General features: G+C 53.3%; 6 protein-coding genes and 1 long non-coding RNA gene across 16 annotated transcripts; 3 read left to right on the forward strand and 4 right to left on the reverse strand.

Moving 5' to 3' along the window:
* Positions 1 to 1,411: 1,411 nt before the first annotated feature.
* Positions 1,412 to 20,036, forward strand: Peds1 (plasmanylethanolamine desaturase 1). The gene is made up of 6 exons (XM_026390972.2): positions 1,412 to 1,608; positions 8,435 to 8,554; positions 16,274 to 16,365; positions 16,795 to 16,939; positions 17,915 to 18,127; positions 18,812 to 20,036. The coding sequence occupies exons 1-6, from the start codon at positions 1,485 to 1,487 to the stop codon at positions 18,931 to 18,933; spliced, it is 816 nt and encodes a 271-aa protein (XP_026246757.2). The 5' UTR covers positions 1,412 to 1,484; the 3' UTR covers positions 18,934 to 20,036.
* On the reverse strand, positions 19,537 to 28,251 carry LOC113184313 (uncharacterized). The gene is made up of 2 exons (XR_003300973.2): positions 26,102 to 28,251; positions 19,537 to 19,980 (listed from the first exon to the last, which is right to left on the reverse strand). It is a non-coding gene; the product is annotated as an uncharacterized LOC113184313 (long non-coding RNA).
* A 38-nt stretch (positions 28,252 to 28,289) lies between these two features.
* Ube2v1 (ubiquitin conjugating enzyme E2 V1) lies at positions 28,290 to 58,461 on the forward strand. Of its 6 annotated transcripts, XM_077799988.1 has the most exons (6): positions 28,328 to 28,377; positions 35,638 to 35,710; positions 45,370 to 45,518; positions 45,657 to 45,708; positions 55,630 to 55,755; positions 56,751 to 58,461. In XM_077799988.1, the coding sequence occupies exons 4-6, from the start codon at positions 45,706 to 45,708 to the stop codon at positions 56,895 to 56,897; spliced, it is 276 nt and encodes a 91-aa protein (XP_077656114.1). In that variant the 5' UTR covers positions 28,328 to 28,377; positions 35,638 to 35,710; positions 45,370 to 45,518; positions 45,657 to 45,705; the 3' UTR covers positions 56,898 to 58,461. The 6 variants fall into 6 exon arrangements, with proteins under 6 accessions (XP_026246759.1, XP_077656113.1, XP_077656114.1 ...); XM_026390975.2 differs by lacking the exon at positions 45,657 to 45,708; XM_026390974.2 differs by lacking the exons at positions 35,638 to 35,710; positions 45,657 to 45,708 and having other exon boundaries at positions 28,290 to 28,377.
* Positions 58,462 to 105,457: 46,996 nt separating this feature from the next.
* Positions 105,458 to 112,064, reverse strand: Snai1 (snail family transcriptional repressor 1). Of its 2 annotated transcripts, none has more exons than XM_026390978.2 (3): positions 111,055 to 112,064; positions 109,912 to 110,439; positions 105,458 to 106,372 (listed from the first exon to the last, which is right to left on the reverse strand). In XM_026390978.2, the coding sequence occupies exons 1-3, from the start codon at positions 111,134 to 111,136 to the stop codon at positions 106,188 to 106,190; spliced, it is 795 nt and encodes a 264-aa protein (XP_026246763.1). In that variant the 5' UTR covers positions 111,137 to 112,064; the 3' UTR covers positions 105,458 to 106,187. The 2 variants fall into 2 exon arrangements, with proteins under 2 accessions (XP_026246763.1, XP_026246764.1); XM_026390979.2 differs by having other exon boundaries at positions 110,931 to 111,120.
* Positions 112,065 to 124,039: 11,975 nt separating this feature from the next.
* Rnf114 (ring finger protein 114) lies at positions 124,040 to 140,312 on the reverse strand. Of its 2 annotated transcripts, none has more exons than XM_026390982.2 (6): positions 140,127 to 140,312; positions 135,637 to 135,787; positions 132,290 to 132,396; positions 131,890 to 132,004; positions 127,740 to 127,847; positions 124,040 to 125,908 (listed from the first exon to the last, which is right to left on the reverse strand). In XM_026390982.2, the coding sequence occupies exons 1-6, from the start codon at positions 140,264 to 140,266 to the stop codon at positions 125,843 to 125,845; spliced, it is 687 nt and encodes a 228-aa protein (XP_026246767.1). In that variant the 5' UTR covers positions 140,267 to 140,312; the 3' UTR covers positions 124,040 to 125,842. The 2 variants fall into 2 exon arrangements, with proteins under 2 accessions (XP_026246767.1, XP_026246768.1); XM_026390983.2 differs by lacking the exon at positions 124,040 to 125,908 and adding an exon at positions 129,583 to 129,611 and having other exon boundaries at positions 127,760 to 127,847.
* Positions 140,313 to 150,326: 10,014 nt separating this feature from the next.
* Spata2 (spermatogenesis associated 2) lies at positions 150,327 to 160,813 on the forward strand. 3 transcript variants are annotated; one of them, XM_026390997.2, is made up of 4 exons: positions 150,327 to 150,493; positions 154,890 to 155,314; positions 156,605 to 157,039; positions 157,553 to 160,813. In XM_026390997.2, exons 3-4 carry the CDS (start codon positions 156,704 to 156,706, stop codon positions 158,762 to 158,764), a joined length of 1,548 nt encoding a protein of 515 aa, XP_026246782.2. In that variant the 5' UTR covers positions 150,327 to 150,493; positions 154,890 to 155,314; positions 156,605 to 156,703; the 3' UTR covers positions 158,765 to 160,813. The 3 variants fall into 3 exon arrangements, with proteins under 3 accessions (XP_026246782.2, XP_026246783.2, XP_026246781.2); XM_026390998.2 differs by having other exon boundaries at positions 155,025 to 155,314; XM_026390996.2 differs by lacking the exon at positions 154,890 to 155,314.
* A 5,830-nt stretch (positions 160,814 to 166,643) lies between these two features.
* Slc9a8 (solute carrier family 9 member A8) lies at positions 166,644 to 242,526 on the reverse strand. Its single transcript, XM_026390943.2, has 16 exons — positions 242,430 to 242,526; positions 240,534 to 240,712; positions 233,884 to 233,964; positions 212,492 to 212,550; positions 209,014 to 209,097; positions 202,594 to 202,695; positions 201,516 to 201,550; positions 196,382 to 196,525; positions 191,422 to 191,560; positions 189,929 to 190,034; positions 182,542 to 182,658; positions 180,066 to 180,148; positions 176,567 to 176,678; positions 173,567 to 173,787; positions 171,309 to 171,455; positions 166,644 to 170,248 (listed from the first exon to the last, which is right to left on the reverse strand). Exons 1-16 carry the CDS (start codon positions 242,453 to 242,455, stop codon positions 170,141 to 170,143), a joined length of 1,743 nt encoding a protein of 580 aa, XP_026246728.1. The 5' UTR covers positions 242,456 to 242,526; the 3' UTR covers positions 166,644 to 170,140.
* Between the last annotated feature and the right edge of the window lie 38,550 nt (positions 242,527 to 281,076).

Below are 281,076 nucleotides of genomic sequence, written 5' to 3' on the forward strand. Positions count from 1 at the left end.
GCTTTAGAGGTGTGTCCCTGAAATCTGAGATCCAGGCCCCACCAAAGCAAGGCAAGATAACCTCCCGGGTTGAAACCCAACCGAGCAGTCAAACCTGGCACAAGGCCAGACAGTTCACCAGAATTTGTGGGGACTTGGGCTGCAGCGTGTAAGGGCCATTCCAAGGTGGCTCTTCATCTCTGGGAGGAGATATGGGAAGGTGTCAGAAAGGGACATGGGACTGACCAGGGGCAGTGGCCACCCAGGGTAGGAATGCTCAGAAAATAGCCCGGGGGAGGCTGGAAGCTGAGGAATTCAGAGCTTCAATCCTGCGACAAGAATGAAGATGGAGCTTCTGAGCTTCTGAAGGAAACTGAAGAGCCTCCTCCCCTCCGGGAACCTCTTAGGTCCTCCCGGCCTCCAGACAGCTCCCACTTGATGGCACCATGTGGAATTTAAGTGAGCAATTACTTGTGCAGTCAGCTAGACCCGGGGTCAAGCCTGCTGCTGCCATTCACCTGCCCCAGTATTGAAGGCATCTGGCTGGGCCGGCAGCATTCAAGCATTTCTGGAGCGTCTACAGCTTCTCCTCCGGCCAGCGTGGGGGTCCCCCTGGGAACAAAGGAAGTCCCAACCCTCAGGAGACTGTTTCACGGTAGAGCAGACAGGAACTGCACGTTCACTGCCCACAAGACCAGCCCGTGAGGACAAAACAGGGTGATGTCACAGTGCCCGGAGGAGGGGGCACCTCCGGGCAGGGAGTCACGGGGCCTCTCTGGGTGCCCTTCTCCAACTCTTGGCCCGGCGCCTGGCTGCTAGGGAGCGCTCAACTCATCTCACAGTGACTTCTAGGTCCTTTTCATCAGTTTTCTGTCCCCGCCCCGGAAAGAATATGAGTTGGGGCCGGGACAGGCTCGAGGTGTCTTCTCCCCGGGCTCCTAGCGCGCGGCAAGTAGCTGGTGGGCGCCAGGTCCTGCAAGGTCTGCACACAGTAGGCTGCCCCGCTAGGAGCGGCCCTCGAGGTGCCCGCCGGGCTGGACCCGGCGCCTCCCCTCGCGTACTCTGCACAGTGGGCGCTTCATGGCACGCGCTGGAGGAGCGCCCGCCGCTGGCCCGGCCCAGGCCCACGGCACCGACTGGTCAGCGGGGCGGCGGGCGGCGACGCGCGGGGATTCCAGGAGGCCGGCGCGCGGCCGGCCGGGGGCGGAGCGGGGCAGGCGGGGACGCGCCGCCCCCCCACGCTTCCGCGCCCAGCTGCGCCCAGCTGCGGCCCCGCCCCCGGCGCCGCGGTGGGCTGCGGCTCGGGGGCCGCCGATTGGCCGGCGCGTTTCCGGTGCGGGCCCCGATTGGCTGTGACGCGAGGCCCGGCAAAGCCCCCGCCCGCGCCGCCGCCGCGCCCAGCGCCGGGCGGTCATTGGGCGGCGTGATCTCGCCGCGGTTCCGCGGCTGTGCCGCCGCCGCCGCCGCCGCCAGCAGAGCGCACCGGGCGGGCCGGGCGAGTGGCCATGGCGGGCCCCGAGGACGGGCCGGGCCAGCAGCCGGAGCTCGACGAGGATGAGGCAGCGTATTGCCGGCGCTGGGGCGCGCAGCACGCCGGGGCCCGCGAGCTGGCCGCGCTCTACTCGCCAGGTAGGACCTCCGGGCCCCCCTCCGGCCTGCAGTCACCAGCCCGGCTGCGGACAGCGACCCTGGGCTGCCCAGGTCGGAACGTCAGCCTGGGGCCCAGATGGGGAACTCCGGCCCAGGCTTCCAACTTGCAAATAACGCCCCCAGGTCCGGGGTCCCCATCCCAGCGTCCTCTCCAAGCCCGAGCCTGAACCCCAGCCGCGGGGCTTCCTGGCTGCAGAGACACTCCCAGATCAATGATAGCACCCCATCAGGTCCCGCGTCCCCAGGCAGCTTCCATGCGACCCGCACATCCGGAATCCTGTCCCCGGGGCGCTGCGGGCTGCAGTGAGCGCCCCGAGACTTGGGAACCTTCACTTCAGGACCCGTCTCAAGACTGAGGCAGCCCCTTGGCTACAGGCGCTGTCCCCGGCCACCTAAAGTCACGTCCCATCCTGGCTTCCCCCGGATCCGGAATCTACCCAGAGTTCCATCTGTATTTTTGCTAGGGTCCTGGGCTGCAGATAGTGACCTCACCCCACTCCTCCGAGGAACCCTGATTTGGAGGCTGCAGAATAGGCCAGAAGTCTCCCTTACCCCCGTGGCACCCTCCAGTGCAGAGCATCACCCTTTGCCCCAGGCTCCTGGATTCCAGGAGTGGCGGGATGCAAGCCCCCCCAGTGTAAGCTCCCCCTGTACACAAGCCCCAACTCCAGCCGTCGCCTCTCCCCTCGTTCATATGTCATCCCCCTCCATTAAGACTTGGTTGTGGAGCCCCGTGCTCCTCAGACGACTGGGACCCTTGCTTCAGCTCTGCCCCTTTGCCACCGGCCAAGGTTCCTCCTGGTTTCTTCCTGCTTTCTCCAACATTCACGCTTCAGTAACCGCCCACCCCCACCCTGTTCCCCGACTCCCACGGGAGCCCCAGGACCTTGCTGCCTGCTTCCCCTGGAGGGGGACTCCAGAGTGAGGTGAAGGGAGCTGCCTGGGGTCCCTCTGCCAGCCTGTTGCCATCACTCAAGCTTTGTCTGTGGAACATTCTGACATCTTCCTTTGCCAGGATAGATGCCACCATGCACTGTCCTTGCCTGCCAGGGCCTGGGGCCTCCGCCCTCTTGGCTTCCTGCCCCTAAGGGACCTCTGCGGGACCTTGGGACCTTTGCTTTCCCTCTGTGGGTCCTGGATCTCTGGGACCGTGCCCTTCCAGGGCCGAGCTGTGTGTGTGCAGTCTTTCAAACCTGACTGGGCACCTGCTCCTGCTGCCATGGTTTCTTCGGGCCACACCCAAAACACCCGGCCTCTAGAGGTCAACCTCCTGCTCTCCCTGGGGGGGAGGGGGCTGGCCCCTGAGGGACTGTGTGACCTGGGCCAGGCCACTTTTCCTCCCCGGCTTCAGTTTCCTCACTTCTGAACAAGCACAGGATAAGGTGTGGGCGCCCAGTTAGGAAAGGATGAGATCGCCCAGGGTCTGGCAGGGCAGCGCTCCCTCAGCTGACCCAGGACCTCCACTGTGAGCCCAGAGCAAGCCGTCTTGTCTCTGTGGTCCTCAGGCTCCCCCCTGGGAATGGAGGGCCAAGGCTTGAAAGCCTCCACTGGACAGCCAGCTCTGCCCGCCTGCCTGCCTTCGGCCAGCCCAGACGGTGGGCAGGCATTGCAAGCCCCCATCTCGCACTCCATCATGACCGCGTGTCTGCCCATATCTGGTTCTGGTTCCCCAAGCATCCTTCTCTCTGAAGAATAGCCCCTCTGTGTGCAGCCTCCTGCTACCCCAAACCATGGTCAAGGCCTTCTGTCCTCCTGGCCTGGAGGGAAAGGAGAGCCTGGTCAAACCGATTCTTCCAAATTACTTTCCGTCGGCTTCTGTCTCCACACTGTGTGGCCTTGGGGAAGTACCTTGACCTCTCTGGACCTGATCTGAGAAACACCTATATTCCTGTCCCTGTTCCAGGCCCTGGGGGCAAAGCAACAAAGAAGACAGAATAACCTAGAGCGGTATTTTTTTTTTTTTTAATTTTTATTTATTTATTTTTTTTAAAGAGAGAGGGGAGATCGAGAGAGAGAGAGAGAGAGAGAGAGAGAGAGAGAGAGAGAGAAAATTTTCAATATTTATTTTTTAGTTCTCGGCAGACACAACATCCTTGTTGATATGTGGTGCTGAGGATCGAACCCGGGCCGCACGCATGCCAGAGGAGCGTGCTACCGCTTGAGCCACATCCCCAGCCCCTAGAGCGGTATTTTAGTAGGAAAACAGCCAGTAAACCTCAAAATAAGGAAAAGTTTTCCTGCCCAATGGTTGCAAGCTCTATGAAATACATACAGCAGGAAAGGGAGAAGGCTAGGGAGGGGGTGACATTCCAGAGAGAGGCAGCAGGCCTCTGAGCAGAGGACATTTGCACAGAGACCTGAAGGGGGGAGAAAGGAAGAGAGAAGAACCTTAAAGATATTTGAAGAAGGGTTCCATCCAGACCAGGGTAACAGCAGTTGCAAAGGCCCTGGGGTGGGCTTGCGCTGGGCACATTCATAGAATGCAGGGAGCCTGTGGGCCAGGATGGTGAACAGGGAGAGTGGGGAGGGGTTTCTGGGTTCTGGGACTGAATTCTTGAGATTCCTGGGCCAGAGGTGGTTTGGCACTTGACTTGTTCATGGTGGATACCAAGGGCAGTTGATGCATTCAACATCTATTGAGCACCAACTGTGTGCCAGGCTTTTCCTCACAGGCTCTTTCTTGATTCATCCCCACTCCAGCTGTGAGGTCTGCCTGGTGTTACCTCTGCTTTCCGGAGGAAGAGGAGGCTGAGGCCTCCGTTAGGCCCTCACCCACACCAGGCACACACGTGTCCTGCATGCCAGTCCTGGCTGGGATGAGCCATGTCTGTCCCCAGCAGATGGGAAGGTCAGCGAGGGCAGGGAGTGAGTGTGTTGAGCAGCTCCCGCCCGCCTCTGTCCCGCCTCTGTGGAGAGGTTCCTGAGGCAGAGCAGTGACCTGCCCAAGGTCACACAGCCGGTCAGCAGCAGCACTGGACTGGCGCGTGCTGGGGCCCTCCCTCTCAGAGCCGGAGCTGGCCGGGCGCCGTGCCTCTGAGCTGCACCCAGTGCTTTTCGTTTTCACTTGGAGGCAGGTCTTGTGGGTCTCCGAGGCTGGCCTCAGCCTCCGGGGTTGGTGGGTTTGTGGGTGCGCCCCGCGGAGCCAGGGAGGGTTCTACATTCTTAACTGTCTTTGAAGGGAGCCAACCAGGGACCGGTGTCGAGGCCAGGGGACAATGCTCCAGGTTAGCAGAATGGCACTTGTGCGGGGCTGTGTCAGAGCGGCCTGGTGCGCAGAGCCGTAGGGGGGTGTGCGGGGGCCGAAGGCAGGGGACCTGTGAATGGTGAGGCAGAGGGGACAGCAGCCTGGTCCCAGCCGATCCTGGGAATGGGAGCCACAGAGGGGCCTACACAGCACCGCACTCTGGGTTTGACTTTCACAGCCACAAAAGACCCCGTGCCGAGTGTCCGGGTGTGAGGGTCTGGGGTCCTGCCCGGGCAGGCAGGGAGGTCAGGCACGTGTCCAGCCTCCAGAAGGTGCCACTGAAACCTGGCTGTGTGTGTGCCACTTCTCAGGTGTCCCAGACTGCTGGGCTGGGGGGCCTGGGGGTCCTGATCTGGCTGCCCACTCCCCCGGCCAGCCTGGGGCGCCCCGCCCTGGGGAGGGGGCTCTGGGTGGGTGGGGAGGGTGGGGGTGCAGGCTCTGCCTTGGCTCTCGTTTCTCTTCCTTCCCGCCGGATTCCCACTGTCATCTCTGTCCCTCTGTCCTGGTCCCCTCCCTCTCTGGGAGGCCCAGGGTCTCTGGGTGGTCGGGGGCAGCCTGATGGCGAGCCTGGGCTGTGGCCTGCCCCACCAGCCTGCACGCGGCCCTGCCCTCCCCGGCCAGCGGGCGGCCACTGCTGTAGCTGAGCCCACGTCCGCCGAGCCCAGGCTGGTGGAGAGGGGCTCAGCGCTGGAGCCAGCGGAGGTGGGCGACCTGGGCCAAGCCCTGCACCCACCCACCCACCCTCCGCCTGCCCGTCTCAAGTGGCAGCGTTCAGGCCACCTGCCCTCCCCGGCCTGGGGGGCTGAGGTCCAAGCCTTGACCATCGAGTGGCCTTGGGCGGGTCACTCCATCTTTCCAGGCTGTTTTCCCCCTCTCAGGGGTGGTCCCCAGCTGGGAGGTGTGAGGGGGCCTCGGCCGTCCTTAGCACGGCACCCGGCTCCTACCGGTGGCCCTCGAGGGCTGGTGACCGTCGTGTGTGGATTTTCTGTGGATCAGAACTGAGGTCCCCGGGGGCCCAGGGACCCAGATTCCATGGGGGATGGAGTTTAGGCGGGAACATTCGGATTCCGGGATGTTTTTCGTGGACGGGGAAGAGCGGGCCATCTCTGGACTCAGGCCGGCCCGGGACGGCCAGGCTGGACGTGCCGTTCCAGTTACGAGTCCAGATCCACCCGGCTCTGAGCCTCAGCGTCCTCACCTGGGGACGTGGGCTCCACCTCCTTCTTTAAAGGGGCTGAGACTTGAACGTGACCCCCTCCTCAGATGACCGCACAGGCCCGGCCAGGCTGCCCCTGAGGCAGCGTGAGGACACGGGCAGGGCAGACCCCATCAGATGAGGTGGCCAGAGTGGCCAGAGCCTGTGTTCTCCAGGGAAGCGGGAAACTAGGACTTTATATGGCTTTTAAATTTAGCTCATTGAAAAGAGAAACGGGGCAAATCCCTCCCTGGGATCCAGCGTCTCTGGTGTGGGCCTGGCTGGACTCCGCGAGTGGCCAGTGGACGTGGGCATCATGACTGCTGCTGTTGTCTGACCCGGTGCTGCTGTCCACTCTGCCCACTCTGTCCTGCAGGCTGACAGGGGGCTGGCAGAGAGGGGTCACCTGTCCTGGTTCCTGCTGTGCCCTCACAGCCCCCGCCCTCCACCCCCCCCTCTGGGCTTCCTGATTCTGAGCCCTGGGCCCTGGACGAACAGGAACTGGAAAGGGGAAGGCCCTGGGCTGGAGCTGCCGATGGTGGCCCTGGGCTGGGGCTCTGGGCCAGGGGGCTCCGTAGGGGACCAGGCCGGGCTGCGGTAGGCCCACTCCTCTGCTGGGCCCTCTGCTGAAGTCCCTGCTCTTCCTTGGCCTCTGGCCTTTTCTGAACAAGAGGCCACAGGGATGTGACCCTGGCGTTCCCCTGGCCAGCCTGAGCCTTGGTCTTCACGGGGTGAGGGGAGGGCAGCTGTCCTGGTTCGGCTCAGGCTGGGCGTGGAGCAGGGTGACTGAGCCCCCGTCCCTGTCTGGACAGAGCCGGAGACCTCCTTTCAAGGTGTGTGGGTGAGGGGCAGCCGAGGCAGCCTGGGCCTCTCCCTTCGGACTGGTCAGGGACTTGTTTGTTCCACAGCACAAACTGAAGAGCTCACTTGGCCACGGTCCCCATTGCTGCGCCCCGTGTCGGGAGAGCACAGAGGCTGGGATGGGTTTTCTGTGGATCAGAACTGAGGTCCCCACTGCACAGGGACCCAGATTCCCAGGAGACCCCAGGCTGAGGGCTGCGGGAGCAGGAGCAGGTCTCCGGGTGAGGGGCACGGGAGGCTACGCTGATCGTGTCAGAGGCCTGCCTGGCCCTGGGCTCCTGACCCAGAACGTCACTGGAGTGATGGGGGGGCAGCGTCAGGAGCCGGACAGGTAGGGTAAGGGAGGGTCTCAGGAGCCAGACCCTCTGGCCGGCGGATCCCAGTCTGTAGCTGACGAGCCAGGTGGCCCTGAGTGACTTCCTTGAGCACTCTGACCCTCAGTCTTCTCCTCCGCACTTAGTGGCACTTAGTGCTCCATAGGTGTCCGACACTGATGACCACCAGAGTCCCACAGTGAGGGCCTCGTGCCGGGACCAGCCGCCTGCCCTGGGTTCTGGTCACCCACGTGATGTTCCGATTTCCTTTTATTTTTTTTAAACCTTTAGCTTATGCTTGAAAAAAGTTGGTGTGTTGTGTTCAAAAAGGCGTAAATGGAAAGCCAGCCTCAACCGGGCTCTTTTCTTTCATGGTGGCTGTTGGTGGCCCTTTGCATCACTGTCTGTCCCAAACGTTTCTCCATGTCCGCGACTAGATGGCTGCCCAGCTTGCCCTGGCGGAGGAGGTGCCTGGCGCTGGGTTGATACGGTCAGTTCCCGGCCTGGTGGCCTGCGGTCATTTGCAGTGTTCTGACCCCTCGGTCACAGCTGCAGCGTGTGGCCAGGGCGTCCCTGCTGGCGGGCTGTTAGAAATGGGGCGCAGGTGCCGCGGTGCTGGCCTTCCACCCCGCTGCTCGGGAGCGGAGGCAGAGGATGGCGCGGCCGGTCCAGAGTGAAAACCTCAGGAGGCCGGGCTGTGGCTGGGGGAGGAGCACCCCGGGTTCCGCCCAGCCCCGCGGCTGCCAAGAGTGGACACTCCCCAGCCGTCCTGAGCTCGGCTTCTCGTCCAGAGGAGCAGCCCCCGGCTGACCCCGCCACCCCACCCCCGGTCGTCGCCCAGGTAGCGCCAGCCCTCGTGTCCCAAAGACCTCCTGGCTCAGGCCCGGGACTGCTCAGGGGAGGCTGGGCAGGATCGGAGCCTCCAGGATCAGAGGGTGTTGGTAGCCTCCACCTGGAGGCAGTGGCCGGCTGAGGAGAGCCCTCTGCAGAGAGCCTGCGGGGCCAGGGGAGCCGCGCTAGGGACCTGCTCTCGGGAGGGCACCAAGCCTGTGGTCGGCAGGCCTGACCCCTCTCTGGGCCTCAGTGGGCTTATCTGTGAAATGGGCAGGGGGCCTCGTGCTCCTGGGGGGGGTGGACCCTGGCCGCCTGGCGCCTGCTGCCTCACCCCCTCCTCACCGTCCTCTCCCCCAGGCAAGCGTCTCCAGGAGTGGTGCTCCGTGGTCCTGTGCTTCAGCCTCCTCGCCCACAACCTGCTGCACCTGCTGCTGCTGGCCCGCTGGGAGCACGCGCCCGCCGTCGTCCTGGGTGTCGGTGAGTGGCCAGGCTTGCCTGGTGCGCATGTGTGTGCATGTGGGTGTGTGTGTGCGCGTGTGCGCGTGTGTGCTCATGTCAGTCTGCTGTGGGAGCCCCGCCTTCCCCTCAGTTGGTGGCACCTGTGCCCTGTCCTCCGGGCCCAGCACCGTGACAGCCCTGGGCACGAGCTGTTGGCCCCACCTTCACCACGCTGCTGAGCCGGCCTCTGTGGTGACCACGACACCAAGGAAAGCCACCGACTCCCGTTTAAATCAAATTAAAGCCCGGCCCGAGCTTCCCTCCGGCGGGCGGTCCCTCCCCCAAAACCCCCGGGGGCAGAGGGCAGCAGGCTCTCGGAGCGTGGCCAAAGGGGGTGTCCTGGGAACCGAGGGTAACAGGCAGGCAGAGGGTAAAGGTCTACACGGTGCACCTGAGGGAGTGGACCTAGATCCCGGCATCAGCACTGACGAGGCGCCGTCGGGTCGCAGAGGGCTGCTGTCTGGCCGGGGAGCCAGGCACGGGTGAGCGCCGGGCACGGGCGGCATCCCAGGCGAGGTTAGAAACGCAGGGACTTACAGGAAAGCAGAATGAACCTCTCCTGCCTCTGTGGCCCGATGGCTCCCCGTGTTAAGAGGAATTCGGCTGGGTTCGTCCCTCTGCCCCGCCTGCCTGGGGGTCCTCAGTCCCCGTCCCCACCCACCAGCCAGTGTCACACGTGGCCCAGGGAGGGGTCCTGCAGGAGCCTCAGGCCTCCTGCTGCCCTGCCCAACGTGTGCCGAGGCGGATCCCAGCTCCTCGCCTGGACTGCACCCACGGCCGCCTCCTGCTGCTCGCCCCGCTCCCGCCACGCTGGCCTCTGGCCTCTCCCACGTCCCTCGGGGGCCTCTGTGTGGCTGTTCCCTGGGACCGGAACTCGTTCTTCAAAGACACGTAGGTGCAGGACTCAGGGTGCTCAGAGGTCCCCCCCTCAGAGAGGCCCTTCCTGTGACCCCAGCAGCGGGGCTGGGGCAGGAGGATCGAAGTGCTTAGGCGAGTGCCCTGCCACTGAGCCCCAGCCCCAGCCCAGGAGGTCAGGAAGCTGAAGGCCCACCTCAGCAGCTTAGCAAGACCCCGACTCAAAATGAAAAATAAATGGGGCTGGGACGCAGCTCAGCGGTCGCGTGCCCCAGGATCCTATCCCCTCTATTAAAAAAATAAAAAGTAACAGTCCTGTCACATGCCACACCCCCACTGCACTCTCCACGCCGTCCCCACGTCACTTCTTCAAGGGCAGAAGCTTCCTCTTCACGCTCTCTCTGCCCCAAGCCCCAGGCCTGCGCATGGCGGGTGGCAGTATCGGCTGAACCCGCGAGGGAACCTCCTGGTGTCTTCCCCAGTCCGCCCTCCCCTGTCCACCGCCAGTGAAGCAAACGTCCCCACTTTCCAGATGAGGAAACTGCGGCTCAGCAGGGAGGAGCGCCACACGCCCTGGGTGCCCTGCCCCTCGCAGCCGGGCTCAGCTGCCCTCCTCTCCCCGGCAAGGGGCAGCTGGGCCCTTGCTCCCACCTGCCTGGCCGCCCTCAGGGTTCAGTGCCCACCATCTCATTGAAAGCGCTGGCGGCCAAGCCAGTGGCTCTCAGGCCACCAACTGACCATCAGGGGCTGGGGCCGGACTGGCTGGAGGGGAGCAGGCTGGCCAGCACCTGTGCAGTGCTGCAGAGCCTGGCCCTGCCTGCCCCCAGGGACGGGAGGGACCTGCAGCCACCCAGCACCCACCAGACGAGCAGGTGTCCACAGACAGGGTCACTCTTGCTGCTCGTGTCCCTGGCGTCTCCGAGCCTCGTTCCCACACGCACAGAAGAGCACTGCTGGGCCTGCGGGGCACACGGCTGAGGCCAGTGGCCTTTTTTGTTGTTTGTTTTTTGGATGCTGGGGATTGAACCCCTGAGCCACGTCCCGGCCCTTTTGTATTTCACTTAGAGACCAGGCCTCGCCAGGTTGCTGAGGCTGACTTTGAACTCCCGATCCTCCTGCCTCCGCCTCCCTAGCTGCTGGGAGGTGCTGTCACCACCCCTGGCTTCATGAGGAGCTCTGGCAACTTAGCAAGACCCCAACTCAAAATGAAAAACAGAAGTGGGGGGGTGGCTCAGTGGTCAGGCACCCTGTGCTCAGTCCCTGGTGCCTAATGAGACGGCCACAGTCCCTGGCCCCTGAGGTGTGCCTAGTGCCGGGGAGGCCAGCTGCTGGGGGGGACACCGCCGTGAGGCACCTGGCACCACGGCCTACTGGTCAGTTCCACAGTGGCTATTTGGTGACCCTGTGCCGGGCACTTCCCATCTGTGGCAGCCTCCTGAGGAGGTCCTGGGCACTGTGCTGGTGGAGCAGGGCTCGGGCTCCTTCCCTGGTTGGGCCTGAGCTCCGCACCCTGTGGGGAGGTGTGGCTGCCCGTCCCACACCTCTGCCTCCGCTGATAACCACAGACAATCCTGATAGCGGTGTTGACACAGCCCTGATCGATTTAAATAGCTGCCCTGATTTGTGTGTTAACACGCAGGCGGAGGGCACGGTGCCAGCCCCCTGCCCGTCACTATCTCCCCAGAGATTACGGTGCCCTTGGCAGGCCCAAGAAATCAGGCAGCGCAAGAGCTGAAAGGTGTGTGGTTGGTAAAGCGGGCACGGGGGACACAGGCTGACAGGCAGCCAGGCAGGAGGTGTGGCAGGGGTGTCCCGGAGAGGAAGTCCCGAGAGCCAAGGTCCTGCGGCTGCTGTGTGCCCGCGGGTTAGGGGGACAGGAAGGAGTGCAGTGAGGCTGGGCAGCTCACCAAGGGATCGGGCTGTGGTCTGGGTGCAGGCGATCCTCCACGCCTGCGAGGAGCCCTGGGAGTTCCCTGGGGAGGTGACTGCCGCTCAGCCATAAGGGACGTGGCCGTGGAGGTGGCACAGGTTGTGGGACGCAGGAAGAGCTGTGCCAGGCACTCTGCTCGCTGGGCTGTGGGGTCGCTGGGGGGCGAGAGAAGGAGGGTCAGCGGCCACTGCCCCCAGCTGGCCGATTGGCGGGAGGGATGGACTGCCCCTCAGAGATGAGCTGGAGGGAGGAATCAGGAGCCTGAAAAGGACGCGGGGTCCAAGCCCAGACGCTAGCGGGACACCCTGGCCCAGTGCTGCGGGCGCAGGGGGTGGGAGTCTGGCGGGCGAGGGGCCCAGCCCTGGTCAGTGGAAGTGGGAGTCCCGTGAGCCGCCCTGAAGGGCTCAGCAAAGCCCCAGAGCCCCTGCCTGGGGACCCGCGGCCCGGCAGGTCTCACATCACTGGTGAGTGGAGCCTGGAGGGAGCTGTCCCTGTGCCAGTGTCTGCAGGGAAGGGCGGTGGCTGAAGCTGCCCCAGGGCGAGCCAGTCTCCAGCCAGGAGCCAGCCACCAGCAGGGCAGGGACAAAGAGTCTTCTGTGTCCCTCCCCTGCCCCCATCAAAGGGGCCTCGCAGGCCAGCAGGCAGCCTGGAGCCTGTCCCTGGAGAGCCATCCCCAGCCCGGACCCACGGCCAGTGCCCGCAGCGGGGGAGGCAAGGCCCCTCCCTGCCCCCTTCCTGACCGCTGTCCACAGCACGAAGGCCTGAAGGCCAGGGACTGGTCCCTTGACAGGCGACAAGACCGAGGCACTGGGAGGGGAGTCCTCCACCTACCCGAGCTTCCTCTGAGGAGCCCAGGGCCACCGGGCACTTGCCGTCCAGCCTGCGGCTGACCCTGTGGAGCGGCAGGGCTCGCACCCCCGTTGCCCAGCCCCGAGTGTGGGCGCTCCTCCACCCGCTCAGTCAGCAGCCACCCTCACAGTGGCCTCTGGTGGCTTCACAGCCGCCCAGCCACCTGCCACCGTGTGAGCCTGGACGGGCCTCGACCCTGGAGTCTCTGTCCCTCTGGGACATGGGCTGTGGCGGGGCTGACCCTGTGCACCCCTGTTCCGGGCACCGGGCACGTCCTGCCTCCCGGTACGGTCAGGCCCAGTGTTGGCAGAGGCCAGGCACCGTCCATTCCGTGACCTGCTAATGCCCCTCTTCCTTCCCGGGGCAGGGTCTGGCCGTGTGGCCCAGCCTGGCCTGGACTCTGTGGTCCTCCTGCCTCTGCCGCCCAGTCACTGGGATTGCAGGTGTGCACCACCGCGCCCGGCCGCCTCCCTCCGAGGGGTTTCAGCAGGGGGCTTCCTGGTGACTGGGCCTGGTCTGGGGGGAAGGCCGAGGGCCTTTTCATCTTGTCAGAGCCGGGCAGCGGCTGTCCACCCAAGCTCCACCCCCCGCCCCCGTGCTGTCCTCTTTGGGAAGAGGGCCCTGCACCGGCCGCTCCCCAGGCGTGGAGAGCCGTGCCCCTGAGCGCACCCCAGCCCTGGCCAGGTGCCGTGTGCAGGAAGCGCGTGAGGACACCTTCCCCACAGGTGTCTCCTCCCGTGGGATCGGGGTTCCCGTCACCCGCAGCAGCAGCAGCGCCAGGACAGTTAAGGCGATTAGACGTGTGGCCGCGTGGGCCGGCCGGGCTGCCGGGGGGGGGGGGGGGGGGGGGATTAGGGGACCTGAGGCAGACAGGTGCTGGCCGGGGCTGGGAGCTCCAGGTTAAAAATACACGGCGCCATCTTCACCCAGGGGAGCCAGGGCGTGTGCCCACCCGGCTTCAGGGGAAGCTGGGCCGACCCAGACGCCACCACGGCCGGGTGGAGAACACGTCCTTCTCCACCTGGACGACGGGACGCTGGTCGGCAAAGAGCAGGGCACGCTGACGATGCCCGTGACCGTGCAGGTGGACTGTAGAGAGTTCTAGAGCAGCTTGGTCAGTCTGCGCTCCTGGCAGCAGGTCTGCAGTTGCACAGGGCAGGGGTGGGAGGGAGATGGGGGCAGGAGGGAGATGGGGGGCGGGGCAGCCTGAGTGTGGGAAGCAGACCCGTGTGGCCCCCAAGGTGTTCTCACCCTGGCACTGTGGGTAGGCGAGGACGCCGGTCCTGACTGGCAGGTGGTGGGACAGGTCTCCTAGAAGGCCAGCGCGGTCAGGCCAGGGCCACAGGCCACGTGTGGGCCACGCCCGTTAAACCTCAAGGCGAGCTGCCGTTTGGGGAGTGGAAAGGGCTTCGTGGGTTCTACCTGGAGCCAGCACTCAGAACGAGGACCAGGTTCTACCCGGAGCCAGCACTCAGAACGAGGACCAGCCACGCCCCTCCTGCCTCCAGCCGCTTCTTGCCCACGGCCGTTCCTTGCCCAAGAAGGAGAGTTTAGGGCTGGGGTCAGCTCAGTGGGCGGCGCCTGCACGCAGGAGGCCCTGGGTTCAGCCCCAGCACCACAGGGAACCGGGAGGGGGCAGTGCTGAAAGGCGTCACGGCGTGGCTGGAACAGGCCTCTGGAGACCCTCAGCTGCCTCACGAGGCACATGAATGCTGAGGCCCAGAGGGGGTAAGGGGCTTGCCCTGGTCACACAGCAATCTGGTGGGCAGAGGCAGTGTGGGCAGGGGGAGCCCTGCTGAGCCCTGGGCCTCCCGTGGTGCAGGTTGGAGGTGGTGGGCACCCCGTTCCTGTCCTGAGGCTCCACTTCCAGGCCCCGTGACGAGGGGGGGGCTTTGACTTCTTGGAGCCTCTTTCCTTGTCCAAGAAATGGAGATCACACACGCAGCCATCTCGGGTGTCCCCTGCGCTGGGAGGGAACAGAGCCGGGACGTGTGGCCCGGAGCGTCTGCTTGGGGTGTGGCTTCACTCAGGGGACCCTCAGGTGACAGGCACCCCAGGGAGATGGCTGCGAGGAAGCAGCTGCCTGGACCTGGGGGAAGGGGCTCTGAGGGGCAGGGAGGACGTCCTCTGCCTCGTGCCCAGCCGCCCGACCCCCGCAAGGAGCAGGCCTGCGGGCTGTGGGGGACGCCCTCCGCCTGCCCTGTGGCTTCCGCATGCCAGGAGGTGGCTCTGCTCCACGTCCCCACCCGCCCTGCTCACCAGGGACTTGGGGGGCCTGCAGAGGCTGTGTCCCCCCTGCCCTCCATCCCTGCCCTCCATCCCACCCGCCATCCCGCCCACGCTCCACGCAGGGCTCGGGAGTCCTAGATTCTCCAGAAGGTTCTTCAGCAGCTGCCCTTGACTCTGGCCTGGCCATCAGAACTGCAGACGCAGGGGCCAGGATGCTCACTCTGTCCTTGGGTCCTGAGCCACGCTCTCTGGGGAGGTGTCCAGTCTCTCTGCAGCCTCCACAGTGCTCCAGGGCCCTGTCACCCAGGAGCTGAGGACTGGGCCTCCAACAGCAGTCCACGGGGACGCCGAGTGGGAAGGAGCAGGAGGGCGCTGCCTGTGACACTGCCCCCGCTGGCCTGGTCCCCTGCCCTTTGCCACTAAGGTGGCACACAGGGGGCCCTTGCCAGATGTTGCTTGGTTGACGCAGCCTCTGCCCAAATACAGTAATCTGTATTGAGGGCCTACTGTGTGCCACGCACCCCGTGAGCCCAGATATGTGCGGGCATCCAGGTCACAGCCATAAACAAGAAACCAGAATCTCAGCTGTGTGCACCGGGCCCAGTGTGCAGCCTGTAATCCCAGTCGGGAGGCTGAGGCAGGAGGATCATGAGTTCAAAGCCAGCCTCACAACTTAGGGAGGACCTGCCTTAAAAAAAAACAAAGTAAAAATAAAACCGGGCTGGGGATATGGCAGGTGTGGTTACCTGGTCAGGTGTCCAGGGAGGACACGTCAGTGGACGCTGGGAGAGGGCCCGGTGCACTGTGTTGCATCTTGGAAAGGATATACCTGGCGGACGGAGCCGCAAGGCAGAGCCCAGAGGTGCACGGGGCTGTGTGAGGGAAGGGGAAAGCCAGCAGGGGGCGCTGCAGGGGTGAGGGAGTGGGTGGCCGCAGCCCTGAGAATAGCCGGCCGCGGTCGCTGCCCGGCCTGTGTCCCCCAAGTGGTGGCTGTGTGTGCTGCTGAGCCGGATCTGGGTCTCAGGGCAGGTCAGGAGCCAGGTGTGGCCCTTGCTGTGTGTGTGACCTTGTCCACTTACTTCTGCTGTCCAGGCCTGTCTCCTCCTCTCTAAAGTGGGAATAAAAAGGGCAGTGATGTCTCACAGCCGGTGAGGTGGGTGGAGCTCCGTCCTGCAGACACATGTGCCTGGTACTGAGAAAGGGCCTGATAAATGGTGGCCACTGTGTGCCTAAGAGTCAATCCTGTCTTACAAGATGGAACGGGCGCAGAGATGTTAAGTAACGTGTGCAGTGTCACACAGCAGGCGAGCAGTGGAGCTGGAACTGCATGTGACTGTGCTGCTCTGAACCCTCAGGCGAGTGGTGTTGGTCTCCAAGAGACCCACTCTGTGCTGAGCAGGCGGGAAACAAAGACGAGGGAGGCGGCTAGAGACCAGAGGGTCCCGGCCCTGGGACTGAGAGCTGGGGTAGGGAGTAACTTCTGCCCACGGCTGGGGCAGAAGGTGCAGGACGCCAGGTTCAGGACGGTGTTGACCCAGGTACAGGACAGTCCTCCAGCCACGGGCGCACTGTGTGGGGGAGGGCGAGTGTGGCGCCAGGGCATCTGAGCCCAGCTTCTTCTCCTGACCCCGGCTCCGTGGGCTGTGACCCCCAGAACCCCTGCGCGGTCCCCAGACCCTTGCAGAGCAGGCGTGAGGCAGGGGCTCCATCCACAGGGAAGATGTCGCGGGTGGAGAAGGGACGCTTTCCCCCTCTGACAAACGCGTGCGCGTGGGACGCGGGCATCTGGCCGCGGGGCTCTGCCTGGGCCGGCTGCAGCTCGCTCCCGCCCTCAGTTGCAGGGGCGGTCACCGCGGACTTCTTCTCCGGCCTGGTGCACTGGGGCGCCGACACGTGGGGCTCCGTGGAGCTGCCCGTCGTGGGCAAGGTGCGTACGTGGGGCCAGCCCGCCTTCCCGAGGGTGAAGCAGAGGCGTCAGGACGGGTGGTTGGGAGCTGGGTGTGGGCCTGCCTTGAACTTGGAGTCCCTCCCGCAGCCCTGGCTGCTGGTCTGATCGGGGCTGGACCTGGCTTCATCCGACGCGGCCCACCCCGGCCTTCCCACCCCTCCACGTCCCCTCACGGCCGCCGGGTGGCTGCCCAGCCCACCCACAATGAGAGAGGTCCCCCACCGTCACAGCCAAAGCCCCCACTCACCCCACGGCCCCGCTTGGGCCACGTGCCCACTGCCCAGTCAGACCGAGTGGCCAGAGGGGCGGTGCTCTGCGGGCACATCGGCTCTCAGAGAGCTTGTGCCAGAGAGGGGTCTGCAGTGGCAGGCGGCCCTGGCTGACTGGTCGGCGCCCCGCGGCCACCAGGCTTTCATCCGGCCGTTCCGGGAGCACCACATCGACCCCACGGCCATCACGCGGCACGACTTCATTGAGACCAACGGGGACAACTGCTTGGTGATGCTGCTGCCGCTGCTCAACATGGCCTACAAGTTCCACAGCCAGAGCCCAGGTGAGGCGGGGCGGGGGCGGGGCGGGGGGCTGCAGCGGGTCCCAAGCCCCTCGTGCTCCGGCTGGGCGCCGTCGGTGGTCACTGGAGTCCAGGGGTCGGACACAGACACTGGGTCAGCTCCCCTGGGCAGTGGGAACTGGGCTCAGCCTGCCCCCGGCCCTGGCCCCCGCCTGGCTTCACGCACCTGTCGCCACTGCTGCCCGCTCCTGCCCACCCGGCCTGTGCGCTTTCTGCTGGCCCCGGGGCTCTGGGTGGGAGCAGCTGCCCGCCCCTGCAGCCACGCTGAACTCAGCCCCGGTGACGCCCCCTTTTGAAAGGACTTGCCCCAAGGCCACTGCAGCCGGGTGGAGGTGAGGTCAGTCACACCCTGGTCACTTCGGTGGGCTTGAGAGTGGCTCCTGTGGGTGTTGGTGATGAATATCTGCAGGGCAGAGGGTGCCTGGTGCCACGTCGTGCCTCCCCACCCCTGTCACAGCTGCTGAGTGGCTGCCAAGTGTCCCCGCTGCCCTGCTCCTGTCACCTGCCCAGGAGGCCCTGCCTCTCCCCTTGGGACGAGGCTGGAGCTGGCCGCAGAAGAAGGGAAGGCCAGCGTGGTCTCGGGTGGGGCCGGCTCCGTGGGCTGTGACCCCCAGAGCCCCCGTGCAGTCCCCAGACCCTTGCAGAGCTATGCCCCTGCTGTGCCTGCCTCCCTTGGGTCTGTCCCCTGGAGACTCCTGGACCAGGTCTGCGTGGGAGCCTGGGGGAGGCTCGTCAGTGGTCAGGAAGTGAGACTCAGGGACATTGTCCCCGAGCGAGCCTGGGCCCGCCCTGCTGTGCCACCACCGCGTCTCCCTGCCCCTGTGCTTCCCCCCTCCTGGCCCAGTGGAAAGGTGGCCTGAGGCTCGCGGAGGCTGGCAGACCACCCAGGTGCCCCTGGCCCTGAGCTGCAGGGTGAGGGCCGGTGGCCCGGCCCCGGTGACGCCCCTCTCTCCACAGAGGCCCTGGCACAGCTGTACCCCTGGGAGACCTTCGTCTTCTGCCTGAGCGTCTTCGGCACCTTCACCAACCAGATCCACAAGTGGTCGCACACGTACTTTGGGCTGCCACGCTGGGTCACCTTCCTCCAGGACTGGCACGTCATCCTGCCACGGAAACACCACCGCATCCACCACGTCTCTCCCCACGAGACCTACTTCTGCATCACCACAGGTGCGGGCCGGCGGGCCGGGGCCTGGGGCGGGCGGGCCTCGCAGGGTCCTGCAGTCTGGCCCTCGCGGGTCTCAGGGCACACCGACGAGCATCAGCTGTGTGCCGGGCACCCTGCAGGTGCCACAGTAAACCCACCCCACGGAGCCCTGACTCCCGCCACCCACCAGCCAGAGCAGGTGTTTGTTGAGCACCTACTGTGTGCCCGTCTCTGCTTTGGGCCTAGGACCCAGCAGTGGATAAAACCGACTCCCCGCCACGGGGGTGGGCACAGGAAGTAAAGATGCAGCTCATCTGCTGGTGCCACAGGGGGAGCAGCGGGGCACGGCGGGCGCGGAGGGTCCCCTTTGAATAAGGTGTCAGAGGTGACAGAGGCCTGGAGGAACTGGGAGGGAGCTGAGGTGTCTGGGGAGCCCCGGGTGCGAGCCAGGGAGATGCGAGGCAGGGAGCGAGGAGGTCGGATCTGGAAGAGGTGGGTGGTCCTGAGGGACATGGGGACAGGTCAGTCTGGCAGAGGAAACAGTCCAAAGGCCTGAGCTGGGGACCCTGCTGGGACAGACACACGGGCCCATGGCGGAGGGGGAAGACGCCCGTGTGAGGTGCCCCGGGGCCCGTGGGAGGCGGGGTCGGCCACCTGCGCCGTGGCGGGCTCCCTGCCGCGTGCCGCTCACCTGTCCCCCTGCGCAGGCTGGCTCAACTACCCCCTGGAGAAGGTGGGCTTCTGGAGGCGCCTGGAGGACCTCATCCAGGGCCTGACGGGCCAGAAGCCTCGGGCCGACGACATGAAGTGGGCGCAGAAGGTCAAGTAGCCTGGAGCACAGCTGGCCGCCGGCCTCCCCGCCCCCACGGAAGCCATCTGCCAACTCCGGCCTCCTGGAGTGGCCCCTCCGCGCGGAGGACCCTCCTGGGCTGCGCCCGGGCGCCCGCCCGCCCCCGTGACAGAGAATACTTGAGCCACTGATTTTCCCATTTCCTCTTTCCGTTCTCTTTCCTGGGCCCCCGGCCAGCGGCCGCGCCATCTGCCGGGCCTGACTGCAGAAAAGAGCCCTGTCCTGCCCGTCCCTCAGGCAGAGGGCCACCGCGCCCTGCGCGCCTGCCACCCACCCAGGCAGCCCCAGGACACTGTCCTGCCTTGTCCTGTAGACTGACCCAGAGGCCCTGGTAGGGGACAGTCCTAGCCACTGCCTTCAGCCTGCCTGTCCACCCAGGGGTGGCACGCCCCCCAAGGTCGGGGGACAGCTGGCCAGGAAAGGCTGGGACCCCCAAGTCTGACCCCCACCCCCTGCCCTCTGGTTCTGGCCCGAGCTGGGGTCTCGCACAGAGACGCCGAGCAGGGCCCTGCCAAGGCTCCTGGCCCCGGGGACGGGCACCGTGTCCCCTCTGGCCAGGGTGTTGTCAGAGAAGGAGGAAGCGGGGCTTTTTGTTCTGGTTTTTTTTTTTAAAGGTGCTTGCTTGTTTAATGTAAATAATAGAAAGCCTTAATACCTTCTCTGTAACGCGGAGTGATATTTTAACGCCATGTTGGATGTACGTATATATTTATAACAGGCAGGAGCCTGCTTAACCTGGCCGCCCGCTGTCCCTGGGGGCCAGGTGGGGGCTCACCTGGCCCATCCCAGCTCCCCCAGCCCTGGCCTCAGGATGGGGGCTGTCACCTGAGGCCATGAATCAGTGTTGACAGGCTCCAGACGCTTGGGGAAGGGACCCGACTCGGCAGCCTTCCCTGTAGATCATGGCAGAGTCACGAGGACTGACCCCAGTCCAGGAGGCCATCTGGCACAGGTTCATTTGCGGCTGACGTGGGCCAGGCTCTGAGGCACCGCAGCAAGAGACCAACAAGGACCCGCCTGGTGGATCTGACCCCCCAGAAAGAGACAATAAACATAAATAAATAAATGCACATGGAAATTCAGATGGTGATCTGTGAAGGAACAGGGTAGAACCCCATTGGAAAGGTGGGGGGACATGGGCAGAGGGGGCAGTGGGGGGGTGCTGAGGAGGGGCCACCTGGTAAGACCTGGAGGAGGAGGAGGCAGAGCCGCCAGGGAGCAGCAGGGAAGGGGCCTCTTGGTGGGATGGCAAGTGCAAGGGCCCTGAGGCAGGAACAGGTTTGAGGCCAAGAGGAGGCAAGTCTGGACTGGAGTGAGCAGGGGGACAGTGGAGAGGAGATGGGAAACCCAGAGCGTCGCTGCCTCCCAGGCCGACGTGAGCGCGTGGCCACTGGACATTTTAAACAAAGGAAGTTGTTTCTATTTTGAACAAGTTACCGTAAGGCACACGTGTCGGGCTGGGATTCAGTTGTGGACGCTACAGACTCTCGTCAGAATCTTTGGGACTCGAGTATAACCCAGGGGTAAAGGGCCTGCCTGGCGTGTGTGAGGCCCTGGAAAAGCAAAACAGAAATCTATTCTGGACTAGTTTCTGCAGTTAGCCAGAAGAGAAGGCCTGTCAGGGACAGGAAAACAGTAAGATCAGAGCAGTCACATACAACATGGGTTCATTTTTAAAAGCGTGTTGGCTCAGGAGGCTGAGGCGGGAGGATCGTGAGTTTAAAGCCAGCCTCAGCAAAAGCCAGGTGCTAAGCAACTCAGTGAGACGCTGTCTCTAAATAAAATACAAAACAGGGCTGGGGGTGTGACTCGGTGGTCGAGCATCCCCGAGTTCAATCCCTGGTACCAAAAAAAGAAGTGACCCCTACCTTCGTTTTCTTCAACTTTGGTCACCACGAGGCTTTTTTAGGCCTATGTCTGAGGGGACCAGTAACGGAAGGGATGTTAGAGTTTGATGTGTCACAGAGACAGGTGATGGTCGCCTGGACTCCCAGCTGCTCTGGAGGCTGAAGCAGGAGGATCCCAAGTAGGAGACCAGCTTGGGAAACTTGAGCAAGACCTTGTGTCAAGAAAGAAAGGGCTGGGCGTGGAGCTCAGTGGGCAGTGTCCCTGGGTTCAGCCCCCAGTACCCCCAAAAAAAGAAAACTAAAGAAGAAATTTGTAGCTAAAGGAATTGTATCAGCTCACAAGACTCAGATGCCCATGGGGTGGCCCTGCCTTGAAGTTGGACAGGACCCAGGGACTCACAGTTCATCAGAACTTGGTCTCTGTCTTGCCTCGGTTTCCCCCGAGTTGAGACGACATTGAACAGCGGCCCATCTCCGGGGACTCGCCCTTCCCACTAGTTGCAGAGGCCCGGAGTGGACGCCCAGTGGCTTGGGTTGGGTCCTGTGCCTACCCTGAATCCACCACCTTGGCCTGCTGGTGGGGCACGGGTGAGTGTCGCTTGGCCAGGAGAAACATGTCCCTGCGACCTTCTCAAACCCCAGGAGGGAGGCAGGTACCCAGAAGAGGGCGTCTGTACAAGAGAGTGTGATGGATGGGCAGGGGCCAGACTCCAGAGGGGCTGGGTGAGCGGCCAGGGGCTGCCAGGGTCGCTGTCCTGTCCCCAGGCCCTGCCAACCTGTGGCGGTTGCCCTGGAGCTAGCAAGAGAAACGAGTCCAGAGGTCAAGTGACTGGCAGCAGGTCCCACAGCCGAGGATGGCTGAGCCAGGCCTCCCCTCCCGCCTGAATCCCAGGGGCTGGAAGATGCTTTCCCAAACCAGAGGGAGCTCCGTTCTGCATCAGGTCAGTGTGTGCCGGCCACGGATAAGATCAGGGCTGGCAGAGAAGTGTGGTGGCCAGACAGGAAATGCCACTCAACCCCTGAAAACCAGCACCTGCCAGACGGCAGGGCCTGGGGCCATCCCGCAGCTCGGGAGTGACCCCTCTTGGCACCACTTGCAGATGGGGACGCTGAGGCCTGGAGGTTACCTGTTGTGCTCAAGGTCACAGCTGGTAGGTGGCAGAAACAGGATCCAAGCTCATGTCCCACCCAAAGCCTTCGTGCCTCAATACCCATCAGTAGCCCCAGAGAAGGAGGGAGGGAGGCCAGTGACAGAGAAGTGCTCAAGAAAACCAGTCCACATGGGAATGGCCACCCTGCTGGGAACTGGGTGACCGCAGCTCTCCACACACAGCTGCTCTGGGCATCAGCTGATTAAAGAGAAGCCAGAAGTCCAGAGTTTTCTTTTTCTTTCTTTTTAATTTTCTTTAGGTGTCTTTGGACACGAGGCCTTTATTTTATTTGCTTATTATTATGTGGTGCTGAGGATCGAACCCAGGGCCTGGCATGTGCTAGGGGAGCGCTCTACTGCTGAGCCACCACCCAGCCCCCAGTCCAGACTTTTCAAATGCTGGCTCCATGTTTAAAACACGATGCCGGCCGGGCGCGTTGGCACTCACCTGTAATCTCGGCGGATTGGGAGGCTGAGGCAGAAAGACCGAAAGTTCCAAGCCAGCCTCAGCCACTTAGCAAGGCCCTAAGCAACTCAGTGAGGCCCCGTCTCAAAAAGCGCTGGGGACGCGGCTCAGTGGTTAAGCACCCCTGAGTTTAAAAAAACAAAAACAATGCGGACCAAGCAATATAGGTGTCAGGGGCCACCTGGGACAGCCACCCAACCTGGGCGCCAGCTTTCGGTGAGCATATGCTGCCATCTGGTGGTGGAGCAGGGTGGGTGACATGCAGGGCAAACCCTGGTTCCCAAGCGTCCAGGTCTCTTCAGAGGGGGTCTAGGCACACACCGCAGGCTCCTGTCCACTGCTTGACCCCAACCCCTTTGGGTAAACCTGTAATGCCAGGGACTCCAGAGGCTGGGGCAGGAGGACGGCGAGCTCCAAACGAGCCTGGGCCACTTAAGACTCTGCCTCAAGTTAAAAAGGGCAGGAGATGTAGATAAGTGGTGGGGTGTCTCTGGGTCCTAAAAATAACGTATTATTCGAAAGAAAATGAGCCATCTAGGCAGAGTGGGGCACACCCGAAATCCCAGCCACTCGGAGGCTGAAGCAGGAGGATCACAGCCTCGGCAATTTAGCCTCAGAAATCAAAACCCTGTCTCAAAATTTAAAAAAAAAATCTAAAGGGCCACGGGTGTAGCTCAGTGGTAGAGCACCCCTGTGTTAGACCCCAGTACCCCCCTCCACACAAGAATGTGAACACAAAGCAGGCCACAGCAAGGGTCAGCGGGCGACAATGGGCCAAATCCAGCCCACTGGTTTTGCTGTGGCCACAAGTGCTTGTTTTTAAATGATTGGCAAGAGAATCTTTCAGTACAGGACATTCAAATGCCAGCGCCCCATTGCAGAGTTTAGTTGGCACATGGCCGTGCCCACCCACTCACTCGTCCTTGGCTCCTTTGTGCTGCAGCAACGAGGTAACTGGTTTCCACAGAGGTCAGGTGGCCTGCAGAGCCATGAGACCAACTCTCTGGTCCTTTACAGTAAAGGTTCCCAGTCCCTGATCCACCTCGAAGTCAAACACCCCAGTTTCTGCCCCCCAAGCCCTCGGCTCCCCTCCCAGGCCCACCAGGCCCATCATTCTGAAGTACCCTTGCAAGTCTCTGATACAGGCACACGGTGATGTCCACCCACACACAGCAGGCGGGACTGGGCTCTGCACCTTCCCCTTTTTCACATAACCATTTTGGAAATAGTGTTATCAATGTTCAGAAAGCTTTCTTCCTTTTTTATTTTCTATTTTTTTTTTTTATATATATCAGGGATTGAACCCAGGGGCGCTTAACCACTGAGCCACATCCCCAGCCCTTTTAATATTTTATTTAGAGACGGGGTCTCACTAAGTTACTTAGGGCCTTGCTAAGTTGCTGAGCCTGGCCTGCACTTGCTGTACTCCTGCCTCAGCCTCCCAATTCACTGGGGCTACAGCATCCCCATACCCAGCCTGACTCACTCCTTTTGACAGCTGTGTAGTATTCCACCTCAGGATGGACCGAACCTTTCTAAATCTACTTCCAATGGTTGTTGGGTTGTTTTCAGTCCGGAGTTTTGCAAACTGCTGTTAACTTGCAACAAACATCTCAATCTTTGCTCATAGGGCCACTGGATCTGAAGGGTCAGCTCCTAGGAACTGAATTGCAGGGCCGAAGGGTGTTTGTGTTTAAAAATTGTGATAGCTCGCACCCAGCCCTGTTCCAGAGGCTGGTGCATTCACACTCACCGCTGCTGAGCAGCCTGTGGCCCACATCCTTGCCAACACTGTGTTATCGAAGGTCGAGCTCTTTGCCAACCTGATCATTTAATTTGCATTTCTCTTATTGTATTTTATTGAATCTAAGATGTCATGCGTCCTAAGATGCATCCTGGTTTCAGGGATGCTTGAATGTAAAGATCTGTGTCTTAGAATCATTGAAACACAATGTCTCACTGTGAGTTTAAAAGGCAACTCCTCATCTGTTCGTGTCCCCTCCCAAATTTCCTGGAGGACAGGGTCGCAGTGGTAAAGAGTTTGGGGTTCAGATCCCAGCTCTGCCACTGACAAGCTTGTGACTATGGCAAATCACTTAACCTTCCTGTGTCTCAGTTGTCTCATCTGTAAAATGGGGGGAATAATGGCACTTACACATAGGCTAGTTATGAAGGTTAAAGAAACTACTGTATGAAAAGCACTGTGTTCTGGGAACACAGTAAATGCTCAATAAATGTTTGCCTTTCTCTTTTCTTTTGCGGTGCTGGGGTTGAAACCCAGGGCCTTGTGCTTGTTGGACAAGTGCTCCACCATCTAGTTATACCCTAGCGCTTTTTGCTTCACGGATTTCAAGGGCACTTTTTAAATCAACTCGTCCAGCTCCCTAGTTTCATCCCTTTCTCCATGGCTACGGAAAGTGATGTAGGATACGTAATCGGGCGTTGTAGACACAAATTGTCTAGAAAGAAACCAAAGGCTGGGGACTTCGAGTGGGAGAACAGGTGCTTATCATGCTTAAGGCGCTGAGTCCAAGCCCCCACCAGAGGGGGAGAGAGAAGGTGGGGGGGCGGCGGGGAGACACCAACCAAAGGAAACAATCCAGACGTCCACCAACAGAGGACTGCGGGACGGACGTCACCCCCTCCCACTCCCGCTCCTTTTTGACTGACTATTGTAGCAACATCATCACACATGAAATGTCCTCAGGCCCTTAAGCAATGGACAGTGATCGTCTCGGGCCCCCCTGAGTCCGCAGCAGGGGCCCCGATTTCCCTGGGCAGCTCCACCCGCTCTCAGGACCTGGCTCGCCACCTCTGCGTTGTCACCTTGGTCTGGAGCGTCAGGGTTTGGGCCTCAGGTTGGCCTCGTGGCTTCACATGACCATGGGGGCCACTTCGCCACTTCCCATGGTGGAAAGAAGGGAGTGGAAGACAAAAATCCCGGGAAAGGGACGCCTCACCGGGGACGCGGGCAGCGGACAGGGTCCAACACCCCCCTTTCCTGGACCTCCCGCCCGCACCTTGCCGCTGACTCGGCGGCGGGGCTGCACGTCCGTCCCGTGCGTCCGGCAACCTCAGACCCCGCGTCCCTCGCACAGGGGACCAGCAGGTGCAGCCGGGCTCAAAGGAGGAGATTCCCAAACGGATTCTCCGCCGTCCTCGCTGTGTGACCCCGGGAAAGCCACCTGACTCCTCCAGCCTCGGGTTCCTCGGCCAACAAAACCGAGAAGGCAAAGGCTACTTTGCAAGGGTCACTGAGGATCAGGCAATAATAGCAACTAATGCTTAAGTAGCACTTAGCGTCAAGCCTTCTGAGCCCTCCGGCTCTGCTAACCATTCTAATCCTCAACAATCCGATGAAGCAGGATTCCCTCCTGGCCAGCAGCTGAGTGACCAGCTCCGGGCAGAGGCGGGACCACGCCGGCGGGAGGGGGCCGGGAGGAACCCAGCTCCAGGGACCGGCTGGGCCGGCCGGGAAGGGGCGGAGCCTCCCGCGGGCTGGGAGCCCCGGGAGCACTACAACTCCCAGCAGGCACCGCGACCTCCGGACTACGGCAGCCAGCAGGCCCCGCGCCTCCCGCTTAACCTCTCGCGGGGCGTTGTGCACAGGAATTTCCCGTTATTGTCAATTTTACTTTTAAGGAACTCCCAACAAGAACCAGAAAAATCTATGCGAATAAACACCTTCTGAGCATCGTGGAAAGGGACTTGTGCTTGAATCCTCATTCCTCCACCCGTAGGCTCTGGGTCTCCGTCGGCTCATCTTTGCAATGGGGCTGTCCCAAGGGGTGGCTGCATCCAGCTGGGAGCTAGTGAAAGCAGGATATAATGGCTTGATAAATGCCATTTTTTTTTCTCGCGTCCCTTGCTTCTCCCTGTGCCAAGGGGTTTTCTCAAAGTATTTTCTCGACAGCGACCCTGTGGGTCGATACTTTCCTCTCCCGTTCAAAGAGAAACTGCCGCCCGGAAAGTCGTGCAGTGAAGTACGTGGTGAAGAAAGACGTGAACCTAGAAGATTTCCCTTCAGAGGGGCGCCTACCTCTGCAGCCCAAATGTTTCCACTTGCTGCTGATGTTTTACAGTGACCCAAAGTCCAGGACACATATTTAATGTGCTCCCCCAATCAAATCTGTATCCTGTGCTACATAAAACGTCAGGTTGCATTGTGTGTGGCTGAAAAAGGAGGAACACCTGGCATTTTGGGAGCCGATTGTAGCTGAAGCTGACCCATTTGGAGGAACCAAGGAAAGCTTTCCTGAAGAGGTGATCCTAGATCTGAGAATACAGGCAAAGGCCCTGCGGAGAGAGGGCTCTGAAAAGGTTGTGCTCCCTGAAGAGAGCCAGGCTGGGGGGAAGCAAGCAGGCCCTCAGTCGGCCTCACAAGTGCAGTTAGGACCCGAGTGGAAACCTCCTTAAATTCTCTGCCCTGGACACTTCACGGGCCCCATCTTAGTCCGTTATGGGTACATCCTTGCAGGGAGGGCAGCCATCCATCCTAGCTTGCCCACATGCTTCTACTTGCTACTGACCCTTTACAATGACCCAAAGTCCAGGACAGACCCCGTTTCCATTATCCTGGAGGGAATGCAATAGACCCCTTCAGTGTGACAGGTGTCCTCCCTGGAGATAACCTATGGTCTTTCAGCTTGTACCATCTATGTTGTCCAGAGGGAATGGGGAGCCACTTGAAGGCTTTAGCTGAGGGCATTTTGAGTCGACTCTGGCTGCCTTATGGTGACTAGACTAGGGTCAGAACACAGGCTGCCGAGGCTACCCAGGGGAGAAACGGCACTTGCCCTGAGTGGGACCAGTGGAGATGCTTGGCAGAAACTGCTGTCGAGAAAGGTGATGAGTGGGATCTTCTGGGTGAGGGCTTCCGGCTTCCTCTGTCCTGAGTGCTGGTCCTTCCTCTGCTGGGGATCAGCAGTACGACCTTGAGCCAGTTGAAGTTTCTCAGCCTCAGTTTTCACATCCATATAAGGGCTCATAAAGGAGTTGCTCATTAAATTATCACTTATTTGCAAATATATATGTCCCCAGGACCTTTGTACTTGCAGTTTTACCTCCTTTGCATCAGTTGGGTCTCTGTTGAAATGTGACCACCTTAGGAGGCTCTTCCTGGAGATTTCCTGCTGCTCCTTCACTGGTCTATTCCCTGGCCAGTCGTAGTTATAGTGTCCCACTTGTTTACTTGCTCTTTGTCTTCGACTAGAGTCTAAGCCCCTGAAAGCCGGGACTTGGTTCTTCGAGGGTTCATCTCCAGCACCTAGCACAGTGCCTGGCATACAGTTGGTGCTTAACAAACATTTGGATGAAGGAGTAGACTAATGAGCGAAGGAATGAATGCATGGGTGGATGGATGGGCAAACGCTTTTGCTGCCAGCTTTAAAGGTCTCAAATCAGTTAGCTGCGAGTGACCCCAAGCCGCCTCTGGCCCGGCAGCAACAACCCTGGAAGCAAGACTTCCTGGCCTGGGGTCAACTTCTGATTCAGCCGCTTAACAGCTGAGTTCAGCTAAATCGCACGGCCTGGCTCAGCTTCATTTTTCACGTTAATCCTGACCTGGTGAGGACGTGGCGAGGATCTAGCTGGAGAGGAACACGCCCGAGGCTGAACAGGCGCTTTGTGTTTTGCGGCTTTCTTTTCCTTTCACAGTCGCGCCCTCCCAAGCCTAATCGCCCCAGCCCCTCTCACCAAGCACCTCAACACCACCCTCCACCCGGGCCGGAAGACACTTGCAGGTTGCCGGGCCCTCGCGCACGCAGACATTTCCTCTCTGCCAAAGGGTTCTCAGCGGCAGCCCCTCCAGGCCCGGCGCGCGGGTGCGCGAGCAGGCGTCAGCGGCGCGGTCTGCGCTTGCGCGTGCGCCTGCGCACCAGCCCCGGGGGACGGGCGGGGGGAGAAGAAGGGGCCGGCCTTCGAGCGACAGCGGCGCAAGATGGCAGCCACCACGGGCTCGGGTGAGCGGGGGCGGGCCCGGCCGGCCGAGGGGGTGCGGGCTGGGCTGGGGCCGGGGACCCGGGAAGGCCCTTGCAGTGGGGCCGGCGTCTCCGCGCCGCCTGGTCCGCAGGGCTCCGCGGAGTGGCCCGCGCGGCCCGACGGGGAGGAGGAGCAGGCGGCGGCCGGAAGCACGGGCGGGGGCCGAGGGGCCTGTGGGCGGCGCGGCGAGGCGCGGAGGCTCCGGGCGGCGGGAGGGCCCCGCGGCGAGCCAGGCCGGGCGAGCCCCGCGGCGCTGCCGCGGAGAAGAGCGGGCCGGGAGGCCCCCCGGGTGCGGGGCCCGGGACGTGTGCTCGCCGGACGGCGAGGAGCCCGGGGGCGGGCGGGCGGGCGGGCGGAGGAGCGCGGCCCGGCGACGGAGCAGCCCGCACGGCCAGGCGTTGGCCGCAGAGTCAGCAGGTTAGGGACGGAGGCGTCGCCTGGCTGCCTGGGGGAAGTAGGGCATCTCCACGGGGCCGGTGGGAGCGGGGAGGGGCCGCGTCCAGCGCCGGGCTAGGGCGACCCAGGGGCCCCCCAGCTCTAGCAGGCCATATCTGAGGGGACAGGTGACTCCTCCTAGTGAGGCTGCGGAGGCCATCTGCGGGCGGAGCGGAAGAGGACGGGCGGAAGAGGTGCCTTGGGAGTGGCAGCCCCGGCAAGGCCCCCGCAGTGGGTCCAGACGTGATTGCTTAGAGGGGGACTTCTCCTGTCCTGCCCTGGGTCAGGGGGGCAGACCTGGAAGTGCCTGTCCGGTGGAGCCACCACTCCTTTTCACTTTTGGATAACTGGGACAGACTGGTGCCTTCAGCTCCGAAGTTCCCCATTGGCCAGATGGGAGGGACAGATGAGAACTTTTGGGTGACTATGGGGAAGGACAGCCAAGAGGGAATGCTCCTGAGGAAGGGACTCTGGTGGTCCCTGGTAGGTTCAGGGAAGCAGCATTTGGAGACTGGATCTCCTGCTGAGCACACTTAAAGGGGCCAGGAGGGGACACTTGAAGGGGCTGTTTGAGGATTAGCATTCTGCACTTGAACATCTGGAAATGGACTCAGATGGTCTTGGAGGTGGGTTGGTCATTGGTTGCGGACGATTCCTCCGAGGGGCTGATGAGGGAAGAGAGTTAGAGCCCGGAAGTTCAGGAATTTGGGGGAGATTCTCTACCTTTTAATGAGGAGGCTGCATCCTCAGCCCAGGAGGTACCCCCAAATGGGGTGATGGTGGGTTGCCTCTGATAGAGGGAGCAGACAGGGACACCAGCCTGGGTATGGAAGTCCTTGGGTGTAAGATAGGGCAGGGTCAGGAGGGGGATGGAAGTGTGGGGGACCTCATCTTCTCAGGATGTCTCTTCTAGTGTCTGAGTGTGACTGATAGGGTGGGAACTGCTAGAATTGAATGCAGAGGATCTAATTAAAGTCATCCATCACAGACTGCCTTTTACATTGCCTTGTACAATTAAGTCAGCAGGGTCTCCCTGGAGCATAGAGGAGCCGGTGCAGCCTTTAACTAGATTTTGGTTTCAGTTGGTACATTGCTGAGTCAGTTCATTTACCAAAACACTACCACAGGCACTCCCAGGAGACAGAGGCTGAGTCAGGGCAGGCTGCTGGGGGAACTTCTCACCAGAATGCCATCCCTGCCAGGTTGCTGTGAGCTGGAGAATGCAGTGTGTCCGAGGCAGCCATTGTTACCATGCAACTCAGCCTTGTTGGCAGTTGCTTGAGATCAGCTACCTACAGTCCAGTTTAACAACTCCTTAATTCTAACTTCCTGAGGCCCTACCAGTGTTAGAGGGCTTCATAAATGCTAGGGCAATCAGAAAACATTAGCAGCTGCTGTCTAGTGGACTCCTAGGGAACTCGGCATGGCTTAGATATAGAACAGGCTTTGAGGCACCCTATACCGGTCTTCCCCAAATGGACATTTTCTGAAGGCCTGTATGTCCTATCATAGATAGCAAACAGGATGGATGTAGCCCCTGTCCTTGAGGAGTTCCTGTTCAAATTAGGGAGGAGGCTATTATGGAAGTAAATAATTAAGAATATTTTCAGCCAGGTGTGGTAGTGTATACCTGTAATCCCAGCAACTTGGGAGGCTGAAGCAGGAGGATCCCAAGTTTAAATCCAGCCTCAGCAACTTAGGCCCTAAGCAACTTAGACTTGTCTGAAAAAAAAGAAAAGAAAAGGGCTGGGGATGTGGCTCAGTGGTTAAGCACACCTGGATTCAATCTCCAGCCCAAGATGGGGATGTGGCTCAGTGGTTAAGCACACCTGGATTCAATCTCCAATACCAAAAACAAACAAGAATATTTTCACATACAGGGAGTGCTGTGAAGGAAATTGGGTGATGTGATAGTGTCCGGAGAAATGGTCAAGATGGGCCTCTCTGGGAAAGTGGCATTTGAACCGAGACAGATGATGGAAAGAACCAACCCTGCAACTTGTGTCATAGGGAGGACTGTCCATGCCAAAGCCCTGTGGTGGCTCTGAGCTTGATATGTTGAAAGAACAGAATAAAATTCCTCGGTGTGTGAGGCAGACTTGTTAAGGAGTCCCGTCATGGAGGTGTAGCTTTGGGTTTTATGAAGTACAAGGGGAAGCTATTGAATGAGTATCTGATATGAAGTGGGCATTTAGGAAGTGTTTGTTTAATGAATGCTTTAAAATGACCTGTGGCCACAGGCAGTGAAGGTGTGTAGTACAGGCTTTCTAACCCTGAGAAGTTTGTCAGGTGTGTTGCGGAGCCTGTGCTCAGGTTTAAAGAGAACCTTTTGATTAATCTGTGCCCTTGATGCCAGGAGAGAGTCGTGAAGCCTTGAGTTCCTGCAGAGGCTGGACTTGGTTTCATGGTCAGCGCTTGCTGCACCACCTTCCTCTCATTTCCCTTGGGTCTGATGTGCGCTTTCCGCACAGATCCTGGAGAGTAGAACTGAGAAACATCCCTCTCAGTTCCTCAGGATGCCACACTGTGACTGGTGGATTTCTCCTGCCTTGTCCAGTAGTGCAGGATCTCAGACAGTGGTCCTTGCTGTCACCCCGCAGCCCACAGACTTCCCTGACAGTGAACTAGAAACCAAGTGCAAGAGGAGTGAACCCTAGCTGGACATGACTTCAAATTTGCATACCTAGGAGTGGCTCCCGTACACATCTGGTTTATGACAGGTTAACCATGTGGGCAGTGGAGATTAAACAGTTGTCCCTTCTGTTCAAGGGTGTTTCCCAGAGAAAGCTGGAGATGAGAACTCATAGTCCCTTAGTAGGTCTCAGTTCCCCTATGTCTCACTGTGAGCCATCTTGAGCCAATTGTAGTTAAGTGACTTTTGCAGTGTGGTCCCTGCAGTCAAGGAAGGAGCTCCATAGTGGCTCAGCCAGAGAGCCTGCAGTGTGCTCAGTGACGCGGGAACTGGCTTAGCTGGGCGAGTGCCAGCTGTTCTGTTAAGGGACCTCCAGGGTTCATTTCAGTGTTGATTTTGTCCCTTCCACATTAACTTTAAAGTCACCCTGTTCCCTCCCCCCTTCCTCTTTCTTCTCCTCATTGTTCCTCCTCCATTTTGAATTGAACTCTACAGTAGTTTGATCAAAGTAGAGTACAACTGTGAATCTGCCTAATTCTAATAGGCCACAGGGAGGTACAGAGCAGCACGGTTGGTGGAGTAAATATTGTGAAATTACTGCTTTCATGCTGCATGTGGTGCTTTGGAGCATTCCAAGGACTTTGCTGGCCTTTCCTGTTGTCTCCTCTTAGCGCTCACAGCCCGGAGAGCTAACGGGGCAAGTGTCAGTTACTGAGGGAAGAACTAAAAGTTGAGGGAGCTGGTGGCTGGCTGAGAAGCGGTGGTGGTCACACCAGAGCCCATTTTGACTGCAGCCCCCTGCTACACACACACCCTGCTCCAGGACCTTAGGAAACGGGTGGAAAGGCGTGGATTTGACATGTTCTTCCTGAGTCTTGGAGTGTTTATAATCTTGGGAAAGAAAGGACCTGAATGAGAAGTGTCTGCCGTCCACTTGAGGAACCCTTTTTACAGCATCCCTAGCCATTGTGTGTCCCCTGCTGGGTCATGGGAGTTTTTTAGGGAAGTGCTTGCATGTACCCTGTTCTGAGTAACACACCCACTGGGCCTAGCGTAGCTCACGTGCAGGTCCTGGTCCTGGTCTGCAGCAGGCCCTGGGACCTCTGTAGGTTGCCCACTGGACTGTTATCTCCGGCCCCCATTGCCTCTTCTCCAGAGCCGGCATTGCGGGCCCCCAGCACTGGGCCTCTGTCCACATTTCCGCCTCGGCCACGCACTTTCCCTCGAGTTGATGAGAGTGGATGGTGTCTGGCAGGAGTCTTTCCTCAGCTTCACACCCTCCCTGTCACAGGTCCAGCAGGTGTAACCCCAGTCCCCTCCATCCCCCTTGTCGTCCTGTAACCAGAACACCACCTCCCTCCTGTGTGGAAGTCGGGAGGCCTGCTTTGACTTGCCCTTTTCTAATACATTTTCTATACAGGAAGCAGAATGTCAGAAACTGTCATTTCCCCTCAGAAAGCCTTTCCTGTTGCTCTTGAAGAATAAACTCAGGATTTTCCCATGGCCCATAAGGCGCTGAGTGGCCCTGGCCCTGCACCCGCTGCCTCACACTCCTGTTCTTGCTTTTCCCCTGCTGGGTGTGCAGGTCTCCATGTGCCCGGCTGCTTCTTATTCTTCAGGTTGCAACACTCCCCAGAAAGCCCATCCTTTGCCACCTCATTGCATGGAATGGCTTTTTGTTCTGTTTTGATACCAAGGATTGAACCCAGGGCACTTAACCACTGAGCTACCTCCTCAGCCCTCTTTATTTTTTGAGTCAGGGTCTCGCTGAGTTGCTGAGGCTGGCCTTGAGCCTGTGTTCCTCCTGCCTCAGCCTCCCAAGTCACTGGGATTACAGGTGCACCTCCGGGCATGGTTGCAAGGAGATTTCTTGGTCGCTATCCCAGGTGCCTGTTTGGTTTTCTTCTAAAGCGCAGGCTTACCTGAGTCTTGGTTCTTTTCTTGCATATTTTCTGTGCCTTTCGTCAGGCAGGATTCTGTCTAGTTCTCTGCTGTGTCCCTGCACCCGGTGTAGTCCCTGACCTTATAGTCAGCTGTTCAGTAAATATTTGTTGAAAGTTGCAGTGGGTTAATCCAGGGTCTTACTTTGATGTCACCAAATATGTCAATTTGGCATGTGGGGAAACTGGATCTGATAGGACAGGAGCAAAGAGACCCTCAGTCTTCCCCAGGACAGGTCTCACCCTGGTGCTTTACTGTAGAACTGACTGTGTCCTCGCCTTCCCCAGCCCTGTGCACTTCTTAACAGCTTCTCTGCTCCACCCCGGGAGGGGAGGGAGGATCTGACCCTTGCCTCCTCGCTGACCAGCCTGACCCTAGCCTCCGGGGAGCTCAAGGTCTTCGTTCTGTTCTGTCGTTGCAGTTTGCTTCCCCTAGAGCAAAGGTCTCAAACTAGGGAGCATTCAGATGGCCTGGGGGCCTGCTGGAGTTCTGGAGGAGCAGGTTCCCAGCTGCGGTCTCTGAGGACCCCGCAGCCAGACCAGCTGCTCGCTCAGCTTTGACCTTCGCTCTCGGAGGTTGAGCCCTGTGCCTCCCTCCAGGCCTCCGTGTCTCCTGAAGTGGGAGCCTCCTGGGGCGGGAGCAGCCGCACACTCCTAGCCCAGGCTGCTGTCTTCCTGGAGGAGCGCAGAATCCCGCGGAGCCAGCAGCTTTCTTTTCGGGAGGACCCTGAAGCTCTCCTGTTCTAAGTCAAGGCTTCGCCTGCTATGGAGGCCCTTGGTACCACAGATACTTCAGTATGTAGCTGTGCTTCTGGTGACTGCCTGAAGTGTCCCGCTCTACGCTGCGTCAGACTCATCAAATATTCATGCTTTCTCAACCTGCCTGTTGTATTTTCTTCCTGCCTCCTGCAGCTGCTGACTTTTAAGTTTATATTTAGCCAGGAGAATTACTGGCTGCTTTTGATACTGACACAGGTCCAGGAAAATCCTCTGGAAAGAATTCTGAAGTAATAGGAACAAATATTTTCTTGTAAAAGGCCTTGGGTTACTGTGATATTTTAGCACCTTGGTGAGATTATCTTAGCATGTTTAGATTTTCCTTATCTATGTCTAGTTCTTACAGAGTCCATTTTTATATCCTCTGTGTCCTCACTTGATGCTGTTTTTCCAGCTGCATTTTAGATGTCAGATGGACAAATATTGGGAATCTGAAAATTTAGGTTGATTCAGTTGACTAAAGTGCAGTAGGAATAAAACACATTAGAATATTGGGTTTTCTGACCAGTTATGTTTCTGTTCTTTGGCATATGTGGACTTGGTTTTTTAATTTACTCACTGAAATGTTTTATTTAAGTGAAATCGTGAGTTTGAACTTACACTTTCCATTTGGGATGGGGTGGGCTCCTGGTGACTGGTACATCCTTAAGTCTTCAGGTCTCGGAACTCCACCTGTATTCAGATTTATATACCTAAAGTAGCCCCTGAAATTCTAGGACTGGGGTGCAGTTTGGCCATTTGGATTTAAATGCTCTTTGGTTTGGTAGAAAGTGTTGACATATTAACTTTATGTGCGGTGTCTAGATAGTCTGGAATATTAGTAACATGCTTTCCTACAGATTATACGAAACATAGTTCATGTTACAAAAGTGAAGAATCCTTTCCCTGTGTGGTTTAGGTGAAAAACCAGTTTTCCCTCACTTAAAAAAAAAAAAAAAGTATATACCTCCTTAAAATTCTCGATCACTAAAAAAATGAAAATAGTACCAAATTTTACTTATATCAAAATTTAAAAACCTTAGCATCTCAATTATACGCTGTTGGTGTCCGATGTGTCGGTCACAGTAGACAGTTAAGACTGTTAATAGAAAAGGGAAGATTCTGCTTTTTCTTCAACCAGGAAACATTTATTGAGTACCACTGTGTGCCAGATAGCTTGCTGGGTTCTAGGGAGGCAGACTGAATGAGTCACAGCTCTGCCTTGAGAAGCTGGGAGAGTGAGTCAGAATAAAAGGAGAAAAGGAAACGGAAACAGAAAGAAAAAGTACAGCGCAGACCTCGTGTGGAGATCCAGGTGTATAGGGAGGGGGTTCTGAGAGGTCCTCTGCAGTTTACTGCCTTCCAAGTAAGATTTGTAGATTTTAAGATCATTATATTAAAAATATAATTTTTCTTGGACCTTAAAACCCATACTCGCCCCAGGATGATTTTCATGATGTTAGACTCCTCTTTTGCAGATGTGTTGGGGTACTGAGGAGTGAACCCGGGGCCTCACGCATGCAGTTGATTAGAAGAACAGAAGCATAACTGGTCAGAAACCCCATATTCTAACATGTTTATTCCTACTGCACTTTAATCAACTGAATCAACCTCTGAGCCACCTTCCCAGCCCTAGACTCCCTATTAATGGTGCCTTGTTTGCTGTTTGTATTTTCAGAAATACAGCAGAGATAGAATTTTGTGACATTGAAGTTATTCATTCTGAAATGATACCCCTAGTTAACCCCTAGTCGTTTGTTCACTCACCCACAAACTTCTGAGTGCCTTTTCTAGAGAGCAGAGCACTTTGAGCACCTTAGGGGCATCGGAGACACAGTACTAAACAAAGACGGAGATTTATTCTCATCACCGTAGCCAATGAAGTGGAAATGAATATGTCTAAAATGTTCAGTGGCAACAAGTCCAGTAAAGAAAAATACTACAAGATAAGTCTGCGCGCCCGTGACCTCAGTGACCTGGGAGGCTGAGGCAGGAGGATCACAAGTTCAAGCCCAGCCTCGCAACTTAGCTAGACCCTGTCTCAAAATAAAAAGGGCTGGGATGTGGCTCAGTGGTAAAGTGCCCCTGGGTTCAACCTCCGGTACCCCAAAGTTTTGATAAATAAATCAAGATGAGAAAATGGAACAGTTAGTCATTAGGTTGAGGAACAAGGGATCAACTCAGCCACTCCGGGCTCTGGGACAGAGGCAGAGCAAATGCAGAGGAGGAGAAAAGGTGGCACACTGGTGTGGCTGAGGCTAAGGGAGCAAGCAGGGAATGGTGTGTGACGGTGGGGTGCCGGCCAGGGCGGGACGGGGGAGTGCTCTAGTTGTGGCAGGAAGCAGGTGGTGGGCGTGGAGAAGGGCACTTTAAAAGAAACTGGAGAATAGACTAGGCAGTTAGGAATCTGGTGCTGTGGGTCAGAGCAAAATACTGTGGAGACCCTAAGACTGACCAGATTTGCAGATGGGCTGGATGTGGGAAGGAGTGCTTGTCGGGACTACGAGATTTAGGGTCAGGAGAAATGTTTGTGCCACACACCGAGACTGAGGAGTGGGTGGTGTTTGGGGAGGAAGAAAGCAAGGGGCTCCGCTTCGGGGGTGTCTTTGAAAGGCCTCTTAGACGTGTTGGTGGGAATGGTCAGGAGGCAGCTGACTGGAGAGGTAAGCTGGAGGCTCCTTACTTGGATCCCCATCTGGTAGTCACCTTGGGGATGGGACAGATCAAACCCTCAGAGAGCAGAGGTGGAGGGACCAGCAGCCAGGAAAGGAAGAAACCTGGGCTGAGGGAGGCAAGGAGGGTGCTGGAGGGTGCTAGAGGGTGCGGTCCAGAGCACCAGTAACCGAGTTATTCATCTATTTATATGAGGTGCTGAGACTCGAACCTAGTGACTCACACATGCAAGACAAGTGCGCTACCACTGAGCCACGACCCCGGCCCCTAGGCGAGCCTTTTGAGATTTTTTTTTTTTTTTTGCTAATAAGGAACAAAGAAGGTGGTAGCTGAAAGAGGATAGTGGGTGAAGCAAGGGGCTTGTGGGGTTGATTGTTTTTCATGATGGATAGCAGTGTGCTGAAGGAGGTGATCAGTAGCATATTTACAACGTGCCAGGTCTTATCTAAGTGCTTTCCAGGTCTGAACTCACTCCTTCTCCCTTGCCACATGTACAGGCAGGAGCATTGTGACCCCTGGTTTGCTGGGGCTCAAGGTAATGTGCCAGGCATACAGCCAACTTGCTGGAAGGCTGTGGAGTCGGAGCCCTGGGGCTGAGGCTCAGTTGTAGAGCACTTGCCTAGCAGGCATGAAGGCCCTGGGAGGGACTTTTCCAGCAGTACCAAGATCCCAGGTCTGTGTTCCTAATCCTCTGCTTAAAAATTATGGACTGTTCACTAAAGTATGTTCTGATTCTTGTTTGTGGGAGAGAGTGGTAGACCAAATGGCTTTGCTTTCCTGTGGCATCCAGAGCTGGGTGAGGTGGGTCTGCATACACGGAGAAATGGGGTGGACTTTGTTTGCCCTTAATAAAGTGGAATTGCAAACCTTTTTATTCTTTTATGCTCTGTTTTTTAAATTTTTTCAACAAATGCTTATCTGAGACATATACAGGCCAGTTGGTTTATTTATCACATTGTAAAACCAGGAACTTCGCTGCACTCCTGTGCAATAATACAGGCCGCTGTAAATCTCTCAGCAGTCCCTCTGCTTCCATCAGCCAGGCCTGGGAGAAGTTCGTAACAAGTTTTGTCACAGAATTGGTTTTGTTTTTGCGGGGGTGGGGTACCAGGGGTTGAACTCAGGAGCACTCAATCCCTGAGCCACATCCCCAGCACTGTTATTTTGTATTTTCTTTAGAGGCAGGGTCTCTCTGCGGCTTAGTGCCTTGCTGTTTCTGAAGCTGCCTTTGAACTCGAAATCCTCCTGCCTCAGCCTCCCCGGCTGCTGGGATTATAGGCATTCACCATCACGCCAGGCACAGAATTAGCTTTAAGCAAATGCTTCTGACTTTATATCCTGAAACCTTAAAAGTAGCCGCCCCAGGCTGTCCTGAGCATTACCTGGAGCCCTGCTGTGCCTTTTCTCTGGTGCAACTCCCCACCGCTTACCCAAAACTCCAGTCCTTTGGTGACATTGCCCAGCCTCTTCAGCTCAGTGAATCCCACAGTCCCGTGGGAGCCCTGAGAAGCTGAGGAACAGTCCTGTGGCGGGCTGCACTGTGTGTGTGTGTGTGTGTGTGTGTGTGTGTGTGTGTGTGTGTGTTGTCTCCACTGAGACGCGGTGTGCTGCAGGGAGGCTCCGGTTTTTATTTCTTCTTAGCCTTGCGTTGCCTAGCTCGGAGCCTTGGAAGGACTGGTGTGATTATCATACTGAAAGAAGGTGTACGTGCATGTATGTTACTGATAATTTTATTTTTTTTTTTTAAAGAGAGAGAGAGAGAGAATTTTTAATGTTTATTTTTTAGTTCTCGGCGGACACAACATCTTTGTTGGTATGTGGTGCTGAGGATCAAACCCGGGCCGCACGCATGCCAGGCGAGCGCGCTACCGCTTGAGCCACATCCCCAGCCCTGTTACTGATAATTTTAAAAGTTTTTTTAGTTGTAGACAGACGCAATCTTTATTTTACTTATTTTTATGTGGTGCTGAGGCTCCAACCCAGTGCCCCACACATGCTAGGCAAGCGCTCTGCCACTGAGCCCCAGCCCCAGCCCTGTTACTGATGGTTTATGTATAAGGCAGCTTGTTGTTGTTGTTGTTGGGGCAGGTGAAAAGCCCAAATTTGCAATCCTTGAAGGTGTAGGGTTTTTTGTTTGTTTGGTTTTTGGCTTATAAATGTAGTGTCCAATTTGACACATGCTGAACATGATAAGCCACTGTGGTCCCTTGACCAGGAGTGTTGTGTTTTTACTGGGAGAGTGCAGTAATTTCTGATTTTTGCCTTACTCTTCCCCAAACTTTACTTTTAATTTTTGAGTTAAAATTAAAGTTGATGGCTTAAAAAATGAACTAAGAGCCTTCTTTACAGGAGCTTTCTGGTTTGTGGACGGGTTCTTCAAGATTCACCTAAAGGGCTGGGAATGGAACCACCATTTGACCCAGCTATTGCCCTTCTCGGACTATTCCCTGAAGACCTTAAAAGAGCGTACTATAGGGATACTGCTACATCGATGTTCATAGCAGCACAATTCATAATAGCTAGACTATGGAACCAACCCAGATGCCCTTCAATAGATGAATGGATTAAAAAATGTGGCATTTGTACACAATGGAGTATTACTCAGCACTAAAAAATGACAAAATCATGGAATTTGCAGGGAAATGAATGGCATTAGAGCAGATTGTGCTAAGTGAAGCTAGCCAGTCCCTAAAAAACAAATGCCAAATGTCTTCTTTGATATAAGGAGAGCAACTAAAAACAGAGCAGGGAGGAAGAGCATGAGAAAAAGATTAAACAGGGATGAGAGGTGGGAGGGAAAGGGAGAGAGAAGGGAAATTGCATGGAAATGGAAGGAGACCCTCATTTTTATACAAAATTACATATAAGAGGATGTGAGGGGAAAGGGGAAAAAAAAACAAGGGAGAGAAATGAATTACAGTAGATGGGGTAGAGAGGGAAGATGGGAGGGGAGGGGAGGGGAGGGGAGGGGGGATAGTAGAGGATAGGAAAGGCAGCAGAATACAACAGTTACTAATGTGGCATTATGTAAAAATGTGGATGTGTGGATGTGTAAGGATGTGATTCTGCAATCTGTATTTGGGGTAAAAATGGGAGTTCGTAACCCACTTGAATCTAATGTATGAAATATGATATGTCAAGAGCTTTGTAATGTTGTGAACAACCAATTAAAAAAAAAAAAGATTCACCTAAAGGGTTAGATTTACCTAAAGTGCCAGTGCCAGGTTCTGCCTGAGCTGAGTGGGGACGTTTGAGCTCAAGGAGGTCTAGGCCAGCACTCCACCCCTGAGCCGCGCCCAGCTCTGCTCAGGGGAGTTTTTGAGCCCAGTTAGGTGCAAAATGGTGCTCCACGAACAGAGTGAGGCCCGTGGACTTGTCCAGACCCAGGAGTGACTGTCCACTTTGAGCAGGACACCTGCTCTCCAACTTACCCCCAGTCTTGGCACTCTGGTTTCGAGCCAGATAGTGAGGAAGGTTACGAAGCCACGCCGTTCCTCTCACCACCCCTCTTGTCCTTTGGGAAATAGTTATTTCATGATATATTATTTACCTTAACACGCTCATTTGTTGCCCCCTTTTCAATCTTTATTTTTCCACTTTTCTGTGGTGCTGAAGAACAGACTCGGCGCCTCACACATGGGGGCAAGTGCTCTACCCCTGAGCCCCAGCCCCAGCCCCATTTGTTGCAGTTTTAATTGAAAAAACATTTTAAAAATCTCTCAGTCGTAATTCCTAATCTGACAAATATCAGTAGCTGTAGAACCCACATAAACCAAGAAAAGTCCTTGTTAGATTTTAAGGATGTGAAGGGGTCTGGAGACAAGTTTGAGAGCACTATTCAAGTTGAATAAATGTGTATCATCATTACTTAGTATATAGTGTAGTTATTCTGATATTTATGTGTCTATTTCAACTCCTCCTTGAAATATCTCTACATTGCCTGATAGATACTGACCAATACAAAGTTTTTCCTTTATTTTTCCTTTATTAAGCTGTTTATGATGCCTCTTTTGCAACTTGAAAATTGCATGTAGAGCACTTGCCTAGCTTGATCCCCAGCACCTTGAAAGTCGTCTGGTTTGAATTGTTCCATGATTCCAGGATTGCAGTGAAAACAGAAAGCTTACTTTGGCCTCCGTGATTCTTAGTTACTTTACCAAGTGCTGACTTAAAATACATTGAACTGACCTCCATATTTCTTTCCTATTTTTCTTTTGGTACTGGGGATCAAACCCAGGGTCCTAACCCTAGACCTTTTAATATTTTATTTAGAGACAGGGTCTCGCTAAGTTGCTGAGGCTGGCTTTGAACTTGATCCTCCTACCTCAGCCTCCTGAGCTGCTGGGATTACAGGCGTGCATCACCACACCAGCTGACCTCCAAATTTCTTCGGCTCAATTGTATATGGGGGTTTTGCACAAAATTAATAATATTGTCTATTTTTTTAAGTAATTGTATATTTAATTCAATAGAAATGTGTATTGAAAGTATAGTATTAATTACCAAAATAATATTTGTCCTACTTCACAAATTCAAATTAAACATCTGAAAAAATGTGAACTTGAATTCATCATCTATTTTGAAACTAATAGCAGTGATCTTGTGATACTCAGATGTTAGAACTTCTCAGTGAGGTCTGCTTGTTAGAGGAGAAGGTATCACTTGAGCCATACATAGGATGTTCTCTGCTGAGGTCTACAAGATGAATAGCACTACTAGAAACAGTCCTTCCTGGCTTTTAAATACCTGACACAGAAAGGAACCTATTATTGAGGTCAGGGGTCACGTCACTGAAGGGGACATGGCTTACGGTTATCTAGAAGGAAGAGTCTTCTAGGAGAGAAGACAACTGCAAAGGCCCCAAGGTCGGGACCTTGTCTGAAGCACAGCACAGGTGGCTTAATTCCTTTTTTTTTTTTTTTTTTTCATTTTGCTTTGTTATAGTAGAAGAAATCAGAACCTGGTGTCTGCCAGTAGTTCCAGCTAGGTGCCTGCCTGTGAGTCAGGCGATTTCGTAAGCCCAAGAGTTCAAGGCCAACCTGGGCAACATAGCAAGACCCTGTCCCCAAAAAAAGAAGAAAAAGAAATCAGGGGCCAGGGCTGTGGCTCAGTGGTAGAGCACTTGCCTAGCACGCGTGAGGCACTGGGTTTGATCCCTGGCACCACATACAAAATAAACAAAGTAAAGGTAGGGTGTCCATCTAGAACTACAAAAAAAAAAAAAAAAAAGAAATCAGGAAATTCTGGTTTAGGAGGAAAATCACCCATAATCCTTGCACACACAACCACTGTAACATCTTAGTCTGTGTCCTTCAGTGTTCTTAAGCGTCTTGAGATGTCTCTTACCTTCTGTGTTGGTTTGCTAGGTCTTCCATAACAAAATGCCACCTGTTGGGTGGCTTAAACAACGAATTTACTTCTCCTGGCTCTAGGCTGGAAGTCCAAGATCCAGTTGTGAGCAGGCTGCTTTCTCCGAGGCCTCTCCCTTTGGCTTGCAGATGGCTACCTTCTTGTGGAGTCCTCACATGATCTTCCCTCTGTCTATACTTATCCCTGGTGCTTTTTTCTGGGTCCTAGATAGGGTGGGGTCCTCCGCAAGAGCCTCGTTTTCATATGATCACTTTTTTTTTTATATACTATTTAGTGGATGTGGGGAGAGGTCGTGTGGGGATAGAACCCAGGGCCTCTCACACGCTAGGCAGGCACCCTGCAATTAGCTGGACCCCAGGCCTCCACAGCACTGTCCGTATAGAAGAACCTCAGATACTCAGTAGCCTTCCTAGCAATTGCTCCAGTGTTCTCTTGGCTGTCATGTTTATTGGGGTAGGCTTATAAGTTAGCAGTAGTAATAGTAGAAATGCACGCTGATTTTTTTTTCTTAGCTAAATTAGGATTATTTAACTTTGTTGAGTAAAATTAATAATATTGTCTAGCTTTGTGCCTATAATGTCACAAATGTTTCAATTTTATGTCTTTGAGAGGGGACTTAGTTCCACATAGCTGAATAATCCACTCAGCCGTACTGCAGATGAATGGAAAATGCCAGTGTTCTTCTAGCAGCGGTTCAAGGATGGTTTTTGCTGTTTCCCTTCGAGTACTATATGTGATAGTCCATAATTTTTTTTCAGTCAGCTGACTACTTATATTTATTTTAAAAGCAATAATTTAGCCAAATGCAACGCCGTATACCTGTAATCCCAGTGGCTTGGGAGGCTGTAGCAGGAGGATCACAAGTTCAAGGCCAGCCTCAGCAATTTAGCAAGACCCTGCCTCACAATAAAAATAGAAAAAAAGGCTGGGGTATGGCTCAATTGTTAAACACCCCCGGATTCAATCTTTGTACCAAAAAACAAACAAAAGGAATAATTTACCATTGTTGTAAATGGGAGGTTAAGATACTATTATTTGTCCCCCACCAACCACCCCAGTAACGGGGATGGAACCCAGGATCTCACAGTCTCACAACACTAGACCAGAGCTGTACCTCGGCTACACCCCCAGCCTCTGAATAAGTTATTCTTAAAAATGTATTACTGAGCGGGTGCACGCCTGTAATCCCGGTGTCGCGGGAGGCTGAGGCAGGAGGATAGAAAGCTCAAAGCCAGCCTCAGCAACTTAGTGAGGCTCTAAGCACCTTAGTGAGACCCTGTCTCCAAATAGAATATTTTAAAAATTGTCTGGGGATGTGGCTCCATGGTTAAGCGCCCTTGGGCTCAATCCCCAGTATCCAAAACAAAACAAGAAAAACGCATTACTGTAAATGAAGCTTTGGTCACACCTAGTGTCATCCAATGTGCCGCTGCGGCTCTGTCCTTCCAGTTGCTCAGACTAACCCTGGGAGCTGTAGTTGCTGCGCCTCACACTTCACCGCCCCAGACAGCCGAGTGTCAGCTCAGACCTCTGCACCCAGGCTCCATCACAGCTGTCACCTCAACAGGTGGCTGAGGCCTCTACCGGGCAGTCGCAGGAGCTTCCTGCCTGCGGTCTTCACTCGGGTCCGGCCCGTCCGTCCTCTCCTGCTCTCGTCTGCCTCCCTCCCTGCTCTTCTGCCCACGCCTCCCTCTTTGCTTGCTCTTCCTTCTGCCTCGAGGCCCACCCTCAGCATCCTTAGGTCACAGTCAGTCCCTCGCCTCCTTCAGTCATGCCACTGGTGACAGTAATTTAAAGCTTAGCCCTGCCCTCCGTCACTTGCTGCAGAACACCATGCTCTCCCGTACCCTTGGCTCCCGTTCGTCTGGGCAGCCGTGGGCCTCACGAGAGCAGGCAGCGCTGTTCTGTCACTGCCTGTTGCCCAGGGCCTGGAGGAGCGTCTGACACACACGGGGGTCAGATACGTACTCTGGTTGGATTAATACTGGCCTGTGTCCCACTCTTAGGGAAAGACTGGTGTATACTGGGGAACCTCTCATAGTCTTGGGTCCCTCCTCTGGGCCTCTCTTCACAGTTACGTGGTAAGTCCTACTGAGAGTCTGACCAGATGGAGAACCAGCATTCAAGGCATAGGCAGCTTGTAATTTGTCTGGATTCTGAACTTCACCCCCCCCCAAAAAAAATATTGCAAATGCCAGAGAAGATGGGGGAGGGTGGAGGCCAGCAGGAGAGGTTGGGGGAGCCCTAGTAGAGAGGCTCCATGCCCAAGCCAGGAAGAAGGTTGGCGTCCCCCCCCCACGCCCACCCTGAAGGCCCGGGGCCCAGGGTCTTTTCTGGAGGACACCTAAGCATGGCTCAGGCCTGTGTGGACTTAGGTCCTGTGGCCTGATGCCGGAGTGTTGCTCTCCTGAGCTCCTAGCCGAGACTTGGGGTTTTTGGAAAACAGGTAAATTAGAGAAGCGGCTGCCATGGCACCTTCGCTGGCTCTTGGTTGATCAAGTAAACACCATTTTTATTTGATCTGTCCATGGCTGCTTTTCCTCCTAATGTCACTTGAGAGTCATTCCCACAGGTGAGCATACCCTTTGCCTCAGGAGTAGGTGTTCAGTCCAGGCCTAGTGCCACACACTGGGACCCAGTGACTCAAGGCTGAGTTCAAGACCAACCTGGGCAACTTAGTGAAGAAACACTACCACCAAGCAAAAGTGGAGAGGCTGGGGGTCGCTCAGTGATAAAGCACCCTGGGTTCAGTCCCCAGTACCAAAAAAAGGGAACAGAAGAGAGATGGCATGAGAGCAAAACCAAAGACGTAGCCCGTCTCCGACAGGAAGCTTTGGTGGGCACTTGGTGTGGGTGGTTTTCATCGCACTCTCGTGACCCACGGATCAACACTTGGACATGTAAAAATTGATGAAGCGTGTCAGATGGCTGGGGTTGGGGTGTCTAAGTTTGGTTATCCAGCCCCGATCATGTCACCTGTCACAGAACACGAGCTCCTTCCCTCTGGTCGTGCTAGTTGTTGTAAGTGGCTCGTCTAAGGCGGGACAGCCGTCAGGAGCTGTTTGCATGTTGGCATCCCCATGGCCAGGTAGTGTAACAAGAGCCGGCTCTGGGCTCGCAGTCCCCTGTAGTTGCTAGTATCTTGAATTTCTTTCCATTTATTTTAGGAGTAAAAGTCCCTCGCAATTTCCGACTGTTGGAAGAACTCGAAGAAGGCCAGAAAGGAGTAGGAGATGGCACAGTTAGCTGGGGTCTAGAAGATGACGAAGACATGACACTTACGAGATGGACAGGGATGATAATTGGGCCTCCAAGAGTAAGCGTCGAGCTACGGCTATAAATGTCAATGTCTTAAATTCACTGTGCCTCCTTTTAAAAACACACTAGCCTTATCGCGGAAAAAAAGCTCACCCATGGTATATTTTCTGAAATGTGGCTATTCTTTTTTGACCAGTTTCAGTTTATATATGTGAACCTCCTCTGATGCTGTTTAATCCCTCTAAATGGTAAGCAAAAACCCGTGGAGACTCAGTGTGAATTTACATGTCACGTAGTCAGTGAGTTGAGATCTTTGAACCCTTGGCTGTCCTTCAGAGCAAGCTATCAAAGAACCCGACTCCAGGTCTAGCCAGCAGCCCCAGGTCTAGCCAGCAGCCCCAGGTCTAGCCAGCAGCCCCAGGTCTAGCCAGCAGCCCCGAGGCCGGCCCCAGAGGAATTCGGGAAAGCCTACACAGCTGTGGTTTCACATCCTGGTTTCCCAGGTCTGCTGTACCTGGGTCCTAGTCCGAGGGGCCATTCAGCAGAGGTCTGGCTTCTGTCCATCAGCTGTGCTCTGTTCCAGGCATTGATAGGGCCAAGTCAAGAGGGTGGGGAAGATGACCTTTCAGCTCTGTGATGGGAGTTGCCAGGTGGCTCTCCTGTGTGTGATCGCACTGCATCTCGCAGTTGAGGAGACAGACCAGGGGATTGAAGTCACTTGCCCAAAGTCACATAGCTGCTCGGCCACGTCTGTGTGACTGGAGCTTGTGCTCCTCAGTGACCACCTGCCACATTGTTCCCCGTGTTTATGTTTTGAGAGTTCATTTGTTACCATTATAGAATCACCCAGAGTGCTCACTACTATAGTGACTTGACGTAGAAGTCAAGAACCAGATTCCTGTTAACATGACACTCGTTTCAGACAGGCCGTGGGAGATTTTGCTGAATGTGCTTAAGGATGACGCCATCCACGCCTCCTCTTAACTGCCCACAGGCTCTGAGTTTGCACTGTGGCGGGGAAGGATGCGGGACGAGGCCCAGCCCGAGCAGGCAAGAGCCCAGCTCACTGTTGGGGCGCACTGACTTTCATCCTGACCGTTGGCACTCGTGGTGCTCAGCACCTAAAAAGCCACTTCATGTTGCTTTTTGAGTCATTTTTGTGACCCTGAGTTTTGTGGGGTGTGTACATTTGATAATGTGCTTATTCGTTTCTTTATCCTCTTTTTCCTATGAAGAAGTCTTGTTTTCCATTGAGATGATTTTCTTTGCTGTCTCTGAAAGTTCACTATACGCTTTTGGCTTCTTCTCTGCATTTCTTCTCTTAAGAAAGGTTTAGGATTGTTGAGGATGAGACCCTTCTTCCTTGTCCTTATTCCCAGAGGACCTGGAAACGACTCAGAATGGGATAGTTGTTCAGTGGATTTGTTCAACCAGTTCCCTCATTTATAGTTCCCAGAAATAAGAAAATCCTCGTGCACAACACTGTGAGTCCACTGAATACCACTGAATTAACATACTTAACAAACAGGAAAAAAAACAAGCCAGGCGAGGTAGCACATGCCTTTAGTCCCAGCAACTCAGGAGGCTGAAGCAAGAGGATCACAATTCAAGGCCAGGCTCAGCAACTTAGCAGAATATGTCTCAAAATTAGCGATATAAAGGACTGGGGGTATGTGTGGCTCAGTTGTAGAGTGTCCCTAGGTTAAATCCTAGTATGAGGGTTAGGGACAGTCGGTAAGTTCTACTGGGAATATTCTATTCCACCTAGAGCAGCTTGGGTTACCCTGAGTTTCAATTTATCTCTTTCCAAAGGGGAATAAGTTTTAGTAAGTAGCTATAGAATGCCAGATGCTTTCCATATATTTGGTAAAAAGGTTTATTGAGGTATAAATTCCTATATTATAGAATTCACCCTGTTAAAGTGTATAATTCAATGGTTTTTATCACATTAGTTGTGCAAATGTCACTATTTTCATCACCCCAAAAAGAAACCCCCTACTTATCAGCAGTCACTCACTACCCCCTACATTGAAACCTTGACAGACATTAAACTACTTTCGAGTTCTACGAATCTGCCTCTTCTGGACATTGCCTATTGGTGGACACCATGTGTCATCTTCTGGGTCTGGCTCCATTGGCCTGTTACAGTGTCTCTCAGTACTTAGCTCCTTTTATGACTGAATATTTTATTGTACGGATACACCATATTTTATTTATCTGTTCATTAGTTGATTGCCATTTGACTTGGTTCCTGGAGCTGTGTAATGATGGTGGGAGCATCTGTGTGGACATGGATGCTCAGTTCTCCTGGGGATAAGCCTAGGGGTAGAATGACTGGTCAGGTGGCAGTGGTGTCTCACGTTTTGAGGAAGTTTGCCGGAACTGCTGTGCCGCTCTCCATCTCTCCTAGCAGGCGTGGGGTTTTCGTTTCTCACATCCTTGCCCATACTTCTATCTTATTGTCTGTCTTTGTACCCCTGTAATTTTGATCAACCTTTGGTTCTCCAAGGTTAAAAACAAAAGTCATAAAAGGAACTCTCTGCTTCTAGATGTGGCCTGTAACCAGTCAGTTTTATGATATTTAGTCTGTAGTTGGCGTAGTAACATAATTATTAAAGATTCTAAATAGAACACTTGAGTAACTCAACTTTTTTTTCTTTTTTTTTAGTTGTCTTACCCAAGAGAAAGTCTTCTATTAAAATTTAAAGGCAGGGGCTGGGGATATAGCTCAGTAGGTAGAGTGCTTGCCTTGTGTGCACAAGGCCCTGGGTTCAATCCCAAACACCACCAAAAAAATAATAGAATGCAGGGGCTGGGCACATACCTGTTGTCCCAGCTGCTAAGAAGGCTGAAGCAGAGGATCACAAGTCAAGGCCAATGTGGGCAATTTAGACCCTGTCTCAAAATAAAATTAATAAAGGGCTGAGATAGGGGCTCAGTGGTAAAGTGCCCTAGGTTCAATCCCTAGTATCAAAAAAAAGAAAAGAAGAGGCTGAAACATAGCTTAGTGGTAAAGAGGATCCCTGGGTTCATTCCCCAGCACTGCAGGGGGATGGAGGGAACGATGCTGAGGATGTGGCCCAAAGGTAGAGCATGCGGTTAGCATGTGCCCGGAGCTCGATCCCCAGCACCATAATTTTTTTTTTTTTTTTTTTTTTAAGACAAGGCTGGGGGTGTGGTTCAGTGGCAGGTGTCTGCCTGTCATGCACAAGGCCTTGGCTCAATCCTAGCACCCTAATAAAACTTTTTTAAAGGCATGAACCATGAGATCCAGTAATTCTGCTAGGAATTCATTCCCCAGCTTTTCCTTTGCAGTGCTCAAAGGCAGTGTACCAGCACTTCCTGCAGTGGCCAGTAACCAAGACACTAGAGGTGGCCTCCCAGCATCCTTAACAGAGCATACTGTATGCCACTTAGTATGTATGTCTCCTTCTTCCAACAGCTGAGGTATAATGGTCTCTCTGTGGCATTTAAGTGACAAAAAGTCCCCAGGCCGTACATAGAGTAGCCTGCAGTTGGGTGGGGGGTAGGAGGTGGTCTGTGTGCCAGTGCTGGGCGCTCAGAATGTCTTTGAAAGAACGCATAAGGAGCTGGTGACATGAGTGGGCCTCTTCAGAAGGAAGTGGCGGCTTGGCCAGCAGGGGGAGAAAGTGAGTCACACACACACACACACACACACACACACACACACACACACTCTCTCTCTCTCTCTCTCTCTCTCTCTCTCTCTCTCTCTCTCTCTCTCTCATCTCACACATACTTTTTTTTTTTTTTTTTCCCTCTTTTGGAAAATTCCCCTGAACCTCAGAGCGAAGCTTGGCAGGCTCTGGCACACACGCCGCCCACAGCACTGGGGTGGACTGTCTTCTTTGTAGCTAGTCCACAGCAGTCCGCCTGCCTGGCGCTGCACTGGACATTCTTGTTGTTGTCGTGGGGTTGTCCTGTGCCCTGCAAGATGCTTAGCAGCATCCTTGACCTCTACTCACTAGGTGCCATTAACACCCCCGTCCCGATTGTGACATCCATAAATATCTTCAGAAAATGCTAAATTAAATTCCCCATGTCCCTGGCATGGGGGCAGAAATGGCCCTGAATAGGAAGCACCCTCAGGCCTCCTGAATGCAGGTGAGAGCCCAGCTGTGTCTGTGCACATGCTCACCCCACAGTGCTGCGCCCATGTCCAGAAGGACAGAGCATGACTCCCAGGGCACAGGAGGAAAATGAAAGCCCTTCCCAGTTTGGTCAGTCCCCACAGGGTGAAGCTCTCAGCAGGGGGCACACATACCTACCTGCTCTTTTGAAGAAAAACAAGACCAGCTATGCGTGATATTTTGCAGTCAGGTTTTTTCTTGAAGTTAGCAGATGGTGGACATCTTCCATATCAGTGCACATTGGCCTGTCTTTTTAAGCAGCTTTCAGTTATGTGACTGACACCTGAATGTGTTATAAAAAGTCTCAGCGATTCTGAGCATATAGTGCAGGAGGCTAACTTCATTCTCCTTAACTCTCTGCATCACTCAAGAAATTATATCAGATTTTCCCCCCCAGCTTTGAAATATAATCGAACAGTAAAAGTTGTATACATTCAGTTGCACAGCTTGGTGGTTTGGTACATACACATTTTATAATGATTACCTCGTTCAAATTAATCAGCACATCCGTCACCACAGTTGTGTGTATGCAGTGTGTACCTATCTTTTTTCGTGGTGAAGACTTTTAAGATGTGCTGTCACCAGGCGTTGTGGTGCACATCTGTAATCCTAGCTGCTTGGGAGGCTGAGGCAGAAGGATCACAAAATGGAGGCCAGCCTAGGCCAGACCCTGTCTCAAAATAAATTTTTTTTATAAAGGCGCTGGGGTGTATTGCAGTGGCAGGGCGCTTCCTGCCATGCATGAGGCCCTGGGTTCAGCCCACAGCACTGCAAAGGGAAAGAAGACGTCCTTTCTTAGCAAATGTCAAGTAAAAAACACGGGCTGTACGTCAGATCCCCAGGATTTGTGCATAACTGAAAGTTGGTCCCTTCGACCCTTTCCCCCACATACCAGCTCCCAGCAGCTACCACCATGCTACCGTCTGCTTCTGTGAATTCAGGCTTTAGATTCCACATACTAGTGAGATGGCACAGTATTGGTCAGTGTCTGACTTATTGAGCCTAGTTCACTGTCCCCCATATTCATCCACGTTATTGCAGGTGGCAGGACTTCAGTCTTTGTGGGCAGATTCGGGTGTTCTGTCCCCCCTTGTCGCTTCAGCCTTTAGTGGACACCCGGGTCGTTTGCACATCTTGGTCTTGGGACGATGCTCGGGGAGCAAGAAGGAGCCTTGCAGATCCTGCTCTTACTCCTGGGCTGCTGTTTCCCCCGAGGACGGTCAGTGTAGGGAGCTGCTCAGCTCCTGTGGCCTGGAAGGGCACAGTGGGAAAGCGGGACCTCCCGCTGGGCAGAGGAGGGCGTAGGGCAGGAAGACCCTGGCCCTTGAGGGCTGCCCACAGGAGCTGGGGGTGGCGCTGACAGGAGCAGCCCTCCTCCACTTCACGTCAGGCCCCTGCGTACGACTGGGGGTTTACTCTTGGGCTGCAGGGCATTTGGGGGGCACCAGGACTGAAGTATAGAAGTGAGCAGCACTGCTGCAGGGGGCCTGTGGCCCCAGAAGGATGCCACCTAGGGGGGCCGAGGGAGTGTGTACAGGGGACACTGGTGCCTGCCCGCCTCCCTCCCTGCTCTGGAGCCTGCCTGGCGCTGCGGACTCTCCCCCTCCTCCCCCTCCCCCTCCTCCCCCTCCTCCCCCTCCTCCCCCTCCCCATAAGGTTCTGCCAGGCAGCAACACGGGAGAGCCTGAAAGACAGGAAGAGGTCGAGGGGACTTGCTGTGTCCTGTCTCCCCTTCCTCTGTGCCCTCAGTGACAGCCCTTCCTGCTGGTGTCAGCAGTGGTCCAGCCCACGGCATCCCTTGCCCTCCCACCCCAGGCAGCAACCAGGCACAGCTCCTGGGGAGGCCGAGTCCGGCTGTCGGGACCTCTCCCCAGGCCCCAGGCTTCAGTTCTATTTTCGATACCTATTGTGCTGTCTTGTACCTAACCACCATATTGTCCCCACCACTTGTCCCCAGTGTAACTGACCAGCAGTGTTGCAAATTTCTGCTGCCCCTTTCTGTGCACTTACCTACTGTCTACATCCTGAGCCACTCAGATCCTGTCTACTTATTTATTTAGACACTGGGGATGGAACCCACGGGTATCCTACCATGAAGGGTTTTTTTTTTTTTTTTTTTTTTTTTGAGACAGGGTCTCACTAAGTTGCCAAGGCTGTCCTTGAACTTTCTATCCTCCCGCCTCAGCCTCCCGTGTAGCTGGGATTATAGATTGTGTGCGCCACTGTGCCCAGCAAGTCTTCACAGGCTCTGCAGAATGTCCCTCTGAGGATCCACCCTCCATTCTAACACAGCATGTGTCATTAAATGTGATCTGTAGGGCTGGGGTGTAGCTCCGTGGTGGAGTGTGTGCTTAGCATGCATAAGACCCTGGCTTGGCTCCCCAACAGGCATACAAACGTAATTTGTATGTAACTATATAGATTTAGAATCGAGGCAGCAGGTGGCTGGCTGACCTAATGTTGACCTTTTTGTATGTTTGGGTTTTATTTTTGCTGTACCCTCTTATGTTTCCTATGTCGCACACTTTGTTGTTTCTCTCCTTTGTTGCAGCTCTAGGGATTGAACCCAGGCCTATCTGCATGCTAGGCCCACAGCATCTGCTGCGAAGGTACACTCCCAGTCCTTTTTACATTTGATTTTGAGACAGAGTCTCATTAAGTGGCCCAGCCGGCTGGAACTTGCAGTTCTTCTCCCTCCGTCTCCTAAGTAGCTAGAATGACCCGCAGGTGCCAGGCGCCTGCTTACATTTTAAAATAAGTTTTGTTTCACATGCTTTTAGGTTCCAGAAGAGTAGTAAAGGTGGTGCAGAAAGTTTTGCCTGTAGTGCTGGCCAGCATGGCGCAGCCCCTCACAGCCAGTGAGCCAGCGTCGACAGTGGTCATCCAGCGAAGCTGCACTTTCCGTTCCTGGTCTCCACCTCTGTCCCTCGTCCTCCATGGTACTGGGTCATGACAGCCCGAGCTCCTAGGGCTCCGGCAGTTTCCCGGGTGTTCTGATGTCCCTGACTGGAGGAACACTGGTCACGTACTTTTGGGATCTGCCTGGTGTTTTCAGAGGTCCGACTGGGTGACTCATGTAGGTGTGTCTTAGGCCCAGGAAAAGCTTATGATTCCTAGGCTCTGGGCAGTGGTGTGATGGGTAGAGTGGACTGTGTAGGGGGAAGGAGGAGGGGACGACTAGGAAGTGAGGTTGCCAAATTATGCAGTTACCTACTGCACCAATTAAAAAAAAGAAAGAAACAGACTGCACAAATGGACCCCAGTTTGGAGGAAGGTGCGGTCACTGTTGTAGGTGGTGCACGATGTGCTGCGTCCTGGCCTCTGTCTGCATGTGTGTGACATGTCACAGCATGCGGTTGGTCTTTGCAGGTGGACTCCAGTTGCCTGGCGTTCTAATGTGCAGTGGGCGGCCACCCACAGGACACGGCAAGGAGGGGCTCGCAGCTCTGCACCCCCCTCCCTTCTTTGTGGTCTTTGCAGTTTGACATTTGATCTATGTCATCAAAATGGACAGCGTTTCATGATCACATAATCTTTTAGGTACATTTTTTAAAAAACATTTATTTTTTTAAATTTTAAGTGGACATAATACCTTCATTTTAGTTTTCTGTGGTGCTGAGGATCGAACCCAGGGCCTCACGCATGCTAGGCGAGCGCTCTGCCTCTGAGCCCCAGCCCCAGCCCTTTAGGTACATTTAATTGGCATAATTGTCCAGGTCACGTGTTCCATAAAGCAAATGCGGAGTCGAGAGTGAAGTTCCTTCCAGAAGCGTGTTCGGGGACTCTCCCCAGGCGCTCTCTCCCCCCTCCAACAGGCCTGGGGAGCCCTGGGGACAGGAGGAGGCGAGCCCCGCTCTCTGGGGAGGAGGGCTTGCGAGGGCTTCTGACTGGCCTTCAGGTGTCCGCGCCCCCTGGGCCTGAGGCAGGTCACTGTGTTCCAGTGAAAGGGCCACTTGAGCCTCAGTGGCCGGAAGTCCATCAGCTCTTTCACTGTGAATTAGGTGAGTGTGGGCATTTTAGAATTCTGCTTCGTGGCCTGGAGACCAGTGTCCCGCCCCGCAGCTGCGCCTTCCCCATTTTAGCCTGTGGATAAGTGAGCCCGGGAATGAGCCGCAGGACGTGCCGGCAGGTGACCAGGTTGGTGTGGCCAGCACTGTTAGGGGCCGGGCTGCCGCTCCAGGGTGGGCACTTGCCTGCTGTGTGCAGGGCCCCGAGTCCCATCCCCACCAGAACTGAAAGGGAGGCCATGTCCGTGGGGCCCTCTTCTGCGCCTGCCTTAGTCACGTTTTCTGAGAGAACTTTTTTCCTTTGAGGAAACACGTGAAGAGTGCAGAGCGCGGCGCCCCCTCCCACGGGCCAGGTGTGGGCGCTGGTTCCCATGGTCTTGCTGGTGCTGCCTCTAGTGGGCCGCAGTGGAGCAGCCTGGCGTGGTTGGCGGGCTTAAGCCAGCGGAGCCTGTCCCCTGTGGGAGCAGATGCAGGGGGCAAGAAGAGCAGAGGCTGGGGTGGGTCCAGTGAGGGGCTGGTGGTGGAGGAGGTTTCTTGGAGAGGGAAGTGGTGGCCTTCGGATGAAAAGGGACTTGGCTGACCCTTAGGGTTTTTGTGGGGGTTTTTGTTTAGTTTTGTTTGGTGCTGAGGATTGAACCCAGGGCTGCTTTACCGCTGAGCCACATCCTCAGTCCTTCTTATTTTTTATTTTGAGACAGGGTCTTGCTAAGTTCCCAGGCTGGCCTCAAACTTGCAATCCTCCTACCTCAGCCTCCTAAGTCACTGGGATAACAGGTGTGACCACTGCGCCCCATAGCTGTTAGTTCCTTGCCTGCACTAACCGAGTGGGGTAGATGGTGGCAGCACTTCCTAGGAGGGGAGAGGATCAGGCGGGCAGTGGGTAGGTAGCCAGATTAGAGCTTTGGTTTTGTTGGTTTGGGATCCCCAGGGACACCGCTGGCTTTAATGGGTGTAACATGAATGACTTCCGGATCTTAAGATACATTCCGGTTTTGCCGGGAGCAGTCTACACCACGTGTTCGGAGGTGTGGGGAACATGCCGCAGGTGGGCGCTAGGGCGCTAGGTGGTGCGAGCTTGCCTGGCACGCGGGATGCCCTGGGTTCAATCCAGGGAGAAAGAGCCTCTGTGGTTCTTTTCCCCCGAGGACCACTGGGTGTCGCTGTCCACCAGAGCAGCGTTTGCACAGCGAGACTGCTGAGAGGGGCCACTTGGCTGCCCTCACAGTGGGAGGCACACCTTCAGTATGGTCTTCAGACAAGGACACCAGTGTGGCTTAGAGTAGGACAGAGAGTTAGGGGCTGGGTGACTCCTGAGCTGGGTCTTGGGGGTGGTGGGCGAGGCCAGCAGTCTTGATGCCCTTGGTGGCCGGTAGGCACTGGGGAAGGTCCCTGGTGTGGACATTGGACTTCCCTGTGCTGCTCAGCAAAGACGTAGCTGGCATTTCTAAAAGGACCTGTGACCTCCTCTGCCTCACCCGCTGCGTGTCTGTGGTCCCTCGGGTCACTGCCTGCCAAGGGAACAAATACGGAGGGAGGACGACGCAGGCCAGTGGAGACCCTGCGTAGGCAGAGCCCAGCCCCACGGCGACGGAAGGGGAGCGCCTCGGCCTGAGCCCAGCCTGTGCTTCATCTGAAGTTCCCTTGAGCCGTGGCCAGTGTCACGCTTTGCACATGGTGGTGTACGTTGGCTGATGGGCCTGGGGTGAGGGGACAGTTAGCACAGCTTCTGGAAGGAAGAGTGCCCCTCACATGCCATTCCCCAAGAGCAGGGCAGGTGTGCCAGGGACAGGCGCAGCACAGGCCCCCGGTAGGGCTTGGCCACACTGACTGGAAACGTCCTTGATCCCCCTCAATGTTCTTCACTCTTCCCACTCAGGGAGGAGTGGCTGCCGACTTTCCATGGCACTTGAGTTCCTCATCAGGAGTAAATGATAAGTGGTCTTCAGTGAGTTCTGTCTGTCTGAGCTCCTTGTCTGTAACTGCCTGACATCTCTGTGCCCTTTCTTTCCAGACAATTTATGAAAACCGAATATACAGCCTTAAAATAGAATGTGGACCTAAATACCCAGAAGCACCCCCCTTTGTAAGATTTGTAACAAAAATTAATATGAATGGAGTCAATAGTTCTAATGGAGTGGTAAGTTGTGCTTTCTGTCCCCATTTGTCCCTCTGGGCTGAGAATTGCTTTGTACTTAACACCAGGGGCCTTTGGAGGTTGTGTCCGAGTGCCTGTGTCCCAGCCCTGTCCACCTGCCCCTCGTGTCACACTCACCCTGGCCAGCACTGCTGCGCACTCGAGATGAGTCCCCGCGCACCTGAGGAGACGAGGCGGGAGACCAGAGGCCTTGCCCACAGCGCCACCTCCCGGGCCTTAAGCCTGGGATGTGATATTTTTATCTTTTAATAACCTTGCTTTTTTAACTGATTTTTAGATTTGCACCCATAAATCTGAAATCCAAAATGCTCCAAGACTTTTTTTGTGCTGGGGATGGAAGCCAGGGCCTGGCGCGTGGTCCCCTGCCGCCGCCGCCTGTCAGCCTTTTCTGTATGTGGTGCTGGCAAAGGCGTGTCCTGGTTCTTGCCCACGTTAAGATCTGCCAAATCTGGGTCCTTGGTGGACTCAGAGGACTTGAAAGAGTCAGAGGCGCCTCATGCTTTGGGTGCAGCGTTCATGTGTCTGGGCCACCTGGCGTCTGGGGAGCGCTGTGCCGGGTGGAGAGACCTGGCTCTGGGGGGGCCCTGGCCACTGCAGTGCGGGTGCAGGCCACCATGCCTTTGCTGTTCCTGCTGCCTGGCATCATCTTTGTCATCTCCTGCCCGGGCATAGCATCCAGGGCCCAGGCATGGCCACAGCTGGCCCACAGCAGGTCATTCTTATCCAGCCAAGTTGGGCAGGGTGGAGTCCTGCCAAGGGCCAGTGTTACCCTTGCTTCTCCCAAATTGGGACACAAAGGAAAAACAGTGGCTGGAGGAGGGGACCCTGCACGGGGGTGTCCTGCATGTCAGGTATGGTTTTGTGATCAGCACGTTCAGCTTAAGAATTGCCTTCTCCCCAGCTCGTGCTGTGGCTTAGCCCGGGCATGCGGCTGTTGGAGACCCTGAGAGTAATTTGGTTTTGTTTGCCTTTTGTAGGTGGACCCAAGAGCCATATCAGTGCTAGCAAAGTGGCAGAATTCATATAGCATCAAAGTTGTTCTGCAAGAGCTGCGGCGCTTAATGATGTCTAAAGAAAATATGAAACTCCCCCAGCCTCCGGAAGGACAGTGTTACAGCAATTAATCAAAAGCAACGCCACCAGCCCTCCCCCATTCGATTTAAGCAGTCTTCATTCTCCACCGTAGTAAATTTTCTAGATGCGTCTTGTAGACCTCAAAGTACTGGAAAGGAAGCTCCCATTCGAAGGCAATTTATCTTAAGATACTGTAAATGATACTAATTTTTTGTCCATTTGAAATATATAAGTTGTGCTATAACAAATCATCCTGTCAAGTGTAACCACTGTCCGTGTAGTTGAACTTCTGAGATCAAGAGAGTCTATTTAAATTGATTCCCATCCTGACCGGTGGGGCACATCTAACTCAACTGTGAAAAGACATGTCACACAATCACCTTGCTGCTGATGACTCGGCCTGGGGGCTCTGCCTTCTCCCCCCTGCCCTGCCAGCCCTGGGACAGCCCTCCAGCAGAGGCTTGCTAGAGTAGAGCAAAGATTTCAGGTCACACCCTGGGGACTGCTGCTGGGTGTGGGGTGCTTTGCCCGCACCCTGGTTACTTTCTTAAGTCTTAAATGACGCCCCTTCCAAGCCATCGTCCTGCCCCACTCTCCTCCACTCCTGTCCTTGGCCGAAGCATAGATTGTAACCCTCCGCCCCCTTTGAAATTGGCCTTCGCGAGAAGAATTCAGGGCTCTCCCCCTCCCCCACCTTGATCGAGGGGTGCTGCTTTTTCCCTCCTCCTCCACTCCCTTGTCCACCTTCACCACCCGGCACTCTCCACCTCCCCCCTGGCTTGGCCAGAAGCCATCAGGTCAGGTTGGAAATCTCTGACCTCCTCCTCCACATTTGGAACCACGTTTGACCACTTTCCACCAGCCTGGGAAATGAGCTTTGGGTCCTGGGTCCTGCCACTCTGCTGTCACCCTCAGCCGATGCATCTTTGGCCCAGGTCTTTGTAAGGTGGACAGGGCAGTCCCCAGGGTGACGTAGCCTGCCGGCCCTCAGGGTCCCTCTGTTCAGACCTGCAGGAGGCCTCCTGGAGACGCCTGTGAGCACACGGGGCCCCTCGGGACTGTTCCCTTTCCTGTAATGACGTGGCTCTCAGACGGGAAGAAGGGTGAACAGGGCTCCTGTGGGGTGCGCCTGCCATCCCCGCAGGCCCAGTGTGGAATCTGACAACTGGAACTAGAGGAACCTGGACCCAGCGCAGATACTGGTTTTGGTGCCGCTGCCTCCCAGGTGCTCAGCAGGGACTGAGGAGGAGCTGGTGTGCACAGCAGCTCCCAGCATTGGCGGGGCCTGGCCTCCCGGCACATTGCTGCACCTCCCACTTTTCCTGTTCAGGACCACTGTGCTGAGACCTGATGCAAACAAATAAAGGCAATTCATGGTGTTCTGAAGGGTTTATTTTTTTTTCCTTACTATTTTGTGTAAAACCACCTTTTGAAGCAGCAACTATCAAGTCTGAAAAGCAATGGATGTTCCCATTAATCTATTTCTGGGGGAAATCTTAGTTCTAAGGATTTAACATCCTGTAAGTAAAGTTTAACCTAACAGTATTCCATAAGCAGCCTTTTTCTTGTCAGACCATTGCCTGATTTTAATATAATAAAAAGTGTGCATTAATATTTCACAGGCTGTGCTGTTCTTCCTCCTGGCATATTAATTTGGCAGGTATTAATGCTTCAGACGCTTTGGGACTCGTTGGTCCTTTGTAGAAAAAATACTTAGGATTTTTGGGCCAACAGGCAAAAGTCAGGATTCTTACGTAAGTGCTTAATTATATATGAGAAAGCAAATTTCCACAGAGTACAATATTTTTGTAATGTTACTACCCTACTAACACCATAGTTTCTTCTAGGGATCTAGACATCTCGATTGAGTTCAAAGTTCATGTTCTCAATAATCAAGTCAATTGCAAATGCTTGTCTATAAAAATTGTTTTTCATTCAAGAACTCAAACAGGCAGTGGGCTGGATTTGGCCCCTGGCTCCTCCTTTGCCAGCCCCTGGCCCAGAAGATAGTAGTTAAACAGCACGTTCTTCACAGGTACAGGGTGCGGTGCTCGAGCCTCTAATACCAGCAACTCGGGAGGCTGAGGCAGGAGGATCCCCAGCTCAAGGCCAGCCTGGGCAACTCATCAAGACCCTGCCTCAAAAATAAAATGGGGACGGAGCCCAGTGGTAGAGCACTTGCCTGGCATACTCAAGACGTGGGTTCCATCCCCAGCACCCCCAAAAAAGAGGAGGCGGAACATAAGCAGCCTCTGGTTGGCAATAGCAAGTCATCAGTAGGTCCCTGAAGCCGAGGTGGGGCGGGCCCTGGAGCTGTCCGGTCTGCTGTCTGGTCTGCCCTCCTCAGGTCTCGCCCTTCCCCTCAGGGGGCCCTGGGGAGCCTTCCCGTGACCTGTCCCTGCTCTGCCGCCTCATCACGGCCAGGAAGGACCTCGAGGCCTTGGCACTGGGGTTTCGTGTCCTAACTCAGCACAGGAAGTCCCTGGGAGAGGGGCCTTTCCGGCAGCTTCCTTCTCCCCCAGACACCGGCCGCCTGGGAGGGCCCACCATGCGCTCTGGGCTGCCCAGCTCCAGAGGAGCTCTGCTTCCTCCTGAGGACCTCCTGCGGCCCCCCGCTGTGCACGCAGCCTGGGGAGGCCCTGGGGGACAAGGCCCTGTGCAGAGTGTGCAGTGTTGCTCAGGCCAGGGACAGTCACAGAAACTGGAGACAAGACAAATTTTATGTGGAATATCCAACACTTAGTTGTCATTCAGCTTTGTACCCTGTGTAGGACAGTGACCACACTGAGGCCCTCCAGCTGCCCCTTGTCCTCCGTAGATGGTCCATGTGGTGCCCTTTGACCTCCAGCAGGTCTGTGCTCCTGGAAGTGCTGCGCAGGCTCAGGTTGTGGGTTCCAAGGCCAGGCAGGAGCGCCTGTGGCCCGGCTCTGGAGGGGAGCACAGCTCACCCACTGGAAGGACACAAGATCTCCATCAGCCCGTGTCCCTAGCGAGGCAGCCCCGCCCACTGTTGGTGAGAAACCATTCGTTGTGATCCCTAAGTGTCAAGAAGCCAAGAGTCTGTTCTGAGGTCTCAGAAAGCAGGGGGTGTCTGCCAGTTGTCATAGGAAGCGAGGTGGCAGCCACACAGCCGGGAAGAACAGGATCACACGAAACCAGGAGAGCCAGGCCGGTGGCACAGGCCTGAGATCCCAGGAACCCTGGAGGCTGAGATGGGAGAACGGGAGAACGGCAAGTTCAAGGCCTCGGCAGCTTAGTGAGACCCTGTCACAATAACTAAAAAGGGGGCTGGGGCTGGGGCTCAGCAGTAGCACACTTGCCTGGCGTGTGTGAGGCCCTGGGTTCGATTCTCAGCACCCACATATAAATAAATTTTTTAAAAATAAAGGTCTATTGTGGCTGGGGATGTGGCTCAAACGGTAACACGCTTGCCTGCCATGCGTGGAGCACCACATAAAAATAAAGATGTTGTGTCCACCTAAAACTGAAAAATAAATATTAAAAATAAAGGTCTATCAATAACTAAAAAAATGTTTTAAAAGGCCAGGTGCAGTTGCAATCCCAGCAGCTTGGGAGGCTGAGGCAGGAGGATCACAAATTCAAAGCCAGCCTCAGCAATTTAGCAAGGCCCTAAGCAGCTCAGTGAGATCCTGTCTCTAATAAAATACAAAACAGGGCTGGGGACAGGGCTCAGTGAATGAGTGCCCGAGTTCTATCCCTGGTACCCCAAAAATAAAATAAAAAGGGCTGGGGATGTGGCTCCAGGGTAAAGTGCCCTTGGGTTCCATCCCCAGTACCGGAAACAAAACCCCAGTTAATAAAGCACTCGCCCCTCCCCTTAGCTGGAGGCCACATTGGTATTGTCCTGGAGGCTCCAGGGAGCTGGGCAGAGCTGCCCAGGGCAGGGAGGGCAGAGCCGTGGTCGCCCTGTGCCCCCAGCCTGTGCCTGGCCGCTCCCCCTCTCCCCCACAATTTCTTTTTTACTCACTGGGCTGTGGCTTCACTTTGCTTCTGCCCTGGAAGTGTCTCCCTGGGTCCCACAGAGCAGCTCGGGGACTCTGCCCCGTGGTTTTCCAGGGCCACAGTGCATACAGGGCTAGGCCTTCCGTGGAGCACGGAGGGCGGCATCTGCCTGGCTGCTGGCGGAGCCCCTGCGTGTGCCTGGGCTCTCGGGTGACGCCCTGGGAGCAGCTTCTCCCTGGGACGTGGCTTTTTTTTTTTTTTTTAAGAGAGAGAGAGAGAGAGAGAGAATTATTTATTTATTTTTTAGTTTTCGGCGGACACAACATCTTTGTTGGTATGTGGTGCTGAGGATCGAACCCTGGCCGCACGCATGCCAGGCGAGCGCGCTACCGCTTGAGCCACATCCCCAGCCCCTGGGACGTGGCATTTTGAACTCTGACATCTTCAAGTGGCCTGCAAAGTTGTGGGCTCCCTCCCACCAGGTGCAGGCTGCATCCCTGTCCCTAGTGCCCGCCTCTCCTGGGGCTGGACAGGGTGCTCCCTGGGTCCTCTGCCACTCCTCAGGGGTCTGCCAGCACCCTCTGGCTCTGTTTGGAGTCTGAAGTGGCTCCTTGGCTTGACAGGACTGGCGGTCGGTGGCCACCCTCGGGCCACGCTGGGCTTGCGGGCCTGCGCATCAGTACGCGTGCGCCTGGGGAGCTCTGGCCTGGGCCCCTCCCTTGGAAGCCTGGAAAGTGGCCTCTGCCCGAGTCCCAGGGGTCCCAGGGATGAGGAGGCTGTGAGCACCTGGCCAGCCGGTGGTGGCCCCACACCCACAAGCCTTCCAGGGCTGGGGCGGGCCTGTCCCACGCGCCTGGAGCCCACAGTGGACCTCTAAGCTGACACCAGAAGCAGCGCCTCCAGTGCCCCCGCCCTGCCACCCTAGCCCGGGCCACTGTCACCTCCCTGGGTGCAGCTCAGCCTGATTGCTTGGTCCTGCCTTACTCCCTGCTGGGCACAGGTCAGGGTGTGTGACCAAAGGAACGGCCCAGCCCTGCCCTCCTCTCCTGTCAGGCCATTGCCAGTGACAAGGGAAGGATCCCGAGGTCCTGCCTGTGAAGCATCCTGCGGGGCCGCTGGGGGAGCTGGGTGGAGGGACAAACAGAAGGACTGGCTGAAAAGTGTCGCTGCAGGAATTCTGGGAATCAGTTCAGAATCTGTCTGGCCAGCAGCCCTCAGGCCTGTTGCAGGCCAGACGTGGCAGGACCCCGTCCTGTCCCGAGGGGCGAAGGTGGAAGCCCTGCTCAGGAGGGCCTCCCTCAGACTCCTTGGCACCAGCAGGATCTGGGAAGGTGCGGGCCAAGAGGCAGAGGAGCGGGCCACCTGCCTTCACCCTGGAGGACACCTCTCCTCCACTGGGGCTTCCAGGGTGGTTCAAAGAGCCGAGGCAGGGCTCCCGGAACAGAGGCATGCGCCAAGGACAGCCACCAACGCTACAGTGACGCCACCAACCCCACCTCAGGCAGGTCACCAGTAGGCGACTATCAGTCCTGGGTGGTGGCAAGGGAGGTCCCTTCCCCAACGCACTTAGAGTCAATTGTCCAGAATCAAAAGCCACTGAGTGCTCAGATGTGGCCATGAGGTGGGAGTGGCCGAGCTGGGGACAGGCAGCCTTATCGCCGTGATTCCCTATCACGGCGATAGTGAAGTTTGCAGACTACCTGCCCGCCCCACCCAGCTGGGACGTGGGCTGCGAGGGCAGGGACGGCCTATTGTGTCTGTCCCCGCGTCCCTGCTGGCTCTGGCGTCGCCGACAGTGGCGCGGGTGGTCTGGACGTGTCGGGAGCTGAAGTCCTGCCAGCTCTGCCCTCCGACGCGGGCAGCCCCCGGGCTCAGACCCTCTGCCTCCCAGCTGTGCCACCCCGGGCGGGTTCCTGAGCCTCTCTGGGCCGGTGGGCGCCCCGGGGGCCCCCAGGCTTGGGCGGTATTTGAGGCGGAGCGGGCTTCTCACCGTCCTCAGCTCACAAATGGCCGCTGTCCCACTGCGCGGAGGGGACACCGGGCTGCGGCGCCCGCGGAGGCCAGCGGAGGGCGCCGGCGCGCTGCGGACCGACGCCGGCCACGCGCCCCTCCTGCCCCGGGGCTGGAGGAGGGGACCGACCGGCTGCGCAGGCTGAGCCCCGGGCGCACGGTTTCCCCGTGGACCCGGGGCAGGCGGGGCCACCCGGCCATGCACGGGGCGGGTCGCCCTTCAAGGCTGGGGGCCGTGGGGCCGAGCACGGGAAGCGACCGCCCTGGCCTCGCTGTACCCGACGAGCCGGCCACGGGTGGGTGTGCCGTGTCCGCTGCTTGGTGGCCGTGCCTGGAGGGCCTCTGGAGGAAGGTGTCACCTCTGCCCATCCTCCGCTGCCCAGCTCCCGCAGGCTCCTGCCCCTCCTGCTCCTCCCAGCCCCTCCCGGAATTGCCCCCCTTGGAGCTTTTCGCTCATTCCTGCATTTATTGAGTGCTTGCTGTATGCCAAGCCCAGCGCTGGGGAAACAGCCAGAACAAGTGAGATAATCGGCCTCTAGTGCACCCCCCCCGCTGCGCCCCGGCTGCTGCGCCCCCGTTCATATGGGGGTGAGTCCCTGGACTGGTGCCGGCTGCGTCCTCAGCTCTCCTGGGTCCCCGACCCGCCTCGAAGGCGCTGACCTTGGGCAGGCCACCATTGGCCCAGGCCAGCCCTGCCCCTGCAGTCCCTCCCCTCCCTGTGGGCCCTGGCCCTCAGAGGCCTTGGGTCCCTTGGAATGTGATTCTTTTTCTTCCCAGATAATTCCAGCCAGGAGACTGGGCTGGCCACTTCCGGCCACACTGCCCTCACTGCCTCCCTGACCCGCTCTTCACAAACCTGGCGCTGCTCAGTCAGAGGCCAAAGCCAGACCCGCCTCCCCTCCGTCCCCGACCCCCTGACCGTGCCCAGCTCCAAGAATCTGAGTATGAACACCCAGGACCCTCAGCTGCCTGCAAACCCCCACTCAGGACACGCACCCAAAGGACACTGCCCTGGACAGCAGTCCCCGACCCGGGATGCGCACTTCCAGGTTCATCTGTCCAACAACAGCATCATCATTACTATGTCGTCTTCGTCAGGGTCATTATTGCTTTGGGTGGCTCTGGAGAAGGAACCCAGGGCCTCGCACACGCTAGGCAGACTGCACTGAGCCCCGCCCAGCCTCCAGGGACATTTAGTGAGCAGCTACTGTGTTCCAGCACAGAGTGTCCAGCAGGGAACAACAGGCAGAAGCCCCTCTCCTGGGCATGCAGTGGCCTGCGGAGGGCCTAGGGAGACGGCGGGTGACAATACTCTGGAGGAGGATTAATCCAGGAGGGAGACGGAGCAATGGGGGTGGGGTCAGGAGGTGGCATTTGAGCAGACACCAGGAGGAGGTCAGGAGTGAGTCCTGTGACAGCTGGGGAAGAGGAAGCAGCCGGAGCAAAGGCCCCGGGGCAGGAGCTCACTGGACCCGGAGCAGCAGCCGCAGGCCAGTGTGGCGGGAGCTGAGTGGTGGCTGGGGGAGGGGGCAGAGGATGCAAGTGACAAGTGACGAGTCCAGGCACACAGAGCGATCACCCCGGGAGATCACAGCTCTGAGCCACTCGGTGGAGTTCAGCCCTTCCCTGTGGGACCTAGCGGTGTCCCCAACACCACAGCCCGTCAGCCACTTCCAGACTGTCCCCGAGGCCGCGCCAGCTCACTCTGTGGCTGAGCCTGAAGTGCCCACACCCCCTGCCCGGCTCTCCTTCCAGGCAGTCTGCAGTGCTGAGCCCACTGCACAGGGGACACCGAGGCTCAGAGAGGTAGTGTCACCAGGTCAGGACTGGGGTCAACCCAGGACAGCAGCATCTGGGGCCCAGCGCCTCTGTGTCCAGAGGGCTTCCTTGGGCCCAAGGGGGGTGCTGTGAGGGGACGCAGTGGCTAGGGACCCTGCCCGGGCTCCTGAGCACCACATTCTGCAACGACACCCTGAGACCCCAGCCCTGGGGGTGGGGACTCTATGAGACCCACCTGACGGGGGTGGGGGACAGGCCACAGGACCTGCCCACCCTGGCCTCCCGCCTCCGACCCCACCCCTCTGGAGGCCCCAGGGAGTGGAAGAGGCTGGGGTAGCCTTCAGCAGGTGGCTCTCCTCTGTCCCCTCAAGCTGACCTCAGGCAGTGACCCAGAGAGCCTGAGTGCCCACAGCACAGGGGGACAACCAGCCCCCCACCAGCCAGGCCCGACCTCTCCCCCAGGACCAGGACTTCCTAGGGAGCCACCCATGGGCCCCTGAAGCCCAGTGGAGCAGGGACCCCAGGGGACTGTGCCCACGGCCAGCCAGGGCGACGTGGACGCACCCACCACCGCTCCGCTCAGCCCCAAAGCCAGGCCCCGCTGACCTGGCCTTCCTGCCGAGTCCATGAGTCCCCAGCACAACCTTGGGTCTGCTCCTGGGGAAGGCCAGGGCCCAGAGGCCCAGAGAGGGGTGTCCTTCCCCCAGAGACACACAGCGGGGGCCGGACGGGGCTCTGGGAGGCGGCTTATCTGCTCTCAGGGGCTGTGGCCACAGCCCTCGGAGGGCCCTGGGGGACTGTCCCCGAGCATCCATGGCGCACGCCTGTGTGTGCAGCCTGGACCTGCCCACCGGAAGTCCTGCCACCTACGGGCTGGGCCTCCTCAGTGAAGCTGAGTGACCCTGGGCTGCTCGGGGCAGGCTGGGCGGGAGCGTGGGCCTGGCCCGGCCGGGCACCCTGGGCCCTCACAGGACCCTTGCAGGACAGCTGCACAGGCGGCCCCCAGCTAGGGCTCTGACAGGCTGTGGGCCAGCAGTGGCCAGTCCCCAGGCCCTCCCTGGGGCGTCCTGGGAGGCCCCGCACTTCTCTTCCTGACGCCCACGCCCACTGTGGCAGGTGTCCTGCCCACCCGTGAGGGCCTCGCTCTCCACGGCAGCTCCTGCAGAGCCCAGTGGCCATCCCCCAATCACAGATGGGGACATGGAGGAAAAGCAGGGGACCGTCACTCAGCAGAGCCAGGAGTGGGGCTCTTCCCTGCATCCTGCTTCCTCCTGATTTCCAGAGCCACAGCAAGAAGGACTAAGGGCAGATGGGTGGGGAACTTCCCTTCCAACTTCCCGGCTCTAGGCTGTCCCTGAGGGTGCTGGGAGTGGACACTCAAGAGCATGTCTCTGGTGGCTTCAGAAGAGAGGCCTGAAATCTCTGGGTGAGGACACAGGCGTGGGTGGCTGAGGGTGGGACAGGGTCTGCAGACCCTCATGTTCCAGTGCCATCAGCCAGACCAGCCCTCGGAGCCCCTCACATCCCCCGCCATTGCCTGAGCCCCCGGGTCCCCCAAATGCAAGCCCACCGCGTCCCAGCGAGTCAGGCTTAGGAGAGCGGCTATTCCAGGCCCAGACACTGACCTCGGCCCAGCCTGGGCGCTGCAGGTGGGTGTGCGCCAGGGCCTTGTGCTGCCAGGAGGCACTGACCGCCGAGCGCTGTGCCCGGCTCATGGCTGCACTCTCTAAAGTTCCTTCAACGAGAATCTTTCTCTTTTTCGACCAGAAAGACACAGAATCAAGGAAGGTGTCGCTGGCTTTGGGGGCGACTCAGGCAGCTGTCCCCCAGCTTCTGTCCCTCGCCTCAGCCTCCTTGGCAGCCCCAGAGCCAGGGCGGACGCCGGGCTTGCAGAGGGCAGATACGATGGCTCCCAGAAAGGAGGCTGCAGGCACCTGTGCCGCTCAGTGGTCACCTACCCGGGGCTGGGGTGGCCGCGGGGAGCCTGCCCAGCCTGCGCCAGGCCCTGGGCTCCATCCCAGCACTGAGAAAAGTAAGTCCAGAAAACAATAGCCTGAGCCCCCACAGACAGGATCACAGGCCCATCAGGTGGCCCGGAGCCGCCACCCAGAGACCCATCAGCAACCGTCTGGAAAGCAAGCGGGTGCATCCACGCAGGGGAATACAACGCAGCTGTAAAGAAGAGTGAGGCTGCAGAGGCCGGGTTGGGCATGTTGTGAAAAGGCAGGTTCAGAGCAGCGTGAGCGTGCATTTATTTTATTTTAATTATTTATTATTATTTCTAAATTATTTATTCATTCATTTTGCGGTACTAGGGTTTTTTTTTTTTTATTTTTTTTATTTTTTAGTTCTCGGCGGACACAACATCTTTGTTGGTATGTGGTGCTGAGGATCGAACCCGGGCCGCACGCATGCCAGGCGAGCGCGCTACCGCTGAGCCACATCCCCAGCCCTGGTACTAGGGTTTTGAACCCAGGGTTGCTCTACCCTGAGCCACATCCCCAGCCTCTTTAATTTTTATTTTGATATGGAGTCTCCCTAAATTGCTGATGGCTGGCCTTGAACTTCTGATCCTCCTGCCTTGGCCTCCGGAGTAGCTGGGATTACAGAGGGTGACCCCCCACCTGGTTCCTATCTCAATTCCATCTGTAAGAAGAAAAGTACCAACATGTCAACAGGAGCCGGCTGCGGTGGGGACGGGAGAGTCTCCTTTTCCCTGATAATTATTTATCATTACGAAACCCTTCAGGCCGACAGAGAGAATATAAAGCGTACCCCCCCAAAAAATGAAGAGGGAAAGAAAATTCCGGAGAGACGCCTGGGCCCACCGGGTCAGTGGGCGGTAGCCTCCCCGTGCCCGGAGGAACCACCATGCGCCCTGCCCGCTGCCCAGCCCTGGCCTGGGTTTGGGGGCACACTCCTCGTGTGGCCGCTGGCCCCCGGGGCAGGGGGTAGAGAGCAAGTGGGAGAGGGGTCTCCCTGCGATGCGCCCTCTCCTGGCCCTGGGCCTGGCCTCCCAGCTCCTGGCCTGGCCTCCCGACTGGTCCCCGGGCCCGGCGGAGCCAGCACATGGCGGCGGCCAGGGCTGGGAGCCAGCAGCCGGGCCTGGGGCCTCCTCACAGCCGCTTTTGATAAAGCCCCTCTGTGCTGGGGGCGGGGGCGGCCGGCTGGAGCCAGCGCACATCTGGAGGCCAGCACGGCCAGGCAGCCGGCGGCTGACAGCGGCGCCACCCGGAGCCACACGCCCGGCCCTGGGTAAACACGCCTGCGCCCACCCAGCGGCTCACCTTTCGCCCACAAGGCTGCCTTTCTTCTCGGACCCCGGCCGAGGCCACCACCGACATTCCTCCCGGGCACAGGCAGAACGGCTGGCCGCTGACCTCGAGGCTGGCCGAAATCCGAATCCAGACTCTGACTGCGGCCGAGGGGACCTCGGAAAAGCACCTACTACACCCCAGCAGTTTCAGACGCCCTGGAGATGGGCGGTTAAGGATGTGTGCTCTGTAACTAGAAGGCCCACTGTGTGACCTGAGGAAAAATCACTCAGCCTCTCTGAGCCTTATCTGGAAGATGCAGATAATAATGTTCTCCGGCCCAAATGGTCATGGATACTAGAGGAGCTGTCATTACAAATTTCTGGGAAGAGTCTCCCCTAGGCTCCCACCGTGGCCACGTCCCGTGCAGAGGGACTCCCTGTTAGGCCTTAGTGCAGCTGCTCTGTGCCCAGAACAAGGGCGGGATGACCACGGGGGCTAGGCCCGGAGGAGCAGCGTCCTCAGTGGAGCAGGAAGGACCATCGGGGACCAGAGAGCGGTCTCTCCACCCGGTCCCGCCGCCGCTCCCTTGGAATGAGGCTGCTGCTCCGGGCCCTGGTGATGTCCAGGGGCCTTGGACTCGGCCCAGTTTGGAGCCAGGCCACCGTGGGTGCAGGGGTCAGGCCCCAGTGCCAGCCTGGGGGACGGCAGGCTCAGGGCCTGGTCTTCTTCCTGAGGCCAGAGGTGGGCTCCAGGGTGGTGGGTGGCAGCCGGAGCAGCCGGTCTCCTGGCTCAAGGCCAGGCCGGTGCCAGGGCCGCTCCTGAGGCCGGGCTGCATCTTTCACCGCGTCTTGCTGCCTCCCCGGCCCTCGGTGTCCTCATCTGGGGGATGAGTCCAGTTTCCTCCCTGACCCTCCATTTCCTCATCTGCAGGGGGGCACAGTACCATCAAGCACCAGTTTGTCCTGCTTTGGGGAACTGGGGGTGGCCGCTGGAGGGACACCATGCCAGGCACAGAGGAGAGGTCTGCTGGAAGTCAGGGTGGCCTCCTGGAAGGGGCCACTGTGCTGCCAGGTGGGAAGAGGAAGAGACAGAGGGCCACTGAGGACCCGAGGGAGCTCTGGGAACTGTCCTGGCCCCCAGCAGTACCGCAGCCTGCCCTGCCCCTGTGCCCACCTTAAGGAGGCGAAGACTGAGGCCCGTGAGCAGCTCCCCACTCAGGCAGAAGAGCCCAGGTGGGGCCGGAACATGACCCAGTACCAGTCCCCTGGGGCTTGACTTAGCCTGTCCCCGCTGTCCCGGGTCGGCTGGCGCCCCTCAGCAGAGCCAATCCAGGGCCACCGGGCTCCCCGCCTCCCTGCCTCCCTCTGGGCCTCAGTCTCCCGCTCTGAGCCCAGGGTGAGCCCTCCGCCTGCTGCGGTCCTCCCTGGGCGGCGCTGGGGGCAGCTGCGGCCGGTCCCTCCACCTGCTGCCCCAGCCCCCAGCCGGGACCTGTCGCCAGGCCGGAGCCAGCCGCCATCTGGAGGAGGCTGTTTATGGAGCCAGGCGGCGGCCGGCCCTGACCCACGGTCTGGAAGCGATTAGCCGCGGGGCGGGAGCCTGTGGCCTCCTCGTCGCGGACACCGAGCCGGGGTCCCTGAGGCGCCCCCCTCGCAGGCCCGCGGCCACACGCAGGTCAGGACGGCGCAGCCGGGGGCGCAGGACGCCCCTGGGCCGCGACGTGGGCATAACGGGCGGGCGCAGAGGGGACGCGGGGACGCGGGACGCCCCCTCCAGTGTCGCCCGGGCCTCGGGTGCCCCGCGCAGGCCGCGCTCTGTCGGTCGTTCTTGCTGCCTCCTTCCCACCCGCCTGTCCCCCAGGGTCACTTCCGGCCCGGGTCCCGGGAGCCGGGTGCCAGCGTCGCCACCGCAAGGCTGGGACGGGTGGCTGCAGCCCCTGGGCCCCCTGCGCCCCCCAGGGCCCCCACCCCGGGCAGCGAGCCAGTCCCCGGGAGCCTGCCCAACCCACGGCACAGCTGACCGCCGGCGCACTGGCTGCCCCTGCGCACTCCGAGGCCGGGCGCCGGGGAGGGGCTCCGTGCGCCGCTCTCCTCCGGGGCTCGCAGGACCCGTGCTGGGGACCCCGGTGCCGCGTCATCCATGTCATCTATGTCACCTGCGGTGCTGGGAGTTCCATTCCCAGAAGGGCCTGGGCCTCCCTGGGCGGGGCCGGGCCTCTGTCCTCCGCGGGAGGTGCCCCTGCCTGGCTGCGCTTCCCCGCCTCCCCGCCGTCCCCAGGAAGCCCCATTGGCAGGTCAGCAGGCGGCTCTCTAAGCCTCCTCAGCTGGGGGACTGGACGCTGTCCCCTCTGGCCTCCCCACGTCCAGCCTGGCCTCTCCTGTCGTGTTCCCACAGGAGCTGAGCGAACCTGGTAAAAGATGAATGGAGCCAGCGCGGTCATCCCAGGGCTCCGGAGGCCGGGTAGGGAGGATCGTGAGTTCAGGCGGCCTCAGCAGTGAGGCCCTAAGGAGCTCACTGGGAGTCTGTCACTAAAGAAAATGCAAAACAGGGCTGGGATGTGGCTCAGGGGTCGAGTGCCCCTGGGTTCAATCCCTGATATCCCCCCAAAAAAGCTAAATGGAATCTGGCCTGCCCTGGCTCACCCCAGCCACCTGTACTTCAGGGACAAGTGGACTCCCCTGCAAGCAGACTGGGATCACCCTGGCTGTACCTGTCACAGCTGTTTCACCCCTCCCCAGAATGCTAGCCGCTGCGGATGGAGGTCTTGCCTGTCACTCACTCCTGTGTCCCTGGATCCAGAGCCAGTGGTGGAATGTGCAGGAGCGAGTCCCCGAGGACCCCAGCCTGAGCAGAAGGGAGGACCCTGGGAAGAGGAACAGAGAAGGTCTTATAAAGCGCCTACTGTGTGCCGCAGACCCTTCTCACTCCCCTCACCTGCAGGACTCACAGAGGTGAGGAAACGGAGTGACAGTGACAAGGAGCGGGGCGTCTACCGGGTGTCAGGCTGACAGGGAGGCCGTGCTCCAGAGGGGCGGGCAGTGCTCAGCTTGGCCACACGGCCCCCCGGTCAGCCTGGGTCCTGGGGGTCCCTTCCCGGGTGCCAACAGGACGTGACAGGGACACTCAGGAGCAGCTCTGTGAGTGCCAGGCTCCCAGGGCCTTCTGCAGACACGCCCCTGACCCTAGCTTGTCCCTCCCAGGGAAGCTGAGGCTCACCGGGTGTTGGTGTGGCCAGGGACACGCGGCAGCCCTGGAAGGAGCACTCTGACACCAGATTCGGGATGAGGTCACCTTTGGAGGAGGGAGGGGCTGCCCGTGGGGGAGCGCACGTCCGCCACATCCAGCTGCTTTCTGAACCTTTCTGCAAGTTGAGAATAATAGTCCCCAACAGCAAGTGGCCGCAGAGCCACATCACACAGAGTGACTAACAGTGGACACGGGCCAGCCTTCAGCCACCCCTGATGCTGAAGCCAGCTGGGCGTGGGGCCCCTCCCTGCACCCCTCAGCCTCCCGCCCATCTCAGTGACGCAGCTGTGGTGGCGTTTGGCAAGTGGGGCTGCCCACGGTGACAACAGCCAGGCTCCCTCCGTCCCCGCCAGCCCCTCCTCGGCCCTACCTTGCATCCTGGTGCCATCACCGTGGTGTTGCAAGTGTGTTCAGTGACCACAAAGTCAGGTCCTGTCTGTGTTGGTCACGGCCCTCCCAGCACTAGTACACAGTTGGTGCTCAATAAGTGTCTGCAGGATGAGCCAACCAGAGCTGAGCAGAGCAACTGCGAACTGCGCTGCTTATTCCACCCGTCCCCGCCCTCCCTCCCAGGTAGTGACTGAGCACCTACTATGCGCCAAAGTCCCTGACCCCCTGGAGCCAAGTGGTGCACGACCCCAGGGAGCAGGTGCAGAGGGGCGGGGGGGAGTCCCATGCCACCTCCCAGGGGCAGGGTGGGGGCAGCTCGCCCACACCTTGATGCAGCAGTGGACGCACCGGTCACCAGGCACAGACTGTCAGGGTGTCTGGAGGGACGGGGACTTCGGGGACCTTCAGGGAGCAGGAACACGCTGTGAAGGAGGAAACCCTTGGTGCCGAGCCAGTGCAGGCCTCGCCCTCAGCCGGGAAGGTCCTGAGGAAGTGAGCCGTGCCCTTGCCGGGCCGACCGCGGATCCAGGGCCTGGGAGGAACAGCGTCCCCTTCCTGGCAGGGCACAGCTGGGCCAAGGCCGGACGCGTCACCCCGCCCCTGGAAGCTGGTGGCTGGGTGGAAACGCCCTGCCTTGGCTGTGTCCCCTGGGGAAGGTGCTCCAGGCAGGCTGCCCGCGGCTCCCCCAGGCCCCCAGTGCAGCAGGCGCTCAGGGAAGCGCCCAGGAGCCCCGACTCCGCGAGCCTCAGTGTCCTCACCTGCAAGGGGCACAGGGAGGCCCGGCCTGCCCAGGGGCAAGAGGACATCCTAGGCCCCCCTTCCCCGGGGTCCTCGGGATCCTGGAAAGCACCCTCTCTGGGACTGGGGTGGGAAGGAGATGACCAGGGGCTGCCCAGACTCCGCCGCTCCAGACCCTGAGTCAGGGACCCCGAGGGCCTTGGCAGGAAGTGACCCGCAGCCTCACGCACAACGGAGGAGACTGAGGTCCTCGCAGGCTCAGGCTGTCAGCCGCTGCGCCACGCCTCGGCCCGGGCTTCCCGGTGTCCTCCGCCAGCCCCAGGGCAGGCCAGGCCGACCCAGAGACGCAGCTCCAGGCCACGGCACCAGTTAATGGGGAGCAGGAGGCTTAGGCCTGTCCCCTGCAGGAGGAGGAGGATGGACGGACGAGGGGCTGGGTCAGCTCCACGTTCAGCACCCTGGGTGGCCCGGGGCAGCTTGCAGAAGCCCAGCCCAGCCACCTGCAGGTACCAGGTCCAGCCAGAGAGGACACCAGGCCAGCCACCAGGCAACAATACACGTGAGCGGGTTAAACGGGTCTGTTAAAAGCAGAGACTCTCACATTAGACCAGAAACCAAATACACACGTGCTGAACCATCTGTTCCAGGTCCTGTTTTAGATTCTCATGACAGGGCTGGGGAGGAGGCGCCACCGTAGAGCACGTGCCCAGCGTGCAGGGGGCCCTGGGTTTGATCCAGCACCAGCCACACCCCCCACCCAGATCTCACCTGCTCAGGAAAGGGATCCGGGAGAGTCCTGCCGGGTGAGGCCTGGATGGAGCCTGAGGAGTGGAGACCCGGGGCCTGGGGGAGCTGGACAACAGATGCCCCAGAGCGTGAAGTGGACAGGCCGGCGGCCAGGCCAGGCAGGTCAACGTGGAGATGAGCTGGGTCTGGTTTGTCCAGAGCTGAGGGCAGCCACTGATCCTGGCTCTCCCAGCGACCCCCAATGGACTATGGGCCTTCCTCCTGTCCCAGGGCCTCAAGATGGCCGACCCCCACGTCCCCACCGGGAAGAAGATCCACCAGGACTGGAGCCAGCGCTGACGCTTCATTCCGTTCTGTGGTCAGGTTGGTTTCTCTTCTCTTTTCACGTCTGTGTGTGCTTGTGCACGTGTGTGTGTGTGTGTGTGTGTGTGTGTGTGTGTGTGATCACGGGGGGATTGGAACTTCATCCCCAGCCTCCCCCTTGGTCTTTGACCAGGGATTGAACCCGGGGAGCTAACCTCTGAGCCACTCCCCAGCCCTTTTTATATTTTATTTAGAGGCAGGGCCTCCCTGAGTTGCTGAGGCTGGCCTCGAACTTGCAGTCCTCCTGCCTTGGCTTGCCACGTCACTAGGACCACAGGCCTGTGCCACCACACCCAGACTCAAGTTCGTTTTTTCCCATTTTACAGATAATAAAACTGAGGCTCAGAGAGACGGAGGGGTCTTCCCAGGGTCAGAAATCCAGTGCAGGGCTGAGTTGGAACTCAGTGTACTGGACACTGTCCTTGTGGCTGACCGCACCTCGGAAGTGGCAGAGACCACAGAGACCTGGAAGATCGCTGGTGAGGTCAGTGTCGGGCCCTGGTGACCCCGCCCTTGGGGCAGTGGTTTCAGTGCTGAGCAGGCAGCTTGTTAAGGGGTCTGTGGTGAGCCATTGACAGAGGAGGAGACTGAGGCTCAGAGTGGGGAAGTGACCATCTTGGTCGTGGCCTCCCTCCCGTGGGCCTGGGACTGGGTGTGTTCAGTGAATGGTGACCCCCTAGGAAGGGCCAGCTGAGGAGGTGGAGGCCTGGGTTGGGGTGGGAACAGGAGCAGGGACACCAGTGGGCCTGGGACCCAGGACTTGGGGCTCCTGGCCCTGCCCCTCATGGCATCCCAGACATTCCTGAGGGGCCTGGGCCGTGGGAAGACCTCACCAAGGTCCTGCCCCCCACAACAGGAAGTGCCAGGCGGACCCCACCCCCACCAGGCCGTGGGAAGCGCTGGGACTGCAGGGCTCCCAGCACGCGCAGCCTCCATGGGGCTGTGTGACCTCAGGCAAGGCCTTTGCCCTCTCTGGGCTTTGCTCTCCCCATTTCTAGTCACAGGCTCCAGGGCAGAGATGCTGTGCCGCCTCTGGATGTGTGACCTCGGGCAGTGGCCGGGCCCCTCTGAAGCCTAGCTCCCTCTTTTGCACCTGGGGGACAGTGCCCACACCTGGGGGACAGTGCCCACACCTGGGGGACAGTGCCCACACCTGGGGGACAGTGCCCACAGTGCACGCTCTCTCCCGGGAGCCAGGGTCATCCCACTCAGAGCGTCCGAAGTGACCTCGGGGCCCTCTGGCCAGGCGCCAGCTTCCCGGGCTCAGGGCCTGGCGGCTCTCTCCCGCCTCAGTCCCTCCGTGAAGCAGGCAGAGCTGGGATCTGGGCCACCTAGGTGTGGCCCTGGGGACCCTCTGGCAGGAGCAGGGATGGCGGGGGTGGGGCGGGGGAGGTGGCGGGAGGTGGCGGGACCCTGCACAGGACCTACAGCTGCGGCTCCTGGTCACCGTCTCCTTCCTGTGAGCGAGGGCAAGCTGGACGGGCAGAGGGAGACGCGGTCAGGACTGGACCCCACCTCCTGGGGGCATGCAGAGCACCAAGTGGGGACGGGGTGGCGGGAGGTGGGCCTGGAGTGTGGGTGCCTGTGGCTCCGTCCCCTCTTTGGGGTCCTCCAGGCGATGAAGCTGGGCTCGAGGTGACGGCCTTCCCAGCCACAACAAGCCACAACCCCACGGAGGTGGATGAGCCTGGAAGACCAGAGAAGCTCAGCGACTTGCCTGAGGTCACACAGCAGTGTGGCAGATGCCTCCCAGGCCTTCCCTGGGAACCTCTGAAGTCCCACCTGTGAGAGGGAAGGAAGCCACCTGCCGCTTGCGTGCTGGAGGCAGGAGTCCCAGACCTGAGGAAACGTGGGGTGGGGAAGTCAGACACCAGGGAGAGCCCTCCGAGGTCCCTTTGGGGTGCCGAGCTGCAGCTGGCTTCCATTTGGGGGCGTTGGTGCAGGAGGCTCCCTGGGCAGAAAAGGGAGGCCGGCTCTGGGTGCACCCCAGGGGGCGGGAGGCCCCACAGGTAAAGCGGCACCCAGAGCACGGCCTGGTGAAGTGGGGTGCTACCGCCGCCGTGGCGCACCCCTGTCATCCCAGCGGCTCGGGAGGCTGAGGCGGGAGGGTCACAGTTGAATGTCAGCCTCAGCCACTTAGGGACACCCCGTCTCTAAATAAAATATGGAAAAGGGCAGGGGTGTGGCTCAGTGTTGGGCGCCCCGGGGCTCAATCCCTGGTACAAAAACCCAGAACTCAGTCTCCTCCTCCGTGAGATGGGGCGAGTCCCTTCCCAGAGGCCCACTGAGGACTCCAGAGTCGCCTCCGTCAAGCACCTGCTGGCACCTGGCACCTGCCTTCGCCGCCATCGCGGCCCCGGAGCAGAGGCCTTGGGCAGTCGGAGCCTCAGCGGCTGCCTGCTCCCCTGTGGGGCCTGGGGCTGGACAAGTGCGGCGGGCCACAGCGCTGCCTCCCGAGACCTGGTCCCCTCAGGCCGTCCCCACAGACCCTCGAGCCCTCGTGTCTCAGGACCTGGGGATGCGGGTCTGCGGGGTCTGCGTGGGGGTCGGCCGCGCAGGGCACGGGGGCAGGGGACTGGACGTTATGGGTTGGGCAGAAGCTGGGGAGGGCTCTGGGCAGAGGAGGGTCTGACCAGTTTCTCTGCCAAGTGTGGAGTGGAGCAGGGGTGGGGACGGGGCGCAGGGCGAGGCCGCGGGAGGGGCAGGCCGGCGGGGCTGGTGGGAGGCAGGAGGGCCAAGCCTGGGCTCCCGTCCCCCTCGAGCTGAGGCCTGTCCCCGGCGGCAGCCGAGGAACGAGGCTCAGGGAGAGCTGGTGGGGACCCGGAGGCCCCAGGCCTGGGCTGAGGTCACCTCTGGGCCTCTTGCCCAGACCTGCCCTCCTGACGCTGTAGTTGGGCAGGTGTGGGGACGCACTCCTCCACCCAGACCCCTGGTGAGCTTCATGTCCCTCGAGAGCACGGACAAGCCACCAGCCTTCGCCAGGAGGGTGCCGCGGTGCACGCCTGTGAGCCCATCTCCTGGGGAGGCCGAGGCAGGAGGATGGCCTCTGGAGCCACTTAGTGAGGCCTGGGCCGCTCAGTGAGACCCGTCCCTAAAGAAAATATAAAAGGGCTGGGGACGCCCCAGGTCCGGTCCCTGGTACCACCGTCATAAATCACGACGATGAAGTGCCACCATCAACCCGTCCTGGAGCTGGGGACAGAGGCTTGGACTTGGAGGACAGCTGAGTCGTCACCAGGGCCTCACGGTGGCCAGACGGGGCTCAGAGCCGCCAGGCCTCTGTCCCAGGTGGAGCGCTGGCCTCTTGGCCTCCCTGCGGGCGGGGTGGGCGGTCCTGGGGTCCAGTCAGCGCCCCAAGACTCGTGGGGACACCGGCCTGGAGCCTCAGGACCCTGCCCGGCCACGCGGAGCCCTGCGCTGGCCTGGGGAGGCCGGTGTCCCCGGGAGCTGGCCTGGGGCCCTGCAGACCCTCCGCTTTGATCAGCTTCGCGGGCCCCGCCCCCTGCCACCCGGCTGGGTCTCGTCACCGGCACTTGGAATATTAGCTGTCCCCAGAGCCGCTGCAGGCCCCGGCCCCACTTCCTGCAGCCCACGCCCTGACCCCTGGCCTCTGCCCTGGGAACAGACCCCGCCGGCCCCTGGTGACCACAGGCCTCCAAATGCAAATAAAAGCCCAGGCCCCGGGGTCCCAACCCCCCTTCCACCCGGCCTCCCCAGGGTCCTGCGGGCTCTGGTCACCCCCTCAGGGACGCCTCCCTGGCCCATCCAGCAGCCCCACCCCCACCCCGTGACAACCAGCCCCGCCGCCCCTCCCCCCTGGAGTCCCGCACCCCGTCACCTGCTCACCGCTCCCCAGCACCCACGGGCCTCTGGCACACAGAAGGCGCTCAATAAATAGCGTGAAAGGCCAGCTCTGGTGGGGACAGCCCAGGGCCACCCGCCCGACTCCAGCCCCAGGAGCCTCCGGCCTGGAGAGGGGTCAGCCCTTCTCATGGACGAGCGACTGACCCACCGGGGTCCAGCCCCCAGGAGCAGGCCCGGGCCCCCTGCCCAGGCCCCTTGGTTGGTCCCCAAGGCCCCCACTGTCCTCCAGCCCCCACCCTGCCGGTCACCCCTGCATGGACGGCCCTGACCGGGAGCTGCCCGCACAGGTGTCCGACCGGACGGGCCGGTTCGGGGCGTGTGGGGGCTTTTGCCCAAGGGCCTGCTCCGGGTGCCAGGGCCACCTGCCTGCACCTGCTGCACCTGCCACTCAGGCCGCAAGCCCCGCCCACAGGCCCGTGTCCTCCTCCCTGCTGGGTGCTCTGTGACCTGGGACAGGTGCACTGCTGGGCCCAGCAAGGACAGCAGCAGCAGGCGGGGCTGGCCGGCCTCCCTCCAGCAGCCTCCTCCCGGTGGCCAGCTGGGGAGCTGCGAGCTAGACGCCTGGTGGGGGTGTGCAGACCGGCACCTGCTGGGGGTGGGCCACACACGCCCTGCTCACCAACAATCCTGGAGGCAGCTGCTGTGGTGATCCCTGTTCTAGCTGAGGCTGTGGAGGTTCAGAAACAGAGAGGGCAGGACACTTGACCAGAATCACACAGCAAGCAGGATTCAACCCCATTTGTGTTTTTCCTGTGTCTCCATCAGGTCTCTCCCTAGGGAGTGGATGAGACTTCAGTCTTTGCTGAAAACCTACTATGTGCCAGGCACTTAGCCAGGCCCATGCTCAGCAGACAGGGACCGGCAGAGCCCGGCACCAGGTCGGGGGATGGCACGGATTAGAAGGACACGGCCTCTGGAGCTGACCTCCCAGTGGGGGACAGAGAACCCACCAGCAAAGGCAAACAGCAGTGAGCCAGGACAGATGCGACCGGCCCGCGGAGACCCCAGGAGCAGCACTGGGGGAGGCCTGAGGAGGAGGGGTCACCGTGAGAGGAGAGGAGGGTCGCCGGCAGCTGGACGGGAGCGGGCAGGGGGAGGGCAGGGGCAGGGAGGGTGCCCACGGCCAGGAGGACGCCGGCCTCCAGCTTCCCTTCTGCAACCTGGGCCTGGGAGGAGCCGGGTCCTGGGCCCCTCCTGCTCTGGAGGCCTCCTGGGCCTCTCCCCAGCCCAGGGGCACTGCATCCTGGCCCAGTCCCTGCCTCGGGGAACCTCAGTGTCCCCTGTGACCTGGCCCCCGCGCTCTTCCCACTGCTCAGGCAGGTGGCACGGCCTCGGAGCCCCGGCTGGCGCTCAGCAGAGCTGGGTGGCAGCACTGGCCTGGGGCGGGCCCGGGGTGGCCCAGTGGGAGCGCAGACCTGCAGGGTGCTGCCCCGGAGATTCCGAGCAGGAGGCACCAGGGCTAGTCACTGCCGCCCAGACGGGAGCCTGGAGGAACCTGGGGGAATTCCGATTCCCAGCATCCGTACCTCACAGAGAGGTTCAGAGAGGGCGAGACACTGGTCTGAGACCACACAGCTGGAAAGGAAAGTCGGCCTCTGAGACTTGCACCCAGCTCTGGCAGACCTGAGCTGCTTCCTCTCAGCCACAGCAGCCCCCACAGCCCACTCTTTCATTTTGTGTCCAAGCAGCCCAGTGAGGTCAGCACTGGCCCTGGGCCTACTGCACTGAAGAGGATACAGGCTCAGAGAGAAGTAACTTGTCAGGGCTTTTGCAAATGTATTCAGATTCTTATTGAGCACCTACTAAATGCCAGGCCAGAGTAGATGGACAGAGAGCAGAAAAAAATAAGCCTGATTTTTGTGACTTCCCACTACCCCATGGAAAGGGCACGTTAAATCATCCAAGAAGTGATGCGCACTGAGCTCTGCGTCAGGCTGGGGTTTCAACACCCGCAGTCACTTGCTGGCTGTGCAGCCTTGGGCAAATTACTTAACCTCTCTGTCTCTCAGTTTCCGCATATATAAAAAGGGAGATGGTCATAACACCTACCTTACAGGGTCGTGCACAGCTCTCGGCTGGCACGTGGGCTCTCTCAGCTCCTGTCGGCTGCTCTCTCATGGTCTCATGCTGAGTGAGCCCCGCCCTCAGCTAGATCAGATGTATCTGTGTCTTCCGGTGACTTCAGAAGTTATGAATGACGGTGAGACTCACCCGCTGTGCCACTTTCCTCAGTGGTAGTTCACCGAGTACTCCCGGCTCACCTGGAGCCGTGAGCAGGTTCCTTTACTCCTTCAGTCTTAATCACCAAGACCCATACGCCAAGTCGTGCTTCACAGTGAGACAGACAGACAGACAGACAGACAGACAGGTGTTACAGAAAGTCTAAGAAAGGGCTCCCCCTGGCCAAGGAGGCAGTTCTCACCTGGGGAGACAGACACCTGTCGTCTCTGCAACTTGGAGGCCCAGGCAGGAGGATCCCAGGCTCAAGGCCAGCCTCAGCAACCTCGCAAGAACCTACCTAGAACAACAAGGGCTGGGGCGTGGCTCAGTGGGAGCGCATCGCCCAGCAGGTGCGAGCCCCGGGATCCCCCAGCGCGTGCCACAGTGGGGGGACAGCCGAGAGCAGGGAGGGCCGCACACACGGGGTCGCCGCAGGTGGTCGGCTGGGCGACAAGCCACCAAGCCGGACAACAGGCGGTTTCGAAACGGGCCACGTCAGTCAGGGAGATAGAGCTGGGCTGGAGCCCCGGGGACAGAGTCAGGAGTTGGTGGCCTGTCGCTCTGTGACGCGCTTGCTGGATGGTCTGATAAGAGGCCGGGTCAGCGTGCCACTGACCGCAGTCCCAGGTGCCTCCCTTTGCATGTTCCGGGGGAGGGTGGGGGGCCGCAGCACGCAGCACGCCCGCCACCCATGTGCCTGTGAGTTCCTCTGATGAGTTCTGGTGGCCACTGTCCCCACGTGATTGGTCCATTTATCCACGGAGCCCGACATTGTGCTGGGCAGGGGGTTCTCCTCTCCAAGAAGTCCTGGTGTCGACCTGGCGGCCATCTGTGCCTGGACACGTCCCCTCGTTCCTGCTGAGCACTTGGGCTCCACGGGTCAGCTGAGCAGGGCGCGCACCGGGATCCCAGCAGCTTGGGAGGCCGAGGCCGGAGGATGACGAGTTCGAAGCCACACTCAGCAACTGAGCGAGACCCTAACCGACTTAGTGACAGCCTTAAAAGAAGAAGGAAAAAGGAACCAAACGTGGCTCCGTGGGAGACCCTCGGGTTCAATCCCCAGGACAAAGGAAAAGAGCAGGGCGAAGGCGACTTCACACACTGTCAAGTGGGAGGCCCAGCAGGGCAGAGCCCGCTCTCCCTATTCCTGTGAATCTGGAAACTGGGGACACAGAGATGACAGAGATGACACGGTCGTGCCCCGTGGGGGTCTGGGGGTCTGACTCCCAAGACGTCAGCTATGGGCCTGTCTCCAGAAGCCCTCCTCCAGGAAGCCCTCCGTGTGGCCCTGGCTGCCAGAGCCGGCCTCACCCTGAGAGCCTCTCGCTGACCCTCACACCAGCTGCCCCAGCCCCGGGAGCCCGGCCGCTCGGCTGGGGCTGGCAGGGCCCAGGCACCGTGGGGGTGTCCGGTCCAGAGGGATCCTGGAGACCCAGGAGACGGAGGGTGCGACAGGATGGTCCCTGCCTGGGCAGGCCCAGCTCTTCACCACGAGCGCCCCGCCCAGGCCTGGCCCAGGGGGACGTGAACACAGGGGGGGGGCCCTGGGACTTCTCTAGGGACATGACAAGCACCAACCTTTGACCCCACTGACCAGCAGAAACCCTGGACTGGGTCAGAGAAGCTGGCTCGACCCCTGGGGTCCGGCAGTGTCCTCGGGCACAGGACTCCCAGCAAGCTGCAGGCTCTGCTTCCTCTCCCCGGTCGGTCCCTGGACCACCTGCCCCGCACCTGCAGGCGCTGCGTCACCTGACCCTCCTGGGCGTGGGGCCTCCAGGAAGGACGGCCCCCAGAGCAGCCCGGGGGCAGTGCACTTCACACCCTCTGGCTGGACGACGTCCCCTCTGACCATGGCAGGGTCTGCTGACCGGCCCCGGGCCTCTGTGCCCCCAGGCCTCTGCCCGGGGGTCTGCACCTTGCATATTTTGCAGATGAGTGTGAGTCTGTGGGCTCTGGGCTTTGGGGCCGGGCGTCTGGACTGGCCTTCCCTGGCTGTGTGGTCCTGGGCGGGGCCACCTCCGCTGTCCAGTTTCATCCCTGAGACCAGACGTGGGCCCGCAGCAGAGCGGAGCCGGAGGAGCCTCCCCGAGGGACGTGAGGTCACGTCCCGGCCGCACGTGGACCTTTAGTCCTCACACAGGGATGAGGAGCCAAGGCACAGAGTGCGTGGCCAGGGCCACCCGGCCAGGAAGGGCAGGCCAAGACTTTTTGGGTTTGTTTTGTTTTGCTCGGGCTCTAGGATTTGAACTCCCCGCTGAGCCACATCCCAATTCCTTTCCTTTCCTTTCTTTTCTTTTTTTCTTTTTTTTTTTTTAATTCTGAGACAGGTTCTCACTAAATTGCGGAGACTGGGCCAAACTTGCAATCCTCCTGACTCAGCCTCCGGAGTGGCTGGGATTCCAGGCTTGCACCACCCAGCTCAGCGAGGAGGGGTCTCCTTGAACCTGGATGAAATCCCCAGTGGTACAAAACCTCTGCCTGAAGAGCTGGGCCGTGGCCCAGCGGTGGAGCACTCGCCCGCAGCCCCGAGGCTCGGCTCTGGGTTCAGGCTCCCAGCTGCCAACAGACAACAGAAACCCTGCCCGAGTGGGGTGCAGGGCGCAGGCCCGGAATCCCTGCAACTCAGGAGGCCAGAGCAGGAGGATGGCAGGTTCAAACACAGCCTCAGCAACTTGTTGAGGCCCTTTTTCAAAATCAAATATAAAAAGGACTGGGGAGGGGCTGGGGCTGGGGCTCAGGGGCAGAGCGCCTGCCTGGCGCGGGTGAGGCCCTGGGTTTGATTCTCAGCGCCACATAAAACTGAAATGAATACAACTAAGGTCCATCAACATCTTAAAAAAATAAGAAATAAAAGAAAGGGTGACACGGTTGATTTTTAAGATATCAACATCTTAGAAAATAAAAGATGTGGCTCAGAGGTAGAGCACCCTGGGTCCAATCCCTGGTACCAAAAAAAGAAGAGAAAGAGAGAGAGAGAGAGAGAGAGAGAGAGAGAGAGAGAGAGAGAGAGGCCAGCTGCAGCTGAAGTGCGGGAGAGAGGGAGGCAGAGAAGGGGTGAGGACTGCAGAGGCCGCTGCCCGTGACCCAGGGGCACAGGGACTCCCTTGGGCACCGCGGGGCCCCTCACCTCTGACCTGGGGATCCTGTCTGAGGGCTGCCCTGGGACCTGGGCCCCCACCCTGCCCGGCCCTCCCCCGGCCCCCTCCCCCAGGTTGACAGCGGGAAGCTGTGGCTCAGGAGCCCGGCCTCCTCCTGCCAGGACTCACAGCTGGGCTGCAGCCAGCGTGGCCTGACCAACCTCCTGCCTCGGCCAGCACCTCCCTCCGCAGAACGGGACCCTGGGAGGGCGCTGGCGGGGCCAGGTGGGGGGCGGGCTGGAGTGGGCTGGAGCCCACAGACCCAGCGATTTCCCAGGGACCCCCCTGGCAGGAGGGGAGGCCCCAGACCCCCTCGATGCTGACGCCCCTCCAGCCCCAGAGCTGGGGTCCCCCTTCCTCACCAACGCCCAGCCCCACACAAGGCCAGGAAGACCCGGGACGCAGGACACAGGTCACCTCCTGGGGCGAGTGCCGCCCACTCCCTCCGGGAACCTCCCCAGATCATCCAGGGACTGGACATGGTTTCTCTCTCGGCTTCCCAGGGGAAGGACAGAGGTTCAGAGTGGGCTCCGTCCGGATCCTGACTGCACTCTTCGGCTGTTCACCCTTGGGCAAGTGTCCCCACCTCTCTGGGCCTCTGCACTCGGTACGACCCTCCAGGCTGGGTTCTGAGTCTGGGCCCTCAGCCGATGCCCAAAGATGTCCCCACTGTCCTCCGCAGCCTGGTCTGTGCTAAGTCTCCACAAAGAGGCCTGGGGACGCCCCCACCATGCCCACATGGGAATCTCGCCCCGGGACTTCTGCCCCTCTGTCTCAGTGACAAGCGAGATCCTGGTCTCTGTCGCCCACTGAGCCGCGCAGCGCAGTCCTGGGGAACCAGCCCTGCCGCCGGCCCTCCTCCGGGTCCAAGCAGTTTCGGAAAACTAGGGGCCTTTTAGGATCCGGGTCATCTAGGGCAGCGTGGGCTTGCGGTCTGCAAGGTGGACGCCACCACTTTCCAGCCCTGTGGCCCTCCGAGCCCTTCTGTCCCCAGCCCCACGAGCCAAGCCCACGGGCTCTCAGCACTGGAGGGCCGTCCCCTGCCACAGAGGGACAGATCACAGCCCCGCTCAGCTTTCACCCCTGGGACCACCCCTGGATGGGGACAGAGAGGCCCAGAGAGGTGGACACACTGCCCAATGTCACACAGCCAGGAAGGGGCAGAAAAGGGCTGGGGTCCAAAAGAAGGTGACGCAGAAACTGTCCCCCCCCAGCTCCCCTGCTGGGGACGAGTGGAGAGGCTGAGCCTGGAGGGGGACCCGGCCTCTCCTGTCCCCTCCTCCTGCTGCGAGCTCGGCTCATGCGCACAGCCCTCTGGGCCCAGGATCCCCTCTGCAGAATGGGGCAAAGCCGCGCCTCCCTCTTGGGTCCTGCTGAGAGTCTGCCCCAGGACCCCGGAGGCTTTAAATGTGCTCCGCGGAGTCGCCCCAGCCCCGGGCTCCGTCCTCCCGCGGACCCAGAAGAAAGAGGACATGCTCTTCCAGAAACGTGGCCAGGGCCACGCCCCAGAGGCCATCCGCGGCACGTGCCCTGTCCCTGTCCGTAAGGTGGCACCTCTCAGCCACTCCGGCCGCTGGCTCGAGGGGGACGCACCAGGGCTCAGGGCTCCCTGGGGAACTAGGTGGCAGTCAAGGTTGTGCATGCTGCGGAGGGGACCAGGGGACCTGACCGTGGGTCACCACAAGAGGGGAAAGCACTCGGCAGGGTCCGGTCACACCGAGCAGCCATGGCAGCCAGCAGGACGGTGGCGCTGTTCAGGGGACCCCTGTCACGCCCATCTCCACTGCCGTCCCCCACGGGGCCTGCAGGGTCCTCCTGGTCCCCACACATTCTGCACCCCGTGGGGGCAAGGGAGACTCCTGACACTGTCATTGTGGGGAAGGAGAGATGACGTCGTCCCATGAGAGGAGATGCCACAGAGCAGGGGGCACTCAGGGTGAAGCAGGGGTGGGTTTAGCTACGGTCACCCAGGAAGCTCTCCAAGGAGGTGACACACGCAGAGTTCGAAGAGGAAAAGGGAGGGCCCAGGTGGCTCCTAAGTGGGACCTCCCCAACCCTGTGTGGCGTGCCCGCCTCGGCCCACTAGGCTGTCCCTTTACTGAGTTCCAGCAACATCCTCCCCAGCGGGCGCCCGGCCAGCTCTGCCTCGGGGCCTTTGCACCTGATGTTTGCCTGACTGGGATCAGGTCCCCACAGGGCCCCGAAGGCGTCCTTCTCGCCTTTTGGGTCTCTGTTCAAGGAGACAGAACCCTACCGTCCTGCCCCGGCACCTCCCCTTCATCTATTCCCCTCTTAGTACTTTTCCCACCCAAATTATCTTCCTTAGGAGTCCATTCTCTGCCTCCCCATGAGACCTCAGCTCCTGGGGGCCAGGCTTAAAGTCTGGCTTGTTCTCTGGGTCACCCCCTGGGCCATTCCTAGAACAGTACCTGATGGCATACAGTAGGCGCTCAAGTCAAGCACACGTTAACAAACGTGCAGCAGCCGAGGCGAGGAGGCGAGTGGAGAGGAGGCTCAGGCTCCCCAGGGCTCCTGGGCCTCACCCACTGGGTGTCAGAGGGCCCCGCTTGGTGAGGCCGTGGGGTAGGAAGGAGGCCGGGAGGTCCCACCTGTCCCCCTTGACTGTGCCTGTGCGTGGTTTGGTTCGGGGCCTGGGGGCTGAACCGGGGCTTGACCCCTGAGCCACACCCCAGCCCTTGCCACTTCTGGAGACAGGACCCACTCAGCTGCCCAGAGCCCTGCCAAGCTGCCCAGGCTGGCCTCGAGCGTGATCCCCTCCTCAGCCTCCTGAGTCACCGGGGTTACAGGCGCGTGCCACCCCATCTGCTGTCCCCTTCTCCATGACGTCCCCTCCATCCATATGGCGAGGCTCTGCCCACCCAGTCCCCAGCCACACTCTGACGTGCCACCTCCGGCCCCGGTGACTCACAGGGACTTTCCCAACAGGTGAGGGCTCCGGAAAGAGTGGCAGGAAGCAGGGTCCCTGAACCTCCCATCCTGAGGTGACAGAGTGACAGCCCACGGCACAGGAGGCTCTGCCGGAGACACCCCCCACCCCTCGCTCCCGGCACCCAGCCCCCAGCCAGGAGGCACGCCCCAGGGCCCCGGCAGGTGGACCTCTGCCCTGAGCCCCTGTGCCCTCCTGGGCAGCGACTCTTGGCCCCCGGGGCTAGGGGGAGAGAAGTGGGGCCGAGGGCCGGCCGCCCCCCAGGGGCTGGCCCCACGTTGCACAGGACACACTCACACTGTCCACACCCGGGACACACTCACGCTCATAGGACGCGGCTTATACTGAGGAAGTCGCTGTTGTGCACCTGAAGTTCATGTTTCCCTGGGCATCCTGGGGGCCTTTGGTTGTTGGCACCGGGATTGAAGCCAGGGGCGCCACGCCCCTAGCCACCCCTCTGTGTGTGTGTGTGTGTGTGTGTGTGTGTGTGTGTGTGTTGCTGGGGATGGAACCCGGGGCCTCATGCACGCAGGGAAGTGCTCTACCAACTGAGCTGTGTCCCCAGCGTCACCCTTGTCACCCTTTTTTGAGACAGGGTCTCACTGAGTTGCTGAGGCTGGCCTTGAACCTGGGATCCTCCTGCCTCAGCCTCCCTAGCTGCTGGGATTAGAGGGGTGCACGCCCACCCGGCTCGGGGCTCTTTCTGTTGGTGGTGATCTGGCCCCTGCTGACTCTGGTGGCCCTCATCTGGGGCGACACAGATGTCCCGCAACCTTCCGCAGAAGAAAGAATGAAGAACGGGAGCGTGCGCAGTGCGCAGGCGCGGGTGCTGGCCACCGTCGCCGCGTCCGGTCTTGTCACTGCGGCTCCGAGGCCCGGCTTCCGAGAACCCCGAGTCCGGCCTCGGCGCGGCCGCGGCCCGCTGCCCTGGAAGTGACTCACCGGCGGCGTCCAGCTTCCAGGCAGCTCCGCCTCCACGAGCTCCGGAGCCCGCCAAGAGGCCGAGCCCGCGGAGGCGACAGGGCCGTCTGAGCGGGTGGCGGCCCCGCCTGGATGTGGCCGCGGCCCAGGGCCAGGAGCTGGGCGCGCTCCAGGCTCAGCCGACACCTGGCAGCCGCTGGGCCGGGCCAGGGACGTCCCCGGCCTGAGCCACGCCGTCCCGGCTCCAGTCCTGGCCGCCACCCCCAGGGCTGGGCACCGCCCGCCCGGCCAGCAGAGGTGGACACCCGCCGACTGGGGCTTTCTTTCAGTCATTCAGCAAACCGCTGTGGAGCCCCAGCCTTTGTCCCTGGTTGTGGGGAGAAGTGACCCCAGCCCACAGCAAGCGCCCACCTGTCCTTCCCCGTGCACCCACCGTGGGCCTGGGGCCACCGAGGCTCGGCCTGGCCTGTGAGGGGGACAGGGTCACACTGGGAAGCCAGATAGGAAAAGCCAGGGGGTCACCACACCAGCCGAGCCTGGTCCAGCACACGGGACAAATAAATGAATAAATGCGAGAAGACCCTCCCTCCGTCCGTCCTCGATTCCGTCAGAGGCTCCAGGTCCCCAGTCCCCCCTCAGAATGGAACCCAGGGGCACTTGACCAGTCCCCAGGCCTCTTTGTATTTTAGAGACAGGGTCTCACTGAGCTGCTTAGGGCCTTGCTAAATTGCTGAGGCTGGCTTTGAACTCTCAGTCCTCCTGCCTCAGCCTCCCAAGTGGCTGGGATCACAGACGTGCGCCACCACCCGGCTCCAAGCACAGTTCTTCTTCTTTTTTTTTTAATATTTACTTTTTAGTTGTAGTTGGACACGATGACACCTTCGTTTTGTTCACTTGTGACTTTTACGTGGTGCTGAGGGTTGCACCCAGGGCCTCGCCCACGCTAGGCGAGCTCTCTGCCACGGAGCCACAACCCCAGCCCCCCAAGCACGGGTCTTAGCCTTGAACTTGACTGTGGTTGGGTGTCCCCACCAGAACCCGTGCTGAGGCCGATCCCCACTGTTGGGTACAAGGAAGAAGGACCGAGAGGTGACGAGGCCAAACTGTGGTGGCGCGCACCGTTCACCCCAGCAACCCCGGAGGCTGAGGCAGGAGGATCACAAGTAAAATCCCCAGAGCCAGCCTCAGCCACAAAACCCTGTTTCAACATAAAAAATGGAAAGTGCCCAGCTGTGGGATCCAGTGACAGGGAAAGATGGGGAGCTGGAGGGGGACACGCTGTGGGTGTCTTCACAGGGGACTGGGGCCTGCTGTACTGAGGGACAGGGGGGGCACCAGGGCTGGCGCCTGTCACGCAGCAGAGCCCAGAGCAGAGCCCAAGGCCCGAGGTGGGACGCAGGGAAGGGGGAAGGAGGGGAAGGGAGGGGACTAGAGGGCCGGAGGGGAGGGACGGAGGCCGAGGCAGGAAGAGGGGAGGGGAGGAGGAGCGAGTCCTCACCCTCCGAGTCGCGTCTGGAGCCAGACCACAGGGCTCTCGTTTTCTCCCCTGGTTTTTCTGCCAGAGGCAGGAAACATTCTCCCCTGGGAAGCTCAGAAATAGCTGAGCTCCAGAGCCGGCTGGGAGAGGATTCCAGGCTGGAGGAGGGATTTACACCAAAGGGCCCGGCGAGCAGGGGCTGAGGGCACTGCTGGCGCCAGACGGCTGGGGTTCAAACCCCACTTCTTCCCCCTCCTGCCTCTTCAGCCTTGGATGTGGCCTCAGTTGCTCACCCACAGAGCAGGAATCAGTAATGGCACCAGACATGGCTGCATCATCAGGGCTGGGTGCAGTGGTCCAAACCTTTAATCTCAGCAATTCGGGAGGCAGAGGCAGGAGGATCACAAGTTCAAGGCCAGCCTCAGAAACTTAGTAAAATCCTCAGCAACTTAGCAAGACCTTGTCTCAAAAAAAAAAAAAATTTTTTTTTTAAATAAGAAATTAAAAGGGCTGTGGACGTAGCTCAGTGGTAAAACTCCTCTGGGTTCCATCCCCAGTATAAATAAATAACTAAATAACTTTCATTAAAAAGTTCATAATCCCAGCATCTCTGAAGTCTGAGGTAGACAGGAGGATGAGGAGTTCAAAGCCAGCCTCAGCAAAAATGAGGCACCAAGCAACTCAGGGAGACCCTGTCTCTAAATAAAATATGAAATAGGGCTGGGGACGCGGCTCAGGGGTCCAGTGCCCCTGAGTTCAATCCGTGGTACCAAAACATAAAAAACGTTCGTAGTCGAGGCCCACTTTCCCCATCTCTGCTGGCTGGCACCTGCAGGCTCCCGCTCACCGAGTCGGGTGACCCCCAGACCAGGCCTGGCTCTCGCTGGCTGAGAGGAGGAAGTGCTCTGCTGGTCAGTCCTGGTCACATGCCCCACCCCTGAGGCTGGGCTGGGCCTGCTGGAAACCCTGGGCCCAGGGAGTGCCGAGTGCCAGTGGCCGGGATGTCCCCAGCAGGGGCCCAGGGAGGACAGGACTAGGGGAGCAGGCCACAGCGCACGTGCCCACACTGAAGTGACTCGGGCCGGCGTGACAAGTTCCCACTGAGAACCAGGAGGAAGGCTCGGAGGAGGCCACTGACTAGACGGGGCCCCCACGCTGGCCTGAGCCCTCTGCTCGCACCTGCACCAGGTGGAAAGCCCTGGCCTCCGGGTCCTGTCTGCTGACCAGCCCGACACCCCTGGGCGACCCCTGAGGGTGCCCACCTGAGGCTCTGGGGGAGCGGGGGAGGGGGGCAGAGCCAGGGTCTGCCTCCTGCCACCGTCAGCACCAGGACGGGGATGGGGGAGAGGGGACCTGGCTAGGCCACCTTCCAGGAACCCCAGGACCTCAGCTGGCCCCTAGGAAGCCCCAGTTCTGCCGCCCTCTGGGTACAAGGGACCTGCCCAGCAGCAGCCCCAGGGGGGAGGGGGGAGCCTGGACGGCCCCAGCTCTGCCCCTGAAGTGGGCGAGGCCCGGGCTGCTGTCTCCTCTGCCAGGGAGGCTCGGGGCCGCCGGGCCGTCCGGACGCTGCTCTGCACAACCAGCAGCTCACGCAGCAGCAGGTGCGCAGCTCCGCGGGCCGGGCTGGGCGCAGCCGGGAGTCGCGGGGTGTGCTGCCCATAAGCCCTGCACCACCTGCAGGGAGGGCGCCTCACACCTCCTCCACTCGGGGAGAAACCGAGGCAGGAAGAAGCTGAGGCCTCCTTTCCGACCCAGGCCTGTGTGTCCCCAGCCGCCTCTGCCCGTTTCTTTCTTATTCTTCCAACCACGATGGGCCGGCCTCACCCCAGCCACCCTGCTCTTTCTGTGTTTGATTTAGAGACCGGGTCTCGATAAGTGGCTGAAGCTGGCCTTGAACTTGGGATCCTCCAGTCTCAGCCTCCAGAGCCTGCGATTACAGACTGCCCCGGGATCTTTTTTTCTGGCTGGGCCAGGGTCTGCCATGCAGCCCACCCTCAGCCACCGTCCAGGACCTTCGGGGAACCCAGGCTGGCTTCCAGCACTGCGCTGCTCTTCGAATGTCCTTCCCTGAGTCTGGGAACAGGGTGGCCCAGACTCCCGGGGTTCCACCCTGAACAGCCACCCTGCTGCACCCCTGCCAGGGAACCGGAGGCCCAGAGTGGGTCTGTGCAGGGCCCAAGGGTGCACAGCCTGGGCCGGCTCTGCTTCTCAGGGCAAGAGTCCCCCAGCCCTGGGTCTCCTGGACACAGCCCCTGTCCCTCTCCGCTCTCTCTCACTCACACACCCTCCCCCTCCAGGCAGAGGCTGCCTGCCCCTGGCTCCACGCTGGCTGCGGGACATTTGTTACAGCAAAGTCAGTTCCAGCTCCCACCCTGATGGGCCAGCAGGCAGGGGGCTTCCTGGCCCCCACCCGGCCCCATATGGCCTCCTCCTGGCCCATCTGCTTCCCATTGCCCGGCAGGGACGCTGCGGGGCTGCCGGAGCCCGCCCGCAGGGGTGTGAAGTTTATGTGGCCGGGCCTGGAGCCGGTGGTGACAGGGCCACACACGCGCACACAGACACACAGAGGATGCCCCCTGCCACCACCGATGAGCGCATGCGCACACACTTCAGTCCCCACCCACGTGTCCCCACGCACTCAGATTCACATCCTTGCACCAGCTAACAGGAGAGGCCCCTGGAACCCCAGGGACCCCCACTGAGACACAAACCCCCGCAACCTGTGCACCAAACCCGGGGGTGCACCAAACCCGGGGGTGCACCAAACCCGGGGGTGCACCAAACCCGGGGGTGCACCAAACCCAGGGGTGCGCATGCGCACTCACAGGCAGCCCACGCCCAGAACACCCGGGCCCAGACCCCCCGCAGACCTCGCCCCGCACACAGCACCCCCATGTCCCCCACGCACACCTGCACACCGGCTCTGTCCCAGCACACACACAAGCTGTCCCAGGTGGCACAAAGAGTGACTTAGAGGCCACAGGCCCAGGTCACTGAGAGGCCACCTGGTGGGGAAGGGGCCTTGGCCTCCAAGGCACAGGACAGCTGCTCCCGCCCCTCGCCTAACTTTGCCCACCTCCTAGACTCTCTCCGCAGCCCAGGGGCCCCTTCCTCAGAAGGGGCCTGGAGAGGGTGGTCACCGGCTGGGGGCCCCCGGACTCCGCCTGCAGTGCTCTCCCTAAATGCCCTGCGGTTCCCGGGGACTCCCACCGCAGACAGACCTGGTCACCTCCTCCAGGCCTAGGCTGGAATTCAGGAACCCGTGAACTTGGACTGGGGAAAAGGACACGTCTTGAATGTCACCAGCCTCCAGCTAGAATCTGGAATTTCCTCCTGGCAGGCGGAGTCGGGAGGCAAACCACCACAGGGCTCCGCTGGTGGCTGGGAACCCGCATCTCCAGGTCCCCTTAGACAGCCCCTTCCAGCCCCACGGTCACGATGCCTGGGAGCCAGGCTACGCAAGGCCCTGGGTTCCGTCCCCAACCCACCAAAACACAAAATCCAACTGGCCGTGTTTATTAGCCTGCTGCCACGTCGTGACACTAAGTGCAGTAAGGAACGACGTGCCTTGGGCCCGAGGTGCAGCTTAGTGGCACAGGGACGGCCTGGCATGCTCTAGGCCGGGGTTCCAGCCCCGCACCAAAAATAACTTCTCACCATACCAGATATTTCAATAACTCTGATTCACTGAACTGGATTTCGTCGGATCCTGTGCACTGTCTGTACATCTAAGCCAGGCCAGAGACTAGGGAGGCTGAAGCAGGAGGATTGAAAATTTGAGGCCAGCCTGAGCAACTTAGCCAGACTTTTAAAATTTTAAGAAAGGGCTGGGGACATGGCTTCATGGTCAAGTACTTGCCTAACATGTCTGAGGCCCGGGGTTTGCTGCCCAGCAGTGCAGAATCATCATCATCATCTAACTATGAAACCAGAAAAGGAGTCATGATGCAGAAGAGGGCACAGGTCCTAGCAAGGCCAGCTACTATATTCTTACACGCTTTTACTGTTGTTGTGTTTTTACCATGTTGAGGACTTCAGCAAGGTGGGGTGGCTGGTCCACGGTCACCCAGCTCTGAATAACAACCCAAGTGCCCGGCTCAGCCTTGAGCTCTTGCTATGCTGTCTGGGTCGAGCCCAGTGTCTGTGTCTGGTCTCAGGAAGAGGATCACGGGGTCTAGGAGGCCCGGGCACACACTCCACCCAGCCTGGAGAGCTGGGACTTCCCAGCGCCCAGGGCAGGTCCAGCCAGCTGCCCCAGCCAGAAGGGAGCCTGTTTACAACGTGTGAGAATTCTCACCCCGGGCGGTGGCAGGCGGAGGGGGCTCCCAGCTCCCAAGACCCTGCCCCATTGGGGTTCTGCAGCAAGTTGAGAATGAGCTTCCCTCTGCAGGGCCCCAGGGGGTGGGGACAGCTGGTGAGCCCTGGAGCCCTCGGCTCTCACCTGACCCTCTGCCTGTCTGTGGCTCACAGAACAGGTTCCCTGCTGTCCCCAAACCAGCCCCCCCCCAAAGGAGGCTTCTTCCTGCTGCACTGTCTGGCTCTGGCTCTTCATTTCTTTCTCCCCCACCATTTCCTGAGCACCTACTGTGTGCCAGTCTGGGAGCAGAAGCTGCAACTGAGAACAAAGCCCCCCCCCCCCCGCAGCATCCGCAGGAGGTGGGGGAGGCAGATAAGAAACTTGGCACCAAAAGGTGTGTGAGGTGGAAAGGAACCGGGCTGGCGGCTGAGAGAGGCGGGAGGCAGGAGAGGTCTGAGCAGGCAGCCTTCAAGTGGAGGCCTGGAGGAGGTGTCGGGAGCAGCGTCCTGGGGAGAAGGCACAGCAGTTGGAGACGCCATCGCCATCGGCCCATGCGCTCCTCCGCTTCCTGCCTTTGCTGAGTCTGGGTCTGAACCTGGGCTGGGGAGGCTGGGAGGCCCTATCCTGAGGTTTCCTGCCTCATCCTCTCGTCCCCCCTCCTGCTCTGTCCAACCCAAGGGCCCAGGGTGTGGGTCACCTGTGCGTCTGAGCAGGTGTGATTGGATCCTCTGCCGGGCGCTGTGCTCTGAATGTGTCCCCCAAAGTCCTGCTGTGGAAACATGCCCAGGCATCAGCGCTGGGAGGCGGGGCCTAGAGAGAGGGAGCGTCCCGGGACTCTGGCCCTGTTCCCTCCCTAGAGCTGGGTGAGCTCCGGAGTCCGGCCTCCTCCCTGCCCTTCTGTCCCCGGCCATGGGAGGCTGCAGACCAAGGTCTGAAGCTAAGTCAGTCTGTTCTGAACCCATCGCCCGGCGTCGGGGATTCTGTTATAGCAGCACAAACAGAGCCGGGTCGGGGAATGGCCCGGTTTCCTGTCCCCTCTGGAGTGGAGGCCAGGGTGGGAGGCCGACTGTCTGGCCCGTCCTCAGCACCTCCTGACAGAAGAGGAGACGGAGGCCACCCTGGGCTGCACACTCACCTTGCCTCCACCCTCAGGATGTGGCTCCGGTCCCCAGGCCTGCCCTCGGTGTCCCCAATGGCCACGCCTCCACCTGCAGCCCGGAGACTGTCGCGCTCCCCCGTCGCCCGCCCGTCGCGCTCCACTTGCCGCTGGGCTCACATTTCCCTGCCGCGCTTCGCCCTCCACCGCGGACTCTCCACGCGGGGTCAGGGCTGGAGACCGCGGTCTGCGGCCTTCGGGGCTGGCGCGCTGCCCAAGAAGCAGGAGCCAAGCGGAGATGGTGGCTGCTCCGAGTTGCCCAAGGCCACCCGCGGGCGAGTGGGACAGCTACACCGCCCGACCCCAGCCCCTTCTCGGAGCACCGACTCTGTGCCCGCGAGCCCGGGGGTCGGCCTGTTGCCTTGCCCTGTTGGGGCTGGCATCTCCGTGGGGGACCACACGTTGGCAAACAAACTCCTCCAAGTGTCAGATGAGAGGCTGGAGGGTGAGAGGGGAGCCAGTGAGAAGGGAGGATGGCCAGGGGACACCTGTGGAAGGTCCGAAGCTGTGAACACCTGAAGGAGGGGTGCTCCAGGGAGCAGAAACAGCACGTGCAAAGACCCTGAGGCAGGAGCACCCTCAGCCATCATTTCCAGATCAGCTGCTCCAGGTACTTCCAGGCCTGGTTTCTTCTCATTCCTTTCAGCCACTCTGCTCCCCCAGGAATCTGTAGGATCCCTTCATCCAGCCAAGCAACAGGCTCACAAGGGTCAAGACGATCCAAAATTCCCTGAGCAGGTCGGTAGCTAGGCCAGGATTGGAACCAGGGTCTTTGGCACATTAGCATGACAGGTGCAAGGCCGGGTCCTTCTTACCTCTATCCCCATCTTTAGCACAGGAACTGCCCCGGGCAGCGGGAGGGGCAGGAAGGAGGGAGCAAGACTTGAGACTCGTCCCACCTCTGTGCCCACGCGGGACTCCTCCTGCTGGTTCCTCTCTGATGGAGACTCAGACAATAAAAATGCCCTTTCCAGAGCCTTCTCTCCGCGCCCAGGGCCCCCAGGCTTCTGCACTCACCCTCAGGTGGACTGTGTTACAGGGAGCTGGGACAGCAGAGAGTCCCTTCCCAAGGTCCTGTGGCCAGCGAGTGGCAGAGCTGGGTGTGGCCCTAACACGCGCACCGCACGCCACCTCCAGACGTCAGGGCCCACTGCCAGCCGAGTGGCCAGCCCTGGCGTGAAGACCCCCCAGAGCCCAGGGTGCGTCCTCACCAGAATCCGCGACTCTGCGGCTGTGAGCTGCGCCGGGGAGGGGGGCAGAGTCTGCTCCTCGTTTCTCCTTCCACACCCCCTGCGGCCCCCTGACCAGGCATCGAGGCCGGGAGGGAACGCCAAGCCCTCCCGGACAGCACCCAGACCTCGAGTCGTCCCATAGAAAACCAGGCCAGGATGTGACGAGAAAAGAGGTCCCCACGGGTACCAACAGAACATACTTGACAAGGAATTGCATCCAGAAATGGAAGGAACCCTCAGAATCCCATGCAAGAAATCGATGAAAAGTGAACAAGCGCTGCCGGGCGCAGGTCCACACCTGTAATCCCAGGGCTCAGGAGGCTGAGGCAGGAGGGTCACGAGTTCTAAGCCAGCTCAGCAATGGAGAGGCCCTAAGCAACTCGGTGAGACCCTGTCTCTAAATAAAATACAAAAAAGGGCTGGGGGAGTGGCTCAGTGGCCGAGTGTCCCCGAGTTCAATTCCCAGTACCAAAAGAAAAAGAAAAAGTGAACAAGCCCAGCACAGTGGTATACACGTGTAATCGCAGTGATTCAGGAGGCTGAGGTAGGAGGATCCCAAATTTGAGGCCAGCCTCAGCGATTTGGTGAAACCCTGTCTCAAAATAAAATTTAAAAGGGCTGGGGATGGAGCTCACAGGCAGAATGCTTCTGGGTTCAATCCCAGTATCAAAAAAGCCAAAATTTTACAATTTTGGGAGGGGTACTAGAGACGAAGTCCAGGGGTGCTTAACCACTGAGCCATATCCCCAGCCTGTTTTTATAGTTTTTGAGATGGAGTCTCACCAAGTTGCTGAGGCTGGCCTTGAACTTGTGAACCTCCTGCTTCAGACTCCCGAGCTGATGGGATCACGGGCGATGGCGGCCCAGCTCACAGGGTGAGAGATCTGGACATCGCAGGTCCTCACTGATGGAGACAGGTGAATGGAGAGGGTGTGACTTCACCAGACACTGGAGGATGCCAGTTGAGACCGCCACCAAGTACCTCAGGCCCAGGAGGGAGGCGGGACTTCCTGGCCGCCCTGCCTGCACCTGGGGGTGCGAGACCCTGCGGCCACTCTGGGGGGGAGTTTGGCAGGTTCCTAAGGAGCCCAGCACAGGCCCGTCCAGTCGGCCATTGTGCCCCCGTGGACTTACCGAGGACAGGCGCCCACAGGGGCTGGCCCCGGGTTTCCAGGCAGTTTATCTGTTATGGGCCCAACCGGCTGGGACCCCAACGTCCACCCACCCGTGGTGAGTGTCTGGCCACCCAGGGCACCACCGGGCAACACAGTTTTAAAGAAGGATGAACTATTGTGACCCACTGTGACGGGGACAGATCTCAAAATAATCAGGCCAGGGAGAGAACCGGGCGCAGGGGACCGGTGCCGGGCTCTGCAGAAGGGCGGCTGGTGGCCGGGAGGAGCGGAGGCGGGAGGCAGGAGGGACTGTGAAGGGGCTGAGGGACCCTGGGTGGTGGTGTTCCCCTGGGCTGACTGGGGGCGGCTTGTGCCTTCGGGTGGCGTCAGTCCCACCCTGAGGAAGGTGTCTCTCTGTCCCCCCGACGCCACCGCCCTCTCCCCGCTCACAGGATGGCGGAAATCAGACACCAAAACAGACCACAGCTCGGGGCTGGAGAGGATGGGGGCCAGCCAGGGCCCACCCGGGCAGCCTCTGGACCTTGTTGACGCCTGGTCACTGCGGCTCCGGGAACTGAACTCGCTGCCCCACCACGGAGAGCCCAGCCCTTTTTATTTTTTGAGATAGGGTTTTGCCAAATGGCTGAGGCTGGCCGCTGGCACAGCTGGGGTTACAGGGGTGTCCTCTGCGCCCGGCCAGGTTCTGTTCTAGACGGCGGTTCTGGTCACCAGGTGAGCTCACTTTGTCAAAAGGCTCGGAGCTGCCAGGCAGGGTGGAGCACGCCTGTCATCCCAGAGGCTCAGGAGGCTGAGGCAGGAGTAAAGCAAGTTCGAGGCCAGCCTCAGCAACTCCACAAGACCCTGTCTCTAAAGAAGATATTTATAAGGACTGGGGCTGTGACTCAGTGGCAGAGCACTTGCCTAGCATGTGGGAGGCCCGGGGTTCGATCCTCAGCACCACATAAAGATAAATAAATAAACAAACAAACAAACAAACAAATAAATGTATTGTGTCCATCTACAACTAAAAAAATAAAATATAAAATAAATCCCGGCTCGGCCACAGTGGCCTGGGGGTGGGGCCCTGGGCAAGCCCCTCCCCTGGGGGACTGCAGTCTGCTAGTTCCAGCCAGGGTGTCACCGGCTCTCCCAGAGACTGGGCTGGGGCCCTCCAGTGCCGGGCTCCAGAACCAGTTGTTGAGCCTGAACCAGGGTCCCCAGCAGACTGTCTGCACAGGCCAGGTGGAGAGGGAGCAGGGGCCAGAGGACGCAGCCCACCCCTCCTCCAGACCCTCCGTGGCTCCCTACTGCCCGAGTCTCCACCAAGGTCGTCCACGACCTTCTTCAACTAATCCCACACATATTGAGTCCTGGCCACCACGTGCTGGGCTGCGACAGTGCTGTTCTGGCCTCTCTGAGCCCAGGGTCTGAGGGGTAGGGGGACACAGAGGTCTGGCTGCCAGCCGTGGGCCTGGGAGAGAAGGAGGGTCCACTGGGCAGCCCCTGGGCAGAGATATAAAGACTGCCTCTGTTTCGCAGCCTCCTCCAGGTCCTCTCCCCAGGGCCCAATGCTGTCCATTGGCACCAGCCTCCACCCAGCCAGAACTGGAGTCCTTCCTCCGCCGGTCCCCCTGCGATCACGCTGCAGCCCACCCCCAGCCACAAAGACACCTCGGCCCCTCTTCCTCTGCTGACTTGCCAGGGAGCCTCAGCCTGCAGGTGCCGCCTCTCCTGTCCACTTCCTGTCCTCCCCAGCTCGACTCCCACACAAGGCCAGAGGGAAGTCAGGTTGTGTCATGCCTCCGCATAAATCCCCTGGTGGCTTCCCGTGGCTCAGAGTAAAATCCAAACACCTGGTGCTTGGCCGTGGCCCACAAAGCCCCACAGGGCCAGCCCCTTCCCACCTCTCCTTCCCCAGCTCCCCCTTCTTTCCTCTCCAGCCACACTGCCCACAGCCACCCCAGGGCCTTTGCGCTTGCTGTTCTGGCTGCCTGCATCTCCACCTCTGCCAAAGTTCTCCCAGAAGCTCCCCTCACGCCCCAGACGGAGCTAGCTCCCCTGCGGCTCTCCCACAGTCCATCTGCAACGTGGTTCCCCTCCCTGAGACAGGTTCAAATCCTGGTTTAGCCATTATCCCCAGGGGGAGAACTTGGGCAAGCGTCTCCTCCCTGGGACCTGGTGTCTTCATCTGTCACATGGGAGTGTGACAGCCACAGAGCTGTGCTCCTCCCCCGGGCTGTGGTGATTACCTCCATCCCTGGCCTCCAGAACCAGTTGCTCCACCTTGGCCTCGACCCGGCCCCCCAGCTCCTGGCTCACTGCTGCGGGCCAGTGCCTGGAGCAGCCTGGAGCCCCACACTTTTCTCAGGCCCGTCCTCAGCCAGAGCAGAGACCCGGATGCAAGTCTGAGTGGTTCACTCCCTGACCCCACCCTGCCAGGCAGTGGGTGGGCACCACCAGCAGAAATCACCCTGGCCCTGGGGCGGGGCAGCCAGGGTTCAAACCCTGTCCAAGGTGGGCGGTGGCGCAGGCCTGTCATCCCAGCAGCTGGGAGGCTGAGGCAGGAGGATGGCAAATTCAAAGCCAGCCTCAGCAGCGGAAAGGCACTAAGCAACTCAGGAGACCCTGACTCTAAATAAAATTCAAAATAGGGCTGGGATGTGGCTCAGTGGCCGAGTGCCCCTGAGTTCAGTACCTGGTACCTCCCCACTCCACCCCACCCACCCCCAAAAAATCCTGCCTGAGCAGAGCCCTCCCGGTGCAGAGAAGCGCCACTCCGTGTCTCCCGAGGGGAATGCAATCGTGTCATCGGACATTGTGCATCTGAGGGTGCTGCGTGGGATCGCATCTGGAGAAACTGTCACCTGAACCCGCTGACCACCCAGGACAGGCGTCGCGCAGGGGGGTGGGGCGGCGGCTGGGCCCCGGGGCGTCCCCAGACTGTGAACGCGACCGCTGAACACCAGCGGGTGACAGACAGCGGGTGCCTCCGAGGATCCCAACGGCGGGGTCCTCCCCTCCGTGGCTCGCAGTCCCCCCAAACCCGCTGGAGCTGGGACATTCTCCACCAGGGCCCCGCGAGCCTACAACCACACGTCCCCAAAAGGGCGAGGTCCGTCCCGGACCAGGGGTGCAGCTGGGGCTGGAGCGCGGCCCGCGGATCCCCAGCCCCGAAAAGCAGAAACGAGGGGCGGAGAGGGAAGGAGGAGCCCGGGATGGCTGGCCCCCGCCACGGAGGGAAGCCGGGCTCCGGGGCGCACGGAGGGAAGCCGGGCTCCGGGGCGCACGGAGGGAAGCCGGGCTCGGGGGGCGCAGGGGGCCTTGCGATCCTTCAGGGGACGCCACGGCCACGCGCTGCGGAAGGATCTGGGGCGGGGAGAGGGGCTCCACCAGGCGTGGGTGTCCCCTGAGAGCCACACGGGAGGACGGTGTCTCCAGAAAGCCGCCTGCGAAGTCCCGCGCCGTCCCCTGCAGCTCATGGCTGGACGCTCCTTCGTCCCTTCTGAGCTGAGGCCCTGCCTCTCCCGGGCGCTGTCACCCCACACACCTCCAGGTTCCCTGGAAGGTCACTGGCCCCCAAGCTGCTCTGCAAGGTGAACAGCCGCGTCTCCGGGAATAACAGGCCACCCTGGGATGGCGCGTGGGCTGCCCAGACTCAGGGCTGAGGTGGCACCACATGCCACCCAAGCATCAAACCTGCAAGTGACAACACCCTCAGGGGACACGAGGTGCCGCCACTGCTCAGCCCTCTACACCCCACACTGTGGGCCTGAGGGCTGCTCTTCAGGGTGTTTCTGTTTAGGAAGAAAAATAGCCCCTTGGTGGCAGCGCCATCCCAGCTGCTCAGGAGGCTGAGGCAGGAGGATCACAAGTTCAAGGCCAGCCTCGGCAACTCAGGGAGGCCCTAAGCACTTATCTGAGACCCTGTCTCAAAATTTAAAAAGGGGCCGGGGGTGGGGAAGTGGCTCAGTGAGCTGTGGCAGAGCCCTTGGGTTCAGTCCCCAGTGCCACAGAGACCAAGAGAAACAGCAGAATGTCTTGGAGACTGTCCTGGATCTGCCACGTGGCTCTCAGGGCACACCAGGACCCAGTGGACACTCCAGTCAGCTGGCCGGGCGCTCAGGTTGTCCACTGCTCCACAGCTTTACATCTTGCTCTGGGTCAGGGGCTGAGTAGGTTCCACTGACCTGCTTGCAGGTCCTGGGGAGGGCAGGGGCTCCTCCAGGGTCTCCGAGTGAGACATTGGTGGCACCACAAAGGAAAGCCCCCAGCTTAGCCCAGGCCATGTCCTGGGGCAGAGCTGGGCATCCCTGTCCCAGGCACGGCCCTGAGTGACAAGGGCTCAGCTCTCTGCCGCTGCCCTCTTGGCCCCATGGAAGCCTGAGGAGCGGGTGGGGCACCAGGCGCCCTGGCTGGGCCCCCCAGTGATGGAGGGCTGTTTCCTTTTCTTTGTTACTTACTTTTGCAGTCAGCGCTGGGGACTGAACCCTGGGCCCTGCTCCTGCTGGGCCACCTGCCCTGCCCCGAGGCTGCACTCCCCAGGCCCAGCGGTTGGTGAGTGCTCACTGCTGGTTCTGCACCACCGCCCTGGAGGAGCAGCTGGCCATGGGATAAGGGACATGGACACCCAGAGAGGTCCAGCACTCGCGGCTGCTCACACAGCAGTTGGGCCCCGAGCAGGGTCAGGACCCAGGCAGCCGGGCTCCAGCGCTGCCCTGAGGATCTGAGGATCGGAGGGATCATCAGAGGGATCCGGCGTGGCCAGGGTCTGCGGGCTTGGCCTGGCTGCTGCGCCGGCCTCCTTCCTCCCACTCCTCCTCTGCCTCCCCTGCTGCCCCAGTGGCCTCCTCCTCAGCTGCCCTCCCGGCTGCCAGGCTTGCTCTCCACTCAGCCGCCAGAGGACAGGCCACGCAGTCACCTCCCAGGGCTCCCTCATGCCCTCGGGATAAATCCAGACACCCCCCCACCCCCCACCCCATCAACCTTCCTGGCCTTGGCCCTAGTCCCCACTGGTCCCTCTCGTCCATGCCCTGGTGCCTGCTCATCCTGCAGCCCAGAGCTCACAGGCTGGCGAGCTCTCCCCTGAGGCCCTCTCCCTTCTGCAAGCTGCTGGGCAGGTTCTGACTCACCCTGAGCCTCCTCCCCAGGTCCCTCCTCAGGCCGCAGGGTTTGGTGAGTGAATAGGAAAAGCTCCTGGATCTGTCCCCGGCCCTAGGCCCTAAGAAGGGGATGTGAAGCCCTTGGACACAGCCCCCTGTAGTGGGCTAATGGTGTCCCACAGAAAGATCTGTCTCTGTGGTGTGCGGTGGCGCCCACCTAGGTTCCCCTCAGCCCGGGAGGCTGAGGCAGGAGGACCACGAGTTCCAAGCCAGCCTCTGCAACTTAGCAAGGTCCTAAGCAGCTCAGTGAGGTCCTGGCTGGGGATGTGGCTCAGTGGTTAGGGGCTCCTGGATCTGACCCCTGGGGGTGGGCGTGGGGTCTGGAGGTGGAGTTCAGTGGCAGAGCACCCTGGGTTCTATTCCCGGTGAGAGAAAACTGGACGAATCTGTTCAGGTCCCGATCTTAGGGATTTATGAAGGTGGCCTTATTTGGAAGTAGGATCTTCGTAATGCAGTCAAGTTCTGATGAGATCCTCGTGGATGAGGGTGGCCCCAAATCCAATGACTGGTGTCACAGGACCCGAGAGGACACACACAAAGAGGAGGCTCCAAGGATCCCCCCCCAGCCTCACAGGGAGCACAGCCCGGGGACGCCTTGACCTGGGGCTGGCATCTCCAAGGCTGTGGGCCGAACCCTCCGTGGCGAGGAGCCGCCAGTTCGTGGTATTTTTAGAGCGACCCAAGAGGCCGATATATCACCCAACTGGGGACCTCACAGGGCGAGAGGCCGAGCGAGCGGGGCAGAGGGAGTCTGTCTGGTGGGCGCCCTGCCCACGGGAACACCTGGTCCAGCTCTCCCAGGGTGCAGGGGCCACAAGAATACCCTGCCCACCAGGGACCTGGGCCTGAGCCCTTCTTCCTGGGTACGAGGCACCCACGCTTGCCTCGCTGGTAAAGGCTGTGCCTCGTAGCAGGGTTTCTAGAAGACAGGCAGAATGGACCCCTCTGCTCAGCAGATGCTGACAGGCCAGGGCTGTGGGTAAGGACCAGACTTCGCTCTGCTTCATTGGAAAAGCTGTAGGGGCTGGATGTGGAGGCCTGCAACTCTGGAGGCCTCAGTAACTTAGCAAGGCCCTAAGCAACTGAGTGAGACTCCGTCTCAAAACAAGAAATTTAAAAAGGGCTGGGGCTGTGGCTCAGTGGTTAAGCACCCCTGGGTCCCATCCCCAGGCACCCCCCGCCCCTGCCCACAGCAAACCAAGCTCTTTGTGCCGTCACATCTTGCTGGAGAGCATGAGTTGCTCACGGTACTTGAGTTCCAGATCCCAGCTTTACATTTTTTCTTTTTAAAGAGAGAGAGAGAATTTTTTAATATTTCTATTTTTTAGTTTCCAGTAGACACAACGTCTTTGAATGTGGTGCTGAGGATCGAACCCGCATGCCAGGCGAGCGGCTACCGCTTGAGCCACATCCCCAGCCCTACATTTTTTTAAATGAGAAAATAAATTCCCGTAACATTATGAAATGAAAAATTGAAATCAGAGAGGAGTCGGGGCACCCCAGATGCAGCCTGCTAGAATCCCCCGTCCCAGCTCAGGGGACACCATGAGTCACCTCGAGGTCACTCATGGGGCCCAGCTGTGCCCAGCGGTGGCCCTGGCCCCAGACCTGCCTGCCTGGACACTCGCACAGAGGTGGCTTTACAGCCCTTTGTTTCCTGGACTCGGTTTTAAGGAAAATCCCAGGGGAGGGTCTAATGGCCCGGCCAGACCCCCCGGCTCCCTGCTGGCCTTTCCCCCAGCCACAGCCCCAGGCCGCTGCCCAGACACAGGGCGACTTCCACCAGAGAGCCAGCCAGAGGAGTGGGCGGCGGAGTGAGCCGCTCGCCCGAGCTAGGCCACCGTCCCTGGTGACGGCTGAAGCATCCACCTGGCCTCTGAGGGCCTCCAGCAAGGTGTGGGTGAGGAGAGGGACAAGGAGCCTCCGCGGGGAGAATCTGCCAGGGCACCTGACCGTGGTCCAGGTGACATCAGCAGAGGGACCACCGGCCCCCGGGGACCCCTGCCCTGGGAGAGACACCCCTGCCTCTGCGGTCTGCCAGACCTGCGCTGTCAAGTTGAATTGCAGGAAAGCCCAGACCAAGGGACCATCTTGCGACAGCTGGCCTGGACCCTTCCCAAGTGTCAAAACATGAAGGACAAAGACAGGCCAGGCTGGGGGCTGCCCAAGAGACAGGACAGGGAATGCTCCTGGGACCTGGTCCCAGCCCTCTCCATCCCCAGCTCCCAGGTGCTGCGCAGGACACCCAGGACAGTGGGGAGATCTGTCTCAACAGGACACCCTGGTGGGGAGGGGACCCGGGTCATCAAAAAGAATCTTCCTCTCCTTCTTTTTAAAATTTTAAACATTCCTGTCCCTAGGAAACATATGCAAAAATATTCAGCAGTAAGGGCCGGGTGCAGCCTTGAGGCCCCCCAGGCCGCATCCTCAGTGTGAGTGTGTGTGTGAGTGAGTGTGTGTGAGTGTGAACGGAGAAGACAGGGACACTAAACTCCAACACACTGGGCAGTGTGAACGGAGAAGCCGGCTCCGCGTGTTTTCCATGCAACTTTGGGCAGGTTGAAATTATTTTAAAATAAAACATTTAAACAATTTAAAAATAAGTCTCCCTGGACTCCAGTCCTTGTCCCTTTTCATCTGAGTTCCACCTCTCACAAGCCCCGGAAACCACCTTTATTAGTATGTCGCCTTAAATTTCCAGAGTTCAATGCAAATACCAACAAGGGTGACCGTCACTGGGCTCCCACCTCTCCCCCTGCAAGGGCAGCTGCAGGCTCTTTGCACCTGGCCATGTGGCTCAGTGGGGCACTTCCCCGCCACCTCATGATACCCCCCCCCCCCCCCCGCATCCCCAAAACAGCTCTTCCAGGGCTCCCAGGAGCCAGCTCTGGGCTGGGTGAGCACGACTCCAGTCTCATCCCCAAGGCCACCCCAGGGCCAGGGCCAGGCCACTGCCACCTGTCACCCCTCCCCCTCTGCCTTCTCACCGTGCCCAGCTTCTGTGCCTTTTCTCCCTGATCCCAAACTCTGCTCCCCAGCAGCCAGGAGACCCTTTGTAAAGCTGCTTCCACTTCCCCGCCCCCACCCCTGGCTGAGACAAAACTCCCACCCCCACCCCCCACCCTGCTCAGTCTCCCCCCAGCCACCCAGCCCTGCTCCCTCCAGCCTCAGAGCCCCCCGGGTCTTCCCAGCTCTGGAGACAGCCTCATCCCCCAGCCCCACCCACCACCAGTCCTCCAGCCTCGGCCTCTCCTGGCCCCTGGCACCGCGTGGCAGAGCAGCTCCTTTTGAATCACGTTTGTTTTCTGTCTCCCCAACTGGAACTCGGGTTCCGTGAGCATGGGGACTGTGTGTCTGTCCACAGCTGTCACCCCAGGACAGAATGACCACCTCTTTATGGTCTGCAGGGGGCAGGTTGCTGTCACCCTGTTGTGTGGAGCCAAAACTGTGGCCCCAGGAGGGGGGAGCCTGGCCTCTCCGACTCCCAGACCCCTGCGGTTCCAGGCCCGGGGGCTCTGGCCTCCCTTCCCAGAGGCCCGTCCCTTGGACACTGTGAAGTTGCTCACTTGCCGGTCTCAGCACCTACTGTGGGTGGCCACAGGGACTCACAGGGACCCACAGGGACCGGGACACAGTAGGCCTTCAGCCAACTGATGCCCAGCCCCCACCCCACCCCAGCTTCCCCTCAGGGGGGCCGGCACAATTTGGCGATTGTTAGAGGACTTTTTTTTCCTTTGGGGAGGAAGGCTGCAAGTCATTAAGGCCCTGGGCCCGCGGGTCACCGTTTCCTGTTTAGAAGAAAGAACCATCTCTCCTTCTCACCAGCCCCCAGCCTGACTCCAGGCCGTGAGCTCCGGGACGCCTGCTCAGCGGCCGGCAGGAAGCTGGCACCTTCGGCACCTTTTGTGCTCAAAAGGGACACTCATTTTCTCCTGCCCCAGGAGGCCCCCGAGGTGAAGTCACCACTGCCAGCCAGCCAGGAGTGAATTGCCCCGCCAGGCCCCAGCCCAGGTCCTCCCATCCTCTGGGCAGGAAGCTGAATGACCCCTACCCTTTGGCCTGGCTTCTCACCCTCCTGGCTCCCGCCAGCCAATTTCCTTGCATCAAAGGCCATTTGGTACCCAGCAGCCAGACGGAGGTGTGGGCGGCCTGACAGGGAGGCCAGCAGGCCCAGAGCCCTTGGGAACAGGAAGGACATCCTCTTCTCCAGCGGGGAGGGGCGCCAATCCTGCCCCAAAGACCTTCCCTGGCCTGAGCCAGTGAGGACCCAGGAAGCCCCTCTCGCACCCCCTGGGCCTGCTCAGCTTCAAAATGCCAAAGCCAGAGGAGGGACCAGAGGCGCCAGGAGTGCAGGGGCTTGCTGGCAGCCAAGGGTCTCCGAGCCCCAGGAGGCCCACGAGTCTCATCTGCCCAAGTTCCCTGACAGGGCAGCTCTCCAGCACATGCCATTTCCAAGGACAAGATTTAAGGCTGTGTCAGAAGTACCAAAGCTCCAGGAATCCCGCCCGCCCTCTTCCTTTCCTGAAGACCTTTGAAAATGCCCACACCCGCAAGACCAAGAGGAGCCTCTGTAATATATAAATTAATGCCTTTATTGAACATCAATAAACTGTATATATAACTATACAAAATGTTTCCTTAATACAAGATGTCACTTGCAATATACACACCAGTGTACCTTTAAAAATGTAAACATCGTCCTTGTAGGCCTGCCTGTCAGGGCCCCGGAGCACTCTGGGAGACAAACTGGTCAGGCCGAAGCAGCCCACTCAGCCCAACAGGCAAGGCCATAACTCACAGTCCCTTTGGAGACATGGTTAAATTGCCCGTGAAACAGGTGTCCCCAGGACAAACAGGAGGCTAAATAGCTGCCCAGGGCCAGGGGCATCCTCCGGTGCATCCTTGTGTTCGAAGCCGCCCTCCAGTGCCCCACAGATGCGCGTGGGGGCGGGACTGTTGCATAGTCAGTCACACCTCGGGAAGGTGGCGGAGGGTTCCTTGTGGGAGCACAGGGAGGGGAGCAGTCTCCTAAGTGGGGTGGGGGAGCTTCCATTCATCTGTCCGCTCTGTCCTGTTGCTCAGCAGCTGCATCCACACAGCCCTGGAGACACGAGCCCAGAGGCCAACTCGGGAAGGCCACCTTCGGTCCACTGTCCACAGGAAGGCCGGAGAGGCTCCTTCAAAGCCCATGAGGCCCCCGGGGCGCGACACCAGTCAGCAGCCTGCAAAGTCCACGGGGCCATGCAGCCAGGCATCGGTGGCTTCCGTGGCGGGGCGATGGACGGGGCGCCTTCCTCCTGGATGGCAGCTGGGGTGGTGGCAGGCTCAGCGGGGGCCACCCGAGCAGCCCGACTCCTGGTGCTTGTGCAGCAGGGACATGCGGGAGAAGGTGCGGGCGCACCTCGGGCACTGGTACTTCTTCACGTCCGAGTGGGTCTGCAGGTGGGCGCGCAGGTTGGAGCGGTCAGCGAAGGCCCGGCTGCAGTGGGGGCAGGAGAAGGGCTTCTCACCTGGGGGAGGACAGAGGGAGTCACGCTGGGCGGCGGGGCCTTTCCTGAAGGGCCCGCCCCACACCACCCTGAAAGGGTCCTGGCGGCCCGCAGATTGGGCCCAGAGGCCTGCGGTTCACAGGGAGATGGTGGCTTTCCTGAGGGACCGGAGCAGTATTCTGGCTGCTCTGAGCCTCCTCTCATCTGTAAAATGGGGCTCGCTCCCACTCACGGGGTTGGTAACCCAGAGAAGCAGGACGACCACATGCTCTTCCCGTCACCAGGGACCTGGGAAACGCTCACCAGATCAAGACTCAACACTTTGATCCTCTGTGGTCCTCATATTAAAGCTGGTGCAACTAAGGCCCAAAAGTTAAGGAGCATTTTTGGGGTTACCCTGCAGGGCTCCTAAGCCCTTGATTTTGACCAATGCACATACTGCTCTTGGTCAGGAAAAGCTTTTTACTAATCCTGGAGTCAAACCTTAATTTACACTGGGGACAAAGCTTAAGAGCTGGCCTCAGACTACTCGGGAGCCTGAGGCAGGAGAGTCACAAGTTTGAAGGCAGCCTGGAGGACTTAACGAGACCCCGTCTCAAAGGGAACTAAAAAAGCTCAGGGGCAGAGCACCCCCGGGTTCAGTTCCCAATCCCACGTGTGCATACACACTCACACACGTGCACACACACTCACACAAGTGCACACAGAAAGAAGAGAGAGAAGAGGCAGCTTAGGAGGCTTACCTCAGCGCTGCTCGGCCACCCTCTGGTTTGGTTTCGCGCTGAGGTCTAACCCTTCTGTGCTTTGCCAATGAGCTACATCCTCAGCCCTTGTTTGTTTATTTTGAGACCCTTTTAGCTAAATTGCTGAGGCTGGCCTTGAACTTGCGATGCTCCTGTCTCTTGCTGGGATCACAGGCATGAGCCACTGAGCCCGCTTCCCTCATCACAAGACTACTGGACCATCAGGCTGAGTCCCAGAGGGCAGAGGCCTCCCTTAAGTGCATTCCCAATTGAGGCTACAGAAACCTGCAGCCCAGACACTCCACCTCCCTGGCCAAAGATGTGGTAGGAAGTCTTGCACGGGAGGCAATACCCCTCAGGATTAAGTAGGTGCTCAATAAATGCATGTAGAATAAATAAACCGGCTTTTAATAAAAGGAATCAAAGAAGCTTGACCCCACAATCACCAGATAATGCCTTTTCACAATCCCTGCCCCACCAAGAGGATACAGTTTCCAAAACAGTGACGGTGTGGTGACATTTTGTTTTTCCTTAGGCATACAGCTTTTCCAAATAAAAAGTCCGAAGGCTAATTCATTAAACAAAAAAGAACGGGATTCTCTAGCTCCCAGCCCCAGCCTGATATGCCCACAGGCCATGACCTATCAAATTCCAATGATGGCATTCAAGAAAAACTGAGAGTGCATTAATCCATCACCTACTGAGTGCTTGGCTGGGTCCTTGCTGGGAGGGCGACCAGGACAGGTTCCAGGGGCCCCACCCACTCAACAGGTTGCCACTGGGCAGCCAAGAGCAGGCTCCGCCCACAGGACCACACAAGGGGAGGGGGGAGGAGAGAACTGGAGATGGGGGGCTGCACCCGCCACTGCCACTACTGAACTAGCCCTGGGGTGGCCTTCTCCCAGGTCCCAGTGAAGCTCTTCCTCATTCACACCCTGAGAACTAGGAGAGGACCAGGGGGACGAGAAGGGGACAGAGCCCATCAGTGAGCTGGGGACCAGGGCCCATCCCCCAGTTAGTGCTCAACCAAGGAGGAAGGGATCTTTTAGGGTGTGAGGGGGTGTGGCGGGGTCCGAGTGCACCACAGGACCCCCTCAGACACCACCCCACCCCACCCCCACCCCCGCCCGGCTCCAGACGCCTTTATGGCGCTCCGCAAGTGTGAAATCGGCACCAGGCTGGCGGGGACAAAGGCTGCTGAGGGGGCACTGTACATGCGATACCCCAGGATTAAGGGGGCCTGCCACACCAGGGGCCAGCAGCTGCGGAGGGAACAGGTGCTGGGCACCACTGTCCCGTGCACCTGCTCCGCCCCTCCCACCCACCCACTGGGCCCACCATCGAGGCACACAATGGGGTCCTCCAGGACAGCGAGGTGCATTTCAACGGCCTTTTGTGTCTGAGCCAAGCCTTTACATTAAAATGTCCGGTGGGAAGGGGAGGCTGGAGGCTCCCGGAGAGCATCCTGAGGGCCTCAACACCCCCAAAATAGGGCCCCCATTAGCTAGGCCGGCACCAGGAGAAAAGGCAGGTGAACCTTTACATGTTAAAATCAGGACAAATTTGGCACAGAGAGAAACAGTCGCTAAGGAGACCTGCCAAGGGACAGGCTCCCCCAGACCACCCCCCTGACCCTCACTGCTGAAGGTCAGCCACCAGGACAGGAAATGACAGAGCTCAGCCTCCAACCTGGCCAGCTTGATCCCAAGGCTCTCATGACCTTTGAACTTCCTCTCAAGTCACCCTCCAAGGATCACCCCCAAACGCATCAACCTCCACCATTCAAGATCTGAAAAGGAAGGGTGCCTGCCCTGTCCTCGTTTCTGGGAAACTTTCCATGTTGAAGTAGGAACTCATGCAGGCTACTGCCACTGAACTACGTACCAGCTGTTTTTTATTTTTAATCGTGGCCTCACCAAGTTGATTAGGCTGGCCTTAAACTTATGATCCTCCTGCCTCAGCCTCCCAAGCAGCTGGGATTAGGGTGTCTGCCACCACACGCAGCAGTCTGTATTCTGTATTTTTTTTTTTTTTGAAGGGATTGTGTTTTTTATCAGCAAAGTTGTTCCCTGATCTTCATGGTGGAATTGACTCAGGGTGAGGAAAACAGACCTAAGAACCATAATTATAAACCATTATTATAAAGTGATTAGCAATCTTAATAGCTACCCTACAAAGCATGTGCTATCATAATCCTAAGGCTCAGAGAGGTTAAATTGTTTAACCAAGGTCACACAGCATAGAAGCAAAGCAAATACCAACTACTATTTTTCTGAGAGCTTATCATGCACCAAGAGCTTTGCTCTTTCCACAGGCATTCTTTCATTTAACCTATACAGATACCCCACAAGGTAAAATGGGTATACTCATGCCCATTTTAGAGATGAGAAAACTAAGGATCAGGTGAAACATCATGGAAAGTTTGAGGAAGTTCTCAGACAGGATTTAGGGCAGTGGTGGGGGGTATGACAACATCCTGTCTGACTGGGGCAGGGTGGTTTGTGGAAGGAGGAGCAGGGTGGGTCCCTTCACACCTGGCCATAATAGCAAGGTATTGGGTGCACTTTTCCCATATCCAGCTCCAAAATATTTAGCTAAGAAACTGCAGAAGAACCTGCCTATCAGCTTAGCTGATGAATGCTTCTGCCAAACATTTCCAAAGGGCCAGGTCCCTGAACGTGAACTAAGTTGGAGCCTTAGTTTCCTTGATTTCAAATAAAAAAAAAAACAAACAAAAAGAATTAAAATGAAAAGGAGAACAGCAGCCCAGAATCACAAAAGCCGGTCAGAAGGGCAGTAACCTGCAGGGATACTTACCAGTGTGGGTCCGGACATGGCCCTGCAGCAGCCAGGGCCTGGAGAAGGCCTTCCCACAGGTTGCGCAGACACAGGGGAGAGTGTGACTCCGAATGTGCATCTTGAGGGCGCCCAGGCTGAGGTATTCCTTGTTGCAGTACTTGCAGTTGAAAGCCTTGCGAGATTGGGGGTCCTTGGCCACGGAGAGCAGAGCCAGTTGCTTGGGCAGTTGGCCCAAGCCTGGGAAGGCAATGTAGGCCTCAGCCTCCAGGGAAGAAGCGGAGGTGGAAGAGAAGGAGGAAGGAGCTGGAGAGGGTGGGCTGGGGGGCTGCGAGCCCTTCCCGCTGTCCTCATCAGACAGGGAGGTCAGCTCTGCTGCCTGGGGGTTCTCCTGGGGCTGCAGGGAGGCCCAGCCAATGGGCTGCGTGTGGGGCGCTAGGAGACAGTCCCAGATGAGGGTGGGCAGCGAGGCGGTGGGGTTGAGGACCTCAGGAGGCGGGATGGCAGCCAGCAGGTGGGCCTGGTCGTAGGGCTGCTGGAAGGTGAACTCTGAGGAAGACGGAGAGGGACAGGGTCAGACATCAATTAAACTTTCAATCTGTCAACAAACATTGGCCCACTGAGGGCCACAACTAAGGACAGAGGCGGTTCCTGCCCTCCCACGCCCTTGCTCACCCAGGACACCACACCTGTGTCTCTCTAAGACAGACCCCCGACTTCCCAGCCCAGCTCGAGGGGGCCATTCCCAAGCCTCCCACTTCCTGTGTCTCCCAGGTCCCCAGCCCAAAGTGAGACCCCCAGGCCTGGTCTCAGCCCCGCTAGCTACCTGCAGATCCCCCTTCTACACCTCTCCTTCCGCCCCTCCCCCAACCCTCTGGACTCCGGACTCTTCATAGCCACTGGCCAGAGGACTCTCCTGGCACAGCCTTCTCTCCTGTCTACCCTCGCGGAGCTTCTCTGCCTCTCGCCCCCCACGAAGCCTCCTGTGCCCACAGCACAGCCCTCCACCCAACCGCCAAGATCCGAGGCTCCAGATCCACCTGCCCCTCGTCTCCGGAGCCCTGGCCTTTCTCCACAGGACATCCCTCGACTCGGTGTGGTCCCAGGACCTCTCCCTCAGAGGCCCCCCACGCCTGCGTCTCCGGGTCCAGCATCTCTGCTCACCGGGAGAAGAGTCTTGCAGCTCGCTGTAATTGGGCTTCCGGCGAGGGACCGAGGGCTTCCTGACGAGGAAAGAGCGCGGCATGGTGGCTGAAGCCGCCGGGGTCGCCGGGTCGCGCAGGGGCCCGCAGGGAACACCACCCGCGAGGCCGAGCAGCGGCGCTGTGAGTGAAGAAGCCCGCGGCCTCCTTTAAATACCCCAGCCTCGGGGCGGGGCCGCGAGCGCCACGCCCCTTTGTCAACGCCGCACCAATCGGAGGCGCGCGTCCGCCAAAGGCCACGCCCCAAGCAGGTGCTCGGGGGACGGGCTGGGTTCGCGCCGCGTGGCGCTGGGAGCCCGGCTCCGGGGGGCTTCCACTCCTCCGAGGCCGGCTGTCGGGGCGGGACCCCGGGCGCTGGGAGCCCTCGCGAGGCCGGACCCCCGCCGGACGCCCCGTGCTCGCCAACTCGGCGCCCCGCGTTTGAGCGCCTCTGGTGCCTGGGACCCCGATACCCGACCTTCCGCCACCGGCCCGCGCCCCGGGCTCTGGAAGCGGGCGGAGAGGTCCTCCTCCTGCCGGCACCTCGCCAACAGCGTGGCGTGGACGAGAGACCGTGCACACTGCTGGGGCGGATGCCAGGACACGGCCCTCGCCGTGGCTGCTGGCGACGTGGAGGGCCGCCGGCTTTCTGCAAAGCAGTCCGGCATCGTGCGCCGAAATGCGCTGTCCCTTCCCTTCGCCCTCGAGGAGCCAGGCGCGGTTCCTGGAGCTGCGGCTGCACCCGGGTCTCTCCCCCGGGAGCTCCTCGGTCGGCGGGGGAGACAGACGAAGTAAACAGAGGATTATAACGCAAAGGGAGGTGGGCTAGGTGGGGGGGGGCTGGGGGAGAGACGGGACGCTGTGACCGTCTAGAGGCTGGTCACCTGACGGGGTGGGGGCGCGCCTTTCCAGAGGAAGTGAAGAAATATGGAGGGGGAAGGCCCGGGGTAAGAATCAGTAACCTCTGCAGAGCCTGCTCCCGGGGGTGGGAGGAATCAGGTTGGCCCGCCTCCAGGGCTTCTGAGTAGTTTGGACTTTGCCTCAAGGGCACTGGGGAGCCAAGGAAGGATTTGCAGCGGAGGAGGGACCTGCTTAGAGTTTCGTTGGGAAAGATGGCTGTGGGCAAGGCGAGAGACAGCAGCAAGCCTAGGGCAGAGGCAAGCCCTTCACCTGAGAATCAGGCCCCGTGTCTGAAGGATCCACGAAGCTCCACGGAGGACACCGTCTGATTGGCCTGTGGGATGGGCCCGGTGAGGGAAAGCTGTGCTCGGGTTCCAGCTCCCCTGTGAGGTGTGTCAGGCCCATGGTACTGGTTTTCACTGGGAAGGCAGAATCAGGACAACCTCTAAGTCTTCCCCACACCAACAAGACAGCAGGACAAGTGTCTGGTTCCGTCACTAGGTGCTGGGACAGCAGCTGAGAACACATCACCCTCCCTCCTCTGACTGGTGAGGGATGCAGAACACATCGCCCTCCACAGCCCTTCAGTTCCACAGGAGGCTCCACTTGGAGCCAGAGGGAGCAGCAGATTGCCCCCCACCACCACAACCCTCACTCAGAGGAAAAGCCCATATCCTTGCCATGACAGCTTGGTCCTGCTGATCCAATCCCTGCTCACCTTCTCTTCAGCTCTCTTCCTCCCCCATGCAACAATGATTTCACCCAACCTCCTTCTGTTCCTCCCACATCCCAGCCCTTTCCCACCACAGGACCTTGGCACCTGCTGTTCAACCTCCCTTCTCACCAAATCTCTCTCCCATAGATCTTCACCTGGCTACCTTTTTTTTCATCCTTTGTTCCAGCAGCAATTTCACTAAGCAGCCACCCTCATTAGTAATGAGAGAAATGCAAATGGAATCCACAGTGAGATGTCATTTCACACTCACCAGAAGGACAAAAAGCAAAAATTTGATCAATATCAAGTGTTGATGAGGATGTCAGGGCTAGCCAGAGTGTCAACGGCCACAACTACTTGGGAAAAGTTTGACCTCAGTTAACAGGTGACTCCTCTCCCAGCAACCGGCGGCCTCCCAGGGGTTCTCGGCCCTGGCTGGCGCAGAGTAGATTTCCCTACAGAGTGTTTAAAAATACTTAAGCCTGGGCCCCACCCCACCCCCACATCCTGATTTGATTATCTGGGGGTGGGGCTTCTGGCATGAGCATTTTGAAACATCTCCCTGATTCTTCTAAAGAGCAGCCAAAGTTAAGAACTGCTGCCCAGCCCCAAACCAGTCCAAACAAGAGAAGGGTCATTGTACCCGTGGTCCTATTTTAAAAGAAAAGAAATGGATACCACCCAAATGTTTATCAACAGAAGAGTGGATTAAGAAAACTAGAAGGGGCTGGGTTTGTGGCTCAGTGGTGGAGCGCTTGCCTAGCCTGTGTGAGGCACTGGATTTGAGTCTCAGCACCACCTATAATAAATAATAAAGGTCCACCGACATCTAAAAATATGTGTATAAAAAAACTGTAATGCAATCCTACAAAAGAATTCTACCCAGATGAATTACACATGAACTACAACTCCATGCAACAACAGAGATGAATCTCAAAAACATAATGTTGAACAAAAGAAGTTAGAAGCCAATGGATCACAGATGGCTGGATTTACATGTGGGCCAAATTCGGGCACACTCACCCCAGTATTATTTAGGGATCCACACATACAAGGCAGTAAAACTATAAAGAAAAGTAGAGATCTGGAGGCTGAGGCAGGAAGAACGTTCAAAGCTAGCCTCAGAAATTTAACAAGGCCCTAAGCAACTCTGTCTCAAACTAAAAAAGCAAACTAGGAAATGTTTAATACAAAATTCTGAATGGGGTTAGGCTGGGAAAGGAGGAGCTAAAAAGAGGTTGCCCGGGAGGTTTAGAATTCTGGTGATGTTCTGTTTTCCAATCAGGGAAGCCTCTTTATTATTAGTGTCTCTCTCTTTCTTTTTGGAAGTTCTGGAGACTGAACCCAGGGGCCTGTACACAGGAGGCAGGTGCTTTATCACTGAGCCACATCCCTAGCCTGTGATTAATCTTTAAACTGTACACAGATAATCCAACCCCGTTGGGTGTGAATGATATAACTTAAGACACATGAGCACACACACTTAATATGTGCGAGGCCCTGGGTTTGAGTTCCAAAACCTCGAAAGAAGAAAAGAAAGAAGGGAGGGAGGGAGAGAGAGAAGAGCGGGAGGAGAGTTAGTTACTAAGTCACCTCCTCCAGGGAGTATAAAGCAAGACCCCACCCCACCTCAGCACCCAGTTTCTACCCAATTATCCTATTCTGTTATCTTCAAAGCAGGTAGCAGGTAGCGGAGCCTCAGTCAGGTGTTTGTTGAATGATTTCCAACCCCACCTTTTCCTAGCTGGGTCACAAAGTGGCTCCCATCACGTAAGGATTTGGGGAAGGGTAAACCAGCCACGGGCCCCCACAAGCTCCAAGCACCCACTGCCTCGTTTTCCATTCCCCCCCCAAGGGTTCCAGCACCTGCGCTGGGGAGGGAGGGCGTGGGGACCGGGCGGATCAGGAGGTGGAGCAGCACCCTCCCGGGCTCAGCGCAGGTCCCAGGGACTCCACCCCGTGAGCCCCGCCCTCCCGGGGTCTGCGCGAGGGCGAGGGCGTGGCCCTTCTTGCAGGGGAAGCCGAAGTGACTTTTTTTGTTTTTATTTTTATTTCTTTATTTGTTTGCTTATTTACCAGGAATTGAGGCCCTGAGCCACATGCCCAGCCCTTTAATTTATTTTGGGAGAGGGTCTCGCCGAGTTGCTCCTGCCCCAGGTCTGCCCCACTGTCCTGGTCGCGGACCTCCGGCGTCCTCTGGTGGCCGAAGCGCCTCCCGGGGACCTTTCATGGGGGTGAAAATCAATCAGTTGTTTTGGAGAGGGGTCCCGGACTATTTTATGTGACCAGACAAGGCTCTGGAAGGAAGCTAAATCTGAACAGACATGTGCATTTTCTTTCCCTCTCCCTCCTTTTCTTTCCTTCTTTCCTACCCAGGGACACTTAACCCTTAAGCCACACCCCAGGCCTTTTTATTTTTTGAGATAGGGTCTCGCCAAATTGCTTATGGCCTCGCTAAGTTTGAGGCTGGCTTTGAACTTGCTGATCCTCCTGCCTCAGACTCCTGAATGGCTGGTATCACAAGCATGGGAGCTGCGCCCTTTTTAGAGCATGGATTATGCCAGAACCACACAACTGTCCAACAAAAGGACTCGTGATGGGCATTTAGGTTAGATTACAATTTTCTTTTGCTACTACAAATAACATGGAATTTTCAATAAATGACTTAGACACATATTTTTGCACTCCAGGTGTAAATGTCCTCCAAAAAGGTTAGACTAAATTATATTTCAAGCAGGAATTGAGGGCTCCTTTTCAAAATAGCTGACACAGACTATTGTCTTTTTCTTTTTTTTTTTTTTGTACTAGGGATTGAACCCGGGGATGCCTTACCTCTGAACTATAGTCCCTTTTTTATTTTTTATTTTGAGACAGGATCTCACTAAATTGCTTAGGGACCACTAATTTGCTGAGGCTGGACTCAGACGTCATCCCGGCCCTCATCCTCCCAATTTGCTGGGATTATAGGCCTGTGCCACCACGCCTAGCTGACTATTTTTTTTTTTTTTTTTTTATCTTTGCCCCTCTGAGAAGGGAACCTGGGTCTTCTAGCAGAGATTTGCATTTCATGTGAGCAGGGAGGCACCAGGGACTGAACTCGGGGGCACTGGACCACTGAGCCACGTCCCCAGCCCTATTTTGTATTTTATTTAGAGACAGGGTCTCCCTGAGTTGCTTGGCGCCTGGCTCTTGCTGGGGCTGGCTTTGAACTTTCAGTCTCAGCCTCCAGAGCTGCCTGGCAGGCGCCATCTTTTTTACATACTCTGAATCCGTTTCAGTTTCTCTGTGTTTTGAACCACTTTTCAAGTCCTTTTGATCACCAAGTCGATGAACTTCTCATTTCTAAAAGCTCTTTTGTCTATCAGGTGAGCTGGTCTCTGTTGATTAGATCATTAATCAGTGAAGGGATCAATCCAGAGTTGGCGAGTTAATCGGGACTGGAAGGAAGATATCGCCCAGGGAAAGTTCCTGTGTGTCAGGGCTCCACTGGCCCTTCATCCCTGATTTGAACCACAAAGCGTCACCCAGGGTCTCTCATTTGTCTGAAAACACAGTCAGCCTTGGGCCTTGCCCAGTAAATCAAACTCCCAGGGAAGTTTCTGGGTCAGGATTCAAGTCTTGGGCGTGGCCAGAGCTGGCTCTCAGGAAGACATGGGAGCCATTCTCCTTCCATTTGCAGAGGACTTGAAATGTGTGAGGTTCATTTGCACAGGTGTCCCCACAGCATCCCAGACTGGCCCGCATAAGGACCAGTTAATGTAGCACCAGGTGGCCATATTGCCCATTTGTCAAAAAGGAGGAGAAAGGGGGCTGGGCTGGGGCTCAGTGGTGGAGCACTCCCCTGGCAAGTGTGAGGCACTGGGTTCGATCCTCAGCATCACATGAAAATAAGTAAAAAGGTATTGTATCCATCTAGGAAAAAAAAAAAAAACTTGGGTCTAATCCCTTTGACTGAACAAAAATTAGAAATTTTCAAATGTATTCGTTCAAAAAAAAAAAGGAGAAAGCTTGGGGGTCACCTTGGAAAACGGAAGTTCCCCAGGGCCTGGAGGGTGGGCGGAGCACAAAACCAAAAGCCCGCTCTCTGCACCTGCAAGATACACCTGCCACCCTGCTCACACCTGGGAGGGGCCGGCTGAGCTCAGGCTGAGCAACCCTTGGAATCTCTCAGGTAGAGCACACCTTCCCCAGGTGGTCCCCTGGCAGCTGCATGGTGGCGGGTTGCTGTGTGGGCCCCGGCCTCTCAGACCACTTGCTTCCAGCTTCAGCCAGGGTTGGTAGAGCTGTTCCTCTGCCTGCCTGGCAGGAGGCTGAAAGTACCCGCTGGGCCTCCTCCCCTCTGTCATGGATGGCCGCCTTGCTCACTTCTAGAGAGCTCTGAACCACAGAGGATGAGCATAATGCCAAGAAGGGGATGCTGGAGATGGAGGCACATGCTTAGGACGCACAAGGCCCCCGGTTTAAGCCTCAGTGAACACAAAAAAAGCCAACAAAAGCCAGGGATGGTGGCGCACACCTCTAATCCCAGCCACTAGGGAGGCTGAAGCAGGAGGATTGCAAATTGGAGCCCAGTTTTAGCAAGACATTGTCTCAACTGGGGAGATAGCTCAGTGGTCCAGCACTCCTGGGTCCAATTCCTTTCAACTGAAAAAAATTAGAAATGTTCAAATGGAAAACTGTGGTCTCTTTTTCACTTTTTTTTTTTCCACGTGGGGCCGGAGATCAAACCCAGAACCTCACACACGCTAGGCAAGTGCTCTACCACTGAGCCCCAGCCCATGTTTTTCACATTTTTTAAAAAAATATATTAACACTTACCACATGTGTACAAATGATGGCAGAGCACGGATCCCAGGTACAGCCTAGTCCAACCACTACAGCCCTGAGCCCAGAGAAGCCCCTTTGCCTCAGAGGTATACACCTACCAGGTGAGGGTCACCTCAGCAGCCCTCCGGGCAGGCAGGCAGACAGGCAGGCAGACAGGCACGTGCACACCTCCCAAGAGCAGCCCCTCTCCTGACTTCAACTGGCTTTTCTCACTTATCTTGAGATAGTGTTGCAGATAAAATAAGATGCCCAGTAAAATCTAATTTCAGATAAACAACAAAGGTTTTTAGCATAAGACTGCACAGAACATACACAGCTCTCCGAAATTTAAATTTAACTGGGCCTCCAGGTTTCTTTGCTAAATCTGGTGGCCTTGCTTGGAAATTGATTCCTATCAGCATTTAGAGCACAATCTAGAACCAGTCCCCTGTTGATGGGCAGTTAGCTTGTTTCTCATCTTTTGCTTTTCAGAACAATACTCCCGGGAAAACCCTTGCGCAGAGGACTCTGACCTCATCTACAATTTATCTGTAGGGCGTGTTCCTAAAACTTGCTTTGTCCCGCCTGCATTCCTGAGGGATGCAGTTGGCAACCCCAGGCCCCTTCGGTCTCCCGGGAGAGCAGCACCCTCCCTTCCCCACCTTCCCACCTTGCTGTCTCCTCGGTCTCCATCTCTCTCTCTTTCTCACTGTCCCTCCTTAGGTGTGTCCCTCTGTCTTTCTATCTCCCCAGACTCTCCCAGTCTCTGTCTCTCACCCTTCCTCTTTTTGACCCAGCAGCTCTACATACAAAATAGCCAGTCAATCTGGCAAAGATGTGCGGTGTCTGCAGAGGTGTTCACACGTGGTCTACCACCCGTCAAACTGGAAACGACCTAAATGCCCACTGAAAAATTAAGTGTGCTCCATCCTTACAAGGAAGCATCAGGCTAAAATAATGCTGGCAGGTGACAGAGTGAAAGTCGGGGGCTACAGATGGGAGCTAAAGTATCAACCACTTTAAGTTCAACCAAAAAATATGGTGACCCGGAGATCTGTAAGAATTCTAATATGGACTATAATGGTTTTTGTTGTTTGCTTTTTGGTACTGGCATGGAACTCAGGGCCTCGCACACGCTAGGCAAGCACTTCGTCCCCCTCGGTAGATTGCCTAGGCTGGCGGTGAACTTGCCTTCTTCCTGCCTCAGCCTCCTGCACAGCTGGGATCACAGGTGTGCGCCACCGCAGCCTCCGCTGAGGGGGTCTTGAAGGCTGTCTGTTAGGTGGAGAGGAGGGGATCACTTTTGCTTGTATTTTTCTTTCCCTGTTATTATTTTTTTTTAAGTTGCATCGCAGACTGGGCATAGTGGCACACACCCGTAACCACAGCTACTCTGGAGGCCGGGATAGGAGAACTGCAAGTTGGTGGCCAGCCTCGGTAACTTAGAGAGGCCCTGTCTCAAAATAAAAAATAAAAAGGGCTGGGGATGTAGCGCCCCTGGGGTCCACCCCCAGTGTTGAAAAAAAAGTTGCATTATAATTTTTGCATTGTAACTCTTTTAAAAAAATATTTTTTAGATGTAGTTGGATACAACACCTTTATTTCACTTGTTCATTTTTGTATGTGGTGCTGTGGATCAAACCCAGGGTTTTGCACGTGCAAGGTGAGTGCTCTACTGCTGAGCCACAACCCCAGGCCACGCATTGTAATTCTTCACACTGTGCTTATTTGCTCTGTCATGCCCTAACTCCCCGTGTATGTGTATTTATTTACATATGCTATTTTTGGAAACATCTGGGTTGACTAGAGATGTCAGGACCCTTTACCCATGTAGGTATATTTATACCCTACAAATCTGCCAAGAACAAGGTCATTCTCTACATAACTGGTAAGATTATCAGTCAGGAAACCCAGTATTGATACAGTATAATACCATCGTCCACAATCAATTGTCCCAATAACATCCTATTTTTAATAGTTTTTAATTATAGATGGACACAATGTCTTTTATTTATTTTTATTTGGTGCTGAGGATGGAACCCAGGGCTTCCTACGTGCCAGGCAAGCCATCGGCCACTGGGCCTTAGCCCCAGGCCCATAACATCCTTTCCAACCCAGAATCCAGGGCCCTTCTGTCACACCTCTCTAGTCCTCACAGAGCCTGAGGAGTTCCGGCTGTTTTGCAGACTGACACTCTCGATTTGTACTTGCCTGACGTCTCCTTGAGACAGCAGGTATGTTTCCCTGCCAGGAACCACAGAAGTGCTGGAGAACATGCCATCAGCTCACACATGCTAGGCCAGTGCTCTGCCACTAAGCTACAGCCCCGGCCCTTTATTTTTTATCTTTGAGATAGGGTTTTGCAGGGCTGGGGATGTGGCTCAAGCGGTAGCGCGCTCGCCTGGCATGCGTGCGGCCCGGGTTCGATCCTCAGCACCACATACCAACAAAGATGTTGTGTCCGCCGAGAACTAAAAAAAAAAAAATAAAATATTAAAAAAAAAAGAGATAGGGTTTTGCTAAGTTGTTTAGGGCCTCACTGAATTGCTGAAGCTGGCCTTGAACTTGCAATCCTCCTGCCTCAGCCTCCAGTTAGTGGGATTATAGGTGTGTGCCACCTTGCCCAGCCACAACTTGCCTTCTTGGGTGGGACCAGGCATTGAGAGGTCTCAGGAAGGGATGAGACAAACAATGGTGACATTGGTTGCTCATCTCTATTTATTTAGTGGTACTAGAAATGGAATCCAGGCCCAGGAATGCTAGGCAAGCGCTCGACCATACACTCCCACCCAGTAGCTCACATTTGTCACACCCTGATTCTGTGTCAGGCTCTGTTCTAGAGCTTTCCGTGGATTATTCTACTGGGTCCCTACAACACTACGAGAAAGACATTTTTGTAAAGTCTCATTTTACAGATGAGACCCCAAGAACAAAGAGATTAGAATAATTTGTCAGGTCACAACTACTGAATGCAGATACTGGGACAGGAGACCCCATGCAGCCTGTGCTGGAGGCTGCAGGTCTGAGCTCAGGACTGTACTAGAAGTCATTCACTTTCTGGCTCCAGGACTCCTTCCCTCTCTGGTCTCCGCCCCCTTGGCCAAGCAACAGGAATGCGGTCAGCATCCCTCCTGCAGGGCTGGCTGAGATTGAGACCCGCTTTTCTGATATAACTTGAATGCCGAGTTTGGATCACCTTTCAGGAGCCAGAGAAGGATTAAACAAAATTGTCAGGAACCAGGGATGAAGAGGATGAGCATCACCCTCACTCCTCTATTCCTGGCGCCCAGCTGAGCCTCACGGGGGGGGGGGGGGGGGGGGGGGGGGGGTAGGCAGCAGGCACAGTGGAAGGCCAGGAGATAACAGGAGAGGAATAAAGGCAGGAGGGGAGGGCTGCGGCTGTGGCTCAGCAGTAGAGCACTAGACGTGCAAGACCCTGGGTTCAATCCTTAGCACCACATAAAAATAAAGGTACTGTGTCCATCTATAACTTAAAAAATATATATATTTAAAAAAAAAAGGCAGGAGGGGAGTGGGGCACAGTGAGGCACACCTGTAATGCCAGTGACTCGGGAGCCTCAGGCAGGAGGATCATAAACTCAAGGACAGCCTGGGCATCTCAGACTGTCTCCAAAAAGAAGATAAAAAAGGCTGGGGATGTAGCTCAGTGGTAGAGTACCCAAGTTCAAGCCCCAGTACGGGGGTGGGGGAAAAGAAAAAGGGAAGTGGGGGGCAGGGACCTTATGGAGAACCTGGGTAGGCAGCCACCTTAGCCTGTTCAGGAGTCTGGCCTCCTGTGTCTTCCAAGTTCTGGTTTTATTTGAGGACTTACTTCCTCAGAGAGATGCTGCCCCCTTCAGGCTCTCCTTACCACTGTCTGGCTCTCATTCTGGATGGAGCAATCACCATGGAAAATGTCCCCATGTAGTTCCATTTCGATTCTAGGAATATTTATTCAGTTTACTCAGAGTTGAGTATGGAAGGCCAAGGTGCAGTCAGGCACAGTCTTGTGCAGAGGAGCAAGACTGGGAGACGAAGCAGGAAGAGACGAAGCATGAGGACGGTCAGACGGTGGGACGCTGTGCTGCAGGCAGGGGCGGGCGTGACTCTTACTGTGCATCTGGGAAAAGCAGCAGCAGGACACTGAGGTGATGGGGAGAGGGAAAGGCACCATGGAGAAAGGAGGAAAGATCCAGATACTCCTCTGGATCATGGTTTCTAGTTTCTTCATGAAATAGGAAGCAACTTATTGTTTACTAAATAGCTCCCATTTACTGATCCTCTACCATGAAGACTTACCAGTCTGCAATTAAATCTGAATGACGTGTGACCCCACAGTGTCCAGCTCAGGGCTGGTTCGTAAGTGCTTGAGTACATGCTATGTGTTCCTGAACACAAGAAACTGGTCAGTTTTCCACTACGAAAAAATCCTTTATTTTTGGCCAAATTGAATGTAAGCACTTTTTTTTTGGTACCGGGAATTGAACTCAGGGGCACTCGACCACCGAGTCACGTCCCCAGCCCTACTTTGTACTTTATTTAGAGACAGGCTCTCAATGACTTGCTTAGTGCTTCGCCCTTGCTGAGGCTGGCTTTGATCTCGCCATCCTCCTGCTTCAGCCTCCTGAGTAGCTGGGATTACAGGTGTGTGCCACCGTGCCCCGCTAACTGTAAGCACTTTTATCATTGCAGATGACAATATTCAAAAATGTACTTATTTTTGGTTATATATATAAATAATATTCAAGTATGTCTAATGTATTTATTTAAAATAAATATACAAATTTACTAAGACATTTCAAGGAAGTTCAATCCACAGGCATTTTAAAAAGATATCTTTTAGTTACAGATGGACACATCTATTTATTTTTATGTGGTGTAGACTGAACAAATGCCTCACACGTGCCAGTCAAGTGCTCTACCACAACCCCAGCCCCCATGCATTGTGGACATCAGATTAACTGACATCACCAGGTACTCACTGTTACTTAACAGCATTTGAGGTACATCCTACTCCATTTCCTGAAGGTGCCTGAGGACTGGCACTTTCTGTACCTATGCATAAAGCTAGAACTTGGAATCTCAGGCCTAGACAAAGGCCAGGTCATAAACATGTCTCCCCAGCTCTCCTCCTGCAGTCTTCCTCCAGCTCAGTAGGGATATCTCCACTGACCCATGCTCCCCTCTTGCTTTCACACTGCCTTCAATACCTAACCCAGATTTCACCACCACCACCACATGGATCCAGCCACCATCATCTGCTGATTCTTGCAGCAGCTACTCCTGGTCCCTGCTCCAAATGCAGCCAGGGGCCTAGGTCACTTAGGATCCCCCAATACTCCTATCTCACTGGGAGAAAAGCCAAGTCTGGGCAGTAGACTCTGCCATCTGTCTCCCACACCCCAACTTACTCTTCTCCCCACTCCACCATGGCTCCTGGGCCTCCTCTGCTGCAGTGCCTCATTTCATTCTGGTCTCAGTGCAAATGTCACTTTCTTGACCTGTGCTGGTAATGGTAAGTGCTTTTATTGCTAGCATATAAAAGACCTCAAGGAAATGAAAGTCCAGATCCCAACTTCCTGACCTGTAACCACAGTCCCAGACTGGACTGATGCTTAGGTAAAGGTGGCCTGCATGGGTGCAGGGCATGAAAGGACTCCAGGTGTCTTGGATAGCTTACTGCTGCAGTCCACTGCAAGATGGAATGAAACACAAGAGGGAGAAGTCAGGGTGGAATGGGGACGCTGGGCAGTTTGGGCCACATTATCATCATTATTTGCAGTGTTGGGGATTGGACCCAGGGACTCACATGCCAGGCAAGTGCTCTTGCTCTACCACTGAGTACACACACCCTCTGGCTGGCCTCAAACTTGTGAATCTCCCACCTTAGCCTCCAGGGTAGCATGGGCAAGTTAAAGTCCTGGGGCTAGGGATGTGGCATGAGACTCTGGGTTCAATTCCCAGCACCACAAAATACATACACGAATGAATAAATAAATAAATTTAAGAGTCTCTGGGACCAGGATGGGGAAACAGGAGGCAGCATAGCAGCAGAGTACCACAGAGCAGCACTATGGCCAGGGTTCCACACACTCTGCTCTCTGAATTCTAATATCCTTTAGAAGCAAATATCATTAGCCCCCTGTTCTGGAAGCAGCACTGGCTAGACGCCTGTTGGTGGCAGAGTGCAGCACTTAGAAGCACCCAGGACCTGAAATGTCAGCTCGCAGAAGGCTGCCCTTGAACACCTGCACTACTGCTCCACCACACGTAGTGAAAGCTGTGTCTAAAGCCTTCCTAATGCGAAAATGTCATCTCTTGCCTCGCTGGAGCCTCTTAACTCTGAGAAGTGGGTGCTGTATCCATTTTAAAAAAGAGGACTGGCAGACCCCCGTGAAGCCCAGCTGGGAAGTGTCAGACCTATAACTGGAAACCAGGCTGGACTCAGGGACAGAAAATTCCCCCAGAATAGAAACCATTTGGAGGTGCCCAGGTCCAGACTTCAGCCAATGGTATTCAATGAAAACAGGCACTACAGCTCACCAGCTGGATAAATTATGAAATTTATTTATATTTCACCTTTTAAAAGCCAGAACATAACAAATTTCACTTTCTGGAAAGTCATCTTATTAGAAATACATGAAGTGCACTTAATACAAGGAAATTAGTTTCTTGGTTCCACCAGTGAGATGTCCGTGCTCTTCTCAATCCCCTCCAATGAAGGGTTTATCAAACTTCCCTCCAAGTTTCTACAGAGACAATCTCAATTCAGGGAGGTCTGAGTGAACTTTTCCCAGAAGTTACAGTAAAGAAGCTGACCTTAACATGTAGGTCCTCCCAAGTAATAACAAATCAGAAAAAAACTACACGGCCCCAAATGGCCCCTGTCTTTGCTGGTTATTAGGCAACTGCAGTTAGCTCTTATAGTGGGTGGGAAGAGCTCACAGCAGTAGGGTACAGGCCCAAAGCCATTTGCAACCTTGGCCACTGACCAGGAAAAAACTGCCATATTCAAACTGGAGGTGTGTGACACAAAAGTGAACCAAATCCATAAGCCTTTTGGTCCATCAGAGATTCTGCTCCTATATATTAGCTGGCAGCTCTTAGCTTGGAACTAATATTCATGAAACATGCTCAGCTTCAAGCTTCTCGAACAGCTACTGAACCACGTTCCCAGTACACAGCTTTTAATAACTGCTCGTCAGAGGGCGTGCTGTGCCTTACAGTCAGTGTGTCTTGTAAGAGACAACAGGGTGCACCACACCCTCTCTCGGAGTTGAAAGCCAGGGTTTTAAAACAGCCATTTGGATGGTGAAACAAGTGTCATAAAGAAACCATTTGTGACAGTAAAATAATGCTCAGTTTAATCTAAGTTACCAAGTAAAAGATAAAAGAACTAGTAGACACCAGATCCCCCACACCTTTTTCCTTTTAATCATTTTATCTCCTTTTCATGCTTCAGGACAAGAATGTACACAAGCCCTCAAAGAGAAAGGTAAATGTGACCCAGTCATCTGAAAATACTTTGTTAGCCTGAAAACCAAAAAGCTATGGCCCTCCCCCTCTCTTAGCTGACTCCCTTCCCCACTTATGGAAAAATGCTGTTTAACTTTCCTAACCTAGAAACACCTCCACTAAAAATATATGGTTATACCTTATCCTAAAAAGGCACCATGCAGGCATTTAAGACTGAACCAGTTAATTCTAAGGGTTTGCAGGAGTGTAGCAAAATATCACTAATAAAATTTCCAGCATCAAATCATGCAAAACCCAGAATGTTCACCCCAAGAGGGTTCCTGAAATGTTTCCCAGGGTACAAACTTCAGCTTCTAGCAGCCACTGCCCACCCCATGGACAGGCAGCTCCACCACTGAGGAGTGTCAGCCCTGGTCGGCTGCACTGTGGCTACAGCTCATAAACCTCAGGGCAAGGAAAGGAGACGCTTGTTTCATTGTGCTATTTGTGACCCAGAAAGGGTCCTGGCTGGCTCAAAGGATCTGAGAGATGAATACTGGATGGGAGGAACAGTGTGAAACAAGAACACATGGAGGTGAAGAAGCTGGATTTTCTTCCAGAAGAGGCAGCAGAAGCTCTAGGAATTAACTGAGGACCAATGCGACTAGACCAGGTGACAAAACAAGGTTAACAGTGGGGAAGATAGCTTTGGCGAGAGCCCAAAGGAAAAGAGGGCTCTGACCTGGGGACCCGTTCCCCCCATCAGAAGTGACCCTGTCCCAATGCCATGGCTCATTTCCAGGTCTGATGTACAGTTAAGGTGTAGGAGTCGAAGGTTTCACACTTAACATGTAATGGAAGCTCTAGAACATGAGACGGAAAGCAAGGACTCTGCTCACTGGTCGATGATGGAGCGCTGCAACACCTGATTCATCATGTCCTCTTCATCAACATCGTAATCCTGAGGGCAAGAAACACACACTCAGCAACTGTCCACAGCTGCACAGACCCTCAGCAGGAGAACACCCCAGCAATAGGGTCTAGTGAGAGCTGCCAGGGACCCCAGCCCATCATCTGCATTAAATGGACAAATTACTTCATCTCTCAGTCTGTGCTGCCTCTTCCACTGGAGACTGGGAGGCCTGGGCAGCACACAGAGCCTGCCACCGACAATAGTCAGCACGCTCAGTTTAGCTCATGGATCCAGAAGGCAGACACACGCAGACATATGCAGACTGAAGAGTCATTAGTAAGCACGGACCTCAGTGCCAAGGAAGGACAGGGGTTTCTGAGGGCCATAAGGTACAGCAGAAATACAGTAAAACGACTCTTCTTTAATGAGGCAAAATTATCTACTCGGGCATTTTTAGGAACTGTATCCATCATTACTAATGAAAAGGAAACTTATCCTGAAGTCTGGAGTTTTAGACATTGTCAGACACAATACCTTTTTTTTGATACCAGGAATTTAACCCTAACACTTTTTATTTTTGATTTTGATACAGGGTCTGGCTAAGCTGCTGAGGCTGGCCTTGAACTTGTCATCTTCCTGCCTCCAACTCCCCAGCATCTGGGATTACAGATAGGTACCACCATGCCCTGTGTGTCCCCCCACATTGATCCCTGGGTGCTCTACCACTGAGCTGGCTTCTTTAAAAATTTGAGACAGGGTCTCACTAAATTGCCAAGGCTGCCCTTTAACTTTCGATCCTCTGCCTCAGTCTCTGAGTTGCTGAGATTATAGTTGTGTACCTCCTTGCCTGGCAAGAATAAATCTATGTTTTTTGCAGTGCTGGGGACCGGATACAGGGCCTCACCCATGCTAGTTAAACAGTCTACCACTGAGCCACATCCCCAGCCCTGAGAATCAATATTCTTTTTGACAACCTAGGAAAGAGGAGGCTGAGGCAATAGGATCAGAAATTATAGGATAGCCTTGGGAATTTAATGAGGCCTTTTCTTAAAATAAAAAAAGCTGGGGATGTAGCTCAGTGGTAGAGCACCCCTGGGTTCAATCCCCAAAAACACACACAGAAAGAGTAAACACTACTCTAAAATCCTAACTTGACACTGCAACATTGCTTCAAATCCCAGGCCCAGTGCATGCTGGGCAAGTGATCTATCACTGAGCCCAGCATGTCCTGGGCCTGCACTCCCACAACAACAATCAGCTGCGCTAGATGGCAGCATACCATGAGTCATGCCCTATCAGCTTACAAATTCTTTTGAGGACCATTTCTATTCTTTGCCTGGTCCTCAGGGGCATCTGAGCCTGAGGTTCCCAAACTAAGCTGTGTAACAGGCAGAAATTATACCTACAAAAAGAAAGCTGGAGGGTCAAGCATGATGGTGAACACCTGTAATCCCAGTGGCTAGGGAGGCTGAGGCAGGAGGATCTTCAAAGATCAAAGCCAGCCTCAGCAATTTAGCAAAGCCCTAAGCAACAGAGAGAGACCTTGTCTCAAAAAAATAAAAAAGGACCAGGAATGTGGCTCAGTGGTAGAGAACCAACCCCCCACACTGGGTACAATATCCAGTCCCCCCAACCCTAGAAAAAAGTGGGGCAAAATGGGGGCAGGGCAGGAGCAAGCTTCACTGTATCGTTCCAGTAACTGTCAAGATCATCTCAACAGCACTCCGATCACTTGGCTGCCAGGAGAAGACACTGCACGGCTGCCATGCAAGGACCTGGGAGCTGTTGCATAGAGACAAGGCTAGATAACAGGCCCCCCTTCCTCTTCTCAGAGACCGTGAGAAGTTCTGCTGTCCCCTAGGGGAGAAATACGACTCACCACAAAAGTGTCATAGGAAAACTGGTGCCGGCGTTGGATGTGTTCTATGAAGTTGGCGCTTCGGTAGTTGGGGTCTCCCCAGGGCATTGAGGCACATATTGGACAGACCTTTCAACAAAGAAGCAAGATCTCAGGCACCCGACTTCTGAATGGACTCCAGCCCTCTGCAACCTGCTGGCTGTCTCTCCTCCAGGATGGTTTTCCTGACACCTAGTCCTCCTTCCTGTGCACACCAGAATCCCAGAGAAGACTTCAAGTCTCCTGCTTCAATCAAATGACACGTGGGTTTGGGTGGTCACTTAAGTCATAGTATCATCCCTTCTGAAAGGCTACTGTAGTCAAAAAGGGGCCAGTCCTGTGGGGGGTTGGAATATGGCCTTCCAACCCAGCACACAAGCTGATCCAAAAAACCCAAGGACAACCAAGTAAATAATCAGATGAATTATGGCCCAGGAAGTACAGCACAGCCCTATGTGCATGTTGACAAAGTAAATGCTCAGATGACTGGGATCACACCAGAAAGCGATCCAACAGGCTGATTTGAGCTTTGAAGACTAGAGGTCCATGGAGAGGCAGACAGAGAAGCTAGCGGGTGGCAGCATCACATGATGGAGAATTCAGGAAGGAGGATGGTATCATGCTTCAGCTTAGCGATGTAACCCTAGCCAACTGCAAGGCACACAGGGATAGAGGGGACTGGCAAGAGATGAATTTTGGATAACAGAGCAACAAGTGGAATAGGCAGCAAACAGCTGTGGAGCTAGAACACAGCCTAGAGACTGAAGAGAAGATGGCTTCCAAAGTGAAGGGCTGAGAGCTTGAGAGCTAAGCAGCTGTAGAGGGAGAGGAACTAGGACAGAGGCCAGAAGCTGAAGGACAAAAGGTCTCAACAGAAACAAAACCACCAGAGGAACTTCAGGGTGCCAAAGGGGAAGGAAGGAGGAGAGAGGGGAAGCAAATTAGGCTGTCATAGCAGAAAACAGGGGCTATCAAAATTATGAGTGCAGTTATCCATTGCCCAAATTAATTCACCTCCAAGACTGTATCTTATAAACATGCACCAACAGGGCTAGGGATAGAGGTCTGCAGTAGAGCGCGTGCCTAGCATGCTCAATGGCCTGGGTTCCATCCCCAGCACTCAAAAACCAACCAACCAACAGATACACAGTTAAGCAAAAAATAAACACACAAAGATGTTAGAATTTATGACAATAATTTACTTTTTTTTGGTACTCAAAATTGAACCCAGGAACACTCTACCACTGAGCTTTTTATCTGGCTAAGTCTTAACCCAGTCTGGCCTTCAACTTTCAATCCTGCTGTCTCAGCCTCCTAAACCATTGGGATTATAGACATGTGCTACTGGACCAGCTTAGAACACTTCTCTCCTCTCATCTAGTGCAGCCAAAGAAGACATACTAGACTATCATTTTGGAATCATAAGAAAAGCAAAATAACAGACGTTATGACCCATCCAGACTGACATATGCTCATTGAAATTTTAGTAATCGTCTATGTAAAAAAAATATAAATATTGGAAAAATGACTCTTTTGGGGTGAGAATAATAAATTATTTGTGATTGTCTTATGTCCTGAAAAGTTGATTTGTCACCATGGTATAGCATAGTTACCAAATCTGAATACAGAAAAAACTACAAAACCATAAAGAAAGTGGTGCACACCTGTAATCCCTAATGGCTAGGAAGGCTGAGGCAGGATTGCAAATTCAAAGCCAGCCTCAGGAACTCAGGCTCTGAGCAACACAGTGAGATCCTGTCTCTAAATAAAATACAAAAAAAGGACTGGGGGGGCTGGGGCTGTATCTCAGTGGTAGAGCACTTACCTTGCACGCATGAGGCACTGGGTTCGATCCTCAAAAAATAAATTAATAAAAAATAAATAAAGATATTGTGTCCATCTACAACTAAGGGAAAAAATACACACACACACACACACACACACACACACACACACACACACACACACATATATATATATATATATATATATATATAAAAGGACTGGGGGCGTGGCTCTGGGTTGAATTCCTGGTACCAAAACAAAAAACAATCCAAAAAACCCATAAAGACTGAGAAGCCAGGTGTCGTGGTGCACATTTGTAATCCCAGCTACTCAGGAGGTTGAGGCAGGAGGATTGCAAGTTTGAGGTCAGCTTGGGCAACTGAGCAAGAACCTGTCTCAAAATAATATAAAAAGGTCTGGAGAGTAGCTCAGTGATAGAGGGCTCTGGGTTCAATCCCCAGTTTCACATACATACATAAAATAAATAAAAGACAGACTGATGCCAACTGATGCTATGGGGGAACATACTTAGGGGAAGGGTTGGAAAGAAGCTCCCATTTTTTTGAGGTGGTGGGGATTTGGATTTAACCCAGGGCCTCACACATGCTAGCAAGTGCCCTACTATTGAGCTACATTCCCAGCCCTGGAGAGAGTTTTTTTATAGTCCACTTTTCATATAATAAGCTATCAGCCAAGTAATCCCAGCAGCTCAGAAGGATCGAGAATTCAAAGCCAGCCTCAGCAATGGGGAGGCACTAAGCAACTCAGTGAAACTGTCTCTAAAATACAAAATAGGGCAGAGGATGTGGCTCAGTGGTTGAGTGCCTGAGTTCAACCCCCAGTACCAAAAAAAAAAAAGCAGCTATCTACAAAGAAACAATTTCTTTTTTTTTTTTTTAAAGAGAGAGAGAGAGAGTGAGAGAATTTTAATATTTAGTTATCGGCGGACACAACATCTCTGTTTGTATGTGGTGCTGAGGATCGAACCCGGGCCGCACGCATGCCAGGCAAGCGCGCTACCGCTTGAGCCACATCCCCAGCCCAAGAAACAAATTCTTAAAATTTCAGAGATGATGGAAAACAAGGACTTTTAATAAGACTAGCTGGGACACACAGAACATGATGTCAGCAGGATGGTAGAAGTAGAAGCTGGACTCTGCAGAGGACAGAGCAGCACTGAAAAGCCTCAATTTGGAGGGCAAAGAAACTTAATGCTATTAGAGAAAGCAAACAGGATCGGATATTCTTCCCATCAATTAGACAGGAAAGGCAATGTGCCAAGTCCTAGTCTGGGTCCTTTACCTAGACCAGAGAATACAGTTAAGAAGAGTGAGATGAACAGGTGCCCACCTGTTATCCCAGCAACTTAGGAGGCTGAGGCAGGAGTAACGGAAGTTCAGAGACAGCCTCAGCAAGGTATGAGACCCTGTCTCAAAATAAAAAATCAAAAGGGCTAGAGACATGGCTCAGTGATTAAGCACCCCAAGTTCAATCCCTGGTATGGGGAAAAAGGAGAGAGAAGAGCAAGATGTAGAAAGGAGCCTTTCCTCAACACAGGAGGGAAGGAGAGAGCCAAGGTACAAATGTTGCAAACACAAGTGCTCTTGGGGACAGACTAGTAAGGCAAATGAGTGAAGCAGGTGCTGCATTAGCCCATCCCATTTAGAGGGGACAGCAACTACACAAAACTACTCAAAGTTGGGCCTGAGTTGGAGCTTGGGCGTAGAGCACTTGCCTAGCACATGAGAGGCACTGGGTTCGACCCACAGCACCGCATTTTTTTTTTTTTTTTTTGTTATACATGGACATAATATCTTTGTTTTTTCATTTTTATGTGGTGCTAAGGATCAAACCCAGTGCCTCCCATGTGCAAGGCAAGTGCTGTGCCACTCAGCCACAACCCCAACCCAACTGCATTTAAATAAATAAAATAAAGGTCCATCAATAAAAAGGACCCAAAGACAGCACCCAAAATACACAGCACTTCCATACCATCCCTGCATCCTCTTGGGGGGAAAGGGGGAAATCATGATGAAGATCACAACTATTAAAATTTAAACATGGATTGCACAGATATTCGATTGTATCCATGTTAAGTTTCCTAAATACAATTACAAAAAGTGTAATTTTGTAAAAAAAAAAAAAAAAAAAAAAAAAATGTTCTTATTCTTTGGATATATGCCGAAGTATTTAAGGGTCTAAGAGTCACAGTATCTATAACTTATGCCCAAATGTTATGGTAAAATATTAATTTGGAAATCTAAGTGAAGGGTACATAGAAGTTCAGAAATCCTATAATTGTCTTGTAAGTTTGACTTATTCCCTCATTCAAATAAAAAAGTCTTACCACAGATTTGGTATCCGTGCTGTGGGATAATTTGCAGTGCTCCACAAGTCCTTCCTGATCAAAGTTCTTCTCGGGACAGTAAGGACAAGGAAAGGTGTAACGATTTGGGACATTCCTGAAAGATGAAAGGGAGAAGAAAAAAATCTCTCTGTAAACACCTTTCCACACAACTTCAATCAAAAAGGAACAGAGTTCACTAACTGTGTGAGAAGGATTCTGATTATCACTTCCAAATCAGGTCAAGTGTTTAGAAAATAACGGCACAGCTAACATTTGAAGTGAATGTCAGAGTGCCCCTGAACAACAAACTTGAATCAATTTCAAACCCTAGAGCATAAAGTACCCAACAACTTGGTAGCAAAAAATTAACTCCAGCTAAGGGGGTGACTGAGTTACTAACCTTGGCTGAAGGGATGCGTCCTTAGTAGTGGCCTTCACACCTTCCATGATGTAGTTCTGGTATTTGGAACAGGTAGCCACGTGGGCTCGGATCTTAGATAGGAAGAACTTGAATAGGAAGAATCAGAATCCACAAGTTAGCACCTTATATCAGGCAAATATGGTCCCAAAGCAAGGGCAAGACGAAAACTGAACTTACATCACCCTGGCAAACAACCTCACTACACTCCTGACTATACTGATGGGGTAGAACCATTAATAAAAAGGCTGATGTTTTCCACTTGACAAAACCATGACATCTGCTTCTACTCTAAAAGAATTCTTCTAAAGGTTTGCTTTACTCATGATATACAAAGACCTTATAGACATGCTCCAAATCAAGTGATGTTTTTTAAAAAAGTTTTCTATACTCAATGTAGGTTATAAGATAGAAAGAGGGAAAAAAAAGTCCAAAAAGTGCTTCATCACAGGTTGCAGGGCGGTGGGGAAATATAACAGGAACTGAACCCAGAGGTACTCTGCCACTGAGCTATAGAATTACATCCCTGCATTTACTTTTTTGTTATGTGGTGATGGGGATTGAACCCAGACCCTCATGCACGGAAGGCAAGTGCTTTACCACCGAGCTATCTCCCCAGCCCCCCAGAATAACATTTTTTAAAAATATTTATTATTTAGTTGTAGTTGGACACAATACCTTTATTTTATTTACTTATAAGTAGTGCTGGGGATAGAACCTAGGGCCCCACACGTGCTAGGCAAACACTCTACCACTGAGCCACAAACCCAGCCCTGGAATTACATTCTTAATTAAGAGTTCTTAATTTTTTGAGACAGGGTCTCATTAAATTGCCCAGGTTGACCTTGAACCTACAATCCTCCTATCTCAATCTCCCAAGTAGCTGGGATTATAGGTGTGCACCACAGTACCTGGCTTCCCCGGCACTGTTTTTGGCTCTTTCTTTTTTGGAAGTACTAGAAATCTAACCCAGGGCCTGTGCATGCCAGGATAAGTGCTCTACCACTGAGCGACATCCCCTACCCTGTGTACTGCATTTATTTATTTGTTTATTTATTTATGTTTTATATGTACGTATGTACATACGTACTAGGGATTGAACCCAGAGGTGCTTTACCACCGAGCCATATCTCCAGCCCCTTTTTTGAGACGGGGTCTCACTAAGTTGCTGAGGCTGGCCTTGAACTTTCGATCCTCAGGCTTCAGACTCCTGAGCTGCTAGGATTATAGGTGTGAACCACTGTACCCAGATTGTTTTTTGCTTTTTCTTTTTTTGGTACCAGGGATTTAACTCAACCACTGAGCCATATCCCCAGTCCTATTTTGTATTTTATTTAGAGACAGGATCTAACTGAGTTGCTCAGACACTAAATTACTAAGGCTGGCTTTAAACTGCCTCAGCGTCCAGAGTCACTGGGATTACATGTGTGCATCATCATGCCCAGCATCGTTTGCTTTTTGAAACAGGGTTTTGCTATGTTGCCCAGGCAGGCTTTGAACTCCTGCACATCAGCAATCAATCCTGTCACTGCCTCCCAAGTAGGCAGGACTATAAGGCACATGCCATCACACCTGGCCAGGTGTTCTCAAAGAAAGAAAAAGTGTATGGAATAAAGAAAAAGGGTGGGTAAGGGAACAAAAATATTTTTTGAGGTACGTATGGTACAATAATTAATCTCTTGGTTTCTTTTTTGGTTCCAGATATTGAACCCAGGGTCGCTGAAGCACTGAACCACATCTCCAGCCCTTTCTCCATTTTTTTTTTTTGTTTGGTTTTTTAAATTTTGAGATAGGGTCTCACTAACTCCTTAGGGCTTCACTAAATTGCTGAGGCTGGCCTTGAACTTGTGATCCTCTGGCTCAGCTTCCTGAGTTGCTGGGATTACAAGTATGCACCACTGTGCTCAAGTTTGTTTTGTTTTTTTTGAGACTGGGTCTCATTATGTCATCTAGGCGGTCTCAAACTCCGGTCATCTCTACTTAGCCTCAAAAGGAGCTGGGACTATAGGTGTGCAATCACTAATCTTTAAAATGGAGAAAAACAAAAGCATTCAGCAGGGGAAAAAAGAAATACCATGTGTGCATGAAGAAAGATGAAGGTAAGAGGAAATTTTATTTCAGTACTTTTAAAGTTTCTAAATTCAACTGGCAAGGGGGGGGGGTTGTTATTTGAATTCCAGCTTACCACAACGAATCTGTCTTACCTCCAGCTCAAGAATTTGTTAACTTTAAGCTTACCAACCAAGGAGCTCCTAATTAAAAGGGATGGGAACTAGTCTTAAGATAGCACTGTAATAGCCCTGCTATATACACCTAATACTAACTCACTCTGAAAGGAAGGAGATAAAATATGTCCATACTATGGCCACCTATATACTCGTTTTAAAAATAATAAAACTGACAAGCAGGACTGCCAGATTAAGTGAAACAAAACTTCCAAAAGTCAAAAACGTTACAAAATATGTAGTATGATCCCATTTTCTAAAAAAAATCCTATACCTATTATTTATAAAAATTTTGTCTGCATTTGCCAAAGGGTAGAAATGTCAGGCAGACTTCTAAATCAAACTGCTTTTGCAATGATAATCTCTGAAGAAGCAGCCTATGGTATTTTATATTTTTGTACTGTTTAGAGCATGGATGCATTTCAAACGTTAGATAATGCTATTAAAATTAGGATTTCATATTTCCATCATGATTCTTCCCCAGCAAGTGCTAAAAAGTTTCACCATTAAATTCATATCTCTAATGATACAGATTATAAAGTTTCCCTTCAAACTCTTTACAGTAGATAACTTCTTTGAGTCACCAACTTCATTTTACAGTTTATTTTAAACCCAGGGTGCTTCACCACTGAGCAATAGTCCAGCATTTTTTTTTTTTTTTTTTTGGACAGGGTCTTGCTAAGCTGCTCAGGGTCTTGCTAAATTGCTGAAGCTGGTCTTGAACTTGCCAGCCTCCTAAGTCACCTGTGCACCGTGCCCAGCTTCATTTTATATTTTAATCATAAAATGTCATTATATTCTAATTCAAATTGCATTTAATACTTTGGAAAATAGATCTCATAGGAACAAATGGATTAGTTTTTCCTCTGACTTTCCAAGCTAAAATATATACTATATCCAACCAACTCATGAAAAAAGAAACAAAAAACCAGTAGGTAGGGTTACAAAAATGAAAACAGCACAGCCATCACCACAGATAACTGGCATGCACACGTGCTGTTAGTCACCTAGTCATGCTCTAACTTCAGAAACGCCGTGGCAACAGCTCTACGCTTTACCCATCTCATCACAGGATAATGACTCTTCCATGTTACTTCCACATACATTCTTACGGCAGCCATGGCAAGAAGTCTCTGTGCTCTCAATCTGCCGCTCGAGCTCCACAGCTCGGACGCCAGGTGCCAGAGCGCTGCGACACACGCCACAGACAGGTTTCTTCGGCTTCAGACATTCCTGCAGGCATGCAGAGCAAAAGCTAGAACAAGACACACAGAGAACCTCCGTCATGCATCGTGGAGACAAGACAACAAATGTGGATAAACTTTTAAAAGGACATCAATGAATAATGGATTAAAAACAATTTGTCCCCTACACCCAATTAAAATACTAAGATCTTCTAGGACAGAAAAATTGTTGTTGAGGGTAGCAGCAGACTATGAAGAACACACAGGTCCAGTAACAAACACGAAATACCATGACACAGGTAAAACGCAATAATGTTGAGGCTTCAAACCCTAGCCCCTGCCACTGAGGGACTTGGTGGGCGTTTCCAGAAACTGAATTTTCTCCTCTATGAAATGAAGATGGCAGTATCTACCTCTAGGATTGTTTGGGAGGATGGAATATGTATAGCTGACCCTTAGTATATTGTCTACCACAAAAGAAATGCACAGTAAATGGGAACTGCTGTCATCAAAGCAAAGCACTGTGGGAACATAAAGCCAAGAACAATAGTTGTAACCTAAGGAGAATAAGGTTGGTAAGACTTCAGAAGTAGCCTTCGTGATCAGCCTTAAAGAGTTCTGCTGGCAGAGGAAGGGAAGACTATTCCAGGCCCTTAGGTTTAAAATTTATGATGCACTTGAGAAGATAAGACTAATAAACTTCCTCAGAAGCAGCAGAAAGCCGAAGGATCAAAGCAAAAAGACAAAATCTGACTTACAGAAAAACAACTCCAGTGTATCATGGACAACAGAACTTTATTTTGTTTATTTATTTATTTTTTTAGATGGGAAGAAATAAAGTACAAACCTAATAAATGACTATAGGCAAGGGACTGTGAAGTCCTGACAAAAAAGAATGAATTCAGGACACAATTTAGAGGCAGTATGACTTGAGGACTTACTGAATTTGAAGAAAAAACAAAAACCCCCGACAGTTTCTTCCCTAAAACTTAGGCAGGTGATGTTGAGATTCGGTATACAGAAAGAATGAATAAAGGGCTGGGGTTGTGGCTCAGTGGGAGAGCGCTTGCCTAGCATGTGTGAGGCCCTGGCTTCAATTCTCAGCACTGCATATAAACAAATAAAGGTCCATTGACACCTAAAACAATAAAAAAAAAAAAAAAAAAAAAAAAAAAAAAAAAAAAGATGAAGAAGAAGAAATAAGGCATGAAAATACGCTGGGCTACTTACCCAATGTAATAGATTCTCAACTTTTTCTTTAAAATAGGGGTTTATGTTGCCCATGTTGGTCTCAAATATATAAGCTCAAGTGATCCTCCTGCCTCAGCCTCCTACGACCATAGACAAGTACCACCATGCTGGGCTCCAATTTTATTTCAAGGTAGGATTAACAGATTCTGTCAGAACTCGGGATGTATAATCAAAGGCACCCTTCTGCACACCTGATGATGTTTTAGTGTCTCTAAGAATTTTTTCATCCATGCTGGGCATGGTGGTGCACACCTGTAATCCCAGCTGCTCAGGAGGCTAAGGCAAGAGGATCGGGAGTTCAAGGCCAGCCTCAGCAACTTAGTGAGGTTCAAAGCAAATTAAAAAGACCCTGTCTTGGGCTGGGGATGTGGCTCAAGTGGTAGCGCGCTCGCCTGGCATGCACGGGGCACTGGGTTCGATCCTCAGCACCACATAAAAATAAAATAAAGATGTTGTGTCCATCAAAAACTGAAAAATAAATATTTTTAAAAAATATAAAAAAAAGACCCTGTCTCAAAATAAAATATAAAAAATGGGCTGGGGATGTGGCTCAGTGGTTAAGCACACCTGGGTTCAATCCCTGGTAGCCCCCGCCACCCAGGACATAAAAATGCTGCTATGCTAGTATAAGGTTGTCTAGTACAGGTAAGGGGGCCTACTCATTTGCTTGAGGGCAGAATGAAAATGAGACAAAGTCTCTGTCCTCATGATGCTATATTCTAAAGTGGAGGAAAACACATGTCAATTTCACATAGTGATTAAGTATATGAAATAAATAAAACAAGGCAAAGAGATCAGTTGGGGCAACCACAGGAAACTTGAGAAGGTGACATTTGAACTAAAACCTGATTATGAAGATAGACACACAGATCTGAAATGATACCAAATGCAAAGGCTTGTCTCAAGGGCAAAAAGGAAGATCTTTGAGGCTGTGACATAGCAGACTAAAGAGAGAACACAAGTGACAAGGTAGGAGAGGAAGCATGACCTCATGGCCATCTTGGCACTGCCTCTTCAAGGAGGCACAGAGGGTCACAGATCCCAGCAAGCAAATTGATAAAACCAACTGTTGATCCTCAGCAAACAGCTCATGTTACAGCATGTTCAGAAGCCTCTTTTATACCTGAGTTATACCTAAACAAGCCTTTTTTTGGGGGGTGTGTGTGTGTGTGTGTGTGGGGGTGATATCAGGGACTGAACCCAGGGATGCTTAATTAACCACTGAGCCACATTCCCAACCCTTTTTGGGACAGGGTCTTGCTAAGTTGCTAAGGCTGGTCTGGAACTTGCAATCAGCTTCCCCAGTCAGTGGTATCACAGCTGTGCATCATCATGCTCAGTCAAGCTGCTTAAACTATACTGGGTTGACTTTCAGTTTCTATTTCCTATTAATAGGGTTTCAGCATTCCAAATGCTCTTTTCTATCACACTGCTATGAAGAAATCCCTTTTCTTGGGCACCTAGCTTCCAGCCTTTCTTCCCCTGAATACCACTTGACTGAGGTGTATGCAGTCATTCAGGTCTTTTCCTTTGTTTCCCTCAGTACTGGGGATTGAACCCAGGGGTGCTCTGTCACTGAGCTACCTCCCAACTCTTTTTATTTTGAGACAGGGTCTCACTAAGTTGCTGATCTTGAATCTGCAATCCTCCTGCCTCAGTTGCTGGGATTACTTGGTGCGCACCACTGCAAGTGGCAATCTTTCTGGTCTTTAAAAATAACGGTTTTTTGTTTTTGTTTTTTTTTTAAATCCAACGTCCCAGCCACAGCTATCATGATGTCCAAGTTAAAAATCAACTAAGTAGAGCAGAGAGCAAAGCCGGAGCTATGAGACACCTTTGCTGCCCTCACCAAGGTGCACCTGTCTGTCTTTCATTCAGCACTGAACTGCTCAACACAGGAAGCTGGTACAGTGAACAGAGGAGATGAGACAAGGCTTGGATCCCAGTACTGTTCCTTGCCCTCTTACCCAGGAAAGGTTCAGGTGACCCAAGGAAAACTCAAATTTCGCTGCTTTTCAGATGGTTACTGCGCTGGGTCATCTTTTTTACAAATGTTAATACCTACCCACACAGGCTTGAACCCTGTAAACCACTTGCAGTCCAGTGAATTGATTATTTATAATCAATTCACTGGACTGTAAAGTGAGGGCAGGGATCATGTTCTTGCGGATTCTGGCACACACAGGGTATACAAACATCTCAGTTGACTGCATGATCAGAGTCTGGATGATCAGAACTCTGCTTAGGCACCAGGAAACTATTTTGGGCAACAGGGAGCTCCAGGAGAGAACTGAAGGAGGTGATTTAAGCTTGAGAAGGATCTGGGGGGCAGTGGTGGGAAGGTGTGAATGGGGCAAGAGTTCCAGGTTAACTGAACTGCAGAAAGGAATAGCCCCAGGCTGGAAAGGGCTTAGCGTGCCTGAAGCAACAAAAAGCCTGTGTGGCCACGAAGCTCTAGGTTCTCGAGGCTAGCAAAACTGGACACCTGCGATGCGAGCGAGTCTCAGTCTCCTGAGCTTATGCACCTGCAAAATGGTTCCCGGCGTCCCCCTCCCCAGCCCCTGCAGCAGGGCTGCTGTAGGAATAATGCCCCTGTGTCCCAACAAGTGCCTATTGTGTCTGCTGAGAGTAATGGGGTCCCCAAGACCAATGCCAAGGTGGTGCCCGTGATAAGCACGGAGGGCGGCAACGAAGAAAATGCCAACTCTTGAGCAGCTGGAAGCAGGTGGCCAGGTTTTCTTCGATTTTTCGGCTTCGGTGTGCGTGACGGGGCAAGGCTCGGGTTCAGGCCCGCCCGCCCCGGCGCCTGCGGCAGCGCGGGACACCCTCACACCGAGCTCCTGGTGGGCAGCCCCGTCCGCACCCCGACGCTGCTCAGGCCGCGGGTCCTGCACCGGAGGAAGCGAGACGCCGACAGCCCGCGGCCTCCGCCGACCGGCTCCCTCCGGTCTCTGGCGGCTCAGCGCTGCGCCAAGTTCGCGCACCGGTCCTGACCCCAGCGCCGCGCCCCTGTCCCGCCCAGGTGCCGGCGCCGCGGGCGGAGGACGCTCCGAGGGCCGCTCTGGGCCGCCGCTCGGCCGCGCGGGCCCCCGTCGGGCCTCGCTCCCGGCTCGGCTCCCTCCCGCCAGGCGCTCCCCTGCCAGCCCAGCTCCCACTTACACGTGTCCGCAGGGCACCTGCACCGGCTTCTCGTACACCTCCAGGCACACGGGACACGTGAAGCGGCCCAGGGGGTCGGCCTCCGCCGCCGGCCCCGCCAGCTGCGTAACGCCCTCACGGGGCTGCTGTTGCGCCGCCATCTTGCTGCCGCCGAGCGAGCGCCGCGCCGCGCCGGCCGCGAGGGAGGAGGCGAGGGGCGGGGCCGAGCGGCGGCGGCGCGTGCGCGGGGCGGGGCCTCTGAGCGCGGGGCGGGGCCTCCAGGTCGCTGCGGAGCGCGAACGGGTTCCGTCTGCAGCCTCTGCGAGCCAGGGAGTTCCTCTCTGTCTGAGCGTCCAGGTGAGAATGATGCCCAGCCAACGTGTGGGTCAGACCCTGGTGAGTCTCAGAAGAGGAGCCAGCTACACCGTGCCCACGAGCCGTGCCCACGACCCTCGCCCACGGGCACTGGGAGCAATAAATATGTATTGCTTAAACTGTTAAGTTTGGGGGTGTTTCGTTATGCAGCGACAGATAACTAATACAACGTTAGTTATTCTATTTTTTTTTTTTGAGGGCGGCTACCGGGGATTGAACTCCGGCCAACTGAGCCACATGCCCAGGCCTATTTTGTATTTCATTTAGAGACAGGGTCTCACTGAGTTGCTTAGCGCCTCGCTTTTGCTGAGGCTGGTTTCGAACTCGCTGTCCTCCTGCCTCAGCCTCCTGAGCTGCTGGGATTACAGGTGTGGGCCACCGCGTACAACCTTAATCTTGAGCACTTTGCCCAAGAAGATTCCTGAGAATCTTCTACCGGTAGTTCCCATCCTTTCTCCTTTTGGGTTGTCTAACTCTTCTATCAGTTTGGTGCGTTTTATTTTTTTAACCATGGATTGCCCCAAGGGGCGCTTAACCACTGAGCTACATCCCCAGCCCTTTTTATATTTTATTTTGAGACAGAGTCTGGCTGTTACCTAGGGTCTCGCTAAATTGCTTAGGCTAACCTTGAACTTGAGACCCTAAATCATGTAACTCTTAGCACTCAAAGTCTTAGCTCAGCCTCAGGCAGCATGTAAAGTTTATCACTGTACATATCTAAATTAGATAGAATTGCTCTCGTTATGTATTACTACATTTCTAAACCTGTGAATAGATAATATCTTGATTTCAGCATGTTTCAATACTGCCAAACTGGTATGGGAGAACCAGGAGAAATTCCTATTTTCACCACTAAGGGGCAACGGAGTGACTCACACTCACCTGGCCTTCCTTAACAATTTTTCAAATGTTTACTGCTGCAGCCATTTATGACTTAGAGTACTTAGCCTGAGTGCAAATGGAAAGGGACAGAGTCTTGGTTTGCAAAGAGCTTTAAACAGGGAGACCCTGGCGTGTAAGTGTACATAAACAATAGCTTTAGGTGCCAGCATGCTGCTAGGTGTTGAAGAGAAGGCAGCAAATGATCTGATACAAACTGGAGAGTCCCGGAGTGAGACGCAAGGATCCCATAAAAATGGGGCCTCATAAGATACCAGCTCATTCACATAATTTTAGTTTCTATTATACCTAAAAGGTCATCCACATAATAGGTAAAAACAATGTTGTTGATCTAGTAAGATCTGACAAGGTCTTTAGAGACAGGGTCTCACTGGCTGAATAACTAAGATTAGCAAAAACAAAACAAAACAACCCTGATTGATTGAGATAAAAAACTTTTTAAAGCTTTTAAAAAAAATTTTCTTAATAGTTGTAGATAAACAGCATGCCTTTATTTGTTTATTTTTATGTGGTGCTGAGGATTGACCCCAGTGCCTCACATGCGCTAGGCAACCCCTCTGAAATAGAAATTTAAATCCACCATCAAGAATAAATGGCAAAAAAATAAATAAATAAATAAATAAATAATAAAAAAAAAGAATAAATGGCATCCCTACCCCCCTAAAAAGAATAAACGGCACCTCAAATGGATATGGTGGCTTGAGACATTGGATAATGATAGAATGAAGTCATAAGAATTAGCAAGACATTTAAAAACCAAGCATCCAAGGATTGTGGTGGTGCAAGGGCTGGGACTGTGGCTCGATAGTTAAGCGCTCCTGGGTTCAAACTCGGTACAAAAAACAAACAGTGGGCCAGTGGCACTCCCTGTCATCCCAGCAGCTCAGGAGGCTGAGGCAGGAGGATTGTGAGTTCAAAGCCAGCCTCAGCACCTTAGTGAGGCACTAAGCAACTCAGTGAGACACAGTCTCTAAATAAAATACAAAATAGGCCTGGGGATGTGGCTCAGTGGTCGAGTGCCTCTGAGTTCAATCCCTGGTACTCAAAAAACAAAAAAAAAATTAAACTAAAAATCCATATAGAAATGGGTTTCTAGGTTATTTGGTGTGTGTTTAATCTTTTTAAAATCTATTTTTTTAGTTGTAGACGCAATACCTTTTTTTATTAATTTTTAATATTTTCAGTTCTTGATAGACCTTTATTTATTTATATGTGCTACTGAGAATTGGACCCAGTGCCTCACACATGCCAGGCAAGTGCGCTACCGCTCAGCCCCAGCCCCAATTTTATTTATTTTTTATGTGGTTCTGAAAATCGAACCCAGTGTCTTGCACGTGCTAAGCAAGCGCCTTACCACTGAGCCACGACCCCAGCCCACGTGTGTTTAATTTATAAGAAACTGCCAATTCAAAATGTTTACAAATATTCCCCGCTGCCACTAATAAGGTGTCCTTTACTCTGCATCACCACCTTTGGCAGTGGCCATTTTTATTTCAGCCATTCTAGTGAGTGTAGGGCGGCATCCACAGGTTTCACCCTTCATAGTGATTAATGGTGATGAGCTGTCTTTCATTTGCTTATCATTTGCATGTTTTCCTTTGGGAAGTATCCATTTAATTCTTTGGGTCATTTTTATTGGATCACCTTAATTTTTTTTTTTAGTTGTAGATGAACACAATACCTTTATTTTATTTATTTTTATGTGGGGCTAAGGATCTAACCCAGTGCCTCACACATACTAGGCAAATGCTCTATGCAGAGCCACAAACCCAGCCCCCCATCACCTTTGGTTCTTGAGTTTTGAGGCATTCTTTCTCAGGGAATTCCAAAAGTCTTAATTCACTGAGTTTGAGCTTCAAATGCTTCCCCCACCCAACTGGGAATCGAACCTAGAGCCTTGTGCACGCTAAGCAAGTGCTCTACCACTGAGCTACTTTCCCAACCCTTCCTTTTTAATTTTAAGACAGGGTCTTGTTTTGAGAGCCACAGCCTAGTCTTGAAAGACCCCAGCCCAACAACCTCAGACCTAATTGCAAAACCACCGAGGCATGTCACAAACCTATGCAGGCACCAGAGGTATTTTTCAAATAATTAGTTAGGTGTAACCGGTTGGGAAAGGACAAAGGACCAGGTCCCTAGGCATGCCTGAATGAGCAGGAGCAGGAAGACCGGAGTGCAAATATGTAGCTTTTATGTGGTTCTTTTTTAGTAACATACAGTGAAAAACAACTTTGCCCTTTAGGTAATCTATATGCTGGGTTTAAAATTAACCAATAAGAAACCTATTGTTTCCCCCGCGCGAAAACAGCCCCTTTACCCTATAAAAATCTCTGTATCCCCAAGCCCGGTGTGCCAGCTCACCAAAGCTCCGGCTGAGGTTTTGCTGGGCACCCGCAGGCGCCTGTGTCCCAATAAATCCCTCTTGCTTTTTGCAGCCAGTGTTTCGTGTGATTCTCCTTGGACAGGGAAACGGGGGTCTTTTCAGTCTGAATGGGGCCTGGCATTTTACCAGATTGAGTAGTTGAGAGGTGATGCCAGGGAGCCATTAAGATGATGATAATTAAGTTAAACTGTGTATAATTGCTGTGACTGGATGATGCTGGATTGAAGGGGCTGTGTATTCAGTTGTATGTGGACCCCTGCTGTCCGGCAATAGGGCAGCTCCTCCTGCCTGCAGCACCTGTTGAGTTCCCGTGGAGTTCTCATGGAGCCTGGTTGAGGGCGGGGAGAGTTCCTGCAATAAAGTAGTTCCTGTTTGAACCTACAAGTGCCTCTTGGCTGCTTGGTTATTTGTGTCCAGCCAGACTGTGGCAGTCTTGCTAAATTATCATGGTGACTTGAGGTCTTCCTGCTTCAGCCTCCTGAATCACTGAAATTACAGGCATGAGCCACCGTGCCTGGCTTACCCAGCTTTAATAATTATCAGCTCTGGTGCTTGGGATGTAGCTCAGTGGTAGAGTGCTTGCCTAGTATGAGAACCATCCATCACCACACTGTGCAAAGGAAAAAAAGTCATTGTGACTAGTTTGTGTTAAATACTGCCTCTGCACTTGGCACCACCTAGTAGCTCATTTAATCTCTCAATCATCCTTGAAGTTACCACTAATCCCTTTGTTTGCTTGGTACTGGGGATTGAACCCAAAGCCTCTGACACGCTAAACAAGTGCTCTACCACTGACCTACACCACTAGCCCCTTTTAATTTTTGAGACAGGATCTCACCACATTGCCCAAGCTAGCCTAGAATTTGTGATCTTCCTGCCTCACTCTCCCAAATACCTGGTATTGCAGGTGTCCACTGCTCTGTTACTAATCCCATTTTATTGATAGGGAAATTGAAGCGCAGAGAGGTTAGATAGTTTGTACAAGGTCATACAAATAAAAGTGACAGAGTTGGGATCTGAACTGGGCCCTTTGACTCTACTGTGCCTTCCTGCCTGCCCAGAGATAATGTTGTTGTGTAACAGAGACACCCTGGGTGTAGCTTTCCCTTGCTCCCTTCTAAGGAGTGGGGAGGACAAAGGTGTTGGATTCCTGCAAACAATCCTTTCAAACTCAATACTTGGGAGAGACTATACAGGATACACCTCTGGGTTACTGCTTTCAGTGCAATCAAGATTCAGCTAGGCAAGCTGGACATGGTGGTGCACGCCTGTAATCCCAGCCACTCAAAGCTGAGGCAGGAGGATGGAAAGTCCAAGGCCAGCTTTGGTAATTTAGCAAGCACCCTTGGATTTAATTCTGAATACAAATATATATATATATATATAAATGTATTTATATATTTTAATATATTTATATTATATATAAATATTATATATATCATATATATAAAATCAGGTGAGCTGTTGACACTTGGCTGTGTATGCTCAGAGGTAGGCAGAGCTGGCTGGGTCCCACTAATAACAGCCCTCAAGGGGCTGGGGTTCTGGCTCAGCGGTAGAGCGCTTGCCTGGTGCATGCAAGGTCCTGGGTTCGATTCTCAGCACCATAAAAAATAAATAAATAAAAATAAAGTCATTGTATACAACTAAAAGAAAGAAGTATTAAAAAAAATAACAGGGGCTGGGGATGTGGCTCAAGCGGTAGCGCGCTCACCTGGCATGCGTGCGGCCCGGGTTCGATCCTCAGCACCACATACCAACAAAGATGTTGTGTCTGCCGAGAACTAAAAAGTAAATATTAAAAATCTCTCTCTCTCTCTCTCTCTCTCTCTCCTCTCTCACTCTCTCTTTAAAAAAAAAAAAATAACAGCCCTCAAGTCTGCAGTGGTACCTTTGGACTCATGGGTGTTGAAGACTTTGAACTGATTGGCAGTTGGTTTACATTTAGGGGGAAAGAAAGGCCTTTTTTTGCCTGACGGCACTGGCTCTCAGTTCACACATGCCTCTTTGAGGCTACAGGCTTCCACCAGGCCTGGCCCCTACCTGTGGGAGGCCACAGTGAACACCTAGCTCTAGGAGCCAGGGGGCCTCAGCCTCCTGGCAATTCATGCTACATGACAGGCCAATCGTGGGCAGCATTTATGCAGCTTACTCCTTTCTAGGCACCAGGTAAAGTTCTTCCCATGTGTTGTTCCATTCAATATGCAAAATAACCTACTGAGGAGCCCTGTTTACAGGTGGATGCCACAGGTAGTGGGACTTGAGTGCATGCTCTATAACCATGAAGATGAACTAACAATGCAACTAAAATTAAGCTCCTAAAATACAGTGAGGATCCCAGGAAGAAGTCAGTATCAGGAACCAATCAAAAGGAAAGAATAAGCAAGGACTGTGTGAAAGGCCTCTCTGGGCTCTTTGCAGGGCAGAAGGAGAAAAGACTGATAATGACAGCTAATGCCAACTGAGTGTTTTGACAAGTGCTTGTGTGGACAGTTCATGTGACTTTTTTTTTTTTGATTACTGGGGATTGAACTCGGGGACACTTGACCACTGAGTCACATACACAGCCCTATTTTGTATTTTATTTAGAGTCAGGATCTCACTGAGTTGCTTGGCGATCCTCCTGCCTCAGCCTCCTGAGCCACTGGGATTACAGGCATGCTCAGTGTAACTTCTATTTTGATAGATACTATTGTTGTGTTGCCCATCTCATGGATGGACAAACTGGGGCACGGAGGGGCTTCAGTGTTTCCTCACTGAAGAATTCATGTATGCTTACTGTGAGCCAGGGACTACGTGAGACCTCATCCCACTAATTTCCAGGATTAGAATTGACTACACACCCACCTTATGTGCTTGTAGGTGGCTGAGTTTTCAGTTTTTAGGGGTTTTGTGGTTGTTTTGTTTTGGTCTGGGACTTAAGCCCAGGACCACTTAAACACTGACCTCCATTTCTGACCCCATGTCTCCCATCCTTTTTTTTTTTTTTTTTTTTTTTTAAATTTTGAGATAGGGTCTCGCTAAATTGCTGAGGCTGGCTTCCACTTGCCATCCTCCTGCCTCAGCCTCCTGAGTTATGGGGAAGACAAGGGTGCTCCCCCACACCCAACAGTTTCCAACTTCTGGTGCTTGCCTTTGGTTGCTTCCTTCCTCCCTCTGGAAGGAAAAGACCTGCTCACATGTTCAAGCTGCTCAGGGCCCAGCTCACATGCTGCCTCTCCTTGACGCTGTCCTCACTTTGCCCTATGAGAGTCGCTTCCCCTGCACCCTCATCCTGTTGACCACCTTCTAGTCTGAATTTCAGGTTTTTAATTCCCCCCCACAAAGTCCTATTTTACTAAAATCTATTTCTGATGAGATTGCACACTCTGTGAGGACAGGGGCTGGTCTGTCCTGCTCACAGCTGTACCCTTTTTCTGGTGGGGGAGGTATCAGGGATTGAACCCAGAGGTGCTTAACTATTGAGCCACGTCCTCAGCCCTTTTTGTATTTTAGAGACAGGGTCTCACTGAGCTTCTCAGGGGCTAAGTTCCAGAGACTGACTTTGATCTCCAGAGCCGCTGGGATTACAGGTGCGCGCCACGGTACCTGGCAGTTGTACCGTTTTAATCCTGGTATGCTGTAGGCGTTTAGGGAAATTTTGGTCAGAAAAATACAGTTGACTTCTGCTAGCTACTGAGTAGTAGAGCTGTCAGGTAGTAGTGCCAAAACTGTACACAAAATCGATGTAGTACTGTCCACATGCAGTCCACTGCAGGGGAAGAAGATATTAGTAAAAATCAAATAAAATTCATTTGTGCAGTGATTGAAAAAACATTTGTGCCTGTACTACCTTCCCTGGTTGACTGGTACCCTTGGGAAATGCCTAGTGTTGCCTGGTGTTTGAACCCACGTCGCGAGGGCTGTCTGCACCTTGCTTTGCAGGGGTGTGTGTGTGTTGGGCAGTGTGTGCACTGTCTGCTCTGGTACCTTGAAGTAGGTGGCCTGTTGTTCTTTTCCTCATGACTGGCAGTGATGCCACAGGTCTGTGCACTTGTGTTTTTCTCTGGCAGATGCCAAGAAATCTGCCAGGTCATGGGATAGCTCTTCTGCTTCACTCTTTGTTCCGTACACTTCTGTACTGTTGGGAGTCATGTGCTACTTTTGAGATTAAAAAGAAAACTAAAAAATAGAAAGAGGTAGGTAGGTTGTTCGTGTTGTTGGCTCTTAGGAAGTAGAGGTGCCTGATCACGGTCACATGACCATTATATAACCTGCTAATCATTATGTAATAAAATATGAAAAAGATGCGCTCATGATTTCCACACCTCAAGGCAGAGAAATCACAAGCCTTCCGTACTCTTTTATTTGTTTTATAGTCCTGCAGCTGAACCCAGGGCTTCTCTCTCATATGCTAGGCAAGTGCTTGGCCACTGAGATGCATCTCCAGCTCTTTTTTATTTTGAGGCGGTGCTCCATAAGTTGTCCTGGCTGGTCCTGAACTTGCCACTCTACTGCCTCCATCTCCTGTGTAGCTGGGAATACAAGCCCAAGCCACTGAACAGAGCAGACTCTGGGACTTTTCTAATAGGAAATGTTACTGAGTCTCCAAGACTAGGGTTTCCTACTGCTAACACCCTTCTTAAAAATCTGCTTTTATCTTGGCTGTCACAGAACCACAGAGCTGGAGGAGACTTTTTTTTTTAGCAGTTTCAGGTGAAAATGCAATTTTTTTTTAAAGAGAGAGGGAGAGAGGGAGAGAGAGAGAGAGAATTTTAGTATTTATTGGCAGACACAACATCTTTGTTTGTATGTGGTGCTGAGAATCGAACCCAGGCCGCACGCATGCCAGGAGAGAGCGCTACCGCTTGAGCCACATCCCCAGCCTAACACTTGCCAAAAGGAGAGTTTTGAGCTGTCAAGGCAGACACAGCTGGGGGGGGGGGTTCTCAGCTGTGTGATCACTTTGCAGCTGATTAAGAAAGGCACTTAACCCAATCTCATAAAGTATACAAAGACCTTAAGGGGTGTCCAAGCAGAATAGGTACATAGAGTAATTGCCACTGTTTGAAGAACTGATTCCTGGTTCTCTAAATGTTTCCCCAGAATCATGTCATGGATTCCTGAAGCCCCACTGGCTTTAGCTGGGGTCACTAAGGTTCAGAGGAAGAATCCCAGAATCAAGGAACATCTGTTGGCACCTGCTGATCAGACATGCGTGGAGCTCAGGGGAACTATAGATGAATAAGGAACTTGGGGTCTGGTGGGGTGTTGTGTTAACTATATGTATATTCCATTGTGCTGAGAACTGAGAGAAGATTATGAAAGACAGTGTGGTGGGGACGGAAGAAAAAGGATCTTGAGAGAAATCAGAAAAAACTTCAGAAAGGAAGTGAGGATTGAGCCAGGGCTGGAAGCCAAGAATGTCGGGAAGGGAAGAGGTGAGGAAAGGCAGCCACACCAAGGCAACAGCATATGGAGGCACAGAAGCCAGGAGAGAGTGTAGTAGGTGCAGGGAGCCAAAAGCGTGCTGGAGGAAGAGAACCTGGCTTGGAATGGGCTGTGAGCTTCCAATAAATGTCCGGGGTAAGTCAGATAGAATGAATAGTTCAATGGCAAATAATTTCCAGCAAGTCTTGAGTATGCTCTAGGCACTTGTACGCACTAGGGATTTAGTGGTGAATGACAAAAGTTCAGCCCCAGGGAGCTCTCTTTCCGCGTGATGCTAAGGACTACACAAAATCCAAAAACAGGCTGTCAGGATTGATGCAGTGTAGACCGGGCAAGTACTACAGGTGCCTGGTGAAAAGTCTCAACGCAGGGAGGCTGGTCCTTCTCCAAGCCTCGCTTCCAAGTTCAGAGAAATCGAGGGCAGAGAGAGCTCATTTCCTTTGATTTTACCAGATTAAAAATGCAAAAGAGGCTTGGGATATGGCTCAGTTGGTAGAGTGCTTGCCTAGCATGCACAAGTCCCTGGGTTCAATCCCCAGCACCACACACACACACACACACACACACACACACACAGCAAAATATATTTAGATCTTTGCTGTATGCCAGCTGCTGCACTACTGTGTGAGAACGACGAGGCCCAAGGTCACAAGCTAGTAAGCAGCAGTGCCCAAACCGGGACCCGCGCTCGGAACCCCCACCCCAGCGGCCTTCAGACTGGGTTCCAGTCTCGCGCGATTTTGGCATCTCACTCGCTCTCTCGGAGCCTCGGTATTTCCGTCTGTGAAATGTGGCCAAGGGACCCAACCCTCAGCCCCTGCTCGCTCAGGCGCAGTCTGGAGCGCAGCTCGCGGATGGTTTTGACGAGGGGCGAGTCCAGAGGCCGACCCGTCTCCATGACAACCCAGACAGCCACAGTCTCGCGGACCAGTGGCGGGCGTCACTTCCGGGTCGTCTACTTCCGGGTCCCAGCACAGGCCGCGGCCACGGTCCCTCGGGTTCCCAGGCGGGGTTCCACGGGTTCTACGCTCGCTCTCGGGTCTGCTCTTGCCGCCGCTGCCGTCTGTAGTCTCTGCCGGCCGTAGGCAGTGACCTGTCCCCGGCCCAGCGCGCAGCCGCGGTCCAGCCTCGCCGCGGTCCCGCCTCCGAGGGGCGTCCCTTCCGGGCCGAGTGTTTCCGGGTCGCCGCTGGCCCCCGGGTCCTGGTCTCGGTTCCCGCAGCCGGCCGGAGCGGCGAGAGCCCAGCCGGCCTGGCCCCGGCGGCGGCCGCGCCCCGCTGCTTCCCTCGGCGGCGCTCAGGGGTGAGTGGGGGCGGCCGCGGGCGGAAACTGCCTCCGGGCTTCCCCGCGCCGAGGGACCGGCGGCCCGGGAGCAGGGTCCCCGCGCGGCCCGCCCCGCGGCCGGCGCGCCCGCGCTTGGCGCCTGCGGAGCCCCCGGCCGGTCCTCGCGGTCGCGGTTCCCGGGGCTGCTGCGCAGGTCCCCGGGACCGGCCGAGGGCGCTTGGGACAGCCCAGGAGGAACACCCCCTCCTCGGGGACCTGGCAGGCGGGAGGACTCCGGATCCCGCCGTGGGCAGGGGCCTCGCGGGGGTCCCCCCACTCAGGATCTGGCGCAGACGTGGGTTTGCACGCCCTGCGTGACCTTGCATAAGGCACTTCTTTGGAGCCTCAGTTGTCCCGTGTGTTAAGTGGAACGAACCTGCTCGCCATGGATGAATGAGAGAATGCAGGTGGAGCCCGGCCTCGGGCATACAGCAGGCGTTCCCTAGCGAAGGTCCTGTTCCTCCGTTAACGAGCCCGCGCGGGCCTGGGGGTGTGCCCCGGGGGAAGGGCGCTCGCTTGGCCTTCGCAGAGCCCCGGATCTGTCCCCAGCACCACAAACAGCGGACCGTGGGGGAGGGCCTGGTTGTGAGGCAGGGTGCTCTGCAAAACTGATGCGGCCTCAGGCGGTAGGAATCAACCCAGTATAGCTGTCGCCAGGTTCCGTTCCCTTCAGGGAGGGGACACGGTTTACTTCAGAGCCCCTTTGAGAGAGGTAGCTGTCAGGAGGGAAGCCTCCTTTTAGCTCTACTGGGTTTATATTCAGAGGCCTGGGAATATCCATCCTCTGTTGGAACATCTCTGGAGGGCAGGCAGTAGGGGTGTGGGAACCTTCTGGCGTTTCGCAGCCAGGGATGTGTCTCCGGAGCCTCCTGTTTGGAATAGTGCGTGGAGGTGGGGGAGGGAGGGGTGAAACTGCTTTCCCCTGCTCCTGTGTGCAGGCCCAACCCAGGCCAGGGATGGGTAAACCTGTGGATTAGGCCGGTGCTGGGACCAAAATAGCTCTGCCTGTGCAGGGAGGGGGCCCTTCAGATGCTGCTCTGGGAGTGTTTCTGCTTGAATGGCCAGCTGAGGTAAAGCCAAGCTAATGCTTTGCTACCTAGAACCATTTCAGTTCCATGCAATGGCACTTTAAAAAGACAGCGCTTTCCCTTTATGTTTCAAAGATCCTCATTAGAAAACCCACCTCCCTGGCTGTGCAATATCTGTCTCTTCATTGCCTTGCTTCACAAAGGGTACCCTCGATTGGGGGTGCAGGAGGTGTCACTCAGGGCTGTTGGCTCTTTGTTGGGATATTCACAGATCCCTTTCCCCCACTCCCCGCTAGCCTGGCACAGCTTGGTGTTCCAGTTCTTGGGTTGCTTAGAGAAATTATCAGCTCCTGTCACTGGGCTGTCTTGGTCTCTGTAACCAGGCTGTTTTTGCAGGGAGCATATTTTTTGTTGTTCTTGCAGAGTGCTTGGAATAAATTGCTGGCTCTGTGCTCAGAAAAGACACCAGCTATGACCAGCCACAAGGCAGCCTGTATTCTCAGAAAATGTATTCAGCAAGGATGACGTAACTGCTTCACTGGCCGGTCTCCGGCCAGCCTCTTTCCCTAGCCCTGGAGCTTACCTCAGAGAGAGATTTGCGGCTCTCCCAACCCCATTCTGTGTGGGAAGATGGAATTTTGCTACTATAGGAATTTTTAGAACTCCACTCTGCTCAGCCTGCCATGGGGAGTTTTGCCTGAGCCAAGCCTTGCAGGAAGAGCTGTCCAGCAGTTGCAGCAGGGCCACTTGGCTGAGACACAGGCTTGTTTGACTTAGGATCAGCTCCTGGATCCATTTCTTCCTAACCTTAGCACTTAGGAAAATGAGTTGGTCCTCTGAGCCTGTTTCTCTTTAATGTTGGGGTTGTCATGTGAATTTCATATATTAGTCATGTACTTATTTATTTTTGCAGTGCTGGGGATTGAACCCAGGGCCTTACACAAGCTAGGCAGGTGCTCTACCACTGAGCCACATTCCCAGGAACAGTTAATAGGGGTTCCTCGCATCAATCCCTTGGAAGTGAGATGAGCAGGAGAGAACCAGGCTCTGTAGGGCCTCCTCCCCACCTGAGTTCAGATTCTGGCATTGACCCTTCCGTGCTCTGTTGGTTGGGGGGGCCTGATGGCTCAGCCTTGGTTTTCTGGGGTCATTGTGAGGGAGATGCAGTTAAAGTAGAGAGCCTAGTTAGTGCTTGGCACATAGTAGAACCTCACTAATTGTTGTTTTTTTTTTTTTTTCTCTCTCTTGCCTAATTATTATTATTATTTTTTGTATTAGGGATTGTATCAGGGGCACTTAACCACAGAGCCACATCCACATCCCTTTTTTATATTTTATTTAGAGACAGGGTCTTGATGAGTTGCTTATGGCCTTGCAGCTGAGGCTGGCTTTGGATTTGTGATCCTCCTGCCTCATCCTCCCAAGCTGCTTGGATGCTGGGATCACAGGCATGTGCCACCTTACCCAGCTCCTTAATTATCTTTTAGCATTTGTTTTCTTTCACCTTTTACCTCCCCTAGCTAGGCTGGTTCAAGAGCCTTCTTAGATGGGTTTCCCATCTGGGTTTTTAGAATTTAGAGCACGAGTTAGACCATGTGCATCCCTTTTCCTTGTTTACACTAGCAGCAAACAAGGGTGTGGCTGTGTGATCACCAAGCAGCAGATGCTAAACTGGAGAGCTGAGCTCAAGATGGCCGACCTGTTCAAAGGTCAGCTTCTGTGGGCTCAGGGCTGACTTCATTGGAGCAAAGTCACAGCAGTATTTAGGAGGGGGCTTGATGTCTACCGTTTTTTTTTTTTTTTTTTTTTTTAAACAGTGCTAGGGATGGAACCCAGGACCTTATGCATGGTAGGGAGGTGCTATACCCCTGATCCATATCTCCAGCCCCTTGATATCCTTTTTTTAAAATTTCTATTTGGTATTTGGTAAGGACCTAGTTGCTGATGCTGGCCTTGAATTTGCAATCCTCCTGTCTCAGTCTCCCAAGTCACTGGGATTATAGGAGTGTGTTACCATGCCCAGTAGTTGTAGATGGACTGCATGCTTTTATTTTGCTTACTTATTTATTTTTAAATACTTTTCCAGTTGTAGGTGGACATAATACCTTTATTTTATTTATTTACTTGTTTGCTTTTATGTGGTGCTGGGGATCGAACCCAGTGCCTCACACATGCTAGGCAAGTGCTCTACCACTGAGCCACCACCCAGCCCTGATATCCTTTTTAAATGGTTCTCAACTGTACCAAAAAAAAGAAAAAAAAAAAAAAAAACAAAACACACAGTTCCTGGGACCAGAGGCAGATTGGAATCTTTTCTTAGACAAATTAAAAACAGTAAATGCAAATGTCATTTCTTAGGTGTCTTCTCTTGGGATAGAATAATTTTTATTTTTCAAGAGCGCATAGGTACTTTGATTCTGGACACTGAGTTCTTCTAGCTAGAATTCAGGGCAAGATGTGTCTTTGATTTCTGGCCTCTTCCCTCCCTCTTCCCCCTGCCCCCGTGTCCAGCCATGGGCCTGGCAGAAGGTGGGCACTGTGCAGAGAGCTGTCAGATGTGGGATTATGGAGTGGCCAAGGAGCATGGCGTTGGGCCAGAAGGTCAGGCCTGGGGTCATGGGTTCACCTCTGCTGGCCTTGAGCTGCTTGTGTCATGTCCTGCCATCTTTTGGAGCCCATTCTTCTCTCTTCTGTTGCCCTGTCAGAATTCTTGGGGGTACTAACAAGAAAATAAAGGGGCAGAGTCACAGTAGTGCACATCCTTTCTTCATTCATTTCTCCTGTTTTACCAAGGCCCGTCGCGTGCCAGGGTCTGCGAGCACTGTGGTGGGTAACAGCCGCGGTCCTTGCCTCTGTGGAGCTTGCCAGGCAGTGGGGGAGGTGAAGAGAAGAGGTAGTAAATGAACAAACAGAGTTGATCATTTCAGACTGTCGCATGACAGGGACTCCTTGAGAGGAGGGGCAGGGAGGGCCTTGAGGGGTGACATTTGAGCTGAGACCTGAATGGTGAGGTAGCCAGCTATGGGAAGACTCAGAGCACACAGAAGGAGCAGATGTGGGGGTCCTGAGACAGACGTGAGCTGGGTCTTTTTGAGAGCAGATGGAGATCCGTGTGGATGGAGCTTGGGGAGAGGGAGGCTGTGTGGCAGGTGAGCCGGAGCGTGATCACATGGCACCTTCGACCCTCCATCAGGAGCCAGAAGTTCATCTGCCTCCTGTGCTCCCAGGCTTGTCTCTGCCTGTGGCACTGGAGTCTTTGGGCAAGGCAGTGGGCAGGAGAAGATGGCCTCTCTGTGTCCCTAGTCTTACCACACACTGCACCTCTCACCCTGCTGTTATTACCCCAGGAGTCTCCCCAAAACTGAAGTTCGACGGTGGCACATTGGGATGACCTTGATAGTTGCCTGGCTCCATGGCCTTCAGGACCCGCTGAGGGACTCCACGGTTCTGTCCAGTTGGGTTACTTGCAGCTTTCTCCCCAGTCTCTCGCCACCTCACGGCCAGTCCGTGGTATCCAGAAGCACGTGTTCTGCCTGGGCTGTGTGGAGGTGACCTTACGAGCAAGATGGTCATGGTCCTGCACTCATGGAACTTCTGGTCAGAAAGGAGAGTGTGGAAATGCAGTCACCGCCCCGCTGAAGAGATTCGCCCTCTGTCTTGCCTTCTGGAGGAAGTTGGCCTCTTGGGGGCAAAGCCCCTTCCCAGAGCAGGAGCAGCAGTCGAGGGCCCCCTTGGAGCTGGCGCTCTGTGAAGAGCTTGCTGTGCTGCTCATGTAGGTTGCTCGCACTGATCTTGGACCCAGAGGTTGAGTGATTCACGGAATGACCTGGGGCAGCCCCAGGTTTCCCTCCCAGGCAGCCTGGCTCTGACTCCATGTTTGGGATAAGTCCAGTTTGCCCCCAGAACCGTGGCAACAAGAGCATTGCTGGGTATGTACTGCTCTGTTGACCAGTGGTGGAGCAGTTAGCACGACACTGTGCATGCTGTGTCCTGGCTCAGCACAGCCGTTGGCTCCCAACAGGGTGCTGTAATCACCTGATTTTTGTTGGTGGGGGTACCAGGCACTAAACCCCAGGGGCTGAGCCACAACCCCCAACCCTTTTTATTTTTTATGTTGAGACAGGGTCTCACTAAGGTGCTTAGGGCTTTGCTAAGTTGCTGAGGCTGCCCTGGAACTCGCAGTCCTCCTGCCTCAGCCTCCTGAGCTGCTGGCGCAGAGTGCGCCACAGCTGGCTAAATAGGAGCCTATGTGCTCTTTGAGGCCTGGGGTCCGGCCTGGGTGTGCCTGCAGCTCCACCCCGCCACTGCCCCGCTGCTGCCTGGCCAGCCTCCTTTGTGTCGGTGTGCCCAGCGCCTTCCTGCCTCGGAGAGCAGGGTGTGCTGGAGCAGGGCCTGGACTCGAGCGCATTGTTGGTTCTGATCCAAGTCCTGCTTCCAGGAGTCCGCAGCCCTGGGTGAGTGTCCTGCCATCTGACCTCTGCTCGCCCCATGCTTCCGTCGCCCACCTCAGCCTCTGCCTCCTTGTCCTTCAGGGGGCTGTCGCTGCTTCAGGGGCTCTCCTGAACTCCCCCCCTGCAGGTCCAGGCAGGGCCGCCTCCACTTGCCTGAGCCTCTGCGCCAGCATGCTCCTCGGAGGTGTCCTGTGAGCTCAGCAGAGGCAAGGGCTGTGTCTGTCCTCTTCACTGTCACTTTGTATCTAGTACCTGCAAATGTGCTGACTGAGCCAGCAGACAGGGACCAGATCTCGTGGTGCCCAGGGAAGCCCAGGCCACTCCTGGTGGTTTTGGTTTTGTTTTCTTTGGTACCAGGGGTTGAACCCAGGGGTGCTTAACCAATCAGCCACGTCTCCAGCCCTTTTTATGTTTTATTTTGAGACAGGGTCTCGCTAAGTTGCTGAGGTTGGCTTGGAACTTGTGGTCCTTCTGCCACAGCTTCCCGAGCCACTGGGATGACAGGTGTGCATCACCTGCCCAGCCAACTTGTGGTGTTTGGCCTCAGTGGTTGGAAGGTGGCACATGGACTGTTTCATGGAGTGACCTGCTGCTTGCTCCTCCCCTTCCAGAGTCCTCCCTGGTCCCGGCCGGCAGCATGGCAGTGCTTTTAGTGACGCCCCTGCGTCCAGCCCAGAAGCCATGGAGGAGATAAGGTAGCCCCTGAGCAGATGGGGAGGCCCAGCTCAATGGATACAAAATACAAAGATGACTTGTTTCGCAAGTACGTGCAGTTCCACGAGAGCAAAGTGGACGCCACCCCCAGCAAGCCGCGGCCCGGCAGTGATGAGCACCTGCGGGTGGCGGCCTCGACCCTGCTCAGCCTGCACAAGGTGGATCCCTTTTATCGATTCCGGCTGATCCAGTTCTACGAGGTGGTGGAGAGCTCCCTGCGTGCGCTCAGCTCCTCCAGCCTGCAGGCCCTGCACTGCGCCTTCAGCCTGTTGGAGACCGTGGCCATCAACCTCTTCCTCTACCCGTGGAAGAAGGAGTTCCGCAGCATCAAGGTGAGGCCAGGGCCGGGGGCTGCACTGCCTTCTTTCTCCTTGCCCCTTCCAGAGGGCCAGTGTCCCTGGGGCCCCTGCCCCCACCCCTGCTCTCAGGCTGAGAGCTGGTTTGGACTCAGTGGTCCCAGTGGTGGTGGGGCAGAGAGTGTGGCAGGGAGGGCACTGGAGGACACCAGGTCAGGCGGTTAAGACTGTGTGCTCTTCAGAGCTTCGTAGAAAAGCCAGGAGGGCACGCTCTCGGTGCTGACGGAGCTTTCTGCCTAAGAGCTAAATCCCCTCTCTCCACCCGTGTTTGCCTTGGCTTCTTGTCATGTGGACCAGAGTCTTTGTACCCTGCAGAGAAAGCGAGTGGCCTGGTTCTCGCACAAGCAGCCTCTGCCTCCGCAAGGGAGCAGGAGGCCCGCTTCCCACTGCCCCTCACCCGCCTCAGGCCTGAGCCTTCGCTGCTCTGCAGTCTCTGGTCTCTGGGTGCCTCTGAGCAACACCCGCCTCTTTTCTCTTCCTCCTCCCTAGACCTACACAGGCCCTTTTGTCTACTACGTCAAGTCGACGCTGCTGGAAGAGGACGTCCAGGCCATCCTGAGCTACCTGGGCTACGCGCCTGAGCTGGGGGCCGCGTACAGGCTCAAGGAACTCGTGGAGAGCCTGCAGGTGAAGATGGTCTCCTTCGAGCTCTTTCTGGCCAAGGTTGAGTGCGAGCAGATGCTGGAGATCCACTCGCAGGTGAAGGACAAGGGCTACTCGGAGCTGGACGTGGTGCGCGAGCGCAAGAGCAGCACGGAGGACGTGCGCGGCTGCTCGGATGCGCTGCGGCGGCGGGCTGAGGGCAGGGAGCACCTGACCACGTCCATGGCCCGTGTGGCCCTCCAGAAGTCCGCCAGCGAGCGGGCAGCCAAGGACTACTGCAAGCCCCGTGTGACCAAGCCGTCCAGGTCAGTGGACGCCTATGACAGCTACCGCGAGAGCAGAAAGCCACCCCCAAAGGCCTCGCTGAGCTTGCGGAGGGATCCCGTGGTCACAGACCTGGGGGACGGTCTGGAGGACGAGATCATCCGCCCATCCCCCTCACTCCTGACCATGTCCAGCTCCCCCCATGGCAGCCCAGACGACCTTCCTCCCACCTCCCCCAACAATGGCCTCGGTCTGCTGCGCAGCACGTACTTCTCCGCTCAGGATGACGTGGATCTGTACACGGACTCGGAACCCAGGGCCACCTACCGCAGGCAGGACGCTCTGCGACAGGATGTGTGGCTGGTCAGAAATGATGCCCACCCCCTCTACCACAAGCGCTCACCCCCCGCCAAAGAGTCCGCCCTCTCCAAGTGCCAAAACTGCGGCCTGTCCTGCAGCTCCTCCCTCTGCCAGCGCTGCGACAGCCTGCTTGTCTGTCCTCCGGCCTCCAAGCCCAGCGCCTTCCCCAGCAAGGCCTCTGCCCATGATATGTCTCTGCGGGAGAAGTATGCAAGCCAGACTCAGGGCCTCGACCGGTTGCCACCCCTCCACTCGAAGCCCAAGCCCTCCACCACCACCACCTCCCGCTGCGGCTTCTGCAACCGCCCAGGTGCCACCAATACCTGCACCCAGTGTTCAAAAGTCTCCTGCGACACCTGCCTCAGCGCCTACCATTATGACCCCTGCTGCAAAAAGAATGAGCTGCACAAGTTCATGCCCAACAACCAGCTGAACTACAAGTCCTCGCAGTTCTCCCATCTCGTGTACAGATAGACCCCCTGCACTTCCCCCTACAAGGGCTATGCCACTGACCTTCCAGTTCCTGGTGAAGAAGTGTGAAGCTGCTCAGAGCAGAGCTGCTGCACTCGACTCCCTGGGTGGTGGGACCAGCCGGCTTCCCCCGCCTGAGCGCTCACTTAGGACTCACTGCAGCTGGCAGCTGCTTTGTCGTCTGCAAGGGAGAGGTGACGCTTCCGTTCAGATTCCTTTTGGCTGATCACTCCCTGTGCAGCTGGGTTCTGGTTTTGTTTTTCCTTTGGAGAGGGTTTCTGTCCTGGGACTGCCCCACCCACTGCGAAGCCAGCTTGGACCGGGAAAGACCCTTCGGGTCACATCCAAGTGTCCACTTGAAGCAGCGAGCTAGAGGCCTGTTGGCTTGTGAAATGAGCCCTCCTGCCACACTGGGCCTCTCCTGATGGCTCACGCCGTTGGCCATCCTGCTCCCAAGTACAAGGATCCCCAGCCAGAGCCCTGCTCCCTGGCTCCCTGCCTCTGCAGGTGTCCAAGGAAAGCCAAGTCCAGTATTAGCTGAACTTCCTCTTGTTGCCACCACAGTTCAGTCCCCTGGTGTCACCTCACACGTTGGAATGCGGGCTTCCCACTGCAGGGCAGGCTCCTCCCCTTTCTGTTGTTTGCACACATCCCTTGGACTGTACTGTAAATAGATATTTTTGAGATTTATTTTTAAATAAATATTCAACTTGCTATGTGTTTCAAAGCGGTTAAAAATTGATTATGTAGCTATTTATAAAAATGCCCTGGGTTCTTTAGTCTTCCAAGGAGGCCTCGGGCCCTTTTCTCTGTGTCCTCCACTCATTGGGGTGGAATGGCGAGTTGGGGCAGGGGAGGGACAGAGACGATGTCCCTTTTTCTGGAGTTGGTGGAGGGCCACTGTCTTCCCTACAGTACACGCTATACACCTACCTCCAGTTGCACTTAGGGGGTGAGCACCGGCGCTGAGGTCCGTGCCTGCAGACTGCAGGGCAGTCAGGATGATTCGGGGACCTCAGCCTTTGCTGTCCCTCGTCCTTGGCCCTGCTGAGTGACCTCACACTCCGAAGTTCTCAAGTCGCATTTAGAAGGAAAGTCACTTGGGTTTCCTGTCACCCATCCATCTCGGTCCTCTTCACAAGTGTCCAGGACTCACCTGCAACATTTGCGATCTTTTTGCACTATAAGTGGGCAGGAGTCGGCGTTGCCCACCAGACGGCCGCCAGCCTCAGCCGCACCTGCGCACAGCCACGCCCGAAGGCCCCTCGGCTCCACGTGGGAATCACCGACCTCGGGATTTTCCTTTTAGGGGTGCAAAGCAGGAGTGGGGCAAGAATTTGAAAATAGATCACTTTTATGAACTAATAATATATTTTAGCCATAAGTGTTTGTGATGTGCCCACTTAAGGGGTTTATGTGCAGTGGGTTTTTCTGGGAGAAAGAGGTATTCAGCTCTTGAGCAGGGTTTAAATCTGGCTGAATCCTGAGGCCACTGTGAATTTGCCGACGTTCTTCCAACTCTGTGGAGTGATTTTAAGGTTTTCCAATCTTCTCTGGCTGTTTTTACACACCTGGTAGATCACATGTAGATACGCGATGTGTACATAAAGCTGAGTTTCCACCCCCTGATCCCGAGACCAGCCGAGCTGGGGGTTCATCTTGATGTTCTTCCTTTTCACATTTCAGAACTGGCAATGCCTGGCCCATTCCTGAGAGCTCTAGTTTTCTAGTTTTCCGTTTCCAGATTGTTCCAGCATTACAGTAACTTAGCCAACCGTGATGCCACGTAATTTATAGTGGACAGAAGCAGGTGTGACCAGGTGTCCTAGGAAGACAAAGTCCAGTGTCCCTACCATCACGGAACTACTGTGCTCAGAGACTGGAATAGGAAATACTGTAACCGTGCTCCTTCTTGGTGTGTACCTTACTGTATGAGGTTGCTGTGATTGAGATAGTTAAATATATGCTAATTCAAAAATGCAGATGTTTTACATTTGATTTCTACCAAGAGTTGAAATGTTGAGAGATGATTTTAAAAAATAATAATAAAGTGTCTTCCATTGTTAAATGAAGTGTGGTGGGTTTCTTTTTCTTTCTTTCTTTTTTTTTTGACCTGTGTGCTCCCCACTTGGAAGTGTGGGTTGTTCTGGTTCAGTTCTTTAATGACAGGACTAAAATTCTTCCGCTCCATGAAGCTGACAAGTAAAGCCAGCAGTGGAGTGAGGCGCCTGTCTGCTGAGACTGTCCACGCGGGATGTTGCCACAGCCCGTGGGGCTGAGGGCGGAATTCGGGGTACAATGCTCACTTAGAACATGAGGCCCTGGGTTCCATCTCCAGACCTAGGGGGAAACCCGAAAGAAAGAGAAGGAATCCCAGTTATTCTGAGATAAGTTCTGTTGGGGCTGGGGATATGGCTCCGTTGCTAGAGTGCTGGCCTAGCATGCCCAAGGCCCTGCGTTCAATCCCCAGCCCCACCAGAAACAAACAGAGGGGAAGACAGGGCACTATTGAGCCATGCCTTCCCAGGACACAACTCTTGTACTCCAAGACTAAGGCGTTCTGGTGGTGGTTGGGGCATTACGTAACATGGAAGGACATTGTTTAAAAGTTCCATCTTTACTTTTCATCCATTTAATTTCCGAGAGGAGGAAGTCAGTGTGATGCTGCCTTTGTTTTGTTGGCTTTTGCGGTAATGGCACCCCGCCACTGGGCTGCGTCCTCAGCCCCACTGCCTGTCTTTAACAGAAGACAGGTGGCGGGCACAGGCGGGGGTGGCACATGTGCATGGAGGCTGAGGCACGTGAATGGAAGTTCAAAGCCAGCCTCGGCATCTTAGGGAGTCCCTAAGCAACTCTGCAAAACCCTGTTTCAAAATACAAAAAGGGCTGAGGATGTGGCTCAGTGTTTAAGTGCTCCTGGTTCAACCCCAGCAACCCCCCCCCCCCGCCCCGACCAAAAAAGAAGTGTCAGGCACACCATGCCACTTTTCCATTAAAAAAGTCAGGCAGCAGTGTTGAGGGTGAGCAGAGAGCAGCCGCAGCTGGCAGTTCTGGCCCAAAGCCCAGCAGGACCTCAGTGCCCACTCCCCACCGGGCCAGCCCTGTAGGGCAGCTCAGCTGCGGGAAGGGAGGCCACTCTGCTTCATGCACTGGCTGACCAAGTGTTCAGGGCCCGGACCAGACGTCCAGGTGCTGGGATTGCAGTGAGCTGCCACCCAAGAAATGGCCCTCCTGGGAGCAGCGGCCTCCTGGAGGCGCACACAACCCAGAGATAAAGGAAGGGACAGCCTCGGCATGGGGTGGGGGGCCACTGATTAATTTGTCCATTGAAATGGAAAGCATACTTCAACACCACCAGCTGTGTAGCACCCACTCTGCTGCCAGCTCCCTGCACCAGGCTGCAGGACCTCACACGCCTGGTGACCGTCTTGGGAGGAGAGCTGTGGTAGACACTGCAGATGGTACCCTGACTTCTAGGCCATCCAGAATAAGGACTGTTTCCCAGCTTCTCCTGCAGCCAGAGGGTCACGTGATCATGTCTGGCGCCTGGATGGAAAGTTGCCTTGTACATAAGTCTTCTAGGACATGCTCTTCAAATGGCAGCTTGAGCCAGGCACTGTGTCGCATGCCTGTAATCCCGGCGATCTGGGAGGCTGAAGCAGGTGGATTGCAAGTTCAAGGCTAGCCTCAGCAACTAAGCAAGACCTTCTTTCAAATAAAAAATAAAAAGTGCTGGGGGGGGTATGGCTCAGTGGTAAAGTGCCCCTGGATTCAATCCCCAGCACCAAAAAAAAAAAAAAAAAAAGAGCTTGATCAGTGGCAGGCACCTGTAGTCCCAGCTATTCAACAAGCCGAGACTGGAACACTGCCTGAACCCAGAATTTCAGAGCAGCCGTGGGCGGCTGGACGGCACATTAAAAAAAAAAAGAGTGGGGAGCTTGCTCTTCTTGCTGAGATCCTTCTCCCAACTGGCCTGCCGTGAAGGCTGGGCCTAGAGCAGGCTGAGACTCTGAGGGAGAAGCCAGGCGAAGGAGGCTGGGCAGCTCCCGAGGGCCGGGTCCTGTGCCCAGGGACCTGTTGCGATGCCCTGCCTGCGCTGCCTGCCTCCAGGTTGCCAGATGAAAAATTCCTGTTTTGCTTAAGTCACATTTTTTTCCATTTGCTTTTTTTTTCTTTTTGAGGCGGGGGGCACTTACCCACTGAGCCACATCTCCAGCCCTTTATATTTTTTTAGAGACAGGGAGTCTCACTAGAGTCTCACTAATTGCTGAGGCTGGCTTTGAACTCTCCATCCGCCTGCTTCAGTCTCCAGCCGCTGGGATTACTCATACTTCAAATTAAAATCCGGGGCCGCAGACTCTTTCTAAGCCTATCTTTTTCCCATGCTGAGAATCCTGGTCATCAAGGGCACCAGGGAAGCCACTACTAATTTTTGCTTTTGTCACCATGACTAAACCTAATCATGACTGCTGGGAGGGGCTGTGGGCCTGCCGCTGTGGCCTGGGAGAGGGTCTGGTCACTCCCACGGAGGGCAGGGAGGGCACGCACGAGGAGCCCTGTGGGTTCCCAGGGCGGGAGGTGGGGTGGACTCTCAGGACCAGCTCCTGCTGCCTGCCACTCTTGGGGAAGGGAAACTGCAGGGGACAGCTCAGGACAGTTAAGCCACAACAGGCACAACGGCCACCACCTCCTATCACCGGGCACCTCTGTCCCAGGTGCTGGCCGCTCCAGCCTCTCCTCACACCCTCACCTCTAGGGCCACGACCTGGGGACACCATTTGGCTTCTTTTTTTCCTGAGTGTCTCTTTGGGAATGAGGGGACAGTTTGAACTCCCCCAAGATAGCCCTCTTTCTCTTGCCCTCGGGTCAGGCCCACCCCTCAGCACTCCTCAGGCAAGAGGCGGGAAGTCCAGGAATGGCCAGATCCAGGGTGCGCCATTGGACATGGCCTCCCTCCGTGAACACTACGGGTTCTCTTAGCAAAGGTGAGGCCGCAGCAGGGGGAGGAGGCCGGGACCCGGGCTGGCACACAGGGGTCAAGGGAGTGTGTTGGTACTGTGGGAATTCTTCTGTTTTTAAACATTTAATTTGTGCTTTTTAGGTACACACGATAGTAGAGTGTATATAAAGGACATGTCACACCCAGAGTGTGGCTTCCCATTCTTGTGGTTGTGCATGATGTGGAGTGACACTGCCCTGTATCCAGATATGCACACAGGAAGGTTCTGACCCTTCCACTGTCCCCTTCCCCCATCCTCCTTTGTAGTCCAGCTCCCCCCCTCCCCCGCGTTGGCAGCCGCCCGGCCGAGGACGTTAGCCTACGAAGCTATTCCACCACCTCCACATCCAACGTACATCGAGTTCACAAAATGGGTTATATCTTACTTCTACTTTTAACATCTATCAGGCGCTTTAGAACAGCTAGAAAGTCTACATTTTTTTTTAAGTCCTTAGCATCGACGACTATACATACGGTCACGAGGAGGAAAGCGCACCCACAAAACACTTCTAAACGCCCCGACAGACGAGGTGTTTCAGGTGAGGACGCCATTTGTCCACTACGTAATGACAGTCGTCCTAGGTAAACGGCACACGTGTAACGGTAGTTCTTGCGAGCCCTCCGGCCCTCCACGCCAGGACTACGGGTGCCACTGTTCGAGGACTGCCCTTCCTAGACTTCCTTTTTTTTGGTACCCTCGCCCACTGAGCCGCACCCCAGCCCTATTTTGCATTTCATTTACAGACAGGTCTCCTGAGCTGCTTTTTTTCTCCCCTGAGGCTGGCTTTAAACTCAGATCCTCCTGACTCAGCCTTTCAGCCACCGGGATTACAGGGCACTGCACCCGAAGCTTAGGAATCTTATCACAAAACGCACAGAATGTTTACTAATCCCACTTTTGTCATATACTTGCAATCTTGTTAGCATCTGGAAAACTAGATGTAGAGTAGGACTCCTGTGTCCTTTATAACACTATGTACACAGCAAGTAAAACCAAACCCGGGCGCGGGACAGTGCTCTGCCCCACCTCGCGTAAGCCCCGTGCTCCCAGCCCAGCACCCAGTGAGCGCCACTCCACAGGGCGTGGTCACTGCCCCTCCAAATCATTTATATTTTACTTCTGTTTTTAACATTTATCAAGCACTTTAGATTTTTCAAAAAAAAAAAGTACTCAGCATTGTTGACTCCACATACGGTCACGAGGAGTAAATGCACACACAAAACACGGCGATAGTATGAAAAACGCCTTTCACATACAACTTGTCTCCACAGGACCCCTCTTGTCACGGTCAAAGTCTTCTCCATGTCCTCTAACCCAGTATGTGTATTTCTCAAAGCATGTTCGCAAAATTCTACTCCTGAAATTTACATTTAGCTCCCCTGTGGGAAGAGTGGGGACCACAGGGTCCCCGGCTTTGTGCCAGACCTTCCTTGGCCCCCAGGTCTAAGGAAATGGCTTCTTCTCTCGACTGCTCCCAGGGGTGTGGCTGGGGCATTATGTAACACGGAATGCTGCCTGGGCGAATCCTGCTTTCCACTCCCAGTCCTGTCACTTCAGTCTCCCTACACTGAGGCTGTGACAGCCATCACTTGTCACCACACTTGTAGTTCTTCTCCGGACTCAGGTCTCTCCAGCATCAGTGGGCAGAGGGGAGGGGGCTGAGGCCTTGTGGGCAGTCCCCTACTGCTGCCACCTGCATGGCTGTTAGTTCAGAAATGGGACAAGGGGCGATGGGGGATGAAGAGAAGACAAAGCCGGGGTCCGGTGGCTCTCCATCCCCCAGAGCCAGGCCAGCATGTTTATCATGGCCTTTGGGAAAGTTTCTTCAACACAAGAAGGACAAAGGTCGCGGTTGCAGGCAGCCCAACGTGACCAGACTCTGCTCACAATTCTTCACCCCTGCAGCTAGTGTCTGAACTGGAGTCAGAAGTGACAGTCCCATGACAGGCATCACCACAGCTAACTGGGCAGTCTCACCTGGGCCTTTGCACAAGTTCCCAGCTCAGATGCGCTCCTGTCGCCGGCTTGAGGACCGTAATTTGGATCGCTGCTCCCAACACCCCGTCTGTGGCTGCTGGCACCTGGGCAGCCTGGGCCAGGTCGTGTTCTGGGGCGACTTCTCCCCCTTCATGGCTGTGGCGGGACAGGATGCGGTGCAGGCCTGGGAGAGATGAGGCCCGCCCCGCCCCCGATGGGCCAGAACAGGGAGCGGGTTCGCCCCACGTTCTAGATTCGTTTTCGTTTCTTTTTTGCGCCTCTTCTCACAGAAGCTTCAGATGCCCCTGGACGGACGTGCAAACTCAATTCATGCCCAGCCACTGCCACTGCCTCCTCTCCCAGGAGGGGGACAGGCAGCTTCTGCAGCTGTGTGGGCTCAGTGGAGACGATCTGCTTAATTGTCAGGCAACGGCCACCACAGGTGCCATCCTAGGTGGCCCTGCCACCAGCTTGGGAGATGGGCTCCTACACCGTGAGAAGCCCAGGCGGCCACCTTGGCCTCATATTTCTCCTGGGGGCAGAGGCAGGAACCAGATCCGGCCCTCGTCATGCCAAGTCCCCGCTGCCAGGCACTGCCCTTCACGGGACTGTTCGCTGCTGGCCCAAGAAGCTGTGTGACCAGAGTGAGCCCAGGAGTGCAGGACCTGTATGTGCAAAGCCACGTGAACACGGACACAGAAGCCCGTTCGGATTCGGCAGCATTTTTATTTCTAAATAAATATCCAGTGACATGACTTTTCCAATCCTGAATCCTCAGTCCAGGGAGACAAGCAGGGGCCCAGCAGCACAGCCGCCCCACCCAAAGCAGCCACCATCCCCTGCAGCCAGGGCCCCCAGTGCCTGGCCCCAGTGTTCCCTGTTTAATTGTTTTTTCCTCCCTGGGGTCCTTAAAGAAAAAATAAACAATGAAAAACCCAAACTGAATTACACAAACCTTAATTTTTAGAGAAAATATGAAAAAAAACACAAGACTCCTATTGGCCGTGAGAAAAGATCAGGCCTTGTGGAAACTGCAGCGGGGGCACTGGAGCCTCTGGTGGAGGCTGGGGCCTCCCAACCATCCCTCCCTTGTCATGTGCAAGTGGCTTCTTTCCTCTGGCCACCAAGCACATTTTTCCTTCCAGCCCCACAGCCCTGAGGGGCTCCCAGCAGCCTCCTGCCTGCAGAGCTGAGAGTCCACACCGTGGGTAAGGGCCCTGGGATGGTGGGGAAATGGGATGGGGCAGGCCATGTTAGAAAGTCTTTCCTCGGTGGCCCATGAATATGCATTTGAGAAACGGTGGGAACCAGCCAGGAGCTAGCTCCTTATTCTCTGGGAGCCTGTACTTAGGCCTGGGCCCTGGAGGTGGAGTCCTGGGAGGACACCCTAATGACTCTGGCTGCAGTGTTGCGAACATCCCAGATTCAGCTTCTGACGCTCCAACCAGCAGGGGAAACACATGGCTGCATTTTAGAGGGAATGGGGAGGGGACCCTATTTTGTATTTTAAAATCCTACCCTATAGCAGAGAGCTGTGAGATTCTCCAGCTGGAATCGGGGGCAACTCTCTACCTGGGCTTTGCCAGTCCCTGGACTGCCAAGCTACTGGGGTCCTGGAACAGCTACCCTGCTGAGAGCTCTGCCGGGGTGTGCGTCCAGGGAAACAGGGACCAAGACTCAGGAGGCCAGGTCTTGCTGAGGCATAGGGATATCTGGCCAGCGTCAAGGAGGCCCCCACTCGCCCGTCTGGCATCCACCGCACACAAAGGCATATACGTCTGCGCTGCCTGGGGCTGCCACGTTCTGGGCCAGGCAGGGCCCTGCTACAGCCCCACTGTGAGAGGGCCGGTGGCTTGGGCTGAGGACTGGAGGGCTTCGGCTCTGCTCCTGGGCTGAGAGGCTGGGCACCAATGGGCTCAGCTGTCCCCAGCCTGGTCCAGCCCACAGCTGACTTGACCCCTGGGGACTTAGGAAAAGCTCCTGAAGACTCCAACCTCAAGTTGCAGGGTGTGGTTGTTCCAAGAGGTCCTACAACCACAGGTGACACTGAGCGTACGATTTATCCCAGGAAGTGGGGTGTCGGGGGCACAGGCCTGCTGTGGCACATCTTGGTTTACTGGCTACAGGGCCAGCATTCCCAGGGGCACTCATGGCTCTTACCTCACTCTAAAGCAATACCTTCTGAGCCACAGCTGTCCTGTCTCTTGGCTAGATCTGAAGCAGGCGGGAAGGTATAGCAAAACTGGATCCTTTTATATCTTCTACATTTATTTACCGCCTGAAGTGATACTCCACCTGAAAAACACACCTCCAGGGCCTTCTGCTTACTACAAATCGAAGCTGGTCACCCTCAACTCTGGGGTTGCTCTTCCAGGCTGCTAAACCCTCCCTTATCAGCAGGGGGCAGAGGAGACTCACAGGAGACCCAGGCTAGTGCTGGTAGCGCCCAGGAAAGGTCCCACCCTCCCCACCAGCAAAGCCTGGTGGCCTTTCCACCAGACCCCACAGATGCTCGCCACCATGACATTCTCAGGTCTCAGCAAAAAGTGGGAGGACAAGGCATGTTGTGGCTGGGCCATTGGACCTGATGACAATAGTCTGAACTGAGAAGACTCCATCTGTCTCATTGCTTAGTCTATAAATCTAAGATTAAAAAAAGAAAATCTTGGCAAGTTACTGAGCTTGCAAAACAACCTTCATCTCTGATATCAGACCCTGGATTTCAGGGGAGAAGAGAAGTTAGCTCTGAGCTGGGCTAAGCCATCAACCTGGTCTCAGCTCCCTGCCTATTCTCAGGCAAGGGCGAAGGTCCCCTTCTCTGATCTCTTCTTCCACAGCAAAGAAATGTGGAAAACAAAATTATGCAAGGCAATGGGATGGCTTGAACTATGGGGTCAAGGTGTGGGACTCTAGGAAGGAAAAGACCACGCGTTAGCTCTATCAAGCACAAACTCACTTCTCATGCATAAAAGCAAACGCGGCTTCCTGCCTGACAGCGACAAGTTCTAGGCAAGGTGAGCAGTGAGGGCTGGGCCTGGCAAAAATCCTAGGGGGTCTGCGGTCGGTCCTTCCCGACTTCCAGAGTCACCCTGCCTGGGGCACAAGACAGGGAAATACACCTTCTACCAGTCCAAGGCATGCTGGCCCATACAGACCTGGGCCCACAGTGTCCCACTGAGAGCCAAGGACATGCACGTGATGAACTGAATCACCTGAGGGTTCTGCTCTCGACTCCAGCTGGGACCCGGAGCCACAGGGGAACGTTGTCCACGCCTGTGGATGGGCGCAGTGGAGCAGTTACACGAAAGGTGGGTGGGAACGGGGTGTGGGTCACATGGAAACGACTGGCAGCTTCTCACCCTGAGGTGGCAGGGGAGGCAGGGCCCGAGACGGTACCTCTGGGTGGGGAGCTGGCACCCCAGCATGGGAGATGGACAGAAACCAAGATGGTGGGGAAATGAAGAGAACAGAACCCTAAACAGCAGTGAAGGTGGCAGCAGGTAATGGCAGGTGGACATACAGCTGGCAAAGGACCTCGGACTGGATGAACGAGAACACTGGAGCACCAGGACCCAGCGAGGGAGACGGGATGCCGGCCGAGGCAGGAGGCTACCAGACTCCTGGACTTGGTAAAGTGCATCAACTGAAACGGAATCAAGGCAGCCATGGCTGGCCACAGACACCATTTTCCAGCTTCTCTCTAGGGGGCGCTCTGACCCCACAAAAGAGCCCAATGCCCCAGCCTGAGACCCAGGGCTGCAGCTTCCAACCAGGCTCAAAGAAAGGCCCAGCCCTCAAGGTGGGCACTAGTGTAAACATTCACGATAAGCCCAGAGCAGGGCAGCAGCTGCCTGCCCCGGAAGACAGGCGGTGAGGTGCCAATCAGAGGTAAAGAAAAAGGGTCGCTCAGTTTTTCCTTCTCAGGGGGTTGAGGTTTCTGGCTTTCTGAGCCTGCACGAGGCTCAGAACCACTGCTGCCGCCACCGACTCTGCTCCTCACCAGCCCCTGGAGCAGACTCAGCTGGGGAGTGGCACCGACTCAGACCCTGACCCCCAGGCTCCAGGTTCAGCGCTCCCTGCAGGCCCTGGCTCGGGCTTCCCTGTCCAGGCGGAACCGCTCTCTTAGGGGCTGCACAGGGGCTGCAGAAGCAGGAGGGGGCACTACCTGTGACGGCGGCCACTCCACTTTGTGGAGGCCCTGCTCAGTGAGGAGTGGGGAGATGAGTGTTTCCAAAGGCCTGGAAAACTGCAGGCTAAGAAGATTCCGCAGCCTCATGTCACTCTCCTTCTGACACCCTGAAGAGGCTGCCAAGTGCAAGTACTTCCAGGGCCACGCTCCGTGTCTGTGGGTGGCAAGGCCCGCCTGGGCCCTGTCTGCCAGAAGGCGCGGCACCCAGCTCGGTCAGAACAGCTCCTGCTCGTCGTCCTCAGAGCCCGACGGGCCCTGGCGCACCTCCTCATACCACTTGTTGGTGAGGCTCTTCATCTGGATGCGCCCATGATGGAGGTCCTGGGGTGGGAGATGAGATGAGCCTGGTCAGTGTGGAGGAGGGGCTTCCCCTGGGCTTGGGGGGGCAGGACAAGGCACCAGGCAACGGCAGAGTGTTAAGCAGCCAGCTTTGGGGGCACCAGGAGGGGCCCCTGAGAAACAGGAGGTGAGGAGGCAGATGGTGTGAGGATAAAAATGTGGCACCTCTGCCCCTTTCAGCAACTTAGTGAGACCTTGGCTCAAAATGAAAAATAAAGCTGGGCGTGGTGGCTCATGCCTGTAATCCCAGCAGCTCAGGAGGCTGAGGCAGGAGGATCGTGGGTTCAAACCTCTGGCTTTTAGAAGATTAAAAGGGAGGCACTAAGCAACTCAGTGAGACCCTGTCTCTAAATACAACAAAAAGTAGGGTGAGGATGTGGTTCTGTGATCAAGTGCCCCTGAGTTCAATCCCCAGTGACCCCACCAACTCCCCAAAAGAAAAATGGCCAAAGATGGAGCTCAGCAGTAGAGCACCCCTGGGTTTAATTCCCAGCACCCCCCCCCAAAAAAAAAAAAAAAAAAAAACCCAAACCCCTGCAGCCTTTAGAGTTATCTTCATGCTGGCTGCGTGGCCTCTTGGGCTGGAGCGGGGGCTACTCCCTGGACCTCAGTTTCCTCGATGTCAGGGAGACCACGGCTGCCTCCTGCAGGTGGCTGGGGTGGAAGGTGGTGCTGCAGTGTGGCCCCTACTTCGTGCTCACGTTCTGACAGCTGGCACCACGGCCTGAGCAGCAGAAGGTGCTGGGTGGCTGGAAGAGCCCCAGCCCCAGCGCAGGGGCGTCCACACTACCTAGCAGTGCACCATGGCTCCCTGAGGCCCTGGCCTGCCTGAAACTTAGCCCAGCTTCAACAGCTGATCAAGGCCCGGAGCCATCAACTTAGGAGAACCAAACGCGTGAACAGGCTGGTACCAAGTGAAGAGCAAATCCGCAGCCAGGGAAACAGCAGCTGCCGCTGCACCCACACCCAGCCTGGGAGGCGCTCTCGCCACACTCCCTCCCCAGCCCTCGGCCAGCCCTCCTGAGGGGAGGCAAGGTCCCACCTCTTGTGTCAGCCTCCGTGTGAAGAAGGGGTTCAGGTACTTGGCATCCAGCCACATGAAGCCCTTGAGGTCCTGCCGCCGGATGTAGTGGGCCTCGTACTCCTCCTCGGTGAGCTCCGACAGGTGCTCGGACTCGATGGTGTTGCCCTGGGGGACGAGCAGCCGGATGCGTCAGCGGGCACTAACTGGAAGCCCCACACCACTACCTAGAGGCTTCTGCCCCAGGTCACCAGTGTCCCCAACCCGAAGTGCCTCACACCCAGGCAGGGTGAATGTGGGTACAAACAGCCTCCTGGGAGCCCACGGGAGGTACGACAGTCTCTAAGGACATCATGGATGCCAGGGACGCCTCCTGGCGAGTCAAGTCAGAGGCTCTGGGGCCACTTGAGGGCAGCTTCTGCCAATCGAGTCAGAGCAGGGGAGGGGGGGGAACAGCTCCAGAGAGGGGTGAAGAAAGGAGCGGCTCCGGAAGGGAGGACCTAGTCTCAGGCACTGAGCGTCTTCCTGCGCTCCCCAAAGCCTCACCAACGGCCCCACCCTTGGCCAGGAGGCCCAAAGGCCAGCAGCACTGGGATGCAGGAGTTTCTGCTCTGCCGGAGGAAGCCGGACGAAGCCACGGAAGGTGCCTGCCAGTCCACCACCTCGCCTCCAGCAGGCGTGCTGGCGTGTGCTCGGGAGCGGGGCGAAGGAAGTGCCTTCGGACGCTGTGGAGCAGTGGTTCCCACGCTCTGGCTCACGTCAGCATCACCTGGAGGGCTTGTTAAACCCCGAAACACTGGGCAGGAACCGCAGTTTCTGTCTCAGTAGGTCTAGGGTGAGGCCCGAGGATGTGCAGGTCTAAGTGCCCAGTGATGCTGCTGGTCTGGGACCCCACTGTGAGGACCACCAATGTAGAAAATGGTAATTTCGAGGGCTGGCGCTCGCTTAGCACGTGCGAGGCACTGAGTTCGATCCTCAGCACCACATAATTATAAATAAATAAAAAATAAAGGCATTGTGTCCAGCTACCACTCAAAATAAACATTAAAGAAAAGAGAAAGTGTTGACTTCGAGCTTAAATTGTGGGAGCTGTGGGACCTCAGCTGGGTGAGTGGGACCCTCCTGTGCCTCAGCATTCCCAGTGGCAAAATGGGGACCAGGAGAGCATCTGCTTCCTGCAGGTACTCAGGATGGCCGGAGACAGGCACATGCCTGCACCTGAGAGAGGCCCACAGCAGTCCCCCTGAGGACTCCCCTGGCCCTCAGCCAGCTGGCTCTCCAGGAATGGTGGCAGCAGCAGCAACTTGTAAGAAATGACCATTTTGGGGGCTCCTCTAGACCTCTAAGACCCTCGTGGTGAGGCCCAGTAACCTTGTGACGAGCCTGCCGTCCATTCTGATACTCAAGCAAATGTCTGACCCCCATGAGAGATTTTGTTAAAAACAAATAAGGAAGCTGGTGGGTGGGGAGAAAGGCCTGGGAGCATGCGAAAGGCCCTGCAGAGCCCTGTCCCAGCCATGGAAGCTTCCTTCCAGTGGCACAGCCCTGGCTGAGGCCCAGTGTGGAGGTCCCAGGACCAGCCAGGCCTGACCTCCATGTTAGACCAACAGGGAAAGATTTCTGTGACCAGTTACCAGTGGCCTCAAATAAGGGAACCAGAAAAAGATGCATTTCCTGAAACGTGGTGGGGGCGGGATGCAGGAGCCTGCAGGGAGGTCAGCAGGCCCACCTCTGCACAGGGCCTGAGGGTGAAGACACCGCAGGGAGGCACCAGGGCTGTTGGCCCAGAGGGCTGCCTGGTGGCAGGAGGGTGGCTTGCAGGAAGCAGAGGTGAGCAGGGAAATAGGAGTCTCAGCTGGACTGCAGCGGGCCCTGGACCCCTCCAGCCCCCAACAGGAGGTTTTCTGCAGAAGACATGATTTTGAAACCCTCCAGCCCTGGGTCCCGAGAGGTGGCTCTGCTACTAGCAGAGGAGGAATGTCCCCAGGGTCCCAGAGGGAAGTACCAGAGCTTGCCCGTGGCCTCATCAAACCCTGAGTCTGGACAGCCTGTCCACCCCAAAGTGCCTTGCTCCAGAACTCCAGTTCCTCCTCAGCACGGTGACTGCTGTGTGCTCCGCGATGCGTGCACGTGCATGTGTATTGCGAGCACGCACGTGCGCATCATGGAGATGCAGGGCACCCTAGAAGTCAGGTTGTTCCCCTGCCTCCTGGCAGCAGGCAGCGACCAGCGGGTCCCCAGCACGCCTGCCCCCGCCCCGCCCGGCGGCCGCCACTGACCATCTTCTCCGTCTTGCTGAGGTTGACGTCCTTCTTGCTCCTGCGGCGCGCCTTGGCGTCCTCGATGTCCATGAGGCGGATGAGGGGCATGGTGCTGCCGCCCAGCAGCAGGATGGTGAAGAGCACAATGACGATGGTGGTGGTGCCGATCAGCTGCCGCTTCTCCATGGGCTCCAGGTCCAGGTGCAGGCTCAGGGCATAAGGGATGGCCCCCCGCAGGCCTGGGGGCGGCAGGGTGGTCAGGGGAGCGCCTCGAGGCAGCAGGGCGGCTGCCCACCAGGTTGCCTGCACCACAGCCCACGCAGGCCGCAGAGGAGTGGGGACGGGGTGGTGCTCCTCCACGGCTACAGACATGTGGTGAGGTGACAGACCCACTAGGCTGCAAGGCACAGGTGCCTGTGCAGGGAGGCCACCAGACCTGTGACTCATGCTGGCTGCTGTGGGCCAAGCGCTCCCGGGCACCCCAGGCCTAGGGCTTTGTGCACAGCAGTCTGCAGTGCGCTCCACCACACACTGAGCCAGCCAGAGCACAGTCGTCCCAGCCGGGGCCACCATGAACAGCAGCAGCACAGGCTGCAGTCGGAAGGTGCCCCCTGAATCTGAGGAGGCTGCCTGTGCTGAGCCCGCGGCAGTGCGGCAGGGCTCTGGCTGCCTGGTGGTGGTGACAGGCTCCTGGGGAGTGACAAGGGTGTGGACTGAGCAGGAGACAGCCCTTCACTCAGTCAGAAACTTCTGGCCACTCTGGTACCCCACAGCCAGACACAGGTGGCCCTGGCCCTGCCCTTGGGAGCTTCCAGAGTGGCTGGGAGGAGTGACCATCAACAAGGACGCAGGAGATGCTGAGTGCGGAGAGGAAGGGCGGGGCAGGGCCCACCCAGGTCCGGGATGGGGCAGGGGTGGTGAGGGACACAGGCAGGGTTCAGAGGCAGAGGATGAAGCCAAGGATGCCCCTGCTGCCCAGCCAGCGCTGCGAGCCTAGCGGCCCTAGACCTGTCTCAGCGAGGCCACGCTGGCCCACGAAGTCCAGGGAGGCACTCGGCAAGGTCTGCTCAGGGGAGCCCGATGAACCCCGAGCTCCCCAGGGAGTGATGACCTCGAGCACAGCAGGGCTGGCTATGTCCTGAGGTGGTGCCTGAGGAGACCCCACAGGGGAGAGGGCAAGGGGCCTGTGGGCCTCAGGCAGTGTGGGCAGCAGAGGAGCCTAAAGCCAGGAGGTGGCCAGGGCGGGGGCTGACTGGGCCCAGCAGGTTGGCTGCAGGTGGCACGGGTGACCAGGTAAGGCCAGTTCCGGGTGCTGGACAGGAGATGAACAAGTGGAGACAGTGAGCGAGGGTGGCCTGCCCCAGGTGGCCATGGTGGAGGAGGGGTCAGGGATGGGACCGAGACTGAAGCCTGGGAAGAGAAGAGGCTGAAATGGACAGGGCGGTGCCAGAGAGGCAGAGTCCTCAAAGAGGATCCAGAAAGACTGGAAATCATGGAGCAAGGGCTACCAGAGGCCAGCTGGCCTCACCCCCACACGCGGCTCTGCAGCATCTGTCCTCCTGCCTCACTCCCAAACATGGAGCCCCGTGGCTTTGTGAACCACCTGACACAGTTCCTGGATTTCCTTGGGAGATTTTCACGACCTGGGATCGACTACTCCAAAGAGTTTTTCTTTTTTGCATTGCAATTCTTATTACACGTATAAAGCACAATTTTTCATATCTTTGTATATAAAGTATGTTCACGAAAAAAATTTTTCTTCCTTGGCAAAAAGGATTAAGAAAAAAATGGGGCTGGGGCCAGGGCTCAGTGGCAGAGCGCTCGCCTGGCAGGGGTGGCCAATGGGTTCGATCCTCAGCACCACATCAAAATAAATAAGATAAAGGTATTGTGTCCAACTAAAAAAAATAAAAATTAAGAAAAAGAAAAAATTGAGCTTCTCTCGTTGTATATGAGTCCATGCGTGTACACACACACACACACACACACACACACACACACGTTTTTTGAAAAAAGAGAAATCTGAGACAAATTTCCATTTGTGCCGTCAGAGAGAACATTATAAAGCATGTTGCTGTATCCAACCCACATGGAAATGTTTCAATTATAATATTTAAACACGAAAGCACAGAGAACTCTATGTGTTGTTCAAAAATAAATTTAAAGATGGCTGAGGATCCGGCTCTCTAGGAGCCAAAGATTTATGGAGTCATTTCCATCCTTGAGGAAGTAGAGAAACATGATGGAATGGCAGCTGAGACTGTGAATGAGAGCGTCAGAACTCTGTGACTGAAGGAAGAAATACCCAGCATTAGCATGCAGGGCTGGCGTGGCTGGTGGCAGAGCCTTGCCCGCATGTGCTGGGCCTGGGCCCCACCCCAGCCCTGGAAGACAGAGAATCACCACGTGGTCCGTGAGAATTTTAACTTCTACCTCTTTTATTTTGAGCCATTATGACTTCAGCCTAGAAAACCAGAATTGGCCTGCTCACCCCTGGGCTCACTGGCCTGTCCAGGAGAGGGGTAGACAAAGGAAGGGTACACCCTGGCTCTGTCTCCTGTGGTCACAGGATCCCAAGCATGCCCTCTGTCCCCCAGATCTCAGGCTACTGTGGCCAGGTTGCATCTGGTTAGGGGCCTGGCTTATAGTAGGGGCCGTTAAATGGGAGTTTTTTGGGGGCGGGTACCAGGGAATGAGCTCAGGGGCACTTGACCACTAAGCCACATCCCCAGCCCTATTTTCTATTTTTTATCTAGGGACAGGGTCTCACTGAGTTGTTTAGCGCCTCCCCTTTGCTGAGGCTGGCTTTGAACTTGTGATCCTCCTGTCTCAGCCTCCCCAGCTGCTGGGATTACACGTGAGCGCCACGGCACCTGGCCAAGTGGGAGCTTTTAGTAATCTTGGCTTACGAGGCACGCTGGTTTTCAGGGTTTCCAGCAGGTGGCTTCAGGTTCTCCCCAGCTGGTGTGCCCCTTTATTATAAATATTTTTCATCCATTTACTCAAGATTTGACTTACCGCTAAACCACATGATGAACATCATCTTCGGGGTGATCTTGTGATCGCGGAAGAAGTTCAGGAGGTAGGAAAGCGGGAAAATGTTGACGGCTCTGCCGAACAGCACGAGCACCTGGTAACAGCAGAGCCGAGACCCAGAGGGACCGTCACCTTCTTCAGGTCCCAGTTTGCCCAAGTCAACGCAGACCCGGGACACACCTATCACCACGCAGCAGCCCCCTCAGCCATGAAAGGTGTGACTGGCACAACACCAGGCAGAGCCAGCAGTGGGTGGCTAGAGACGGGGGCCTGGATGACGCTTATGGATCACAGGCGCACAGCATCACGCCCGCCTGGTTCCAAAGTCCGAAGAAAGGACCAATAAGTGTCAATGAGGGTTCTGGCAATGGCAGCAGAACGGAAGCCAAAGGCCTTGCAGAAACATCCAGAGTGCTACTTCAGGGCCACCTGCCTCCAAAGGTGGCCACCATGGACAGGTCTGCACTAATCCCCCCCCCCCCCCCCCCCCGGGGCAAACTCTGGAGGGATAAACCAGGTGTTTCTACCTCACCCGCAGGGACCACGCTCCTCAGGACAAGGAGGGAAGGACTGAGAAGGCCTACCTGGGCATTTTTCTCTGAGCAGAAAGAAAACATTCTATAAGGAGGCCACACACGGCCTAGCCCGTTGCTATGGCTTTTAGTTCCCACCATCTCCAAAGGCATTTAGTCTTAACGAAAATAGTTTTTTGGGGCTGGGATTGTGGCTCAGCGGTACAGTGCTTGCCTAGCACGGGCGGGACCCAGGTTTGATCCTCAGCACCACATAAAAATAAAGGCATTGTGTTGTGTCCATCTACACCTAAAAATATATATATATTAAAAAAAAATAGCTATATGGGGTGGGCTGGGGACGGAGCTCAGTGGCAGAGTGTTACTTAGCAAGGCCCCCCGATCCCCAGTACTGCAAAAAGAAGAAGGTAAAAACCAAACAAAATATAGCTCTATGTAAAGCTTGAATCTTGCCAACCCCAGCCCCCACATGAACGTATTTTAATCCTATTTAGTTTATTTCTCTTAACAAACATGACCTGAGTGTGCTTTGAGTGGTAGGCCTCAGAGAGTCAAGTTAACAACAACTGCTCCCAATTATCCAGCGGTCCAGTGCCAGGGACTGTGCTAAACATTTCACACGCATCCTATCTGGCTGCATTTGAATCTTGCAGCAGTGTTATGGAGAGGGTGCTACCATCTCCATTTTACAGACAAGCAAACCGAGGTAAGCCGAGGAACTGGGTGAAGCTGACTGGGCAGGAAGAAGTAGATCCAAGGTGTGAACCTGGTCGGACCCCAAAGCCCACAGTCTAGACCACTGAGCTGGGTGTGAGGGTGGAACTATCGTAATAAAACAGGGGCTCTGCTAGCCGCAGGGCCAGCCTGTGCCCGGTGCTTGGGGGGACTGAGCCACTGCCTGGGGTGTCCTCCCATGTTCCTCCCAGCCCATGGCTAGGACAGTCACCTCCCAGGTTCACTGTAACATCCAATCTCAGCTCCTACACTTTGTTTCAGGTTTAACCAAAGGTGGTCCCTTGACCAAGGACGACAGTAACGGCCTCTGTACTTTCTGTAAAAGGCTTTTGTTGCTGTTCTTTTGTCCTGAAACCTGAGTTTGGAGGACAGACAACTGACAAACACCAACAAGCTCCGGCCAAGTGAAAGGCAGAGAGAAGAACCCAGGTGGCAGGGAGGACATCTTTCCCTAGGGTTCCTTATGTCCTCCACGGCTCTCCTGGGTGCCAAGCAGGCGGTCCTTACCAGTTTGCACTTGGTAGGTAAAAGTGCTTTAATAAAGTCTGCTTCCTAATAGCTGGGTTTTAAGTGGAACTGGCAATAAACGTTAACAAAAAACAATATGCCACACTCCAACAGGAAGGAGTGTCTTGTAAATGCTTGAAATTAATGAGGGACCCAAAAAGATTAAATTAGGAATTAAGAGTGTAGATCAGCTATTGGGCCTTGGGCTGAGGGACGAGCCCGAACTGGAGAAACAGAGACCAAAGGAGAAACGCAGGCAAGGACCTGGAGGTGTTTGGCCAGATGCCCACATGCTAGCGGTCTCTGCTGTCACTTGAATCAGATGCTTGAGGGAGCTGGACCTTTCTTTCAAATGCTAAACATTTATTCTCCCTCCCAGTCCCAAAAAGGATTCCATTCTGCTGTAGATGATTACATTTCGCTTTTCCTTATTTATTTGAACCCCGGGTGCTTTACCACTGAGCCATGTGCCCAGCCCTGTTTTACTTTTTATTTATTTATTTATTTTTTAAAATTTTAATATTTTATTTTTTAGTTATTGGCTGACACAACATCTTTGTATGTGACGCTGAGGATCGAACGCATGCTAGGCGAGTGCACTACCACTTGAGCCACATCCCAGCCCTTTACTTTTTATTTTGAGACAGGGTCTTGCCATGTTGCTGAGGCTGGCCTTGAACTTGCATTCCTCCTGCTTGAGCTTCATGAGTCACTAGGATTACAGGAATGTGCAGCACTGGGCCCAGCCCCTCTCTTCTTTCTTAAAGGAATATTTTAATTGCTTTACTGCCACCCTCAGCCCAATTATAACCCTGTTTCCATGTCATAAGCATCACCTGGGTAACTCCCCTGGGTGATTCTGAGGAAGCCACCCAGGGTCTGGTAATCTTTACTTTAACCACTATCTAAGGTCATGCTTATAAATAGGCACATTTGGAAAAAAAAAAAAAAAAACTGCAGTAAGAAGGCAGTATACATCCATTATAAATTTTCCAGAAAAAGGTCAAAGAAAAAAAATCATCCCCATTTTAACAACTGCTGTGAACATTTGTCAGTATTTTCTTTTAAAAGAAAAATGTACTATGAGAGTTTTTTTTTAATTTTTTAAAAGATGTTAATGGATTTTTATTTTATTCATTTACTTATATGTGGTGCTGAGAATCAAACCCAGTGCCTCCCACATGCTAGGCAAGCACTCCACCACTGAGCCCCAGCCCCAGCCCCATCAGTATTTTCTTACATACATGGTTATAACTGGTTGCATAATCAATTTTGAAGTCTGCTTTTATCACCTAACATAAAATTGTATAAATTTGGGCTGGGGATATAGCTCAGTTGGTAGAGTGCTTGCCTTGCATGTATAAGGCCCTGGGTTCAATTCCTAGCACCACAAAAAAAAAAAAAAAGAAAAAATATTTATATGAGTTTATTCTTCTTAGAAGAGACCGTAACATTCAAGTGCACTGAAAATTAAAAACTATGTACAAGTCCTTTTCCAGGATTACTCAGCCACTTAATTTCAATCCCCCCACCTCCACCCCATCCCCCTTGTATATGATTTTTAACAAAAGAGACTTTAAAACAGAAGTGTGTCTATGTAGCTGTTGACTCTGAACAGTTAACAGTTACATAAATGAATCCAGAACATGTTATTGATCTACAAATAAGTATTTAAATTAAAAAAAAAAAACAAGGAAAATACTTACTATGCACCAGATGACAAAGGAAATTTCAAACTTGTGAGGGAAACTAAAAATGGACAGGCCAAGAAATGCAAACACACATGTTTCTGAAACAAACCAAAGAATGGATTATTCAGCCCCAACTATTTTCTTCCAATACAGCGCAAAACTATTAAGCAAACATGCAGAAGTCATGAGCCAATAAGGCACTTTTTTTCATTTTCTGGAAAATACTGCAACCAATATTTTGGTCAAACTGTGCTTGGATTCTTTCTTTTCTGTCACACTAGTTACATGGGCTGTTCTCCAGGATTTCCCAAAGTAATGAGTCAACTGTCAAATACGAACTTAAATAAACACCCTCCCACCAGGGGAAGATGATAAACCGAATCTGCCCGTGTGCTCAGCACTGTTCTTAGCAAGGGTCCTGATAGCGGCCAAGTGGCAAGAGTTCAGAGCAAATGGCTGCAGGCGCCAGATGACAAGCATGAAAGGGCTTTTGGTTAACTTCCCCGCCAGTGCCACAGTCAAGTGACAGGATGAACATACTGACTGCTGCTGTAGGTTAGAGAGCAGCCCGAGCCCAGCAGGACTTCAGGAAGAGATCCCCTTCCAGCTCTGACTTTCCACAGAGCAAAGGAGCCCTGACTTCCTGTGGGCCAGCAGTCACTTGTGTATCTTAAGAAAAAGCACTTTATAAATTTCTGGGCACCCTGCTTAAACCCTGATGACCTCCAGAACTGCCGATTAACCAGGGAGACACAGACTATATTTTAAAATAGCTGAACATCATAAAGCACTAAAACCGTTTAAAAACATTGCAGTAATGTTTTTTCTTCAAACGTGAATCTTTTCTTTTTTGGTGCATGCTGAGGATTAAATCCAGGACCTCACACATGACAGGCAAGTTGTCCACCACTGAGCTACACCCCAGCCAAATGTATCTCTCTCTCTCTCTTTTTAAATATACTTTTTAGATATAAAGACCTTTATTTTATTCATTTATTTATATGTGGTGCTGAGAATCGAACCCAGTGCCTCACACATGCTAGGCAAGCGCTCTACCACTGAGCCACAGCCTCAGCCCCATATATCTTTTAAATTGTTTTTTTTTTTTAATTTGAGAAACGGTTTCACTAAGTTGCTGGGGCTGGTTTCAAACTTGCAATCCTCCTGCCTCAGCCTCCTGAAATGTATATCTTTTTAAAGTGAGTCCACAAGCTGAACGATATACTCACCCTTATCCTACTTGAAGGTTTTTTTCTTATCTATTAAACATTTTTGTGATCTTTCCAAATTGGCACATTTAGAACATTCATATCTACCTTTTCCCTGGCAGTCTAAATTCTAGTCCTGGGTGTATCACAGTTAACCCACCCTCTGCAGATGAATACTTAGACAAGTTCCATTTGATATTACAAGCTACAACACCACACCCCTGCACACAGGTTAGATTCCTGAAGACTGAATTGCCTGGCCCAGAGAGTACGTGCCTTTTACATTCAGACAGATAACTGCAAAAGATTCTCCAAGAGAAGCCCCTCCCCTCCCACAGCTTGATTTCCACTCACCCTGCCAGAACTGAATATCACCAACTTGCCAATTTGCTTAAAAGTTGCCAATCTGATTGATAAGTGCCAAATAGAATTTGATGGATGTTTTGTTCTAGGTTCCTGTAATTGTGAGGATGAGGTCAGAATCTTTAGCCTTGGCTTTTGGAGAGGAATACTGTGGAATAAACACCCACCGGCCCTGGGACACAGAGGCCTGGCTGCCGGCGCCAATTCCTGGCAGAAGGCCACCAGGCCTCACCTGGGCCTCCTTGCCTCCGCATAGCCAGCCCTCCCTCCTGGAACACCACAGGGAACTACTGCTTTAGAATGAGACAAGGCCCCTGAAGTGCCAGGGGACACTGGTGATGACAGCTGGGGCACAGTAATTCAGGGCTGGTGTAAAGGGACAGTGTGACTGGCTCCTTCACTCCAGGGATGAGCCAGGGAGGAGGCAAGTGAGAGCTCAAACTGAAACAGCTCTTCACGGTCCAGCCCAGCTCAGCCCAGCACGTGACACCCCCAAATGCATCCTTCAGGATGGCCCGTGGATAAAGGGCCCCCTGGACGAACCTGGGAATGCAGGGACAGTGTCCCTCTCTTAGAAACCCAAGATGCCCATCTGCTGAAAAGCCCCGGCTCACAGCCTGCTCAGCTCACCCAGGATCTCCCAAACTCTTCTCCTATACAGCTCTGGGCATCTGACCCTCTTCAAAACCAATTCCAAGGAGAAGTTTTTGGACACGTCCCTTCAATACATTGCATATCCCACTTGTCAGGAGCGAGGCTGGCCCTAGCGGTGCACAGCAGGGCGACAGCACAGGCAAGGAGCCCAGCGTCTGGTGGAGGTTCTGCTTCTGCTGCAGGGAAATCTCCACCAACTCCCACCACAGGGCAGGAAGCCCATCAGGGCTGGAGGGCCCAGGCGCCAGCCGCCAGGGAGGACTCACCGCACAAGAAGGCCACGGTCCGGAGGGTTTGCTGCATGAGGATCTGGGTGACGGGGGAGAGGTTATGGTGCGTGTAGTGCGACATCACGATGCCAGAGAACAGGATGGCCATGATGCCTGGAGAGGGACAGAGGGGCACAGACATGAGCGGCAGAATAGCACCTGCCACGGGGCGCCCAAGTCAGGCGACACACTCCTGGATGCCCCAGAGCCCGGGGCACGAGGGCTTTAGGAAAAAGGAAAAGAAAATAACCCCGAGGCCTCCCAGGGCTGCGGGGAGCCGAGGCCCTGGCTCTTCGGCACTGGCGCTGGCTGAGCTCTTCCCTTCCTGCAGCCTGTCTGCTCGCGGGCACCGGGACTACAGTACCCACCCGTGAACTGCTAGGGGGCAAGGGAACACGGGCCACGCAAAGTGCCCCACAGTCCCGGCCCCAGCACGTGCGCACCGTCACGGCCATCCAGGGGTGTGGGGCAGGTGCAGCTCGGGCGGCACAGGGCCTGAGGACAAGGAGAAGGGGCAGCTTCGGGGGGCTTTTTAACTGCTTCCCCTTAATTTTGAATTCCCCATGTTTAAGCAGGTGACACATCTCTTCTTCAAAGCTCTCCACGGCCCACGGCCTGTGCTGCTCAGGCTCTGAGTGCCCAGTCTGTCCCCTGCCCTGCACCCCTCCTAGGCACTTGGCTCTAACTCTTCTCAGCTCACCCCTGCCCAGGCAGCAGGAAAGGGGTCTCCATGTCAAGCAGGGATGCTGACATTAAAAAACTCATCAAACAAGATGCCAAAACGCACGAACTGCAAGTCATATTTTATAACAAAAGTTTTAACTCAACTTGTGCCCTTCTGGAGAAGCAGAAGTCAGTTAAACTACCTTCCCATTTGTACAGGGTGAAGACGACAGGATTGTGTCGCAGACGTTCCAGCTGCTGAGCTGAGTGTACACGCAACGCCCTAAAGAAACCTGGCAAGCCCTGCTCTCTGAACTGCCCAGGTGCTTGCTGGCTGGTGAGAGGGGCTGGGACGCTTCGTCCCCTCATTCTCTAAAGAAACAGCAAATTCCTTTGCTCTCTCACTTCCCTCCAGGAAGAGCCCAGAAACACTTCCCACGAGGCCCGAGAGCCGGGGAGGAAGCCCAGGGGCAGATTTCCTCACCTGCCCTGTCGGGGCAGGAGCTCGCTGGAGCTCAGCGTCCCTCTGAATCATGGCTCTACTGGACAAAGAGTGAGCACAACAGAAACTTCAGTTCTTCTCAAGTTCACTTTTCCTCTCCCTAAGTCCTGTTCCATACTGGGAGGGAGAGCTGAGCCCTCTGATCCTGCAGAAAATGCAGGCACTGAGGCCATCAAAGGACAGGCTGGGGGTGTGGCTCAGTGGTGGAGCTCAGGCTCCACAGGTGCAAGGCCCTGGGTCCAACCCCGGCACAAGAGCAAATCAACCAGACAAAGGCAACACCATGCAGAAAGGGCAGGGAGGGAGCACTGGGTGGCCTGGACCCCACCTCAGCTGGAAGACTGGGTGCCGGGTGCCGCGCTGGCAGCCCCTTGGCCACTCAGTCCCATGCTCACAGACCCTGGCTCCCAGCTTTGAAAGGGCTCTTTCCACCAGCTGACTTCAAGAGGGACCGTCAATCCTCTTGCAAGGTCAGGCCTTTGTGCTTCTTACTTTGATGTAAAAGTCAACCCAAGAGGAGCCCGAGCCACGCTGAAGTCACCACACAAGTCACCTCACACCCGATCGTCATTCCACCCACAGACAGAAGCTGTCACGGCCATAGGAGTGGACGTCAAATACCTATTCTAGAAAGCCAAGGCTGCGGGCAGTCGGACCTGACACAGAATGCGGAAGTTCTCTCGGGACTGACCACTGGGAGAGCCCGACCCCAGGACCATCCTGCCCCAGCGTTCTTCAGGGGGACAGGCTCAGCAAAGAAGGGTTTGGCTGGCCTGTTTACTCAACACTCCTTGGGGGCCACACTGAAAACCAAAGAATAAGCTGGCGGGTGGCAAATGCCTCTAATCCCACCAACTCAGAAGGCTGAGGTAAGAGGTTCGCAAGTTTGAGGCCAGCTTCAGCAATTTACCGGGGCCTATGCAATTTAGTGAGACTATCGCAAAATAAAAAGTAAAAAGAACTGAGGATGTGGCTCAGTGGTAAGCACCCCGGGTTCAATCCCCAGTAACAACACAAAGAATAAGAATCAAGAGTCAGCAACGGGGCTGGGGCTGGGGCTCAGTGGCAGAGCGCTCTCCTAGCACGCAGGAGGCACTGGGGTCGATCCTCAGCACCACATAAAAATAAAGATACTGTGTCCCCCTAAAACAAAAAAATTAAAAAAAAATCAGCAGGATGGAGGTGGACAGTGGGAGGGTGGTCATAGAAGACATTCGTTTTTGATTGAACCCAGGGTCACTTAAAAACCGAACCACCACATCCCCAGCCCCCCTCCTTTAATGTTTTGAGACAGGATCTCACTGATTATGTAGGGCCTTGCTAAGTTGCTGAGGTTGGTTTCAAACTTGCAATCCTTCTGCCTCAGCCTCCTGAGTTTCTGAGATTACAGGCCTGCGCCATCACGCCCAGCAGACACGGCCTCTTTACCAAGGGCTTGCAGCCCGGAGGGTTGGCGGCCCGGAGTAGGCCAATCTTCCTGCTTGTGTTTTTAGATGCCGGGAATCTGCTGCTCATGGGTATTTCCCAACTTTTAAAGACAGCAACTGATTCAAATCTTTAAAATTCCCTGTATGAATAAACAAACCCAGTCTGGGAAGTGAGTCCGGACGATGCTGTGCCTGTGTGCTTGACCTACTGATGTTGGAAACGGGCCGCCCACGGGGAAGAGAGCCTCACCCAGGGCAGTGCCAGGTGGGGCATATGTCAAGTTCTGGGCTACACGAAAGAGCTTGGGCCAGCTTGAGACACCAGAGCCCAAGGGACAGCTCAGGTGTCTCCCCATGATCCCTCCCTATGCAAAGGGGTCCCACCACCACCCAGACCACCCCATCCACTGCAGCTGCCACCTGTACAGGCTGGAAAAACACCACAGGGGAACAGGGTGACCTAAGCTCACTCTTGTGAGATAAATGCCATGGCTATTAAAAAAAATACTATAAGGAAGAAATCCTGACACATTTACCTCTTTATTTAAATCTTTATTTAATTTATTTATTTTTATGTGGTGCCGAGGCTCAAACCCAGCGCCTTACACGTGCCAGGCAAGTGCTCTACCGCTGAGCCCCAGCCCCACATTTACCTCTTTAAGAAGGCAAAATCAGCTAGGTGCTGTGGCTGAGGCAGGAGAATCAGGTTCAAGGCCAGCCTCAACAACTTAGCGAGGTCCTAAGCAACTTAGTGAGACCCTGTCTCAAAATGAAAAATAAAAAGGGCTGGAGACGTGGCTCAGTGGTGTCCTTGAGTCCAATTCCCAGTACAAAAAAAAAAGAAGAAGAAGAAGGGCAAAATCATTTAAGAAAGTAGGTAGCCGGCAGGCCGCGCACAGTAGCACACACCTGCAATCCCAGCGACTGGGGAGGATGAAGCAGGAGGATGGCAAGTTCAAAGGCAGCCTCAGCTAGTGCCCGAGTTAAATCTAGTACCAAAACCAAACTCAGCAGAGACACAATGCGTCTTGGAGTTCCTTCCACGGCAGTGCAAACGGACCAACACTTAGTAAGTGGCTGCACGGTGTTCCACAGTGAGAATCTTCACTCTCACAGAGTGATCTGGAGGCTCCATCCAACCTCTCTCTGAAGACCCAGATGACCACAGCCCAAAGGCAAAGTGCAGGAGAGCAGTGCCCTTCCCGGGGCTGACAGTATGTTCCTGGCCTGCGCGGCTGTCCAGCGGCACCTGTAGCAACTCCCAAGGAACCACTTCCCTCTGATCAGAAAACAGTGCCTCTTGGACAGAAGATAAGAAAAACACTCCCTAAATGGATGCATAAAATGTATCTTCCCAACATGGACTCAGTGCTAATGGCAGGGGGATAATTTAGAGAACCAGAGGTAAAAACAGGTAGGCGGGCCGTGACTTACACGTAATGTTCAGTAAGCACCAAAGTTCAGAAAAGACAAGCTGGCAGATGCCAGGAGCAGTTATCCAGCTGAACTGACTCAGGACTGACAACGAAGCCCTGAGGTCACAAAAGGCCTCCAGGGAAAGCAGCCCTTCCCCCCTGCTTTCTCCTCCAGGCAATGGCCAGCAGAGGGAAAAGGCGGGTCACCCACACCATTAAAAACCTCACTGCACGTGGGTTCTCCCTGTGCCAGGTACTTAACAGCCAGGATGGAGCCAGGTGTGGTGGCTGAACTTAAGAAGAGCTCCCAGCTGAGACTCCAGGAGGGCAAGGCCACGGAGAGCCCGGCAGGTTCTGGGAGGTTGGAGCTGGGGTAACTGCACAGAAAAAGCTCTGCGATTCTCCATAAGATCCCCTGAAGCCTTTGCCAGGATGAGATTCCGAGAGGCTGAGGATAGGACCACTGAGAGGCCGGCCCAGCAATCCCTGAGGCCTGAGAGCCGTCTGCCTCCCCCTCAGCTGGAGCAGTGATGTCTCAGCACATGGGACAAGAGGCCAAGGACTGAGCAGGGCATTGCTTTAGTTAGCACTGCTTCTCTGGAACTGTCCTAACAAAGTTTAGATTGACCCCAGGCCAGGGGTGATGGCGCATGTGATTCCAGAGACTCAGGAGGCTGAAGCAGAAGGATTCCAAGTTCAAAGCCAGCCCCGGCAACCCTGCCTCAAAATCAAAAGGACTGTAAGGAAGAAATCCTGACACCTGGGGGTGTAGCCCAGGGTGGGTTCAATCCCCAGCACCACACACACACAAAAAAGTCTAGAACCATATAAAGAAAGACAGTAAAATCTTAAACTTGAGTTCATAATGACCAGCCTCCAATAGAAAATTAATAGCAAGCAAAGAACAGGAAACATGCCCTAAAACACAAACAAATTGATAGGACAGACCGAGAATTGACAAAGATTGAAGGAATCGGTAAAGAAGCACTTTAAAATACCTATTATAAATATGCTCAAGAATACAAAGAAAAAATGAGCATGATAAAGAGAAAAATGAAAGATATAAAAACGGGGTGGGGTCGTGGCTCAGTGGCAGAGTGCTTGCCTGGCATGTGTGAGGCACTGGGTTAAATTCTTAGAAGAAAGGAAACAAAGAAAGGAAAGAAAGAAGAAAAAAAGGTATTGTGTCCATCTACCAAAAAAAAAAAACCAAAAAAAAAAAAAAAAGAAACAAAAATCAGAGAACTTCTGTAGATGAAACAACACAATAGCTAAAATGAGAAATACACTAATAGGATTAACAGATACCCAAATGGCAGAAGAAAAGATCAGTGAACTTGAAGACACACTGGTAGAAACTAACTAAAATAAATCACATATGTATATGTATGTGTATATATAAATAGTATCTCTATATTTAAATATATGTATGACAAAAAAAAAAAGAGCACACTGTGGGCCAGTAGCACACATGCAGTCATAACTGGAGTCCCAGCAGGGGGGCAGAAAGAAGAAAAGAAAAACTGAAAAAACAGGTAAAGAAATCACCAATTCCATGAAGGCTATGCACACCTAAACTATCAACCCCCAAATCTCCAGGGGGCTTCCCAGCAGAATCCCCAGAGAACCACACCCAGGCACATCCAAATCCAATGGCCATGCCTCTTCTGGGAGGGATAAGCTTCTTAAAAATTAAAATAAGAGTCATCAAGGAACTGGACTCTGTCACATCCTGGTGGGAATGTGACATGATACAGCACTTTGAAAAACACTTGGCAGGTTTCTAACAAAGCAAAATATATATTTACCATATGACCCACAACCTTCCTCCTGGTATTTAACCCAAGTTAAATAAAAACATGCACACACGTTCATAGTCCCAAAGGAAGGAAGACCCAAATGTCCTTCAAACGGTGAATGGCCAGCAGACTGTGGTGCCAAGAAGCGTTTAAGTTACTGATGTGCGAGAACACACACGCTTCTCGGGAACAGCACAAGTGAAGGAAATGAGTCCTGAGACCGTGTGGAGAAGGCGAAGCTCCAGTGACCAGGAGGTCAGGGAGTGCCAGGCTTGTCAGCCAGAGGGCACCAGGGAACCCTGTGGGGAGATGGAACGTTCCACACGTTGACTGTGGTGGCAATGTGACTGCATATGGTTGTCAACATTCACAGAATGTACACTTAGAATGGTACGTTTAGTACAGGTGAGTCAGACCTGGACCAAGATTTAAAATAAAACAAGAAAGGACAGAAAAGAAAAGCCTCCGGGTGGAGAGAGCTAGCCAGCCCCCAGCAGGAGCTCCTTCCAGAACAAGGCCTCTGAAGGGCCTGCAGGGTGGGGTCAAGGCAGACCCTCCCTCTCCGCTGTTCAGCTGCCCCTCACACAGGGGAAGGGGAGCCAGGCTCCAGGTGCCAGCACAGCCTCCATCTCTAGGCCAGCGCCCTAAAAACTTCAGCGGACTCACGCTCACCTCCCGCTGGGAGGAAGGCCTGCCCTGCATGCCTGACGCGAGGGGGAGGGCTCCAGCAGCACTACCTGTGAGGGGCCACCCCTCCTGCAGCTGCGAGCAGGGCTTCTAGAATCCCATCCCAGAGCCATCTCCGCAGCCGGGAACCACACACCCTCCTCCCCTGGGTGAGGGAAAGGGCATTTGCAGCTCAGGGCCACCGCTTACTGCCTGTGCATCTCTGAGCTGATGACTTAACTTCCTAGAGCCTACTCCACGGGGCTGGTGGAACCCAAGCTGGGGCGTGGTGGAGCACACCTGTAGTCCCAGCTACCTGGGAAGCTGTGGCAGGATGCTGCCTTCAAAGCCAGTCTGGGGAACACAGACATCTCAAAAGACAAAACAAAATGGAACCCTGAATACAGGTTCCCTGTGTCCAGTACAGCCCACAGCGACAGCATCACGTCACACTTTCCTGTGCCTCTGAACAGCCCTTGGTATGTGGTTTCACGATGACCTGTTTTGGAGGGACCAGGTTAGAGAAGCATGGGTTCTTGGATCGAGTCAACTACGACGCATCACTGCTCTGCCCATTTCAGCTCTGACCTCAGGCAACACGTTTCATTTCTGTCAGCTTTGGGTTTCTCATCAGCATACCAGGGATCCTCACAGTACCTCCCTCCCACAGCCACCCACCTACAAGGGAGCCCCCTAAGACTGGTGGTTAAATGAAAGAAGGTGGGTAAAGACCCCAAATGGCTGTGCCCTGGAGATGGTCAGGCCTGAATCTCTAGGCCATGAACCCTCTTTAGGCCTTAATCTCTTCTGAGTTGACTCTGCCTCTCATGATGGAGAGCGACCTAAGTGAAAAACTTTTCGACAGAAGGACAATAGGCCATTGCCATAGTATTTCTAGGGTCTGTCACTTACCTGAGAGTGAGATTCCTTCTGCAAGCCCATAAGGCAGATAGGCAAAAATGATCATCATGCCAAACTCCAAGGAAGGCGTTTTCCTCAAGTCAATGTGCTTTAGCACGTAAACGGCAATCGTCAAGGAAAACGAACCAGGGACTCCTGATAGAGAAGTCACAGAACTGCAGCTTTCCAAATGTATGAAGTAGATAAAGGAAATGAAAGACCTGAGCATCCCAAGGCTCCAACGGCAAACTAATCATCACGGATGCTTCCTACTCCACGGGGCTTGTGGGAAATTCATTTGCAGAGACTATTGTTATAAAAATGGGAAACTGATAAAACACCAAAAAGTACAAATTCCTATGATAAATAGGGGAAAATTCAAATCAACTCAAATCAACTACTTAAAAAATGCTGACTTAGAGGACTGGAGATGTGCTGACAGGACAGTCTGGGCGGCAGACACACAGAGGACAGGCCACAATGCTGGGCCACCGTCCCCTCCTAGGAGGACTCAGATGGGACCGTCAATGGGTGCCTGTTTCCAGGGACTCAGGGCCCAGGTGAAGGACTGCGTCCCCGTCCCTGCACACTTCTGTACCACAGCCTTGTGTAAGGAGGGAGTCGGCGTCCGCTCCCGTGCTGCTCACGGGCCTAGACGGAGCTTGGGGACCCATCACTCTGCCTCACTACACACGTGCTCTCCAGAGAAGCAGCTCAGCGTGCAGGAAACGCTGAACAGGAAGGCTCGCTCTCCTGCCCATTCTGTTTATTGGGACAATATGAAAAGCTGTCAGCCGCCTCGAGAGAGCTTTAGGCTTCTGGACAGAGGAGCCGATGGGAAAATTCAACAGAGTGGCAGGAAAACACTCCAGGCAAGAGTCTTCCGGCCATCTGTGAAACAAACTGCTTGTGGAAGAGGGCCAGGTGGCCACGTCCGGGCTGGCGGCTCGGCGCGTGCAGAATGGCCTGGTGCCGGCTCACATTTTAAACATGATGGATTTTCAACGGCAGTTGAGGCGCCTTTGCCTTGACAGGCCTCTTTTCTGCTCTGGCGGGAAAAGCTCACGGTTGTTAAGCAACAAAATCAGTGCAAATAACTTAGACGGAGCTCACTTCCAAAGGCCCTTTCCAATCACGTTCAGCTGGGAAGATTCTGTCAATTCCATATTTTTGAAGAAATCCCATTTCCAATATTCTGTATGTGCGAACTGAGACAGCCGACAAGGAAAGTCATCGGAATGCAGTCATTATCCTGACAGCTGAGAAAGTCCCCGGTCACACCTGATGACTCCACAGTGCACGGTGTTGTTAAGCTTGGAAAGTGATATCCTAAATTTCATATGTTAAATTTTAATTCCTTGAGTCTAGAGTATTTCTCACACCAAAACTAAACATGTCTTCCTTTAAATAAAACCTTGATTAAACTGGCCCCGAAGGAGCAGGAAGAGCCAGCTCCCGATGGGTGCCACTAGAGGACCCCACCCTGGATCACACCAAAAGGATATTAATGCGGAAATCAAGCCAGTGAGGGTGCCGAGTGCCGCAGAGCCAAAGAACATTTTGAGGAAGTAGCCAAGGGCTTGTAAAAATGTTTGCCACCCACTGACATCTGACGTATTCTTTCTTGTTAAACCTTCAGCTGTGCTAGGAAATAAAGGATAATATAACGAAGTCAAAATGTTACATCAGGCGCAGTGGCACATGCCTGCAATCCCTACGATTCAGGAGGCTGAGGTAGGAGGATGATAAATTTGAGGCCAGCCCTGACAACTTAGCAAGACCCTGTCTCAAAAATAAAATAAAAAGGGCTAAAAGGCTGAGGATGTAGCCCAGAGACACAGCGACCTAGGTTCAATCCTCAGTACCTCAAAGAATAAAAATCAATAAAAAGTTAAAATATTATAGACAATGTTCTTAGAAATTTAGAGCTTAAAACTTATTTCTTGCTTATTTCCTTACTCCTTCATTATTACACTGTTCAGCCAGTCAGGTGTGATCTCTGTTCCCCCACTGTGCCTGGGGTGCTGCATTAGTTTCTGGGGACTGGGCGATAAGAGCAGCGTCCAGCCCCCCAGGAGCTCTCCCTAGTCTGAAGGAGAAACCCGAGATGGAAATGAATGGGGGGGCAGGGAGGGCTGCAGAAACACGGCATGGGCGTGGAACTCCCACTGAGGGGGGAGTCAAGGAAGCTTCTAGAACAAACGTGGGCTGGATTTAGATACAGGATAAAGAAGAGATGAGGAAGGACCCTGTGGGGGTGGGGAGGCAGGGAGCCCAAGCAGTGGACACACTCAAGTGCTTGGATCAGTGCGGCTACAACACAGGAGCAGGACGTGGGGACAGGTGGGGGCAGTGGCAGGAGACAGGAGAGCAGCAGGCGGTAGTGTTTCACCCTGACGATGGGACAGGTTTTCATACCAGACACCTGCAGTGACCCTGAAACTGAGACCACAGCAAAAAGCCAGGCTGGAATGGAGCCGCCCAGAGAAGAAATGTCAGAGGTGTAGGGCGAGGGGAGGACTGAGGAGGCTTTAAGGAAGAAGAATTGAGAGACTAAATAAAATGTCAGAAGCCATAAAATTCAATTGTGGGTTTTGTCCTCAAAGGGAGGACACCATTCCCACGAAGCCATTCTATTCATTACACATCCTCCTCCACCCAGTCCCAGGACTCTCAGGACTCCACACACCTCTCTCCTCCCCGCCTCCTCCCTCCCGGAGTCACACCTCCCCAGTTTCTATAGACATCCTCCTCTTCCTGCAGACCAGCTGGGGCTGAGTTCCGCAGGAGGAAGCCCCGTCTTCCAGGTATGACCTAGCTCCCTCACCTACCTGACCTCATCTCCCAACCAGGTGGGCCACACTGTCACTGGTACCTCCCTGGAAGTCACCTTTCATCTTCCCTGGCCCCAGTTAAATCTCCAATGGACCCTAAGCACCCAGTGTCAGTGCCACTCCCCCAGGACACCTACACTGACCCCATCGTGGTGCCTGATTGCTTCACACCACGTGAAAACTGCAGGAAATCATTTCCCTGAAGACCAAGCCTCTGTCCACCTGGACCACTGCCACCTGTCCCAGGTCTAAAGCACCATCCAGCACATGAAAGACACTCAGTACATTTTTGCTGAACCAGTAAATAAAATCAAGAATCTCTAGCAGCACCATACAGCTTCATGGATCAGCATTTCATTTGAAAGCAGAAAAATCTCTGTCAACAGGGCAGCTTGGTCAAGTCACCCAGGAAACCTCTGTGGAGACTCAGCACAGAATAACATAACAAGGATTCTCAGACACTAATTCTCTTCACACCAGTCTTCCACTTTCCTGAATGTTCGATCTCCCCCACCTCCTGTCTTTTCCAAAAGGTTATTAGCTCACGAATGTGAGGCCAAGGAGGGCTCTCCCTAGAAAAGTGCTTTGGAAGGTCAAGGTCATCTGCAGTTCCCCACAGGGACCTGGGGATCATACTTGACCCCAGGCCTGCAGCCCCACCCTTCTCCACTGCCTGCCAGAACACAGGTGTCTCTGGCTCTTTTCTTTTTATACAGAGGAGGTGAAGACCCAAAGACCAACTAGGATTTAGAGCAGACCCAGGGCTGGCCAGCAGGCTCTGAATGCCAGAAAAATGAAAGCAGGAGCTGGGTTCTTCCTGGCTTAGCAATTTTTTCTTCTTTCTTTCTTTTTTCAGTACTGGGGGTGGAATCCAGGGCCTCGAGCATGGCTAGGAGAGTGCTCTGCCACTTAGCCACATCCCTACCCTTTGCAGAAACTTTATTTTGAAACAGGGTCTTGCTAAGTTGCTGAGGCTAGCTTCCGACTTCAATCCTCCCGCCTTGGCCTTCCAAGGCAATGGGACTATGGGGTGTGCCAGTGCCCCGCTGGGTTTTAATTTTTGTATATAAGGTGGAGGCTCCCACGTCTGACCCTCTTGTTCACTTCTCTAGGGGTAGCTTTCACCCAGCAGGCATCAAGGTCATCAAGTCCAACTTGTTTCTGAGCAGCATCGGGCACCAGAGGCAGAGGACTGACAATCAGCTGCCGTCTGAGGGGCAGGGTCGCCCCAGTGTTACGGATGGCAGAGGGAAGGAAGGCTGGGAACTGGATGCATGCAGTCCAGAGATCCCACTGTGGAAACAGTCACCACAGGCGATCTTGGCCTCAAAGGCACTTCCACTAAGAAAGAACCTTTGTCTATATACAATGACATCATCAGCTCTTGTTTTTCAAAATATCTCCTAATCTCTGGCCTTTTTGCAGCAGAGACCTGGAAAAGCTCAGAAAAGGTCGTGACAGATCTTTTCTCTTTAAATAAATGAGAGATGAGGCAATTCAGTTTAGCTCCTAATGTATAAAAATAACTCATGATGTTAACTCCAAATCAGGCAAAATTCCTTATCACAAATTTTCAATATGTTACCAGGATATGAGATAAAAGTAAACACCAGAGAGCTAAGCGGCTTTCAGAATAGACCTTAGATAAGAACACACTGTGCCAGGCACGGTGGCATATGCCTGTGATCCCAGAAGTTGAAAGGATGAGGCAGGAGGACCATAAGTTCAAGGCCAGCCTCAGCAACTTAGCAAGGCCCTAAGCAACTTAAGACCTTGCCTCAAAATAATAATAATTTTAAAAAGGGCTGGGGATGTGGCTCAGTGGTTTAGTAACTGTGGGTTTAATCCCTGGTAACCCTCCACAAAAAAAAAAAAAAAAAAAAAAAAAAAAAAAAAACCCTCATTGCCACCAGATTTGTTTTTGTTTTTGATTCTAGGGATGGAACCCAGAACCACACATATGCCAGGCAAGTGCTCTACCACTGAGTTACAACCCCTCCCTTTTTATTTGGAGACAGGGTCTCACTAAGTTGCCCAGGTTGGCCTGGAACTTGTGATCCTCCTGCCTTGACTTCTCAAGTAGCCAGAATTATAGGCAACTTCCAGTACAGGCACCCAGCTGCCATAGATTTTTTGAAAGGTCTTACGGCATGCTCTATGATAATTTTCTAATAAAACTATACAAGTTTTTGCCAAAATAAATGGAAAAAAAAAAGGTATAGGAGCTGGTCCAGAGTCTTACAGCTAGCTGAGGGCATCGACAGGACTTGAACCCAGGTCAGCTTGACTTCAAAACCTGGGTTGGGGCTGGATGTAAGGCTCAGTGGTAGAGCACTGGCTTAGAATGTGTGACACCCCCTAGTTCTGTCCCCAGCAACAAAGGGAAGAAAATGGGCTCTCTCTACTACAGAATACCATATTATTCCAACGTATGAACTCTGACATCTTATGATTCGTCTTTAATTTCTCAGATCCTATCAACCAGGGCAGTAATACCAGTGAATGTTTGAAAACGATCTATAGTTTTCAAAGTAGCTTTACACAACAGCACCTGCAGGTGGGTCGCCTGTGGCTATGAAAACGAGGGCCTTGTGCAACAGCTGGGAAGCAGGAGAGGAGGGCCTCTTGATCACTTTTTTTTTTTTGCTCCCAGGATGGAACCCAAGGCCTCAGGCATGCAAAGCCAGCACTCTGCCATTGAGCCTGCACCCCGGTCCTGTCTGTTGCTTCTGTCTCCAACAATGCTTCCCAAGTGCTGATCCCTCAACTGACCGCTGCGCCACAGCCTGGAGAACACACAAAAAGCCAAGAGGGGCCAGCACAGCGACACACCTATCACCCCAGCTACTCAGGTCCAGACAGGAGGACTGCAAGTTCAAAGCCAGCCTGGGCAACTTGGCAAGATGCTGTCTCAAGATTAAGTTTTGGGGATAAAGTTTTAAAGATAAAGAGCTGGGGCGATGGTTGGCTGAGAGAGTGCTTGCCTAGTACATGTGAGCCCCTGGGTTCATTCCCCCGAAACCCCTCCTGCCCCCACTACAAAAAAAAAAAGAAAATAATAAAGTTTGAAACCCACTGCAAACCAACTGAATCAGAGACTGAGGTAGGACCTGAAAATGTCACATTGAATACGCACCCTCAGTGATGCTAACAAGTTGAGCCCAGAAACCATCAACTAACAGTTCAGAAGACTGGATTCTCCTAGTCACTCCTGGTCCTGATATATTCCTGTGGCCCAGAATGGCTTGTCAGTGCACAAAGATGGAGCACCACAGCAGGTGAGCCAACTACCCAGAGAACAAGCCACTGTAAAGTAGGTAGCTGCGTGGAAATGTCTGAAACTTTTTTTTTTTTTTTTTTTTAATTCTGAGACAGGGTCTCACTAAGTTGCTTAGGGTCTCACTAAATTGCTGAGGCTGACCTTGAACTTGCAATCCCCCTGTCTCAGCTTGCCAAGCTGCTGGGAAAACAGGCATGTGCCATTGCACCTGGCTGAAATGTTTTTTTGGTTTTTTTTTTTGATGCTGGGGATGAACCCAGGCCCTGGAGCATGCTAGGTCTGGTGAGCCATGCCCCAGTCCACTTCTGACAATTTGTTCCTGGGACTGTTGGTTCTATGATACCCACTTACTTGGTCAAGACAATAGAGACGGCATCGTTGAGAATACTTTCTCCAAACACCAGCATGTTGAGCACGGGGTCCACATGCAGAGCATTGAAAATGGCAATAGTGGCCACGGGGTCAACAGCAGATATTAGGGAGCCAAATGCGAAACTGGAAGAAGAGAGAAGGAAATCTTGAACACGATGTGCTTGGTCCACAGAGCAAAGCGTCCAGTCAGTGCCTGTTTCACACAATGTGAGGTGCACCAGCCGGAATACTGACAGGAGCTGGTGTTGGCCCACTGTATCTGCTGACTGGCCTTGCAGGTGGAGCAAGTCAGGCCCATTCCAGAAGGAGCTGCTAGGAATGGTCCGGTGTCCCCAGCAGCACTGTGACTTTATTTTGTCCAATGCTGGATGGAAGACTTTTGCCTACAAACACCACACACCAACCAGCCCTCCCAGTCAGAGCAGCTGGAGCCCAGTGGTTCACAACCTGCTGGACCTGACCTCTGCCCCATGCCATTAGGTGGTCTTAGTGCCACCTGTGACCAACGCCAGTCTTCAGATTGCAATATCTAAGAAAGTGCCAAGCTGGGCATGGTGGCACATGCCTGTAATTCTAGAGGCTCGGGAAGCCAAGGCAGGAGGACTGCGAGTTCAAGGCCAGCCTCAGCAACCTAGCGAGGCCCTAAGCAACTCAGTGAGACCGTCTCTAAATAAAATATAAAAAGAGCTGGGATGTGGCTCAGTGGTCAGTGCACCTGGGTTGGATCCGTAGCACAAAAACCAAGAAAGAAAGAAAAAAGCCAGGGCGACTCCAGGGGGTGGCTTGGGTGGCAGACACCAACACTGTGCTGGCTCCCAGCCAGGCCTTGGGACTCACAGACAGTGCCCAGGATGACGGAATTGCCTCCACCAAGTCACCGGGTCACCACTTGAACTGTTCCAGCCACTGAGGATTATCACAAAAGCAAGCTACCTGTGGCACACACTGGGCCCCAGCCCTGTCCCAGGCACCCTGCACACAGCTCCTCAGCACCCACGCAGAGGGTGTGGAGACAGCCCGGCTGCTGCCTGGTTACAGAGGCCCGACGGCGGACGGGGTGAGGGGCTCACCCAGTCAGTCAGCTAACGAGGAGCAGGATCAGACTCGAACACAGACTAACTAGCTCCCTCCTGCTCCACCCACCTAGGTGACTATGGCACTAGCCAGAGACTCGGCCAAATTTAGAAAATGGCAATGTGTGACACAGGAAGTGAATGGGATGATGCGAGAACCAGTAGCCTGGCAGAGAGAGAGAGGTGTGAGAGCCCATCTGATTGAGGGGGCAGGGAAGGCCTCTCTGAAGAGCAGGAGCCTGTGTACGCAAGCACCTACGTGACAAGCAGCAGCGGGCAGGCCGGGTGACGGGGGCAGAGGTGACATCGAGTAGCCCAAGGTGGGAGCAAGCCTGGCAGGGGGAAAGCAGAGGAAGGTGCACATGGCAGGGTGGGTGGCCAGGGCAGGAGACCTAGAAGCTTGTGAGGGAGTCAGCCCAGGTCCCCTGGGGTCCTGCGGGCCCCAGGGAGTCGGGATGATTTACTGATGGCCCTTGGCTCCTCCTGGGTGTGTGCACTGGCCTACAGTGCTTCAGTCCCCTCCCTGCTGCGACAGTCACTTTCTCTCGACAATACAGAAAGCCTGGGGGGGGGGGGGTCTGGCCCTGCAGCAGAGTGGTAAGCCAGACTGTCACCAAGCTTGCAATCTGGGAGAGAAAGGAGCAACACTCAGCTTGGGGCAGAGAGTGCACTCCATGGACTGCCATCACCAAGCAGCCCCGAGAAGACTGCCCACGGGGTCCCAGCTGGCTGCCCTGCTCATCACTCTCCCCCCAGTCACTCTCTCTCTGGCCCTGGGGTTTCCACGGCAGCACCCTGTGGAGTGTGAATCCAGGCAGGAGAGCCTGCAGCGCACCCTGAGGACAGACCCCAGAGAGCAGTCCCTGCTCAGGCTCAGCTCTGACTCCACCCGACCTGCATGTAGGCTGCCTGTCACCTTTGCTGTCGCCAGAATCCATGAAGGGCACAGCTCTGACACCTGTGCAAGGAAGGCAGGCAGGGCACGGAGGGGCGTGAAGAAAAGAGACTCCCAACCACCTGCGAGTGGGAGGCCCAGGCTGCAGCCTGCACAGCAGCCCAGCCTGGCCTTCGCTCTCACCCGGCCCCAGCAACATGGCAGGGAGCGTGGGTGCCAGCTGGGGGCTGGGTGGGGCTGCGTGCTGCACCCACACCTGTCTTGGTGACAGCCACACCTCCTTCTCCCCACTCCTGTCACCACGCGGCTCTAGACATGTCACGGGGCCCAAGCTTGGACAATGAGAATATCACTGGAGGTCTGCGGTGCAGCCCTTTTGGCAGGGATGCTGACAAGAGGTGATGTGAGCCTGGAGCCATTGCCCTGGCACCCAGGGCAAGCTCACCAAGGAGCAGGCCAACCTGGGGGGGGGGAGTCTGGGCTAAGGTGCAGTGACAGACAGGCAAGACTCCCACATGGTGGTCCCCATAGGGTGTCATGCTAGATGCCATCACCTTGGGGACACTTCGGTCCTGTAAACTTCTTCCTCAACAAACTTCTTCATCTGTTTTTTCTTTTACCTAAACCAGTTTGCGCTAGCTTGAGCTGCACAGTCGCTCTGGCATCCTGAGGCAGACAGCGAGGATCCACAGGGGCACTGGTGAGGGGCAGCAACAGGCCCCAGTCTTCAAAGGCCAGGAGCTACAAGTTCAACTTAAAAAAATGGGTCTTCTTTATTTTAATCACCTCAAAAGTTAGCAACATCAACAAAATGCAAAGAAAACTGTGGGAGGCCATCCTCGCACATCCTGGTGTCCAGAGCTTTCCCCACCCTTCTCGGGTCGGAGGGCTTGTCTGTGTGGAGGCGTGCCTGGCCACAGCCCCTGAAGACCCAATCGTCTCACCGGACCTTGGACACTTAATCTTCATTGGATGGGATTTTCCCCAGAATTTTTTGTTCCCCAATAAAAGTCCACTCCCTGGCGTGGACTCCTCTCTCTCGCTGGCCTCTTCATAAACCTTGATATCGTAATAGGCAGCTGGAGGCTGGGGGTACGGGAGGGAAGCCGCCCTGGGCTGGTTTAAAGGTAATTAGAGTCTGTCTCTAATTCAGACTCCCTTTGGATTTCCCACGAAGCCGAACCTTCACCTGAAAAGCCGGTGTCCGGGCTAAAGAAAACAGCCTGGGGTGGTGGGAAACCCGGGGTTTTATTTAGGGTGCGCTCTCTGTCCAGCAGAAACATCATTGAACCACCACCTGTGCCACGGGGTCATCTTGTGTTTTCTGCCCTGCACAGGCTGCTTCAGGTGACCTGTGGGTCTCACTGTGGCCTACGTGTGCTTTTGGGAAAATGGCCTGCTGTCAACAACATCAACAACAAAAGCCTGGACCACTCCAGTCAGGTGCGGTGGCACACACCTGCCCTCCCAGCACCTTGGGAAGGTCAAGGAGGTAAAGCCAGCCTCAGCAACTCAGCGAGGCCCTGAACAACTTAGGGAGACCCTGTCCCAAAATCAAAAAAAAAAGGGCTGGGGATGTGGCCCAGGGTAAAGTCCTCAGGTTCAACTCCCAGTACCCAAAATAAAGACAAAAACTGGACCATTCTCTGTAAACACCTAGAAACTACAAATCTAGCCAGTTTTTAAAATAATTTTAACCCGTGCTGTGCATTGGAGAGCGTTTGCTTTGTGTACATGAGGCCCTGGGTTCAATCTCAGCACCAAAACAAAAACTTCAAACATCTAGTCATTGTGGGCCACATGTCCACTGGCCCACATTATGTGGAGGAGCTGAGAAGCACTGCAGCCCTCAGACATGTGTCTCCAGTGGCCACCGTCCCACCCCCACCACACCTGACACCTGCCCTCTGCCCGGGGCTGGGTGGGTCTGCTCCTACCGTTTGGCTGTAGGCGACTCTCTCCCCTCCCCAACCCCAACACCCCAACCATGGCTTCAATTCAATTTCACAAAAGTGACTCCGGCAGCATCGTCTCTAGCCAGTTGCCCCCAAATCTTGTCGAAGGTCTGAATGAGGACACCTGCCCTCATGTCAGTGGGGTGCGACCAGGGACCAGATGGGCTTTACTCTGCCTCCTAAGGAACAGGAGTGTGACTCCGGCTACTTCTTCATGTATCAAGACTTTCCCACAACAAGAGCTCCAATACTCATGTCTCAGGAGGGTGCGGGGGGCAGGGGGGACAGTGGAGGTGGAAAGGGGATGGGACCCGTCATCAGAGGCACATTTCTCATGAAAAGGGTTCTGAATTTTAGTCCCAAGGTACTAGGTTGCTGCTACAGTCTGGAAGCTCTAGCCGCGCGTATTAAGGACCTGGGACTGAGTCCTTAAGCCAAACCCAGCAAGCCACAAGGCCAGACCAGGAACCGAGGTGAGGGGGACACACCCCCAGCTGCACTGAGCGTGGAGCTTTGCTAGTCTGACCTCCTGGACCCAGCTGCCAGGGCTCACTCTTCTTTTTCTTTGAGATGGGGTCTGTGCCCTCACGCTCGCATGCCTGGCTCAGCCTCCTGAGTGACCGTACTACAGGCATGTGCCACCATACCCGGGCTGCTGCTTGCTAAGTGACTGAGATGATTTCTGGATAGGCTCCTAGGTAGCAGTTCACTGTGTAGTGTTCCCGGGGGCAGCTGCAGAGTGACAGGGACCCATGACAGGCCTACCTCAACCACCCCTCCTTCCTAATCTATCAAGAAGGCAGCCTTTCATCATGGCTACCGAAAAGACAGATTCGTTGAAAATAATTCTTAATAATGATAAAAGGACAGCAGTGCAGCATGTGGGCAGGGGTGGGGTGGGGTGGGGGGATGGGCGGACAGTGAACCGACCAGAGCTGGGCACCCAGAGCCGAGGCTAGACGAATGTTTCCACCAGCAGTGCTCTGACTAGATACCCTCAAAAGGGATCTTCACTATAATTTTGATTCACCTCAGAGACACAAATTAATTCAGAATAGATTCTGAAGCAGAGACCATCAGCAAGTGGGGAGGGAGAGAGGAAAGAGAGAAGTACCACACCCAGGAAGCAATGTGCAGAAAATTCCCAGCCTGAGCAGCAGTCACATGGAGCTACAGTGTGAAGGATTTACCTGTCTGTCATGTTGAGTTTAGAGATGACGTCAGCCTGTAAAATAAAACACACAAACACACAGACACAAAAAACCCCTGGAGAACAGCCAAGAAGACTAAAATGTCCATTAGTGCTTTGTTACCAACTAATAAGGACATTCATCTTCAGTCCCCAAACCAATTGAAAAATAAAGAAAACTAAGTTTCAGATACAGTGTGCATCCATCACAGTGTGCTTCAATCAGACCACAGAAGTATGGACACAGGGTACATTTTCCAAGCCCAATTAACTGCATGCAGTTTTCTTCTCTATAGTTTATTCCTCTTTGATACTAGAAGCTGAGCAACGAAGAAAGTGGCAAGGCAGACAGATTTATTCTGGTGCCCTTGAGGCAGCACTAAAGGTGAGGATCAGGTGGAAGGGGCTTTGGCTACCAAGAGAAGAAAACCCCACCACACCAAGCACAACCTGCCAGCAAGTCAGTGCCTGAACCTCAACTTAAGTTCTCAGCACCAGGGCAGGCAAACCTGACAATAAAGAAACAGAACTGGGGGCATGCATGGATGCACACCGTGTTAACCTACAGGAACCTGGTCTCAATTAATGCAAATTAACCAAAGTACAGAACACCCAACTGATGCCACTGTGAAGTGGCTCAGAATGGTGGAAAATCCAGAGCACAAAATTCTACAGGTGGACTGTTTAGAATTGAGCGAACGGATTCAGAATCATATTTGACTTAAAATGTAAATTTTTATTAAAAAACAACATTCAACACCAATTCTACCTATCAGACAACATAACTGATAACTGTTAGCAAATGAAAATCTTGATGGTATATACTCTGCTTCATTTTTAGATGTTTCAGTTTAAGACAACATTAGTTTGCAAATCAGATCAATACTTGAAAGATAATAGGAGAGATTCACTCAAGTCCAGCCTCTTGGGGGACCCTTGGAAACGTCCCCACGCTACTGCCACATCTCCTGTGAGTTGGGATCTCCTCTAAAAATTGCAATCCCTGCCCAGGAGGTGCCCACCCTGCCCCCGACACAAGCTCCTGAATCTTCAAAGGCTTCCAAAGATGTTTTTCTTACCTGACCCAGAAAATAGATTCCTCCACCTACTACAAAAGCAGAGATCGCTGTACCAAAAACAGCAAACAGAGTGATGGAACCAATATTCTGAAAGAAGTTACCCTGTGTGAAAGAGCAGAGAGCAGAGAAACGGTCAGAGGGCTGGCTGCCGGGGAGGGTGGCCCTTTCTGGAGCTCCACTCTCAGGGCACCATCGCCTGCCCTGCATGGCAGGCTGGGAACCAGGGTCCTCCATACCCACGTCGGCATCCCCATGCCGTTCATGTCTCCCTGTGCCCCCCTCCTTGAATCACCTCTCACCCAGACCCCAGCTTCTTACAGCCCTCCCCAGCACTCTCTGAGCACTTCCAGAACGATCTCTGCCAAAGACAATCTGATGGTGCTGCCCGCACCCGACTCCCTCTGCTCCAGATGCAAATCCCAACCCCTGGTAAAGTCTCCGACCCCATCTGGCACCATGCTGTCCTTTGTTCTCTGGGTTCTGGTCACATGGAGGTCCTGCTACCTCTCATCACCCTAAGACCTCAGTGCACCTCCACTCCTCCTGAGCGAAGCCTTCCCTGTGCCTCAGCCAGCTCCCAGCTGGGCTCCCAGTCTATGTTCTGGGTGCACAATGGCCCTCTCCTGGTGGTACTGACCTGGCTGCAGTTTTATAGTTATTTATGTAACTATTTGATGTCTGACTTCCTCATAAGGCTCTGTGCTCAATGGGGACAATGACATTCGCTTTGCACACACAGTGACTGACATATTGCCTATCAGATGTCACTTGGTATTGAAGGAACCAACTGTGTTCCATGTCTGATCAAGCAAGTCCAAAATGCATATAATTATAATTTTAATTTAAGAAAAGGTGCACTACTAGGCTGGGGATATAGCTCAGTTGGTAGAGGCTTACTCGCATGCACAGGCCCTGGGTTCGATCCCCAGCCACACACACACACACACACACACACACACACACACACACGCAGTACACTCTTATAAAGAATGCCAAGATAACAGGTTTTTTTACTGTCCAGTTCTCTTCAATAATTTTGTCTCACTATTGGTATCATCTCAAATATGACAGATAAAATATATTTACATCTATCTTTCCCAACATTCAAGAGAAAATATTTCATCCCAAGTAGCAAAGTGACATCTTTCCAATCTCCACAGGATGAAGGGATGGGCTGTGGAATGGAATCCTATGGACCGACCCGGGGACCACTGCCCGGGGCCTGATGACTCTCACTCCTGGTGTGGAGAAGATGTCCTCTTTTTTTTTTTTTAGAGAGAGAGAGAATTGTTTTAATATTTATTTTTCAGTTTTCGGTGGACACAACATCTTCATTTTATTTTTATGTGGTGCTGAGGATCGAACCTAGTGCCCCACACTTGCCAGGTGAGTGCACTACCGCTTGAGCCACATCCCCAGCCCCAAAGATGCCCTCTTTTGCTCAGAAACTGTCACACCATGGACACCAGGAGCTGCTATGTCAAAGTCACTCTAAGAGTGTCCTCAGCTTGATGCTGATAGACCACTGAGCCCCTCTCTTTGAGGAAGCTGCTTGGCAACTCCGTTCTGGCTGCCCACACGGCTCACTGGGTCTGGGTTTGGCAAATCGGTCTCGGGTACACAAAGAGTTTTAAAACAGCTCAGTGAAAACACAATGTTGAGTTCTGTTTCTAAACAAAGGACTTTTATCTGTGAGTCTTTATAAATGGCTGGGGATGTAGCTCAGTTGGTAGAGTGCTCGCCTCATATGCACAGGCCCAGGGTTCAACCTACACACACACACACACACACACAAAAAGAGTATTAATCACTCCTGCTCTGTTCACAGGGATCTAATTCTGATATGATTTTATAATTGGTTAATATTAATCTAGATATTAAAATTATCCTAATTCAAGCTACTCTGCCAGAAGAACTTCCCTATGCTACACAGCAAATTTATCTATTTCTCTGACATAATTAACATTATGTGACATTTACAATTTAAAGAAACAGTAGGGGCTGGTGTGTAACTCAGTGGTGGGGGTGGGGTGCCTGCCTAGAACACATGAGGCATTGGGTTCAGTTCTCAGCACTGCATAAAAATAAACAAATAAAACAAAACAAAGGTATTGTGCCTATCTACCAAAAAAAAACAAACAAAAAAAAAAAACAAAACCAGTAGCTGCTTACTTCACACACTGCTGCTGACAGTCTTCCTGAAATGTGTATTCTAAGTCAAATTTAAATTAGCAAATGCAGCAATATTAAAATAAAACATTCAAAGTCAACTTCCTATCTTCTCAGGGGGAAAGTGGAAGTGGACAAGTCTCTGAATTGATATTTCCTGCTCACATCAGACTGTCCCATCCATCCATCCATCCCTCCCTCCCTCCCTCCCTCCCTCCCTTCCTTCCTTCCTTCTTTTTTTTTCCTCTTGGTATCAGGGATTAAACCCAGGAATACTTAACCACGGAGTCACATCCTAGCATTTTTTATTCTTTATTTCGAGAAAGGTCTCACTAAGTTGCCTATGGCCTTGCAAAGTGGCGGAGGCTGGCGTTGATTTGATCCTCCAAACCATCTCCCTCAAGTCAGTGTGAACACTGGGACCAGCCACAGAAAACAGACATACTATAAAATCAAGTAAATAAAAAACAGGAATGTTTTTCTAAAAAACTATTATTTTCCTCAAATTTTAAACAAGCCTGTCTCCTCTCCCTCAAAAAAACTAGAAAATAAAAATTGTACATACTCTAATATTCAAAATGTCATGTTTTAAATTCAAAACGAGACCAATTTCTTCAGCATTTAATATATATATTTTGTTGTAGATGGACAAATACCTTTACTTTGTTTTTATTTACTTTTCTGTGGTACCAAGGATGGAACCCAGGGCCCTGCACGTGCTAGGCAAGTGTTCTACCACTGAACCATAACCTCAGCCCCTCCTCAGCATTATTTTTTTAAAAGTATTTTTTAATTGTTGATGGACATTCATTTATTTATTTATATGTGGTACTGAGGATTGAACCCAGTGCCTAAGATGCTAGGCAAGCAGGCACTGAGCTATAGCCCCAACCCTCTTCAGCAGTATTTTGAAATATTTTCATAATCTGCTTGTCCACTTCCACTTTCCCCCTGAGAAGATAGGAAGTTGACTTTTTAAGATTTGTTTACAAAATGAAGGAGTGAAGAGATGTTGAATTTGATTTCTTTTTGCTTGTTTTTTTAAAAAATGATTATCTAATGTTAACAATATCTGAGGGGCTGGGGATGTGGCTCAAGTGGTAGCGTGCTCGGCTGGCATGCGTGTGGCACGGGTTCGATCCTCAGCACCACATACCAACAAAGATGTTGTGTCCGCCAAAAACTTAAAAAAATAAATAAATAAATATTAAAATTCTCTCTCTCTCTTTTTTTTTTAAATAATAATAATGTCTGAAGACTTGGGAGTATTTTTTACACTACCTTTTAATTTTTTCTTTGGATGAATGCGATTTTAAAAATTTCTGAACGGAATGTCTTAGGATATATTAGGTGGAAAATTCAAGATTTTATATATACGATATGTGATATGATATATATATATTTTTTTATCACTCGAAACTCTCTTAATAAATCTAACTCTTTTTTTTTTTTTTTTAGAGAGGGGGGGGGAGAGAGAACTTCCCAACATTTATTCTTTAGTTCTCGGCAGACACAACATCCCCGTTTGTATGTGGTGCTGAGGATCAAACCTGGGCCGCACGCATGCCAGGCGAGCGTGCTACCGCTTGAGCCACATCCCCAGCCCCATAAATCTAACTCTTAAGGGGCTGGGGCTCAGTGGTAGAGTGCCCGCCTTGCCATGTGAGGCACTGGGTTCGATCCTCAGCAACACATAAAAAACTAAATAAAGATATTGTGTCCAGGGCTGGGGATGCGGCTCAAGCGGCAGCGCGCTCACCTGGCATGCGTGTGGCCGGGGTTCGATCCTCAGCACCACATACCAACAAAGATGTTGTGTCCGCCGAGAACTAAAAAATAAATATTAAAAAAAAAAAAAGATATTGTGTCCATCTACAACTAAAAAAAAAGTTTAAAAAATATCTTTAAGTTTAATAAGTCATTATTATTCCTGGTAATGACATAAATATCATTAATATGAGGAAATAACATTATCAATATCAAGAAGCAGCAGCAGTCTACTTAATGTGGGGGCAGTAATTCGCCCACATCCTTTCATGGAATGTACATCTCAAACACACAATGGAAGAGGGTTTTGGGTTTGGGGATGGGGGTTGTTTTAATTCCTATCTCCTAACAAGAAACCTGTAGGGGGCAGCACAAGAGCAGAGCTGCATCTCTGGCTCCCTCCTCTCCCCCAGGTTGGTCTAGCTAGCCCTGGTCCGTCCAGCCTTCAGTTTGTTATCACATTCACAAAATACCTACTGCATTACAAATACCTCAAGCTGAATCAACTTATTTTAAAACTTAAATACCTTTATATTTAAGGAAAACTCAAAGGAAGAAAAATCTAGCCCTACACAGATTTTTAAAAAGAGGACAAGAAAGTGTTGCACCAGGCATCAGAGGGCGGACAGCAGCAAGGCCAGGACAAGCAGAGCCCCGGCAGGGGTGGTCTCCAAACACAGAATGGGCAGGATGCGCAGCTGGAAGCCAAGGGGAAGGACAGGCCTCCAGCCAGTCAGGAGAGGGACCAGGGAGAGGGAGGGAGTGGGGTAAGGGACTTGTCAACTGGGGGTGGAGGCCCACAGACGGGCACTAAGAGGAGAGGCAGGAAAGATGGGCCTGAGAAAGGAAAAAGGTCCCACAAGGTGAAAAGCCACAGGCCTGGGCACATGTTCCTCATCCCAGGACACAGTCTGGCCTCATAACATGTGTTAGTCTGTGTCTAACAAGAGGAATCCAAAGTAACTGTCCGGGCTGGGGTTGTGGCTCAGTGGCAGAGCGCTTGCCTTGCACATGGGAGGCACTGGGTTTGATCCTCAGCACCACATAAAATAAACAAAATAAAGATGTATACTTTTATATAAATACAAGTATATAAAATAACTGTCCATGTGCCTCTTAAAATCACTTTGGAACACGCCTATAATCCCAGCGGCTTGGGAGGCTGAGGCAAGAGGATCACAAGTTCAAAGCCAGACTCACGAATTTAGCAAGGCCCTGTCTGACCATCTTCCTGGGCAAAGTACCCCCGTGGAAACACTAGCTCAACAGGCCACTCTACCTGAAACTTCAGAGCAGCCAATTAAGATCACGTCTGCTCTTTTCTGGCTTCCCTGGGGCAACTACAGGGTCAGGGAGCCACCACTGCTAAAATTAACCCCCAAGCTCTTTTGAAGACGCACCTGAGGATATTGTTATGTCAGCTGAACATGCACAACAGAGCCGGATTTTATTCTTTTGCTACTCACAATAAAACAATCTCTTCCAGGGGCTGGGGATGTGGCTCAGCGGTAGCGCGCTCGCCTGGCATGCGTGCGGCCCGGGTTCGATCCTCAGCACCACATACCAACAAAGATGTTGTGTCCGCCGAGAACTAAAAATAAATATTAAAAAAATTCTCTCTCTCTCTCTCTCTCTCCCCTCTCTCACTCTCTCTTTAAAAAAAAAAAAAAAAAAAAAAACAATCTCTTCCAATATCAGTATCAGAGAAGGTTGAGTCTCCACAATTGTCACTGAGCGTTGGGATTCAATATTTATCCAACTAGCAGTTGTTTTTGAAGAATGTTTAGAAGAACAAGGGGTAATTTTATAGCTATAATTTTCCTTAAATTTTGTTACAATTGTTAGAACAAAGCAAGAGTCATCTTTCCACTTGAGAGAAGAGGAATCTGAAAGAGAGGCCATGTAAGTCGCCTATGATCTCTCAGTTACTGAGTGACAGAGCTAGGATTCAAGCCCAGGCAAAAGAAATCACAATGCACTACAGATCTAGGGAGCCTGGATGGGTGCTAATACAGAGGTAAAATAGCCATTGGTATATTATAAGCACCTGATAAAGGTTAGGTATATGACAACACTGTGATATACGTATTACACATATAGCCATTTAAATCTCACCATACCTATATAGTAGGAATTACTATTTTCTTTTTTTTTTTTAAGATATTTTTTAGTTGTTAATGGATCTTTATTTGTTTTTTAAATATTTGGATATGGTGCTGAGAATCGAACCCAGTGCCTCATGCATGCTAGGAAAACACTTTACCACTGAGCCACAACCCCAGCCCCACTATTTTCTCTTGATAGCTGAAAATACCAAGAGTCAGGAAGTTGAATGGCTTTGTTAAGGTAACAGTCAGCAAGTGGCAGAGCTGTCCTGTGAAATCACATCTTTTACTCTTCTGTTAACCCCAAGATTTTTAGGAACTGGTCCCAGAGAGACAAGTTGCGTCCAGATACCAGCAGCTAACGCAGGTCAGGTCTCACCTTGTGCAAGGAGTATCCAGACTCAAAGATGATAGGCGGCAGCAGGAGGAGGAAAAACATATTAGGTCGAAACATTTCTTCTTCCTAAAAATATAAAAAGAGATTTGTATAACCAAGAAATCCATTCTTCTCCCAGGGTCTGGCAGAGGGGAGATGTCTGAGGTTCGAGTGTCTCCCTGATACTAAAACCAAGCTGAAGGAGAGACCGAAAGTAAATTAGTCATCTGCATTCTCAAATGTAGGACAAGCAATTGTAAAGGGTGACCAGCAAAAGAAACAGCACAATGAACTGCTGCTACCAAACACTTACTGGTGTGCTAAGCTTACTCCTTGGAAGGAAGGAAAATTAATTTTAATATACACAATTTAAATTCAGATAGAAAGCTTTCAAAATCGAGTGCACAAACTGGGACCTTGGGAACAGGGCGGCGGTGGGCCTGAGAAGCCTGCTCGGGAGGGCCAGACTGCAACATGGCGGCAGCTCGGCCTCCTCCCACCACAAGCACCTGCTCTATTCCTGTGTCACACTGGGTGCCTGGGAGGTGGCTGTGACACAAGCCCCTTGCCAGGCTTCCAGTCTTGAATATGAAGTGCTATGGCTCCAGGATCCGTGTCTGCTGGGAGATGAGGTCGTAAGAATTCCATCTCTGCATTAATCTGCCTAATTTTATTGGGATTTAGGGAAAAACAATAAACCCCAAATGGCTGCATGCAGTCCCCAGGCTACTCAATACTGCAAAACCAGCCTCCCTCCCTCTGAATGTTTCCATGTCACGATCCTGACAGTTGATTTCTTGTCAAAATCCTAAGTCAAAAGAATGACTAACTGTATTCTTACAAATGTAGCTGCTATCATAAAGACTAAAATAGCATTCAAAAAAGGCTCAAAATAGAAGCAAATGAGGACTCTGAAATGCCCTACTGAGTCTGAAAATAACCCCTCTGCAGCGTGGCGACTCCTCCAGGCACACACAAAAGAAACGGGCTGAGCGCTGCCTTCGTGGTGGCCGCTAGGATCTGCGCAGTCAGGCCCTGGCAGCTCCTTCGGAGGTTCAAAACCTACACCCCGGGACAAAGGAGCGCGCCTTCAGGGAGCCCGCACAGCTCCCCTGCCTGCCCCCCACGGCCCCCAGGCTGCTCTCAGTGGGAAACAGGCTGGTGTAAGGACAGGCCAGAGGTAAGGGGAGAACTGAGAAGGGTTCCCGCCCTGAGGGAGGGCCCAAGTGCAGCCAAACTGCAGGAGCCAGGAAAGGACAGGCACAGAAGGCCACAGGAAGACAGAGGCAGAGACAGAGCTCACAGCCACAAGCCACGGGGTGCCTGGGGCCCAGACTGTGAGGGACAAACCTGTAGCTCAAGCCACCCCTGTGGTGGGGAATGGGGACACGAACACCCCTCCTCAGACGGCCAGGCTCCTTCCACAATTTCTCCCTGGAAATGGTCTGAGGTGGTTTCGGGTGCCATCGAGCAATGGTGTCAAATCTACTCCCCCACGGACAGAAGTCAGCCCCTTGCCATTCTTTTCCAACCTCAAAAGTTTGGCCCCAACGTTTGGCATCGCCATGGCGACAGTCTCACTCCACTGGGCTGCCCCCTGGACAGAGGGAGCAGGCCTGAGCCCAGGCGTCAGCAGGCACCTGTCCTACTTCACTTTTACCCCATTTATTTACAAAACAGCACTAGGGGCTGGGGTGCAGTTCAGCCACAGAGGACAGGCTGCGCTTGAGTGAGGCCCTGGGTTGCATCCCTAGCACCAAACCAAAACAAAAACCCACCTAATGTTAGCTTGTGTCCTTCCAAATAACTGTGAAAGGAGCTGGGGGTGATAAGGAGCTCCGGGTGGCTCTCTCCTAGCAGGCAGGAGGCCCTGGGTTCCATCCCCGGCACTGCCATAAAATAAGTTGGATACACTTAGAGCTGCTCACCAGAGCAGCAGAATTAAAGTAGCCAAAAGGTGGAAAGAACCGGACTCCACCCCCAGAGGAAGGGGTAACAGAAGTGAGGGTTATTCAGCCATAGAAAGGAATGAATTTCTGAGAGATGCAAGCACATGAATGCACCCTGGACGCACCATGTTAACGAAAATAAGCCAGATACGGAAGGGCAGATGTTGCATGACCACATGAATACAGGGCACACAGGCTACGGGGAGGGGGACAGAGATGTGGCTTCGAGAAGACAGTTTTTGTTTGGAATGATGAAAAAGTTGTCAAAATACATAGGGGGATGGGCATACAACACTGTGAATGTATTTAATGTCACAGAATTATCTGCTAAAAAATGGCTAAAATATAAATTTTATGCATGTTGTACCATGAAACATTTTTTTAAACTGCCAAAAATATACATAAGTTAAAAAGTAAGCTGATATCAACAAAAATATCGGCCAAGGGTGTAGCCCAGTGATAGAGAATTTGCCCAGCATACATGAGGCTCTGGATTTAAAAAAAAGGAAAATATTAAGCATGTGATAATACAGGCAGAAAGCAGCAGATTCAGCAGGACAGTTTACAAACAGGACTCTGTGGAAGGAAACCATCAGGCTCCTTCACCGTTCTTCTCGCACAATGCTCCCTGTGCATCCGGTTTCCAGAAGGCTGTCCGGCTTCCAACTCAGCTCTCCACAGATGCCGGCTCCTCCAGGACGCCGCCCCACCTGTCCAGCCTAGAACCTTCCCACACACTTTCTACTCAATAAGGATGCTCAAGTTTAAGTTGAAATTCAAGTTTCAGCTGGTCCTTGTACTTCAAATGATGCCTATACCCTAATAACCACCTGTAAACACGAGGGGATGTACATCAGCGAACTGAAGAACCAGGAATAGTGGAGAGAATACTGAATATACAGGGCTCAGGGTCTGAACCAAGACTCAGTTCAGCCACTTCCTCTCTAGCCCTGCCAGCGCTGGCCATGACCCAACCTCCTTCATGTGTAAGGAGGTGGCAATGATAATGACTGGTCACTGGCTTGTCAAGCGGCTGTTTCAAGGACCACAGGAGCTGAAGTGTATCAAGTGCTCTAAGCTCCACAGTGCTGGACAAGTACCCTTCATCACCTCATCACCCTCAGCTGGCAGAGTGCGAGTAGAACGCTCCCTGTTCAGGCTTAATGCTGAGTAGTCTTCCCCATGAAGTCAGTTAGTGTAGGATTATCAAAAGGCAAGTAACAACAAACTGACAGCCAGACGGTGCGAGATTTATGCATTTTCTAAAAATTCAGGTGTAAAGGAATCAACCTGAATCTTACAAAAAAATGAATAGGGAGCTGGGACTGAAGCTCACTGGTAGAGCACTATCCAGCACAAGACCCTGGATTTGGTCCCCATGCCAAAAAAAAAAAAAAAAAAAAGTTCATGGAACAATATAAATAACTTCAGTGACAATCCAGTTCATAAGAAAACTAGAATAAGCATTAATGATACTAAAAACAACCAGAAACTGTGATCATATTACAAAAAGAACAGTTAGGCAAACTTACCTTCCAATTTGCCAGTTTTTTAAACTCTATAATTTTTATAACTGCTCCCATGAGGATACCTAGAAGAGAGAAAGTAAAGTTTAACATAAATTTAAATTTAGACAGGAGAAAGACTACTCAGGCTTATAATTCTAGAGAAACTGAATATTATTCATTGTGTCTCTAAATGGTTTTCATGGAGCTCAGCAAGTTTTATATCTGAAAAAATAAGAATAAAAACTTGGCTGGCCATGGTGTTGTACACCTGTGATCCCAGTGACTCGGGAGGCTGAGATAGGAGGATCACAAGTTCAAGGTCAGTCCAGGCAACTTGGTGATATTGTGCCTCAAAATAAAAAATAAAAAGGGCTGGGGATATATAACTCAGTGGTAAAGCACCCCTGGGTTTAACCCCCACAAGCGCCCATGCACACAAAAGAGAGGAAATTAGTCTATCATTATATGAGTCACTCGAGTTCCTCACTTGCATCGCAGATAAACTAAGAAGTCTACAGGAATCTGGGGGAAGAAATTTTTGCACAAGGTACTCTGCCTGGCATGGAAGATGCAATACCTGTCATTCTTCTACATACACCCACTCTATTTTTCCTTTTTTGTTGTTGTTTTTGTTTTTAGAAGCATAGAGATTTACTCAGGGAAGCTGAGACACATTCAAGAGAGAATGTAGGCCATCTCAAGAGTGAGAATGTGGGCTGGGTTGTGGCTCAGTGGTAGGGCGCTCACCTAGCATACATGAGGCCCTGGGTTCGATCTTCAGCACCACATAAAAATAAAATAAAGATACTGTGTCCATCTAAAACTAAAAAAAAATAAATATTAAAAAAAAGAGTGAGAAGCTGCCCATATGCCCATTTTCAAGGTAAAAATGGCGAAACCTTGTAAGACAAGTTTGTCCTAGCATTAAAAAAACAAAAACAAAAACAAAAAAAACCCAAGATCACTTTCTCACAGACTCCGATGGCAGCTCTATGTTGACTATTTAGAGATGAACTCAAATGCTGAAAATAACCCAAAGTAAAAAGTTCTGTGAAATTCCTGGAATAAAAGAGATCATCTAAGTACAGCGTGTTTCTATAAAACTGACAGGCGCGTTAATCTCTCCTAAAGCACCTACCAAAAATAATCCTCAAAGGTGCACCTTGGGTTCATGTTTTTATTGCTGGATTACTCACTAGATAAACAATTCTTAACCCCACTGCTCCATCTGAATCATCACAGGAGCCTTGTGTAAAACAAAAGGAGTCCAAGCTCATGGCAGAGTGCCTGCCTAGCATGCGAGAAGCCTGGGTTCCACCCCCAGTCCCAGGGGGAAAAAGATACTTAGGCAGAACTCCAGGCCTCACGCCCACACTCTGGTGAGGGTGACACCAGGAAGGTCTGCAAACCATGGCCCTGGCGGCACTCTGAGGAAGACACAGAGGAAGGAGCTTCCCCAGCACTAACAGAAGGCTAAGCAGGGACACCTCACTGGGTGGGGGAACAATACCAGAACACAGACAGACGTTTATCAAGAAAAGGATCCTGGGGCTGGAGATGTGGCTCAGCGGTAGCGCGCTCGCCTGGCATGCGTGCGGCCCGGGTTCGATACTCAGCACCACATACCAACAAAGATGTTGTGTCCGCCGAGAACTAAAAAATAAATATTAAAAATTCTCTCTCTCTCTCTCTCTCTCTCTCTCTCTCTCTCTCTCTCCTCTCTCACTCTCTCTTTAAAAAAAAAAAAAAAAAAGAAAAGGATCCTTATTGGCTACAGTGGCACATGCCTATAATGCCAGCTTCTCAGGAGGCTGAGGCAGGAGGATGGCAAGTTTGAGGCTAGACAGGGTCAGACCCTGTCTCAAAATAAAAACAAAAAGCTGGGAATGTAAACTCAGTGGCAGAGCACTGCTGGGCTAACTCTCCACTACCCAAAAAAAGAAAGGAAAAAAAAAAGAATCTAAAGTTGGGCACAGTGCTCACACTGTTATTTGGGAAATCGAGGCAGGTGAATCCTAAGTTTGAGGCCAGCCTCAGCAACTTAGTGAGACCTGTTTCAAAATAATACATAGAAAAGATCGTGGGGCTGGGCGCGGTGGCGCACGGCTGTGATCCCAATGGCTTAGGAGGCTGAGACAACAGAATTGTCTCAGCAACTGTGAGGCACTAAGCAACTCAGTGAGACAAAAAATAAACAAAATACAAAAAAGGGCTGGGGATCTGGCTCAGGGGTGGAGTGCCCCTGAGTTCAATCTCCAGCACCAAAACCAGAAAAGGCTGTGGGGGGAGCTCAGTGTTAAAGCACCCTGGGAACAAGCCCCAGTACCAAAGCCCAAACCAAACCAAACCAAATGAACAAGACAAAGAAAAGGACCCTCCCTGGCATAACGGCGTGTGTGTCCTCATGTGCACGTGCGGGGGGTGAAGACAGGGGGTACGTTCATTGTAATTTCAGAAACTTCTACACTATTTGAGTTGCTATGCAGTAGAAGACTAATGATAGGGGGTGGGGACATTGACCAGTGGCAGAGCGCTTACAGGGCACGTGTGAGGCCCGGGGCCACCCTCAGCACAGAACACAGCTCTAAAGGGAGTCAGTGACACAGCAGCCTGCACTCCCCGCCAGAGTGGCCAGGCAGCAGCCCAGAGGCTCTTTCTTCTTACGTTTTCAAGCAGTAAACCATTTATTTCCGGGTGTTTTAAAACACGTCGTTATGACTACCACATAAATCGTTATAAGCAGCCCCCTCTGTCATATCCCACCCCAGCTTAGTTCATCTTCTAATGCAAGATAAAGCCATCTCGTAAGTCCTGGGGACTGTACCACCACCCCCTGTGCTCTCTCAGACATATGCCTATATACATCTATGCGTGTGTGTGTGTGTGTGTGTGTGTGTGTGTGTATTTAAAGGACTGAGGATGTAGTTCAGTGGTAGAGCCCTTGCTTACCATGCAAGTCTTGAATTCAATCCCCAGTACCACACCCCCCGCCAAAAAAAAAAAAAGAGAAACAGACAGACAGAAGTGCTATAGAGCTCCAGGAGACCAGAAATTGCAGAGAATGATGGTAGAAGAACTTACATTGTCTATATTTAAGCACACAGAACCCATACATTCATGTACAGAAACAGCACACCTGAGTACACTGATATAAAATGTATGGTACTGCATCATGTTGCTACTTGGATCATCACATATAGAGCCACTTCATTCCTTTTAACTGCTCTATGGAGTAGCATAAAAATGCCACAGTATAAATAGATATTCCATATTTGGCCACACATAAATGGCCAAAAAACATGTGTCAAGATGCTCAATATCATAAGTCACACCCACGAGGATGGCTATACTGAAACAGTAAAAAATAACAACATTGGCAAGATTAGAGGCACTGAAACCCTCACATATGACTGATGGAAACAGAAAACTGCTAGGGAAGAGAGTTTGGCAATTCCTCAAAAACTTAAGTAGAGCTACCGAATGACCCAGCCATTCTCCCTAAGAGAAATGAAAACATATGTTCATATAAAACCTCGTACATGGAGGACTGGGGTTGGGGCTCTGCCGTAGAGCGCTCGCCTCGCACGTGCGAGACCTTGGGTTTGAGCCTCAGCACCACATAAAAATAAATAAGTGAAATAAAGGTATTGTGTTAAAAAGTAAATATTAAAAAAAAAAAAGCTCGTACATGGATGTTCATGACCGAATTATCTTAATATTCAGAAGGTGGGAAACCCCCACATCCATCTACTAATAAAAGGTCAGACAGAAAGTGGTGTGTCCACACAAGGGAATGTCACTCAGTGGCAGAAGGGAAGGGCGTACTGACAGGCGCTGCAGTAGGGAGGGATCTTGAAGATGTAAGTGAAAGAAGTCAGAAACCAAAGGCCCCACGTTTTACTGTTCCATTTACAAGAAATATCCAGAGCAGGCAACAGAAATCCTTGCCTGGGCCTGGGGAGGAGGGTTTTGGGGATGATAGCTAAAGGGTACATGGAGCTCCTTCTTGGGGTGATAAAAATGTTCTAAAACTGACTGTGGGGATGGTTGCACAACTCAATGAATATACTAAAAACTACGGAAATGTATGTTTAAACCAGGCAAATTGTGTTATATAAATGTATCTCAATAAAGCTGCTGCAGGTGTGGGGGCTGTGTCTCAGAGGTAGAGTGCTTACCTAGCATGAGCAAGGCCCTGAGCTTGACAGTTTGTTGACAAGTATTGAAGAAAAAAAAAATCACAGATTATATAATTGCACTGACATGAAATGTCCAAGCAGGGCATGGTGGCACATGCCCATAACCTCAGCAACACAGGAAGCTCAGGCAAGATCCCATGTTCAAGGCCAGCCCCAGTAACTTAGTGAGACCCTCAGCAACTTAGATGTAGCTCAGTGATAAAGTGCCTTGGATTCAATCCCCAGTAACAAAGGTGGTAAAAAAATAAAACAAGGGAAAAGTCCAGTACAGGTCAGCTCATGGAGCCAGAGGGCAGATTAGTGGTTTCTAGGGACTGTAAGAAGGGGATGTGGGCATGGGGTTTCTTTTTGGGGTGATGAAAATGTTCTAGAATAGAGGGGACAGCTGCAAAACCCTGTGAATATACTGAAAAGCACTGGATTGTACATTTTGAAGTGACAAAGTTTACGTACAACATGTGAATAGTACTTCATTTGTCTCCAACTGCTGCTGTCAACGAGGGTGCTGCAATGAACAAGCTTTTCCTTCCCTACAACTGTTCTGGCCACTTTGTCTGAAAGAGTGTCCCTAAGGCAGATCCCAAGACTAAGAAGGGCTAGATTATAAAACACAAGCACTTTTATCTCTGAAACTGTTGCCAAATTATCCTCCAAAGTGGCTGTGCCAACTTACACCTCTGCATGACAGACTCCACGTCTTCACCGGGGTGGATATGAATAACCAGCAGACACTGACACTTCTGCCAACATGATGGGCAAGAATTACACTCCAATGTTTTAATTTGTATTGCATTCAGCAATGATTCCTGATGACCATGGAAGCTGAACATGGTTCCAGATTTCATTTTTAAAGCTAGTATTTTTCTGCTCTACTGAAATTTCAACTTTTTTTTCCCCTTCTAGGTGCATGCCAAATTTTAATAACAATTAATGCTTTCCTAGGTGCACACAAAGCAGTTCCACCTGAGAAGTCACTCTACTGCCTGTGCCTGTGTCTATATTGTTGCCTATGAGGGGCTGGGAAACTTTACAAAATATAATGTGAATATATTTTGTGAGTATATTTTATGAATAACAAAAGCTGATCATCAGAGAAATCCTTTTGAGATGGATCCCAGGACTAAATTACAGTGCAGTATTAAGTCGGCAAACTTCTACTTTACGTCTTGAGGCTGAGGTTCAAAGTTAACTCAACCTAGTCTACAGAGAGAATATACCCTGATACAGTTTTATATATTCCTATCAGTAAGTATAATTTAAGCGTGCATGGCTACAGATTTTTATTACTTTATGCAAGTGCTACTGTACTAATTGTTTCCAATGTTTGTTGCTGTTGTTTTTTGAGAGGGGTCTCGCTGTGTTGCCCACACTGGCTTCAAACTCCTGGACTCAAGGGAACTTCCTGAGCACTGGAACTACAGGTGCACGCCATCATGCCTGGCTTCTATTTGTTTCTGTAGTACTGGGGACTGATCCCAGGGGCATTGTGCCTCCAAGTTACATTCCCAGTACTTTTTTTTTTCCCCTTACATCTTATTTTGAGGCACAGTCTCACTAAGTTGCTGAGGCTGGCCTGGAACTTGTGATCCTCCTGCCTCAGCCTCCCAAGTTGCAAGGATTACAGGTTGGTTGTTATGCGATGGGGTCTTGTTATGTTGTCCAGGTCCGTCTCCAACTCTGGGCTCAGTGACGCTCCTACCTCAACCTCCTGAGTTGCTGGGACTACAGCAACATAGCCACTGAGCCCGATTCTCTAATATATTTTAAAATATATGCACACAAAACCAGAAATTATAAAAGAGTGAGATTAAAAATAAACAGAAACCCAAGTTCTCACATTTTCTTTTTGGCTCTTCATGCCCACATCTCATCAGGACAGCATAGACTCAATCAAAGCACAGAAGCAGCTAATGGTTACTTGTTGAGCTCCTTCTCCCAGGATCTGTCACTTTAAATTAGTTTTAATCCTCAAGAGATGCTGTAGGGAGCAAAGCTCAGAGTTTAAGTAGCTCATCTGAAGGCTCACGGCCAGCAAGCCTCACCAGTCTGCTGGCTCTGAGTATATTCTACCTCCACAAGATGCGAAGACAGGCAGACTGGCTGCCGCCCATCCACATGGCCACTATGAACTGCATGGCCACTAAGAACTGCGACAGCGACTCTCTTCCCCAGATTGCACTGCTGGGCTACGATTACCACTGTAAAACATGAGTATCCCTGGTCATGAAGGCCACAGAAAAAATACTGAAAATGCATTAATAATCAGGTTGCCCAACAGTATGCACAGCATGGTCCTAGTTCTTAAAATATACACACATCTATTTATTTGCTCTGTGCTAAAAATACACAAGCACACCCACATCCACACTGTGCAGGTGCCATGCTTATATGTAAAGCCCATTTTTTAGCTCATTCTCACAACTAGACTACAAGGGAATAAACCATATAACAAAAAAATCATGATAATTTGTTATAGCTTGGAGGTGAGGTGTCTCCCAAAAACTCACGTGAGACAGGGCAAGAGGGTTCAGAGGAGAAATGTTTGGGTCGTGACAGCCTTAACCCAATCAAAGGATCAATCTCCTGATGGGATTAACTGAGTGGTGACGGGAGGCAGGTGCAGGTGTGGTGTGGCTAGAGGAGGGGAGGCCTGTGGGGAGCGGGTGGCTTTGGGGTCTATATTTGTATTTGGCAAGTGGAGTCTCTCTCTGCTTTCTGACCCCAGCGAGCTGCTTCCCTCTGCCACACTCTCCCACTGTGATGTTCAGCCTCACATTGAGCCCCGGGGAATAGAGCCAGCTGCCCATGGACTGAGACCTCTAAAACCATGGGCCCCCAAGCAAGCTTTTCCTTCCCTACAATTGTTCTGGTCCTATCTTTTAGTCACAGCAATAAAAAAGCTGATTAAAACAATAATATTAATATTAATTATTTTTATTTGATTATTTGGTACAAAACAAAAAAGGTACAAAGGAGTATATAAAGGTACACAGTGAAGACATGAGTCTCCCTCCCTCCTCCACTCCCTTTTCTTCTTTCCACTGTTAAGGTTTCTTGATAATTCTACATTTTTTCTTAGTGTCTGCACATTTATAGTCTCATCTGTATACATGCATGAACATGTCAAGTTTTTAAGACAAATAATAGTTAATATTCACATTCTTATCTACTTATTTATTTGGCTGTATTAGGCACTGAGCTCCATCCCAGTCCCACCCCCCTTTTGTTGAGACAGGCTCTCGCTGAGTTGTCCAGACTGTCCTCAACCTGGAGATCCTCCTGTCTCAGCCTCGAAGGTAGATGAGATTACAAGCATGCACCACAGCCTGGCTCACTCTGACTTTTAACCTTGACGCGTACCTTGGCAACCACTCCACAGCAGCACATAGGGGCCCTCCCCCATCCCAGCTGTGGGGAGTGGTGGCTGCTAAGTGCTCCCACCTGTACCTTGGAGAACACTGCCCCTAGCTGTGGGCAGGCCCCACGTGCAAGGTGCACGTGCCCCACCTAGTTAGTAGCCAGTGACCACCTGGTGGGATACAGAAGCCTGGACCTCTTGCTTTAAAGAGGGACAACCGTGGCTGTGCTCCTGCCCACCCCCACTCAGGCTAGTCACCTGAAGCCACGTCTGTTTGACTCTCCCTCCTCACAGAACTATTCCTGAGGGAAGCCCTCTCACAAAGTACCTGTCCCCAGCCACGTCTCAGACTTTGCTTCTAAGAGAGCTGGCACCACGGATGGAATGGTCGCAGGAAGCCCACTTGAAGGATGTGGATCCTGGAGTTGGGTGTCACTCGGCAACTTAGTGCAACAAGGACCCTGTCACTGGTGGTAGGTGGGCTGACACCCCTCACGTGGGTGGCAGTGCAGGTGCTAAGACTCACATCTGTGTTGGCTGGGTCAGGGACTGTGGAGGGAGACACCGGGTCCTGCAGTCTCCTGGCGTGGGAGAGATTCCAGGGGATTTTGTGGTTGGTGCTGAATTGCTTATGCTTTAAAAAGAGGAAATGACCGGGCCAGGAAGCAAGGGTTTCCTGGTAGCACTGGAGAGGCTCATCTCCCACCTGGAGGGCTTAGAGGCCGGACAGGGCGGAGGACTTGAGCAGAAGAGCACCCAGCTTCCAAGGAAGCTGACTCAACCAGGCGAGTCTGCGTTTCTCCCCCCAGGGGGGAAAGGTGGGCTCTGGGCCTTGGGGCAGGGGTGCTTGGGGAGAGACACCAAGCACCTGTAACCAGGACCCATGGTTCCCATGGACCCTCTCAGCCTGCCCACTCAGCCCCGTCTCCTTGTGGGAATAAAGGCACCGGAGGCTGTCTCAAGACTACACAGACGCCCCAAATGAGGCCAGTTCCTTACAGGACAAGGAAAAGCCAGGCACAGTGGCGCACGCCTGTAATCCCAGCAGCTCAGGAGGCTGAGGCAGGAGGATCAAGAGTTCAAAGCCAGCCTCAGCAAAAGCAAGGTGGTAAGCAACTCAGCAAGACCCTGTCTCTAAATAAAATATGAAAAAGGGCTGGGGATGTGGCTCAGTGGCTGAGTGCCCCCGAGTTCATTCCCCAGTACCAAAAAAAAAAAAAAAGACAAGGAAAAGCCCTCACTCGACCCTCAGCCTAGCCAGTCAAACTTCTGCAGTACGGGGCCTGCCACGGCGGGGGGATTAGATACTAAAGGACCTAGGTAGGAGACCCCATTAACATGCACCAGCCCAGGAAGATCAAAGATGGGGGGAGCACTGTAAAGCAGGGTACAGGAGAGCCTGTTAATCTGGCACCCCGACATGATGCAGCACTACAGCAAGAGCTCCAGAAGGCGGCCCTGGCGCAGGAGGCCCCAGAATGTGGAAGTGATGGTTCAGATGAAAGAAGGCATAGGTGCCAGAAAGAAGTCTGAAAGGTTCAGAGAGACTGACATGCCAGAAGGGACTCTCTGCAGATGGTAAACCCACGCGGTGACTGTGCTCCTCAGGACAAGCAGCCAGGATTGCACTGGTAAAAGGGGCACCTATGTCACTGAAAACCCCAGGGGCCCAGTTAACAAAATGAGGTGTGGGCTGGGTGCACTAGTGCAAACCTGAAATCCCAGTGACTCTAGAGGCTCAGGCTGGAGGATCACAAGTTTAAGGTCAGCCTCAGCAACCTGGTGAGACTCTGACTCAAATTAAAAAACAAAATGGAGGCTGGAATATAGCCAACTATATATCTCAGTTGGTAGAGTGCTTGCCTTGCATGCACAAGACCCTGGGTTCAATCCCCTGCAACACACACACAGCTGGGGATGTGGCTCAGTGCTAAGGCACCCCTCAATTCAATCCCCACCTGTCTCACCTGCCCACCAAAAAACAGGTGCTGTTTTGGCACTTGGGGACAATGGAATTCTGGAATTGCAGAGGCAAAATGACAATACTTAGCAAGCCAAGGCAAGACTCCCAGAAAGGGCAACCCACAGGGACCTGTGGAAACCCTGGCTTAACGTGTCCTATCAGAAGGGATCAAGAAAGGAAAGTTAGAGTTCATGTCAAAATGGAAAATCACAATCCATTTCCCAATCCCAGACCCGAGCCAGTTCCGAGACCTAGAACCCAGACTGAAGGAAAAAGCAGACCATGAGGAAGGACCCACGACACCACAGCAGGTGCAAAGGGTGACGATGGTACACCCGCACAGAGGAGCCCAGCAGCTCTGCAGACACAAAGCTGGAAACCCGGAGGGGCAACGTTCAGGGCTCCCACGGCTGCTAGAAATGGGAACCAGGCCGACACTGATACCAGGTGACACCGTGGCTCCCCAGGGGCAGGAGCAGATGATGAGGTAGGAAGCGCAGGCTGGTGCAGCCCACCCAGTGCCAGCCTCCCTACCAACTCAGCTACTTGGCAGTTGTCTCCCAGTTCCAGGGGTGTCCAAACAGCTGGCAGGCTCTCACATTAGTGATGGTTTGGTACTGGGGACTGAACCCAGGGTGCTCTGCCACTGAGCTACATTCTCAGCCCTTTTTACTTTGAGATAGGGTCTTATTAAGTTGCTGATATTGACCTTGAACTTGAATCCTTTTGCCTCAGCCTCTTCAATGGCTGAAATTATAGGCATGCACTACCATGCCCCGCTCACAGTAGTTTTGTTTTTTTGGTTTTTTTTAAATATTTTTTAGTTGTCAATGGACATTTATTTTATTTATTTATATGCAGTGCTGAGAATCAACCCTAGGGCCTCGCACATGCCAGGCAAGCGCTAGCATGAGCCACAGCCACAGCCCCTCACATTAGTTCTTGACCAACCAAGTAAAGGCTACTGTAGCAGGAAAGGTCAAGAGAAGTGCCTAGCCCGGGTCCCTAACAACTCTGCCCAAACAATATAGCACCCCAAGGAGAAGGGCAGAGATCACTGCCACCCTGAAATACTTAACACAAAAGTAGTGGTCCCTTTAGTCAACCAGTGTGGCCCCTGCAAAAACTGGCAGATGCAGCAGATCAATGCAAACTGCAGCAGCTGTGCTGTGGGGCCCTGAGAAGAACCCGGAGGGTAAACCTCAAGCCTGTGGTGTTGGCTCTTGACCTGCAAAATGTGTCCTCCTTCACTCCCAACAGGAAGAAGCATCAGAGACGGCCTCAATTCCCAAAGGACAGAGGAGAGGATGCACTCATGGTCTTGCTCCAGGATTAGGCTAGTGCCTGCTTTCTGTCATTAAGGTAGTTTGAAAGGCGCTGGACTACATGGACGTTCCACAGAGTGTCGTGCTGGCCTGCTGTACCAACGACATCCTGCTAATCTATGGGATGAGAAAGAAGTAGATGCCTTCGTGAGACACACATGCTTCAGAGGACAGAAAGGGCCAGGCCTGCCCATTAGAGGGTTTAGGGCTCAGGGGTCTGGGGCATGCCGCGACATTCCTTCTAAGTAAAGGACAAGAGGTTGTACCTTCTTTTTCCTAGCACTAAGAAAGGCACACGGGGCCTGGGGCCTCTTCTGGATTTAAGGTAACTCCCCAAACCTGAGGAAGCCACGTTCCACTTCCTGGGTGTGCGGAAGGCTGACGGTGCCTAGTGAGCCCAGAAGAAAGGGCCTGGCAGCAGGTCCCGATGCTGTTCAGGCAGTCCTGCCACTCTGGCCACGTGATCTGGCAGACCCTGTGGTCCTGAAGGTATGAGTGGAAGGAAGGGACGCCATGTGGCATCCTGGGCAAGCTCCAGGGGAAGGTGGCTGAGCACAGATCTCTAGGGTTCTGGAGCAAGGTCATGCTATTTGCAGTAGGGAATTATTTGCAATTCAAAAAGTTGTACCTGGCATGAGGCCTGGCAGAGACAGAGCACCTGAGCAGGGACACAAGTGACCATATGGTCAGAAATGTGCTTCATAAGCTGAGTTGTCAGACCTACCAAGTTATAAGCTAGCTGGGCACAGTAGTAATCCAATCGGAAGACGAGGTGTTACATTAGAGATCAGCCCTCTGCAGGTCTAGAGGACAGTGTGCTATGTGGACAGGTGGCCCATTCCACCATGTCACTTTCCACTGTTACATTGACACCCTCCTTTGCCTCCTATATACAGTGTCACTGGCAAATTCTTACAACCTCAAGCCTGGTGCAGGATGATCCAGTCAGCCCAACCAGCTTAGTGTGTACAGAGAACATGTGACAGTAGCCATGATGGCTGAGCCGGAAGGTGGACATGGGTCCAGGACAGGAGCTCCCTCCCATCAAGGCTGATCCCACTACGGCCACACTGCATGGAGCCTGGGCAGCCGCAGAGACTGACACTAATCACCTGATACAGCAGCCTCCCGTGAGAGGACCAGCTGGCGGCATGTGGCGACCTGATACATCAGACCCCTCTCACCCTGGGAAGGGCAGCAACTCGTCCTGACTGGCGCTGACACACAGTAGCCAGTATGTCTTTCAACTAGCCCACAAATGTCTGACCCACCAGTGTGGGGACCTACACAACAAGCTAAGAGACTGACTTTATGGCAATCACCCAGAAGCTGCCAGTCGCCAAAGTGGCAAAATGACCTCCTACAGACAGAACTGAGACAAGACTGGATGTCCCACTCCATGAGGATTGGAGCCAGGATGCACTATATTCCTTAAAGGCTATCATGGGTGGTATGTCCCCAACGGTAAGCACTGATACAGTAAGCAATGGGTAGAAGTGGCCACACGCAACATCACTCCCAATGACCCCTTGGGAGTGGATTCCTACCGAGGCCATTTCTCACCCTGGAAGGCTAGGCTTAGTGGATCAAGAGATCCTGGCTTCCAGAGGGGGACATTCCTAGGGTTCACCCATTGAAGAGTCACAATGCTGCCTTCCTCGTCACTCTGGACTCCCTGTGCCAAGAGACCAGAAGGCCTATTAGTGGAGGACACTCTGGCAAGGATCATGAGGGGCAGATCTGCTGCTACACGGGATTACCTATGTGACACTTTAAAATCCACGGCAAAGGATTTTCCAAAAACAGTTTACATACTTGGGGCCCTTATAAAATGCTTTTTAAGTTGGGTGTGGTTGGCACACCTGTAATGCTACTGACTCAGAGGGCTCGGCCAGGAGGATTCAAAGTTGGAGGCCAGCCTGGGCAACTTTTGAAGACCCTGTCCCAAAGGGCTGGGATGCAGCTCAGTGGTAGAGTGCCGCTGGGTTGAATCCCCAGTACTGGAAAAACAAGATGCCTGAAGCATGTTTTGTAGCTAGAATTCTAGAATCAAGTTATAATGGACTAATTTTGAAAACCCATCTGTGATTCTACTACCTACTTCCAAGTAGACATCCGAGATACCCTTAAAGGCAGTCCTTGCAGGGAGGTGGGAATCAACACCTCAAGTTAGTCTGTTTGGTGGGGGAAAGGCTGTTTGTATGGTTTTTAAAGTAGCTCACTTTTTTTTTTTTTTTTTTAAAGAGAGAGTGAGAGAGGGGGGAGAGAGAGAGAATTTTTAATATTTATTTTTTAGTTCTCAGCGGACACAACATCTTTGTTGGTATGTGGTGCTGAGGATCGAACGCGGGCCGCATGCATGCCGCTTGAGCCACATCCCCAGCCCCCAAGCTCACTTTTTTTTAGAGAACTGTAATCCTTTCCAATCTTCAGATGAGAATATTAATGTGGTAAAAGAAAAAACAGGCTGGGCACAGTGGCACGGGCCTATAATTCCAGCAACTCAGGAGGCTGAGGAAGGAGGATCATGAGTTTAAAGCCTCAGCAACTTAAGGAGGCCCTAAGCAATGCAGCAAGACCCTGTCTCTAAATAAAATATAAAAAGGACTGGGGGTGTGGCTCAGCGGTTACGTGCCCCTGGGTTCTACCCCTGGTACCGAAAACAAAAAAGATCCCTTATATGGCAAGTGTCAGAAGACAATCCTTTAACGACCTGCTTCCTCCCTTTTTTAAAGTGTAGATGACCTCACTATCTTGGCATATACTTTTATTTGAAGACCTAAGTATAAAACACAACGCATAGATGATAAAAGGCCAAGCAAGAAAGATGACCATAAAACTAGACGAGTTTTAAAATAGGACTCTAGGCAAAAACATGAAGTTGGCACCTGCAGAGCGCGCCCTAAGCTAAGGCCGCGACACGGCAATGGGGCATCACAGGGATAAACTGTCCCTTCTAATTCATGATGTCAGAAACACTGAGGCTCCAAGACCATGCTGACAACCCCCTCTTCTGGCATATGAAAGCCTGGAAAAGCCTTCCAGTCTAACATGGTTGTCTTGTCAATCTGACAACTGTTTAGGCCTTGGCCACTGAGACAGCTACCTGAATACCAACAGATGAATCCCTGTGTCTCCAGTAAAAATCAGCAGGCAGTTACCCAGGGGACAACATAAGCTTCATCAACATTACTTAGAATAATAGTTTTAAAAAGTAACAAAAGCTGTTACGGTCACATTTAGGATTCTCCTCTGATAAGTTCTTTTTTATTTTTTTTTTTTGTGTGTGTGTGTGGTGCTAGGGATTGAACCCAGGGCCTTGTGTATGTGAGGCAAGCATTCTACCAACTGAGCTATATCTCCAGCCCTCTAAAAAGTTCTAAAAAGTTTGTTAAAAGGACTTAAGTACAAATAAGAATATAATTGCTGAGCATGGTGGTGCATGCCTATCCTCCCAGAGGCTCAGAAAGTTGAGACAGGAGGATAGTGAGTTCAAAGCCAGCCTCAGCAATGGCAAGGTGCTAAGCAACTCAGTAAGACCCCATCTCTAAAAAATAAAAATACAAAAAAGGGCTGGGGATGTGGCTCTATAGTTGACTGCCCCTGAGTTCAATTCCCAGTACAAAAAAAATTTATATATATATATATACACACACACACACACACACACACACACACACACACACACAAACACATACACACACAGGTATATAAAATTACTGTATCTGCTTTCCAGAATTACCTTTAGTAAACAATTCAAACTGAGCAATTTATTTTTTCCTCGAATTTTCTACTCAAAACCTCATTGGCAAAAAGTACATTATTCTTGGGGCTGGAGATGTGGCTCAGCGGTAGCGCGCTCGCCTGGCATGCGTGCGGCCCGGGTTCGATCCTCAGCACCACATACCAACAATGATGTTGTGTCCGCCGAGAACTAAAAAATAAATATTAAAAATTCTCTCTCTCTCTCTCTCTCTCCCCCCCCCTCACTCTTTAAAAAAAAAAAAAAAGTACATTATTCTTAAAGCTGGGCTGGAACTATAGCTCGGTGGTATAATGCTTGCTTGGTATTCATGAAGCCCAGGGTTGAATCCCCAATATCACAAAAACAAATATATATTAAGCTGGGCATGATGGTGCATGCCTATAATCCCAGTTACTTAGGAGGCTGAGGCAGAAGCATCACTCAGCAACTTAACAAGACCCTCTCTCATTAAAATAAAAAGTCCAACGGATGGCCTGCCGCGGTGGTGCATGTCTGAAATATTAGCAACTCAGGAGTCTGAGGTAGGATCACAAGTTCAAAGCCAGCCTCAGCAACTTGGCAAAACCCTGTCTTAAAACATAAAAAGGGCTGGAGACGTGGCTCAATGGTTAACCTCATTGAAGTTCAATTCCTGGTACCAGACAAAAAACCCACTTAGGGCTGTAGCTCAGTAGCAGAGTGCCTTCCTAGACGCATGAGGCCCAGTGTTAAAAATTCATGTGTCACAATTGACATATGTGTGTGTATATGTAGAACACACCACAGGGCTGGGGTTGTGGCTCAGTGGTAGCGCCTTGCCTAGCATGTGTGAGGCACTGGGTTCAATTCTCAGTACCACATATAAATAAAGTCCATTGACAACTAAAAAAATATTTAAAAAATAAGTAAAACACACCCCAAATGTGGTTAAGAAGGAATGTGGGCGAGGCTGGGGAGATAGCTTGGTTGGTAGAGTGCTTGCCTTTCGCCTTGCATGCACAAGGCCCTGGGTTTGAGCCCCAGCACCACACACACAAAAGGATTGGTGGGGGGCTGGGGCTGGGGCTCGGCGGTGGAGCGCTCACCCTCATGTGCAAGGTGCTTTGTTTGATCCTCAGCACCATAAGCATAAAGATATTATGTCCAACTACAACTAAAAAAATATTTTTTAAAAAAGGAATGAGAGAGGCACTTTTATGTCCTATTTACTCAACAATCAAATCAAATGCAATTCATAAAACTGGTTCATTAAAATGTTTTTTTGAACTATCACTAGTGTTCAGGCTAAACCTTGGCATTTGAAAAAGTCAAATTTCCAGCACTCTAACCCCATTCTGGTCTTTTTTCACTCTAAAATAAAGAAAAATTGTGTTATACACAATGGAGCATAATACAATTATTTCACTTCTAATCCTTGGCCCAAAATACATAGTACATTGGCACTAAAAGGCCAACAAAAGTAAGCACGTGAACTAAACTAATATGTAGAAATATAAAAAAAAAATACAAAATGACTCTGAACTCAGAAAATTATCTAACACATGTATAAGTCCACCATGGCTTGGAAAAGAAGGAACCATGATAAAAATACTCAGAGCTTTCAAACAGGATTGTTTTTTAAAGTACAGTTGTTTATGAAAAGGAAAAAATTTAAAAGCCAAGACTACAGAACTTCACAAAGGACAGAAAGTATCCTAAAAACTTTGAACAAAGGTCAAGGAAATCTCTTTAGAAGTTTATACTGATACTGTTTTTACAAAGAATAAAAAAAAAATGCCTAAACTCATTTGAAAATATAAAAAAGTATCTGGGCACAGTGGCCCACACCTGTAATTCCACATACTCAGGAGGCTTAGGCAGCAGGATCTGAAGTTCAAGGTCAGCCTGGGAAACTTAGCAAGATTGTCTCAAAATGAAAAAAATTTTTAAAAAGGACTGGGGAGGGCTAAGGTCATAGCTCAGTGGCAGAGCGCCTGCCTAGCATGTGTGAGGCACTGCGTTCAATCCTTAGCACCACATATAAATAAATAAAATAAAGGCATTCTGTCCATCTACAACCAAAAAAAAAAAAGGTCTGGGGATATAGCTGAGTTATAAAGAGCCCCGTGTTCAATCCCCAGTGCTTCAAACAACAGCAACAACACAACAGGTGAAAAAGCTTCAGAGTGTATCTGGTCCTTCTCTATGACATTTCTTAGGAACTCAGAATCCTTAGCCATAACACAAAAGGCTCTAGGTGACTGCAGATTATTTGTAACTGCTGGTTGGAAGAAGCAGGCTAGCAAAACTTATCCCCGGAAGAATGAAGGCGGCTCTCCAGCACCTCTGGATGCTTTTCTAGTACAAAGGGCCTTCCTGAAAGCGGTCTCAGTGGTTCATTATGATCTGCTCCATGAAGAAACGTTTTCCTTTAACATCCTTGGCTTTATGAAATAAGAACTATTTTCATAGCTTCGTCAGCATTTCCAAATTCTAACAAAATGTCCTCCAAAGTAATAAAGTTACTTTTCTTTTTTTCTTTTCCCTCGTGCATGGTGGGCAAGTGCTCTACCATGGAGCAACATCCCCAGCCCACTGTCCTTTCAAATACTACTCTTTCTGGACCCTGGCACTCTTTTCCCGGACACTCTCTTAGCTTTCTAATCACCTGAGTTGGCAAAGAAGTATTGAAAGCAACCCTTACTTTCCATCACCAATCTCAAACTCCACACCAGCTCGACAGGCTGCAATTATTTCTGCAGCATCAATGTAGAGCTGAACGTTGCAGATGGTTTATCTTCAGGTGACCCCAGCACCACTGCACCCCAATTCTGAGGTGGCCACGTGGCATTCATCCATTGGCTGCCAGAGGGAAGAGGAGGCCATCTTTTCTACTTCAATTGCTGCTGTAAGGCTTACCACACAGCCTGCCTGAGGGCAGCCAAACAAAACAGAAGGCAGGAGGAATGGAGGACCAGTCCAGAGATCGGGATCCAGGTCAGTGGGAAGGGAAAGCCAGTGCCACCTGTAGCTTTCTAGTTACATAAGCCAACAGGTGCACCGCTCCACGCCCACCAATCTGTCTTCTCTAAATCAAATTAAGTTTGTTCATCAAATGGAAGAGTTCTATATTAAGATGCTTTTAGCCAGGTGCAGTGGCTCATGCCTGTAATCCCAGCGACTTAGGAAGTTGAAGCAAGAGGATTGCAAATTTGAGGCCAGCCTGGTCCTCAGGGACCAGGTCTCTCCTTAGGGAGACCAGGTCTCAAAAAATAAAAAGGGCTTGGTATGTAGCTCAGTGGTAGAGCACCTCTGGTTCAATGCCCAGTACCAAAAAATAAATAAATAAAATAAAGATGCTTTCAGCTGCAAGTAAAAATAAATAAATAAATAAATAAATGAGGCTTAAACAATAGGTATTTATTCTCTCATGTAACAGACATCACTGAGATAAGCAGCTTCAGGGCTATTGGTTAAAAATGTGATCAATCGGGGGCTGGGGATGTGGCTCAAGCGGTAGCGCGCTCGCCTGGCATGCGTGCGGCCTAGGTTCGATCCTCAGCACCACATACAAAGATGTTGCGTCCGCCGAGAACTAAAAAATAAATATTAAAAAAATTCTCTCTCTCTCTCTCTCTCTCTTTAAAAAAAAAAAAATGTGATCAATCTTCTCTGGGTATGGTGGGACACACCTAAAATCCCAGAGACTCCAGAGACTCGGGCAGGAGGACCACAGGTGCTAATCCAGCCTCAGCAACTTAATAAGGTCCTGTCTCAAAATAATTAAAAGGGCTGGGTGGACTGGGGTTGTGGCTCAGGGGTAGAGCACTTGCCTAGTACATGTGAGGCCCTGGGTTCAATCCTCAGCACCATGTAAAAATAAATAAAGATATTGAGTCCAACTAAAAAACTAAAAAATAAATATTAAAAAAAAAAGAGGGGGGGGGATGTAGCTCAGTAGTAGAGTTACACTGAACCCTGGGTTTAATCTCCAATACAAAAAAAAAAAAAAATCTGGGCTTCCCATCTCTCTCCCCTTCTGGCTTTTGTCTTTGAGGCACAGTTAATCACAGTGGTTTCAAATGGCTACCAGTGCTCCAGGCATCACATCCTCAATCCACAGTATCAGAGGGAAGAGTGGGAAATTTCACTTGTTTCTATTGGGGAAGGGCACTTTCCAAGACCAACCACCCCAGTGTACTTCCTGTTACTGTCACTGGCCAGAAGGGAGCTTCACACTACCCCACTGGCTCCACCACAGGCAAGGAAGGGTGGAGTCACCATGATGGCAAAGACAAAGCATGACTTGGACGGCCCCCTCCTCCTGGAGCATACACTGTGGAGGACACCTGATAAAATGCAGGGTTCTATTTCCAAGGAAGAAGAGGGAAACGACTCCTAGGTAGGCAAGCGAAAATGTCTGCTCTAGGTCCTAACGTAAGCACTGATGTTTGGTGAGACAGTGAAGAACACAACTTTCCAAACCAAATTATGAGAATTATCATTTTAATTTTCACATACATCCAACCTAAATAAACACCATCCATAATTTTTATTCTTAAGAAACTAACTATGAATTAACCACAAAGCCATAAATTGCTTGATGTGGTTTTTTAAGCCTTTGCTGAATGCGGCAGAATAATGGGTATTACCTATGGAGGTTATTTTCAATGTGCCTAACAGCAGGAAAGGAATGTTAATAATGAGTTAGCCTCCCATGCTCAGCCAAGGCTGTTAGAACCTGCCAGGATACATGCCAAAGAACCTGCGGGTTAAGCTCAGGTTATAGCTCAGTGGCAGAGCTTTTGCCTAGTGTGGGCAAGGCCCTGGGTTCCACCCTCAGCACCAAGGGATAGGGACCAGAAGGCTGGGGGTGTAGCTCACTGGTAGAGAACTTGCAGAGCAAGCACAAGGCCCAGAGTTTGACCCCAGCATCACAAAACAAAATAAAATCCCCTGTTAAATAAAGAGCAGGAACCCTGAGTAAAACTAGTTTCCAACTCTGTATAATCCCAGCAGGAGAAGCATGAGTTCAAAACCAGCCTCAGCAACTTAGCAAAGCCCTAAGCAACTTAGTGAGACCCCGTCTCAAAGAATAAAAAAGGGATGGGGATGTGGCTAAGTGGTTAAGCACTCCTGGGTTCAATCCCTGGTACAAAAAAAAAAACCAAAAACATTACTATCCAGTTCTGCCTGCTCCTTAAGATATGGTGGTACTGGAAGTTACAAGACTAAAATGAAATGGCACATGAAAGCTCAGGGGCTAGAGCACGGCACTCAGTAGTACTGTGAGGTCCAGGGAAACAGAGGAGGGTCGGCATCAGTGTATGGAGCCGGTGAACAATCTGTTCATTTCCGAAGCTAACACAGACCATAACTACGTTGCAAAAGAATTACTAGTCCCCGGGCTAAGGCTGTGACTCAGCAGTAGAGAGCTCACCTAGCACGTGCGAGGCCCTGGGTTCGATCCTAAGCACCACATAAAAATAAAATAAAGATATTGTGTCCAACTACAACTACATAAACAAGGTATTTTAAAAAAAAGAAAGAAAAGAAAAAGAATTACTAGTCCAGTAATTGAGATCCAAAGGCAAAGAAAATTAACTTATAAATCATCAGTGGTGATAAGGAAAAATTAACAGTAGGTAAGTGGAAACTAGTAAAAATAGCTGAAAGAAACAGATAAAAGTCTCAGGTGATCTTAGGAAACTCCTTACTGTGCCTTGAGCAACTACAAACATTTTAGACTAGAATTTAATATCACTTGAAATCCCTGCTTCTTTCTTCACAAACCACTTCAATGAACCTGTGCGTTGTGTTCACACCTATTATTACATAGATTCATTCTCCCCAATTAAAAGCTAATTATCTTAACAATTATTTGCCACAGGAAACAGAGAAAGTTAAGTGGGGTAGACTGGAAACCAAGGCATGATGGTGCACCACCCACACTCCCAACAATCTGGAAGGCTAAGACAGGAGGTTAGCAAGTTGGCCAGCCTGGGTGATTTTTTTTTTTTTTTTTTTTGATACCAAGGATTGAACTCAGGGGTGCTCGACCACTGAGCCACATCCTCAGCCCTATTTTATATTTTATTTAGAGACAGGGTCTCACTGAGTTGCTAAGTGCCTCACTAAGGTGCTGAGGCTGGCTTTGAATCACAGTCCTCCTGCCTCAGCCTCCCAAGCTGCTGGGATTACAGGCCTGCACCACTGTGCCTGGCAGCCTGGACAATTTAATGAGACTCTCAGCAACTGACCTAAATCCTGTCTCAAAATAAAAAAGGCATGATGGTGAACCAGGCACAGTGGCACACACTTATAATCCCAGCAACTAGGAAGGCTGAGGCCAGGAGGATCACAAGTTTGCAGCCAGCCTGGGCAACTAAGCCAGACCCTGCTTCAAAAAAAGAGCTGGGGATGTAGCTCAATGGTAGAGCACTTGCCTGCCATATGTAAGGCCCTCAATTAAATTCAGTTTCAAGGGGCAAAAAAATAGTGATCCTGTAAATTAACCATCAACCACCTGCCTTAACTTAGGAGGACATCAGCCTAGTTGAGCAGCAGAGGCTAATGTGCACCAAGGGCAGTGAGAAGCAGGAGACCACAGAAAGGCCTTTGCTATATAGACCGACTGCTGCATGACCTGCAGAGGGTGACCACCACTGTCTGAGCCCAGGTTCTCATCTTTGATGTGTGCTCATAACACCCTACACAGGCAACAGTGAGGAAGAAATGGAATCAAATATCCAATGCAACTCTTGTAGTTTCCAGCACTAAGGAGGCACTTAAAAAAATGGTAGTTACTGTTATCACTTTTATTATGAGATCACCAATAAGCACTTACCTAGAGAAACAACAGCAACGCTCTCTGGTAAGAAATGCAATCTGTATCGGATCAGTAAATGCACCAATATGATGCAGATAGCTGTGGGAAAAAATAAGACAGTATTTAAAAAAAAAAAAAGCCCAAATTTGAATAAACATCAAGTTCAAAGCAGTGTTTATTGGGGGCGGGGGAGCTATCAGCATAATAGACGCTTGGTAATGACACAGTGAGTTTCGATTATATTTTCATTGTCTTTTAAAAAATTTTTTCTTTTCTTATTCTAATTAGTTATACATGACAGTCAATGCATTTTGACACATCATACATAAATGGAGTATAACCTCTCATTCTTCTATATATTATCTTAGCTTTTAACCTGGAAGTAAACTTAAACTTACAGTTTTTATAATATTTCTCTATACTTCTTTGTATGCCTGAACTACTTTGTTTTCTGGTAGCTGATGTTTTAATAAGCTGCAAAAACTTATACAAGCGTTTAAATTACATAGATTTTCCTGATTATGAGAAATGGTCCTATTTTTTTAAACTGATTTTCAACTGGAAAACTCTAAACAGTGAAGAGGAAATCAATGAAATCACTTTTACGCAAATGTAACTGCAACAGGTTATGTAGACATGAGATACTTTGTCACCACCTGACCAGCTCTCTATTATGAAGAAAGTGAGGATGTTTAAAGGTCAATACTTTGGTTTAGTGAAGAAAACGTCAAAGAGATTCGAAGATGGGATACTCCTGCTCCCCAGCTGGCTACAGCTGGGCCGAGCAGTTCCCCAAGAGTCCGGAACTACACTGAGCATGCCTCAAAGTTGGCTCACTGGATCACAGGTGGTGCTGCGGCCCTGTGCCCTGTGCCACAGTGCTCTCTGCCACCTCCCACCTGGCTGGCAGCCTCCATTCCTCAACCTCCAAAACAGGACTCAAGCCTCACTTGTCTCACAGGAGTTCTGCCAGGAAACAAGAGAAGAGGATGTAAAACTATTTAAAAAAAGAAAGTACTGCAGCAGGGCATGGTGGTGCACGCCCGTGATCCTAGTGGCCAGGGAGCAGAGTCAGGAGGATCACGAGTTCAAAGCCAGCCTCAGCAAGGGCAAGGTGCTAAGCAACTCAGTGAGACCCTGCCTCTAAATAAAATACAAAATAGGGCTGGGGATGAGGCTCAGTAGTGAGTGCTGGACTTCAAGCCCCAGTACCAAAAAAAAAAAAAAGTAAGCATCGCATAATACTTCATGGTCCAGACCTTAGTACGGAGACTCTGTCTTTCATTAGGCTCCTCTGCGGCATACCATCTGCTAATCACAGTATTATCTTACTAGAACTGAATTTTTTAAAGGAAATATTTAAACAATCTGCATAACTGTTAACACCCTCAGAGCCCACACTAACAAATGAGATTTCTTCAATCCCACTAAAAAGCACCAGGTGGCCAAAGAAAGCAAACAGTTATACAGAGTTACCCCTCGTTCATTCTGTGCTTCACACTATTAATCTGTGATGTTATTTTAATATAAATATTTAACCTAGTTAGAAAATCTACATTAAATAATAAAAGCATGAAAAAAGTCCCCAGATGCAAGCTGATGAGCATGCGCTGACCAGAGGAAAGAGCACGTGAGCATGAGGAGACAGAAAACGGCATCAGTTTCTGCTCTTTCTTTGCACCAAGCTGGATTTCTAAAAATTAACTTGAAAAGTTTACTCATATAAAAAGCAAATGATTATATGCAGTTTTAAGGAGAAATTGTCTATTAGTACAAAGTGCTAACTATGAAGTCCATCAATGCCAGGTAATGATCTCAGCCACTAACAAAAAACTCTGAAAAGACAACCCACAGAATGGGGGAAAATATTTGCACTACTATATATGACGATGGACTAGTACAGAGAATATACAGAGAACTCCTACAGCCAACAACAAAGAGCCAACACAGTTTAAAAATGGGCGAAGAACTTAACAGACATTTTTCCAAGTAAATGGCAAGTAAGCACAGGAAAAGGGCTCACCATCAACAGTCCTAGAGAAACAAAACCAAACCACATCCTCTCGGATCCATCCATCTTATTATCTATTGACTTATTCATGCTGGGCTTGAACCCAGGGGCACTCTATCACTGATCCTCAGCCCATTTTATTTTTTGAGACAAGGTCTCCCTGAGTTTTATAGGCTAGCTTTGAACTTGTCATCCTCCTGCCTCAGCCTCCTAACTGGCTGGGATTACAGGGGAGTGCTACATCCCCAGCTGGGATGACTATAATAAAAACAACAGCCAGGCGTGGTCATGCATGTTTGTAATCCCAGCAGCTCAGGAAGCTGAGGCAGGAGGATTACATATTTGAAGCCAGCCTCAGCAACTTATTGAGGCTGTGGCAAGCTAGTGAGATGCTGTCTCAAAATAAAAAATAAATAAAAAGTGCTGGGGATGTATGTAGCTCAGTGGTTAAGCATTCTTGGGTCCAATCCCTGGAACAAAAAAAAAGCAGAATATAACAAGCATTGATAAAAACATGGAGAAACCAATCTTGGGTCCAATCCCTGGAACAACAACAACAACAAAAAAAAAAAGAATATAACAAGCATTGATAAAAACATGGAGAAACCAAACTCTTAAAAAACGGTGCAGACTATGAAAAAGAGTTTGGCAGTTCCTGAGAGTTAAACAAAATAACCATTTGATCAAACAAGTTCACTCATAGGTAAATATCCAAGAGAAAGAAAAACACTGCCAAGTGCATTAGCACATGTCTGTCCATAATCCTAGCCATTCAGGAGGCTGAGGCAAGAGTACTGCCAATTCAAGACCAGCCTGAGCAACTTAGCCAGACCCTGTCTCAAAACAAAAAACATATACTCCATATATGTATAGTATGTCCAAATATACCCTGTCATGTATATCTAAAAAGAACAAATAAAAAATTTTAAAAATAAGGGTGGGAGATATAGTTCAGTGATAGAGCACCCCGGGTTCGAAACCCAGTACCTGATCCACACACACACACACACACAAAAAAAAAAAAAACACCTGTACACAAATGTTCACAGAAGCACTATTCAGAATAGTCAAAAGGTGGAAACAATCTAAGTGTCCATCACCTGATGAATGAATAAACAAACGAATAAACATAACCATACAATGGACTATTATTCAGCATAAACAGGAGTGCATTCTAAAACATGCTCTGACATGGAAGAATCCTTAGGCTAAGGATTCTTGGCTAAGTGAAGAAGCCAATCACAAAGGTCTCACATTGTATGATTCCGTATATATGAAAATATTCTTTGTTGGGGGAACCAGGGATTCAACTCAGGGGCACTCAGTCACTGAGCCACATCCCCAGCCCTATTTTGTATTTATTTAGAGACAGCATCTCACTGAGTTGCTTAGCACCTTGCTGTTGCTGAAGCTGGCTCTGAACTCACAATTCTCCTGTCTCAGCCTTCCAAGCCCCTGGGATTATAAGCGTGTGTCACCACACCCAGGCTATATGAAATATTCTTAATAGGTAAATTCCTAGAATCAGAGAGCAACATGGTGATTGCTACAGCAACAAAGACTAAGGATTAACTGCTTTTAATGCTTTTTAAAAAAAATTTTTTAATAGTTATAGGTGGACAGCATGTCTTTATTTTATTTATTTTCATGTGGTGCTGAAGATCAAACCCAGTGCCTCACTCGTGCTAGGCAAGCACTCTGCCACTGTGCTACAGCCCAGCCCTTATGCTTTGTTTTAATGTTTTCCTTCTAAAGTGATAAAAATATTCCGAGCCAGGCACAGTGGCACATGGGATAGCTATAATTAAAACAACAGCCCAGAGACACTCAGCCAGAAAGTCACAAGTTCAAACCAAGCCTGGGCAACTTAGCAAAGTCCTGGCTCAATATATTTAAAAAAAGCCTGGGATGTAGCTTAGTGGCACAGCGCCTCAGGGTTCAATCCCCAGAACCATAGAAAAAGAAAATATTCTGGATCTAGATGGCTGCACAACACTGTGAACGGAATAAATATAGCTGAATTACACACTTTAAAATGGTTTAAATGATATTTTGTTTATTTTACCACAATTAAAAATGAAGTGGATATAAAATCTACTAACATGAAAAAAGAAAGCACAGACATTCTGTGAGAAAAAGAAAATCACAGAATTCTGTTTATATTAAAATAAACTCCAAACTATATGTGCCTGCACACCCCTATGTGCTTATAAATGGACATATGTGCATATACATACATGCAAACATGCCTTCAAGTACAGTAAGGGGAAAAAACTTGTGTGGTACGGAAGGAGTGCATCCCATAAACTAATGTGCTTCTCTTTTTTTGTGCCTGACCTGGCAATTATGGAAAATACATTAAAACAAACATGTCAATTTTAATAACTCCATTAAGTTTAATGGCCCATAAGATGCAGTAAATGATGTTAATTGTTAACTCTAGTTTAAGTCAATAATAATGACTCATCATTGTTTCCAGTGAAGTCAAAGATCAGCCAGGTTAAATGCAAGTCAAGTGAATTCAAGTTTCTAAAAGTCAAAAGTAACTTATAGAGTTTGGTCATCCCTTCATAACAAAGAAGAAACACCATAATCCTGTGATATGCTTATAGGAGACAAAGTTACAATTTAATTTGATTTAACTAAAATAGTAAACAAAAGTGGTAAATGGCTGGGGCACCCTGTTCCACTTGTGCAATCTAAACTACTTGGGAGGCTGAGGCCAGGTAGTGAGACCCTGTCTCAAAATATATAACTATAAAAAGGGCTGGAGATACGGCTCAGTGACAGAGCTCTCTTGGGTATGATCCCCAACTCTGCAAAAATAAAACAAAAACAAAAGCAAGCATTATTCCCTTCTGTCAATGCCTGCTGATAAGTAAGTAGAGACACTAACTCATCCAAGAATCTGATTAGGTGAAAACAAAACTCACGGAACAACAGTGTGACTCTAGAGTCTAGGTTTATGATCAGTTTGAAGAGAAAACAATCAAGAAAAATACCCAGCACTATTAAGTACAGTTCGGCCTTCCCAGCCCCCAAGATGAGCTAATACTGGGCAGGATTTTGCTGAGATTAGAAGGCACATTATCGAAACCTGTTTTGTGATCTCCAGCACAAGTTAATCTTAAGTGCCCCACATCCTGAAAGTTTTTCTTTAACATTTCATCCTCCCTTAAAAAAAGTGATCCCAGAAGTTTTTCCCAGGCTGCCTCTTCTATTCTCTAACAGAGTAGGCTGCCAGCAGTGTCAACAGACTAACAACGCTCCATCCTGAAAGATGAAGTCAGGTCCTGAAGAGTTCTTAATAAAGAAGAGAACTGCTTTTCTTCTTTGTATTCAATTACTATAACCAAAGGAAAAGAAAACAAAACCAAAGAGTCCTTGATTATTGGAAGCAATCCACTAGAGACCATTCAATTACATTTACTGGATAAAAAAATGGTCCAGGTGTACTACGTCCCACACATTGTACACTTCGCATTGTGTACTTTCTCATTATTCAATTTAAAAGTTTTTAAAATTCTATGACGGAAAAGGATGGATCCTAGGATTTCCAATAAACTACTATACTGTTAAAACTTTTTGACCATTTACCAGAGTCTGAATATAAATGTGAACAAAATTACACTTTTTCTCCAAAACCAGTCCTATTAAACATCAAAACAATACTCATAAAAACCCAGTTCCTTTCACTCCTCTGAAAAGGTCTAATCTAATTAAAATGACCTCAGTATCATTAAGGAAAAGCAGCAAGTGTAAACATGCAAACTTTTGAAATGAGAGTCTGGACTTGGGTCCCGTCACCCTCCAGGTTCTTTGTCCATACTCAGCTAATCTAAAGTGATTGTACAATTTCTCCAAAACAGCTGACCTCTGTCCATCTCCTGTCTCTGGGAGGCACTGAAGTTCTGACCTCTTTATCTAGACCTCCTGACTGGCATCTGGCAAGCTGGATATCAGCCACTAGTCTCCACCAGCCAGGTGTGCAATTGCTTGACCTCTCTAGGCCTACACTTCCTCACCCGCTGGTGGAGGAAGGTGAACAGGTAAGATTTTAACTTGGACAAAATTAGCCCATTTAAACAAAAATATTATAAAGAAAGGAAAGCGCACAGATAGTGTGCAGAGATGGCAAAGGTCACAACCACAGCCAATGGGAATGACAGTTGAATGGTGTCTGACACAAGGGTTTGGTCTTTCACTCAAACCTTAAACTAAATTAGAAATATACCCAGAAACCTAATAAATACAACAGACAAAATGCTGCTTTGGTTGAAGTAAGTTAGGGACAGGAAGTCAGATGTGTTCTCACTTGGCTCCCCCTACCTCCTACCCACCACCTTCACACATGTGTGCATGTACACACACACACACACACACACACACACATTCTTATGAGCAGAATACGAAATCCACTAACAGTTGTTCAAGATCCTTTTTGGGTCAAAAATTCTTTAATTCCTTCTTTCAAAGGTCAGGATACTACACTAAGAGCTCTTCAGAACTGCTTAGCCCCATGATTCCATAGACCCTTACGGTGTTATGACCACTGGCCCTCAGTGTTGAAAGTGGAACCACATGGCAGGAAGGCCTGACAGTGATGACAGGGTCAACCACAGACACTCCTGAGGGCAATGGTGGGCTCCATATTCACCTAAGACAAGAAGGCTGAAGAAAATGGTCATGCCACTTGACTGCTCCTCCTGCTGGGCCTGCTCGCCTGTCTGCACAGGGAGGATGGGCTTGGCAGGGGTCGGGAGCACCAGTTTGGTCGTGACACCCAGGGTGGTGTGGAGGGTGACATTGAAACCCTCATGAGTTGTATTGGAGAACCTGTTGGAGAATATAAAAAGCAGAATTAGATGACAGAAAGGAGTCTCAAATATCAATACACACACCTCAAAATGGAAGAGAACCTGGCAAAGAATTTCATGGGATTCACAAGTCTCCCAAAGAGAAGGCAGGCCTCAGAGAAATGGAGATGAAGGAAACCCCTGCCTGCAGGAGGGTAATAAAGGCCTCAGGTGCCTTTGATTATAGCCTCTCTGAGGCCAGGAACAAGGGCAAATGTGGGCTGGCATAGAAACGAAATATGTCCTGCTTTTTCGTACTTGATGGGGGCAACTGGTCTCAACACATCCCAAGGTCCATTACTTCATGCTTTTATTTATCCAGTTCGTGTTCTTTGTATTATTTCTGCATGTGGAAGAAACCACCTGAATTTGCCCAACTGTCACTCTGGTCAGAATGACCTACCCTACCTTACAAAATCCTACTCAGATTTCAAAACGCTCAGGTTACCTGCTTTATAATACTCCACCCCACCCAGTGTACCCACCCCATGGCTTCTGTGCCAAGGCTCTCTTTTCATATTGTGTTGGGACTGTGAGCTAGGGCAATACTGACATGATAATAATGGTTAATTGTGATTGTAACAGTTGGTATTTACTGCGTCCTGCTTCATTCCAGGAACAAGGTAACACACTACCTCTCCAGGTTCCATACCTTGACCAACATCCTTATTAGTCAATGGCAGAATCAAGCTTCAACCCAAGCCTGACAGCACGGGGCTAGTCCAGTCTCTTTGCTTTGTGCTGTTGAGGACTAGTTCAGTGTCTGGAGCAGATGCCCAATAAGTCAGTCAACAGAATGACTTGGCCCCCACTTGGCCAAGGGCTATTGAAAGGTTATCAGGTGAAGAAGTCCAGTATCAATGGGTACCTTGTTAACCATCACATACTCATTCCACAAACACTGACAGGGTGTCTAGAATGTGCAACAGATGGTGGCCTGCAACGATGGCGATGGACCTTGGCCACAAAGGCCTGGAAGACACAGACGCCCTCCCTACCTCATCACATGGCGCTCATTCGCCTGTTTTCTACACTCCACCCTTTCTGCTGCCTTTCTTTCATTCACTCCAAAGCACTAAACCCTCTCTTGAGAAAGGTCTTTGGAACTTGTCACCCCTCCCGTTCCTCCTGTTGGTTAAAGCTTCTGCTCAAGCGACACTTCTTCCTGGGAACTCCGCACCCGCACGCTACTCCACTCCTCGCCTTTATCGGGCCTGGGCCCACAGCGTGGGTCCCTGTCTGACTTCAGGCAGCTCCTGGTCCGCCTCCCTCACTACCATGTGCCTCGGGCCTGCCACCGCGCCGACCGGATGAATGAAACTCGGTGAAGGGGACGGACGCGCACCCATCGTTAGAGGAGGCTGCGGCTGGCGAGGCAGCGAGCGGGCGCGGGGGGCCCGGGGCCTTCCTGCGGCGGGGCGAGGAGCGCGCGGCGGCCTCCGCAGGGCGGAAACCCACACGGTGAAAGTGGGCCGCGGCCTCCGCAGGGCTGCCCTCGGGGCGCCCCCAACCCGGGGTCCGACCTCCGGGGGCTGCAGGGCCCCACCGGGCCCACGTCCCCATCCCGCCCTCCGCGTGGGCGCGGGCAGGGGCAGTCCTGACAACTGACAGGAGCCCCGCCTTCCGGGCCAGAGGCTCGCCGTCACCCGCCGGGGCCCAGCCCTGCCGCCTCCGCCGCCCCGGAAAAGCCCACTCACTCCTCTTCCGCCATCTTCTCCCCCATCCTGCGGAGCCTCCAAGACCACCGAGTTTGGGGCCGCGGGGCTAGCGGGGCCCACGGTCGCTTCCGGCTTCCGCTGGAGGCGCGGGCGGGCCAGCGAGCGGGGGGCGGGGCCTCGACCTCGAGAGGGTGACCCTCTGCCCTGACATCTCAGTGGCCTGAGGGTGGGAGGAGGCGCGTGGGAGGGCCCTCCCGGGACTGTCCGGGCTTACATCCGGTTTGGGCCACGTGGCAGCGCTGTCCCGGAGAGTCGGCCTTTTCCCGATTACCGGGAGGGGACGATTTGGGGGAAACTCCTGTGAGGTCACTGTGACTCACCCTGAGGGCAAGCACTCTCTACCCAGCGCCGTGACATTCATTCGGCTAAAATCCGGGACAAAAATCCCCCCCCCCCCGCAGCCTCATGCTTGCTAGGAAGCGCTCTACCACTGAGCTACCCGCCCCCCGCCCCCTGATTCAACAAATCAGTAGTAGGCGCCTACTATGTGCCCAGAAGTGCGGTGGCGGGTAGGGGTTCCCATCAGAAAGGCTACTGTAAGGCTTTGGGGTTTGACTGACCGCCTCTGCTGCCCTGGTCCGAGCCATAGAATCTCATCTGGTTAATCACACACTCCCTGAATGTCTGCACGTTCCTGAAGGTCTTCCATAGAAGTCAGAGTGATCCTTAAAACTACAGTCACGCTTCTGCTCAGAACCTGTAATGACTTACAGTCTTAAAGCCCTGGACCATCTCCAGGAATCAGCTCTACCCCGTTTGCCCCAGTAAGCTGGGTCTCGGTCCACTCCCTCCCCACTTTGTGCTGTTATCACAGCAGCTTCCTCCCTATGCTAGGAGCCCTGAGAGCACCACTTGCCCTGGTACTTGCCCAGCCCTTGGTCTAGAATGCTCTGCTCCTAGGCAACTGCTTGGGCTCCACCTTTCCCACCTTCAGCCTTTTGCATTAAGTCTTCCCTGACCATTTAAAATCCTGACTATTTAAAATCCAAGGACCCCCACCGTCCCTGAACTATTAGATCTCCTAAAATACCATGTATTTTGCTGGGCATGGTGGTGCTCGCCTATGATCCCAGTGAGTTGGGAGGCTGGGGCAGGAGGATTTCAAGTTAAAGCCAGAAAAATAAAAAGGGCTGGGATGTGACTGTGGTAAATTACTCCTGGCTTCATATGTTCATATATAGAGAGATTTGCTTAGATAGTTATTGTCCATCTTGCACACTGAGAGTGGAACTGAGATAGGGAAACACCCTCAAGCAATTGAAATGCAGAATCAACCCATTGAGATGCAGAAAACACAAATGGGCAAGTCTTGGCCCATACCCTAGGCCTGTGTCCCTGTAAAATAAGGAAAATAAATACACAAGCACTGGAAAAATGGCACAGAATTGTGCAGCTAAAATCTAGTCCCTGATACAGCCCTTCTATAAATATTGGATCCCCCTGTCCCAGTCAGGGCTGCTTCTCCCTCTGCAGACAGCCCAAGTCTCTCTTGAATGTCTACCTTCCTCAATAAACCTATCTAAACCTTTGTCTGGCTCTTGCAGAAATTCTTTTCCTTTCTGTCATATGTGGCAAGAACCCTGTTGGTCCTCAGTTGAGTTCCCTCTGTTTTCTGGGAACTCCTGTGGCCTTTCTCTAGAGACATCTCTTCTCCTGTGACAGAACCTTCATGAAAACAGAGATTCTTGTCTGTTTTATTCTCCATTTTATCTCCAGTGCCTAAAACAGTACCAGGTTGGTGGTAGACACTCAATAATAATCATCATCGGGTAAATAAGTTCATTCTAAGTGCTTCAGGGAGTCACAGAAAGGATTCCTTCCAACAAATGACACAACCTTGGCTGCTTGTGGAGTGTTGACCGGGTGTGGTGGATCTAGGGGAGAAGCCCCAAGACCAGCCAGGAAGCCTTGACAGTCATCTGGGTGAGAGCTGATGGCGTTTGGATGAAGGTAGGACATGGAGTGGCAGGTGCGGTTGGACTGGGTGCACATGGAAGGCAGGTTTGCTGATGGACTGGGGCAGTTGAAAGAGGATGAAGTCAGAGTTTTGGCCCTGAGGAGCTGAACTGAGAAATCCGGCTGAAACCCAGAGTTCTCCACCCTCCGAGACCTTTTAGGACTCTTGTCAAAACTGAGAGAATGAGGTTAGATTCTGCTGGGTTTTTGAGCCCTTCCTGTGGGTGTGGTGTGAGGCTATTGTTTCCTTAATTCTTTCCATAGCTTTCTAGAAGAAACTGTCGTTATTCAGGAACTGAATCACCACAGGGAAGTCAAGCCACTTGCCTGCAGTCACACAAAAGCAAACCATGAAGCTGGAACCGAGGCACAGTCTGTCTCTTTCTCTCTTTTGTGTGTGTGTGTGTGTGTGTGTGTGTGTGTGTGTGTGTGTGTGTGTTGTGCTGGAGAAGGTCTTGTGCATGCTAGAAAAGCTCTCTATACCACTGAGCTAAACCCCCAGCCCTTTTAAAATTTTATTTGGAGGCTGGATATAAAAGTGCACACCTGTAATCCCAGCAACTGGGGAGACTGAGGCAGGAGGATCCCAAATCGCAGGCCAATCTGGGCAAGTTAGGGAGCCTCTGTTTCAAAATAAAAAATTAAAAAAGGCTGAGGGTGCAACTAGGGTCTGCTCCTGGTTCAGTCCCCAGCACTACTGTAACAGGGGTCCCTTTTATGCTTTGAATATAGCCCTTGCTGCTCTGCCACCGTGACTGATTTTTCAAAAGGACACGTTTCTCTTTCTCTGTTCTCCTCCCTAACCTCTCCCCCTCCCTAATCTCAGGAGAAACAGGATTACCTTTCTTCCCCATCCGAGTTATCTGTCCTTGAGCACACACCCACTGTGGGAATGAAGTAATTCAGATTTTGGGGATGGCACCAGAAGATCTCAGAAATGACTGTCTCCCAAATTAACAAGTGAACCTTTGAACCATCTCTTTAAAAGCTTCCTGTTCCCCTTGATGAGTAGAATCACAGCCTTTTGGGACAGGAGTCCCCTGAGTTTCTCCTTTGCAAGCAAAATAATAAACCTTCTTTTTTTTCCTTTTTCTCAAAACTGTGTCCTTGTTACTGGATTGGCATCAGGGACAAGGACTGAGCTTTGGGTAACACTACTAAAAAAAAAAAAAAAAAAGGCAGGGGGCAGGGAGCTAGGAATGTAGCTCAGTAGTAAATAGTAGAGCACTTCTGGATTCGATGCTCAATACTGCAAAATAAATAAATAAATAAATAAATAGCTTTGACACAGCGACTTCCTGGGCCCTAAATCACTCAGGCTGGCCTCTCAAGTGGTTGGGACTACTAGTGTAGGCCACCATGGCCAGCTCAGCTCATTTGTTTTAAACCAATAGCCCTGTTTCTCTGTACTGCCTTAGTTTCTCTGGCTCTAAAATAAAAGTAGACCCAGAGCCTTATGGGAGACGAAGTGGGTGGCAGAGGTAGAATGCTGGGTGGTCTCAGGCCAGACTTGTGGAAGGAAACGGAGATTTACAAAACCCTCAGGGGAAAAGGGTGCTCAGGCATCTGACCTGTGGCAATCCTAACTGACCAGCTCCTCCCACAACCTGGCCCCGCTGAGCCCTGTGAAACCCAGACCCTTGTTGGAGCCCGTGGCCATGTTGCCTCTTGAAAGTGTGCCCCTCTGCTGCTTAATGAAGCATCGCTGATTCCTTGAGGTCTGGTTCAGTTTCTTTTTCTTTTTATATTCGCTTTCATTTGCTTTCACTTGTTACCCAAGAGCTCAAGGCTGTTCCTCTTTCTGTAGCCCCAGAAAACCCCACCTGGCTGCAGTTCACCAAGGCTGCTCCTCTCTACCCCTCTCTGCCCTCACCAGTCAAGGCCAGGTCAGCACTGGGCAACAGCCCTTGGACCGCAGCCCCGGCCTCCTCGGGCCTACTGCCAGCCCTGAGGCTGCAGGTCACCTGCTCTCAGGCCTGTGGTCAAGTCCCAGGTTCTTCTCACCTATTCCTGGGAATTAATCTAAACTCTCTAGGTCATGGCCCCAGGAAGACAAATAAAGCCACTGGACATGCAGTTCCTGGGCTCAGGGCTGTGCCAGGCCCAGAAGTACCAGCATGCAAGTTGCAGTTCTGCCCCAAGCCTGGGAGGCCTCAGGGACCCCCCACAATTTTTGTCAGCACCCCTCTTAGAAGACTGTTGCCGGTGAGAGAGAAAGCGCCTGCCTGGGTTCTCTCTGCCTGGTCTGCTCTACCCACTACTTCCAAACTCCTGCCTTGGTATTCCACCTCTTGTCATCTCCGATGTCACTTCCTGGGTGAGGGGGTCCTCTCTGACCTGCAAACTTTTCCTCTAAAGACAGTAAATCCAGGCTTTGCAGTGAGAGAACCCTCCTGGAAGACATAAGAAGGTGGGGCCAGGTTCCAATAAAGCTTCATGAATGTGGACATTTGAATGTCATGGTATTTACACATGTCATTATTTTCTCTCTTCTCTTTTGGATTGTTTTTGACCATTTAAAAAATGTAAAACCAAGCCGAGCACAGTGGCACACGCCTGTGATTCCAGCAGCGGCTTGGAGGCTGAGGCAGAAGGATTAAGAGTTCCAAGCCAGCCTCAGCAAAAGCAAGGCCCTAAGCAGCTCAGTGAGACCCTGTTTCTAAATAAAATACGAAAAAAAAAAAAAGGGGCTGGGATGGGGCTCAGTGGGTCAAGTGTCCCTGAGTTCAATTCCTGGTACAAAAAAAAAAAATGTAAAGCCATCCTTAGCCGCTGGGGCATATGACAATAGGTGGCAGGCTAGATGCGGCCCCCAGGCTCTGACCTCTGGCCCAAAGTTTAAAACACAAGCAAGTGCCTCCATGGCATTTTGCAGTACCAGAATTGCTCCTTCTTCCCGGCTCCTCTGCTACTTCTCTCCTGCCTTCCTGAGTCTATCACCTTTCCCTCCCTGGGACACAGCTGGGGAAATCACGGATCCGAGTCTCCCGCATCCTTCCTCCCGGGCCTCTTATAACGTTTCTCCAAGGCCTCCTCTGCTCCAGGCACTGTTCCAAGTGGATTGCGCTCAGTCATTTATTTAATCCTTATAATCATGGTGGAGAGCAGGCTGTGCCCTGCTGGGCATTACTCCACAAGGTGCTCTCAGGCTGTGCCTGACCTGGGTTACGCCATTTTACAAAGCGGGGATTTGCTGTGAGCGACTCCCTTTTGAGTCTCAGGGCTGAGGTGGAATGGCCCCTCGCCTTGTTTGTACAGTAAACAACCTCCTGCCTCACACCCCACAGGAAACAAACTAAATTAACAGTGCTGCAGAAACACCCACACTCAACAGGTTAATGAGAAGCACAGAGGTGTGTGGTGGTATCCAATTTGCATGGCAAAAACCAGGCCTGTGAGTTCATGGAGCCCACCAGACCCCCCAGTGAAGCAATCCCCTCAACAGAGGCCCAGAAAAGGAGGCCACCCTGAGACTGGATATGGTGGCACCCTGACCCCATCACCTGGTCACTAGTCACAAGCCTTGCCCAGGAAAATCTCTACAGTGACAAATGTCCAGATCTCTGTCCTTGGGCTTCAGCAGAGCGTGGTTTCTCCTGCCGGTGAAGACCAGGCCTGAGCCACTGTGACATCTCAAGCAGACACTCCTTCCCTCCAGACCCTGGCTTAGAACAAATCCTGGCACTTTGGCAGCTCTGTACCCTGAACAAGTGCTTCTGCTGGTTGCTAATCTCACCTGACCACCTACAGAGACTCTGCCTCCAGGTTAGCTCACTATCTACCTTTGCCCTGGATTCAGTCTCAACCCTTTCTTGGCCTGTCTGTAACTTGTGCATATATAATTATGTACAGAGTGACGTGTGACTTGAGTGTTATGGATATTGGTAGTTAAGACTGGAATAAAAGAACTTGTCATGACGTAGCTTATGACCACCAGGTGACCTGTGAGTATCTGGTGAACTGCTAAGGCTGAAAGTGGTGTGGCCTGGGAGTTCGTGGCTGGTTGCCATCCCTGGCCTGACCTTACGCTGACATCGTGACCTAACCCGTTTGGCTGTGGTCTATGTGGATGGCATGGCTCACTCTGACAATAACCCTATAAGAGAAATATTCTTTTGAGCCCAGGTTTACAGAGGTGGAACCCTGAAGTCTTGCTCATCATTCTTTTCCCAGAGCTTAAGAAATGCTGGAGCTGCCAGGTGTGTGGTGGCGCATGCGGGAGGCTGAGTCAGGAGGATCACAAGGTTTGAGGTCAAACAGGGCAACTTAATAAAAAAAAGCAGGCGAGGATCTCAGGATGTCGCTCAGGAGTACACCACTCCTGGCTTGGGTTCCTAGTACTGGGAAAGAGAAAGAAAAGAAGAAGAAGAAGAAAAACAAAATCAAGACAGAAAATGCTGAAGCTGTCAACAAAATCAGGGACCACCAAAGACTCCTTAAGAAGTTTGCTACTTCATATCATTTTAAAAGAGCCTAGGGCTTGGGGTTGTGGCTTAGCAATGCACGAGGCCCTGAGTTCAATCCCCAGCACTGCAAGAAATGCATGATTAAATATCAACAAAAAAATAAAAAGGGAATCAAAGTGGTTACACGTGGATCAGTCAGGGTTCAGAGACGCAGGACCAGTAAGAGAGATACATTAAAATAGAGATTTATATAAACATATTTATGGCTGAGATTTGTGGTGTCAGTAGTAGAGCATTTGCCTCGCATGCACAGAGGCCTCGGGTTTAACCCCTAGTACTTCAGGGGGGGAATAAAAGACTTATAGCCAGGAATTGTTACAGAGCAGCACAACCTGATTATGGCCTACTTCTATTGGTTAGAAGCCACAGGGGCTAAAATCCTGGGGTGGGCGAGGCCGCCTTCCAGCCGGAGGCCATAGGAGAGTCGGCCTCCCTGGGCTTTCTGCTTCCAGAGGCTGCCCCAATCCCACAGGGCAGGCTGGGAAGTCCAGCACTGAGGGGTGGCATCTGGCTCGTGGCCCATCCTGCCTCTTCAAAGCCAGCAACTGCATCCCCCATCCTCGGCTCCCTTCACATGGTGGGGACAGTGGACCCTGACGGTCCTGCCTTCCTCTCTCCTTACACGCACTCATCCAGAAAATCAGACAATTTCCCCATTTCAGGTGACCTGACCATCCGCGACCTTCGACCTTCCGCCACATAACCCAGCATGTCCAGGGGTCAGGGGCTAGCCCGGGCCCACCTTTAGAACAGCCATTTTTCTGCCCACCACCCCGCAGGAAAAATAAGATCTAGGTTGGATTCGCCTTCATTCATTTATATCATTTAGTATTAATTTGTTATTGTTGAGAGAAAATGGAAGAGAACTGAACATGGTTTCTCTCCCTCCCTCCCTCCCTCCCTCCTTCCCTCCCTCTCTTCAGTCCTGGAGATTGAGCCCAGGGCCTTGCACATGGTCGGCAACGCTCTACCGCTGAGCTACAGCCGGCCCGAGTTCCATAGTTTGAATGTGTCTTCCTTTTAAAAGCCGGTGTTGGAGTCTTCATTCCCAATGCGATACTATTAAGAGAGGTGATTAGGCCTGAGGACTCTGCCCTCCTCACAGGATCAACGTCATTATAGTAAGAGTAGCTTTGTTAGAGCAGGAGTGGGCTCTCTATAAAAGGACACATCTGGGCCTCTTTTGCCCCTCTCTCTGGCCTTCTCTTTGCCCTTCTGCCACGGAATGACACAGCGAGAAGGCCCTGGCCAGATGCCAGCCCTCAGTGTCAGTCTCCCCAGCCTCCAGAATCGTAAGAAACAGATTTCCTTTCTCTCTAAATGTCCCAGTCTCGGGTATTCGGACATAGCGACAGAGATTGACTGAGACGGGACTCCCTCCCAGCCCAGAACCAGCCAGCCCGCCCTCCGGGGGTTCATGCTTCTCAACAAATAGCTAGTGGCCACTGGAGAATCCATGCCCCACCCCCTCACCCTTTGGGTGGGGCCAGTCTTCACTGTTTCCTGAGACTCCCCCACGGGATCAAGCTCAGCGCGCCCACAGTGGTGGCTGGCTTGGCACCTGTACTGACTTCTTGCTCTTTCCTGTCTTAATCCTCCCCCATTCCTGCATCTGAGCCAAGCAAACCAGACACTCCTCTCAGGGACTTCCTAGGGTGACCACACGTGGTGATCTCTACTGAGGGGGATCCTGTTAAATGTCCCCCGTGTTTACCATGTGATCAGCCCCAGTGGTAGCATGAGGAAGGCAGAGGGGAGTCGGGCCAGGCCCTGGGGAAGGTATGGGATTTCAGCAATGGAGAAAGTGCCGAGTTCAGATTAGCCAGCAAGACTGGGGGCGGGAAAAGATGACAGAACAAGCGTAGGTTTTTACTTTTTCAATACCACTAAGCACCACTGGATTGACAAGGCAGGGGTTTACGATTATGAAAATCAGCCTTCATGCACCTGAGAACAGGAGAGGAGATTATACATCATTTTGTATAACAGCAAGTGGATAGGTTAGTAGGCGAACCACTCAAAAGAACTGGCAATACAGAATTCTGAATTGGTACGGGGAAAGCCAAGGCCAACCTGGTTTACTCCCCAAAACTCCAAAAGGCTCAGGAATTTTTGCACCAGGTACTATTGAAAATGAAATTGAAATGAGTAGGCATCTCCAGAGGGGAGGGTATTAAATAAGGAAATCAGCTAAAAGTCCAGTTGAGAACCAAACTTTCAGATCTTGTCAAGAAACATTATTACAAAACTTGAAAATATGAGAAAAGAACCCGTGAACTTCCAGAAGAGACGGGAAAATACGTTACATATAAAGTATCAGAATAACCTTAGATGAATAAAAACTTAGAAGCAAGAAGGTGAGAGTAGTGTCTTCCAAATTCCACAGGAAAATGATTCTCAACCTAGAACTCTATACCCACTAAGCCATCGTCAAAGGAAAAAACGGAATAAAAACATTTTTAGCTACAGAAAGTCTCAAGATCTCTACTTCCCATATACCCTTCCTCAAGGTGCTTACATCAAAAAGATAAGGGTCAGCTGAGCACAATGGTGTACATCTGTAATCCTAGAGGCTTGGGAGGCTGAGGCAGGAGGATCGCGAGTTTAAAGCCAGCCTCAGCAACTTAGCAAGACCCTAAGCGACTCAGTGAGACCCTGTCTCTAAATAAAATACAAAATAGGGCTGGGGATGTGGCTCAGTGGTCGCGTGCCCCTGAGTTCAATCCCTGGGACCAAAAAAAAAAAAAAAAAGCGGGGGGCAGGTCAAGTAAAAAAGAATAAGACCCTTGATGCAGGAAACAGAGACTCAGATTGGGACTGAAGTAAGCACAATCCCTAAGTGGAGACAGCAAGAAACCTCAGGATGGTGGCCCTGAACCAAAGAGCACGCGGTCCAGCAGTTCGCGTATCTGAGACTCCAGGGTGTTCTGTCCAGGAGGCAAATGGATAGAATTATGATAAATCAGAGAGGGTTGAGAGGACACGTGGACCTCCATCAGAGAGCTTGCAGTTGAACTGACAAGTACTGAGAGCATTAGGCCAGGGTGGGGGCAGGAGAGGAGGATAATTCATAACCAAGGAAACATGAAAAGCTGAGCCGGAAAAGCCAAGGCCACCCCAGCGCATCCCGGAGCTCAGCTGCAAAGGGTGCTTACATGATCCCCACGAGGTGAATGGCAAGTATCGACCTCACCCAAGTCACCATCTAGCTGAATTGAGAGGACAGGGGAGGGCAAGGGTGTGTGTGTGTGTGTGTGTGTGTGTGTGCTGGAGCACCCGGGTGTGGGGTGTGGGAGGGCAAAGCCCCCAGAAGCCTCGTCATCTGCAGTGGAGAGCAGGTCTGACTGGAAAAGAAAAATCAACAAGTTGCAATACAAGCGTGTTACCTAGAGGCAGGCGTTAAAGGCAAAAAAAAAAAAAAAAAGTCCAAGGTGAGAGGGGTAATAGGAAGAGGGAGTGAAGTGGAGACTTCTTTCTTTGGAAAATGAATTGAAATTTGACTCTTCAACTTATGTGTATGTATGACCTCAATAAAAATAAAACCTCGAGCCGGATGGGTCTGCTGTGGTTGGTTTGTTGCTATATTGGGGATTGAACCCAGGGGTGCTCTGCCGCTGAGCTACAACCCCAGCCCTTCTCGTTTTCTATTTGGTGACAAGGTCTCTCTAAGTTGTTTCGGGCCTCACTGAATTACTGAGGCCGGCCTCAGACTTGCAGTCCTCTTGCCCCAGCCTCCTGAGTTGCTGGCATTACAGGCATACACCACCACACCCAGTAAAATAAGACGTTTTTAAGAGAGAGAGAGAGAGAGAGAGAAAGCAAAAAGATCAGCCCAGGGCAGCGTAGAAGATAGTGTTTCCATCTGTCACCAGGGCTTAGGGTGGGGACGGTGGCAAAGACACAAAGGTGACTGTGGGGAGGAGAGGAAGAACTGACTCACACAATAGGGCATGAGGAAGGTGACTCACACAATAGGGCATGAGTCAGTGGAAACACCAAGGTGCCCCTGGTGGTGACTTCCTGTGTTCAACTGAACCTGACAAGCTGCCATCTTTCTGGTTTATGGAAGTGACTGGGGGTTACTGGGTGCTGCAGCCCCAGAGCCGTGCCAACTGCTTTACCTGTCTGTTCTGCTTTGATCCCTACCCGCTGCCTCCTGCATCAGATCATGTTTCTCCTGCTCAAATTCACCTGGGGCTCCCCTTTGATGGTGAGCCAAACTCCAACTTCTATTAGTGGTCTGCAAGGCCCGCTCTGGTCCACTGCCTCCTCAGGGCTGTCTGACCTCTCCCTGTACGTGTCCCCTGCGCCCCCAGCTCACCCAGCTCCAGCTGTACTGACTTCTCCTTGAACATGCAGAGCTATCCCTGCCTCAGGACCCTTGCACTTGCTGTGTGTGTCTATATCGCTGCCCTCTCAGCCTGTCAGGTCCCATCACAAATGTCTGTGCCTCAGAGGAAACCACCCTGCCTGAGGTAGTCCCTCCACCTGCCCAAACCATGGCTGTCTTTCAACGTTTTACTTTCTTGACTTCATGGCTCATAGCACTGTGTGAAATTCTCCTGTTTTGTTCTTTAAAAAAATGTTTTAAGGGGCTGGGGATAGGGCTCAGTCGGTAGAGTGCTTGCCTCGCCTGCACAAGGCCCTGGGTTCAATCCCCAGCACCACACACACAAAGAAAATGTTTTAAAATTGTCATTGAAGTATTCCTATGACATACATGACCTTCATCATTTTGAAGTGCATGCGTCAGTGTATTCCCGGTGCTGTGCCACTGTCTCCACTCTCAGATTCCCCAACATTCCCATCACCCTGACAAGACTCTGATTCCGTGCACTGCACCCCGCGCCTGTCAATCATGAGCTATTTTCTATCTCTGTGAATCTGCCTGTTTTGAGCACTTCCTATGAACGGAATAAAAACGTGGCATTTTCTATCTGGCTTCTTTCACTCAGTGTAATATTCTATTTCTTTGAAAAATTTACTTCCTTATTATCTGTCACCCTCATGAGACTGAAAGGGGCTCTAGTGCGCAGAGTAGTACCCGGTAGAAGTCATTAACCATGGATGAAGCACCTACTGTGTGCACAAAGTAGCACCAAGAGCTCCCTTTGGGGTGACTGTCTCTCTCACCTCATTTCCTCCTTAGGAACCTTCTGGGGTCTCCTCCGGCTTCACCTCAGGGGCGGTGCTGGTGGCGGGATGGCAGGCGGGTGTGGGGTGTGGGGACGGCTCCCTGGGGCACCCAGCGGACTCCAGGAAGGACACCTCCCAGCAGCCCAGGGCCTCAGCCCGCATGGAAGCAGGATGGCCCCAGGAGCCACCTCTTCCTGAGGGGTGTCCCTGTCCCTCTGGTTCTTTCACAAGTCTGTGGGACATTCAAAGTACTTGCCTTCACTTCATTATTTACACCCAGGGGCTCTACCACTGAGCCACATGCCCAGCCCCTTTTATTCTTTATTTTGAAGCTGGGTCTCCTGGATTGCTTAGGGCCTAAGCTGCTGAGGCTCCCTGGAACTTGCATCCTCCTGCCTCCCGAGCGGCTGGGATCCCAGGCCTTCACCACCTCGATGGGCAAGTCAGGTGCCTTCAATGCAAAGCTGGAAAGGGGCGCAGGACCCGCAGTGCAGAGGGAGCCTCGGGCCGCGAGTCGGGGGTGCGCGCCTCCGTTCTGCAGCTGCAGGGAAGCGCACGTGCCAACCTCCAGAGAGAGCTCAAAGCTGGCTTCAGAGGAGGACTGGCAGCCAGCAGAGCCCGTGAGAACGCGGGGACCGCAGAACCCGGGGCCAGCAAGTATTGTCCCAACGGGACAAGATGCACACTGGCCTTGCTGCCTTCGGCCTGACCTGTGGGTGATTTGCTGTGAGGACCCAGGGCCGGCCAGCTCCCTGGAAACCCAGGGTGACCAGAGGCCGGTTGAACTGGAGCAGGAGACACAAAGTCCGGGGCTTCGTTCAAGATCCAGCCTCAGTCTTCGTTTTGCCCGCAGGTGCCGCTCGCCCTGTGCCGGGTGGCCGGCCTTGCCACCCACCTGGATGCTTCCACTGGGAGGAAGAAATGGACTCCAGGGCCGAGCCCTGCCGCTTACACTTGGGCAAGTTAACCTCGGATCCGCGTCCCCGGCTGGCATTCCAGAGTGTTCTCTTCGGATCAAATAAACCAGCATGCAGCAGCGCTGAACCCGCGGGGCCCACGGGGACCCCTTGGGTGTCTCCCGAGGGCGTGGGTGCCACTGCAGGGTGACTGCCCCCCTCTGGGCTGAGCCTGTTCTGCCACTCCTAGGACAGAAATACAGCTTGTGGTGACATCGAAGCAGTTTTCTTACCTTATTTATGGCCCCAAAGGGACCTTTTTTCTCTTTCCTAATGAGGGACAATTAGGGAAACCTCAATCGTCCATGGACAGGAGAATAAAGGCGGATCCTGAGAACATGCCTCTCTGTATGAGCTTGGGAAGGGGCCTCCACTGGGGCTTGACCACAGAGTGCGCTGTTAAGGTCTGAGTCCTGGCTGGGCCACCTACATACACCTTGACCTTGGGCAAATCACTCACCTCTCCGTGCCTCCGTTTCTATCTGTAAAATGGGTGCCAGGCACCATGGCACATGCCTGTAATCAATCCCACTCCTCTGCAGGCTGAGGAAGGAGGATAGAACACAGAGATCAACCGGGACAACTTAGTGAGAACCTGTCTCAAAAATGAAACTTGGAACTGGGCATGTGGCTCAGGGGTAGAATCCCCTGGCTTCAATCTCTAGGACTGGAAAAAAAAACAAAACAAAAAACAAAAAACAGTGCTCATTACCCAGGACTATTGTGAATATAAAGTAGATTGACACACAGAGAGCAATGGTATATGCACCCTGAGTGACCCAGTAAATCTTAGGTATTCCTGCTTCATAAAAAGCACAGATTTACTTTGGAGTTTGAATGTGCTATATACACTGGGAAGAAAGCTGAGGTAATCTACAAAATGCTCTAAATTTGTGACTATTTTTCACTCTCTTCATACTTTTCCAAGGTGTTTGAAAAAAAAACTTTAGAGTTATGAGTCAACATTACTTTCATAATCAAAGTGAGCCCGCGTGGGGGTGGGCTGCGTGCTGAACAGCTTCACCTCGGGGCTGCGGTGATCGCTGGGCTATTTGCCTGTCCAGATCTTTGAGGTTCTTGAACACAGTGTCACCCTTGTTTACTCAAGTCCTCTCCCAGTGAATCACAAGGAGACTGTGAAGGCAGGGTGGGTCGGGCGGGTCTCCCACCCTGCTCAGTGTTCTGGGAGGGAGGGCTGACTCTTCCTGCCTCCGGTTTCCTTTGACCATTGACCTCACCCACAGCCATCAGTGGGGTTTAGTGACGCAGTCAGTCAACAGATCTCCATGCATTCATCTCAAAGGCCACCAGACCACATCTACTGCCCGGAAGAGGGGTCGGCAGTGGCACTGTTCAGTTGAACCCACCACAACAGGATTTTTTTTTTTAAAGAAAGAGTGAGAGAGGAGAGAGAGAGAGAGAGAATTTTTAATATTTATTTATTTTTTAGTTCTCGGCGGACACAACATCTTTGTTGGTATGTGGTGTTGAGGATCGAACCCTGGCCACACGCAGCCAGGCGAGCGCGCTACCGCTTGAGCCACATCCCCAGCCCAGGATGGTGTTCATTCAACAAGTCTGTGCCAGGCACCGTGGCACACTCCTGTAATTCCAGCTGCATGGGAGGCTGAGGCAGGAGGATCGTGAGTTCAAAGCCAGCCTCAGCAACTTATCGAGACCCTGTCTCTAAATAAAACACAAAAAGGGCTGGGGATGTGGCTCAGCCGTTAAGTGCCCCCCGGGTTCAATCCCCAATATTAATGAATGAATGAATGAAAGGTATTGTGTCCATCTACAACTCAAAACACTTTTTAAAATTAAATTTGAATTTTTTAAAAAATCACATAGTGAAACCTGAGTGTTGAGGTGGGACTAGATTCCCTGCTTCCCCCATTTCCTTTCGGGTTCTTATCTCATAAGTTGAAAGAATGAGTTCCAGGACAGTCAAGGGAGGGAAGAGTAAATGGAGCAGGGTGCACTTGAGGCAGGGGAGAGAGAACTCATTCGGAGGGGGCCTGACAGCAGGAAAGTCCCTTTGGTGTGCGAGCTCGGGTGGAGCAGGGGGCACATCTCCGGTAGATGGCATTGAAAACCGCACCCAGGTCATGGCCTTGAGTTCCGCTCCTTCTCACCTCTGTGCCCACGGGGAGCATCATGGCCTTTGACAGTAGGTACAGGCCTTGGGGGTGCTCCTTGGTATTTCTGGGGAGGGGGTAGCTTCAGGTCTGGCTTTTGCATCTGGGCCCAGCATTTCCGATCACTGACCACTGACACTCTTGTGGTGGTGGCGCAGGACTGTCATCCCAGCAGCTCAGGAGGCTGAGGCAGCAGGACCACAAGTTCGCAAGTTCAAGGCCAGCCTCAGCGACTTAGCAAGGCCCTAAGAAACTTAGGGAGACCCTGTCTCCAAATAAAAAACTAAAATGAAAAAGGGCTGGGGTGTGGCTCAGTTAGTTCAGTGCTCCCGGGTTCAACCCCAGGCACCCAAAATAAAAAATAAAGAATCCACATAGGGGTACATTATCATTTTGGAAAAACCTGAAACAGTGGCACATAATAAGATGATCCCAGGACCCGGGGTTGTGGCTCAGTGGTACAGCGTTTGCCTAACATGCATGAGGCACTGGGTTGGATCCCCGGAACCACGTAAAAATAAAATAAAGGTGTTCTGTCCATCTACAACTAAAGAATATACACATAAAAAAAGATAACCCCAAATCTCACCAGTACTTCAGTTACACAAGTTTTGGCCCTTCCGCTCAGTCTCCTGGTGCCTGGGTTTCGTCTGAACAGCATGGTCAGGAAGCCTCTCTAAGGAGGTGGCATTTGGGCTGAGGCCTGAAGGAAGAGATGGAGCCACCACGGGAAGAGTAGAGGACATCACACGTACCAGGGACAGAGGACAGCTGGTAGGACTCACGAGAAACAGAGGAGGTGTCCAGGGAGAGGACATTGGGGAGGTGGACTTGAGTCAGGTCACAGAGGGCCTGAATCGGGGGCCATCTAGCCGCCTGGTCTCAGGTGTGGGCTGGTGACTTTGGTATTTTCTGGTTTGGAACTGCTGCCCGTCCGCTGCTAGGAGATGCCTCTCAGTTCTTTCACTTGCACTGGCTGCTGGGCAGGAACCTGGACGGTCTTTCCCTCCATTTGTTGGCAGTCAGGTGTCTGCTTTGGGCAAAGGCCCTTCAGGCCTTGGCTGCGCCGGGGTTTCTGGTCTGCAAAGCGAATGCCCCTGGGGGCAAGATCTGTGCCCGGCACCCTGTGGGTGGGCACGTGGTGGAAACAGACCAGATGGGGCTGGGGAAGTGGCCTGGTCCGTGCTGGTGGTGCTATCGTTGGTGAGGAAGTGGGGACGCCAGATCACACATACTCTGCTGGGAGGTGGCCGAAGTCCACAGCCCGGTGACCAGCATCGCCACATCCTGGAGAAGCTCTGACAGGTGCAAAGATGGGTGTGGCCACTTTGCCCAGCAGAGGCCAAAGGTGGAATGGACTGAACAGGCGAGGGCAGGGGCCGGGCGAACCGCAGCTCACTTCCCGTAATGGGATACAAACAGACGTTGAAGACGAAGGCGTCACAGGGCAAAGTGTCGACGGAGCTTGCACAAGTGAACTGTGAGCGTGCCGCCATGTGTGTAAACATTGAGACGTCAAGTGTAGAGACAGTGGCAGGCTGCAATTCAGACCCTGGCCACACACCAGCCGTCAGAGAGGGGTTCCCTCGGGCCCAGGATAAAGACCCGGCTTCTCCGTGCTGGCCGGCCCCTCCACTCGCACCACCCCGTCGCCACGTGACCGCGGGCCAGCTGATTGATCTGTCTGGGCTTCAGCTTTTTCATAGGTTAAGATGGAGTAATAGCAGCATAAGCTAACGTGGGGGCTGGGGATGTGGCTCAGCGGTAGCGCGCTCGCCTGGCATGCGTGCGGCCCGGGTTCGATCCTCAGCACCACATACCAACAAAGACGTTGTGTCCGCCGAGAACTAAAAAAGAAATATTAAAAAAAAAAATTCTCTGTCTGTCTCTCTCTCCTCTTTCTATCTTTAAAAAAATAAAATAAATAAGCTAATGTGGGTGGGGTCCCCTCCCCTCGGGCACTCTGTTTTGTATTGGGATTGAACCCATGGTTGCTAAACCACTGAGCCACATTCTCCCAGCCCATTTTTTTTCTTATTTTATTTAGAAACAGGGTCTCACTGAGTTGCTTAGAGACTTGCAAGTTGCTGAGGCTGGCCTTGAACCTGTGATCCTCCTCGTGCCTCAGCCTCCTGAGCCGCTGGGATTACAGGTGTGCGCCCCAGAGCCTGGCTGGGGCACACGTATCACCCGTCATAATAACCCTCTGCAGTGGGCTCTATTATTGCTTTCACTGTGCATATGAGGAAACTGAGCCACACAGTGGCTGAGAAGTTTGCTCACGGTCTGTAGAACTTGACTTATAGGATTGTTGCAAATGTGTACTATGTGATCTACGTCAGCAGGTTAGCAAAAGAGTTGGCTCAATAAATATTATCAGCTATTATCATGCTCCTGCCCTGCTTGTCATCCCGAGGGCTTGCCATGGCCCTTAGGAGAAAGTCTGAACTCCTTAGCGTTCCCTTCCCACCCCTATGCTTCCTCATTTTTCCTTGTTCTCTGTTCTCCAACCATCTTCTCTCAACTGCTCTCCTACTTCCCTCACCGTCTTCCCTACCACTGGGCCTTTGCACATGATGCTTGTGCTTGCCTTAAGTACTGTTCCCACCTGCTCTTCTTTGCCCAGTTGTCCTCTAAGCATCTTCACAAGTTATGCACCATGACACCTCTGTCAGGTGGTCCTGTTGGAAGAGCTGAATCTTCCTGGAATACATGCTTGCTACTTGCTATACTTTCTCTGAAGTAATGCTCCACTCTCCTGGAATTTCTTCTTTGTGTTGTCTTCCCCCTCAGCTCTGGGTGCTCGGAAAGTGGGGGACTTTTCTGACTTTATCATTGCTGCAGACCTACACTTGGCCAACTCCCCTTGGGGCGCCTGCTTTATAAAGCCCAGGAGGGAGAAAGCCCCAGTTCCCAGACTCCCCTGCCGCGGGCACACCTTCTGCCCCTGGGTTCGTCCTGCTGAGCCCGGGAAGCAAGAGCGAGCAGAGGCACCAAGCCTGGCAAGTTCAACGGCAGAGGTGTTTGTCCTCCAGCTCGGGAGTTCCAGAGGCCAGTCCCTGGATTCTCGGCCCCAGGCAGAGGTGGCAGCAGCAGGGTGACATTTCAGCAGAACAGCTCAGCTGTGGAGGTTGGGGCCCCTGCCGCCCCTGGCCAGGGCTCTGTCAGCTCCTGGTGTCAACAACTAGGCTTCCTGCTGGAGGGCCGGGTGCTCGGTGGCTGCTGGGGAGGGGGAGGGAGGAGCAGCAGCCCCGGGGCCCTCTCTGTTCCTGCTACTTTCATCCACAGAAAGGAACATCTCAGTCTGAGTCACCGTCACAGGCCTGAGTGGACAGAGTCCTTCAAAGGTCAGGGACAGGAAGATGCCATGGAACATTCTGATCACTGGCCGGCCTTGCAGATAAAAGCGTGGGGAGGGACGGGCCGCTCTGCGCGGGGATGGGGGGCGCCAAGAGGTGGGTGCGGTGCGGAAACCACCCCAGAGCGCGGGCACTGGTTTTTAGTGGAAAGATGGGTTGGGCTGAGGCAGAGGCTTTGAAAGAACCCTGACCTGTGCGTCAGGCGGAGCCTGGGAAACGCCGGGGTCGGGATCCCGCTAAAGCAGCTCAGAGACGGGTCTGTGGGCCAGTGGTTTACTTGGGAGATGAACCATCCCAAGAAGCTTGGCTGGGGATGGGACCGGAGGCAGGGAGCCGTGGGACTCCGAGTAGAACCCTCCTGGGGACTGACCCCTCAAAGGCAGGAGAGCTGCGCCCGCTCCTGTCAACCAGTGGTTAAGGGCTGCTCCCGGGGGGGGGGGGGGGGAGCCCCAGGCGTTCTCCCCCTGTGTGTCCCTCTGGGAGAGAAGGAGGGTGCTGGAAGCCATCAGGTCATTGTGCAAGGAAATGATGAGTGCCAAAGGGGCCAGGGCAGAGAACAACATCACCCGCTCCGTGACTTAGGCCAGAAAAGGAACCCAGTGGATTCCACAGAATAGCATGTTCAAGAGCGTGTCGCTGCCTTCAGGTGCGGCTAGATCAGGGGCTTGGAAGTTTCAGGCGCTCGGCTCCGCCTTTCTCTCTCTCCCCAGCAGTGGCCACCTCCTCTCACCCGCCCACCAGAGCAGAAGGAAAGAGAACAGAACAAGATTTTCCCAATAATTGCTGCAAAAACCCCAGGGCTGCTTCCTGTGGGCAAAGGGATGCGGGGTGCTGAGGCCCAGGATGGAGTCAGCCCACGGGCCTCACAGGGACAAAAAGCAAAGACGGGGCTCCCGGGAAATCGGGGTGCTGTTAAGAGGACTCGGGGGAAGGCCAAGAAGACAGATGCACTACCACCCCCCAGGAGCAGATGGGGGAGCCCACCCTGTAGGACCAGGGGCTTCCTCAGCGCCTCCAGGGAGACAGCCACTGCCCAGCGTCGGCCCAGGGCTCTCCTCCAGGAGCTGAGGAGGACTGTTTAGGTTGCACATGCCCCGTGGTGTCCTCTGTACCTGGCCTCTCCCGATTCACGCCCTCAGTGGCTCTTACCACTCGTCCTGCTGATTTTGTTAGGGGAATCTTTAAACCCCATTTCCTAGACAGAGAAACTGAGAAGTCAAAGAAGATGGTAGAAGCCGGACGCGGCGGCGCACGCCTGTAATCCCAGCCTCTTGGGAGGCCGAGGCAGGAGGGTCAAAAACCCGAGGCCAGCCTCAGCAATTTAGTGAGGCCTAAGTAACTGGTGAGACCCCGTCTCAAAATGAGAAGTAAGAGAGAAGGGCTGGGGTGCCGCTTAAAGGCCGTGGACTCCATCCCCAGGACCAAGGGGAAGAGAGAAAAGCCGTCATCCGTGCTGAAATGGCGGTGACGCTCATCACTGAGGATGACAGACGTGCAGGTGGAAGGAAGCACCCGGGTGTGCGGTGGGGATTCACTCCCGGGTCTGGGGGCGGGTCACCCTAATTCCTCTCCTCCTGAGGCCTTGAACGTTCGTGGCGCTATCTGTCGCTCGCGTGTGTGCTTTTCTGAATGCACGTTCTACTTCAATAACCGAGTTTCCCCCCAAGCATCTGTGGCCTGTTGGAAGCCAGCAGTGGCCAGGGCCGAGGGCCCAGGTGGGGCCTCCTTCCTGAGCAGCCGCCCCAGTTCCTGTTTCAGATCCAGCACAGGCGCCAGCTTCCCCTTGGCCACCCACACTGCGCCTCTGGCCACCACGCTCCCGCTGCCCCTGGACTGTGGCCTGACCACCACATCCGGGCCCGGTCCAATGCCAGCCACCTGACCGTCCATGCTGTCAGCCCCAGGTCGGTGGGAGGGAGAGCTGTGGGCAGGGACATTTCAGTAAGTGACCTTGAGCAATACCCTCCAGTCAGCCTCCGCTGGAACCACGTGGGTGGGCGCTCCTCTTTCTTTCTTTTACTCAGTATTTCAAACCACACTCGTGGACTTGCGGGCTCCTAGTGTGTCCACAGCTCGCCTCCTGGCCCCGCTCCTGGCTGGACCCGTGACTGAACCCAGCGGAGCTTTACCCCTGACAACTTTTATTTTTTGAATCAGGGTCTTGCTACGTGGCTGAGGCTCTCACCGACCTGCTGAGGCTGCTCTTGAGCTTGGGATACTCCTGCTTGAGCCTCCCAAGTCGCTGGGATCACAGGCGTCGCGGCCACACCTGGCTCCTTCTTCCTTCAATGGCGCATTAGCGCATTTGCAGTTATTCATGCTGCTGGGGCAGCTGAGCAAGTGCGCTGTCACTGACCTGTGCTCCTGCTGCACTAGGCGTTTGTGGGGACTGAAGAGGCTCCGTGCTGGGGGCTGGGCAGGCGTCTGTGTAGGAAACGCACACGGCCCCTGCTCTCCCCTTTGGTGGGTCTGAACACTACGGGAAACTAGGCGGAGACAGGGATGCGGAGCACAAGACATCTTTAGAGGGGCTGCGGATTTTAATCAAGTGCTCAGGCAAAGCCTCCCGATGAGATGATGTTGGAATAAAGACTCGTAGAAGATGAGTGGACCGCGGGAGTGGGTGAGGAAAGACTGAGAAGGAGCAACCGTCATTCAAAAGACACGCGCCAACAGGGCGTGGGGGCGCACACCTGCAATCCCAGACACTCAGGAGGCTGGGGCAGGAGGATGGCAAGTTTGAGGCCAGCCCTAGCAAAACCCTGTCTCAAAATTAGAAATAAAAAAGAGCTGGGGACATAGTTCAGTGGTAGAGCACTTGTCTAGCATATGCAGGACGCTAGATCAGAAATGATAATAATAATAATAATAATAACATCATTATTCATCCATAATAACGTCATTCACATAGTGGCTACTTTTAAAAGAAGATCGTGCCAGGGCTGGGGTGCAGTGAGGCCCTAAGTTTGATCCCCAGCACTGCTAAAAAGAAAAGATCATGCCACGGTGGAATGTTCTCCAAGATAAACTGCTACCAACAAACCAAGGAGCACAAGGTGCAGAAATATTCATATTTACCTGGGTTAAGACACACGTGACATTTTATAACCATCGTTGTCAAGATTGTTTCAGGCAAAAACCGCCCCTGGGTGCTAAAGCCCAGGGGGGAAATTCGATGAGAACAAAATATCCAGATGGCCCTCACGGGCTGGCCACCCCCACCCCAGGGGTTACTTTTCAGTCTCGGGGAGACCACATCCTCGGGGCACTTCAGAACCACATCACCAGCGAGAGGCATCTGGCCCTGACTGGAGCCCAGGTGGCACTGGGCAGCCGGTGCCACACAAGTGCGCCTGTCAGGGAAGGGTGGCACGGGCAAAGGGTGGTCCCAGAAGGGGGGGTGTTCACACGATGGGGGGCTCTCGGGGTGTGTCCCCGTCAGGGCTCAGGCGTGACGGAGTTGCATGAAGGTGGGTCTCCTGAATTTGGCCCCAGTGCTGTGGCCGCAGACCACGGCCTCCCGAGCTCCGAGGACACGTGTTGGAATATTGAGGAGGACACGGGGCAGGGCCCCTCTGGTCTCTCCTAAAGGGTTTGAGAACAAATGTCATTGGTGGTCAGTGTGTTAACCCCACGAAGGAAGGGAAACAGACACCAAATACTGAAGACGGGGCTTCGGGGAAGAGGGTGCTCTGGAGTTCTCTGAATTATTTTTGTAACATTTCTGTAAATTGGAAAGGATTTTGAAACCTGTACTTACGGTTGCATCTGCGAGAGGAAGTGGTGGATCAAGCAACCAGGGGAAAGGGTGTCTTTCCCGCCCACCCCTCTTTTTTAAAAAAATATTTATTAGTCGTAGAAGGACACGATATCTTTATTTATTTATTTTTCTGTGGTGCTGAGGATCGGACCCGGTGCCTCATGCATGCGAGGCATGTGCTCTGCCACTGAGCCCCAGCCCCAGCCCCCTCCCTTTCTTCTTGCTGTTCTGGGGATGGAACCCAGGGTTTGGCACGTGGTAGGCAAGTGCTCTACACCAAGCTACCCTCCTATCCCTTTTGGTTTAATTTTATTTTGAGACAGGGTCTTGTTAAGTGTCTAGTTTGGCCTCAAACTTGCCATCCTCCTATGTCAGTCTCCCAAGTAGCTGAGACTGCAGGTATGAGCCACCATGCCTGGCAAGTGTGAATATTTTCCTGTTATTAATGTTTTATTATTGTTGTACTGGGGATTGAAACCACGAGTATTCCCAGGCGTTTCGGACCCAGCCTTTCTTATTTTTAATTTTGAGACAGGGTCTCACTAAGTTGCTGAGACTGGTCTCCAACTTGGAATCCTCCTGCCTCAGCCTCCTGAGTCTCTAGGGTTATAGGCATTGGTCCCCACAACCAGAAGGAGACTCATTTTCTACCCTTTTGGGCTGTTTGAAAGCAGGACCTCATCCAACAGAGAAGTAGAAAATGGAAAAGAAATGTATTAGGCACAAATTCTAGGCACTTTGCTAAGCTAGTGATTAGCCTGGCATGATCTTACTTAGTCCCCTCCCATTGCACAGAGAGGGAAACCGAGGCTCAGAGCAGGGAGGTGGCTCACCTAGCGCAGAACTCGGGGCAGGGAGCTAACCAGGTCAGTTTCACTTCAGAGTCCTCAAGACTCAATTGGGCAGGAGAGGAATTTGTAAAACTCCTCATTGCTTAAAGAAAACAAAAATAACAAAACCAAACAAAACAAAAAACCCGAGTGTCTGCCTTTTCAGCTTTGTGGGTGTGGGTGTCTGAGGTAGGAAATAACCAGGGTGTAGCTTACAGCCAGGCCTGTAACAAACACGTCTTAGAAATCTTCACTTCTGGGTATCGTGATGACATCTGGGATCCCAGTGACTCTGAGGATCACAAGTTCAAGGTCATCCTGGTCAACCTAGCAAGACCCTTTCTCAAAATAAAAAGGGCTGGGGGTGTAGCTCTGTGGCAGAACGCCCTGGGTTCCATCCTCCGTAACACACACACACACACACACACACACACACACACGCACATAGAATCTTTATTGGTCCAGGGGCAGCTCTGCCGCGACTTCTCAGCGCTGGGAGGTGCGGGGAGCTCCTGAGTGTCCTGGAGGGAGGCAGGGGCAGCCCCCAGGCGGGCACGTCTGGTACACTGCCTAAAGAGGACTCGGAGGACAGGATCCTGACTCTTCCAGCGTCCAGTTACTTGAGATGAGTGATTTGCAGATGTTCCATTTCCCTGGCTTTCACACTGATCGCCCTGAGTTCTGCGCTTCTGAGCCCGCGAGCCCTGGTCCCCTCTGCAGGGCCAGGACTTCTCTCAGGTGCCCTGAGTTAAAGAGGAGCTTGAGGGGGCCAGCAGGTCCAGCACCGTGCCCCGTGCCCCGGTGGGGAAGCAGAGGTCATGTGGGCTCGGACCCCGCCACCCGGGAAGTCCCAGAGCCGCCTTCTCCCCTTTCCTCATAGGCATCTCCTGAACGCCATTTGGCCGACAGTGGATATGTCCGTCCCCTGCTGACCCCAAAGCCACGTGGTGCCTTCCCTGGCGCTGAGGAGGGGGCCAGAACGGCAGCCGATGCCCCCGCGCTGGGTGCCACCCGAGGCCCCTTCCTGAAGTCAGACCCCTGAAGCTCAGAGGCTGACCCCACAGGGAGGTCCCACCTTTGTCCAGGTGAAGCCACTGAGTAAGAGAGGATAAGCACTCTGCCAAGGTCACAGCGCCACCCGCGGAAGAAGCCTGGAGCCCGCGGTCCCCCCACCTGCCCGGAGCCCCAGCTCTCCTTCGGGGAACCCTGCCACGGCTGACCATGAGCCAACCACCAGCCTGGCTCCACTCTTGATGAGGCCACCAGCCCTGGCCCATCGAAGCAGCAAATTGTCCTGGCCATGGTGACTAATTCAGAGGTGATCCCAGCTGTGTCTTTGTGAAGCCGCCCTGAGAACTTTATTGGAAGCCATAAGGAGAAAGGTAGTTTCCCAGAGTGGCCAGGAGAGCAAGAGTCCCCGAGATGAGAGCTGCTAAGTCTAACCTTGTCACCGGCTTGAAAAGGAACGCAGCGCAGGGTGAATCCGAGGAGCAACAAAGGACCAGTGACGTTATTTAAGCTCCTGGATCAAGCCGTGCCTGAAATACCCCTGGACTTTTCAACTACATGAACTAATACATTCTGCTCCCCGCCTCTCAATTTTTGGCTCAGGCTGGTTGGGCACTAATAGGAACAGGGGTTCAAGCACGAGTTGTGGTGAAGGTCATGGCCACAGCCCACCCCCTGATTATGATTTGTTAACTCTTGTTGTGTAACAGCTTTATTGAGATACAATTCCCATACAGTATACCCATTCAACGTATGCAACTTCATTCAAGGAAAAAAGCAAAGTATACAAGTCAAAGGTTTCTCATATAGTCAGAGTTGTAGAGCCGTCTCCTCAGTCCACTTTAGAGTCCTCGCATCGGCCCCAGAAGAAACCCCACACCCATTAGCAGCACTTCCCACTTACCCCCAAATGCCTCTATTGGAATCTCTGTAAATGTGCCTGTTCTGGACATTTCATATAAACAAATCATATAACATATGTTGCGTTTTGTTTCCTTTTCAAAGTTAACCTGTCCCGTAGCATTTATCAGAACTCCACTCATTTTTTAGTGCTGCATGAGATTTCACTGTATGGACATACCACACTTCATTTGAGCCTTAGTTGGTTGTTGGACACTGGTGTCGTTGCCACGTTGGGCTATAAGGAACAATAGTGCTACGGAGGATGTACAGATCTTCTTGAGGCAGGTTTTCCACCCTGGGGGGGGGGGGTTCCTAGGAGTGGAGCTGTTGGGGAGCGCAGGCCCGGTTTAACCCTTTGTTGTGCTGCTGTACTGTAGCCCAGCGTGGCTGCCCCTTCACACCCCAGCAGTGTGTGAACACCCCGATTTTTGCTTCAACTCTGTGGGAAGAGAGGTTTTCCTGTACCTTACACGGGCTGCAGGGAATGAGGAGCCGTCGTGTTTGTGAGAGTCGAGACAAGTCTCTTGAGATTGGGGCACCGAGTCCCATCTGAGAAATGGGGACAGCAAAAGCATCTTCCTCTTTTTTTTAATTTTTTTTTTAAGAGAGAGTGAGAGAGAATTTTTAATATTTATTTTTTAGTTCTCGGCGGACACAACATCTTTGTTGGTATGTGGTGCTGAGGATCGAACCCGGGCCGCACGCATGCCAGGCGAGCGCGCTGCCGCTTGAGCCACATCCCCAGCCCCAGCATCTTCCTCTTGAGGAGTCCTCTGAGGATAAGGAGACGCAGCTGCCAGAGACTGGACGTGGCCAAGGGACGCTGGTGGCCAGGGACCTGATTTTTTTTTCTTTTGCAAAGCCGGGGAGGGGCCCAGGGCCTCGTGATGCTAGACAAGTGTTTTACCACGGAGCTGAGTCCCCTTTACATTTTTTATTTTGAGACAGGGTCTTGTTAAGGGGCCCAGGCTGACGGTGAACAGGTGATCAGCCTCCCAAGTTCCTGGGATTGCAGGCAGCGCCTCCACCACAGGCCAGACACAGTTAGGACCAGCGTCCTTTGTTCCAGTTAAATGGAACTTGCCTGGGGCTGGGGCTGGGGCTGGGTGGCAGAGCGCTTGCCTACCACGTGGGAGGCACTGGGCTGGATCCTCAGCACCACATAAAAATGAAATAAAGATATTGATTGTAGATATCACCTACCACTAAAAAATAAACATTTAAAGAAAGAAAGAAATAAATAAATAAACCGAACTTGCCCGAATACCTGTAGGGTACACACCTGGCGGTGTAATACTGAGTAAGGTCCCCCAGCAATCCGAGCGGCTCCGGAGGCTGAGGCAGGAGGATTGCAACTCCAAAGCCAGTCTCAACAACTTAGTCAGGTGCTAAGCAACTCAGTGAGACACTGTCTCAAAATTAAAAAAAAAAAAATAAAAGAGGGCTGGGGATGTGGCTCAGTAATTAAGTGCCCCTGGATTCAATCCCTAGTATCAAAATAATAATAATAATAATAAATTTTTTTTAAAATAAGGGAAAGAAAAAAGAAAGAAAGGAAGGAAGGAAGGAAGGAAGGGGATTCATCCTGTGAGACTGGGAGATCTGTGGTCCCGTCTGGAAATCGGCTGACATCGCACACCGTGCTGTGGATCAGCGGGTGACAAGTCCTACTGACGGAGGACACGTTGGCTGAGACACGGCCACTGTGCCAGTCTTGGAGCAGGACAGAGTGAAGCCCCTTGACTCAGTGTTGGTGCCCAGAGTGGGACGGGTGGGCGGCGGGGCGGGGGAGGCAGGGTCCCGTCGCAGTTCCCTAGCGTGGGCCTTGGCCTCTCTGGCCTCCTCTCTTCCTCTCCCTCCACCTGCCGCATTGGCCTAAACTGCTTGCCTTTTCCAGAACAAGACCTGTTCCCTTTCCGGTCATTTCCTTCCTGTCACCTGGCAAAGTCCAGTTCACTCTTGGATTTCACTTAGAGGTCGGCTTCTCCAGGAAGCGTGTGCAGTGGAGATCTTCTGCCTCCCCCGGGTGGCATTTATTTCTTCTGGATCAGAAAACAGCATCTCAGTTCTTCTTTGGGAACCATTCCCTCCCCAGCTTTGCCGGGGGGTGTGGGTCCAGCCCCTGGCTCCAGGTCATCACATTCCTCAGATCATGATAATTGGTTGGGATGGACGATCCCCGCTGGACGGTGGAGCCTCATTCCTGGGCCTTTGGCTGGAATTGCCAGGAAAGAGGAGCTGCCCTTGCGTCGGGTTGCAGGCACACAATGAAGACATCCCAGTGACTCTGCAGGCTGAGACCGGAGGATCCTGAGTGCTAGGCCAGCCTCAGCAACTTAGCGAGATCCATTTCAAAAGAAAAAGAAGAAAGAACTGGGGATGCGGCTCAGTGGTAGCGGACCCCTGGATTCAATCCCAAATCCTGCCTAAAGGGGGAAAAAAAAAAAGAAAGGCAGGGTTATAAGTTGGAGGTGGAACACGGGCCTAGCTGGTGTGAGGCCCTTGATTCTCTGCCCAGCACCGCAAATAATAAGAATAATAAAACATCAGACCCCAGGCCGATTCAGACAAACAAAAGCAGTACAGGCTTACTGGAGCAATGAAGGTCAACAATTCAAAGGTGTATACCTGGGTCCCCTTTAATCAAGCAGGGACAGACTCCAAAGCCCCCAGCGGATGCCCGAGACTCGGATATCACCAGGAAGTTTCATCACGCTACTCAGAAGAGTGTGTACCTCAAAACTTATGAATTGCTTATTTCTGAAATGTTCCATTTAATATTTTTGCAATCTGGTTGACCACAGGTAATTGCACTTGAAAAAGGCAAAGCCCCGGACAGATAAGGAGGGGACCCTGTAGTTAAAGGCGAGGATTACCTTGCCCCTTCCAACAAATATTTGTTGAACGAGTGAACAAATGTCACTCCTATAAATAGTCGATGAAAGACTGTTTGAATCTAAAGGAAGAGACTTGGCTCAAGGTGACCACTGCCCCCTCCCCCAGGGCAGGCCAGCTGGTTTCCCTGAGCCGCTGGGCCCTGGGCCAAAGTTTTCTTTCTTTCTGGGATGGGCTCCTTATCTGGGAGTCCTTTTCCCTGGGAACCTTGGAGAATGACTCATGGGATTTTTCTGGGACAGGAGTCCCCTAGAGACCAGAGGTCACCTCCAGCTCCTGAAACGGCTTCCCAGGAGCTGAGGGCAGGGGAGGCCTCCCGAGGGGCCCAGTATCCCTGTGGAGAGCCTGCTGGCCTGGGGAGGGGTCTGGGGGTCACCCTACCAGGAACCTGTCATCTCTGAAGGAGGGAGGCCCCCCTGCAGGTCACCTGGCCAGCTCCGTCTTTTTGTCCAGCTGGGGACAGCACTGGACAGCCAGGCGTGTCACCGCAGGCAGGGTCTCACCCTGGAGGGTGTGTCTGGGGCAGCGCCGTGGTGTGGATCACACGTCCCTCACGTCCCTGTCAATGGGGGCCTAGGCACAGGACCTCCGTCTCACTTTCCTTTTTTTCTTGATTTTGGTTGGTTTGGTTTTGCTTGTTTCTTTCCTCCTCTCCTCCTCCTCTTCCTCCTCTCTCTTCTCTTCTCTTCTCTCTCTCTCTCTCTCTCTCTCTCTCTCTCTCTCTCTCTCTCTCTCTAATTGCATTTTCCCCTTCCTGTGGTCTGTGTGATTTTGGTCAGTTCGGAACCTGGGCCTCAGTTTCTTCCTACAACGGGGTGGTTCTTACGTGTGGATCTTTGCTATAGGATTCAAAAGAACTCAGCTCCAGGGCCCGGTGCTCAGCGGGAGTCAGCAACGTGTCTTAACCAGACACAGGTTGCTTAGTGGTGGTTGGAGCACACCTTTATCGTTTTCAGGGTCACTTGATGCATGACAATGACCTTCTGAACCCTGCTTGCCAACCCAGCTAATTTCTTTTGGCAAGGGACTGAATGATGACCTTCAGACTTCATTTGAAAACCCAGATAATTTCAAATTGTTGGGTGTGTGTGGAGGGGGAAGTCCTGGGCTTGATCCCAGCACCTTGGAGGGAGAGCCAGGGCGGGTGGTAGCCGAAATCCACCCTGGAGCAGATGCTGGGCTCCTGCCCTTTCCTGACACCTCCCAAGCCACAGGTCTGGGCTGGGGCCAGGCCTCTGTGAGCCAGGGCCCCTGGGGATTTTGTCAGCTGGGGAATCTGAGAATCACTGGTTTCAGGGAGACATTCCCATCCTCTTGTGCCCGGACAGCCGTCCTTCTTTGCCAAGTCTCAGTTTCCTCGTCTGGAAAACGGTGACAGTATTCCCCACCTCAGAGGTTCAAAGCTGAGGGTGACTGTGCTCCCGGGGGACATTTGTCAAAGTCTGGAGACGGTTTTGGTTCTGGCAGCTTGGGGAGCGATGTGACTGGCGTCGAGTGAGTGCGGTCAGGGAGGCTGCCGAGGCCCTAGGTGCACAGGTGCCTCCAGAAGTCAAGGCCGAAGGTGGGCGCGCGGAGGTGGAGAACTCTGGGTTCTGTGTGTTAGGGGGTCCTCGGCGCCCCGTGCAGAGAGGCCAAGGAGCGTTTTCTATGACCCAGCGCACACCTGAGCTGCCCACTGCGGGGACCTGCCCAGGCGGGGCGGATTGTCCAGCGCCGACCGGAAAGAAGGTCTGAGAGAGCCACTGTCGTGCCGCAGAGGGCAGCAGAGCAGGGCAGCAGGGGCTCTGCGGGTGACCCGCGGGGAGTGCCCAGCTCCACACTGCACCTGGAAGTGACCTCGAGGTCCCGACAGAGACCGTGGATGCAGGCGGCCAGTGAGAGAGAGAAAGAAACGGTCAGTGTGGAGGCACCCCTGGAGGCTGAGGCAGGAGGATTGAGGCAGGAGGATGGTGAGTTCAAACCCAGCCTCAGCAACTCTGTGAGGCCCTAAGCAACTTCCTGTTTCAAATATATATATATAAAGGGCTGGGGACGTGGCTCAGTGGTTAAGTGCCCCTGGATTCAATCTCCAGTTAAAAAAAAAAAAGATTAGTAAGAAATATCCCAAAACTGGCCCAAATAGTGCAGGCTGCGAGAAAGCCAGGATGTGTCAGAATGCTGCTGTTATTGGGGTCTAAGAATCACCCCCAGTTTTCAAGGGAACAGTTTTCTTTTGTGTGTGTGTGTGTGTGTGTGTGGTGCTGTGCTGGGGATTGAACCGAGTACCTTACGCATCTGAGGCAGGCACCCTACCCACTGAGCTCCCTCCCCTGGCCCAGGGAGCAGGTTCAACAGGGAGAACTCTCCAGAGGTTGTGTAGACAAGTTCCTGGGACCGCCCCAGGGACACTTCACAGGGTGTCTTGTTTTCATTTTTGCAGCGGCCTCAGCATCCCAGAGAAACACTGTCCCTGAGCTGTGTCCAGCCCCTTAGCCTCGAGTTTCCTGGGGTCCCATTGTCCCCCGTCCTCTGCCCCCTGCTGAACACAGACATCTGGAAGGGGCCCATGGTCTCAGCTGAAGATCAGGCGCCAAGGATCTGGAGGGGTCTATCCCCAGGGCTCACGCACTGAAGGCTTGGTCCTCAGTGTGCCAGTGTTGAGCCGATGGGACCTGTGAGAGGTGAGTCCTAGGGGAGGTGACTGAGGCACTGGGTACTCAGCCCTTAGAAATCATCAACACAGTTCTCCTGGGACCTTGGTTAGTTTTTGCCAGGGGATTGCTCTAGAAGAACAAGCCTGGCCCATGAGGTGGAAACAAAAGTGATAAGCACAGCTTCCCTGTTATTTCCTTAAAGCACGGACCATGCCCTATTCCCTCTGCACACTGGAATGTGGACGGGAGGGTGGGAGCTAGAGCAGCCATCTTGTATCCAACTGGCAGTCATGTGTTAAGGAGAGCAGAGCCACCAGGGGAAGGAGCCACCTTAGCCCTGGATTGCTCAACTCAGACCATTATGCAAGATGGAAATAAACTCCTTTTTTTTTTCTTTTTGTGAATGTTTTCGGAGCATCCATTTTATATAAGATTTGAGAGAAACAGAAATTGACTAAGAACCGTCTTTGCTCTCCCAGGAACATGGGGTCAAGGAGAGAGAAGAGCAGGGCAGGGGGAAGGGTCCCAGGGAAAACACCCTCCGCCGTCTCCTCCAGGTGGGGCAGGGGGCCTCATCTCCAGAGGGCCAGACCGAGGCAGAGTCCACAGCGCAGCTCGTCCACAGGTGAGGTCCCTCCTGAGGACACAGACAGGCTGGGGACAGGCCTCCATCGTCCCAAGGTGCACAGAGTTGTCTGATCATCTTTGTTTTGTCTCCTGTCTGCACAATGGAAACAAAGACACCCAGTTCCCAGCGTGTCCGCCACCGTGACCTGGCTACCGCGGGCCACATCCCCCTAAGCTCCTTTATGTCCAACCCCTGTCCCTGCTCTTCCCTCTGCCTCGCCAGCAGGTCCCCTGTCCTGCCAGGGCTGGGTGCTCTTCCTCAGTTCTTTGGGACAGCAAAGTTGGATCCTGTTTTCCTTCTGTCCCTCCTAGTGTGCTGAGGGCCATTGCCAAGTAGGAATGACGCATCGAAATTTCCTTGCCAGCGTACCCCATGTTAAATGGAAATTTGCTGTGACATTGCATGTGTCTTTGAGAAAGGTGACCCTGCTCAAGGACCAGGGTGGATCCAGGTTTAAGGTGTATCCTGCAGGTTTTAGGAAGTATCCCGGTTTAAGATAATTTGGGTTTAAGGCGTTCCCGGTTTAAGACAATCTGGGTTTAGGGAAGTTCCAGGTTTAAGGTTATTGCTGCTGGGAATAGGGCGTTCCTGCTGCCTGAGTTCCCGTGGAGTTCTCGTGGAATTCAGAAAGCATTTGGGACGTGAATTGGCGGGCAGAACTGGGATTTCCCCAGAACATGTGTGGAGGCCGGTGTGAGTTCGGGAATAAAGAATTGCTGTTTGAATCTACAAGGTGTGTGGTGGCTCGTGATTCTGTGCCCAGCCAGACTGCGGCACTAGTGTCTTTCTCTTTCTCTCTCCCCTTCTTTCTTTTTTTTTGTAGTTGTAGGTGGACAGCAAGCCGTTATTTTACTTATTTGTACGTGGTGCGGAGGATCCGACCCAGGCCTCACGCGTGCTGGGCGAGCGCTCTGCCACTGAGCCCAGCCCTCCCTCTTTCTTTCTTTTTTTTTCTTTTATTCTTCTCTCTCTCTCTCTCTCTCTCTCTCTCTCTCTCTCTCTGCTGAGGTCCTTCTCTTACACCTTGACTCCAACGTGTTCACTCCTCGGAACACCGCACCTGGGTCAGGCCCATGCTTGGGCCATCCACCTCCTCGGTGTCTGTGGAGATGTGGCTGCAGCGGACCAGACACTCAGGCGACTGATTAAGTATATTTAAGACCTTAGTCCAATACCCCATCAAGTCCATCAGTAGTCTCCCTGTGCCCCCAAATACCTCTGGCCCATCTCTGGAACAGTCTCCAGAGGATTTTTCTAAGACCTCTAGTCGGTGGGGGTTCGGCTCATCTTGAACTTGACTTGAGTCGGACTCCTGGGTCAGGTCTTCCTACTTCCTGAGTAAGGCCCCAGGGTCCGCCAGATCCGGGCGGAACGCACAGGGCCCTTCAAGAGCATTCGGGGAACAGGACCCCTTGGCCACTCAGCGAACTGGATGGAACTGAAGGGAGCCTGCAGGAGACCAAAGGGCAACATGTCCTGCTCAAGCCACCGAGGGCCTCTTCAAACTCTGGTCGTTGAGGAGCTGAGTCTCCTGAAACTGGTGGGAGAAGAAAGGAAAGAAGGAAATGGGTGTTGATTGAATGGTGCTACGTGTCACTTACTGTCTCAGGATTTATCTCCCTCCATCTGTCCTTTAGCCTCCAGGCTGAAGTCGTTGCTCTCAAGTGTCACGAAATGAGAGCGATTCGCTCTCTCCTTGGTTTGAATGCCCTTTGTGGTGGGCACAGGAGGTGCTGAATCAACATATAGGATGAGTGTGAACACCGAAGCTTGCAGAGTTCAGGGCCAGGTCTACAGTGACAGGAAATAAAGGTAAGAGGATGGATTTGAATTCGGCATCATTTCCCCTCAGTCCTGCACGGATTCCACGGGCTGAGAAGCTCAACCTGCCTCCTGTTAGGGTCTAGATCTTAAATGTCCCCCAGAAGCTCAGGTGTGGGAGACGTGGACCCTCTGCAGCAGGGTTCAGAGGTGGGGCCTTTGTCAGGAGACTGGATCCTGAGGGCTGTGCTCTCAATAACGGACTACTGTCTGGATGGAGTCATAGCTTAATCAGCCCTTGGGAGGGGGTGCAGACGTCAGGAGGTGGGGCTCACCGCGAGGAAGGAGGTCTCTGGGGACATGTTTTTGAAGGGTATATTTTGTCCCTGGTACCCCTACCTCCCTTTCCGCTTCTTGACCACCATAAAGTGAGCTGCTTTCTCTCCCCACACACTCCCCACCCTGATGTTCTGCCCTGCCAGGGACCAAAATCAGTGGAGTCAAGAGACCACCCGCTAAAACCTCTAAAATCATGAGTCAAATCTTTCTTCCTCTTCAGTTGTTTTTCTCAGGTATTTTGTCATGGTAACAGAAACCTGACTAAAACAGAAAGCTGGTATCAAGAAATGGGGTCATCACTCTAATTCTATCTGAAGGTGTGGTTTAGAAGCCTTTAGAACTGGTTTGTAGAAAGAATTTGGGAGAGTTTGGAGAAGCAGACTAGGACACTGAAAGTGGGCTTGAGAGGTGACTCTGGTGGTACCCCAAAAGACCAGAATGCTGACTGAACTGTGAGAGTACAGACTGTGCTGATGAGGGTTCTGATAGAAATGAGGGCTCTGTTCAGAACTGGGCTAGAGGCCATTCATGTGGCAGTATGGGAAAGAACTTGTCGGTAGTTTGTCCATGCCCTGAGACTTTGTGTGAGAAGGAGTGTGAAGAATAATCAATCTGTCAGAGGAAAGGCAATGCAGAATTCAGTGTCTGGTGTAGATATTGATGGATTTTTTTTTCCCACCAGGTTTTCGGTGAAGATAAGGAGCAAAAAGCAGAGCAGAAAGATTTTAAATGCTTGCAAGTTTGATTAGAAAAGTAGAAAATATGAAGTCAGGACGAAGGAGGACATACCTAGTGTCCAGGGAAGCTGGAAAGGGCAGTCTCTTTACCATGGCCATGTGCCCAGTTAAACTTGAGGTTTCTATGACTCACAAAATAGAGGAAATGAGTTGGGGGAAAGGGGTGGCTGCAGAGCACGCCACAGTCAGCTGCTCTTTATCATCCAGCTCCAGCTACCAGCTACTTGACATTTGTCCATTTAACTCCGTCACATTCACGGCGGATGGCAGTCATTTTCTGCATCCTCCAGATGAGGAGACAGAGCCTGGAAAGGCCAGGGACGAGCCTCACATTATAGGTGACAGTGGCCAAGCCACATTTGGCCCGGTCTGTGCCCCCACAGCCTCTGTGTGGCTGAAAGACTCAGAAGTCCAGGGGCAGCCAGCGGGCTCCCCAGACCAACGACTGATTGGCCCGCCCAGCCTCAGGGCCAGTTGTCCTTTGGAGATGTAGCGAGTGCTGTCGGCTCCCTGGCTGTCACTCGCCAGCTGGTCCACCTTCAAGGTCTTGTCTGAGGACTTTCTTCCAACGGACGTCCCTGGCAGCAGCTCTCCGACAATGAAGAAAATTCTTCAGCAACCTCAACCCGGGCTGCCAGCGCCTCTGGGGCCACCGCTCCCACCATCTCTAGTGGTGACACACTGATAGGCACCCTGTGTCAAGGCCTTCCCAGCTGTCTCCTTTCCTCCTCCCCTAATGGTGCTTTCTGGGACCCCTCCACGTGACCCACCCGCAGGGAGTCTTTGTCTCAGGGCCTGCTTCTGGGGGTCCCAGACCCAGGGATGGGACCACCTGCTGGGCTCCCTGGTCCACCTCCAGATGGGCCCATGATTCCCACCTGACTAAGCCACCACCAGCCTCCTTCAGCTAGGTGACAGGTCAGGGATGGCTTGTGACCCCAAACCAGGCCGGGGACAGCTCTTCCAGGATTGCTCCCGGAGCAGTTGAGGAGGAGCCACCATTGCTGCTGGGCTCCTGAACGGCTGGCCTTGGGCACGGGTCTGGAGAGTGCAGCCATATCAGAGGACAGCTGTCCTGGGAGGAGGAAGAGAAGCCAGGTCCCACCCTCCCGGCTGCAGTGCACCAATAAAGGTCAATGTCATTTGGGAGGCTCAGCGGCTCTCCCGCTCTCCGTGGGCAGGACGGCCCGTGGTTTTCCCTGGCCGCCTTCCCTGCCTGGCCTCGTGGCCGTGGGAGTCTGCAGCCTCTGAGGTTGGCTGGGAGGCAGCTCTGGCCTGAGTTTCCAGTTACTTTGGTCACCATGCGTCAAGGACAGCTATGGGAAGCGGGGTTGGTGGCCAATAGCCTGATTGAGAAATCAACCGCCTTCCATTTTCTCAACTCCAGGTCATTGGGAAAGAATGAGAAGTATTTCCCCACCGTTTGCCAAGAAGGTAGTGAGGCCTGTGATGGAAAGATCGGGCTTCCTTTGCCTCCCAGGCAGAATCGACAGGCCATCCTTTCCCGAGGCCTGGGCCAGAATCTCAGGATCTCCTGGGCAGGGCACCTGACACAGGGCCTCGGAGGAGGATCTTGTTTCAAAGGTCTGAGTCTTACGCCCCAGCGCAGATGACTTAGTCATACTCTTTGGGGACAGGATTCAAGAATTGGCCTTTCAAACAAAGCCTCTCAGCTTCTCTGAAAGTTGAAAAACTTAGAATTCTTTTACTCCTGAACACTAGAAGGCCCATCTGAAATTGGCTCATACGAAAAAAAGCAATTTGTTGGCTCAAGTATCTGAAGAGTCCTGGCTTCGGGCCTGGCTGGCCTTAGGAGGTGCCCGGACAGACACAGCATCTGCCATCTCTTGGTGTCCTGCTTCCGCCCCAGCTACCAGCAAGATGCAACCACAGCTGCAGGCCACATCCTGGCAGGGCGAGTCTGGTGGGAAACGGGGTCATTTCCTGGGAACTCCGCTGAATGGCCACCGTTCCCTGAGGTCAGGTTGACCCGGTCACGGCCCATCTCTCTCTCACTCGCGCAAGGAAGGTGGCCCCCTAATTGTCCCGAGCAAGGAGTGGGACAACCCCACCTGAACGGGAGGGACTGGAAGAATAGCGGGTGCTGAGGCCGACGTGGGGGTGCTGGGCACAGTGTCCTGTGTGGAACCCCTGGTCTAGGCCGGGATCTCACCCTCCTATTTGGAGGCTCGGAGATTCGGGGCCTCCTTGTAGGTCCAAGTTGCTCTTTGGACCAGATCACAGAAGACCCCACCGAAGCCATGAAGCATGAGAGAAAAGTGACCACACACTCGGAGCAACCAAAAGATCTTTATTGCAGCAGTGCAACAAAGAGAAAAGACAGAGGGAAAGAAGGAGAGAGAGAGAGAGAGAGAAAAGAAGAGAAGAGGAGAGGAGAGATGAAGAGGGAGAGAGCAAGAGCAAGAGAGAGACAGAGAGCGCTTGCAAGAAAGAGAGCAAGAGAGAGAGGGGCCCGGCAGGAGGGAGTTTCTATAGCCCAAATCTAATGGGGCCTCTGGGTCTGCAAGCTGCCTTGTTGGCCCAGGGGGGGTTAAGTGTTCAGCCTTGAGCGGGGTTGAATGTTCAGACTTGAGGCAAACAGGTGATAAAGGACCAGGTAGAGGGGGTCTGAGTGCGTGGGCTATCTTGCAGCCAACATCTGTTCAGCCTGCTCTGCACCCAACAAAGCACACCCTGGGGATCCCTTCACCCTCTCGCTCCTTGCCAACAAGACCTAATTTTGTTGAGACAAAGAGCAACATGCCAGTCCCAGGAGACGATTCTACTTGATCTGACCCTTGGCCTGAGACTTGGGGGAAGCACAGGCCCCCGTCCTGGCCAGGGAGGATCAGGAGGTCTGCTGGGGCCTGCTGGGAAGGATTTCCCTCCACGTGAACCCAGAAAGGAGCTGTGGTGCCCAGAGGGAGCTGGGGAATTCATCTGCAGCCTAGGAATGTGGAGCACTTTGGGGAAAATGTTCCTGTTTTTGCAGTATCAGATCTGGCCATCACTTTGGACCTATGGCCTGTCATCGCTGGCTGCTGCCCGTACTCAACCGCCACCAACACTTGAGGCGAAGGGGACCCGTGCCGTCTCCAGCTCTTCTGATATTTAGAGTGGAGATGTCATTTTTAAGGGACAAAAAATTGCTTTCACATACATTCTTGAACATGTGGGTGCCTCTGGGAGTCCCAGTGGCCAGGGTTCACCTTGGCCAAGTCATCGTTCCATGCACACCAAGCTGAAGAACCTACCAGGGCCAGGCTCAGGGTTCCAGCCCTCTGGAAGAGCCACATCTCAAAGGAGTGGGGCTTTACCAGGTTCAATGCTGGTGAGTTTGAAGACACTGTGGCTGAGAAGCGGCTCCCCCCAAGGCTACACAGCCAGACACATCTCCAGTCACGGGCTCTTGAACCAGTGGCGGATGCTGCTGTGTGTCCCCTCCTTAATCAGGCTCAAAATAAATTCTACATCCTACCTGCCTCAAAAAACAAATTTTTTTTAAAGACATTTGGAGAGAGACAGAGGGAGGAAAGGTGTTGACCCCAACTCCTTCTCTCTCTCACACCATCTTGCAGCCCTTGGACATGGGAACTGCAGTGGTCACTGCCTGCAGCCCAAAGCACCCTCCTAGATCCACCTGCAGGCAGGGAGGACAGACCCACAGAAGCTGGCGGGCTCTCGGAGGCCCTCTGGCTCCAGAGCTGGGCAGCCCCTCCCACCCCACCTTCTGAAGGTGGCCAAGAGGGCTGCCCTGCAGGAGCCTTGGTAATGCATTCAGACCCCGCCACTCCGCTGAGCTCTGCAAACTTCCTTTTAAGTCTGCGACCTCATGCGCATTCACAGCCTTGAGGGAGGAGTGGGCGGGCCCAGGACATTGTCAGGTTTTATTTGTTAAGAATTTAAACTTGGGGCTGGGGATGTGGCTCAAGCGGCAGCGCGCTCGCCTGGCATGCGTGCGGCCCGGGTTCGATCCTCAGCACCACATACAAAGAAAGATGTTGTGTCTGCCGAAAACTGAAAAATAAATATTAAAAAAGAAAAAGAATTTAAACTTACAGAAAAGTTGCATAAAGGAAAACAGGACAAAGATTGCTGAACTGGCCTTGACCTGGATTCACCTATTATAAATATTTTTCCAGATTTTCTTTTTGCTGGGCTGGGGATCAAACTGAGGGTCTCATGCATGCCAGGCAAGCACTCTACCCCCCCCACAGCCCCGCCCACAGCCCATGAGCTAATCATATTAAACCTTGGTGAGGGGGTTATGTGATTTATTATTCTATCCCCACTTCTTTTAAAACTGGGGATTGAACCCCGGGGTATGTAACCACTAAGCTGTACCCACAGCCCCTTCTTAAATTTTATTTTGAGACAGGGTCTCACTAAGTGACCCAGGCTGACCTAGAACTTGCAGTCCTCCTCCTCAGGCTCCTGAGTAGATGGGATTAAAGGCGAGGACGGAGCCCAGCTATATTTTGACCAATTTGAGGGTACGTTTTACATCTCATAGCCACTAATACTTCAATGTCTACTTGCTAAAAACGGGGATATTGGGGAACCTCACCCAGTGCAGCTACAACACTGGACCTTTAACATTGATAAAATTCCTCTCAGCCTGGGGATGTGGCTCAGGTCCTATCGCGCTCGCCTGGCATGCGTGCGGCCCGGGTTCGATCCTCAGCACCACATACCAACAAAGATGTTGTGTCCGCCGAGAACTAAAAAATAAATATTAAAATAAATAAATATCTTTTTTTAAAAAAAAAGGTAAAATTCCTCTCTCCACCTTCCGTTTGTGTTTCAGTTTTGTGAATGGATCTGGTGACGGCCTAGTTTTTTTCCACCTCCAGCACAGGATCCAGGCTGGGGTCAGGGTGCATTTAGATGTCACGTCTCATTAGTCTCCTTGAGCCTGAATCATTTCACAACCTTTCACTTCCTTTTAAGACGCGGCCTTTGTTTTTTTTGGCACTGGGGGCCGCACACAGGGGAGCTTGACCACAGAGCCACATCCCCAGCCCTTTTTATCTTATTTATTTTTGAGACAGGGTCTCACTAATGCTGAGAGCCATAGCTAAGTTGCTTAGGGTCTTGCCAAGTTGCTGAGGCTGGACTCCAACT

Source organism: Urocitellus parryii, chromosome 6 (genome assembly GCF_045843805.1).
Source record: "Urocitellus parryii isolate mUroPar1 chromosome 6, mUroPar1.hap1, whole genome shotgun sequence".
NCBI classification, from domain to species: domain Eukaryota; kingdom Metazoa; phylum Chordata; class Mammalia; order Rodentia; family Sciuridae; genus Urocitellus; species Urocitellus parryii.

Bases quoted from the DNA above. Each gene is read 5' to 3' on its own strand.
- Peds1 (XM_026390972.2), top strand. From the start codon at position 1,485: ATGGCGGGCCCCGAGGACGGGCCGGGCCAGCAGCCGGAGCTCGACGAG. The intron at 8,555-16,273 runs GTGAGTGGCCAG...TCCCGCCCTCAG, and splicing joins CGCCGTCGTCCTGGGTGTCG to TTGCAGGGGCGGTCACCGCG. The intron at 16,366-16,794 runs GTGCGTACGTGG...CGCGGCCACCAG, and splicing joins AGCTGCCCGTCGTGGGCAAG to GCTTTCATCCGGCCGTTCCG.
- Ube2v1 (XM_026390974.2), top strand. From the start codon at position 28,356: ATGGCAGCCACCACGGGCTCGG. The intron at 28,378-45,369 runs GTGAGCGGGGGC...CATTTATTTTAG, and splicing joins GGCAGCCACCACGGGCTCGG to GAGTAAAAGTCCCTCGCAAT. The intron at 45,519-55,629 runs GTAAGCGTCGAG...CTTTCTTTCCAG, and splicing joins TGATAATTGGGCCTCCAAGA to ACAATTTATGAAAACCGAAT.
- Snai1 (XM_026390978.2), bottom strand. From the start codon at position 111,136: ATGCCGCGCTCTTTCCTCGTCAGGAAGCCCTCGGTCCCTCGCCGGAAG. The intron at 110,440-111,054 runs GTGAGCAGAGAT...CGTCTTCCTCAG, and splicing joins GCTGCAAGACTCTTCTCCCG to AGTTCACCTTCCAGCAGCCC. The intron at 106,373-109,911 runs GTAAGTATCCCT...GTCCTCCCCCAG, and splicing joins CCATGTCCGGACCCACACTG to GTGAGAAGCCCTTCTCCTGC.
- Rnf114 (XM_026390982.2), bottom strand. From the start codon at position 140,266: ATGGCGGCGCAACAGCAGCCCCGTGAGGGCGTTACGCAGCTGGCGGGG. The intron at 132,397-135,636 runs GTATGTGGAAGT...TTCCTATTCAAG, and splicing joins GCCATGGCTGCCGTAAGAAT to TTCTTCCTATCTAAGATCCG. The intron at 127,848-131,889 runs GTAAGACTTTTT...CTTTGTTGAAAG, and splicing joins GCACGGATACCAAATCTGTG to GTCTGTCCAATATGTGCCTC.
- Spata2 (XM_026390997.2), top strand. From the start codon at position 156,704: ATGGGGAGGCCCAGCTCAATGGATACAAAATACAAAGATGACTTGTTT. The intron at 157,040-157,552 runs GTGAGGCCAGGG...CCTCCTCCCTAG, and splicing joins AGGAGTTCCGCAGCATCAAG to ACCTACACAGGCCCTTTTGT.
- Slc9a8 (XM_026390943.2), bottom strand. From the start codon at position 242,455: ATGGGGGAGAAGATGGCGGAAGAGGA. The intron at 209,098-212,491 runs GTAAGTTTGCCT...TTATATTTTTAG, and splicing joins AAAAACTGGCAAATTGGAAG to GAAGAAGAAATGTTTCGACC. The intron at 180,149-182,541 runs GTGAGTCCTCCC...GGTTTGTTTCAG, and splicing joins GACCGTGGCCTTCTTGTGCG to AAACATGTGTGTTTGCATTT.